Genomic DNA, 259,561 nt, shown 5'->3' with positions numbered 1-259,561 from the left:
GTGAACTCTACAGGAGCCAGAAGTCAAAGTCTACTCCCTGCCTCTGGTCCACAAGCAAGGATAACTTTGTGAAGAAAACAAGTCATCAAATAAGGCTATTCTGGATTTTTGGTTTTAATGCCTGTGGTTCCATATCTCTTAGAGAAGCCATATTTTCCACGGCTCTGCGATACAAAGGGCCTTCAAAGACCGAGTAGCTGATGGGGTCAGGCTCATGACACATTAGCTTCCTCAGTGCTCGTCAAATCCTAGAGACAATCTTGCTCAAGGGCATGAGAAACCGAAGTTCTCAATGGGTCCACACTAGACAGGGTAATGGGTATCGGTTATAGAATGACCCAGCCCTTCACATAAGTACTCCGATTTGAAACATTAAAAAAAAAAAAAGTGACATATTTATTTTCATAAAACACATGCCATTAAAAATCTGCAATGTGTCAAGACATAAAAGTCAATTCCTAAAAATGTTTCGTAATTAAAAACAGTAGACGCCTGCTATGTCCCAGGCCCTGGCCTGTGCATTTACATTTTTGAGTCGTCACATCCAGCCTGCTGAACAGTTATTTTTTTTTAATGCTGCAAGTTTCCTCAGAGAAAAAAAATGTGCTTGTGGGGAGCCTGGGGGGCTCAGTCGGTTAAGTGTCTGTTTCTTGACTTCGGCTCAGGTCATGATCTCACGGTTCGTGGTTCGAGCCCCCGCATCAGGCTTTGTGCTGATAGTGCAGAGCCTGCTTGGGATTCTCTCTCTCTCCCTCTCTTCCTGTCCCTCTCCCCACCACTCCAAATAAATAAACTTAAAAATTTTTTGTTTAATATTTATTCATTTTTGAGAGAGAGAGACAGAGGGTAAGTGGGGAAGGGGCAGAGAAAGAAAGAGGGAGAGACACAGAACTCGAAGCAGGCTCTAGCTTCCACACTGTCAGCTCAAAACCCAATACGGGGCTCAAACCCATGAACTGTGAGATCATGACCCGAGCCAAAGTCGGCTACGTAATCGACTGAGCCACCCAGGCGCCCCTAGTCTACAATTGTTTAATCCGTTCATGTAATAAGAGGCATCGGGGCATAAAATAAAATCAGGTCAAGAGCCGCAAGTGGAAGGACCCAGGCCTAGCGCTGGCTGAGCCACAGAGCAGCTCTGTGACCTTGAGCAAGTCACTCTCGACCACTGGCCTCACTGGCCCCTTTTCAGAACAAATGCTTTCTCGGACCCCTTCCCATCTCAGAGATCCAAGAGCAGGTAAAATCCATAGTTACAAGAAAAACAGACGGAAGTTTCACGCCCCCAATTGTGCCAAAAAGGGGAACATTTCCATACTGATGAAAAAGGATGAAATAATGGGTGAGAGAGACGATGTCACTACTTTAAGAAATGATCACATTCTGGGCTGGAAACAGACTTGAAGGAAGAGGAGGCAGCACATGAAAGGAGACAGAAGACACACGGCTATCACTGAGCAGCCACAAAAGATAAAAACAGAGAGAGAGAGAGAGAACTGACTTTGGAGAAAGCTGACACTGAGTTCCGCCCAGCTTACTCACGAATGGAAAGCACACATTCTTCTTCTTACTTTGGAAGAACTTGTTACTAGCTGCTAAACCGTAAACGAGTTGGTTGGGAAGCCAAAATAAAATGGCACTAACTCGGTAAGTAATCTGACGAATACCCTAAAAACACCCGGATGGAACAGCCCTTCACTAAGAGCTCTGCTGAGCAACCATGCACTTGAACTCTAACACAATCCAGTACAACCTAAAAGCAAAAGACAAGTAAAGTGTCTGCCAATTCATTCATTCCATACATATGATTAGGAAGCAAATGAGGACAAGTTTTTACTGCCTTGACCATAAATTATGAACTCATCATTAATATTTATTTTATAACAGATAGTTGTGCGGGGGCATCTGGCTGGCTCAGTCAGTGGAGCACGCGACTCTTGGTCTCAGGGTGGTGAGTTTGAGCCCCACGTTGGACACAGAGATCACTAAAGAAAAAAAAGAAGAAGAAAATGATTTGTGCAAATGAGGAGACAAGCTCAGAACTCCAACAGGAAGAATTTAGAGGCACCTGATTTATTCTGTCAGTAGAGCATGCAACTGTTAATCCCAGGGTTGTAAATTCAAATCCCACGCTGGGCATGGAGCATACTTTAAACTTTTGTTCCATGTTTGTTTATTTTTCAGAGACAGAGAGAGAGCACGAGTGGGGGAGGGGCAGAGAAAAAGGGAGACACAGAATGCGAAGCAGGCTCCAGGCTCTGAGCTGTCAGCACAGAGCCCGACGCGGGGCTTGAACCCACGAACCGCGAGATCATGACCTGAGCCAAAGTCAGACGCTCAACTGACTGAGCCACCCAGGCGCCGCGTGTGGAGCTTACTTAAAAAAAAAAAAAATCACAAAGAATATAGTGTTTAAAGATTGATTTTGTATCCATTTACTTTTTTAAACAAACATTTTTCCAGGTACTAGGTGTTACATTCTGTCAAGTGTGGATAGATACTCTGGGTGAAAGTAAAGGTTGATGATCAAATTGGTTTGTGAAACAGTGGGTATGAAGCACACTGCCACATCCCCCAACACACCTACACACACAACTCCTTGGGCTATGTCTCCAGTATCCATGCTATTTGATCACGTATTCTATTGGTGTGTTGGTTGGCTGGTTAATTAGGTAGCTGGTTCATTGATTGCTTGGTTTTCCCCTCAGAACGAGAGAAAGAAGACAAAGCAACAGAGAGACCTCTATAGACTCCATGTGAAGAAGCACTTAGTTCTAAAAGTCAGAATGCTCTCCTGACTCTGGCTCAGGTCAGGATCTCACAGTTCATGAGTTTGGGCCCTGTGTCGGGCTCTATACTGACAGCTCGGAGCCTGGAGCCTGCTTCCGATTCATGTCTCCCTCTCTTCCCGCCCCTGCCCAGCTTGTGCTCTCTCTCTCTCTTTCAAAAATAAACATTTTTTAAATGTTAATAAATAAATAAAATAATTAAAAAATAACAGAACACTCTGTAGATGAAATGACTGCCGTGATAGGTAGAGAGAGCAGCCCTTCCCTGTCACAAATAGTGTTTGAACACAGGCCGAGCTGCCCTGTGGTAAGGAGGCAGGCAAGGACAGTCAAGCATGCATTTGGGTTGGAGTAAATGACTGCTCGTGTCTTACTTCTGCAAGAGTCTATGCCTCCATGACATGAGTGTGTATCACTACTCCCAGGAATTTCAACCCGACTGAGTTTATCAACCCCTAGAGGGAAAACGATAGTTGAGAAAGTGGAAATAAGTTGGTATCTATGAGCATTCTCATTTTTTTAAAGATTAAAAAAAAAAATCTAAGTAATCTCTACACCCAGGGCATCTGATTGGCTCACTGGGTAAAGCATGCAACTCTTGATCTCAAGGTTGTGAGTTCAAACCTCATGGTGGGCATGAAACCTACCTTTAAAAACAATAAGTAATCTCTACACGCAACACGGGGCTTGAACTCACAGTCCCGAGATCAAGAGTCGTGTGCTCTGCTGACAGAGCCAGCCAGGTGCCCTCTAAGCATTCTCATTTTATAGAAAGTGTTTCTACTCAACATTCTGCTGTGTGACAGCAATAATTCCAACCACTGGGCTTGATTTCACAGTGACACTCTCCCTCATGGACATTTATCCTTTCTCTCACAGACGACAGAAGAAAACGAGTTCTGAACCGTGCTGCACACACGTCATTCTGTCTGGGCAAACAGACTGTGTCAAAGGGCAAACGCCTCTATAGTCTCGCGTTTTCCTAAAAAGCAGCAGCAAAAATGGAGCTCAGATTGCAACAGAAGGAAAACCAATGGAAACGTCTATTGGAGGGACACCATGTCTTCTATGGCTACTGCCAGTATGGAAACAGACGGGAAAGGTGTAGTATCTGATTAACGGCACGTATCATTTGCTGAGCACCTGCTATCTGCCAGGCACGGCACAGAGCATTTTGTATGCATTTGCTCTGGTCTCAACAACAATCTTTCAAGAGGTATAGTGCTCCCATTCATACTTATTCCTTCAACAAATTCATACTCAACAGCTGCCAGGCACCAAGTGCTGCTCAGACCCAAGGTAGAATCTCGTAGATTTAGCAGAAGCTTTCTATTCAGTTCCCTAGCCTTCTTCAGACAGACGGTCTAGAATCTGCACTCGGAAGAATATACTCAATTAGCTCTGCTGCAAATTACTAGCCAGAGAGGTTTCCACAACCTGTCATTTTCTTCCAGGAAGAGTTTCACTCCAAACTACATCAAGATCGTTTATAAACAACCTTTTGCAAGAAATGCCATTATTTTTCCAGCATGAAATTCTTGACAATGCTGCTTATTTTTAGCAATCATCTCTTTGAAAGTTCCCTATTGCTGATGTGCGTAACTCAGATAAAATTAGGTTTTGAATCCTTAATCCTGTCATGAGGCAGATGGAATTCTAGGAGTGTAATTTTTTCTCTTTCAATATGAGAGGCAGATACACTATCCATCTGTAAACGGCAATGACTTAGCACATGCAAGTCCCTGAACTGTGGTCTTGACTTGTGTTATGCTTTAAAAAGTAGAATCAGGGGCGCGCCTGGGTGGCTCGGTCAGTTAAGCATCCGACTTCCGCTCAGGTCACGATCTCACAGTTCATGAGTTCGAGCCCTGCATCAGGCTCTGTGCTGACAGCTAGCTCAGAGCCTGGAGCCTGCTTCAGCTTCTGTGTCTCCCTCTCTCTCTGCCTCTCCCCTGATCATGCTCACTCACTCTCTCGCTCTCTCTCAAAAAATAAACATTAAAAAGAATTTTTAAAAAGCTTAAAAATGTATAGAAGATCCAACATATAAACAACTGGCCATAATATATAGTGCAGTATGTGCGTAATAGAAATACACAATATAGGATGTAATGGGTGAGATTATTACATGTAAATTGAGCAAGTGGGAAAAAAAAGGACAGTTTCAGAGATGATGTAACATCTGAGCTGGGCCTTGAAAACTGATTAAGGCTCAAATACATGGACAGGGAACATAGGACATTCCAGGTAAAAGAAATAAGGGGCCTGCGCAGGAGTGGGTGAAGGTATCGGAGGCTGGATGTGGCCTGATTTGGCTTGAGTTTAGAGTACGGAGTAGTCTAGCTACAGCTAGAAAGCAAGACTAGAAGCAAACCCGAGAGAAGTCTGCATGCGTCCAGACAGGAGGCTTCCGAGATGCCTCCGATCCAGGATCAGTGACTTGGTACGAAGATATTTCCCAAGCAGGCAACACAATAATGGGGCCGTAGAGACTGGTGGGTTCCATGATCGATTAGCCACCCACTGACGGTATAACCTCCGGCAATTCACTGAAGGTTCCCGTGACTCAAGTTATTTCTAAGCACCTATTTCTGTTTTCCTTTCCAGAAAACAGAAGTGAAAGTCCGTCTTTTGTGTGTTCTAAGCTCCAGAAAAAAAAACTTGATTTGAGTACTATTGTAAAACGCTCTTTTTTATTTTCCGATGTTAACATTTCTGAAATCTGGAGATACCTTGGATTCGCCGTCACATTTTATTCAGTGTTTATACTTTTCCATCCCAAACCCTATGGTATGAAGAACCTCAGAACAAATCAATTGCAATCCTAAAAAGGAAAAACAGGAAATTAAAAAATACATTCCCAACCTCTTTGTCGTTGTGATATATACACCCACATTTACATGTATACACACTCAAACACACACACGTCATTAGATTTCACAACTGTCGTTTGATTTGTATTTTTTAAAATAGGCTCTGCGCTCAACATGAGGCTTGAACCCACGACCCTGAGATCAGGAGTCACATACTCTACCAGCCGTCGCCCCCGCGGCTGTCATTTTAGATGTACCAGAGTGGTACATGGTACAACTGAGGAAACCAAATTGAGACATCATTATCAATTGATGTTTGACAAGACAATTCAAGGAGGAAAGAAGTCTCTTCAACAGATGGTGATGGGTCAACAGGATGCCCACATTCAAAAGAATGAAGTTGGGGAAAAAATAAAATTGGACCTGCAGCTTGCACCACATACAAAAATTACCTCAAAGGAATCAAACACTGAAACGTAAGACCTACGGGTGCCTGGGTGGCTCAGTGGGTTAAACGTCTGGCTCTTGATTTCGGCTCAGGTCATGGGCTCGTGGCTTATAAGACAGCTGACAGCTGACAGCATGGAGCCTGCTTGGGATTCTCTCTCCCCCTCGCTCTCTGCCCCTCCCACACAGCCACTCATACTCGCTCACTCTCTCAAAATAAATAAACACTGTGAGACAGAGCTGACAGTGCAGAGCCTGACGCAGGGCTCGAACTCACAAACCGTGGGATCATGACCTGAGCCAAAACCAAGAGTCAGGCACTTAACCAACAGAGCCACCCAGGCGCCCCAATAAATAAATGTTAAAAACGAAGGACCATGGGGGAGGAGAAGGGGAAAAATAGTTGGGGAGAGGGAGGGAGGCAAACCATGAGAGACTCTTGAATGCTGAGAACAAACTGAGGGCTGATGGGGGTAGGGTAGGGGGAAGGGGGTGATGGGCATGGAGGAGGGCACTTGTCGGGATGAGCACTGGGTGTTATATGGAAACCAACCTGACAATAAACTATGAAAGAAAAAAATTAAACGTTAAAAAAAGGAAACATTAAGATCTAAAACGATAAAGCTCTTAAAAAATAGGAATACATCTTTGGGACCTTGCACTAAACAAAACTTTCATATCTATGACATCAAAAGCACAAGCGACAAAGGAAAAAATAGCTAATTTGACTTTCTCAAAATTTAAGCTCTTGCGCTTCAAAGGACACTAACGAGAAAATAAAGACGATCCACAGAAAGGGAGAACATATTTGCAAATCGTTTATCTGTTAAGGAACGTGTCTCTAGAATGAATAAACACTCATCAATAATAAAAAGGCAAGGGTGGCTCAGTTGGTTGAGCATCTGTCTGACTCTTGACTTCAGCTCAGGTCATGATCCCATGGTTGTGGGATCAAGCCCCGCATTGGGCTGTGTGCTGACAACGCAGAGTCTGCTTGGGATTCCCTCTCTCCCTCTCTCTGCTCCTTCCACCCTCCACTCGCACGCTCCTTCTCTCAAAATAAACATTTTTTTAAATAAAGAAAGCTAAATAGAGAATTACCATATGACCCCACAATTCTAGGTCTAAATATATACCTCCCCTCAAATGAAAACACGGGTGCCTGGTTGGCTCAGTTGATGCAGTACGTGACTCCATCACATTGGGTGTAGAGATTACTTAAAAATAAAGTCTTTAAAAAAAAAAAAAAGAAAATGTACACATCCCCACAAAAACACGCACAGAAATGTTAATAGCATTATTCCTGATAATGAAAAGGTAGAAACAGTGCAAATGTCCATCAACTGACGAATAAACAAAAGGTAGCATATCCACGCAGTGGAGGAGTATTTGGCAAGAAAGTCATGAAGGACTGATACTTGCTTCAACATGGAGGGGTCTGGAAAATACTATGCTAAGTGAAGGAAGCCATGGATTAGACTATTCCATTTATATGAAATATCCAGAATAGGCAGAGAGAGAGAGAGAGACACAAAGTAGATTCGTGGTGGCTTGGGGCTAGGGAAATGGAGGAGCTGAGGGCAAGAGTTTCTTTCGGGAATGAGGAAATGATGGGGCGCCTGGGCGGTTCAGGCGGTTGAGGGTCTTTTTCATTTCGGCTCAGGTCATGATCTTACAGTCCGTAGGTTGCATCCCTGCATAGGAGTCTGTGCTGACAGTGAGGAGCCTGCTTGGGATTCTCTGTCTCTCTGTCTCTCTCTCTCTCTGCCCCTCCCTCACTCACACTTTCTCTAATAATAATTAAATGTTAAGAAAATTTTTAAAAAAGGAATGATGAAATGTCTTCAAATCGATTGCCAACAATGGCTCCAGAATTCTGTGACGGAGCCCAAAACCCTGAGTTTTACACCTCAAATGAGTAAATTGTAATAAGTGAATTATATCTCAATAAAACTTACAAAAAAAATGAAGGGCAGAATTAGCGTTTGGAAGAAAAAAGTTCCTTGGAGCCAAGGATGCACCTCTTCTACTTCTCCTTCCTCGGGAATTTAATCATGAAAAACAAACAGAAGTATGCTCAACCTTTGGAAATAAATGTTAAGAAAAAAGAAGACGAAGGCTGTTCATAAAGATTCACCACAATGATGTCACAGAAGAGGTTCAAATGGTGGTTTTATCTTGGATTTTACCTTGAGTGATGCATACACATAAAATTCTGATTTTTTTTTGCACACACGAAAATATTTCTCATAGACGTCAGATAGCACAGTACTTTGGAGCCCACACTCCCGAGACAGATCGCCCGGATTCCAATTTCACTTCCAACAATTGCAAGTTGCAGGACCTTGAACCCTAGACAACCTGCTTACGCACCCTGTGCCTCAGTTTCCTTTACCGGGAAAATGGGGACAATCACACACGCAAAGACTTGGACCACTGCCTGCTGCATGGTCAATTGTTTAAGGATAAAAAAAAGTCATCCTGTAATGTTAAAGGTTTAGTGTACACATGAGCATTCAGGTGGCACACAACTGGGTTAGCCTCACAGTTCCGAAAAGATTTAAATTCTTACCTTCCCCAGTCACAGCTGCATCGGGGCCAGAAGACCACTCTCAACTTTTTTGTTTTTAAGTTTATTTATTTATTTTGATAGAGACAGAGGCAGTGTATGAGTGGGGGAGGGGCACAGAGCAAGGAGACGGAGAATCCCAAGCAGGCTCCGCACCACCAGCGCAGAGCCGGACGCGGGGCTCAAACCCACGAACTATGAGATGGTGACCTGAGCCAAAACCTAGACGATGCTTAACTGACTGAGCCACCCAGGCGCCCCCACTTCCACCTTTCAGTTCATCTGCAAAATATGGTTCCTTGTCTGTATCTCAAGCCTTGTATACGAGGAAAACTCTTAGAAGATCTCCTATTTGAACATAAAACTTGAACATGGAGGAGTTTCCCTTATTGGCCACACTGCGAACTAGGAATCCTTGAAAAGCATTCCTGCTACAAAATACAAAAGCACAGTGGGAAAAACAAAATGAGGTTTCCTTTCCAGTGAACGGCTGAACTGGACAAAGAAATCCGCAGAGACCAAAGCCATTAAAGGGTGCAGGTCCTGAGAACGGCAGTTGCCCTGTGGCATCTATCTGCCCATTCCCGGGTGACTTAGAACTTGGTGTTCATGGTCATGCGCCAGTAAAGATTCAAAGCCTACAGCACTGGGAATCGTATCAGAGAAAATGCAGGAGAATGTGTGTACCAACCGTGGTAGGCCACAAGTTCTTCAACGGAATACAAGCAGCCCAAAGCATAAAAGAAAAGACGGATAATTTAGGCTACATTAAATTTAAAATTTTCTTTCACCAGGGGCGCCTGCGTGGCTTGGTTGGTTAAGCGTCTGACTTCAGCTCAGGTCGTGATCTCGCAGGTCCTGAGTTTGAGCCCCGCGTCGGGCTCTGCCAGCAGCTCAGAGCCTGGAGCCTGCTTCGGGTTCTGTGTCTCCCTCTCTCTCTGCCCCTCCCCTGCTTGCGCTCTGCTCCGTCTCTCAAAAAATGAGTAAACAGAATTCAGAATATATAAAAGACTCTAAGTCAATAAAAAAAAATCACCCCATAGAAATGTGAAAAAAAAAAACAAACACAAATGGGCATTTCACAAGGAAGATGGCACTTTCAAGAAGGTCCCTGGTTGCATTTGTCGTGTGGGAAATCCAAACCTCAAAGACAGTAAGATAATGTTTTATATCAACCACTTAAGCAACAATTTTTAAAAGCCAGCATCAGGAAGTGCCTATAACGTACAACATAACCACAGATAGGTTTGGTTTGGGCCTTGGCTGTTACTACAGATTTCTTTTTCCATGAAGCATCCACTTTGAAAGACCCCCTTAAAACTTGTTTTACAGATAATAGTAAGAAAACATATCAGGTAGAGTTTTTACCCTGCTAGAGATGAAGGATAAATACAGTGATTGACACAGTCTGAAATGGAAAACTAATCAGTTAGATGTGGCAACAAAGATCAAGGGAACTCTGAGGTCCCTTTAAAGACACATGTAATGTCAGGGGTGTCTGGGGGGCTCAGTCGGTTAAGCGTCCACCTTCGGCTCAGGTCATGATCTCATGGCTCGTGAGTTTGAGCCCTGCATCAGGCTCTGTGCTGACAGCTCAGAGCCTGGAGCCTGCTTCGAATTCTGCGTCTCCCTCTCTCTCTGCCCCTTCTCCTGTTCGCACTCTTTCTCTCTCTCAAAAATAAACAAACATCAAAAAAAACACCCACACCTAAAAACATTCTTCATCACACAATTTTATATGTTCCTATTCATTCCTTAACAAAAGAAATTTGGGGGAAAGCCATGTAAATCAAAGGGGCATCACCTAATGTGTCCAAATCATCCCAATTCCGTACCCACAATACAAACGACCAGGGACACGTTTGAACGTGAGCTTAAAGACAAAACTACCATAGCCAACCACTACAGCCACTGCCACTAGATAATTCTGAACATACTAGCTTAGCAACAGGTAAATATTAACATTAGCCTCTTTTAAAATTTTTAAATTTTTATTATAACTTCAGGCCTTTCGAGAGCAGCTATGTAAAGCACCAGCTATAAAAGTACGCACGATGACGCACTAATGTCAGAACTCACAACATCCACATAGCCATACGACTTCAGGCCAGATCTCCTAGTCCGTGGCTATCTGTCTCTTCTTGGGTTCAGAAAATCTGAGTTTCAAATACCCAGCATCTGTGATGGTCAACCCAATGAAAATGACTTCCATTAGCTTCTAAGGCATGCAAAAGACACACGCCATCCGTTAATGGTCCTTGGAATATGTTAACTAAGGAAACAGCCCTGACCCTCTTTCGTAAACCATCAAGTGCAAAACTGCAATTAATAATGGGGCCGGCTGCTGCTTTTTGCTGTGATTAATCACGTGACCCGGCCTGCACCTGCAAACTCAAAGACGCCCCTCGAACACGCGCGTTACTTTTAAGTGTCATCAACGAGTCTAAGGCTATCTAATCACACCATTTCAGTTTAAATAGAGGAAATATTATTCAAAATCATCCCCTATGGGATTAGCAGCTTACTAAAAATGAAGTCAGTATATAATTATGTATAATACATATGAAATATATAACATACATATACACATACATACACATTATACATATATGTATTTTTATACATATAAATGTATTAAAAATGTATAAAAAACATATACATATGTGTTTATATATATATATAAAAAACTGGATTTCAAAGCTTGAGGTCTAGTAAGAAAATGTTGTCATGAAACTTTTTGGGGGCATGGGAAGTGATAACTTGATTTTTTAAGGTTTAAACTTCCAGGGACACCTGGGTGGCTCAGTCAGTTAGCATCCAACTTCGGCCCCAGCCATGATCTCACAGTCTGAGTTCAAACCCCGTATCGGGCTCTGTGCTGACAGCTCAGAGCCTGGAGCCTGCTTCCGATTCTGTGTCTCCCTCTCTCTCTGCTCCGGGAGGAGCACTTGTGCTCGGTCTCTCGCTCTCAAAAATAAACATTTTAAAATAAAAGTGAAGTTCAAACTTCTACTTTATACAGTTAAGCGTCCAACTCTTGGTTGAGTCTCAGGTCACAATTTCACAGTTCGTGGGTTCGAGCCCCGCGTCCAGCTCCATGCTGACAATGGGACGACTGCTTGGAATTCTCTCTCTCTCTCTCTCTCTCTCTCCCTCCCTCTCCCCCCGCCCTCCCACCCCCTCAAAATAAATAAATAAACTAAAAAGAAAAATAAGAGCACATCTATGGGATGCTTGTCCTCCCTCCTCTCTTCAGATTCAAAGGCACTCAATGGAGACACCAGGTTTTCCTGAATACAGCCAGGTACATTTTGAGACGGACTGAACCGTTCTGTAAAGAACTATACATGTGGTGGGGGCACCTGGGTGGCTTAGTCGGTTAAGCGTCCGACTTTCGTTTAGGTCATGATCTCGCGGTTCGTGGGTTCGAGCCCCGCATCAGGCTCTGTGCTGACTGCCAGCTCAGAGCCTGGAGCCTGTTTCAGAGTCTGTGACTCCCTCTCTCTCTGACCCTCCCCTGCTCACGCTGTCTCTCTCTCTCTCCTAGAAATAAATTAAAAAAAAAAAAAGAACTACACATGTGGTGATTTACTAGAAGTAAAACTAGGGATAAATAAATATGTTTTCCTTCTTAAAGCAACAGCAGAGCTGACCTAAGCTCACCCATCTAGGCACTGCAATCTATTTTCCTAAAAGACCTCTCCGGCCACAGGGATGGACGGACACAAGGTCTCATCCAGCCCGGGAAAGGTCTTTGCAGATTCCTGGTCCCACACAGACCTGCACAATGAATGCTGAATCACCACCACTAAGGCAATTGAGTTCGTGACTATATTTCACTGTTTTTGTCTTCGTGTGCTTTTGTTTTTCCTTGGAAAAATGCTTGTGGGTATTTACTTTTTTTTTGCCTCTTAAAGAGCTTTCGGCTGGGGCTCTAGAATAGTTCTCACAATGGGAATGAGTTAACATATTGTAATCTTTCTAAACTCATGAGAAACTACAGATGAGCAAGCATCCAAAATGAGCACTGAGCGGCCAGAAGGCATCATAGTTCATAATTTCCAAATACTTTACACGTGAATGCCCCAAATTTAGGGACGCCTCATAAAAATGAAGTTTAGTCATTCCTTATTTGATCCACAAATTTAATGCAATTCCTAGCAACATCCCGGCTAGTTCTTTATGCAGAAATTGACAAGCTGATCCTGAAATTAATATGGAAATGCAAAGGCCCCAGAATAGCCAAGACAATCTTGAAAAAGAAGAACAAAGTTGAAAAATGCACACTCTCTGGTTTCAAATTTTAGTACACAGCTGCAGTAATCAAGACAGCAATACAGGTAGAATGATAGATGTGTGGATAGATTGGTGGAGTGAAACTGAGAGTCCAGAAATAGATACCTCCACTATGGTCAAGTCATTTTAAACCAGGGTACTCAGACATTTCAGTGGGAACGAATATTCTTTCATCAAACGATGCTAGGAACACCCAGATATATGCACATGGAAAACAATGAACTTGGACCCAGAACTCACATCATGCACAAAAATCAACTCAAAACAGCTCAGTCGGTTAAGCTTCAAACTCTTGGTTTCAGCTCAGGTCATGATCTCACAGTTCATGAGATTGAGTCCCATGACAGGCTCTGCACTGATGGCCTGGAGCCTGCTTGAGATTCTCTCTCTCCCCCTATTTCTCTGTACTCCCCCTGCTTGTGCATGCTTGTGTGTTCTCTCTCTCTCCCTCCCTCTCTCTCTCTCTCGAAGTAAATAAATAAACATAAAAAAAAACTAAAACACAGATGAAAACATAGATGCGATTTTGTGATCTTGGATTAGGCAAGGTCTTTTTATTTTAATGTTTATTTGTTTATTTTGAGAGAGAAAGAGAGAGAGATCAAAAGCACATATGGTTGTGAGTGGAGAAGAGGCAGAGAGTGAGGGAGAGTGAGAATCCCAAGCAGGCTCCCCACTCAGCATGAACTCATGGGCTCAAACTCATGACTGCAAGATCGTGACCTGAGCCAAAATCAAGAGTCAGATTCTTAACCCACCCAGGCACCCCAGGCCAGCTTTCTTCTATATGATGCCAAAAGCAGAGGATATAAGAGAAGAAAATAGGCTGAGAAGTACATTAAAAGGTGCTTAACAATTACCTCATCATCAGGGAAACAGAAACCAAAATGACAGTGAGCTATCGTCTCACACCAGTCAGGGCGGCCATTACCAAAAAGACAAGAAATAACAAGCACTGGGGCGAACGCGGAGAAAATGACACTCTTGTGCACTATGGGGTGGGAATGCAAATCGGCGCAGCCGTTCTGAGAAACAGTACGGAAGTGCCTCAAAAAATCAGAAACAGGACTACTGTAAGATCCAGCAATTTCATTTCTGGGTATCTATCCAAAGAAAACAAAACGCTAACTCAAAAAAACATCTGCACCCCCTTGTTCATTGTAAAATTATTCGCATTATACACACACACCGTATTTTCTTTATCCGTTCATCTATGGACGAGCACTTTCATTGCTTGGCATGGTCAAAATGTACAAACTTCCAGTTGCAAAATAAATAAGCCCGGGGAATCTAATGTACAGCATTAATAATTCTGTGTTGCATACTTGAAAATTGCAAAGAGAGTAACTTTTATTTTTTATTTTTTTTAACAGAGTAAATTTTAAAAGTTCTCATCATAATCAACAGATTTTATAAGCTATGCGTGGTGACAGAGGTCACCTAGAGCGAATGTGGCGATCATTTTGCAGTACATGCAAACATCTAAGGCTGCAGACCTGAAACGTTTGACATTAAAAAATAATAATAATAAAGAGATGGCTCAGTCGGTTGAGGTTGAGGGTCTGACTTCGGCCCAGGTTGTGATCTCATGGTTTGTGGGTTCCAGCCCCAAATCGAGCTCGCTGTCGTCAGCAGAGAGCCCGCTTCGGGTCCTCTGTCCCCCTCTCTCTGCCCCTCCCCTGCTTGCACACTCTCTCTTAAAAATAAAAAAACATTAAAAAATGTTTTTAAAGAATTAAAAACAGAGACTCAGAACAAAGAAAAAGAGAAAAAAAATAGGTAAATTGACTTGAACATTAAAAATGTTTGTACTTTAAATGAAAGCATGAAGAAAATGAAAAGACAGCCGACAAAATAGGAGGCGATATTTACAAATCAAGTTTTCGGCAAGGATTTTGAGTAAAGACTACAGAAAGAACTCTTACAACTAACCGGTTAAAAAAAAAAAAAAAAAAAAAAAAAGGAATAGCTGGGTTTAAAAATGAGCAAAGAATCTGCATAGACATTTCTCCAAAGAAGATACACAAACGTCTGATAAGCACATGAAAAGGTGCTCAACACCGCTAGTCATTAGGGAAATGCAAATCAAAACCACAATGAGAAACCACTTCACCCCCACAGAGATGGCCAGAATCAGAAGACAGAGATTAAGGAATCCTGGGAAGGAGATATTGGAACCCTCACACAGCGATGGCAGGAACACAAAATGTTACAGCCACTTTGAGGAACGGTCTGAGGATTCCTCAAGAGATTAACTATACATCCACTCTATGATCTAGCAACTCCCCTCCTAATTATATACTCAAGTGAGGGGCGCCTAGGTGGCTCAGTTGGATGAGTGACCAACTCTTGGTTTCAGCTCAGATCGTGATCTCGCAGTTTCATGAGTTCGAGCCCCACATCTGGCTCTACACTGGCAGTGGGGAGCCTGCTAGGGATTTCCTCTCTCTGCCCCTCCCTTGCTCATGCTGTCTTTGTCTCTCTCAAAATAAACTTTAAAAAAAATTTTTAAAGAGGAAAATGAAAACATATATCCGCACAAAAACTTGTGTAAGAACGTCCAGGCAGTATTGTTCACAATAGCCAAAAAGGTTTAAACAACTCAAATGTCCATCAACTGAAGAATAGATCATTAAGATATGGAGGATCTCCATACAAGCCAGCACTATTCAGGCATATAAAATAATGAAACACTGATACATGCTACGACACGGATGAATCTTTAAAAACTATGCTAACAGAAGCCAGTCACAGGAGATCACATATTGTATGATTCCATTTATCTGAAATGCCCAGGATAGACACATCTAGAAAGGTAGAAAGCACTGTATAACATCGGCCATCAGGGGCTGGTGGGATGAGCTGTGGGCAGGAAATGGAGAGTGCCAGGTTTGTTTCTGAGGTGATAGGAATGTTCTAAACTTCTGGTAATGACTGTACAACTCTGTGATTATCCTAAAAACCCCTGAAATGTATACTTTAAACGGGTTAATTGCATGGTATGTGAATTCTATCTCAATAAAGCTGTTTAAAAAAAAACTTGAGGGGTGCCTGGGTGGCTCAGTCGGTTAAGCGTCAGTTTCCACTCAGGTCATGATCTCACGATTCATGAGTTCGAGCCCCGCATCGGGCTCTGTGCTGACAGCTCAGAGTCTGGAGCCTGCGTTTCCGGCATCTGCAGAGTTAAGAGCCAATTTCACATCTTCATGACAGAGATGAGATTATCGTTACTAAATATTTGAAAGAAAGAAAGGGGTAATCTATTTTTTAAGAGTAAATTTCAGTATATTAAAATGTTGCTATACTTGCCATCTGGGGTACCTTGAAAAACCACAACTCAACTATCTGATAAGCCCCCAACTTAATTGTGAGTGTAAAATGCTCCTTCTTTCCAATATGCCATCAGCTCGTGGCGTTTCCATTAAAATATAATTTTTTCGAGAAAATGACACCATGGGGCGGGGGGCCCCTGAGTGGCTTAGTCACTTTACCATCCAGACTCTCAATCTCGGCTCAGGTCATGATCCCAGGGTTGTGGGATCTGAGCACAGGATTCTCGCTTGGGATTCTCTCTCTCTGCCCCTCTCCCCCACATGCTCTCTTTCCGTCTCTATCTGCCCCTCTCCTCCACACTCTGTCTCTCATAAAACATTTTTTTTAAAGTGCAATGGTTAAAAAAAAATTATACCATGTACTGAAAATGATAGGAGATCAATGAATAAAGTTCTCAACTGGAAAGCAATCACGGCTGCTTAATATTTCAACTGAAGGAAGAATAAGATGTGAAGGGATTCATCTCCGCCATGAATTCAAACCATAAAAGAGTAAACTAGAGATTTTGTAAAACAAAACAAAACCAAAAAACGGGGGGAGGGGAGGGCGGTAATAAGCCACAGACCTCATGTGTCCATAAAGCAGGGTCAGTTACCATTAAAGCTGTAGTTTCTCTCATCAGAGAGCTCTGGGCACAGATCTCCTCGCCCCCAGGCATAGATTCCATCCGTTCCAGGCTGTGGGCAAAGCACCGCGATCCGTCCCAGTCACCTGTGAGCCAATGTGACAGCACAAACGTTTGAGTGACAAATCACGGGCATGCTTGGTCTTTTTGGAGCAGTGCTTCTACTCTGGGCTCTCCTTCCTCCTCAAATAAATGCTGCCGTGGGACCCAAACCGTCCCTTGTGCCTGACCTCTCCTCCGTCTACAGTCACTCACCCAGGCTTTACGTGCCACCCAGAAGCCTGATGGCGCCCATATGTCGCCGTCCCGGTCCAGCCGCCTTCCTAGAGCGCCAGGTCCCTGTATCCAATCGCCGACGGGACACCCCCACTCTCACAGGCGCCCCGGCGTTAACGGGTCCCAAACCCAACCTCCGCTGCTCGCAATGCTTCTCACAAACCCGCTCCCCCCTGCGCACAACTGATGCCCCCCCCCCCCATCCTGCCACACTGCAAACGCGCTGCTTCAGCCTCGCCCCCTACCCGTTGCTTGAACTTGTCAGTATCGTCTCATGTCAGGGCCTTTTAACACCCACTGTCCCCTCTGCCTGGAACACCCCTGAGTCGCAATGGCTTTGCTCTGTGTCACCTTCCTAGTGCTGGAAGCAGCCGGCCGGTCGGATCCTGCCATCCGTCACACACATACAACGTGGCGAAGCTGGGGGTGAAAAATAGGTAGGAGAAAGTGCTGTGACACTGGCCTCCTGCCAGGAGCCAGCCGCCTCCGGGACAAGACCTTGGCGACAACAGAGAGGGGAGACTCACCTTGACAAGCGGCAGGTAAGAGGCATCTCGCCCTCTGGGGTGACCTGTGCTGCTTCTGCCCTGAGGCAGGTGAGGGGCACTTTTCTCACAGAGCCCTCACAGGGGGCCTGAGAAGACGCTGTAACAGGGACATTTGTCTTCCTTGGGGGCAACTTCTAAGACTGAGGTGCCTCCTAGCGCCAAGCCCTTGCTCGTATGCCCGAGAAGTGCGATGGATCAAATACACCTGGACTTTCTCATAGATCTTGAACAAATGTGTTCTTCCGTTTTACAAGAAACTAAAATATTACATTTCGCACGCTGTACTACCGCACGTGACGGGAACACACTTAATTGACATCACCAACCCTCCTGAACACAACTAAGAACTAGAAAAACAGAAAATAAAAGGCTTTTATGCAATCGGAATTGACAGCACAGAGTCCAAGTGCAAAAGTTCACAGACTCCCCGTGGCCCCGCTCATAATCTATTTACTTGTATTTTGCAGACAATGGTAACAGGTTTGGTTACCTGTATGCCTGCTCACAGGAACACACTAGAAGAAGCAATGGTGGAGAAGCCAGAGGATTAGACACTGACTGCTGGCTGGTAGAAAGTTTTGGGGTTTTTTAAAATGTTTTTATTTTTTATTTTGAGAGAGAGAGAGAGAGAGAGTGAGCGTGTGTGCATGGGCAGGGGAGGGGGAGAAAGAGAAGGGGAGACACAGAATCCGAAGCAGGCTCCAGGCTCTGAGCTGTCAGCACAGAGCCCCATGCGGGGTTCAAACTCACAAACCGCCCCAGAAACGGTTTAAAATAACAGCAGTAGAGGCGCCTGCTGGGCTCAGGTCATGAGATTTTGCAATTTGCGAGTTTAAATGCCCGCATTGGGGGTCAGCATGGAGCCAACTTCGAATCCTCTGTTCCCCCCCCTTGTCTCTCTCTCGGCCCCTCCCCGGCTTGTTCTCTCTCTCTCTCTCTTTCTCAAATATAAATGAAACATTTTTTTAAACAAATAACAGCAGTAAGGAATGACCGCTAACAGAGAGGGGACATGTGAAAAGATTAGAAAACCAGGCGTTACAGATTAAGAGGCAGAACTGTCTGTATCCAATCTAACGTAGGGACAAACAGCCCCGCACAGGGGCCCTGGAGGCGCCACTGTATACCGCACAATAAAATAACTAATGCCATTATCAGGATAATCATGAGTCATCAAAAAAAAAAAAAAAAAAAGATGCGGTTATTACCAGGTTCCAGAGTTAGGAGAGGAAATCATCTTTCTTTACCCAGAAACATTCAGTTATGCGGAACAGGGCTGCCTGCTAAGTGACTGTCAGCGGGACGCGTGTGTACACTCTAGGGCCCTTGTGCTGGGGTTTACACGTCTTCTGGAGCCACACTGTTGCAAAATAAACCTTCCGGTGAACAGATGCTCACAACGACTTATCTAAGTTATCCAAAGTATCGTTTGCATTCTCTTCTCCTGTAAGGAATGGAAAACATTACTTTCTTTTTTCCTCTTTTTTTCCATCACCAGGTAAGGAAGGTGTGTGTGTGTGGGGGGGCTTTGTTTGAGGGCAAGTTCAAAAGGTAATTTTAGAAGAAATGTGGGCTATTTTTTTTTTTAATTTGAGAGAGAGGGAAAGAGCACTGGAGCAGAGAGGGGGAAAGAAGGAGAGAGGGAGAGAGGAAGGGCAAGAATCTTAAGCAGGCTCCACGCTCAACGCAGAGCCCGGCACAAGCCTCGATCCCACAACCCTGGGATCATGACTTGAGCTGAAATCAAGACTCAGATGCTCAACCGACTGAGCCACCAGGCGCCCCAAATGTGGGCTACTTCTATGCTAGACTTTCTGAGTCATCGAGATAAGCTACGTAAGCACATTTAAGGCAAGATCGTCAGTGAGCTTCAGTGCCAGGATGGCTGGCACAGAGGAGAGTAAAAAGAAGATTCGGGGGTCTGGGGGGCTCAGTCAGTTAAGCCTCTGACTCTTGATTTCGGCTCAGGTCATGGTCTCACGGGTCCGTGGGATGTAGCTCCGCATTCGGCTCTGTGCTAAAGGCGAGCAGCCTGCTTGGGGGGGGGGGGTGTCTCTCCTCTTTCTCTGTTCCTCCCCTATCTGTGTGTCCCCCCCCAAAATAAATACATAGACTTAAAAAAAAGGTTTGCTTCTTCCCAGATCGAGACGTACCAGTTAGCTCTCTCTGGGTGTTCCACAGAAACCACACACCCAACACTGAACCCAAAGCGTGCTCCCTTCCCCCCATCCAGTCACCCCAGCCAGAAATCTGGAATTAATCCAGTCTCCGGCCCTGTCCCTCAAACCTCACAACTAGTCACCAAGTCAAATCACCTGGACCCTCTCAAGTCTTCAAGCTTGTCCCAAGCCCCAGAATTGACTTAGTCCATGACCTAGCGCACGCTTACTCCAATTTCTACAAAGGCCTTCTAACTGGCCGCCCGATGTCAGGCCTTCCTCTCTGCTGCACTGTCCACTGTCCTCTGCACAAATGCCCCTGAGATTTGGGAAAACAAGATGCCCCACCATCACTGCCCCTGTGGACCACTGTGCACACTATGCACTGTACAGTCCTAGCAAGGGCACCATTCATGGTGCAGTAAATGTGGAGTCACTGAGGGTTGTGCAGTGCACAACCTGTACAACCATATGCAGCAACCTTGCTGTATTTCTCTGCTTACAACACTCCATTGGCTCCCCCATTGCCCTTTTACTGAAGCAAAGCCCTTTAGCATGCATTACAGGGCTCTGCCTCATCCAGGCCCTGCCAACCTCTCCAGATGTAGCTCTCCTATACTTTCCACACTTTCCACTCCAGTCATGAAAAAAACAATTCCCCAAACCTACTATGCTGCCCCCTTTCTGCTTATTTTTGCAACTCTTACTTCCTTTGCCGAGAAGACCCTTCTCCCTACCTATCCCCACCCCTCCATCCCCCCATCCCCAGCGCACGTGGAAACTGTCCACCCCGGAGACTCAAACAGAGGCAAGCATTCCCTCTCTGGATGGCTCCCCAGCAGATAGTGCACAAGCGCGTGTAATTCCGCTTCTCACGCCTTACCCTGCTCCTGGGAGTGAGCAGTTCATAAACGATCATTAGGGAAACGCTCTTTCGGGAAGTTCTGCACCACAATGAATACCTTTGTAAACACATTTTTTAAACAGGTGAACATTCTCAAAATATATGAAATATACACGAACTCCTTTTTTCACACGGCAAATTCTCGTGTTCTAACGGCACGGGTCGCACCACGTCTAGGCCGCTTTGTTGGTCCACGGGGTGGACGACATTCCTGCCAAAAGTGCAGAAAAGCAAAAAAGTACAGCAAGCCCGCGTAAAGACAGCTCACCAACCGGTATCATTTAGGAGCCAGGACCTGTCACGGTGCCAAGGCCACAACACTGGAAGAGGAAACTTCACACAAATACAGAAATGAGAGAAATCGCTGCCTGTAGAATTGCCAGCTTGTATTTCACAGCAAGCTACCTTAATACTCATGTCCATTACCGCACACACACACCCCCTTACTGATTTATTACATATAGAAAATACTACTGACCGCCTCAAAACCCAAACGGACGATACCAACAAGTGTGTTCCGAAGACGCCCAGACGGCCGTCCTGACTTCCTTACTCTGATCAAAGTAAAGGGGTTTGCGGGGTGGCCTCCTCTGGACTCGCGGATGGCCCTGAATGAGGAGGAATATTTGCAACGTGTGTTGTGGCCGCCTGATCTGCGGAAAATTGCCAAGGCTTTCCCACTGCGAGGCTTAGCACCTGCTAAACCCAAACCACAAACCTGGGCGTCGGAAGCCACGTCCATCCACCGCGGTGCCTCGCAGATCTGTCCCGAAAGCCTCGGCTGAACGTAAGGTCCCAGAGTTGCACCCTGTCCCCGGGGTGCCCCCACACCCCAGTCTGCACGGTCCCACGGGGAACCCGGCGCCTCCCACCAGGTGAGGGCGCGCGGCCCGCGGCCGCCAAGTGGCCAAGACCCCATTACGCCGCTCACGCCCCTTTCCCAAAACGCGGCAGCGGCACTGAAAGTTGTGTGCTTTGGTGGGTGGGCGATTTTGTCTGTCTGTCCTGTCACACAAACCAAAACTTCTGCTATTGGAGTGAGGACCCCAGGAGGCAGGAGGCTCGCGGGCCAGCTGGAGGGATGCACCGCTCCGCGGAGAGGTGGGGGAGAGCCCCGGCGGCCGCCCCGCGCGCCGTTTCTCCACCCCTCCTCCAACTGCGGCTCGCGGATCCCGGCGCCTTTTTAGACTTGGTTTCCCCTACACGTGTTACTCGCCCCCGCCCCCCGCTTTCCCGGCATTCAGGGACCAGCAGAAGGGAAGTGCAGCCCCGGGGAGGCCGGTTTCAGGTCCGCGGGATGCGGACCGAGCAGAAGCCGTCCTGTCCCGCCTCTCGGGTGACACACGGCAGCGGGTGGGGGCCGGCGGCCCGGGGCACAAGGGGCGCCCCCGCAGCGGGGACGGGCGCGCGGGGTGCGAGCGCAGACAAAGTGTGCGCGGCGGCGGGCCGCGCTGGGGAGCGAGCGGGGCGGGAGCCGCGGCGGCGGGGCGGCGAGCGCGGGGAGGGAGCTCACCTGCCACGAAGACCGCGTGCAGGAGGCAGAGGTAGCTCTGGCCGTACTTCTCCGAGAGCCTCGCGCGCTGCAGGGCCATGGCCATGTCCACCTGCACGGGCACGGCCCGCGCGGCCGGCAAGAGCGCGCAGCCGTCCCGCTCCCGGGCCAGGCCTGGGGTCTCGCCGCACAGCGCGGGGGCGCGGCGCGCCGAGACCAGGCGCGCGGAGCGGGCGGGCGACGGGGACGCGCCCAGGTGGGGCCCGGGGCCGGCAGCAGCCATCCGCGCCTCCGAGTCTGGGCCGGGACCCCCGAACTCCAGCCCACGTCCGCTCGGGCGCATCCGGGCAGGAGCCGAGGGGTCCCGCAGCCCCGGCCTGCCCGCCGGAGCCCGCCCGTGGGGGGCCGGGGGGTGTGGAGAAACCGAGGCGCCGGCCGCCGGAGCGCGCGCCCCCGGAGCCCGGGAACTTGCTCGGAGTTCGGGGCCCCGGGGCCCCGCCTCTGACCGCGGCCGCAGCGAGAGCGACCGCCCCGGGGAGCGCACGCACGCCCCTGCGGAGCCGAGCGGAGGAAGAGCGGAGGCGGAGGGGTCGGAGGAGGGACTGGAGGAGCCCGCAGGGAAGACCCCTGCGTAGCCGCCCATTGTCGGGGAGGGGAGGCCTGGCTCGGCGGGCACACGTGGTGGGAGGGGCCGGCCTCACACTCCCATGGCAACTCCGGCAAGTCGCCGAGGTGCCGCAGCATCCCGGCCCGCAGCCGCCGGGCGGCCGTCCGCCGCGCGGGGGCGTCGCCCAGCGCGCGCACCGGCGGGTGGCCCCAGCCGGACCGCTGTCCCTGCTGGCGCCCAGAGACTAGCCCTGGATGGTCTGAAGAGGGTCTGCGCTGCGCCCGGAATATGCCCTCCCCGCCCCCACCTCAAACACGCGCGCGCGCGCACACACACACACACACAGTCGGATCTATTGGGGACGCTAAGCCCCTTGCCTTCCAGATCCCTGATTCTCAAAACGCTGGGCTCCTTAGGAAGCATGCGGTATAGACCTCTGGGCTGCCATTCCTCAGGGACTTGGGGATCTGAACACGTCTTAGAAAGAACACAGGAGTACGGAGGGCACAAGAATACGAAATGTCCGTAGAAACCCAGTACAGCTCCGAAACCGAGTCAGTGCCACAGGGATTCGCGCCCAGTTTTGCTTCAGTGCTAAGTCTTTCTGGTAATTGCAAGTGCCACTACTGTCATTAATGCTTCTCCTTTTCAAAGGTTTCTGTCCCGAAGAGTGGTCTGATGTCCCATAGGCCAGCCATTCGGGGTGGAACTTTTGAACACTCTGTGAGGAAGCACTGTTTCATACCCGAGGTAAATGGGTGCAGGCCAAGTACAAAAGTAACGGAGGAAGACACGCGCGCCCGCACACCCTCGCACGCCTCTCCCTCTGGCCGATCCGAACCTGTCAAGGCAGGCTGTTTCGGGCCCCTCTCTTGAACGTGTGCTGAGGGGGGAGGGGCAAAGGTGGCATTAAGAATCCCACCTGTGCTACACTTGTTGATCCTTTGCAACTTTAAGTTAAAAACTGGGGCACCTGGGTGGCTTAGTCGCTTAAGGGTCTGACTCTTGATCTCAGCTGAGGTCATGATCTCAAGGTCAGGTCATGACCTCAGGGTGAGAGTTCTGGCCCATGTTGGGCTCTGTGCTGACAATGCAGAGCCTACTTGGGATGCTCTCTCTCTTTCTCAAAAAGAAAGAAACAGGGGTGCCCGGGGGACTCAGTCGGTGAAGCGTCCGAATTCGGCTCAGGTCATGATCTCACGGTTCATGGGTTCAAGCCCCGCGTGGGGCTCTGTACTGACAGCTGGCTCAGAGCCGGGAGCCCGTCTTCGGATTCTGTATCTCCCTCTCTCTCTGACCCTCCCCTGCTCGCACTGTCTCTCTCTCTCTCTCTCTCTCTCAAAAAATAAATAAAAAACATTAAAAATTTTTAAAGAAAAAAGAAACAGAAATAAGAACAGCCGTCCATAAAAGTCCTGGATGACTAAACAAGACACTATCTTTATAATCGTGGGGTGGAGAAGGCTTTACTTAGCATAATAAAAAAATATATGTGATTGACCCACATATAGAAATATGCCCTGCTATATAGTCACATGAAAAAATATTCAAAACAGTATTGATAGTTTTATTTTTTTATCCCACTTTTTAAACAACTACACATATATATATGCATAGAAAACAGTTGAGAAGAATGCAAACTGCTAACAGTGGTGATCGCTGGAGGATGAAATGGGGAGTCACTTGGTTATGGGGGAGCTCTTGTTTTTTGCTTCATAAGAAATTATGTTAGGGGTGCCTGGATGGCTCAGTCAGTCAAGCATCTCTTGATCTCGGGGTTGTGAGTTCAAGCCCCAATTTGAGTGTAGAGATTACTTAAAATCAGAGGCGCCTGGGTGGCTCAGTTGGTTAGGCATGGACTTCGGCTCAGGTCATGATCTCATGGTTCGTGAGTTTGAAGCCCGCATCAGGCTCTGTGCTGACAGCTCAAAGCCTGTTTCCGATTCTGTGTCTCCCTCTCTTTCTCTGCTCCTCCCCCCTTGCACACACGTGCTGTCTCTCTCTTTGAAAAATAAATCAACGTTTAAAAAATTAAAAATAAAATCTTAAAAACAATACAGTGCCATACCACTTCACACCCACTAGAATGGTTATAATCAAAAAGACAGACAGTAACAAGCATCAGTAAGAACACTGAGAAAATGGAACCCTCGTTCACTGTTAGAGTAAAATATTTCAGCCACTGTAGAAAACAGTCTGGCAGTTCCGCAAAATTTAAATATGAAGTTAACAGACAGCCCCAGCAATTCCACTCCTGGGTGTCTGCCCAAGAGGAATGAAAAACTGATTACACAGAGACATCTACACAGAGACCTGTACACAAATGTTCATAGCAGCATTATTCATAACAACCGCGAGGTTGAAACAACTTAAATGTCCATCAACACACGAATGGATCAACATAATGTGGTGTATCCATACAATGGAATATTACACGGCTTTTAAAAAAGAATGATGGGCACCTGGGTGGCTCAGTCAGTTAAGTGTCTGACATCCGCTCAGGTAATAATCTCCTGGTGCGTGGGTTCGAGCCCCGCATCAGGCTCTCTGCATCAGCGCAGAGCCTGCTTCAGATCCTCTGTCCCCTCCCCCACTCTGTCCCTCCCCTGCTTGCAAGCTGTCTCTCAAAAATAAATAAACATTTTTAAAAATTAAAAATGAAAATAGAAATTCTGATACATCCCACAACATGGATGAAGCTTGAATATGCTTAAGTAAAAGAAGCCAGGCATTTTATGATCCCATCGACACGAAGCATCCAGAAGAAGCAAGTATACAGAGACAGAAAGTAGAAGAGTGGTTGCCAAGGGATGGGGAGGAGGAGGGATTGGAGGTAACAGATAAGGGTATTAGAGCTCCTTTTTAGGGTAATGAAATGTTCTAAAACTGATTGTGCTGATGGATACCCAGCTCTATAAATATAACAGAAGTCATTAAATTGTGTGTAGTTTAAATGGATAAAATGACTGCATTTTAACTTCATCTTAATGAAGCGGTCAAATAATATCCTTTTTTTTTTAAGTTTATTTTTGAGACAGACAGAGCATGAGTGGGGGAGGGGCAGAGAGAGAGGGAGACACAGAATCCGAGCTGTCAGCACAGAGCCTGACGCAGGGCTTGAGCTCACAACTGTGAGATCATGACCTGAGCCAAAGTCGGATGCTTAACCAACCGAGCCACTCAGGCGCCCCTAAATGCAGAATGTTTTTTTTTTTAATTGTTTTTAATGTTTATTTATTTTTGAGAGAGACAGAGCACGAGTTGGGGAGAGGCAGAGAGAGAGGGAGACACAGAATCCGAAGCAGGCTCCAGGCTCTGAGCTGTCAGCACAGAGCCCGACGCGGGGCTCGAACTCACAACTGTGAGATCATGACCTGAGCCAAAGTCAGACGGTTAACCGACTGAGCCACCCAGGCGCCCTGCAATTGGGTTTCTATCATTTGCAACCAAAAGAACCCCAACTAATTATGATGAATGCAACATATAATCCCATTTAATTCTGGATTGGCATCAGGAAACCGTCTAGATGTATGTATAAACCCAGAAAAGCATGTTAAATACAGACGAGCCTCTTTGACACCCTGGGCTAAGTCAGTTCAAAGAGATCAATTAGTTGATTTGAGCTCAGTCCTTGACATTGACTTAAAGTTCAGCCCTTCACAGGAAATTCCACAGATATCTTTTCACTTGTTATTATTTTTAAATTTTTTTCACTGTTGCCGAGCTTTGCTTTCCAAAGAAAACATTGTTTCAGAGGCAGATATTTTAATTTTCTGTTCTTTGTTAAAGGAAGTGACTGTTTCTAACTTAGTTCTGATGGCCCGATACTTTTTTCCTTCAGCTTTGAAGTATATTTGACAAATAAGCCAAATGCTTTTAAAATGCTTTAGGAGTATTTCCAATGGAGTTGTACTTGTAGTGCAGCAAAGAATTGCTCCTGTAAATGCTGTGGTACTTTCTCAGACAATGAGGATGCATTGGAAATGGAGAGTCTGAAGTAGAAATATAGTTTCTGGGGGCACCTGGGCGGCTCAGTCAGTTAAGCGTCCGACTTCGGCTCAGGTCATGAACTCACGGTTCGTGGGTGTGAGCCCCGCGTCGGGCTCTGTGCTGACAGCTCGGAGCCTGGAGCCTGTCTTTGGATCCTTCCTTTATGATGGCTGTACTTCATTCCTTAATGATGGCTAAGATCCCATTGTATGGGGGACCACATTATGCTCATCCACTGGTCAGTTGTTGATGCATACTAGGCTTTTTTAAAGCATAAATATTGAAATCTTGATATTTTTGAACTAACAAAATCAATTTTTTTTCTCCTTAGAACACTGTCATTTAAAAAAATCTAATCTTGGGGCTCCTGGGTGGCTCAGTCATTGAAGCGTCTGACTTCAGCTCAGGTCATGATCTCACGGTTCATGGGTTCAAGCCCCGCGTCGGTCTTTGTGCTGACAGCTCGGAGCCTGGAGCCTGCTTCAGATTCTGTGTCTGCCTCTCCCCTGCTCACACTCTGTCTCTCTCTGTCTCACTCTCAAAAATAAATAAAGATTTTTAAAAAAATGTTTTTTAAATTAAAAAATCTAATCTTGAGATGTTCACAGAGAACTATATCCTACCTTAAAATTTCAAACCAGAGACACACTCATTTTCAACGTGTTTCGATAACCTGTCTTCTCTGTGTCAGCCCTTCCTTCCAAGGTCTCTTGTTGTGGTTGAAATGGCTGATTCTGGGTTACTCATGAAGTGGAGCATGTTTTCCTGTTTCCTAATCATCTATCTGTTCTCAGCATCTGTTTGTACTCTTGGTCGGCTTCCAGAGGTCTCTTAGGGTGGAGTGGAGGAAACTTAGAATAGGGTGCAAGTGTTAAAAGGGTTGAGGGTAGGGGCGCCTGGGTGGCTTAGTCGGTTGAGCAACTGACTCGAATTTGGCTCAGGTCATGATCCCAGGGTTGTGGGATCGAGCCCCGCATTGGGCTCTACACCGAGGATTGAGCCTGCTTGGGATTCTCTCTCTCTCTCTCTCTCTCTCTTGCTCTCTGCCCCTCCCCCTCTTCTTTCTCAAAACAAAAGAGGGGGTTGCAGGGAGGGGAGTTATGATGGGGGGATTATGAGAAGATAAGGATGGGGGCCTGGGGTTCTTAAGCTCCATTCCTAGCTTTTCCCTTTGAACTTGACCATCTCCGTTTCCCTGATTTAGGTCCCTTCTGTGTCCCTCCCTGCTTTTCACCCAGGTCCGATCTCCTTTCTTAGTATCCGAGTTCTCTTGCTCTGTGATCATTTATTCTACTCAGGACCTGCCTTCTCAGTCATCCTAGCCGGAGGCGCTCAACGCAGGAGGACAGAACAGCCACATCGGCTCCTCCCCCGGGGCGAACAGCACGTTATAACAGAGCGAAGAAGATAAACTTGCTCTCTCTCAGAGGAAATAAACTTTAAAAAAAGTTAAAGATAACCATATGTCGAGTTTTAATAAAAATCCTGACATTTAGGTGTGACTTGCTAGCCCCTGGCAGCCTGGGCCCAGTTTCTCCGCCACTAACAGGCCATGGAGCCAGGCCTGGGGCGCCAACGAAAGCCTGGACAGTCTGCCTCGGTTTCTAGCTGCTTCTATGGCACACTCCTCCTGGGCCACCATGGTTCTTAGGGGGCCGAGGATAGTCCTTTCCCCACCTGCTTCCCAATGTTTAACCAGGGCGACTTCATGCAAACATTAGGCTGAGCGGTTTGCAATTGCAGATGAAATGCACTGTTTATTTCTTTTCTGCTCTAAGAGGCCCCAGTATTTTTGTTTACTAATTTATACGCCCACCGAGATGAAGAGAATGGGAAAGGGCTTCTGAAAGGAGAAGAGATTTCAATAGAGTGTGAAAAAGTCAAAAGTTGGGGCGCATGGGGGACTCAGTCAGTTAAGCGGCCGACTCTTGATTTCGGCTCAGGTCATGATCTTGCCCGCTGTGTGCTGTCAGCGCGGAACGTGCTTGAAACTCTCTCTCTCTCCCTCTGCCCCTCCCCTGCTCACGTGCACATGCTCGCTCTCTCTCTCTCTCTCTCAATGAATAAATAAGCTTAAAAATAAGACAGACACCCCCCTATTCCCATATGCTCCATCTATTGCCCTGATTCTTTTTCATTCATGGCAAGGACAACTTCCTTAAATTCTGTATTTACGGATTTATTAGTTCACTATCTGATGCCTCCACCTGGCTCACGGTGCTATCTCCGTCACCTGACGTGGTGCCTGGTCCTTCGTTTGAAGAGCTGATGTATGCATGGGAGAATGAAAAACTCAGTGGAACAGAGAACTTTAAGAACAACACTAATTTTAAAAACCACTAATTGTTTAGACACTGAAAGAGTCAAGTCATTATTAGAATCTGTAAACAACAGGAGCGCCTGGGTGGCTCAGTCACTTAAACGTCTGACTTCGGCTCAGGTCATGATGTCATGGTTGGTAAGTTCGAGCCCCGCGTTGGGCTCTGTGCTGACAGTTCGGAGCCTGGAACCTGCCTCATATTCTGTGTCTCCCTCTCCCTCGGCCCCTCCCCTGCTCACACACACACATACTCTCTCTCTTTCAAAAATAAATAAACATAAAAAACTCTCTTTAAAAAAGAATCTGTGAACAATAATGGAATATTATGAAAAGGGAATAATTACAGAACAAGAAAGAGAGCTCTTCCGGTGCCCAGCTCTTAATCTCGGGCTTGTGAGTTCCACCCTCCATGCTGGATGTAGAAATTACTTAAAAAAAAATCTTTTGGGGCACCCGGGTGACTCAGTCGGTTAAGTGTCCGACTCTCCATCTTGGCTCAGGTCATGATCTCACTGTTTGTGAGATCGAGCCCCCTCACGGGCTCTGTGCTGACAGCACGTAGCAACTTGGGATTTTCTCTCTCTCTCTCTCTCTGTCTCTGTCTCTTTCTCAAAATAATAAACATCAAAACAATCCCCAGATCGAGTCACATGCTCCTTCGGCTGAGCCAGCCAGGTGCCCCTAAATCCGTTTCCTCTATCAGTCTAAGGCCAAGAAATCCTCACCACTGCATTGGCCCTTGAAACGGTTGTTTCCTCCGCCCAAAGCACCACAGTCCATCACAGCCTATCCAGTCACGTGCTCGGAGGGCGGCCCCATTCTCACTCTGAACTTCAAACTCCACATGAAGATTTGGAAAAATGTTTCAAAACCAGCCTGCTGTCAGCAACTAACAATGCAGAGAAGCCTTGACTTGAAGTAGAACTCAGACAACAGTGTTATAAACCACACACTGTATCACAGGAAAGGTAGGGGGCTTGCAATTGTTTTATTCACAAGGACAAAGTTGGGGAAGTGGAGCTTCCATTCAAACAGATAGCCTGCCAGGGACAACGTGAAATCGTTTGGGTTTTTTTTTTTTTAATGTTTATTTATTTTTTGAGAGAGAGACAGAGACGAAGAGTGAGTGGGGGAGGGGCAGAGAGAGAGAGAGAGGGAGACACAGAATCCGAAGCAGGCTCCAGGCTCTGAGCTGTCAGCACAGAGCCCGACACGGAACTCGAACTCACCAACCGTGAGATCATGACCTGAGCCCAAGTTGGACTAAGCCACCCAGGTGCCCCCAAAGTGAAATAGTTTTGCTCAAAATGTACCAGGGGCTGGAGCAGAAGATCTTTTTTTTAAAAATTATTTATTTATTTATTTTGAAAAAGAGCATGAGCACGAGCAGGGGAGGGGCAGAGAGAGGGGGACAGAGAGAATCCCAAGCAGGCTCTGTGCAGACAGCAAACAGCCCAACTTGGGGCTCAAACTCCTGAACCGTGAGGTCAAGACCTGAGCCTTAAAGGCTTATGAAAATATTATCACCTTTACTTGGTTCTTTATACTTTTCTATATTATCTCCATATTTAAAAATGGCCATACATTTAGTTTATAGCAAGAGAACATAAAACAACAATAGCATTAGACTCAAGTGATCATTTTGTAACTTAAGTCAGATCGTGTCAGTCTGTTCGTAATGCTGCAAATGCTCATAAAGTCCTTCCTCAGATTCTACGTGACCTCAACCTTCTCTGCCTCGCTAATTTCAACGCTGACCCCTCTGCCTTCATTTTGCTCATACCGCGTTCCTGAGAGGGCCTCCAATGAGCCACATGAGCGCCTGTGTCGAGGTCTTCTGTGTTTGCTGTTCCCACTGCCACAATTCCCCTGCATCCCTGTAACCAGGGGGCTCCCTCTCTTGCTTACCTAATTCTCTGCTCAAATGCCACCTTGCCAGAGGGAGACACAGGATCCAGGCTCCGAGCTGTTAGCACGGAGCCCGACGCGGGGCTCGAACTCACAAATTGTGAGATCATGACCTGAACTGAAGTCAGACGCTCAACCAACTGAGCCACGCAGGCGCCCCTCTAACCTTTTTTTCCCAATGTTTATTTGTCAGAGAGAGAGAGAGAGAAAGCAAGAGTGCAAGCAGGGCAGGGGGAGAGAGAAGGAGGGGCAGAGGATCTAAAGCAGGCTCTGAGCTTACAGCAGAGAACCTAATGCAGGGCTTGAACTCAGAACCACAAGATCATGCATGACCTGAGCTGAAAGCAAGATTTGAACGCTTAGCCGACTGAGACACCCAGGCGCCGGCAATAGTTTTCTAACATTATCCTTCTGAGATTGTCCTTACAATACGATAATGGTAGATATTATTCCCCATTTGAATAAATGCTGGTTTGCATTCTGTTTGCTTTTTGGTGGTTTCTTGTACTAACAGTGAAAACTTACTTGTTAACTTGTCATCTTATGAATCTTCTTTTAGGAAATCTAGGATCATGAATTGAAAAAATTTTTAATGTTAATTTATTTATTTTGAGAGAGAGAGAGCAGAAGCAAGGGAGGGACACAGAGTGAGGGAGACAGAGGATCCAAAGCAGGCTCCGCGCTGAAAGCAGAGAGCTTGATGCGGGGCTCTACTCACATGAACCAGGAGATCATGACCTGAGCGAAGTCGGGCGCCTAAAGGGCATCCAACCCGGTGGCCACTCAGAAAGTGACCTGGGAGCTCATGTTACTATCTGTCCTTTGCAGCCAAGCAGTCCTCAGTTACTCTGTCATGCAAGCTTGCCACATTTGAAAAGGAAAGTGTAGGGGTGCCTGGCCGGCTCAGCCGGTGAAGCATCTGACTTTGGCTCAGTCATGATCTCACGGGTTGTGGGTACGAGCCCCGTGTCGGGCTCTGTGCTGACAGCTCAGAGCCTGGACCCTGCTTCAGATTCTGTGTCCCCCCACCTCCTCCGCCCCTTCCCCACTCGTGCTCTCTCTCTCAAAAACAAGTAAACATTGAAGAATATAAAGAATAAAAAAAAGAAAGAAAGAGCAAAGCAAAACCCAGCCTCAATATTCAGTGGCCATGGTCAATAGTGGACTCTTTTCCCACCGGCAGTAGCATTATAATAAGTGTGAAGAAAAACATGTTTAGGCTTTCAACATGATAGTAGCCAAAACTGTATTTTCAATACCACAAGGATAATCAGGGTAGAAAAAGAATAAGATGCTGAAATCCAAACATTGGAGAAAGTAGTATCTTTCAATCAAATGGTCAGAAGAAGTCTCACAATCAAAAGGAGCGTCTTTGGGGGCTGAAGTGTGAAATATGCCATCGGTGAACAAAATGTTACTCACACCCTTTGATGACATTTCAGTGATTGACAAGAAAGTTAAAATTGCTGTTTAAATTTTATATATAGGCCGACTCTAAGGCATCAAAAGAAAACAAGATAAAAATCTGTCTTCCCTTCCTAGTTCCAAAATTATTCAATAGAACAGATAATTTAAATGTCAGGAAAAGGCTTTTCAAAAGCTTCAAGAAATGTTGACAAATTGCATAAATAACCTTTACTTGACTAATATTTTTGTCATTTAAAATATATTCTTACTTCTTATAAAAGAAAACCCCACTGAAGTCTTTATATCAGTTTTACCTGTTAAACAATAGTCCTATTCAGTTAAAATTCAAAGCAAATTTATATTTGGATTTCAATAGTACATGCTCATCCTTAAAGGTTATAATTTGTTTTAAATAGGACAGCCATCTGTCCTGTGATGGAGCACACGAGTTTAATTATTGGAGAATTCTAAGTGGAATTTCTCCCACAAATATGTATCCTGCTGAACTCTACCAAAAACATGAGATCTGACTTTGATACTTCTTAGAAGCAAATTACACTCTTGAGTTCACCATTTTTAGTAGTGTAAATCACTTATGTCAGCCAGCACCCCCAGATCAAGAGTCGCATGCTCTACCGACCGAGCCAGCCAGGCGCCCCGCAAAATTATTTTGGATCAATATCTTGAGTCACACCTGAAAATGCATGCCTATCAAATTTCCAGGTATCACAGAGCCTGGTGGTACCATTACTACCAGAGATTATTATTAAGAGCTCAGCCAGCTTAGATGAAAAACCAGTATAGTGAGGCCTCCAGCTCATACCTGAAAGTGTGTCTTCCTCAGGATGCATCCACACGGAAGCGTGTCTAAATCCGTAAGATGACTGGAGTAGGTGTGGATCTAGAGGGAGGGCCTGAGGGTCCTCACAGGAAGGAAGTCACTTAAGGGATGTGTCAAGGGACACATGTGCCCAGGGACAGTAATTGGGAAAAGAAAGACTCTGAGTACAGTAGGCTCATTAGTTCATTTATTCATTCATTCAACAAATATGGAGCCCATGTAATTTTCCAGACACCGTGCTAGCGACTGAAGGACATATGGGGAGCAAGCCCAGCCAGGAGTCCTGCAAACGTGGAGCTGTCAGCACAGAGCCTGACGCGGGGCTCCAACCCACCAACTGTGAAATCATGACCCGAGTCGATGTCAGATGCTTAACTGACTGAGCCCCCCAGGCACCCCTATATTTTTATAATTTAAAAAAAGTGTTTATTTATTTACCTTGAAAGAGAGCGGGGGTGGTGGGGGTAAGGGCAAAGAGAGGGAAAGAGATAATCCCGAGCAGGATCCATCGACACAGCCGACACGAAGCCGGACTCGGGGCTCGAACCCACAAACTATGAGATCGTGACCCGAGGTGAAGTCAGATGCTTAACCAGCTGAGCCAGCCAGGCGCTCCTAATATATGTATTTTTAAATGTTTATTTCTGAGAGAGAGAACACGCATGCCTGCATGCAGAGGAGGGGCAGAGAGAGAGGGAGACGGAAGATTTGATCTGTGCTGAGAGCCCCATGAAGGGCTCAAACTCATGAGCCATGATATCATGGCCTGAGCCGAAGTCGGGCGCATAACTGGCAGAGCCACCCAGGTGCCCCAAAACTGATTTCACACCTGCCCTCAATGGAGGCCGCAGACCAGCAGGGAAGGGAGATGTTGAACAAGTGACATGAAAAGGGAGACAGAGTGTGATGGGAGCAGAGAGCCCAGCCCCTCAGCCAGGTCAGGGAACAAATGTCTCCATCGCTCAGATTCTCCTTCAGCTCAGGCCCCTCGAGGGACCAGGCCCATGAGCTCTGTCCCTCCTCGGGAAAGGTGGCGCTATATGACATCCGTGTGAGGTATAGGGAGCACAGGAGAAATCGCTTAGGGACTCTGCTGAGTACTTGGAGGTCCCAAAGTAGCAGGTAAATGCAAACTTAGTAACACACCACGATGTTACTAGTGTGATGCAATTTTTATTTTCTTAGTGTTTTTAACGAATTTTACTTATTTAGTTTTAGGGACGCCTGGGTGGCTCAGTCGGCGGGGAACAGGCTCGCTGTTACTTCCATCTTATTCTACCGTCTAAGGCAAATCCCACACTTCTGTGGGCAAATCACACATGGTTCTGTGCCGACAGCTCAGAGCCTGGAGCCGGCTTTGGATCCTGTGTCTCCCTCTCTCTCTCTGCCCCTCCCCCACTTGCACTCTGTCTCTCTCTCCCTCAAAACAAATAAACATAATAAAAAAACTTAAAATAATTTACTTATTTCTTTTTAAAGTTTATTTTTTTTAGTGATCGCTACGCCCAATGTGCGGTTCAAACTTACACCCCTGAGCTCAAGAGTTGCATGTTCTTAGGCGCCCCTGTGATACACGTTTCAAATGAGCTGGTCTGACATAGGACGACCAACAATAAATACAACTAAAAAACCCTGCATTTATACTCCAGAAACAATTGTACAGTTACAGGATGGCGGTCGTAGTGGGTTGAACGGTGGCCCCCAAGATATATGTCCACGTCCTAATCCCTAAAACCTGTGCATGTGACCTTATTTGAGAAAAGAGTTTGTGCAGATGAAGTTAAATTAAGGGCCTCAAGATGAGATGCCCCTGGATTATCCCTGAGAAGAAGACACAAAGGTGAGACACAGGGAGAAGACCGTGTGCAAACGGAGGCAGAGATTAGAGCGATGCCGCCATGAACCACAGAACTTCTGCGACCACTGGGACCCGGAAGAGGCAAGGCGGTATTTTTTTTTTTTTTTCTTGAGAGACAGAGAATCTCAAGCAGGCTCCATGCCCCTGACCCTGGGAGCATGACCTGAGCTGAAATCAAGAGTCAGACACTCCACTGACTGAGCCCCCCCAGGCGCCCCCAGGAAGAATTCTTACGGTTCCTTTGGAGTGAGTGTGAGTGTGAGGACCATGGAAGAATACATTTCTACTGTTTGAAGACATGAGGTCTGCAGTACTTTGTTACACCAGCCCTAGGACCATACTCTAGGGACACGTGACTTGGCAATAGTAGGTGTGAAAATATATGGGCCAACGACACGATGTGGCCGACGCAGCAAGCATCTGCAGCCTTCAGCCATGGCAATGGAAACAGAGTTCATAGATCGAGGAAAGTCACTCTTCTACCATCTTTCAGGAGGGGCCTTGAAAAATGGGTGTCCAGTCAGAGACAAGGAACCAGGTGGGTGATGGTTCTGGAAGGCTTGTCCTACGGAACATGAGTTGACAGCATTGGAGATGGGCCGTGATCTCGTGGTCATGAGATGGAGGCTTTGAGAGGTCTGGAACATATATAAACATATGTGCGTGTGTATTTAAAAAATTTGCAGGGCACCTGGATGGCTCAGTCGATTAAGTGTTCGGCTCTTGGTTTGGGCTCAGGTCACGATCTCACAGCTTGTGAGTTCGAGCCCTGCGTTGAGGCGTGTGCTGACCGTGTAGAGCCTGCTTAGGATTCTCTCTCTCCCTTTCTCTCTGCCCCTCCTCTTTCAAAACAAACACATAAACATTAAAAAACAAAACAAAACAAAAATCCAAGAGGGAGTCATCTCTCTTTGCGTTGCTCCAGGAGGCAAAACTGCATCCATCGGGTGGAAAACAAAAACGGAAGAGAAGTTGTCTAATGACTGCTGATTGTAGCAACTCAAAACACTGAAAGTATTCGAAAAAGGGAAAAATATTGGCTTCGCAATTCCAGAAATACGGCGTCTGGTTCTGCCTCTGCAGTTAGCTGGTTTGTGGGACTCTGGACATATCACTTCCCCTTCTTTGGATCTTGGTTTTCTTCTGTGTAAAATTAAGGGGTGGAATTGGACGCTTTCCCAATGTTGGGTGTTTTTTTTTTTTTTTTTTTTTTTGGTTACTTCCCATTTTAAGCTTTAATAAAGATGCTGATGTTTTACGATTTCTTAGTACCTACTATGTGCTAAGGCCGGCATCTGTGCTGGGTGTTTTAACATGCGTGATCTCATATAATCATCTCCACACTGCGGGGCTGTGTCACACGGCTGCCCCCAGTTTATAGATTGGATCGCTGGGGGATCATGACTTGCCCAAGGTCAGACAATGTGTTACGTAGCTGAGCTGAAACTTGAACTCGGGTCCCCCTGCTTCTGGTATTCTTCCCACTACATGATGCTGCATCTTCTGTATTGTGTCGCTCCTTTGTCACACCTGCATGTAGCAAAGCACAAAATTCAGTGTCTTACTGGGCGGTATGAACCATCTGAAAACACACCAAAGATCGGCACGTTTCCGAGCCAATTTCTATGCGTTCAAGCCCATCAAGTTTATTCAGAAAACTCCTCGGGAGGTCTCCTCACTCTGAGCCTTTTCCTCGTCATTTCATATGCAGTGTCTACCGCGCCCTGAGAGCCCAGGGCAGCCTGGGCCGTGGGGCTGGGACTGCGGGGCTCGGGGCTCGCAGCGGAAAGCAAAAAAGAGTAACAGGTCCTGTGGAGTTTCCACAAAAGAGGGAGAAGAGTGGGAAAGCAAGTTCTGATTCCTTAGAATTGCGAGCCGAGAGGCTCAACACAGGAAGCAGGTAGGGGAGGCCTGGGGGAAGGTTTTGGAACGCGGAGGACCCAGCCAGCTGCAGGGCTCTTTATGCGGTTGCTGAGGCTTTGGGATGCGAGGGAGCTGGGCCAGGACTCAGAGCTCATTACCTTCCAAGGTCAGCGAACCCGGTTCCCACACACTTGTTCCTCTGGGTGTTCATGCACGTGTTATAGAATTCAAAAAGAAATCAGGGGTGCCTGGGCGGCTCAGTCGGTTGAGCGTCCGACTTTGGCTCAGGTCATGATCTCACGGTTCGTGGATTCGAGCCCTGCGTCGGGCTCTGTGCTGACAGCCAGCTCAGAGCCTGGAGCCTGTTTCAGATTCTGTATCTCCCTCTCTCTCTAACCCTCCCCTACTCATGCTCTCCCTCTCTCTCTCTCCTCTCTCTTTCTCAAGAACAATAAAGCATTAAAAAAATTAAAAAAAAAAAAGAAATCAGCAGGGGAAATGAAAAGGAAGAAGATAGATATAGACCTATACACACGGCAAAAATTAATAATAGCTATGAGTGCAAGGGCGGTGCCAGGATGATTATAGAAAGAAATCCAATATCCTCCTAAAGCTGTGCACTGTGGATGTGCACGGATGTGGGTACCACTGTACTTAAATTATTTTTTGAATTTTTAAAAAATGTTTTATTTATTTTTGAGAGAGAGAGATAGAGACAGCATGAGCAGGGGAGGGTCAGAGAGAGAGGGAGACACAGAATCTGAAGCAGGCTCCAGGCTCCGAGCTGTCAGCACAGAGCCCGATGCAGGGCTCGAACCCACAAACTGCGAGATCATGACCTGAGCCGAAGTTGGACGCTTAACCGGCTGAGCCACCCAGGCGCCCTGGGCAGAGAGCTTACTTAAAAAAAAATTATATGAAATGCAGCACATGCAGGGGAGAGGCGCTCAGTAAATACATGTTAAAAATTAATTTCTGACCGCGCCTAGCCCGTGTTCCTGGGCTGCCAAAACAAAAGAGTGGGTGAATGGATGCATGGAAAGCATTCTTCCTTGGGTCCCCCTCCCAGTCATCATCCGCCCAGATTACCACCCAGGAGGTCCATCGTCCCAGTCAACATAGCATCTCCTGGCTCTTGCCATATTGAGGCTTGGAAGTCTCTTCCAAGGCTGGCTGGCTCGGACCCTGTCTGCCTGGAGGTACCCTGCGTTGATCTCTCTGTTTCTGCTCTTTCCCTGAGCCTGCTGCTCAGCCTGAAAGCCGAGGTCCTGCCTTGCACTCTGCCCTCCACCACCCCTTTCTCATTCTCCTCCCCGCAGTCAGGGGAAAGGCTTCTGGGATTATTGATTTTCAAGGGCACTCTATGCCCACGATCCCCCTTTTCTCTCTCTGCTGCAAACCTACATCCTTAATGATGTGCCTTTGGAACACCAAAGCCACGAGGTAAGCCGGCCAGGTAATTTCTTTTTCTCTGGTGCTACGCGTTTGTAAGGTAATGAGCCGGGCCGGCTATCTCTTCGAATAAGGGGAAGGTAAAGGGGGAACCGTGTTGTCATACTATCTCTTCCCTCTGAGTTCAAAGCCAGTTGAGAAGCAGGCTTAGGCATCAATCAGTGATAAAATGTATTCAATCAACGCAAAAAGTGTCAAATGCCATCAAGTGTGCTCTAGGAATACAGCGGGTGCCTCGAGCTGACAAAATAGCCAGCTATTTGCAAAGTTACATTTTAAAACCTGGCCTCGCCTGGGGTCAAAATGACCTTCCTCGAATTAAATTTATCCGATCAGTCAGAAACTTAGTGGCTGAAAGACTGAAGCCACCTCCTCCGCCTGCCGATCTTGTTCCCTACCCCCAACGGGCTTCCTGCCTGGAAGATTCAGGAACGGAGAACTCCTAGTAGCCTGCAAACTGGTAGTTCTGGTCTGCGCGCGCGCACGCGCACGCACGCACGCACACACACACACACACACACACGATACCCCATCTCCAGGCTCCCCAGTTAGCTACTGGAGTCAGTGGAGAGGGAAAATTACTCCCCTTGCAATTCATGTTTCAGATTTTTATCCAGACCCTCATGAATTGGTCTTGAACTTTAAATAAAGTGGGGGTGAATGGACCTAGATATGCGTACTCTGTCATTTAGCTCTAGCTTTTCTAATGCCAAAGTATCTCTATTGTTACTAATTGCGAAGACTTTATGACACGAGGGCCACCTACTGCCATTAATGTATGCATGACCTGGGGGCGCCTGGGTGGCTTAGTCGGTTAAGCGTCCGACTTTCGCTTAGGTCATGATCTCGCGGTTCGTGGGTTCGAGCCCCGCGTCGGGCTCTGTGCTGACTGCCAGCTCAGAGCCTGGAGCCTGTTTCAGTCTGACTCCCTCTCTCTCTGACCCTCCCCTGCTCACGCTGTCTCTCTCTCTCCTAGAAATAAATAAAAAACATTAAAAAAAAATGTTTGCATGACCTGTACCGCACTCCATCTATTACAGGAGTGAGTTCACACTAGTTTCCCCACATTTATTTTCTTCATGTGGGAAATACAAAGAGCGACATTTATAAAGTGGCTAGGGGCGCCTGGGCGGCTCCGTCGGCGAAGTGTCCGATTCTTGATTTTGGCTCCAGTCATGATCTCGTGGTTTGTGAGATCGAGCCCTGTACGGGGCTCCGCAGAGCCCAAAGCTGACAGAGCAGAGCCTGCTTGGGATTCTCTGTCTCTCTCTCAAAAATAATTAAACAAAATATTTAAAAATAAACTTAAAAAAAAAAACCCCAAAGTGGCTAGAATGTAGCTCCTTAAAGTTTCATCTTTCATGTTTCTATGCATTCGATTAGAATAGGAAATCTGAACCTGGCTCCTTGAATCCCTGATGTGCTAGCCCTGAGCCTGGTGTCTCTCAGGGGTGCTCCTCGCCCTTCCTTGCTCTGCTCCACACTAGGATAGGGGACGACCCCCCTCAACCCGTTCCCCAGGCTCCGATGGTAACTGGCTTCCAGCTGTGTCCAGCCAATGGAAGGCACTAGCGGGGGGCGGCGGGGGGGGCGGCGGGCAGGTGGGAGCAGCCAGGCTGTTTCTACCTCCGGCTGCCTCTCCAACAGTGGCCGCAACTGCTCCAGACAGGCCCACCATGGCACTCATCTCTGCCAACTGGCCAGGCCGTAGGCTCCAAGATCCTCACTCCCTCTCGGTCCCCTCAAGCCTGAGCGGTTCCGGTCTCCTCTAATCTCTGGGTTGCTTCGTACAGAGCTCCAATTGGCTTTTTAGCTCAGCTAACATATGTGTAATCAATTCCCTGTATTCAGTTCCATTATTTTAAATACATGGAATGGTCTGTTTTCCAGTTTGGACCTTAACTGCAGGGTTTGGCTTGAAAACCTATCTTCCGATCACGAACAGGAGTTCCATCAAGTGAGTGAGGAGGAGTGGGTTCAGTGCAGAAGAACGCAGCTATCACTTTATTTCTTAAAGGCGTCCCACGGAAAAGCGGTGTCCGAGGATTTGTTGTTAGCTGGTCTATGCGGAAAGTCATCCTTGACTTGGAACGTGGTGGGTTCGACAGTCAAATGGATTTCTTTAATATCAGATCTTTCATAGACGTTAATGTTCTCGTGCACATTGTATCTTGCCCAACAGGGTACAATCATACACAGAGCTTCCCGCAGCTATTTAGCCAGGGAACCCACCTGTTCAAGAAACACCTAAGGACATTTCCAAGACTCTAATGTTTCATATAACGAAAATGATGAATAACCATCATCGCAGCCAGGCTTTGGATAAGAGTGGGGAAGGGTGGGTTCAGATCGGTAGTGCTGGCCAGAGGCCCACATTCTTCAGTGATGTACACACTTTAGATATCGGGTGTAGGCGGCCTGATGCCTTGCTATTGACACCGGAAGAGCCTGCTTGTATTCTCACTCAGATGGTGGGAAACGGGGATAGGAGGTTAAAACTCACCTTGGGAAATCCCGGAATAAGTAGTGCTGGACAGAAACCCGTTCAACACCATCGAATGTGATGAAAGGGAAAACCAGGACTGGGGTATTTCTTCTTCTTCTTTTTTTTTTTAAAGAATCTATTTTCCAGTAATCTCCATGCCCAACATGGAGCTCAAACTCCCAACCCCAAGATCAAGAGCCACACGTGGCACTGAGCCAGCCGGGCATGCCAGGGCTGGGGCATTTGGAGGCCACTACTTTAAGACTAGCATTGGCATGACCCTGTTCATGGTTTCGTTTGGGGTACAATGGTATCTGGTCCACAGGAAAATGACTGCAGGAAGATTTGCTTTTTGATCATTAAAAGTTTTTATTAATGTTTATTTTTGAGAGTGAGAGAGACAGTGTGAGCAGGTGAGGGGCAGAGAGAGAGGGAGACAGAATCCAAAGGAGGCTCCAGACTCTGAGCTGTCAGCACAGAGCCCAATGCAGGGCCCGAACCTGCGAACCACGAGATCGTGACCTGAGCCAAAGTCGGACGCTCAACGGACTGAGCCACCCAGGCGCCCAGCTGTTTGATCATTCTAGACCCTACAGTAACTGCACAGTGTGCTGTAGTGAGAAACACATTGGATCAAACCTGAGTTCAGTCCTGAAGGACCAGGGCAAGATAATTTAGCTCATCTGAGGCTCAGGTTATCTGCGAGAATCTGGAGTTTAATCATCTCTACATAGGGCTCTTGTGGAGATTAAATGAGGCATGTAAAAGCATTCTATGAAATGTTATGCAGATAATAGCTAACAGATATTTTAGTATTCTACAGTCAGCATAATTTAATATCCTCTACCATTAATATTTTTATTATTTTTTTTTGAAACTACACCCAACATGGGGCTTGAACTCATGACTCCAAGATCAAGAGTTGCATGTGCTACTGACTGAGGCAGCCAGGTGCCCCCGTTTTATTGTGTCTTAACTTTTTTATTTTTCAAGTTATAACTTAGAAATAATTTCAGACTTAAGTTGCAAAATAGTGCAGAAAATTCCCATATACTCTCAGATTCCACAAAACGTGACACTTCACCACAATTTCAAAAACCATCTAACATTGACATCACCTATACAGTAACAGAGCCTCGATATCATAAACTCCCCAGTTACCCTACTAGTGTTCAAGGTCCGGTCCAGAATCCGAGGACCATATGCTGCCCTTCGTCGTTATCTCATTTTCATTTCCTTTATCTGGGTGTTCCTTAGTCTTGGCCTCTCATGACCTTTATACATGTTTTTCTTTAAAATTTTATTTTATTTTTAAAAAAAATTTTTAATGTTCTATTTATTTCTGAAAGAGAGGGAGACACAGAATCCGAAGCAGGCTCCAGGCTCTGAGCTGGCTGTCAGCACAGAGCCTGACGCGGGGCTCGAACCCACAAACTGTGAGATCATGACCTGAGCCGAAGTCGGATGCTTAACTGAGCCCCCCAGGCGCCCCTAAAATTTTATTTTTAAAAGCTGCTTGTTCTACTTTTTAAAGTTTTTTTTTTTTTTTTTAAGTAAGTTCTGTGCCCAATGTGGGGCTTGAACTCACGACCCCGAGATCAAGTTGCATGCTCTACTGACTGAACCAGCCAGGTGCCCCCCATGATCTTTAGAATTTTGAAGATTACGAGTCAGATACTGTGCAGATTTATACTGCAGTTTTGGTCTATTATGCTTTATTATGGTTCATACTTGTTCGCATTAACACTGTGACAGTGCATGCTTATTCATTCCATCAGGGCTGGTGTAATAATGGAAATACGGTGTCCTGGTTAAGTGCACGGACTCTAGCCAGCATACCTAGGTTGCTGACTGGTTGGCTCAGTTGGTGGAGCATGTGATGCTTGTTCTCAGGGTTGTGAGTTTGAGCCCCATGTTTGGCATAGAGATTCAGGAAAAAAAAAAAAAAAAGAGAGAGATCTGGGTGCCTGGGTGGCTCAGTCAGTTAAGCGTCCTACTTGGGTTCAGGTCATGATCTTGCAGTTTCCTGAGTTTGAGTCCCAGGTTGGGCGCTGGGCTAACAGCTCAGAGCCTGGAGCCTGCTTCAGATTCTGTCTCCCTCTCTCTGCCTTCCCCCTACTCACACTGTCTCTTGTCTTTCTCTCAAAAATAAATATTAAAAAAAAATTATAAACAGGCAGGGTGCCTGGGCGACTCAGTCGGTTAAGTGTCCAACTTCGGCTCAGGTCATGGATCTCACCGTTCGTGGGTTCGAGCCCCGCGTCGGGCTCTGTGCTGACAGCTCGGAGCCTGGAGCCTGCTTTGGATTCTGTATTTACTTCTCTCTCTGCTCCTCCCCCACTCATGCTCTTTCTCTGTGTCTCAAAAATAAACAAATGTTAGAAATTTGGTTTTAGGACCCATGTAATCAACTATTCCCTCTTGGCCTCAATTCCCAAGAAGCTCACACCCAAATTTATTAAAAAAAAAAAATTATAAACAACAACAAAATCTGGGTGTACCAGGTAGTATGGGGTGGGGCTGCTTGAAGGTTGCTTTTCCCCTAAATACTGTGCTTGGAAAAACCGTTCTCTTTACAGCTCACTTGCATCCGCCTTCCCTGTCCAGTTCCCCAGGAGTCAGTAGAAACATGTTCCTGGAACGAGGGCCCCTTGCTAAGGGCCACTGACCTTCCAGGCTTGCCTGGAACTTTCCTAGCGTCAGCACTCAAAAGTTCCACGGCCCGGAAGACCTCCTAGTTCCCAGCTGAGACGGTGTGGTGTGCGGCGTAACTGTCCCCCGAAAGGTGTCCACGTCCTTCCCGATTCCTGCAACCTGTAAATGCGTCACGTTAACCTGCAGATGGGATGTAAAGATGCCCAGACGGAGGGATTATCCTGGCTTAATCCACATGGGACCCGTGTAACCACAGGGGGACCGCGGGAGTGTCAGACTCGGAGATGTGGCCGTGGAAACCGAGAGCAGAGAGACTGGAAGACGGACCGGGAAGGGGTCATGACACAAAGACAGGAGACGACCAGGGGGCAGGTCTCCCCTAGGGGCTTCCGGGAAAAACACATCTCGATTTTAGGACTTCCAGAGTTCTAGGAGGATACATTTGTGTTGGAGGAAAAACAGAAACTCGTGGCTCTGGCCGGCTGTGGGACCCTGCTGTGCCTCCCGATCCCCCCTCCGTCGGATGGACACGTGTTAGTGCCCACTTCATGGGAGCCATTACAGGCCTGACCCTACGGAAGATACGGGAACGGTGCCCGGCACGCAGCAAGTGCTGCGTAAGTGTTAATACGAGGGGTTGGGATTTTAGTGGGTTTCCTGGTACGAAGTATGTCCCGGCAAGTTGACCGAGACCAAAGCAGCAGCAGGCATCTGAAGCGTGAACATCCTGTACCCTCCCCACACGAAGAGCCAGTCCGGTCCCCCCCGACCCCCACCCCCGGCCGGCTCCTGGCACTTGCTCGGAAGGCCCATCAGAGGCCGACCTCCTCGATCCGCAAGCGGCGTCCCTTCAGCACGCTAGGTCCGCGTGTGAGGGTCTGGGCCCAGGTTTCTCCGCCCCGGAGTTGCTGGCAGGACGTGTCAAATGAATTTTCAGAGTCATGAAATAATTCAGCCCCTGTTTTTCCCACAGCCACTTCCAGCGCTCGGGCCTTCAGGCCTCATTGGTATGCGCCCGGCACCGCAGCCGGGACACAGGCGGGATAACCATAGTGATAACCTTGGCCCCTAACCTTTGTGTGAGCGCTTCTTGTTGAAGGGCCCAAACCACTCAGCCTCTCACAATACTTACTTTATTGGCCAGTCCCGGGGCAGGCGCGCCGTGAGGCAGCTCCCCACCGGGCTGGACGGGGGAAGGGAAGGGAGGAAGCATGCACAGACTAAATCCCAGAAGACTGAAAGAATCCACACCATGGTCACATCTATGGAAATTCAGTAAATGGCAACTCTTCATTCAAAAGATCAGAGCAATAAAACTCCCCTTAACAAGAACCTGGCGATGACTTCATCGGAGTAACAGATGACATTTTACAAAGCAGTTTGGATCCTTCACCTCCTCTGACCACCCCTCACGCCCAAGCCGCCATTTTCCGGGTGAGGAGACGGTGGAGGAAAGTGGCTCCGAGTGCAAAGCTGGAAATTGAACCCCAGCCTCACCTCCCAACACAGGACATTTCCCCCTTACCAAAACACCAAAGAGAGGCGCCTGAAACGGACAGAAGGCTGCATGTGAGCTATACTGACATTCAAATAAAGAATAAGGGTAAAAAAAAAAAAAGGAAATTCACTAAATGTAGGTCAAGGACTTAACATGATTAAAAGGCTATGAGAACGTAGACTTACGTGTGAAAATGTAACACGACCAGCCCCCGTGGAAAACCTGTAGTCTCTCAGCATCGGTAACGGGGGGGGGGGGGGGGGGCGGTGTAAGAAAAGGTCAGTTCACAAGGTCTTAGGTGCAGGAATGGAGGGAGGAGAGGGAGGGGCATGGGGAGGGAGGGAGGGAAGGAGGGGGATGTGTGTATGCGCGCGCACACACAGACACACACACACACACACACACACACCTTTGACCAAATTTCAAGCTCCTGTAAACTGCTGTATGTTTGGATAGTTAAGAATCAAATGATTTCAAGGAGATGGAGACACACCGCACGTCGCACCGCCTCCAATGTGTGACTGCCAAGCACACAGACTTGCAGCAGGTACTTGCTGACTGGGCCGAACTTTTGCCGATGCAGACCCCGTCTCCTTCACAGCTCCCACAACTACCGTAACCCACCCAAATGAGGTGCGCCCTAAAATGCCACTTGAACGCACGTAGAAACAGGCACAGAGAAAATTAAAACGTGACTTCCCGTCGCCAAGTTGCTTCCCTATTTTTATGCCACCCCAAGACCATTCCAAAAAAGAGGCTAAAATAGCAATCGTATCATACCAAAGTTTATTGATACATCAAACAAAAATTTCTGTAATGAAAAAGGCAAGTTGCATTCATAAAAGATGGCATTCACAGTCATTATAGAAAGCAACGACGTGGATGTAAAAAAATTGCTTAAGTGAAAAATGTAGTATTGCAGTCCCATTTTGCAAGCTGAAAAGTGGTTTGGTTAACACTTGCATAAAATCTGCACATTTATGTACTGCATGTTATTAAAAAATTCTATCACTAAATTATCATGAATCTTGCCAATTTCGGCTTACATGTATACTGCTGCTGGTGTAGATGCTGTAGATATGGAATTGATGGTTTACATTTAGTAGGTTACACCTTCGAACGATGGATGACAGTTGTGAAAATCACAAGGACATCTTGATAGTTTAATCGTTCAAATGATGGGCACCTGGTCCTGCTATTACATTTTCCCCCTTTCTCTGTCACAAAATAAGGTGGGTAGATTGTGGTGCGATGGCCACTGGAGGGCGGCTTACTTCGAGTTGTTACATCTGCTAATCCCTGCTAGCCATCTTCTAGCTCATTAATAAAATACCTTTCACAAAGGAAAGGTGCCTCTCAAGGATCTAGGCCACGATCATTGCCATTGGGAATCTGAGCTGCAGCGTCAACGTGCAGCTGAGACAGGACCTCAAGTCCCCGAGTCCCCCTTCTTCCCGGCTGCAAGGAATGCGCCACACCACCAGTTACAGGTAGGTCCCCTACCCTGCACACTCTGATGAGGCCGCTCTCCAGTGGTTTGCGCTACGCGAGCCTCTCTCTAAATTGTGGGCCTCTCGTGTGTATTCACATTCCATACAGTACTTCTGTGAGACAGCAACAACACGGCGACAACCAGAACAAGAACGAGAACAAGAACAAAACATCAAAAGCTTTCCTGGGTCTGATTGGTTAGCTCTTTGGAATAGGCGAAGAATAGACAGACTTTGTTTTCAGCAGGTCACCTCAAACACTGGCTACCAGAACACAGCACACATATGTAAGCTGTGAAGGACATCTAACAAAAGCCTCAAAAATAATACTGCTATAGAGGAGAACAAATGAAATAATGTAAAAGGGTCATAATGATGGATGGAATGGCTTCCGATAACTGGAATTATGTCCTTCCTAGAATTTAAGAAAAATTACACCTAAACATGGAACACAATACATGGAGAAACCAAATGTGCCATATGGACCGTATAAATACACTGGTGTAGATTGAGTCCAACACTTTTTTAAAGCAAGGTACAATAGAAACACTAATAATAGCACAGGCATGCCAGAAAGACAACCAAACATGGAAACTGGTATGAAAACACTTTTTTAAAAAAGTAATCTCTATGCCCAACACGGGGCTCAAACGCACGACCCTGAGATCTAAGAGTCGCGTGCTCTACTGACTGCGCCAGCCAGGCGCTTTTGGAAACACCTTTTAAGAGCCCATTTCAACCTAGTAGTCAAATGTAGCCATTTTATCCAAAAAGATGTGTTTAGTTTTGACATCTAATAAAGATATTTCACATTTATTTTTATGTGTTAAGTGAACTCTGGAGGCAGCTAAAGCTTCCTTCTAGTCCAGGAAGTCGAGGACTTCACCAAGGTGAGCCTCACGGTTTAGAGTTAGAACATCACCTAACCGTGTTTGCTACGAGAAAACATTCAAGTTCAGAGTCATGGCTCTTCAGGCGAAATCACGGTCTTGGGACGGATCCCTCCTTCCCAAATTGGCAACTTCAAAAAAAAGTGCTGCATATATGCACAAACGCAGTCTCTTTCAAAAACTACCCACTAACAGTTGGAAAGAAGCTCTTTTTTCACTTCTCCACAAAAAGATCAAAAGACTGACGTTCAGATGGCTTTTGTTTTATGTAACTATGGTTTTGCCTATCCCACCTCAGATCCCAGTAAAACGAATATTGGAAAAAATCTGTTCTATCTTAACTCTTTTGACGGGCTACTTACGAAGTGACTGAAAATGTTTTATTTTGAAAATAATCAAGTAGCCATACATCCATGAGGTGGGGTTTAATTCAGAAGAACAAAAATAAAATCAGTAACTTTGAATTCTCACAAAAATATCCAGGATTAACATTCTTTCCACATAAGGTCTCAAGGTTATTTTTTGGCAAGGATATTCTATGAAGACAGAATTAGCATGTGGGTGAACAGAAAGGATTAACTATTCTGATGCACTGATACCATTTAGTCTTCTTGTATTTTCAAGTATTCCTTTCATGTGTTTGAAGAAAAAAATAATTTAAGATTATCATTCAGCAGGAACAAGAAATGTGATCCAAACAGCCTATTTCTTCTGCCAGGCAAAAAAAAAAAGTAATATTAGCAAAATCTATTCATTCCCATTGTAGGACTTCTACTTTATACTATTATATTTAAATCCATTCACAGAGTTCATGGGTTAAAAGAGCACCCACTTGGTAGTTATAGTAGTCTATCTAAAGCCAGAAATTGTAATTATTCTTGCTTTCAACTTTCATAGAATTTGTAACTTAGAGCTTTGGCCATCAAGGCTACTTACGATAACTGTAAATGTTTACAAGTCATTTGGTATTCTGATGGACATTTATTCTGAACCCTAGACATAAGAGAGGGGTTTAGTTTGTTGCATATTGAGTATCCTGAGATGACAACTTTTCGTAGTTGTTTCTTCATGCTTTCTTTTTTAGCTGTAACCACTGTCAATATGCTTGTAGGACAATAACATAGGCAGTTCAAGATTCGGATTCTGAAAAATTTAAAACATAGAGTTAAAAGGTTTATTTTAACAATCGCGCCATCTGTTTAGCATTTTCAAAAATAAATCAAGTAGTAAATTTTGTTATGAGAGAAAAGGGACTATCTTTGAGTGCCAAGTTTTATTCACATGCAGGGGGAGAAAAAAGAGCGACACAGTACCCGGGGTTTCATCATTGCTTCGTTTGCTGGCTGGCTAGATTCAGACTTGCTTTCTGCTTTTGGATTGCTCCAGGGCTCTCAGTCATTGTTACCAGTAGGAGCACCTAGCACAGGCAGTGCTTGGCTCAGCAAGGTCCCTCCCTCTAGCCTGGGAGCTGAAAATAGGGCCGTTTTACTGGTCTATCTCTGGCACCTAGCCCCGCGTCCACAGCACACACTCAGGCCGTGGTGAACTAATGCCCGGATTACGGGTTTTCAGGGTGTGTGAAGTTTGACAGAGGAGGTCCGAAGATGTATCTATTCAGTTTTGAAAGACTGTCGTAAGACTATTTTTCCTTTACTGAAAGAAACCAGTTTCTTCCCCATCGTGCTGAAGTTCATTTTCTTTTTTGGTAGATCACGTATCGATTCTTCTCTGTTCCCTGAACATTAGCCAATACTCTTCCGGGGACAGGGCGTGGGAGGCCAACTGATCGCAGAGTCTAAGTCAGGTATGTTGAGAGGTGTGAGCCTTAGCTCTTGGGAGGGGACCTAACTTTCACTCTCCACCCCAACCTCTTAAAACCCGACTATCGGGAGGCCTTCAGGGGCGTGCGATCTTCTTCCCACTTCGGTGCACCTTCCTGGCCATGATGGGACCAGAAGTCCTCTGCAATCCCGTCAGGTGGCGGGGTCACGGTGACCAACTCTAACCACCATCAGGTTGCCATTTGTACTGAGAACTTAGAAAAGGGGACACCTACAGTGGCTGAAGCTAATTGTCAGACTTTTTCCTTGGAGGAGAAATAATGCTACGTGAAGAGCTGTTCCTGGAGGACCTAACTACATTAAGAACACAATGATGGTTTTCAAAACAGAACACGTCCTCACTCTCTGCGCTAGGGGTTGTAGGACCAAGGGCCCTGGAGAAGCCACCAGCACAGGCAGTGTCCCCTAGCCAGCCCAGTCTCCCGAACTCGGATCGCGCTAAAGAAAGCAATCCAGGGGGATACAAAAGGAGCCGGAAGCAGTAGAGCTAAAGCGTACCATACAGCGTAGGGCAAGGCTATCTGGCACAAAAGTGTCAAAGGCTTTGAAAGCTACTGGGAAGCAGACTCGTTACTGAGGGAAGATCTAAGCAGGTGACGACTCGCTCAAAATGGGGAAGAAGATGAGGTTTGTTGGGGGCCAAGCGAGTCTGCGTCCGAAATAACAGTGCACGTGCAGACTGGGTAAACTCTAGGACACAGAAGCCCCAAAGCACGCACTCCGCTGGTTTCCTTTTTGTTCTTCATGGGGGGGTGGGGTGGGGGGGAGTGGATGGCTGACTAAGAAATGGGTCCACGAGGAGGACTCCTGAGGTCAGCTCCAAAGATGAGTCAGTCAGACAAGACGATCCTGACGATCATGGGTTTTTATGTGTGCAGGAGACAGCCCTGCCCTAAGCCGTATGGTGTTGTTTCCAAACTGATGAGCTTGGACACCTTATTCATGAATTACTCGAAATTCCTACGGGTGGAGGACAAAAGACCTCTAAAGGTCCGGGAGGACTGAGATCCCAGCAGGGAGTGGGAGGGAGGAGACACACAGAGGAGTCACCCTGATTTCCAGGACGCCTCCCATGCGCCACAGCAACTCCTCCCCACTTGGTTTTGAGGGTAAATGAGACGTTAGGCCATAACACGAATTTCCTCATTTTTGGAAAAACGAACTGCAAAGCGTTCTGTATAATTAGGCTAGCATCCCGCTGAATAGCTAGGAAAGATTTTCCCTCTACCTCTGAAAGTGGAAGCATCTAGCTTGAATAAAACTTGACATTCAAAAAAGTGATTAGGTTGGGTCATTAATTTGGGGGATCAGACACGTACGAGTACATTAAGTGTATAAATAAATACCTGCAAACACACAGACACGGCACATGGAGGTGCAAACACACTGAATTATTTTCACGTAATCCCCAAGAGAACATGCAAGGCTAAATCGACTTGATGTTATACAGATGCAATTTTGGAATATTTATTTTCAGGTTTCGGAACAATTTTTGAGAGTCAAGATTGTTAAGTCCTCATCGGTATCGATGAGCACTTTCACGTGACGGCACCACCACAAGTCACCCCTCAGAAATCTGATGTTTTTTATTATTACCCTCCAGCTCTGCAAAAGGCCTACGGTTTTATTTGGGGGCTTAACAAATTGAAAATACTGACTTGTTTCCCCATATTCCAAGGAATGCATCTTTATATTTTCGTAAAGAGTTAAGTATAAAGTTCACCACACCAACAGCAGAGAAAATTTAGAGTGATATTTTCATTGTTTTGTCTTTATAATGCTGTTAATCTGTTTCTTTAAAGCCAGCCCCGCTCGTTTACCACTAGGTACCTGTTACAATATATTAGATTCGTCTGAGAATGTTCGTAAAAGAAGAGGTCTGACTGAAGGTCTGGCGGATAATGAGTCAGATGCCCTTTTACAGCTCAGATTTGTCTGTAATAGTGAGGTAAAGATACTTAAAGCATTTGAAGACTGGTTAACCTACCTGGTGATAAAAACGCAGGAGAAAAAGAATTATTTCCTACAGACTACTCTTTTGGCCAAAATACAAAACGATTACGCTACAGCAGATGTGTAACATTTCAACGCATACACTTAAAGGCCTAAGGGAGCTTCCAACTGGAACTGAACTGTTTCCACGGCAGACGTATACAGATTAGTAGTAGGATATGGCAAACTGGGGGCTCGGAAATGACACTGGTAGTTATGCGGGTGATGAGGCAATATGGTTTGATTAGTAAACCTTACCATCCTTTTGGTGAACACCTCTGAGAGTTGGGCCGGTGCTGGGAGTATATCGAACAAAGAGAAATTTGTGCAAAACGGTCCTGTCTTCGTGAACACACTAGCTCTAGCACGCGCGGCTTCCACTGTGCGCACCAGGAATCAGTGGGGCTAGAGTTATGGTCCACGTGTTTGAAAATCACCTCCTCTCCAGTGTGACGGTTTGAGGAGGTGAACAAATGATTAAAGGAAAATGACAAAATACTCTTAAAGTATCAATAGAAGATAGAGAAATGAGCACGGAGAAGTAATTTTTTCATAGAGAGTCAGAAAATGGGGTCAAGCAAATGAGAATGCAGGCAAGTCGGTACATTAAGAAAGGAAATCACCTTATTCACTCCAAGAGAAACTGTGATTGCTGGAAGTTTGAGAAAGCATGAAGATAGTAGATGTTCCTGAGGAAGGGAGGCGTTTCGTTACCTTGTTCACAATTGCACAAAAGGGTGGAAAATTGCAGTAGAAAAAAGAGAAATGCAGAAACCAAAAAAAAAAAAAAAAAAAAAAAGTAAAAATTCTCTGAAATGTAAGACATTTAAAAAGAAACCTGGAGAATTCGAAGTCGAAATGACATGTTAGTTTTGAAGGCATTACTTTCTGAAGTAATAGTAGAGTTAGAGTTAGGAACAGTCTATTATATGTGCAAACTACGATTCCTCCGTATAACAATTTAAAGTTGTTTTGGGGGCGCCTGGGTGGCTTAGTCGGTTAAGTGTCCGACTTTCGCTTAGGTCATGGTCTCGCTGTTCGTGGGTTCGAGCCCCGCGTCGGCTCTGTGCTGACTGCCAGCTCAGAGCCCGGAGCCTGTTTTGCAGTCTGTGACTCCCTCTCTCTCTGACCCTCCCCTGCTCACGTTCTCTCTCTCTCTCTCGCTCTCTCCTAGAAATAAATAAAAAAAAATAAATAAATAAAGTTGTTTTGTTAATGGGAAGATGGACTATTCTGAATCATTTTAAAATACGCTTCTCGTTAAAATGTGGCTTATTTCTGATCATTAGCTCACTGACCTCCGTTTTTCGGAATCCACTGGTCAGAGAGCTGTGTCCAGCTGCACAGGTACAATATGAAGGGGCTGACCGCTGTTGGGCTCGGGCGCATTACAGACCTAACAAAACTAACGCAGCGGGAACACATTTGGTGAAACTACACTTCGTTCCCGTTTACTGCTGGACCAATGTTTAACTTCTCTTATTCTAACATCGTCTTTCAAAAAGAGATTTTAATTTTAAGTAATCTCTGCACCCGCCTCAGGGCTCAAATTTACAACCCTGAGAAAAGGAGTCGCATATTCTACTGACTGAGCCAGCCAGGGGCCCCTCTTCTCATGTAATTTGATTGATTTTCTCTTTTATCTTACGGAGACCTCCTTAGCCCAGTAGGCTGAAGGGCTCTGAATTTCTCCTAATTTAAAATGCCCAGAAAAAGTAAAAATCGATACCTGAAAGTTAAATCAGAAAACCTAACACGTTATATTGCTTTTCCTTCTTGTTCTCTGCCTGGAGTTATAAGCTAATTCACAGCCTTGGTTTTGGCATTGCCCAAGCAAAACCAAAGATGAGTGGCCAGCCCTGGCGGTAAGCTGCGTAATTCTGCTGATAATCAAGATGACCCGTATTAACTACTTAGTGACTAATGAAAGTAGGTCTAAAAAAAGAAACCAGCTAAAGTATCATATGCATCTACCAGCATCTAATCAACAATTAAACTCTTAAAGGCAAATACTTTGACTTGTTCATATATGTCTGAACATAGCTCTATTTTTTTCCTGTTCGTATTTTACCTGAAATAAAGTTGGTGACATGTTGGCAACATGCAAATTCCCAATGGAGAAGGCTAGAGAAATAAATATATCGTTTCTGAGGAGAAAAACTTTAAACTGTCCTGTCTTCCATTTTGTGGGCAAAAGTCCCGTAACAGGAGTCACATGACACCGAGTCCCCGCCCCCAAGTTTAATATGCAAGCCTATTTATTTATTTACTTATTTAAGATGGCAACTCTAAGCACAGTTCGGTGCACTCAAAACCTTATATCCAACCGTCAGAGATACAAGTGTTCCTATGGGGCAGAAATTTTGGGGGTTCATAGATTAGGCCGCTTTATAAAGGAGAAAGGGGGTGTGAAAGTAGAGAAGGCAGGAGAGAGCATGGAAAGAGTGTCTAAAGCAATCAAAAACCGAGAGAGCCAGCGACTGGTGGGAGGTGGAAGGAAGGCAGAGAATGAGCTAGAAGAGTATGAAATTTCCACATTCTTCCGCAGTCACCTAGAGAGCTTTGACGCAGCTCAGGCTCGCCGAGCAGTACGTCAAAGAGGCCAATGCATAAAGGTCCATCTCAACAGCCGCAATGTTGGGATTCAACTTTTTTGCCTGATCCAGTCAACAGGGCTATTACCCTTAGAAGCCATGGTGGGGTGAGGCACTGGCAGCATGGCGACAGTAATCAGCCTTTGCCCCACTGTTATTAGAAGGATGACGTGTATTCTCCCAAATTTGCAAAGTGCTTTCTCTGGGAGGTTTGCTCAGACAGCTGATGTTCTTCCTTTTCCGGTCTTCTTCTGACAGAATTCCTTACATAATAGAATATTTCTTGTTGTTTGTGCAGACATCCCATGCTGGGCATGGCCGCACTGCTAGGGCCGTTCCCATTAGCTTACAGCGTTCCAGGGTCTAAGAGGCAAGGTCAGGCCCCCCTTGACAGTGGTGCTTTACATGGGGAAACTTTCATAAATGTATGGGGGAAAGTGCTCCACCAGAAGTGGGCAGTGGTAGCTACTACTACTTGGCCAGAAAGGTCGGGAGTCAGTTCGCTGATTATATGAGACAGCCCGACAATTGTGCTTAGAGGAGACACGAATTGTTGAAACGCCAGGAACCCTAAACTTGAAATTTCCTCTGAGGTGTTGTCTCGCTGTTCCGTTGTTCCGTGCCCAGGGGCCGTTTCGTCACATCCTGTCAGCAGCGTGGAGAGGTAGCTTTGTCAACTTACAGGCTAAAGAAAAGCCTTATGGCCCTTGACGATGGGAATTTGGGCGCAAAAATTTACCACGCTGCTGAAAAGATAGTTGAGGAGTAGGTAGCTGCAACTAAGTTTTGGGTTCAAGGACTGAGGGAACCATTTTTGAAGAAAGCAGGACTCTTTCCAACGCCAACAGCTTAGCTGCTTTTTCAGGGGCCAGGGACATTTTCACCACTCGCGGCTGAGTTCCCTCCTGAAAACAGCCACCAGGACCCCCAAGGAGCACGGCACTGGCTATGGGTCCAAAGGATCCACCATGCTTACTGGCTGAAGTCAGGGGGAATCTTCCAGCTCTAGGCAGGGGACACGCACATTACCCCATTGGGGAACCTGGCAGCTATGAGGCTGGCCCAGTGCAAAAGAATCTTTTGCTGCTCTTGGAAGCCAGTGCCTTAGCAAGGGACAGGAGGCGGAGCAGGAAGTCACCCAGGATGTCAGACTGCTGGTGATTAAGATGCTCTTTCTCCTTTATCTTAAAAGTGGCCTCTGTTTCTTTGACGTGGTCAAACAGGGCCTCACGTAAACAGATGTGACTTATCTGAATAGCCAGGGCTATGTTTCAGTGGGCCTTTATGCATTCATATGCACTACTTTGCTCTTGCGCTTTCTCACAAGGGGGGACAAAAAATAAAAGAGGCAGTGCTGCTGAGTGCCCGCGACTTTTTGTCTCATCTGCAACTCTCAAAATCCCATTGGGTCTGAAAAACCACTTGGCCTTTCAGACGCTGGATGGAAAGAGAGATGTTCATCAGTAGGCGGTTCAACACATGTTCTGGTTCAATGAGGGTAGGAACCAATGAATGAATGACTGAATGAATGAAGGGGGTTCTGGAAATTTTCCTCGCTGTTCTAGCACACACCAGCATGCCAAGCCGTTAGCACAGGCACTAGAGACCCTCGGATCGTGGACATGACCCCCGGCAAACAAACTGCATGCTTTGTATCACCCTTCTGTTTAATGGCCATTAATTTTTACAAAGGTCACCTCGAGCCTGTGTCTAGGTTTTTTTTTTTTGTTTTTTTTTTAAGAAAGGGTCTAAGGAAGAGGCTAGGGGTGAGAGGTTTCAAGGCTGTGATTTCTGAGGCTTTTGTATCCTCTTTGGAGCGTGAAGTTGGGGGTGAGCCATTAGTTAGCGGGGGCTCCACGGACCAACTAAGACAAACTCTCTAATATAACAAGGCACCAAACCATTTCTTATATGACGTTTTTTATCTGGCCTGATAGAAATGGCTGCTTGGGCCATTCTGGGAAAAATCTTTTGGGGCAACCTGTTTCACCCCTGTTCCACGGATATTAAGCACACTCTGACAAGTCGATGCTTCTACTGGGAGGGTTAAAGAGTGGACTGGGCTAATGATCCTGTGTCCAGGGCCGCCCACATGGTACACAGGGGCCGGGAGTTCAGGCCGGCTCTGACCACCTAACTGTACAGTGATTGGCTCTGTATACAGAGAACTGACGTGGCTTAGGCCACAGAGAGTCCACTGCTTCTGACTGGGGCTGATACCGACTTGTGGATCATGAAGGTCGTCTTTAACGTGTCTCATCGCTGAAGATTTTCTCACTATAATCATTTTAGTTCTTACATCTACATGATGCCAGCCACTGCGTTCTATCAGATCAGCAGGCTGAAACCCAAATCGGACAAACCAGTTTTGTGGCTCAACTGGTTGGCAAATTTGATCAAGTAGGTCAGGCAGATATATCTTCGACTGTTTCCTGGCAATATTGCACTGGAGGGGCTGGGAGATCGAGCTGGTGTCAATAATGAGAGACACAGGGTTTTTGTTTGGCAAAATGAATTAGTGCTGGTGGTCAAAATGTGCCAGTTTTATTTTCCAGGCTAATCTACCCCTTTCATGTTATAGGCTTTTTTAGAAATGTTCAAAAGTTATCAGACAATGCAGGGCCAAGCAATAAGGCTGGCAGAGGGTACTAACTTCTCACTCTCACAAGAAATGTACAATTTAGGCAGCAAACCCAAAAACACACTCAAAAAATCATCTGAATTTTTACAAGTGTGTTTGGGACAGGAAGGATGCAGAAATCGCATCCAGGGAATTCTATTTGGTTCAAGTATACTGCTAGACAGACAGGGCTAGAAGCGACACAGAGATTAAGCAGCACTATAATTAAAGGAAGGGGAAAGATCTGAAAGAAGGAAATTGGGGTCATCAACTGAAAAACAAAAACAAAAACAAAAAAACCCCAACTCTGCAAACGACCCACAGGGAAATTTCTAAGGTTAAAGCTGGAATGTTGGTGTGGAAATTCCTGGTGTGATAATTCTAGCCTAAAAAAAAAACAAAACAAAACAAAAAAAAAAAACAACAACCAATTTTTCCATTTAAAATTCCATATGGAGCATGTGAGATACTCCATATGGATGGCTAAAGGTCACATAGAACACTATTAAGGAGTCTACTTACCACCTGCATTGGGTAACGGAGTATTTACTATACTTTTTATGCAGAAGAGGAAATTAAGTGATGAACCTGCAAGGAGGGGTTTAACACGCTGTAACTAAAGCAGTTCTCTACAGAAGGTTTGTAGTTCACGGCCAATATCGAAGCCCCTTCCAAAACTCAAGTTATAACATGAACTTCGTTCTTACCCTGGCACTTCTTCTTCTTACATTCTTTAAGACTATCAGGAGAATCTCAGGGAAAAGGCTGATAAATATTAGAAGAATTATGGCCAACCACGTAGATACAGAGGATAGCATTTGGGCAAACACGAAATACATTCTCTGTTGTTTGAGAAAAGGCCTAGAGTGGAAAGAAAACACAAAATGGAAAAAGAAATCAGGTCTTGTCGTTAAAACAGAGGTGTAATCGAAACTACCTTTCGTAGTTAAAGGGACCCTTCTAATTACACATATTAATAAAAATAATTTTCTTTAAGAGTATCCCCAAAAGTGCCCAACAGATTTCATTTGCTAAATGTTTGGGGGGAAAGGGATAACTAAAGGAGAGAAACGACAACGAAATGCATCTGACCTGGAAACAATGAAGGAGTCACCTGTAAAACTGCCAAGTGGAGAGGATGTATTTGCAGTAGAAAATACTTAAAGATACTCAAGAGGAATGGTTAATTTTTATGCTAAAAAGGATTTTACTTCCTCGGCTATCTTGTTCATAGAATGGACTGTGCTCTATATTCGAAAATGTAATAGACATCTTTAACCCCCTTTCCCCCAACTCTACGTAAATATAAAAGAGACTGTTGAGCTTGGCTCTCTACCGTTCTTATCCCCGAACACAGACTGAGTATCCGGGGCAGGCCAACCGGGCTGCACAGAAGAATACGGTTAATGGGACACGAAGCACGGAGAGCCTCGCCAGACGAGGTGCGGTCTGAACCAGGGGAGAAGAAGGGCAAAGTGGCCGCCCAGCACTGGGGTGCACTACACACTCTCCCCGGATTAAGAGCTCTAGGCAGATAACTGCTGGTCTCATTTATTAGATTATGCAAAGGGCTCACTGAAGATAAACTCGTTTCTCATTAAAAAAAAAAAAATCGATGTCTGTGCCCTCTTACATAACAGAATAAAATCAAGCGTGTGGCTGGCTCTAGGCCTGTGGGGACCAGAGTGTGGCAGAGGAAGTGAGCAGAACAGTGAAGTGGAGCTATTCAGGAGGTCTGGGTTCAGTTTTGTAGGGTCCCTACCATCCAGAAGAGAATCCTGCAGGGCTCTCGCTCTAATTACGAAGGGCACCCTCACTCGTTTCCTAGGCAGTTAATGGACCCTAACATGCGTCCAGCAGACAAGTGCCAGCGAGCCCCAGAGCATTCCACACAGGACCCACAATACTCGGTGATGCACAGCTCTAGAGTTTTCTTTACCTCGAGGATACCTATGGAGCTTTACAGGGGAGCAGGAAAAAGCAAAAGGTAGTATTCTTGGATTGGGTTTGGGGCTCAGAAATCCTCGTTCTCACTGCCAATCCCCAAAGAGGGGTGTGTCACGAGGCCTCAGGGTTGAGTGTGTCCAGAGGCCTCAGGGTTGAGTGTGTCCAGAGATAGTAGCTGGAGCCCGCTGAAGTCTCTCACAGTTTCTGGTCCTATCTCACTGGCTGCTTTATAATATAAATTTTATACTCAGGCAGTGGCTCAACTCAGCACTACTTAAGTACAGCACTACGAGCAACGAAATAAAAACACATTTATTAAGATTACATTTTTAGGAAGTAGCTCTAATGAGTGGAAAACAGGTGTGACAATGTCTTAATCAACTGAAGGATTTCTTTTTTTTTTAAATTTTAAATTTTTTTTTTTTTTAATTTCTGAGAGAGAGAGAAAAGACAGCGTGAGCAGGGGAGGGTCAGAGAGAGAGGGAGACACAGAATCTGAAGCAGGCTCCAGGCTCTGAGCTAGCTGTCAGCACAAAGCCCGACACGGGACTTGAATCCACGAACTGTGAGATCATGACCTGAGCCGAAGTCGGTTGCTTAACCGACTGAGCCACACAGGAGCCCCTGAAGGATTTATTTTCATCAATAAGGAATGGTCAGTGGTCAGTTAGAAACTGATTTGCCAGAAACAACTTAGTCTTATGGAAACATTGCATTAGTTTAGAAGCTGACTGTCTTCACAGATAGAATTATGGTGCTCTGGGTAGGGTTATAATCGTGTATTACATTTGACTAGCCAACTTTGATTAATTTGCGGATTAGTAAAGGAGACAGGGACTTCTGTCAGCTTCCCTGCTTCAAAAATCACCTCTTGGAGGCGCCTAATATATGTCACGATCACACNCAGAGAGAGAGGGAGACACAGACTCTGAAATAGGCTCCAGGCTCCGAGCTGGCAGTCAGCACAGAGCCCGACGCGGGGCTCGAACCCACGAACCGCGAGATCATGACCTAAGCGAAAGTCGGACACTTAACCGACTAAGCCACCCAGGTGCCCCACATATAGACTGCTTTCCAGAAAAGTCCTAGTAATTTATATTTCTAGTAGCAATACTGAGAGTGCCTCACTGCACTTTTATCTTAAGGACAATCAGAGCTGGGACTAAGCGTTTATCGATATACAAAATGTTTGTTGCCATATTACTTATATCAGACAAAAACTGTAAACAATCTATCTCATAGTAATGGTTAAAGACATATTCTTAAAATTGAAATTATATAGCCATTAAGATTATTATTATTATTTTTAATATATTTATTTCTAGGAGAGAGAGAGAGACAGCGTGAGCAGGGGAGGGTCAGAGAGAGAGGGAGACACAGACTCTGAAATAGGCTCCAGGATCTGAGCTGGCAGTCAGCACAGAGCCCGACGCGGGGCTCGAACCCACGAACCGCGAGATCGTGACCTAAGTGAAAGTCGGACGCTTAACCGACTAAGCCACCCAGGCGCCCCTCACTAGATTCTAATCTTTCTGTTTCCCAGAGTGGTTCACACAAAGCGGACTCCGAATAAACATCTAGTGAACCAAGATGAACTCCGTGAACTCGAAAGCCACACCGTTGAGTCTGCCTTTACCTCCCGCCAACAGCGAGATGGTGGGGCTAAGGCACGACACTCTGGATACTGAGTGGCCTATGTTCCACACCCTGAGCACACCTGTAGTGACAAGATTGACAGTAACAGACCAGAAAGAGACAAGAGAGTCCAAACGGGTAATAACGTATCTACTGGCCAGTGTGTCATGTAGCAACGTCACGGGCTGCGTGTTTCCACTGTAAATCACATGGAAGGTCACTGCTAGAACTTGCAGTTTCACGTCACAGAGAGATGTTCACACCTTCAAGTTGAAACGTTTGGACCGGGGCTACTAGAAGGGAGGACTTTTGAGTAACTCGTGTAGTCTGCTTACTTGCATTTGAAATCGTACCCATTAATACTGAACACCTGTCACCTTAATTGGCGCTTCAAAAGCGTTAATTAATGTTTGCATGGACAACGTACATAGACACATAACTACTTTGTTATTTCTATAATACTCACACGTGCACAGCTGCTTACCAAATAATTCCTCCCCAGAAGAATGAGAAAAATACATAAAAGGCTAAAGAACCCCAAATCACAAAGTGATTTATCCACGTCCAGAAACGGGTATCCAAGGCGAGCTGAAAAGACACAACACAAGAGATTTCGTGAAGTGTACAGGCTGCAGCAGGAGGTAAGTCCGCTACGCAATTCAAGAACTTGAACACCACAGGCTACCCATGGGAGGATCTAGTGTGGGCCAGGCGAGCGGAAGAGAGGGAAACTAAATGAAGAATGGAACCCAGACCTTCTGAAGAGCTAGGGCAAGGAAGGGCTAAGTTCTGTCCCAAGGCCCTGAGACCCTACAGCGCAGGAGTGGAGCTGGGGTCGAGCAAGTAGCTGGTGGGTGTGGGGCTGGAGATGCCTCATTACTGAAAGAGAGGCAGGCAGCGAGGTCACGGGAGTATCCAGGAGGCTGGAGCCCCACATCCCCTGGGAGTGGCGGCCAGAAGGCTGACGGCAAACGGATGAGGCCGAGCTGGCCATAGGAGAAGGATACAGAAAAGCAGTAGGAGTCAGAAGGGTCAGGTAGGAAGGGGAGACAGACTACAGGGGGGAGTCTCGATAGCTCAAACACAACCGGTGGGGGTTATTACATCCAAAGGGAACCAGGTCTACACACCCGGGGCCCTGTAAGAGCGAACCATGGGCCTGACCAGGGAGTGTGCCTTTCAATTGCGAAAGTCTTACCTATTCCATTAAATGAATAACATTTTCAGTTGCCTTAGATTTTAATCCCTGCATGTTTCTGCCAGGGCTGATTGTTTCTTCAGATTGTGGCGCCTGGGATTTTCAAATGCAATCTAAAAATGAACACTCTGGTCTGTTCTGCTTATTGAAACTTTCTGGGCCACACGGACTGACATCTGGGACATTTAATTTTTTAAAGAGATGGTAGGATATCTGTTTTGTTACTTGCTGTGACACCCTGGTCCTCAGCTCTGTTATGGTCTCTCCTTCATAGGCAGGATGGAATAACCCTGTTAATGTAGACCAGTCTTGAATTCCCACCTTTGGGCTGCTAGGAAAAAGGTCACAATAATGCCCATCCAAAGATGAGAGAGTGAGTGTCTTTTGAGGGACACATGAAAGATGCCACAGGAAGGCCAACTTTAACTACGAAGGGCACTTGCCCAAGAATACCAGCTAGTAAGTGGCTAAACTGAGATCAAATTGTAACAGTTTCTTTTGCAGCCCTAAAAGATTACTGAAATAGTAGATGAAAATGCAAGCGTAGGTTAGTTCTGTTTGGTATGGGAAATGAATCAGGAATAAAAACTTCACAGGGGAAATGATTAGAGGATCTCTGTCAAGTATGCTAGAATTCTAGTTTGGACCATTGGGCATACTGGAATTCATTGAAAGGTGCTCATTCTCGGACCCCAGGTGAGGTGTTTATTACTGGAAGGGTCATCAGAAGAATTTGATTATGGTTTCAAGGATAAGAGAGTCCCAAGTCAGAAGTGTCAAGGGTAGAATTCGGCGGAGCTATCCGAGTATACCATATGGCCGCCTGTCAATGCCAAGGACTCCTGTGTGCTACCTGCTGTACATTCTTAGACATTTCATCGCTACGATGCATGCACTTCAGTGATAAACACATTCTATAAAATTTCACCACTACTATGCTCTTCGGCACCCATTTCTTGCTCATGGACACCTATTCAATTGTCTTAAAGACCCAAATTCCTTTGAGGCCTGGTGTTTGTAAACAGATACATAATTTTAAAAACGATTCAAGTCTTTAACATGAAAACACACACACACACACTCACAGCCTGTTTATATACTACTTATAATGTCTTGAAGACAGAAGAAACAGATTTTCAACATAACTATGGTGCATGAATTTTTAAAAAATTAAATGAAACGCATAACATACTGGAAAAATGGTTCACGAATAGTCTACAAATGTCTAAACATCTAATATCATACATGTTTTAGTAACGATTCATATTTGAATGAACAACCTGTGATAAAAATAAAGAGAAGGCAAAAGAGAGAGAACAGTGGGAGATCAGAAAGGACTACAAAAATGGTATTAAATGTATTTGAATAAATAAAAAATCTAACCTTCAGAGTTACAGTGAATACTAAGACCGTAAAAACAATGGTTCCGAAAGTCCAGTTTCCATATACCTGAAAAACATTTAACGGTTACATTCACCATAAATAAATACGCAAGCCTACGTAAGAAAATAAAAAAGCAACTTTAATCTTGGGTGCAACTGCTAAGGATTTTCATATACACTGTTTAGGCAACTATCTGATCAGGCCAAAACGTTGGATTTTATTGTGACCCTAAATTTCCTTGGACAGCTACAACACACTTGTGATTGACAGGGTTTATTTCCATTACTCCACGTAGTACCAAACGGGGAATAAACTGGCATAATAAAAGGCAGGGAAAAAGAAAAACCCACCCTATTCCACTAACAGTAATGTTGATCAAAACAAGGCATTTGGATGATTCGTGTTTCTGATACGGGCTTTCTCTAGAATACAGAACTAAAGCTCTCAAGTGAGGACGAGTTTGTGGACAAATGGAGTCACATCTTAAAAACAGACTCTAAGTTTTTGGCTGTAAATATTAGAATGGTCGGCGTGTGCAGAGTAAAGAAGAGCAAATACAAATCCTTAACTACAGCAGTGAATGACACATGTGCTTACCAAATGCTGTCAAGATCTGAACTCATAACATTAAAACAGAAAATGAAATGTAAAATGCTTTTAAAAAAACAACAAGAAAGTAGAAGCACAAAGAAAGGACTCGATCAAATCATACATGGTGTGGTGTCCTGTTTAATTGCCCATAGCAGTTCTTAACGCTTCCTATGAGGCGAGCAAACAGAAGGATGGGGACATTTGCAGTAGTTAATTTGGTCTTCACGCACTCAAAATGTGTGATGATGGGGACCCAGGCGGGGCCGAAGCTCTTTAAGCACCACCCAGAGTCTGCTGAGCAAATGAAACATGTCACCAGGACCGCGGGAGAGTGCCCACCTACTCTGCGGTGAACTCTTTTTAAGAAATAGTCAGCTCTTTGTACCTTATGTGCCCAAGAAAAATAAAATGAAATGTGAACATCATGGGATCAGCTGTAAAGCTCCGGGGACCTGAGAAATCACGGAACGTGACCCCTTCCTACCGGTGGGCGCAGCTGACTTGGAAGGCTGGAGGGAGCAGCCTACAGAGATTTAGGAAGGTACTCTCCTTGACAAGGGCTGCGTGTGCCTACTCTAAAGGCCAAGATCTCTATTTCCCCAGCAGTTGATTAATCATTTTTTTGGTGATTAATCATTCTCTTAAAGTCATCTCTATGTCCCACATGGGGCTCGAACTCATGAGCTCGAGAGCCCGAGTCCCATGCTCTACTGACTGAGTCAACCAGGTGCTCCCAGTGATTAATAACTTTAAGGGATGCATATTAAACTGACTTCTGGGAGTCCAAATTAGAAGGGTTATGACCAGGGGCGCCTGGGTGGCTTAGTCGGTTGAGCGTCCGACTTTCGCTTAGGTCATGATCTCACGGTTCGTGGGTTCGAGCCCCGCGTCGGGCTCTGTGCTGACAGCCAGCTCAGAGCCTGGAGCCTATTTCAGAGACTCCCTCTCTCTCTGACCCTCCCCTGCTCACGCTGTCTCTCTCTCTCTCCTAGAAATAAAAAAGAAAAAAAAAAAAAAAAGAAGGGTTCTGACCATATGTGGTACGTGATTTCAAAGTATCATTCCAATCCGTCGAGCCCGTTACTTCCGAAAACAGCTGTGGACTGTGCAGGTTGTGGACACGGTCACTGTACTCAGTACATTCATGCTGAACCTTAGCTTTGCTTCACGTTATAAAGAGTGAGTGACCATTAGGGGAAGCCCAGAAATAGAATGGACATAGTGAAAGCACATGGGAAGTCCTGGGCTTGACACTTACCGTGTGGCTGTGGGAAGGCCTCACCCCACTAGCACTTCTCTCCTAGGACACAGCCAGGGGACCATCACCCCGACGCAGATGCGGACCTATGTAGTCGCTTCCCAGGAAGGCACTGGTAGGATTAGTGTAGGCTTTCTGGAAAGCACTATGCTCCCATGTGGAAGGGAAGGAGGAAGGCAAAGGAATTCCCACTCTTTAACTATTGGGCAAATACTGCAAAGATATGGTGCCTACCCCCTTCAACTCAAAGCCTGAAAGGCCGCTCTCAACAAGAACTGAGCGGGGCCAGCCTTTGCTCCTGCTTTGCGAAGTCTTGGGGTCCTTGGTTGGCTCAGTTAGCAGACCATGGGGCTCTTGATCTTGAGGTCCTGAGTTCAAGCCCCACGTTGGGGGTAGAGTTTACTTAAGAAAACAACAGGAAAGGTACAAGGGTCCAAATTCTGAAGCACTAAAAACTGCTCAGCTATTAAAAATTACAGCCAAGGTAAGCTTCTAGAAGGTTTGCGCGTAAGCTTTGCAAAATGATTAGAGCTAGATTATATGTATGATAAATCCAGTGCCTATCGAAAACAGGTAAGCCATGCTAACAATTCGAAAACATGTTAATGAAATATTGTTTTTTACCTTTGCATTTTCTTCTAGGGATGACGTCTGAAAAAGAAAATAAGTCCCAAAGAAGAACACTGTCCCTTCAAATGCAGCCAGAAACGTCCAATATAAGAAGGGTCCCAACTGGAGCATGGCATTGCCAGAGATTTTCCTATTGACAAATGGGGAAAAGCACAGGTTAATGAATCCCTAGAGGCTGTCTCTTTAAGGCTACAGCAAAATGCCGGAAGTGCACACAGGCGTGACCCTGCTATAATGAAGGGCGCTGTCCCTCTCCTTGCAGGACCGGAGGGCCATACTGAGCCACAGCTCTAACTCCCTGCAATGGCCTCCTGACTAAGGCAGTGAGTCAACAGTCAAAGTGCCAAGTTAATATTATGGCCATTGACAACAGTAACATCGCAAAAAATAATTAGCTCCCATTTACCGAGTACTTCTTACATGTCAGTGAGGTGGGTTAAGAATTTTATATAAACTGCCCATTTTTAAGAAATGTTTATCTTTGAGAGAGAGAGAGAGAGACAGAGAGAGAGAGCGTGAGCACCAGTGGGGTTGGGGCAGAGAGGGGGCGAGACGGAATCCCAAGTTGGCTCTGCGCTATCAGCGTAAAGCCTGACCCAGGGCTTGGACTCACCAACCACGAGATCATGACCTGAGCTGAAGTCAGAGACTCAACCGAGCTACCCAAGTGCCCCTACATTGTCCATTTTTATCCACATAAAACCCACATGAGACAGAGATTTCTGTCGGTCTCATTCACAAATCATGAGCCTCAGAAAGATGTATCATAAAGATTCCCAAACTGTGGTGCACATTGGAATCACTTGGGGATCTTTAAAAACACTGGTGCCCACCTCCCACCCTCATTCTGATTTAATTGGCATGTGGTGCTAACCTAGGCATCAGGGTATTTTTAAAGCTACCCAGGTGACTAATGTAAGTTTTAGAAAGTACAGGTATGGTGGCCTGCCGGAGTCCACTCAGTGGTAGGGGGAGGTGCTGGTATGTAATCACAGACGGACTTGACTCCAAATCATATGTATATGCTCTCAACCAAGCTACCGTGGTTTTCCAACTACCGTTATTTCTTTTCATCGAGATTTCTTCTTGGGAATTTAAACTTTTGAGGTCTTGGTGGGTCCTTTATGTTTTTTCAAATGAGTCAAATGATTTTTTTTTTTTTTTGAGAGAGAGCGAGTGAGCGAGCATGAGTGGGAGAGGGGGAGAGAGAGAGAGACAGAATCTCAAGCAGGCTCTGGGTCCAGCGTGGAGCCTGACATAGACTCTATCCCACGATCCATGAGATCATGACCTGAGCTGAAATCAAGAGTGGGGCACTTAACCGACTGAGCCCCCCAGGCGCCCCAAGGCAAATAATGTCTCACGCTGTACAATCCTGCTTTGATAAACAGCAGGTGGATCAAAACTTTAACATCTGTTACAATAACACAATCTTCTTGGCACACGTCAGAACGTCAAATATGGCTACGGATTCTAATGAAGCAAGGCTGCCGAAAGAGGGTTTGTGCGTGGAATTCTTTTGGCTTCTATTTCAAATTGCTGTTAACATGTATAATAAGGTAGCCAATCTGTCACACAGCACACGTTGCAGACCCTACACAGCATGTCACCTGGATGTCCCGACCAAGCAACACCTATATACCGGAAACGCAACTGAGGCTTGGGCGCTTGGTGCTGCGCCCCGCAGCTCAGACCTGGGCACCTGCTGTGATGTGAGGTGGCGGAGGCGCTGCAGGTTGTAGAAGCGGCAAAGTGTGTGCCTCTTCCCTCTACAGCACACCTATGGTTTCCTGTTTAGGTTTCTCCTGAAAACATGAAAACAGCCACACGTGTCTTGTTTCGTGTCACAGCGTTTGGAAAGTGCCCCAAGTCACTACATCCCTGAAGGTGAAACCTGGGACACGTGACACAATGCCATCGGTCACATTAAGTGGTGCCACCGCAGAGAGTGCCGCACATGGCAAGCAGGGCCTCCTGGTTCCAAAGGAGGGATCGGAGCGATCTACGCGGACCAGTGATAGGCTGGGATGGGGGGCTCGTGACAGGAGGCGAGGGACAGGGTCGCGTTTTGTGCTGGGCACCAGGTCCGCACGGAGCCCATCCGTGCGGGTGTCAGCAAGCATGCCCTCTACAGAACACCGTTCACTAATTCCTGAGCTACATACCTGCAGTTCCCTAACGAAAACTTCACGGAAACCCTTAAAACAATGTGGACTCACTCGGCAGCTTTCTTCAGGTTTTCAACATTCCCCGTGCATGAAAGCGCGCAGCACGGCCCTGAAGCTGTGTGTGTGTGAGGGGAGGGTGTCAGAGTCAGAGTCATCGCCACCCGAAAACTTACGATGTGCCAGGCACTGTTTTAAGTTGTTTTACGTGCAATCGCTCATTTACTCCTCGCAAACAACGCGGCCGTTACCCATAGTTTACCCGAGATGAACCTGAGTGGCTCACACGCATTCAGGGGCAGCACTCACACCCAGGACATAGATCGTCTCCAAGGTTGAATGGTATGGTTTACGGAGCTGCGGACTCAGAAGAGAATTGTGTAAGCAAACCAGGTGGGCGGCCCTTCCTTCCTACTCGCAGAGGACAGGGAAACCCACGGTCCTGAGGGGCTGAGGTGGGTTTTAACTCTTATGTTCTACTTACATATACAGCCGGGGGTCAGAGGCCAGGGTGTCAATGTTGATGTGCTGTTCCAGGAGACTGTAGGCCAGGATGGGCAAGGATGTGAAGCAGATGTTGTACATTGTAAGGTAAGCAGCATCATACAGAGGCTGAAATGACAAACGACAGAAGAAAAAGAAATGTTTGTGTTTGGGGGTAAAAAAACAAACAAACAAGAAAAAACCCCACACAAGCTAAAACGAGACAGTATCCTTTCACATTGTTTTGTGATTACAGAGAAGTTTATAAAGAAGGTCACTCTGGTAACTACAGAAAAGAAACATATTGTGATGTATCATATTAATATGTCCTTCCTTTTCAAAGGATCTGATTCAGAATGTTTCCATAATATCGGCTCTACTTCCTTTTTGTTTCTTTAATGTTTATTTATTTTGTTTTTTTTTTTCTTAAATGTTTTTTATTTATTTCTGAAAGAGAGAGAGAGACGGCATGAGCGGGGTAGGGTCAGAGAGAGAGAGGGAGATACAGAATCTGAAGCAGGCTCCAGGCTCTGAGCTGGCTGTCAGCACAGAGCCTGACAAGGGGCTCAAACCCACAAACGGTGAGATCATGACCTGAGCCGAAGTCAGATGCTTAACCGACTGAGCCACCCAGGTGCCCCAAAAATGTTTATTTATTTTGAAGGAGAGAGGGAGAGACAGAGCGTGAGCAAGGGAGGGGCAGAGAGAGGGAGACAGAGAATGCAAAGCAGGCTCCAGGCTCTGAGCTGTCAGCACAGAGCCCGACGTGGGGCTCGAACTCATGAGTTGTGAGGGAGATCATCACCTGAGCAGAAGTCAGACACTTAACCGACTGACCCACCCAGGCGCCCCATCAGCTCTATCTCTAACAGAGATTTACTAATAGATTTTGAAAAGATTTTTCAGTGATCGTGATCAAAGACCAATTAAGTTTAAACCTGGAGCCCCTCAGGGAAACTAAGCACAGGCTGTGGCCAGCCTGTGTCACAGTGGTTTTGTTCTCATTAATATTTTACATGGTTTTATTAAAAAAAAAAATTCTTTGTAATATTTATTTATTTTTGAGAGAGAGAGAGCACGTGTGCGAGTGGGGGAGGAGCAGAGAGAGGGAGGAGGACAGAGGATCTGAAGTGGGCTCTGAGCCATCAGCACAGAGTGCGATGCAGGGCTCGAACTCACAAACCCCGAGATCATGACCTGAGCCGTAGTCAGATGCTTAACTGACTGAGCCACCTAGGTGCCCACTTTTACATGGTTTTAAATATCACTACCACCTTCTCCAGGCTATATTTATGACAGTGAACGTGGCCATTTACTATGGATTCAATAAATGTATTTGCAAAAACAAAGCTAAATAGGAGTACACAGGCAGGTCTTCCCCAGGCTCCAGACCAAAATTTCCAACTTTCTGCTGCCTGGCCATAGGCACCTGCAACCCAAATGGCGAAAACCAAACTCATTAACTCTCCCCTTAACCCTGCTTTCTCCTATGTTCTCTACCTCAGTGAGTAGCCCCCATAATGCCTACAGCCCTAGTATCCACCTTGGTGCCTGGCACCACCATTTTGAAATTGGTGATTCTACCTCCGGAGCCATTTCTTCTAGATCTCCTATTCTTCCTGAGCCCTCAGTGTAGGGAACCTCACACTCACCCTCTAGGTGATCTCATTAGCCCTGTGGTCTTAATACCATCCATCACTGAACATTCCCAAATATTTATCTTTGGCCCAGACAAGTCCCCATGTACCCGGTTGCCCACTTGATAGCTCTTAGAAATAAATTTTCAACTCATGTCCAGAACTGAACTCCTGACTTGCCCTGACCTCAAACCTGCTCCTCTTGAAGTCTCCCCCATGTCAGGCAGAATCTTGGATTCATCCTTGACTCTTTTCTTTTTCACAGCCCACATTGAATCCACTAAGAAGTGTGTACTGGCTGTACCTTTAAATATATTCAGGTACCACCCTGCAACCTTCCTAAAAGGCTTCGTGCTTTGCCCCTTGACCTACTGTCTATTCTCAGCACAAAGGCCTGAGTAGTTTTATTAGAAAATAAGACAAATCAAATCACTGTTTTGTTCAGACTCACCAATGGATTCCTTTATCTCTGAAAGTTAAAAAAAAAAAAGGGTTCCTGCGAAGGGGTGGCTATACAGCCCCCCTGGATCTGGCTTCACCTTGTACTTCCCCCAGTCCTTGCTCCACCAACTATGCCCTCATCCCTCAGCCCCAACATGCCGGGCACGCTCCTGGCTTAGGGTTGATCAGTTGCCCCAGCCTGGAACACCCGTCCTTGAGACAGCCCCCCGGATGACTCGCTCACTCACCAAGATCAGTTCACATGTCACCTCAGAGAGACCGATCTGGATTCAACTTGCCATCCTCTTTCTCCCGTTTTTTTTTTTTATTTTCCTACAGCACTCATCGCCTTCTATCTTATGTTAGTAATTTATTACTTGTACTGTCTGTCTTCACACTAGAGTTTAAGCTCTACGTGGGCAAGATTTTTATTTACGTTCTTGTCAGCTATCGCCTGAGAAAAGCCAGGCAGCGTCTGGCACTCAGCGCCTGGCACCCGGCATTCTCGCGCTCGCAAGCTAGGCGCCGGTGTTCTCCTGTGGAACGTGAATAATTTCATAGTTCACAGGGCAGCAACATCAGACAAGGCTATTCTGTAACCACGATGGATCACGACAGGGACATGGCCTCTCCACAGTCACACTGAGCACAGAACCTGAATACTGTCCAAACCACAAACTTAACCAGTGCCAGTGTTAGCCTTCTAGTCTTCAATCCTCCTGGGTAAGATTGACTGAGATGCTTAGTCCTAAAATTACCCCCACTTAGTGACAGCACCCAATCTAGAGCAAGCCTCCCCACCCACACCTTTCCCCAACGACCCAATTCAAACCCAAACCTTTTTAAAAAATAATTTTTTTTAAGGATTTTATTTTTAAGTAATCTCTGCAACCAGCGTGGGGCTCGAACTCACGACCTCAAGGTCGAGAGTTGCATGTTCTACTGAGCCAGCCGGGTGCCCCCACCCCAAACTTCTAAGCCTTTTCTAACACTCTCTTCCTGCGAGGCCCCGCCGTTCCTCATGGTGTGCACTCCTCCTTCTGCACGGACTAATAAACCAATTATGACCGACAGGGATGGTCCTGGTGGTCTGTGGCTGGCGGCCTTGACAATGTTGAACTTCTAGAACAGAACTTGGCATACAGAAAACATTCAATAAATATTAAATGAACGAATGAGTAGAGACTGGGAGTTATAACACCTATGTACAGGATCGATCGGACACTGTGAATCTTTTTGTTGTTTTTAATGGAAAGAAAATTAAGGTATTCTATGAGCCTCGTTTTGATTAACACACTGAGCTCAATGTTTCTACAAAGTACTAACTGTGGTCATACGATCATTATATGTGGCCCGAATAAATGAGCCCCTATATTCATATGTATTTTCCCCCATATAAATGTCTTGTGATTAATCAAATGCAACGTTCTCAGCGACGTTCAAAGCACGGCTCCTATACGGAACGTGGAGGTACTGCCCACATACGAAGCTTTCAGCATAGCTTAAAATACCTCCAAGTAGGTGTTTCATTCCTTTTAATTCTCAAGGCACACAATACCATGTGTTCACTGGAAATCACTCCATTTGCACTAACAAGAAAATGAAAATCAACAATAACAAACAAACAAACAGGAAGATTGCCTGGTGTGTAATTTGGTCTTGAAATTCATCCAAACAAAAGAAGCCTCAATCTCTGTCTGCTCCACTCTTCAGGAGATAGGATGGTCGTCAAAACAAACAACAGGTTCAGATGATAATAGTTTCTTATTAAACCCAGTACAGATGTTTTTGTTTCACAAAGAAAAAAGACCAGTACTATCTTAGCTTGGCTAAAGAAAGAGTTGCTTTTTGGGGCGCCTGGGTGGCTCGGCTGGTTAGGCGTCAGACTTTGGCTCAGGTCATGATCTCGCGGTTCATGAATTCAAGCCCCGCGTCCAGCTCTCTGACGTCAGTGCAGAGCCTGCTTGGGCTTCTCTCCCCCCACCCTCCGCCCCTCCTTTGCTTTCATGCACATGCTTTCTCTCTCTCTCCCTCTCTCAAAAATAAGTAAACATTAAAAAAAAATAAAAGAAAGTTGCTTTTTGCTTCAAGAATCTGAATCCTGGTCCCATTTCTACATTCTCTGTACCTTGCTCTCCAAGTTCTAGGGTTGTAGAAAACATGTGATGCAAACTTGACTTGAAAAAGATGGAGTAGCTGTAGGCCCTCCAAACAAATGTACAATAGGGTGCCTGCACAGCTCAGCTGGTTAAGCTTCCGCCTCTTGCTATTGGCTCAGGTCATGATCTCACAGTGTGTGAGTTCAAGCCCTGCCTTGGGCTCTGTGCTGTCAGTGCAGAGCCAGCCTTGGACCCTCTGTCCACTCCCACCCCCCTTACTCCGCCTCCCCTGCTAGTTCTCTTCCTCTCAAAATAAATAAATAAACTTAAAGAAAAAACATCTTTGCAATAATGGTTGCTACATCCAGCACTAGCACAAGGTCAAAGTAAAAAATAAAGATACTGCACACATGCCACCACCTTAGAGAGATCTTTTGACCCGACCCACTTTTTCTCTAAAATGTCTGATAGCTCCCTCCCTCCTCTCCTTCAGATCTCTACCCAAATGTCACCTCAGCGAGAACTTTCCAGCGATCTTCTCTAAAACAGCAGACTTCTGCATTCATACTCTACCCACTCATAATGCTTTACTTTTTCCTTCGGAGTCTTTATCAGTACCCGACCTATCAGTACCGGGATGGCCCTAGTCTCCCCTAACACTATACTGCAAGGGCCACTGGAGTAAGACTTTGTTTTGATCACTGTCATGTCCCCAGCGCTCAGCCTGGCACATGGTAGGCACTCAGGAGATACTCAAGTGAGCGAACCTAGCATCTGAGCAACTGAGGAAGCCAAACACCCACTCCCACGGAAAGCTAAACAGCTAAGGTAACCTAAGCAGGCCGCACACAGAGCAGGGTCTGAATCTCAGCTGGCTTCAGAAGGCATAGGTCCTTTCTTCCTGTAACCTGTCCGTGAGCTAACAAAGGATAGCACAGCAACACACTTTAATGCTGAAAAATTAAAAACAATACAAACAGCACTTGAACCAGAGTTAGCCAATCTCCCTTTAGCACTTTGCTACAAAATCTGACATGTCTTTAACACTTGCATTCCTCCAAGGAAGTGGGGAATTAGAAACGTTTGGTCGGTAGCAATCTGAAAGTTCAGACAAAGCAGTTTCATCAGAATTTCGAAAACTGTAACTGATACTGTTAGGTTTGGACACAAGAAGGCTGACGGCACTTCCTGCAGTTGGTAGATGATTAATGCAGAAAGCAACCTGCTCGACTGGCAGCACGAGGTTGATGCCATGGCACTGATGCGAGAGATAGGACATCTGAAAAGGAGGCACGTTCTAGGGAAAGAGAGCAGTCACTTCCTATTCAGAAGAATACGTTGTTTTAAAAACACTGCCATGGCGCCTGGGTGGCTCGGCTGGTTGAGCATCCGACTTCGGCGCAGATCATGGTGTATGAGTTCAAGTCCCGTGCTGGGCTCTGTGGTGACGACTCAGAGCCTGGAGCCCGCTTCGGCTTCTGTGTCTTCCCCTCTCTCTGCCCCTCCCCCGCTCACACACGCATGCTCTCTCTCAAAAATAAAATAAGCATTAAAAAAATTAAAAATACTGCCAAGAAAGTTTAAAAAATTGCTTCCTACCAGGAAGAATGCGGCATGCCTGGAAATTTAGAAACTTGGTCTCTAACCCGTGGTGATGTTATGAGCAGCTCAACGTGGCGAAATCACAGAACTGCCTATAGGTTAACTACAGAATTTCTCAGTCACTAAGCATTACAGCTCCTGTGTTTGGCTCTACTTCCATGAGAAGCAACACAAAATCCATTTCAGTTGTTAAAACTACAAATGTGTGTGCCCGTCCCACCACTTACGGATCAAAATAACACAGAGCACATTCTTTATGTACTAACAGGCGCTCAGAAAGCAATAAGGGGACAAAATGTAGAGGGGCTCAAGCAATCCAAGATTTTATCCAGGGATCACAGCTTCTTGGCCTGTCTGAGGATCATTTTTCTAGAAAATAAATCTGAGAAACTGCAGCGGTGTGAGGTTTTATTTGGTGAAATATTAAATTATACTATTTAGGATTATTGGAAAACATGGTTTATACTGATTAAAAGAAATACTCTTGGGGCGCCTGGCTGACTCAGTGAGAAGAGCACGTAACTCCTCATCTTGGGGTTGTGAGTTTGAGCCCCACATGGGGTGTAGAGATTACTTACAAAAAAAAAATCTTCAAAAAAAAAAAAAAAGAATAAAAGACAAACTCTTAAGGTTATCTCAACTCCAACAGGATGTACCAAATCACTTTCAAAAAAAAGTTAACAATAAGAACCTTACTAAAGCAAAGACATAAACATTTGCTATTGTCAAAAACCAGGCCAAGAAGATCAACTGTTGAATCAAAATATCAAAAAAATTGGGGCGCCCGGGTGGCTCAGTTAAGTGTGCGACTTCGGCTCAGGTCATGATCTCATGGTTCCTGGGTTTGAGCCCCATGTCAGGCTCCGTGCTGACAGCTCAGAGCCTGGAGCCTGCTTCCGATTCTGTATCTCCCTCTCTCTCTGCTCTCCCCCCCTCGCCAAGTAAATAAACATTAAAAAATTAAAAAAAAAAAAACATACATTTTACTTTGAACCTCCCTCTCTACAGTCCAATATATAAAAAGGTAATTTATTAACAGCCAATGTCAACTACATTATAACAATTAGGGAAACAAACCTGTTGTGAGAATCCACAGAAGAACTGGTACAAAAATTGTGGCAAAATGAAACAAAGGTTCTGGAAAGAAATGGAAAAAAGGGTTAATGTTTTCATTTCATGAACTTTCTAAACTGTTTAGAGTTTTAAGCAAACAAATCAAAGACAGTTTAATTTACAATAATACCAACTTTAGCCTTATGAAGCAGAAAGAGGATCTCACTTTAGGAGAACCTCTTGCTGTTCTTCCTTGAGGGAAGAAATAAGCTCATACGATAAAACCACCCAATGATACTACCCCCTAAATGTGAACTTGATTTGCAAAATCATCAGCAGGTATGACCTGAGCCTACATAAGTGTACACATAAAGTCAGTTAATATTAATAAACAGCCAGGATATCCTTACAGTGGATATTAACACTAAGAATATTCTTGCAGTGCATATTGACACTAATGGTATCAACTAAGGCTTTATTACCTTTATTAATGCCTCAAACAATCAACGTATTATTACCAATCACCGATTATGTGCAAATATAATATTGCGGACGGTACGAAAAATGGAACAAAACTTCTTACTCCTAAGGGACGTATCATTTCGTTGGGAGAATACTAAAAATAAACAGGCAGGGTGCCTGGGTGGCTCAGTTGGTTAAGCGTCCGACTTCAGCTCAGGTCATGATCTCACGGTTCGTGGGTTCGAGCCCTGCGTCGGGCTCTGTGCTCACAGCCAGCTCAGAGCCTGGAGCCTGTCTTCAGATTCTGTGTCTCCCTCTCTCTCTGACCCTCCCCTGCTCACGCTGTCTCTAGCTCGCTCTCTCTCAAAAATAAATAAAACATTAAAATTAAAAATAAAAACAAAAAACAAAACAAAAAAACCCAAACAGGTAAAACTATAAGCTGAGATTTCATCAGGCAGTAAGTGCCACTAGGTTGGACTATAAATACGGAAATTAATGTCTTCAGGCAAAATGACCAGAACTAGTATTTTCAAATGAACGCTATCCTTCAAGGCAGGATGTAACCTTATTTCAGCACTGCTGTCACCTCTGATGTTTCTGGATTCTTCTTTGGGTAGCTCCTGCGAGAGCCCATTTTTGAGCTAGGCCAGAAAATCAGGCTCCTTCCTTGGGTCACACGTTCTCACTTAGCTAATGGACCGGGCCAGGAGATGCAAAGCTGTTTTGAAAGCTCCAATGCATCCTTGAATGACCAACGTCCGCCACAGCTGAGGATACTTAGGTGAATATGCTACAGGCTCTGGACGGCGCTCCTACAGAAAAGCGCTCTACGTGTCCCGAGCAAGTCCCAGAGCATCGGTGCGTCACAGCTCCCAAAGCCATTTGGCACAACGGCGACACTCACGCGTATGCATCAGTTTTGGTAGAATGCAAGATCATACTTGAAAATTAAAAAAAAGCGTTCTGAAGTTGAAGAAGGCATACTCAGGAGGGATTAGAGGGGTGCTTTGTGGGGAAGGGACGTCTGACTCTCTCTCTAGAATGTGAGTCCCACGACAACAGACTTTGCCTGCCTTATTCCACTATGAATCCTTGGGTCCTAAAACAGTGCTTGGCACATCCAAAGACATCTGTCGGCTGAATGAATAAAGAAATTAGAATTGGAACGGGGTGTGAAAGATGGATAGGATATGCTGATAGCAGGCGTATACATACAAGGCAAGGGGTATGTATTTTAATATATATATTTTAAATATAAAAGGGAAGACACAGAAGGGGGGGGCCGCGCTTAAGGCTTAACACCCAGACGAATCCTTAGATAATGGAGAGTGAACTTGCTGGAGGACAAGTTAAAAAGTGGCATTTTCCACACATTAACTTGGTTGAATTATGCAAGGTGGACTGAACAGAGAAAGAGAAGGCAGGGACATCCGTCCCCGAGGCCCTGAGGCACTCCAGGAGAGGGGCCATTATTTGAAGATGTGACAGCAAGGTGACAAGGAGGAAGGCTTCTCAGCTCAGCCAAAGAGGACAGACTGTTACTAATCATCTTGGGCCAAAAGGCAGCTGTAAACAAGAAATCCTGCTAAGTCAGTCACGAAGATAATGGGGGCAGAGATCCTAATGAAGACAGAGGGCGCTATCCACACAAAGAATCCCCTAAACTGGGAACGGGGGCTGGTTAATGCCTGACCACAGATAAAGAGCCATTTTAATGCTTGTTTTGTTTCCCTGAACAGAGCATTCCTTCCATCGGGTGGCAGGTGCTTGAATTGCAGGCCAAAATCTTCGAGAAACAAAGCAAGGCTCAGGAATGGGAGCAGAAGCCTAGGCAGATGTGAACGGCGTATCTTCACGGGCTCTCCTACTAGGCAACAGTGACACAGAATAACCACCGGTCCCCAAGCGGAGCCGCTAGATTACGGAGTCCAAGGCTTGACAGACCCCAACTGTGATGAACACATAGTCCTGGAAGGAGAGTATATAAACCTATTGTGGAAATTTATCCCCGTCACCTCTGAGCTGGGGAGCAAAAGGCAAGTTATGTAAATTCTGAGCCCTGCTTTTCATATATTTCATTTTATTTTTTAAATGTTTATTTATTTTGAGAAAACAAGTGTGTGTAAGTGCACGAGCGGGGGAGGGGCAGAGAGAAAGGGAGAGAAGAGTCCCAAGCAGGGCAGAGCCCATCATGGGGCTCGATCTCATGAACCATGAGAGCATGACCTGAGCCAAAATCAACAGACACTTAACCGACTGAGCCACCCAGGTGCCCCTGCACATATTTTAAGTAGAAATAATACTACCTGCCCATAAGAGATTTGTGAGGACTAAGAAAATAAAGGGCTTTGGTCAATCAGCAAAGTGCCTTACACCTGTTGGTCTAATCATCATTGCCATCATCATCTATGTTTGGCCTGGACACCAGCTGACACTGGATGACACGGTCTTAGCAAATCTGTAAACCTGGGGTCACACTGATGAATTTCTTTAAAAAGTTTTTTTAAGAAGGCTCCACGCCCGATGTAGGGCTTGAACTCACAACCCTGAGATCAAGCGTCACATGCTGTACTAACTGAGCCCGCCAGGTGCCCCTCACAGTTATATAGATCTTTGAGAAAATATAAAGCTAGTGTGGCCTGGGATCAATCACCAAAAACTAACACCCAAAAGCAGTTGCTGTGCTTTCTCTTCTGTGGAAAAAAATAGGGCATGAACTCCAAACGCCGTAATAGTTTGAATCATTTAACCTGCACATGAACTTGGTAATATACCTACACACAAGAATCTAATTAAGAATTTTGGTGGGGCACCACACCTCACAGTTCGTGGGTTGGAGCCCTGTGTTGGGTTCCGCGCTGATGGTGTGGAGCCTGCTTGGGATTCTCTCTCTCCCTCTCTCTCTCTACCCCTCCCTTACTCGGGGGCTCTCCTTCTCTCAAAATAAATAAACTTAAATAAGTGAAAAGGACAAAGTGCAAAACAATATGCTTTGGGACTGACTGTTAGCAGGGAGGGGGCTTCTTACTGGGGTGATGGAAATGTTCTGGATCGAGGGGCGCCTGGCTGGCTCAGCTGGAAGAGCCTGAGACTCTTGGTCTCAGCGTTGTGAGTTTGAGCCCCACCCTGGGTGTAGCGACAACTAAAATAAACTTAAGGAAAAAGGAGGGGGGCATCTGGGTGGCTCAGATGGTTAAGCGACCAACTCTTGATTTTAGCTCAGGTCATGATCTCCTGATTGTGAAATCATGAGATCAAGCCCCGCACTGGGCTCTCTGCTGTCAGCGTGGAGCCCGCTTAGGATGCTCTGACCTTCCTACTCTCTCAAAAATAACAAACATTAAAAAAAAAAAAAAAAAAAAAAAAAAGACTGTTTCCCTCTGCTGTTCTCCACTGACATGCTGTCCCTCCCGAAAATACAAAATGAATGAATGAATGGCTTAAAAAGTTTCTGGAATTAGGGGTACCTGGGTGACTCAGTAGGTCAAGCGTCCAACTCTTGGTTTTGGCTCAGGTCATATTGCATGGTTTGAGAGTTCAAGCCCCGCATCGGGCTCTGCATTCACAGTGTGGAGCCTGCTTGGGATTCTCTCCCCGTCCCCCCCCCCCCTTGGCCCTCCCATCTCTCTCTCTCTCTCTCAAAATAAATAAACTTAAGCTCAGAGCCTGAAGCCTGCTTTGGATTCTGTGTCTCCACCTCTCTGCCCCTCCCTTGCTCATGCTCTGTTTCTCTCTGCCTCTCAATAATTGAAAAACAAACAAACAAACAAAAACAACCAGTAGTGTATAAAAACAGTATAGGAACGCCTGGCTGGCTCAGTTTGTGGAGAGTCTGACTCTTGATCTCAGGGTTGTGAGTGCTCGTCCCAGGCTGGGTGTTACAAGGTGTACTTGTAACAACAAAAAACAAAAAAACACCAAAACACCAAAAATGATATAGAAACACATTAATTTATACAGAAAAAAGAATAAGTCACATAAAATGTTACCACTGGTTCTCTCTGTGGGTATGATTATCATTACAGAGGACTTCAAAACCTCCATTTTGGAAAAGGAGTTATATATGAGGGATATAAAAAAAAAAATCACCATTGCAGAATTCTCCTTTGCATTGGAGAATTAACTCAGTAAGCAACATTCTCAGAGAACCTCATCTTGAGAACTATGCCAATGTTTTACATACTCAAAAAATAATTAAAGTCAATCAAGATTAGAGAGGAAGGACCAAAATGGTACGCGAGCCAAAACTTAACCTAACCCTATTACAAATCTAACCACGCTGAAATGGCAGAAAAGGAAAAACCAGTTACTTTGGGAACAGTATTTTGACCAAAAAGAAGTACATACAAATAGATCAGTCAAGTTGGTAAGTTTGGTTGCTCACAGGGGTAGGAGATGGCAATTCCGAAAGTACTTTAGGAGGGTTGTGGGACGGGACAGTCCGTGGACGCGCTGGGGATCAGGAGAAGCGGGGTTCTCACCCCTGGAGAGAGGAGTCCCTAGGTAAGGAAAGTGGAAGGGCAGAAGGAAACCTCGCAGCGCTGGCTGTGATCAAAGGGTCAGGAGAAACGGAGTTCACATTCTGGGTTCCAGCCCCACTCAGCCATGTGTACGCACGCACGCATACACCGGTACATACGGGTGTGTCTGCCTGCACCCACCTCCTAGCCTTGTTCACCGCCAAGGCCGAGAACTAGCTGCGGCTCAGCAGCAATGAGTGGAATTGGCCCCCAGATCTTGATTTCTAAAGGTCATTTTCTTTTTAAGTTCTTTATTTATTTTGAGAGGGAGGGAGAGCACACGTGTGAGTGGCAGAGGGGCAGAGAGAGGGAGGGAAGAAGACTCCCAAGCAGGCTCCAGGCTGTCAGTGCAGAGCCCAACGACGCTGGGCTTGATCCCACGAACTGAGATCACGACCTGGGAGGAAATCAAGAGTCAGATGCTTAACCGACTGAGCCACCCAGGTGCCCCCTAAATGCCATTTTTGAATAAAAGGAGCCAGTATTCCTTGGAGACACGTCTGAATCCTGGACAGGAGCACGAAAAATAGAAGATGCGCTTAGAATATCATACAGACCAGAAAGTAAGTTTTTGAAGATGGTCGGGGCTGGGGCGGAGAAGGGAATGGAGAGGTGCCTGCCACTCAGGAGGTATAAAGTGTTAGGTACGCAAGACAAGTTCTAGAGCTCGCTGTACAACACTGTGCCTGTAGTCAACAATGCTGTATTGGACATTTCCACGTCTGTTAAGTGGGCAGAGCTCATGTTAAGCATTCTTATCACAATAAAATACAAAATGGAAAACGAAGATGACTGACGACTAAATAAACCTCTACCAAAAAAAAAAAAAAAAAAAAGGAAAACGATGGGGACATGCTGAAAGGACAGAGGCTAAATCTGTGGCCATCTAGGTAAGAGAATAAAGAACAATAGTAATGGGTTTTTTTTTTTTAATGTTTTATTTATTTTTGAGAGAGAGAGAGAGAGAGAGACAGCATGAGCAGGGGAGAGTCAGAGAGAGAGAGAGAGAGAAACAGAATCTGAAGCAGGCTCCAGGCTCTGAGCTGTCAGCACAGAGCCCGACGCGGGGCTTGAACCCACGAACTGTGAGATCATGACCTGAGCCGAAGCCAGATGCTCAACCGACTGAGCCACCCAGGCGCCCCAGTAACGGATTTTTAATTCACAAAATAATGTATCTATTTTAGAAGCTGAATGCTCTTTTCCAATGAAATTACACAAAGCTGAAGTGTCTTTAAGACTCCCTCCCACAACACCATCTGAATTAAGTTCTCAAAGTTAACATGATCACGAGTCAGACATATGGACATGTGCCTCCTGCTATGACGCACTGAGCAGGTTACAATGTTGCTTCTAGGGTATCGCTGCCCCCCAAAAATGTAACCTGGATCCAATGACAAGCAAACGTGAAAGGAATCCAAATTGAGGAACATTCTGCAAAGCGGCTTGGGGACAAAGAAGATAGGAGATACTCCAGCGTAAAGAAGACTGAGGAGGGTATGGTAAGTATGGGTCTTGACGACGATGGTGTGCGTTATCTAAGGTGTTAACAGAAGCTTGGCAACTTTTTGAAAGTCTGAAATTATTTCCACATGAAAAGTAAAAAACAAAACAAAACAAAACATTGAAAACTACAGCGAACAGAACACACAACAAGGTCAAGTTCCGGCCCGTGTCAGCTTATGAGGATTTTCATACGTTAGATGCTACTTCACCTTCAGGTGTGCCAAGTTCATTATGCACACAACCAGGGGCTCGAACTATGCTTGGGGACTCCACACTGTGCTCTGAGGAACAAGGAGGAGGAGCAAGGTGACAGCCCGGGACCCTTCCTCCTTCCGTGGACACCATTCTGCTTCTAGCTGCTTTACCCGAATAATCTCACCTGACAGGAGGACTCTGCTACTAAAGAACGTAGGTCAGAATACTGTTTAGGATAAACGGGGAACCAACTATTGACACATGGATGAACCTCAAAACCACTACGCTAAGTGGGATGGGCCAGGCACGGAAGAGCACATGCGACTTTGTTCCCATGACGTTCTAAGCAGGCAAATCCAATGTCCAGAACTGCGGAACTCATCTCTAAATTTATATAGGTTGTAAGTATCATTCTATACTGTATAGAAACATGAATCAGATTAGTAACTGGTGCAAAGTGGAGCAGATGGACTGGGGAGGAGCACATGGGACCTTTCTGGGGTGGGTCAGAGGCATGTATACGTTTGTCGAATGGAACAGGAAACTTTTAAGGGGTATATCTTATTGTATTTAAATTATACTTCAAGAAACCGGACTGGAAATTTCATCTCAAATCTCTCACATGAAAAGAATTCGTAGTTTCTGATTTATTAGACCGATCACGTATGCTGTGTAGGCCACAAATCTCAGAACAAGGACAGCAGAAGAAATGTCCTTGAAAAATGGAGGAAAACCTCACGACCAAGCTGAGATAATGCCGGGTTAAACAGTGATACGTGAAACTGGAAATACTTTAATACATACCTTGTAGAAGAAATACTGTACAAGGTGTGCTATTCTCACGTAATATAGATGTCCGTGAGCCAACAGCAGTTTCTTTAAATGTTTAAACTTCGGAACGGCATAATCGCTATTCCTGGCTGCTTGGCGACCTTCTTTGCCTTTAATACCTAAAAAAAAAACCAAAAAAACCCCAAAAAACAAAAAAAGAAAGACAACTTCCATAGGATGAATATTTTATAAAATAAGCGACCCCCTAATTCGTTATTTGCACACTTTTACCGTGTTAACATGACATAGCTCACTGTAACGTTTAACTTTGTTTTTTTAACGAGATGGTGCAGTAACAGTGACAGTGAAACCTACCAATACAAAGCAAAATGAAGTCATTGGTAATTACCTAACTATAACCCAATATAAAACAATGAGACAAAATCACTGCTTTAATCATTACGAGGCAAAAAATTATCTTGAGAAAATTAAATCAGAAAGTGATCTGAAAGGCACTTAGGAAGTGCTTAAATGGCCAGGCCACTAGATAAGGGGCTACAGCAAAGCAACTCAGAGCCCCGGGCTTTGTGGTCTAGGAGCTCAAAGCTGATGAGCTCTGGAAGGACGGGGGAATCCCCTCACGGAATGAAACTCTTGAGTACTGAGTGTCGAGCTCAAGCAGCTTTAGGCCACTGCCACACTGAATAACCAACAAGTAAAAAACAGAGTACCTCCCCAAAAGAGTGCTTTCCAAATGGGAAGCAGTTGGGTATCCCAACTGCAGTGATTATAATCCCCAAGATACTTAATTCAAGGATTTCTTCTCCCCCCCCGACCCCGAAACTTGCTGGGGTATGAGCATTGCTTCCTACCAGCAGCCTGGCATGGGGGAAAATGGCGCAGGCAGTCGGGAAGGCTGTTGTTGCATGCCAACGAATACATTCAACGCTACGGCCCGAAGTGCCCATAAATATTGCCACATGGCAAACCAGCCAACCGATGATCATCTCTTGGTCCCAAACAGTTAAGAATCTCAGAAAATATAGTGCAGCAACGTAAGCAGGCGATGTGGCCAGGGGCGGAGAATCAATAAAATTTCATGCATCCTGTCAAAGGGAGAGCTGAATGATCGATGACACTGCTAGCACATTCGGGAAATTCCATCTGCTTGGCTAATCTAAAAATATCCTCGAACATTATACTGCTACAGTCCCACCAGGGGTAGGACGGTGGGGTGGACATGTTTAGATGAGGGCCTTCACTCAATTAATAATTATCATTCCCAAATTAAAATTCAAGAGGAGTAACCAAAGCATTCTTTCTAGAATATAAGACCACCATACGTACAAGCAATACGGGTCCCTTACAGACGCCATCTCGTGAGGTGTTTCTTACCTATTCCCACATGGGATTCCAAGATCATACTAACATCGTTGGCACCATCGCCTATCGACAGTGTTATGGGGCTGCCTTTTAGATTCTTCACCATTCTGACAATCTAGATGTTAAATACAAAAGAGGAAGAACAGGTCAAAGCAGAATGTGAGACAGTACAACACTGGCGGTAGATTGGACCTTCACACTTGTAAATGGGGGCCTTGAAAACAAGCAGAAAGGTAGTCTGCGCACAGGCGTAGAGCAGGCTTCAATTCTCAGAGGCAAAGGAACATAGCTTTTCCCACGTTACACCAGTGCCCACTTGTTTTGAGAGATTCCATGGGTCTATTAAGTGTCAGAAAAGGTTGCCTCCTACCTATACGAGAGGCCAGTACGTTTCCCTCTTTTGTCCCTGCTTCGCGCATCCGTTCAGATGAGGTGTCGAGTGTGAGAGTGAGAGTTAACCAGAAAGCTGGTTTGGGGTAACGTGCATAGGGCTACTAGAGTAAGAGTGGGTAGAGAGAACAATGCTTCTCAAAGCTCTCCATCTCTCCCCCCTGCAGACGCAACCACTTCCTTCGGCGCATGCCCATATTCCAGGGGACTTACCTCACGTTAAGTTCTGACACCCATCCGGGGGCCAACTAAACGTCACTAGATCTCCCAATGCCCGGTGTGACTTCGTCACTTCTACAGGCAGCTGCATTTGTACATGGGGGCAGCTTCAGGACGGTGAGATTTGCAGAAAGTTCCCTGAGATAGGTTTATGAAGCCTGTCACTATTCCCTGAGTGTCTCTTCAAGCTGTGTCAATGGCATGGTGCCGCTCACTGCTGTGTTCGGGGTAGGCACCGAACAAGTCATCTTGTCCCGGCGGAGTTACTTGAACAAGTATACTGGGTAAGCAGGTGCCCTCTCGCCCCAGGTTTGACATATTGACCGCTTCATGTGTCATCCTCCCCCAAAACCCCTAGAATCTGGCAGCTTTTAAAAAGCTTACATAATACTCTGGTTTCTCTTCAGATCGTATAAATCTTTCGCCTTTTAAAAAGCTTACATAATGAAGTAGCTAACTAATGCTTTGCGAGAATTCTGTCCTCAGATTTGCTTTTACCAGTGAACATAAATAAAATCCACTTTCGACATAAGTGATTAGAAAGAATTTACATGAGGCTAAGCCACCCCACAGTCTTTTCCTTAAACAAAATTCAGTAGGGGTTCCGTTGTACAAAATAGCATACAAAAAGCCCACATCCAATTCCATGTAACACAAAAATGTTGTTATTGTGAAATGCCAGCTCTCCCCTATTCCCTCCCGTCAACTTGCTTCTCTTTAAAGTGTTTTAGGGACTGAGAAATAATCTGTAAATGAGTCAAAGACGAAATTAAAGAACCCAAACTAATTTTCTTTTACAAAGTCCAACGTATTCCTTTTCTAAATGTATGTTTATTGATTTCCGAGAGGGAGAGAAAGTGTGAGCTAGAGAAGGGCAGAGAGAGAGGGGGACAGAATCCGAGGCGGGATCTGCGCTGTCAATGCCGGGCTCCAACCCACAAACCGGGAGACCGTGACCTGAGCCCAAGTCAGACACTTAACCGACTGGGCCGCTCAGGCGCCCCCTCCACTTGATTTTGATGGGCTACAATACCAGCTAACCTAATTGCACCTGGGAAAGCTGTGCAGTAATGATTCGCACCTCAAGGAAGAAAAACCTCAGCCAGGAAAGGTCGAGGGAAGGCAATAAAATTATCAAGGGTGACAGGCTCTGCATAAAAATAGATTGGGAAGATGAAAGGTTGTCCTTGCGGAAAGATGAAAAGATATACAGTCATGGATGATAAAATCATGAAAGATTTAGACAGATAAACACGGTGTTTTTTACTGTGCCCGGGTCACTTGGATTAAGGATTCTCTTCAATTTCTAGGAGAGCTTCATGAAAAAGAAACCAATTTACCAAAAACGATTTCCCGATCAACTACAACCGTCCACAATACAATGTGCAAAGATCCAAGAAAGACATAAGGCTGGGCACACACCTTAAGCAACATATAATGGAAGAGCAGAGACAAAGAATGAACACAAGAATATCAGATGATACATTAACAAGGGACGCTACCAACGCGAAGTATCTGTGCAACGGAGTACCTAACACTGTCGTCTAAGCTGTCCACGGGAAAAGGCCTAAGATTGCAGAGAAGGGAGGGGACACGATGTGCGAGAGTGACGAGCAATGATTTTACAGAAGGAAGTCATTTTATCGAAATCACGGTTAAAGACAGAAAAGAGTCATTTTATCGAAATCACGAAGGACGGTTAAAGATTTGTGGGGATAGGAAAAGGGGCTTGGAGGGGTATTCCAAGAGAGGGAATGGTCTAAGGCGCTAGCCAGCTACAATATATGGTCAGAAAACAGACTGGCTTGAGTAGATCAATGAGCTTTCACATGGGGGGGCAGGGCATAGACAGGTGTATTGGGGTCCAGATCAACAGGGGGTGATATTCTGAAAGTAGGAGGAGGATGCAGGAGGAGCGGGAAGAAAAAGCAAGACCGCAGGCCAAGAGCAGAGTTAGGCGACTAGTTAGAGGAGAAGTTCAGGGAGCTGTTAAAGGCCTGCACCCGGGAGGAAAGCAAAGAATGAATGAAAAGGACAGTGCCCCAGAAAAGGGAGGAATTTGGTGACTGAGACCGCACGGAAGGGTAAGGCGTGGGGGAAGCCAACGGAGGGTTTGAACCCAGAGACCTGGAAGTACACCGAGCTCGGTAACTAATGTGCCCGGCCAGGAAGATGGCGGGCTCTAAAGCTGAAGTGAGACGGAAATGACAAACCCATGAAGACGTGTTCTGGAAGCAGCTGGAGAAGTCAAGTGGAAACCCCGAGTACCTAGATTGGAGAAGTGACTGGAAAGTCTCCCATGTGGACATGACAGACGAGAATGGGTATCCTGGAAGATGGGACTCTACTGAGGCATCACTTCCCAGGGAAGTAGCGTAGTCAGGACCCTAGTGAGCGATCTGAACAAAAGACAATAAGTGTAGGGGGAAAAACGAGATCTTGCCTCTGACCAAAGGGACACATTTCTATGGCTACGCCTCTGGTAGGCTCTACTTTGTTGCCTAGGGTAACCGAGGCTCCGAAGGTTGAAGAAAAAAAAGAAGAGCATCTGATGGTGGTGGGGACTGAGAGTAAGAAGAAAGGAGATGGAGACAATGCCCTCAATTAGGATGGGCTGTGTGTGTGTCTGTGTGTGAAGCAGGGGAGAGGGCTTGTGTAAAGGATGAGCGGAAGACACGGCCATCCCCTGGGTCTACAGCGAGCAGCAGCAGAAAGTGAAGAAGGAAGGTTAATACTGCACACGAAAGAATACAGTGTGTACAGCCGTGACAAAGTCTGTAGCTGAGACTCTAAGGTTCTTTGGACTCAGTAAGTACAAAAAAGCAAGGGGAAGCAGATCAAGGGGCTCGAGAAGCTGGAGAGAACACTGTGATGGGGACTGGCCCTTGGACTAGGTTTAATTAGGGGTAAAATTTCTGTCGGGGCTGAGAGAAATTCAGAGAAAATTCCAGATGAGGAAAGCTTTGAAGGTTGGCATGAGCGTGGCATGTGGGAGGGACACAGTGGGAGGAACAGGCAACATGAGTGGAGGGTTTGGGCTGGCTGTGGGAGTGGCAGTGGACACGAAGCCTGGACAGACACAGTAAGGGCCCACATCGGGGAGCCGAAGGGCCCCGGAAACTACTGAAAGTGCCCGAGTAAGAATACAGGATGGGAGAAGCGGCTGGTTGTAACAAGTCGGCACCCCAATGACAGCTATGAGCAAAGGTGGGATCAAGGTGACTGACTCTATGTAAAGGGAGGGAGGGAAGGAGAAGGGTCAAAGGTAGTTTGGTGACTTAGGGAGCAAGAGAAAGGTGGCACCGGTAACGAGAATAACGAAGACAAGGGAGAATACGAACGCGCCTGCAGGAGGACATTATCGATCTGTCTTGGCCACCAGCATTTAATAGGACGGCGCGCATTCCACACTCAAGGGGACCAGAGCGTGGGTTAATTCAAAATGGCAGGCAGACTCCCGAATTTGACCGCAAAGGAGCCTGTGCAGACGTAATAAATACAAAGGGGCCCTTTGAGGGAAGAAGTCAAGAGCTAGGCGAACACTGGCCTTGATAGAAACTATCAGGAACACTGGCCCTGACTTCCGTGTACAGAAACACCCAGAATGGAACGTTCACGAGCGTCTGGTTACCTGGGCTTTCTGTAGCGGCGCCATCCGGCAGCACAGCACCGCGGTGCACTTCATGCAAATCTGTAAGAAAATGCTTTTGTAGTTGTTGGAACTGGAGTCTTGACTGGAATTGAGTATGAGCGACAGTGTGGAGCCATCGATGATTAGTCCATATTCCTGATGTTCTGTCCATGCTCTGGAAGAGAAAAACAAGGCTGTAAGTGAACCTTTAATATGTTTCTATTTAGGAACCCGCGTTTTTACAAAACCGCAAAGGGCAGCGCCCCACAAATGAGTCATTGTCGATCTGGTTCCCGGACCTGCAAACTGTAAGGGAGCAACTGGGTCTCATAATGGCAGAGCACACGTTTTCCGTGACGTCTTTGAGATTTGAGCTGCCCAAAGAGATATTAAGTTCTAACAGGTATAGAAAGAATGGACATCTGGCAGGCTGGCTCCGTGTTAGAAACTCATGGAGAACTTTGGAAGTTACAGATCACTCAGTCGAACTCTGATACGGAGACAAATCTTCAGTCGGAAAACTTCCTGGTACAAGGAAAAGACAAAATGGCTTTGGGCACAGAAGCCACAGAGGATCTTTTCCTGACCTGTCAGCAGATCTGGCTTCTCAAAAATGACAGAGAGCCTAAAAGACAGTGTTCGTTAAAAAAATACCGTTCCGTCATGATCTATGTTCCTTAAGTAAGTCTCATTTTATACTTTCCCGTCGCAATCATCTGGGCAGTTTAAAAAATTGCCCACACCTGGGGGGCACCTGGGTGTCTCAGCCGGTTAAGCATCTGACTTTGGCTCAGGTCATGATCTCACAGTTCGTGGGTTCGAGCCCCACATCAAGCTCTATGCTGACAGCCAGCTTAGAGCCTGGAGCCTGTTTCAGATTCTGTGTCTCCCTCTCTCTCTGACCCTTCCCTGCTCGCTCACTCTCTCTCTCTCAGAAATAAATAAAATATTAAAAAAAAAATTTTTAAAAATTGCGCACACCTGAGGTCTATTCCTGGACAAATGAAGTCTTGGGCAGTGCTTGGTTATTTAAAGGTGGATGTTCCAGAAAGCTCTGTAGGTGATTCTCAGGCATAGCCGGGATGACTAATGGGTATTAGGTGCCAGGTAAGACAAACAGAACAGGTGCCAAGTACTTAAGAAAAACATATGGGGGGCAACTCACAACCATAAAAATTCTACCAATTAACATTTCATTTTTTTGTAATTAAGAAAAAAAACAGCAATGAATCAATTTTTGCTCAGGGAATCTTGGTTAAGCGTCCAACTTTGGCTCAGGTCATGATCTCATGGTTTGTGAGATTCTGACTCACTAGGTTTGGGGCGGGGACAAGAGACTATTTCTAACAAACTTCTGGCGCTGATGGAGCTGCTGTTCTACAGACCAAACTTTTGAGTAGCAAGAGCCTACCACACCTCATGATTCTCGTATTCTGCATTTCATTGGTATATCCTACGAACACTACAGTACTTTGTAGTAGTGCTGCTTCGTAATTTTAGAAGCATGTTTTATTCACTAAGAGACAGCGATCGTGTGTTCTCCTTCGCTTCCCTACTCACAGAGCTGCCTTAATGTGCAGAAAATAGTGGCTCAGTAATCCATCAAGCAGTATTTGTAAACATCAATGGTAAGGCAGGACATATAAGAAGAATGGAAAGAATTACTAAACGATCTTTCCTTGGAGAACAGAAAAAACCTCCTCAAGGGGACAGAAGTATACGTGAGGGGACGGAATCTATGCAAATGACATCGAATGGCTAATCCAGAGGCAGGGACAATAAACACCAGGAAGAATAGTGTCCTAGAAAGACGGGGTAGAAGGAGGGGAGGGGAGAAAATGTATACTGTGGGGCACCAGGAAAGCGAGCTGAAAAGGTCACTTGAGGCCTTGGTTGCGATCTCATTCTGCGGGTAAGGGAGAACCACATGTCAGGCAGAGGGACTTATGGGCTTTAGGCATGGCTTGCTAGGAATTTGATGTGCAGCCCTCGTGGTGAGGCCAGGAACCTGAATGAGGCTTGGTGGCTGATCTGAAGTGGAAGGGGACAAAGACAAAGAGGCAGAAGCTGGGCAAAGTGATTCTGGGCCGGATGCTTCTGTAACTTGATGGAGGTCTGCGCCCAACTCCAAACAGATGAACCGCAAGTGGGAATGTTCTGAGATGTTTCAGAGGCGCTGGCTTTTCCAAGTGTCCAGAGCTGCTGAACAGTGCTAGGGACCAAATGAGGTCCCATGAGCCCACCGCCACATGCAAGTCCTACGTTGAAGCTCTAAGCCCCAGTGTGATGGCATTTGGAACTGGGGCCTTTGGGAGGGGGCTGGGTTTGATGAAGTCACGAGGAGCTTAGCGCCCTTGGAATAAGAGACACCAGGACTTCATCTCTCGGTGGTGTGTTAAGGACCCCGTGAGACGGAAGAGGGACCTCACCGGAACTCGACCATGCCGGCACCCTGACCTTCACACTTCTAGACCCCAGAAATATGAGCAATCAGTTGCTACTGTTTAAGCTACCTGGTCTATGCTATTCTGTTATGTTAGCCGGAGCAGACTAAGACAAATGGGCCAGGAAAATGTAATTTGGACTGCCTTTAGAAGTACCATTTGGCTAAAGGAAGGAAACATTGATGACAGGCAATTAATAAAAACATGTTTACTCTCACTGATGCCCAAGTACCAAAAAGAACAACAGCTGGTTTAGAATCGGCTGCAGCCTCATGAACATGGGGAAGGCAGTTTGAAAGCTTGTTTAAACGCTAGAGATAGCATAGTTGTTAAAAAGCCTGGGCTCTTTGGATAGGCTTGTTCTACTCCTTGTTAGCTGTGTAATCTTGAATAAGCTACTGCATCTCTCTGACCCTTACTCTCTGTAAATGTTTTCTTTGAGACAGAGAGAGAGAGAGAGAGAGAGAGAGAGAGAGAGAGAGAGAGAGACAGCGTGCGCAAGCCGGGGAGAAGCAGAGAGAGAGAGAGAAAGGGAGATACAGAATCTGAAGCAGGCTCCAGGCTCTGAGCTGTCAGCATAAAGCCCGATGTGGGGCTAGAACTCACAGACCATGAGATCATGACCTGAGCCGAAGTTGGACACTTAACTGACTAAGCCACACCCAGGCGCCCCATGAATTATTATCTTTTTAAAAGTTTATTTATTTATTTTGAGAGAGAGAATCCCAAGCAGGTTCATACTGTCAGCACAGAGCCCAATGCAGGGCTCAAACTCACAAACCATGAGGGGCACCTGGGTGGCTCAGTCGGTTAAGCGTTCGACTTCGGCTCAGGTCACGATCTCACGGTTCATGGGTTGGAGCCCTGTGTCGGGCTCTGTGCTGAGGAATAGCTCAGAGTCGGGAGCCTGTTTCAGATTCTCTGTCTCCCTCTCTCTCTGACCCTCCCCTGCTCACGCGGTCTCTATCTGTATCTCAAAAATAAATAAAACATAAAAAAAAAAACCTCACAAACCATGAACTCATGATCTGAGCCGAATCAAGAGTTGGACACTTGCCCGACTGAGTCACCCAGGTGCCCCTCTGGGCACTGAATTATTATGCATCAGTGGCTTTCCTGGAGACCTTTAAGTTCTCCAAGTTCTTCGTAAACAGGAAGTTGAAAGCAGAGGTATTTGGTTTCGTTCAGAGTTCCAGGGCATGAAAACCCATCCTGAAAATGGCTCTAGGACCTCAAATTGCATGGAAGATGTTCTAGAGGCCGGTTTCATTGCACCCAGTAGACCAGGCCAGACTGAGTGCTCACTACCCAGACCCTAAACATTAAGAAATGGAACTACTTTTCTATAGCTTGAGAATTACAGGATTTTCTTTTAAATTAAAAGAGAGGTAGAACGTGCCATGATCTCCAAAGGGCCATTAGCCAAGTCCCCAGGGAAGGTTTTAACTTCTAAGGATAAAACACCGGTGAACAAAGAATGATAAAGCCTAGAAAACGGAGCCTTCTGCATAAACGGCTGTGATTTACGTTTATACTGACGCCTAAGTATAAGAAACTGATGCAGTTCCTTACTTTTTAAGGCTTCTAGTACTTTTAGGAAAATCGTGCAGCAACTTCTTCCGGTATTCTATCAGCAATTCATGTAATCGATCTTCCTTCCTCTCACTTTCCTCGATGGTTTTCGTAGTCAGTTCTAAGAGCTCGGTGCTGGTCTGGAAAAGGCGGCACGCGTAGCATGTAGATTTGGCCGTCTCCATCTTGTCCCCGGTGAGCACCCAGACCTTCAGACCCGCCGCATGGAGGGCTTCAATGGTCTCAGCTGCCTGATCTTGCAGCCTGGGAATACAAAGGAGACCTTGTTATCCTAAAAACTCCCTGACGGAGAGTCGGCAAGAAGCCTTGCTAAAGAGAAGCTTGTTACAATTCACAGCAATTATGGCGTCCGGACATGTTATCAGTTGGTTTTCTTATATATTCTTTACTCTTTCTGAGAATGTTCTATTTGGCATAGTTTTACTTCCTAAAATGAATTTCCAACAGTGAGGTTTGAAAGCGCTCACGGCATCTCTTTAGGTAGCCGGCTTCCCACGGCAGAATTGAGAATCGTCACTCTTACCTAAAATGTTCATAATGTGCTCCATTATATTTCATGTCTCACCATAACAAATACTTAACATGGTTCAAAACAGAGAGGGCCAAACACATTCTAATGAGATACTGAGGCAAGATAACCCATCCCCATTGCTGAGGAGCTCTAAGAAGAGGAAAGCCAACCATCCTGAAAGACAATTTAAGCATAAATCTGAAAGGTAAGGAGAGAAGAGTACGTTCTTAGAGTTGCCTTTGGCCAGAGAATAGCAAAGAAATTAGACTAAACGAATCCCATTAAAATTTCAATCCCTTCCAATGTGGCTGAAATATACATATGCGTGTGTAAGTTTCTGTTTGGTTCAGTCTCATAATTTGCATTTATAATTTCTTAAAATCTCCTAAAATGTTAAGAGCCTACAACTTATTGCTTCTGACTGATCAGTGCTAGAGCCCTACCATCATGTCTAAGGGAGCTGGGCCTGTAGAGTTAAAGCCCATTATTTGAAAATATGCAAAAACATGTGCTAGCCTATTCAACTAGGTTAGACTGAGCTCCCATTTTGTTTGCTCTAACTTGAATTTCCTTTCTGCTCATTTCTGTCTGTCAAAGTCTTACCAATTCCATCAGGCACCAGCTCAAATGATGCTTCTAGCACGAAGCACTCTACATCATAAGACTATTTTACAAATATCTGCATAAATAAATGGATGGCTTTGTAAACATTCAAAGTATCTTAGAGATAACAAATTCATTCTTCTAAGCCCTAAATACTTAAAAAAAAAAAAAATCATCCCCAGTGCGCCTGGGTGGCTCAGTCAGTTAAACGTCGACTTCGGCTCAGGTCACGATCTCATGATTTGTGAGTTCGACCCTGTGTCAGGGACATTGAGCCCTCTGCTGTCAGCACAGAGCCTGCTTCACTTTGGATCCTCTGCCTCCCCCCTCCCCTGCTCGTTCTCTCTCTCTCTCAAAAAACAAAAACAAAACAAAACAAAATTATTCCCACAAACAATTCAAAAGCTGGCATATCAACAGACCTGAATAAAACATTTCAAAATCTGAGAATAAATGACCCATCTGGACAGATAACCACCCTAAACAACTGGTCATGAAAACAACAAGAATATTATTTTGTAGTTACTTGTCTTCCACAGCAGTGGCTCCAATTAAATTCATATTTGTCTCAATATCATCAAAAACCTTTTCCATTTTTTCTTCTCTGTCTTGTAAGGCCATTTTCGCCTCAATGAGCTGTCTGTTAATTCTTTCATAATCTTCTGGGGCAATTTCTTTGAAGGCTACACAGAGTGTCCGATACCCATCCTAGAAGCAAAGTAGGAGATCTCTAAGTTATCCAAATAGTTGGAAAAAAATCCCACACCCTCTTTAAATACTTTTGCTTCACTGTACACAAGAGAAATTTTGATGTATTTTTAGTAACACACACACACTAAGAGATTGCAACAATAAAGGTCCATTCAAATTAGGTTCAGAATAACAAAGTAATAGCTCTTGGGGTTTAAAAAAAAAAAAAAGCAGAACATACACCAAAAATTCTTGCAAAGTCTTGAAGTCTGCACATTCTGAACGGAAACTTGCTCCAGGACCATGTTTTCCATTAAAATATGGAAACCGGTATTACTAAATCCCCAAATATAAAAATAGACCCTAAACAAGCTAAACTTCATTTTAAACACTGACACAGCAATCCCACAAAAGAGCCATCTCCAGCAGTTCTGGGGGAGTGCAGGCTCACCATGGCGTTCCGTTCCACATGGGCTTTCGTTAACTCAATTTCATGATTTTGCACCCTGGGGAAAACCGCGGAGTCTGCTCCTTTACAAAAGAGAAGTATGTCTCCTAAAATAAAAAACCAAAATACTCAACTTAGAGTTGTCAGATGGGTACTGGGACTTCAAGAACAGATATCTTTACGGGGCCCCCACCCACCCAGCGACTAAGGACTCAAGCCTACCCAGCAAGGCTCATCCCAAGGGAAGGAGACACCTTGACCTTTACCCTCTCAGGACGATGCTCACTACCTCTTAAGACTAACGTGCACACGGAGAGTAACTCCGAGTGTGCAAGTACTTCTGTTAAAACAGACTTCCTTCTGGTGAATCATGAAAGAGTGTACTTGTGTTAAGAAGCTGCTTCTGAATTCTCTTTGGAAACGCTGTCAACCCCGGTCTAAAGTGCACACGTGGCATCCACAGGTGTCAAGGGTTAAACCCAAGAGCAAGTAAGATAAAATCACTTTGAATAAACTAGAGGTTGCTTTAAAGATGGTGGCTTGGGGCACCTGGGTGGCTCAGTCAGTTGACCGTCCGACTTCGGCTCAGGTCACGATCTCGCGGTTTGTGGGTTCGAGCCCCGTGTCGAGCTCTGTGCTGACAGCTCGGAGCCTGGATCTGACATCAGATTCTGTGTCTCTCTCTTCCTCTCTCTCCCTCAACTCCCCTCACACTCTGTCTCTCTCTTTCTCACAAACAGATAAATGCTAAAAAAATTTTAAAAAATGGTGGCTTGACAGTTTTGACTAGAAACTTGAAAACAGCACTGTACAGTGTTAGTACAAGTGCAGCTTTAGGTCATCCACGCATCCAGCAAAGTAGGCACGGGGGAGCATTAAGAAAAAGACACTTCACCCTGCTAAGGCAAAATGCTGAGTTTAACAAGTTCAGAAGATGTGTAACTCTGAGGTCAAGACCGCTGGCAGACCACTTCCCTGGCCGCCACACCATCTGCAGTGGACTGCATACATGCCCGTATGCAGGGAAAGCTACCAAGTATTTCAAACATTAAGTGGCTTTTTAAAAATTCCCCCTCACACATCCACGGTGTGTTTAAAAGTCACGCAACAAATTCTGTAGTTGTATAATAAAATCAATTTCAGGACCTGGCAGTCACACCACGAAGTACGAACAAAGTGGGAAATGTTTCCTCAAGGGTCTGTCTACATCTTCCCATTCTCACACTAAGGAATTTGGGGCAGATTTAACACTAAAAAGTAAATTAGTAGGATATGAATCAAGGAAAATTTGAAAACCTACCTAGAGACCCACATGGTCTCTCTCTCTCATGCATCTGAGAGCCTGCATATGAGGCAGGAGTGCTCCACCCATGGCTCTTGTTCAATCTGGGCAGAAGGTACCTCAGCCACCATGGCTGAGAAGACATGGGGGCGCCTGGGATGATGGTACCGGGTCCGAAGCCAAGGGCAAGCTTCCTCACTCTGTCAGAGAGCCCAGCGAGCTGGAGTAAAGCCACAATACCCTTTCCCAGCAGCTTGGATCTTCGTCATCCCTAGTCTGCCTGCTCCCAGGAAGTATGAAGCAGGGGGAAATGAGGAAGGTCCGGCCAGCAACTCTCTACACTCAACAATTCTACTGCTGACGGGGCACCCGGGTGGCTCGGTCGGTTAAGCGTCCGACTTTGGCTCAGGTCATGATCTCACAGTTTGTGAGTTCGAGCCCCGCGGTGGGCTCTGTGCTGACGGCTCAGCCTGGAGCCTAGTTCAGATTCTGTGTCTCCCTCTCTCTCTGCTTCTCCCTTACTCGCATTCTGTCTTTCTCTCTCTCTCAAAAATAAATAAACATTAAAAAAGAAGAATTCTACTGCTAGTTTATCTCCCAGCACCTGAGTGTACCGAGCTGATGCATGTAGACAGTACTGGGGACTGGTCCGTCCTATGAATTATAAAAGTCACGCTTTCAGTCTGGACATCCAAGACCGAAGAATAGAGCTCAGTTTCCAAGAAAATGCATATCACAGTCATACCAGAGCTTCTGCCACTGACAACCTGGCAAACTAAACATATGTGCTTATATAAATACATCGAGGCAGGGGTGCCTGGGGGGCTCTGTCGGTTAAGCATCCGACTCCGGCTCAGGTCATGATCTTGCAGTTCACTGGTTCGAGCCCAGTGTTGGTATCTGTACCAACAGCTCAGAGCCTGGAGCCTGCTTTGGATTCTGTGTCTCACTCCCTCTCTGGCCCTCAACCGCTCGACCTCTGTCTCTCCCGCCCCCTTCAAAAATAAAACTTTAAACATAAATACATGAAGGCACATACAGAAATCCATGCTTTGCAGGAGTTTAGGTAACCATATACTACACACAATGTTTTCCTTTCTTAAAACACCTGGTCAACATACAAAGCTACAAATGGAAAACGAGAAAAAGTCAAATGTTTAAAATGAATACCTGCTTGAGTCTTCACAATTACACTCATACGACGACGGACAGAATCGAAGTTTAAGGTGTGAAGAAGTTCATACCTTTATGAGACAACAAATGAGAAAAAGAAAATCCCTAGATCACATGGGAAAAATAGAACATGACAGGAACATCTGGAATACGCTTTCCTCTTTTGGTAAGGGCTGCTGGGTGGGTGCACGTAGTGGGTGCTTTCCGTCAGGTCTTTGAAATTTTTCTGCACTTAGAACACGGGGTCAGAGGCCACCAGGGTTAGTTAAGGGAGATGTATATCCTCTCATTATGTGACTTAAAATGGTAAGGAGCGAGCGACTACGCAGGAATGGTGGGCAAAGAGCTGGTGGGCCAGGCCATTTCTGGAGGGGTTTAGGAACAGTCCCACTCTGCCAATTCTCTTAATCGTCTCTGTGGTGCCCGCTGTGTGTTGAGCACAATGCTAGTGGCTGGAAAACAGACAAGAATCTGCCCGAGTCTCTTCCCTCAAGAGGCTCGTCGTACAAGACAGGAAGCAGAGGGTCAAGAGGACTACCTCTCAATCTGCCATATGATGCAGTAAAGGAACTCACAGGGGAGATGGGGAAGCACAGAAGGAAGGCTTCCTGGAAGAGGCGGGGCCTGCGCTGTGCCCTATAGGAGTGACATGATGAAGGTAGGGCGTCATGGCATTTGGAGTAGAGGAAAGGGCATGTGCAAAGGCACCGCATGGGGGACAGAAAGTAGTTCACTAAAGCTTGAAATCTAGTCGACAGTGGAGCAGAAAGAGGGGCAAGCAAGGGCTGGGAACTGAGAACACTGTGGGCCATGTCCGAGATTTGGCCTTTTATCCTAAGAGCAACAGGAATCCCATGAAGGGTTTAAAGAGTGGAATGACACGATCAGATCTGTGCTCTTAATGAGATGAGGGAATGCAGAAGAGTAAAAATAAGACTTGCAAAACCAGGGGGAAATGTTTTTTGAAAAGCAGCAACTTGGACGCAAGTATCTGACCTACAAACATTTGCTGTGAAGCCTGTTTTGTGATGGGAGCGAGCGGGTTGTTGGCTCTGGGATGCTGTGTATGAATGGGATGTCTGCACATAGCAGATCGTTTGGTGGGGCCCAGAGAGGGGCACTGCTCGGAACTGGCTACAGTCTGGACTCTGATAGTGATCCTGGGCTCCTGGCAGTCAGGCCAAAGCGCCTTCTTCCAGCTTCTCAGCATGGCGTCCCGAAGGGGCAACGTTCCCCAAACACATCTGTCCGTATTACAGGTTTCCGAGATGGGTCTCAGGAGATGCCAGGGGCCAGAGTGGAAACCAGATAAGCTAATTACATTTCACGTTCAGAAGAAGGAATTCAAATTAATCACAGAGCCTAATTAAACTCGGCTGTTAAGCCGAGGGGGCTCTGCCCCCTGGGATCTCCATAGAAAAGAAGAAATAGAACGACACTGTGGCATCAGGGTAGGTGCCCCTGGACTCGCTCCGGGGCACCTAGAATGAGACCGAGGTTCGGACGTCCAAGCCGCCACGACTGGCCGGGCCTGCAACCCCAGCGTGCCTGGTGGGGCTCTGGAAAGCAGGCTTCATGCCTGTTCACGGAGGTTTCTTGCAGCATGTGTTGGGGAACCAAACTTGGCATCCAAGTCTCAGAAAGATGGTCCACGCAGACTCTCATTCAGGCTACCAGACCCATCTGTGAGCCAAATGGGAATGAATACTTTGCACCTCCAGTCCCAGTTTCTAGCCTTCTATGAGAAATGTCTCCTCTCTACCTATATTTACATAAACCTCTGAACTGGGAAAGCGGCAACTTACACCTCCATACAATGAGATTCCTTGGGGGCGTGGTGGGCCGTGGGGTTAGGAAGCGATACACCTCAAACGCACACTGCTACTTACTGTTCTATTTCTTTTCTTTGGTTCTCCACTCTCATATGGCCGTTCCGGTTTCCTATGAACGTGAACCCATACCTGTCAAACAACATAAAGAGACCTCTGTGTATCTCTAAAGAACGATTAGTTTTCCCTTGCATGGGGGTTACTCATACTTGTTGACTGTTTGCTTCGCTCCCATGTGAAAAATCTCCGCCCCTAACTATACTTCTCTTGACTGGCTGAGAGGACGGCCCAGAGGAAGTCAAAGCCCAGTCACGAGTTAGAACGGAGGAAGAGGCAACCTGTAATTCCAATTCTGTAGCTAACACATCGGGTGGCCTTGTAACCGCTTAATGATCTCAGGCTTCAAGAGTGAAACGGGGCTGTCAGTTACAGAGTGACGTCATAGCTGCTGAGAACACTTCCGAAAGAACATGTGTTGTACAAAAAGTGGACACTGTCTTATAATTTGCAGACTATCATATGAACATTTGGACTTCCGGTTGGCATGCATAAATAGTAATGGAAGTTACATTTTGGCATCGCGATTTCCTTTCTGGTCTTAATTGGCTAGGTTTGGGGAATTTTTCACAAACGTTCAGATAAAGCACTTCGGGTTTCTATTAAAGAATATTTATAAGATAAGGTTATTGAAGCAAACAGAAAAAAACAACTCTGGTCCTCCTGTGATTTCCCTTTCTCCAGAGAAGTACAAGACGTGTGGACTCTTTGTTTTTTAACTCTTCGAGCATGCTAATGTATTTCTTTGCAACTGATCTCAGCGTTTCTGAAACAGCTTTATTGAGGTCTGACCGATATGCAAAGAATTCCACGTTTAACGTGTGCAAACTGAGAAGTCGGAACGCACTGCGACAGCATCGCCACAAGCGAGGAATGAGGCATATCCGACACCCCTCAAAACCGCCTTGTGCCCCCCTGGCATTCTGCTGTGTGTGGTACCCAACACTTAGCAGATCTCTCCTCTTAACAGATTCTGAATTGGGAAATACTGTGTTGTCAGCCACAGGTACAGGGCGGAGCCACAGCGCTCTAGAACTTTCTCATCTAGCATGACAGAAATGCTTACTTTTTAGCTCCTTTCACCAAAGCTATTTCATCTGGGGAAGAGGACATGTACGTCAGTTCAGCGGATTCTGCAGGGCCATCCACAGCATCGTTGCTTTTCACTTCCACGGTATGACATAAACACAAGGCACGGAGAAAGAGCTCCTCTCGGTTCTGCAGATCAGGAACAGAAAAACGACTGTGTCATTTTCCCTTTGATCACTTGGTAGTCAGTGAACAGAGAAAAGGTACGAATGTGAGAAAATGTTATCACCTCCAGCAAGGTGAGCAGATGAAAGTTCTAAAATTCTGATACTCAAATGAGCTGGAGACCCTCCCTTGTACCTAAGAGCATCCCTGGTTCTCAAGGAAAGTGCCCTAGGGGCTGCGTGAGCTCATTTGGGCCACCACAGTGTCACCTAACCCTGAATCAGTGGGTCCTTTATGGCCTCCAAGAGTTCATTCAGGGTGTAAGTCACAACCCAGCAACAGCTCAGGTGCAGGGAGACTTGGGTTCATTTAATGTCTAGACACTCCTGGGACCTGAATGATTGGGAAAGGGCATTATTCTCAGAGCAGCTCATATTTTTAAAGGCAAAGCATAAAGAATTCTGACTAAGCAGACAAGTGACCATTCTACCCAAATGCCATTTTCCACAATTCTGTTTCTAAGTTGGCCTTGTTGACAATTTCCGGAGGCGCGAGTGGAACAGAAAGTGGAAGTCAAAACGGCAAATGGTTGTTCAGAAGCCTGTGTCACGTGCTCTGAGGCTTCCCTTCCTACCATACACAGTGAGTACACGCACACGCGGACGGACTTGATGTGGTAAAATGAGAGTGCAGAGAACGCTACCTTATCTGCTTTGTCAAAATAGGTTAAGGGTCCATCAGTCTGAGAGAGTCCATCGGTCTCCTGGGCTACACCTTTATACTTGTGCCCATCTATGCAGCACTCAATGAATTCCATGCTATTTTCAGTGAGCGTTCCAGTCTTGTCTGTAAATATATAATCCACCTAAAAACAAGGACACAAACATAAATCAGTTTTACCGTCTGCAGCGTGGTTAGTTGTGAGGTAAGTTGTAAGGCAGGGCTGTTTTCATATCCATCGCAAAGCACTTTCCTAAGACCTCCGGTCAAACGTCAGGTAATTCAGAAAAGCAGTATTATGAAAAGAGTGGGAAACGAACGAATACTTTTCAAGACACCGAAACAGTATCCCATGTCCAAGGTTGATGCACTTAAATACAGAAGATTAACAGGAAAGAAAGATGTGGCTGTTTTATCAAACTGAGAATCTTTCAATTTATTGCTTACCTGTTTTGATGTAAATAAGTCCTAAAATAAAAGTTAATTTTCCAAGTGAGAAATAAGAATATATTGACCACTTATTATACACACACACACTTGACAGGAACCTAAATTGATTGGGATGTAACAGAACTTTTCCCTGAAAAGTAAAAATTACTATGAATATGCTAGATGGAAGTAAAATGCATTGTGTTATATAATGCGTATTGAGTCAGACAATATAGATGGTCCGGGAAAATAATAATGTCAAGACTTAATGAGGAGACAAAGTAAGTGTATAATGTTCAAAAACTAACAAATTTCTTTCCACGCACCATGTATATTTTTAGATACTCCTGAGCAAATTCTCTAAGGAAAAAAAAAACCCACGGAGTTTATAATACTAGGTTAAAGTAGAATACAAGCCAAAAAAAAAAAAGTATAACATAAGTGTACTTTCATAAATAATGGGGGGAAAAATAAGCTATGAAGTAAACTTTCCGTGCAAAATAAACCGTTTTGAGCACTTCCATTTTATCTCGGTTTTTAGCTCTTCTATTTATAACATCTGGCTTTTGGAAACCCACAATTTTATCCTCCTTTTTGGCAATTTATGCTTAAACAGTTAAAATGATGGGCTGACAGGAACGGGCATAAGCGCAAGATTAAGGTTTTCATTATGTAAGGGAGAAAGAGACGAGCTCCAGCAGTGGTTGCTTTCTAATTATTTTTCAAAGCTTTTCACGGCAGCAGCATTGGCACAAATATAGCATTCCAATCTTCCCTTTTTTGCTCTGTTAGCCAGCCAAGTTTGAAGTCTCTCTTTAAATTAATCCAAGCGGTATTATTCCTGTATCATCTAGATTTTTCTGGTTAAAATAAAATTCTTTGCAGCTTTGTTCCCGATCAAAATCATTTACCTTCATTCATATTCCCCTGAAGGTTGTCCTGGTTACTGCACCTCCTGCGCCTGGATGAGCGTTAGCCCATTAGAAATCTTTTAGGAGTGGCAGACGTGGTGGGTTTAAAAATATACAGTGCAGACGCGCTGGGGTGGCTCAGTTGGTTAAGTATCCGACTTTGGCTAGGTTCAAAGCCCCACATGGGGCTGTGCTGATGGCATGGAGCCTGCTTGGGATTCTCTCTCTCTCTCTCTCTCTCTCTCTCTCTGCCCCTGTCCTGCGCTCTCTCTCTCTGAGTAAACTTTAAAAAAAAAAAAAAAAAACTTAAAAAATATCTATAGCGCAGAAAACTTAAAAAAAAAAAAAAAGAAAAGTAGGGCAGGAGCGCCTGGGTGGCTCAGTTGGTTAAGCACCTGACTGACTCAGGTCATGATCTCACTGTTCATGGGTTTGAACCCCACGACAGGCTCTGGGCTGAGAGTGCAGAGCCTGCTTGGGATTCTCCTGCCCCTCTCCTGCTCACATGCTGTTTCTCCCTCTCTCAAAATCACTTAAAATAATTATATAAAGAGAGAGTGCAATTGTTTCCCTACATAAAACATTTTGTGTAGTGCATATATGCATACAATTAATCTCACAGGTACAGGCCAACAAACTGCACCCTAATATGATAATTATCATATAGGAGCATGCATTACACTCACTCACAGGGCTTGATACAACTCAGATTGTTGGTCTCTATTCCCTAGTTCCTGATTCAGCAGCTCTGGGGCAAGGCTAGGTAATATGAATTCTTCTTCTTCTCTCTCTCTCTTTTTTTTTTAAAGTCTATTTATTTATTTTGAGAGAGAGAGAATCCCAAGTAGGTTTGGTACTGCCAGCACAGAGCCCTATGTGGGGCTCAAGCTCTCAAACGGTGAGATCGTGATCTGAGCCGAAATTAAGAGTTGGACACTTAAGAGACTGAGCCACGCAGGCACCCCCGGTAATGTGCATTTCTAGTAAGTTCCTAGGTGATGCTGATGCTGCTGGTCCAGGGATTCTACTTTAAAAATCACTGCTCTAGTTATCATGTGCCCTATACTCAGGAAATGGGGAGGCCAGGGTCAGCTGTTACTAGTGGTCTCACATTTAATTTATGTTTTTAATGTTTATGTATTTATTTTTTGAGAGAGAGAGAACAAGTTGGGGAGGGGGAGAGAGAGAGGGAGACACAGAATCTGAAGCAGGCTCCAGGTTCTGAGCTGTCAGCACAGAGCCCGACGCAGGGCTCAAACCCACAAACCGCGAGATCATGACCTGAGCTGACATCAGACAATCGACTGAGCCACCCAGGCGCCCCGAAAATATTCTCACATTTAAAGAGTGAGAGGGCCTGCTGCTTGCCCCACTCTCCAAAGTCTCCTCCTGTCTAGTGGTGGGTTTGAGCCTGCTGGGAAGGCTCCTCTCTATCAGCAAACTCAAACCAATCATTTAACAGATGCAAAGCCTGAAGAGAGACCACTGTTCAGGGGTAGAAGGAGCCCTGAACTGAAGGTTCATGCACACACAGAAACACCTATTTTGTAGGTAAAACATTTTTGTTATTGTTCAACCTGATGGAGCCCCTGGACTGGTGTCTCAGCTCCACCGCCAACTTTGTGACCTTGGAAAAAAAAACCCTTCATCCCTGTGAACTTTGAATATTAACCTTAAATAGCTCAGCCTGCTGCACAAGGCTGTAAGTTAAGAAAACCGGGGCAGCTGAGCAGCTCAGTTGGTTCAGTGTCCCACTGCTGATTTCGGCTTAGGTCACCATTTCATGGTTTGTGAGATCGAGCCCTGCATCGGGCTCTGGGCTGACAGTGTGAAGCCTGCTTGGGATTCTCTCCATCTCTCTGTCTCTGCCCCTCCTCTGCTCGTGCTCTCCCTCTCAGAATAAACTTAAAAAAAAAAAAAAAGATTGGAAAATAAAGCACAATAATAAATGTTTATAAACTATAAGGGGTTACGTAGATGCTGACTGTCATTGCTGTGGACCTGACCGAAATCACACAGCACTTGACTTTCCATCATCCCACATGCCCTACTGTTCTGATCACTTAGGATCACATGGCTATAGTTAGGTACGATACGCCTGTTTCCCTAACTTGGAGGTGAACAACTTGAGGGTTTCTTGATTACTTTGTGACAGTAACCTCAGTACCATCAACATATTCTTTTTGTTTGTTTTAAATTTATTTTTGAGAGAGAGAGAGCGAGCGAGCACAGGTGGGGGAGGTGCAGAGGGGGGGACAGAGGATCAGAAGCAGGTTCCCTGCTGGCAGCAGAGAGCCTGATGTGGGGCTGGAACCCACGAACCGCGAGATCATGACCTGAGTGGAAGTCGGAGGCTTAACTGAGCCACCCAGGTGCCCCAACGTCTTCTTGATCTACAGCGGAAGTTCAATAGGTAACAAGTGGACTGAATTCCTGGAATCAGAACAGATCTCCAGATACACCATTCAGCATGGCTGCGAGGCCTAAAGGGGACAGAAAGCAGTAAGCTGGCCCCACAGAATATTTTCAAGATGGGGTGAAACCATTTACTTGTTTAAAAGATGGCTGCCTGATTATAAAAGTCTCCATTCTTTTCCAACTGGACTGAGCGGTCCACTCCTTTCTGTTTCTCGAATCGAACACTGTCTGAAACCCATCTTTCCATTTTTGAAATATCAATGTGGGTCATTTTTAAAGAGGTTGGGCAAGCGTTTGCAATGGTATCGATGGGAACTAATTGGCAGTGCTTTTTGTAACAGAAAAAGTCCTACAGATCTGAAATTATGACTCATCAAAGAGGAAACGGGTTGCACTTAATTCTGTGTGTACTGGTCCATTGAATGCTAAATGGCCTAGGAAACGACTTCAAGACTTCTTTGCATTTTCACTCAGGTAGTTTCCACACAGCGCCGCTGGTAATGAAGGCAAGTTGTTGTTGCGCCGAAAGTGGTGGTCTGGCTATTAACTTGGACTAAATGACAGTCACACTGAGAAAGGCAGATTCGGGTGGGGGCACGACGTGGTGACTGAAATGAAAACTGTAGTTTCTTTTCCCTGATCAAATTTCCCAGATCATTACCCAAAGCTCTCCTTTCCTTTCTGCAGTGTGAGGACAGCCTGAATGGTAGGAACAAGATTACATTCCCATAGGACGCGGAGTCTGCCGAGGGGGGAGATCTGAAAGAACGGGGGAAGAGTCTCATTCAGTGGGACCTGGCCGGAACGACACCCTGCCTGTCCTTGGCGAGCACCAGGAGTCACATGCTGAAGGATGGCCGTTCTATTTACAGTACCCTGGGGCTCCCGCCACATTCATCCTTAGCTTGGTGAATCCACAGCTCCGGGCCCTGGATCTAGAAGAGGCAGACTGACTCAAGGAAATCATCTGTCAAGGCAAGTTCACCAGAGGTGGCTTATCACTCAGTGGTTTTTTTTTTTTTTTTTGCATGCAATAATGCTCTAGACTGATGCTGTTTATTGGGACTAAAGTAGGCCTATTCACACAGCTTAGTTCCCGGATGAAAACTTCTGGCTTAAAAAGGTTAAGTAAAGTCCGCCGTGGCAGCTGAAGTCACCTTCCAAAGAGTCTCTCGGGAACAATATGGAAGGGGAAGCATTTGTTCATCCGTTTCTGGTTCTATCCTTGGTGACTCAGTATCTCTGTGGGATGCGGATCCCACAGTCGGGGGTTTTGGAGTCGTGCAGTCAGGTCTCAACAAAGTGACATCTGGAGTGTCCTTTCACCCTTGTGACTGCGGCGGTTAAGATGGTCCTTGGGTTTAGGCAGAGGTGGGATAAAGAACAGAAAGGGCAGGGGAGGGAGAGGAGGGGACTAAATTCAGGAAGAGAGCTTTGAGGTGTAGATGTAACTCGGCACCATTTAAAACCAGCGTGAGGCCCTGTTCCAGCCACGGCAGCTCCACGAGCTGAATTTGCATCACGCAGTCATAGAAATGACATTTCCGCAGCCTTGACATTCTAAATATCATGAGGATGAAATGAAAGCCAAAAAAATTCCCACAGCTTGTGTGAAGATCATTACACGGCACACAGTAAATTCAGACAAAGGGAAAACCTTCCTCAAGGCTGGTAAGAAAAGCACCTGAGGAAGTCATCCTTTGAAGGATGACAGTTAGACTGCACTGGCTTGGAAAACAAAGGAGGCCACAACCTGGGCTGCACTGGTGTATGAAGCAAAAAGCGCTTTGAGGAGCGTATGCCCTCATATTTTGCCTTCATTTAAATTCTTGCACTGGAATAAAACAACTCTGCTTGCTAGGAATGTATGCGTCTGATCAGAAACGTACCAAGAAAATGTCAGGAGGACACCACCAGTCAATTTTGTTTGCGGAACAAGATGCATTCGTAAAATAGCTTTGTTTACTACCTTACAGTCTATTCCCAAACGGTAATAGACGGTGACTGCACGTGTCTGTTCCAAAGTCAATACCACCACCACCAGGTGAGGTTTCAAGAAAATGTCTCAACATTCGAATTTAATACATAAATTGGGATACTCCTCAAAAGCGCCAACAAAATACTTAACGCTGTAGCCATGAAAACATTGCTTGCCTTCACGATATGCCTGTATAAAGGGATACTGGAATCACATTTCCAAACATGAAATGGCCACATACACTGGTGATCCAGAGCACAAGAAAAGGTATTTTCAAATTAACTTATTTTAAGTAGAAACGCATTCTAACCTGCCCAAGTTCTTCATTAAGGTCTGATGTGTTAACCAGGGCCCCTTCATTAATTTCTTCATCATAGAAATCCTTATCCCACGAAATGAAGAAGGAGCCCAAGAATTTCTGCATTTCCACGGTGACATACATGGATACAGGAATGATAAAGTTGAATAGTACCATGAATGACAGGAAGTCGGTGAACATTTTCAAAACCTAAAACAAAAGAAACAGTTCATGCTGATTACATGCACAGTTCCATCACACAAGTACAAAATAACTAACTTGCTTTTTATTTCAAAGCTGAAAGCACTCCTCTTGCTATAAAAAACTTCCTAATGACACTAGATCAGAGGCCAAAATTCTTATCACAGGATGTAAAAACAACATTTAAAAACACCCTCAATTTTGGGGCGCCTGGGCGGCTCAGTTAGGTAAGCATCTGACTCTTGATTTCAGCTCAGGTCATGATCTCGTGGTTCGTGAGTTCAAGCCCCACATCGGGCTCTGTGCTGACAGTGAGGAGCCTGCTTGGGATCCTGTCTTTTCTACTCTCTGCCCCTCCCCTGCTCGTTCGCATTCTTAAAATAAATGAATAAACTTAAAAAAAATAAAAATAAAAAACACCCTCCCTCAATTTTATAATTATTCTTCAGTCAATGTACCTTTTGACGTAACATTTTTTCACTTCCTTAAATTCTCTGTCCTCCCTGCAACATGAATGTAGGATCAAAGTTTCTATGTAGGTGTGGATTCTGTTCCTACCGTATTACAAGCCAGAGATTCTTGCTCAGTTGTTTAAAACTCTTAACTAAAGAGCCAAACACAAGCACAGATGTCTATAGTAAAACAAAAACAAAACCTGGAAAACTTCTTCAATATCTAATAGTTGAGGGCTGCCCTAGGATGAGAGAAAACTCAGAAGCTAACAAGAGGTATCATTATCTGAGCAGCATTTCAATAACGGGCGGCTTGGTCACCAAGTGCTAGAGTTAAAATGGCTAGCAAGAGTTACATGTTTCGGCATAACACAAGTTACCTTCAAAGTCTCCCGCTCTTTCTGAGTCTTTTGGTTATACCAAGGTTCATCGTTATATGGGGTACTTTGCCAAACATACTTTAGAGTTGTGCACACTGCAGCTTTGGTCAGTAAGATGAATAAATATACAATCAGGAAGGCATTAATGGATCTGAAAAATAAGATATGATGGATTTAAAAAAAAACTACAGAATTATTTAAGATATCAACCATGTATAAATTACAGTGTTCAGTTTCCTAACGCTTCTTCTGCGTGCAGCGTGTAACCACAGCACAAGGCGGTACGTACGAACCTCAGTTCTCACTGCAGAAGTGTTATTGTCCGGTGGTAAAGTGGAAAGGCCAGCCCTGACCTGTTTGTGGGTCACCGAGGCTCCGAAAAGTACAGTGGCCAGCTAGCTTACCACACCTGTGATCAGGATCCTCTAGGGACAACAGACATACACACACATGCACGTCACCTACCCAACCCTTATAGAAAGACTAGGTCATTTCCATTTCCCTAAGTCTGAATGGGTTGGCGGTAGGGAGTGGGGGAGCAAATGTGAAATCCTCTAACTTAGGACAGATCCTTCTCATCTGAAAGTAGAGCTATGGACAGGATGTACTGGGGACCCATGGCAACGACACACCCTTGCAGAGCTAACAGGCTGACCACGTCAATATTTGCCAGGAGACCATTCTCTATGTCGTTGAACTTCTTACATACAGCCAAGTAGAGGAACTGAAACCAATTATCTAGCAAGAAGACAGAACACATTTATATCTCAACTAAACTTTGCCCTTGAATAGCTACATGAGCTTAGGTAAGTCATTTATCATCTTGGAGACTAATTCTTCATCTGTAGAGCAGACAGGCTGATAGGAATTACTGTGTAGAGCTGCTCAGAGGATTAGACTCAATCAGACATACAAATTGCCAAGTGCAACTCTGGAAGGTAAAAAGTGCTTGCTATGGGAGCTGCTATTATAATTGATGTTTTCTTGTTAGGGTCGGTATTTGGAATTACTGAGAAGTAACTCTTCCACAGTTCTATCACGACTAAAGAAACTGCGGTGCGCACTAACTTTTCAACAGCAGAACGTTTCTGAGATTTCCCTTGGTAGTTCAAAGCCATTTTGGTTTCCATTCCAGTGTAAACAGCAACTCCTAAGGAATAAAAGAATATAATGAAAACTGGGTTCCAAGGGCCATTGCCAACCAACTTCCCACCGAGTTGGATCTATCCATTTCTTTCCATCTCTAAAAGGAAGGATTCTAAACCTCAGTCTAGTCACCAGTTGACATATCATTTATAATATAATTGTAACTCTACATACTTTATCTGTCATGCTTCGTGTTAGGTTACCAGCTTATGAAGTCCCACCCCCTAAAAACAGGCATAGGTTCAGCGGCAATTATCTGCCATGTTTAGTTTTTAACATGCGCTATTTGCGCACGGGCTTTACAAAGTGTATTTCTGAGAAGTAGATCTTTAAAAATTGCTTACCATATATCTTCTTGGTATTTTTTAGTGTAGCTCCTTTCAACAAGAGATTTTCTGGTCCCAAAGACCTAAATGAAAAATGAACACAGCTTATCCAAACAGCCCGATAAATTCATCAGCACCAACTCTGGGGACGTGATTGGCCCAAACACACACCTATCTCCCAGGGGGTTCAGACTGTATCTTTGCACTTGTATCTCACGCTTACTCCCAGGGTGAGCTGCAAGATCTTTCCACATGAAGTTCCTTGAGGGGATGGGCCCTCGCAGATGGAAGCAAGGCACAGAGGCAGAGGCAGCAACACACAGAGGTAGAGAGACGCACAGAGAGAGAAAGGGATGAGGAGTCAGAGGCAGCGAGAGCAGGAGTCAGAGGCAGTGAGAGCAGGGCGGAGCAGCAGGCAGCAAGAAAGATAACGGAAAGGTGACAAATAAAAGACTGGGAAAGCAGCTGGCACGGCGGGAAAGACACACAGACATATTTATAGTCAACCCGCCTTTGGGGCCATCGCGGGGCACCTAGCATTTCAATTCCTTGTGGGCGTGGCTGTAAAGGCCAAGTGGGGGAAGTTGCGGTTTGGGCGACAGAAGAGGGAAGAAAACATCCCTTTTTATATAGATTGCTCTGTTATAGATCACTAGGCTTCCATTTCATTTAAGTCCAGGTAATTCTCTCAGCTTCTGAACTATCCCCTCAGCGCTCGATTACTCTCCGCCAAGCACGGTTTTCAGGGCACACTTGGGAGCACAGCCTGCCGCTGCATGGCATGACCGGATTTGGGGCGCTTGGTCCACGTGCCTGGAGCTCTAAAATTTTGGACACCCTCAGGGTCACTTCCAACACCACCATCCACACCCACTCGGAATCCCCACCACCACAGCCCTACCAACCCTGTCACTGAAGACCTACTGGGACTGGGACGCTGGCTAGTTAATCCAGCTTTAGTCACCTTTACGTCCCTTTCTAGAGAGAAAAGGATTTGGCTATTTTAATGGGCTTTCAGGAGAAAGATACCCACCCCTTCAAGAGAAGGACAGATTTAAGGAATGACAAACTAACCTGGCGACAGCCTCAAGACAATCACTATAGATGTTGATTCGCCCAACAAACCTGCAAAAAGAACATAACGGCAAATGTGTCTTCTATATCAACATAAACATCTATACACCACAAAAATGGAAAGGGAGCGAGATACAAATAATACAAACGGGATAAGACTACACGAACCACAAAAACCCATTCTATTCCTCGGGGGGAAAAAGGTATATGGAACCCACAAGGTGTGTAACATTGTCGTCTAATTCTTAAAATATTACGGATTAGAAGAATGCAAACCAAGTTTCTGAATCGATTTTCAAAATCTACTTGGCATTGTGCGTGCACACGACACCCCTGCTCATTTACACGTTATATAAATAATTGATCTCAATTTTAGATTTATGTGAAGAGAGGTTTCTGGTGCTAAAACGCAACTTTGAAAACCAGTTCGGGAGTTGTTTGACTCGTGCACGCAGCAGAATCAATGAAAAGCATATTAAACTGTAGATTTCTGGGCCCCATCCCCAAGCTTAGGATTCACGTGAGAATCTGCACTTCCAGCAGGTTCCCAGGTGCGGCCGCTGCTGGCCCAAGCTCACCTTTGAGAACCACCACATTAGACTTAGACAGCAAACATCTGATTGCCGTCTTGGAAATTTCCAACCTGTGTCTTTTGGTTGATCTCAATACTGGGCTTGATCTGATCCCTTCATGCGGCTGGGCACAGGGTAACCCGCGTTTCTCAAAAATGGGGTAAAAAGCTTGAACTCTCCTTCACAAGAGAGTTCCAAGTATTTTACAATTTGTGCTGTAATTGTTTTTCAGAAAAATGGAACGATTATTATTCTACGCATAAAGTACGATGGTCCGCTCATTCATTCACCACATATTACTTGTGCCAGTGCCATGGAAGGTGCTGGAGGCACATGATAAGAAAGACCTGTTCCTCACACGAGACAGAGGGACAAGTAAACAGGCAATTACAGTGTAAATGATCACCACTAGGGGGACACAGGTGCGGGTATTCTGAAGTCAAAGCAAAGGAATTAGATCCGGTCTAGAGAAATCTTTCCAGCCCTAAAATTCTTTCATATTTAAGGTAAGTGAAAAACCTAGGAGTTGCCACATAGACATGAAAAATGTATATATTATTCTCTAACAAAGGCAGAATTAGTCACTCCTTTTCCTATGAGTCCAGGGGCCTTCTACTTTTTTTTTTTTTACATTTATTCATTTATGAGAGACAGGGTGAGACAGAGTGCGAGCTGGGGAGGGGCACAGACAGAGAGGAGACGCAGAATCCAAGCAGGCTCCAGGCTCCAGGCCCCAGGTCAGCGCAGAGCCCGACGCGGGGCTCGAACCCACGAACCATGAGATTGTGACCCGAGCCAAAGTCGGACACTTAACTGACTGAGCCGCCCAGGCGCTCCTCTACTCCCTTCTATTACGTCACTGTACTCTAAGCCTAGCTGCAGTATTTTATCTGCCTTGCAAACTGCAAGCTCGTTGAAGACAGGGAACAGCTGGTTTGTTCTGTGGTCCCGGCTCCAACGATCAAGGTGGATAGAGAGGGGGGCGCCTGGGTGGCTTAGTCGGTTAAGCGTCCGATTTTCGCTTAGGTCATGATCTCGCAGTTCGTGGGTTCGAGCCCCGTGTCGGGCTCTGTGCTGACTGCCAGCTCAGAGCCTGGAGCCTGTTTCAGATTCTGTGTCCCCCTCTCTCTCTGACCCTCCCTTGCTCACTCTGTCTCTCTCTCTCTCTCTCTCCTAGAAATAAATAAAAATATAAAAAAAAAAAGGTGGATAGAGAGGAAGGGAAAGAGGAAAGAAGGGATGATGGGAAGGAGGGAAGATGCTGTTCGTGTAGCAGGATGACTACTTTGTTTTTCCATTACTGCGCGTTGGTGTTAAGCCACATCCAACCATTTGGTCCCCCATTATGACCAACAGCATTCACTAACAAGATGCCTGGCATGGGTAACTGGTGGCATCTGTAACGGTGGAAAAGAATGAGATTAATTGGCCCACGTGGGGATAAAACCTGTTACTCTACCCTGATGAACAGCATGCTCTAATCAGCCAAACTAACCAGTCTTAAAAATCAAATGCCAAATTGTTGACAACCCACGATGACTGTTAATCAGCAAATCTACTCCAGAAAGCCCAGGGAGAGTAAAACAGAGGAAATGATTCAACCTAACTGTTTACTGAAGACAAGAAACAGCCTATCTGCAATACTCAGTTCATCATGATCGTCAGAAAAAAGGGTAGAGGGCACGGTTCCACATCCCATTCCTCTCTGGCATGTTGAATGACACATAACATGGTCTATTTTTGTTTTAATTAACTCTGATTAACGCACGAATCTGACAGATCAGCCTTTTGGGATGACCTAATCTCCAACTTTGATAGACGGTCATGTTTACAAATCACAAAAATAAGAGAAAAACTACAATTCAGGAGGGATCTGGGCCCACAACGATTTATCTGAGGCTGGTAGTGAACAAGTGGATTTGATTCATTTCTCTGCCAGGAGGAAAGAACAGCTCGTAAAAACACAAATGAAGGAAGGCTGGTAAGTGGTGGGTGTTTCTTTGCAACACTAGTGGTGAAGGGAAGCAGAGTCAACAGCCAGCTGGAAGATGAAGCCAGGGGATTCTTACTTGTAGAGGTCAGGTTGAGGCTGTTCACATTCAATCGCTGCTCGGAGGGTATCAATGGATTCGGCTGTACATAGTGCAATGGTATCACGTACTGCATAATGGGTCTGGGTAAATGCAGAAGAAAAAGCAAAAGCAGAGGGGAAAAAAAAAGTGATTCTTTTCATAGTCGTACACCCACCTTATTCCAGGAACACAGTATGTTTCCATAAGAGGCTTTGCCAGAATAAGGCAAATATTGATGCACATTTCCCACTAACTAAATTTTATGGTTTTATTCTTCAAATACATTACAAATAATTAGAAAGATAACCATGCTGCAAAGGGATTTACAAGATAATAATAATAAAAAAAAAACTAAAAGCTTTCCTGATAGGGACGGCAGAGAGAATTCCATTTGTAGCATGCACATCCTTAACTGAAAACCTAATGAAAAAATGTAATCCATTTATTTTTTTTCTCCCATTTGTAGACCTGAGACCTATTACTTTGCTCACCATAGAGTACGGTGATATAAATACATACATATAAATTGAACATAAATCACCCTTTTGGTCCTAAGAAGGCTAACATTTTGGCAATAGGAAGAAGAAAAATTCATTAATAGATCCATTATGCAAATAGCATTATTAGTGATGTTGAAAATGCTCAAAGAAGCCACATTTTATATGAGGAGGAGGGATCTGATGCGTCTTGCTTCAGTCAGACAGAATATTCTACTAGTGTATACTATGCACTTGATTTACCCAGAATTCAAGGCAGGCTCCAATAAACCCATCTATAAATCATCAAAGGAGGGCTAACATAGACTGAAAGACTGCAACCACTTATGCACAAGGGAGAGCCGTGGCACGGTCTTCTGGGAATATTACGGAACTGCCGGAGCTATATTTAAAACTATCACCTGACTCTGAAAACCCATGTACTTTTAGCTGATTTGATCAGATCTACTTCACTGAAAAGAGAAAGCACTTGAATGTTTTCTTCCTCTAGGCAACTTTTTCCCCTATTAGGGAATCTTTAGGTACATTTCTCGATTTTTACCTTGACGTTCCCTCCCTCAAATTTAACTTTGTGTTTGAACAGTTCAAGTGGACGAGTTCATCACATGCCCTTGAAGTACAGAATTCGTCATCTAACAGGCAGTTTGATTCCCGTTTCACATACTGAGTCCTGGTTCATGACTCCAGATGGAATAAACAAGCAGAGAAAAGGCCTCAAGGATACACACAGAGGTGAGCACATTAGTGCCCTCCCTTAAAGGCATTGTAGAGAGGATGCATCTTCATGTCCTGTGGAGCTCTGGACAATGGCCAAGAACTGATTGCCAGAAAGTACCACGGAAGTAAGTTATCTTCCAGTTTGAGCACACTTATTTGAACACATTTATAATCCTTCCTAGCTGCAATAAAACAAACATTCGCCAAACAAAACCCTGAGGCATTTTTTTAAAAAAGCAATCAAATCACTCCAAGTTAGAGACTCTGTATGCCATGCATGAGTAAACATTTTTTAAAGAAAATATTCATCCCTTTCAGAAATAAAAACAGGTCCAAGATTAGAGTCTATGAAGTTATTTCTGTAGTTACGTAGTTTAAGCCTATGATGACACTGATTTAAAAAAGCCCAGGGGCGCCTGGGTGGCTCAGTCAGTTAAGCGTCCGACTTCAGCTCAGGTCATGATCTCCCCGTCCGGGGGTTCAAGCCCCGCATCAGGCTCTGTGCTGACAGCCTGGAGCCTGCCTCAGATTCTGCATCTCTTTCTCTCTCTGCCCTCTACCATCACACTCTCTCTTATAAAAAAAATAAAAAAAATTAAAAAGCCCAAATAAAATGCTGAATGGGATATGTCAGTATTAAATCCAGTTGTGCTACAAAAAAATGTAGTGGCTTTTATTTGGGGCATGCATTTTCCTCACTGAGCTCCACCCTTTCCCCAAAAGTCATTTATTTGCTTAGAAATTCAAAGACAATGATACAAAAGCTGTATGGTGAACTATCCCAAACTCAGTATGATTCGGCGAGGCTTAGGCAAGCTTCCCTTTCCATTACCTTGCAATTGGATTCCCCGTCAAGACTGGCTGTGGTGACGTAGCAGGTTCCGTCGCTGGTACAAGACGACAGGAGAATAAGATCACAGGGGAAGGTCTCATCTGCCTGTACCTCTACTACATCACCAACCTAGTAGGCAGAGAAAAAGGAATGTTCTTAATTCCAAACAAAGCATTCATTAGATCTCAGACTAAAGCCAAAACAGTAGCAAGTGCCCTCCCCTGCTCATAGAGAGTGTCTCAGCGTTCTATGCCATGCGAAAGATGATGAAACAATAGTGTGTGACATTCAGAATCCTCCTTAAGGTCACAAGGACTCCTGGGTGCGGTCAGATTACCTTCCTGTTGAACTTTAACCTCAAATAAGCAATTTCGGTACCCAGGGACACATTTGCTCTCTGATGTTTTGGGCACCGCTGTTCAGTAAGACACTGGCCATCATCACTTCATGAATGAATCCAGAAAATCTAAATGTCTCACGCTGAGCACTCCCCGAACAGCGGGGAGCCACTGTTCTTACTCTGCATCATGCCAATTTCGACACGCGTTGCCTTCCACGTGCTAACAGCTGTTACCGTAGGATACCAGCTCCCACCTCAGTGCTCGGAAAATGTAGTCAGAGAGGCATCTCTCTTTCCCATAATGCTGCACAAAGGAAAATAATTTTCGAATAGGTCGCTTTCCAATAATTCATCTGCTATCAGAAGAATCCATTAATACAGCCATGAGGAACAATTTCCTATCAGCAAGTCCCGAAGCTCAAGTGCAGGAAAAACAGGAGAGAAGAAATCATGAACTATTCCTTTTACAGAGACTGTAATAATGTAGGAAATAAATCATAATGGTTAAAAGGTAGGACTGCTTTTTTTTTTTTTTTTAAGTTTACCTATTTATTCTGAGAGTGAGAAAGAACACGAGCAGGGAGAGGCAGAGAGAGAGGGATGGGCGGTGGGGGGGGGAGGCGGAGAGAAAGAGAGAGATCTTGCAAACCACGAAATCATGACCTGAGCCCAAAACAAGAGTCTGACGCTTAACTGACTGAGCCCCCCCAGGCACCCCTAAAAGGAAGGACTTTTAACCTGACTTTACGTCTCGGCTCTGCCACTTCAATACGAGCTGGGGTAAGCGCCTTAGATGGTCACAACGACCTCACGGGATCGGTCTGAGCATGACGTGAGGATGCAGGTACAGTGGTCAGCGAAGTACCTGGCACACGTTCACCATATGATGACTCTTACGAATACACTGCAATTACTACTCCCAACCTATGAATTGTCGTAAGATGGTTGGGCAGGATGGAGGAAATCAGGCAGAGGTTGGCGCTTCCGCACCTTTTCCGTATTGCGGCACAGAGAAAACGTCAAGTATCTGTTTTGTACAGCACCCCAGGTAGACAGATGAAACTGCTCATGGCAGCAGAGACGGGCCACTTCGGCAAGGGGGAGTGGGGGGGTGGGGTAATGTCCGTATCTAACATCCCAACCTGGACGCACTGGTTGTGAGGTGCCAAATAAATGACACACCTGCCTTCTATCTGCCACACGATTTGGCAGCTGGACATGAGGACTGCAAGACCTAGTCAGGAGCCGTTTTATTTTCCTGCCAATCTTAATCGGCAGCCAAGAACAACCGCATCAATAACTGAACTAATTTGTAAATAATATTTTGTTGGCTCTTCCCTTCCTCACTTACATAAACACTTATGTTGCTTACAGAAAACCCCAATCTAGGATTGAATACACAGACGAGAAATAACAAACACAGTCCTAAGTCATCTGAGAAGAAGGAAACACTTGTTAAAGGGTGGAGAGGGTTTTCAGGCGCCGAGAAAGAAATGCTGCGAACAGACCAGTTCCTCCATGCCATTTATGATTTGCAGAGGCGAGGCCTTACCCTGAAGGCAAGGGAGGAGCAGGAACGGGCTTTTAAGGAAAAGGAACAACACAGTGTCCGGAAGCAGTCACCTCGGGTTCTGCCTCCAATCAGCGTGTTACAAGAACACCTCCGTCCCTCGTGATAAATATCAGAAAAGGCCAGATCACCTACAAAATTATGGTTTTATTTATTTTTTTTTAGTTCATCAGAGAGCTGAGGTTGCGAGGCAACCGGGTGCACTGAATTTCACAGGGTGGGAAGCCCTTGTGGGGAGACAGGAGAAATGAACTGTTTCCCAGTTCACAAGGCACAGGAGCAGCAGATGACAGCCATAAAAGGCCAGCAGAAGAAAAGAACTAGATTTTGAAGCATTTCTTCAAGGCTTGACGGGAGCTAACGCGACAGTTTCAAATCCCTGCAAACCTGACGGAGAAGACGGGATCACAACTACTCATCGTTTCTTCTTCACAGCCATCCACGGGGTGCTCACGAGAAAACGCGAGGGCAGGAGGCCTCCGAGAGCCTTCCCTTGCGGGTACGGGCATACAGGGTGAGACGGACGGCTGTGCAGAGACAGGTGCAGAAAATGCCAGAATTGTGGACCCTCCTCTCACAGGAGGCAAAAGCCATCTATGTTCAGGGGAAAGGCAAGAAGCCTTCCCTGGCACAGTCTCAGGAAATGTGACCGCTGCCAGAGGAGAGGTAGAACAGACATCCTCTGCTCCACCCACGATCTCAGGGCCATAGGGCCTGCTGGAAGCGCAGGGTGGAAAAGGAACACTGCCGAAGGCCCCCTGGGACCCGAGGCCCCACACAAAGCACAAGGCAACGGCAACCCAGCACTCTTGGAACTGCAATTTCTGATGGTGTACTGAATGAAAGTAGCAAGAGCTATACAGCGAAAACCAAAGCCGGCTCCAGTCACGACTAGACTCCCTTACCCTCCACACTGATGGGCTGACGGAAGACATGTGCCCATTTCAGAACATAAATGCGATTGACTCAGGTCTCTAGCACTGTTTTACATACGATGTCCAAAATTCAATATAAAAATACAAGACACGTAAAACACAAGACAAAGATGACCTAACACAAAGAGACAAAGGAATCAACAGGACCAGTTCCCAAAATGTTGGGATGATGGATTTTAAGACAGGAATGTAAGAATAAAATTAACTATGATTAAGGGCGCACCTGGGTGGCTCCATCCGTTAAGCATCTAACTTCAGCTCACAGGTCGTGATCTCACAGTTCGTGAGTTTGAGCCCCATGTCAGGCTCTGTCAGGCTCTGTGCTGACAGCTCAGAGGCTGGGGCCGATTTCGGATTCTGTGTCTCCCCCCCTCTCTGTCCCCCCCCCAGCTCACGCTCTGTCTCTCTCAAAAATAGACATTAAAAAAAATTAAAAATAACTATGATTAAGGTATCAAAGCATTTAGTGGAAAAAGCAGACAACATACATGTGCAGATGAGGAATTGGGGCAGAAATATGGAAACTACAAAATAAGGCAAAAGAGAAGCTTAGAAATGGAAAACATGGTACCAGCGGGAATGCCTTCCTTCAATGGGCTTATCAGCAGACAGGATACAAAAAGGGAAATAACCAGGAAACTTGAAGAAACTCTTCCGTATTTCCAATGCCAATACCCATACTTTTGCCTACAGAGAACTGTGCTTTCCTTTCACCTTGGACTTCCTCAAGTCCTCTATGTAGACTCTCTTCTCTATAGTCTAGGATTTGATCTCATCCCATGGCTTCATGTACCATCTACATGTTGATGAAACTCAATTTCAACTGCCAGCTCAAACATGGAACAAACATGTTCCAGCCTAGACAGTTCCATCTGGATGCCTAATACAGATCTCCAATGTGACATGGCTAAAATGGAATTCTTGGTTTCCCCTTTACTCTCACATGTCACTAAACCCATTCTTCTCTCCCTGAATCTCTATCTTATTTAATGGCACCGGCATCTGGTTTAAATAGCCCAACGGGATTCACCCAACTGGTCAGGCCAAAACCATGAAGGCTATCTTTGTTTTTTTTGTTTTTTTTTTGTTTTCCTCTTTTTCTCCCTCCCTGCATCCAATACATCGCTAAGTCCTGATGATTCTACCTCCAAAATACATCCCAAATAGATCCATTTATCTTAATCACAAGGCAGGTGGTGCAAAGTTGTGGTTATGAGCGTGGACCCTACACCCAAACGTGTTTCAAATCTCAGGTTTTCCACTTACTAGTCATGGACAAGCTTCTTAATCTCCCTGTGCCTCAGTTTTATCATTTGTAAAGAGGGAACAGTACAAGTACTTACTTCATATGACTGTTATAAAGTAAGGATTTTTAAAAAATGTTTATTTATTTATTTAGAGAGCGAGCAAGAGCATGTGAGCCGAGGAGGGAGAGAGAATCGCAAGCAGGCTCCATGCTGCCAGCACATAGCCCAATGCGGGGCTCGATCCCATGAACCGTGAAATCGTTGGCCTGAGCTGAAATCAAGCGTGGGACACTCAACCAATTTTAAGCCACCCAGGCGCCCCTAAAGTAAGGATTAAATCAGTTAATATAATGTGAAAGGGAATACCTGGCATATTTATGTTATGTATAAATGTCAACTACTATTTTTATTATTGTTTTCTCTACTACTATCATCCTAATATAGGTGCTGAGGCTCTTTTGCAAGTCACTCCTGGCTTTAAAACCCTTCAAAAAATTCCCACTGCACTGAGGATGCACACCAAGTTACTCTCTTACTCTACAAGCGTCAACCCACTCCCCACGCAAGCAATCAAACATTTAGATACTTTTGGTTTAAAAGCATTTCTTGCCACACACAAATATTCCAGAAAGGGCCGAATCAACCGGCATTTCACACAATAGCATAAACTGATTTAATTAAGATTATACCTGGCTGAGATCAGCCTCAAGACAGAGAAGCCTGATGAACAAAAGGAGGAAGATGGGGGCAGCCTTTCTAAAGGGGGTGGGGGGTGACCACAAAACCAGAAAGAGGAAACGAGAGAAAGGGAGAGATGTGGGAAATGTTTACTTGCTTCGCAGTTTTATTTAGTGCCCTGGGAACAATGGATTTAATGCTATGAATCATTTAGTCTCCGTTTGGTTACTGCGATGAACAACAATGCTGAGTTTCTAAGACTGGTTTGGGAACTTCCAATCGTAACCACTCTAGTTCAGGGTCATCCCCTACGGGATGCAGACAATGGAGGAAAGAAAAAAGGGTAACAGGAAGACATTCTATGTCAATGTCAGGTCACTCTCCCACTCTGCACCCTTTGCCCATTATTACTAGAAGGTGCAAGATAATTTACCTGTCATTGTGGATAGAGAGAAGTGCTGTCCAACAATTCCAGGTATTTAATAAATAATTCAAGAGTGATAATACCTTGTAAAAGTACAGGAAGGAGAGTATCACTTTTGAGAAATTCATATCACAGCCCTGAACCATTCTGGAATGGCATGTTTACCTACCCTCTTTTCTCTTTCTGTTCTGCCTGTCTTCGTGTTCTGGAGAACGTGATTTCTATTACCTTTCATATTTTAATCTGTACTCATACAGAAATATTCTTTTAAAAATAATACCTTGGAAGATCAATACAACTGACAAGCTCTGAGACAGATTAAGGGGGGAAAAAGATTCAAATAGCAAAAAAAAAGAGAAGACATTACATCTGATGCCACAGAAATAAAAAGAATTATGAGAGACTACTACAAACAACTCTATGCCAAGCAACAGGATAGGCTAGAATACATGGTAAATGCCTGGAAACACACAACCTGCCAAAACTGAATCATGAACAGATGATAAAAAAAAATCTGAAGAGATCCTGGGGCGCCTGGGTGGTGGCTAAGTGTCCCACTTTGCTCAGGTCACGATCTCACAGTTTGTGAGTTCGAGCCCTGTGTCAGGCTCTGCACGGACAGTACAGGGCCTGCTTGGGATTCTCCCTCTCTGCTCCTCCCTGACTTGTGTGTTCTCTCTCTCTCAAGATAAATAAATAAACTTAAGAAAAAAAAAATAAAACCTTAAAAAAAAAAAATCTGAACAGGGGTGCCTGGGAGGCTCAGTGAGTTCAAGCCCCGCACTGGGCTCTGTGCTGACAGCTCAAGCTAGAGCCTGCTTCAGATTCTGTGTCCCTCTCTCGCTCTGCCCCTCCCCAACTCACGTTCTGTTTCTCTCAAGAATAAACATTAAAAAAATTTTTTATTAAATCTGTACAGATCCAAAACTAGTGAAGATATTAAAGAAGGAATAGAAAACCTCCCCAAAAAGAAAATTCCAGAGCCAGATGACCTCATAGGAGAATTATGCCGAACACTGAAAGAAGTAGTAACACCAATTCTTCTCAAACTCTTCTGAAGAATCGAAGAGGGAACACTCCCAAACTTATTGTGTAAGGGCAGAATGAGTGATACCATTTTATTAGGAAAAGACAGTAGAAGGGGAAAAAAAAAAAGCTACAGACCAATATCCTCAATGAATGTTGATGAAAAAAATCCTAAACAAAATACTACCAAACCAAATCCAACAGCACATGAAAATGATCATACATTTATTTTCACGATAAACCGCCATGACCAAATCGGGTTTATCCTTGGGAATGAAAGGATGCATAAAAAAGTCAATCAATGTAACATAACATATAAGAGCAACAACAACAGATGAAAGCTCTATGTTCATCTCAATCAAGGCCAAAAAGTATTTGGCACAATTTGACACTCTTTCATGATAAAAACAATAAACAGGAAGAGAAAAGAAATGATCCCAACATAATAAAAGCCATACGTGAAAAGCCCACAGCTAACATCATAGTCCGTGAGGAAAGAGTGAAAGCTTTTCCTGTAATATCAGGAACAAAGCAAGGATGTCCACCCCCAGTATGACCATTCAACACTGTACTGGAAGTTCCAGCCAGAGCAATTAGATCAAAAAAAAAAAAAAATGAGAGAGAGAGAAAGAAACAAAGAAAGAAAAGGCACACAAATTGGAAAAGCAGTGAAATTATTCTGGTTTGCAGATGACCTAATATTATACATAAAAACCCCTAGATTCCGCACACAAAAACCCGTTAGAATTAATAAATGAATTCAGCGGCGTTTCAGGATGTAAAATCAATACGCAAAATCAGTCGCACTTCTGTACACTAACAGTGACTAATCCAGAAAGGAAATTAAGAAAGCAATCTCATTTTCAATAGCATCAAAAAAGATAAAATACTCACTGTATGTTAGCTAACTAGAATTTAAATAAAAATTTGTAAAGAAAAAATGAGGTAAAATAGTTAGGAATAAATTTAACCAAAGAAGCTAAAGACTGGCACAATGAAAGCTACAAAGCATTGCTAAAAGAAATCAAAGATGATGAAACTAGGTGGGAAGACATTTCATGTTCATGAATCAGAAGGCTTAAGATGGTTAAAATGCCTATATTATTCAAGCAACCTACAGACTCAGTGGAATTCCTATCAGTATGCTAAGTCATTTTTTTGCACACATAGAAAAAAATCCTAGAATCATATGGAATCTCAAGGGACCCCAGATAGGGAAAACAGTGTTGAAAAGAAAAAACAAACTTGGGGAGTCCTCACAAGCCCAGATTTCAAAACATACTATGGAGCAACAATAATTAAGACAGTACGGTACTTGCCTAAAGACAAATATATGGATCAATGGAGAGGGTGCCCACAAATAAACCTTTGCACATATGGCAAAATGATTCTCAACAACAGTGCCAAGACTATGCGTGGGAGGGACAGTGCCTCCAACAAACGCTGTTGGGAATGCAAAACAATGAGGTTCGACACTTGCCTTACACCAGATACAAAAATTATTCAAAATGAATTAAAGACCTAAACATAAGACTTAAACTATTTGACTCCTAGAAGAACATCAGGATAAAGCATCAGGACACTGGGTTTGGCAATGATTTCTTGGACATACACCATCAGAAATGGGAATATATCAAACTTAAAAACTGCACCAAAGGAATCAATCACACAATGAAAAGGTAACCTATGGAATGGGCGAAAACATTTGCCAATCATATACCTGATAAAGAGATAATATCCAGAATACAGAAGGGACCGCTACAACTCAACACAGATAAACGAATACCCCGCTTAAAAAATGGGCAAAGGAGGGGCGCCTGGGGGCTCAGTCGGTTAAGCATCTGACTTTGGCTCAGGTCATGATCTCGAGGTTCGTGGTTTTGAGCCCTGCGTCAGGCTCTGTACTGACAGCTGGCTCAGAGCCTGGAGCTTGTCTTCGGATTCTGTGTCTCCCTCTCTCTCTGATCCTCCCCTGCTAGCTCTCTCTCTCTCTCTCTCAGAAATAAGTAAAACATTAAAAAATTTTTAAAAAATGGGCAAAGGAGGGGCGCCTGGGGGCTCAGTCGGTTAAGCATCTGACTTTGGCTCAGGTCATGATCTCGAGGTTCGTGGTTTTGAGCCCTGCTTCAGGCTCTGTTCTGACAGCTAGCTCAGAGCCTGGAGCCTGCTTCAGATTCTGTGTCTCCCTCTCTCTCTGACCCTCCCCTGCTCTCTCTCTCTGTCTGTCTCAGAAATAAATATGGGCAAAGGAGCTGAATAGACCTTTCTCCAAAAAAGATATACAAATGGCCAAAAAGCACATGAGAAGATGTTCCACATCTCTAGAATCATTTGGGAAGTACAAATCAAAACCACACTGAGATATTTTACACACATTAGGATGGCCACTATCAGGGGTGCCTGGGTGGCTCAGTCAGTTAAGCACCGACTCCAGCTCAGGTCATGATCTCACAGTTTGTGGGTTCAAGCCCCGTGTCAGACTCTGTGCTGACAGCCAGCTCGGAGCCTAGAGCCTGTTTCAGATTCCGTATCTCCCTCTCTCTCTGACCCTCCCCTGCTCACGCTGTCTCTCTCTCTGTCTCTCAGAAATAAATAAAACATTAAAAAAAAAAAAAAGGATGGCCAATATCAAAAGAAAAGAAATTACCAAATGCTGGAAAGGATGCAGAGACGCTGAAACCTTTGTACACCTAAGTGCAAAGGTACCATAATACATCTGTTATGGAAAACAGTAGGCAGGCTCCTCAACAAATTCAAACTAGAATTACCATATGATTAAGAAATTTTCTTCTGGGTATACATCTAACACAATTCAAAGCAGGATCTCAACGAGTTATCTGTACACTGGTGTTCGTCATAGCATTTCTCACGTAGCTAAGAGGTGGGAGAAAATGTAGGGGGCGGCAGGGAGGCTCAGCTGGTTAAGGGTCTGGCTCCTGATTTCAGCTCAGGTCATGATCTCGCCGTTCGTGGGATTGAGCCACACCATGGGCTCCCTACTAGGGATTCTCTCTCTCTATCTGCCCTTCCCCATTCTCTGTCACTCTCTCTCTCTCTCAAAAACAAATGTTAAAAAAAAAAAAAGAAAGAAAAAGAAAATGTAGTATATACACAAAATGGAATACTATGTAGTCTCAGTATTGAGCTAGGAGGTGAAGTGGAAGTCAGCATCGCAGATGCTTAAATCAACCTTTTTAATAAACTGATTATCAGTTATTTAAAAAAGGGGGGGCGTGGCATTTCTGTCCTGGGTTCCAACATGGATGAACCCTGAAGACATTACGCTGGTGAAATACCCAGTCCCCAAAGGACAAATACTGTATGAACCCAAAGAGAGGAAGCATTTCTCTAAAGCAATCAAAGTCATAGAAACAGAAAGTAGAAAGGTATTCAGCAAGGGCTGGAGGCAGGGGCTCATTAGTGGTTAGCGGTTACAAAGTTTTCGGGTTACAAGGTGAGAAGATTCTAGAGATTTGTTGTACGACGACATGAATATACGTAATACTATTGAAGTGTACACTGAAAAATGGGGAAGATGCTGTGGGTGCCTGGCTGACTCAGTCAGTGGAGCATGCAATTCTTGATCTTGGGGCTGTGAGTTCAAACCCCACGCTGGACGTAGAGATTATTTGAAAAAATAAAATCTTAAAAACGAAACTAGTTAAGATGGCCCTCTAGGGTCCCCGCTTCCCAGAGGACCAAGAAGGGAAGGAATTAGGGTCCTGCCGCAAAGGGCTGCAGCCGCTGTACCCACCGCGTGCCTGAGGACAAGGCCATTAAGAAGTTCGTTATGTGGAACTCAGTAGAGGCCGCCACCATCAGGGACATTTCTGAAGCAGGGGTCTTCGAGGCCTGTGTACTTCCCACGCTGAATGTCCAACTATGTTACCGTGTGAGCTGTGCCGCTGACGGCAAGCTAGTCCGGGCTCGCTCTCGTGGAGGTCCAGAGGACAGAACGCCCCCACCCCGATCCAGACCCGGGGGTGCTGCCCCGCCACCTCCACCAAAGCCCATGTGAGTAGCTAAGTCCTTAAGGACTGAGGACAAAGTGTTCTCTGGGAAAAAATAAAATGGAGATTATACTTTAAAAACATGGTTAAGATGGTCCATTTAATGTTATGTGCTTTTTAAGTCACAATAACAGAATGAAATAAAAAAATAAATAATACTTCGAGATTGGGACAAACTATTTGTAAAAGACATCTGATATATGACTATTATCCAGGGTATTTTATTTTATTTATTTTTTAATAGAGGATTCTTTTTCTTTTTTGAAGTTTGTTTGTTTGTTTAGAGAGTGTGTGGGCAGGGGAGGTGCAGAGAGAGAGGGAGAGAGGGAGAATCCCAAGCCAGGCTCTACACTGTCAGTGTGGAGCCCAACATGGGGCTCGAACTCACGAACCATGACCTGAGCCGAAACCAAGAGTCGGCGCTTAACCAACTGAGCCACCTAGACACCCCCAAAATATTTTTTAAGAAACCTTAAAACTCAACAATAAGAAAAGGACCACTATGTAACACAATGGGCAAAAGCTCTAAATAGGCAACCTCAGGAAATAAGATATTCAGAGGGCAAGGACACGTGAAGACATGTTGAACACTGTACATCATTAGGGAAATGCAAAGGCAGACAAAAACGAGATGCCACTACACACCTATCAGAACTGCCAAAATCCGAAACACGGACAACAAGTGTTGGCCAGGATGTGGAAAACCAGTAACTCTTGGTCACTGCCGATGGGAGCGCAAAATGCACAGCCTCTTTGGAGACAGCCTGGCAGTTCCTTACAAACCACGCTTCTGCCACACAATCCAGGAAGCATGCTCCTTGATATTTACCCTAATACATTAAAATCTTAGGACCACGCAAAAACCTACACATACATGTTCTCAGCAGCCTTATTCATAACTGCCACAACTTGGAAGCAACTAAGATGTCATTCAGAAGGTGAATGGATGAATACACTGGTACCTCTAGACAACGGGATATTATTCAGTGCTAACAAGAAATGAGCTATTGACACACGAAAAGACACGGCACAAACGTAAGTACGTACTGTTAAGTAAAAGAAGCCAATCTGTAAAGGCTACTACTGTATACGATTCTAAGAGTGTAATATTATGGAAAAGGCCAAACTATGGAGACAGTAAAAAGGTGAGTGAGGACCTGGGGTTGGGGGGATAAATGGACGAGGAGGCCGAGCACAAAAGATGGCTACGGTGTGAAATATCCGTGTGTGGGGCAAGGGGATAGATGTGAACTCTGCGCTTTCCGCTCAGTTTTGCTGCAAACCTCAAACGCTCAGAAGTAATATTTATTGTCAACTACGATAAAATCTGCTGAGAACAAAAACTACTATTCGATGTGGGGTAAAGTCTAAAATCTTACTGACAGGGATCTTATTAGGTGATAAAAATAAGATCTTGGAACGCTCATACATTGCTGCGGAAAACAGCTGGAGGGTTCACGAAATTGCTGAATGCAGAACTTCCGTGTCATGTGGCCATTCTCCTCCTAGGTATATACCCCAGGGAATAGAGAAAGGGTGTTCAAACAAAAACTTGTCCACGGATGTTCATACCCGCAACGTTCACACTAGCGAACAGGGGGAAAGAACCCCACATGTCCATCAACTGGAGAATGGGTAAAGATGGAACTTTAGCCCTAAAAATAAGAATTACTAATATAGGCTGCGAAAAGAACAGAGCTCGAGAACATTACAGGAAGTGAGAGGAGTAAGACACAAAAGGCCACATAGGGTGTGATTCCATTTATAGGGAATGTCTAGAGTAGACACATCCATAGAGGCAGAAAGAAGACTGGTGGGTGCCCGGGCCCGGAAGAGGGAGGAAGTGTGGCATGACTACTTCCTGTGCCTATGGTGGTGGTGGTGGGGGGGTTACAACCTCTGAGGGCGATGAAAATGTTGTGGGACTAGACGGTGTCAACAGTTGCCCAACAACGTGAACATACTAAATGTTGCTCAGCTGTACATTTTTAAATGCTGTGTTTTTACCACGATAAAAAGAAAAACAAAGAACGAGCTACAAAAGTACCTTGATCTTCTCACTCTCTTTTCTCACTCGCTTTGCATTCTCAATAATGTAAACGGTGCTCTTGTTGACTTCATTGTCAGCTCTGTGTCTCAGCCAATCCTCGTATCCCTAGGAGGATAAGAATAACCAGGGTCAAGCTCACGTACTGCAGTAAAGCCCTTAATAAATGTCTGTAACCCCCTCCGTGAGTCACCAGCAGATATTTGTACTTATAAAATTACTCTCAACGCAGAGTGCTAAAGAGACAATACTGTATGTTTTTCCAGCAAAACTAAGATAGGCTTTCAAAATACCCCTAAGGTAAATAGCTTTACGGTGTTAAAAAGGTCTCTCCGTTCTACAGAGAAGTATCAATGGAAACACAGGCATCAGAACCATAATATGTGAAGGACTGTGACTTATTCTTCCAATTCTACTCTTATTCAAGTTAGTGTTAATTTCTCTACCTTTTAAAAAAAAGTTTATTTATTTACTTGGGGGTTTGGTGGGGGGACAGAGAGGGAGGGAGACAGAGAATCCCAAGCAAGCTCCATACTCAGCTTGGAGCCTGACACGGGGCTTGATCTCACAACTGTTTGTGAGATCATGACCTGAGCCAAAACCTGACGCTTAACCGACTGAGCCACCCAGGTGCCCCAATGTCTTTACTTTTGAATTTGACAACTTTTTTTCCCCCCTGTGTTTTATTTTCTTATAGACATAATCAGTTGAACATATTCTTCTATAGTGCACTGTTGGCAGTGGTCATCTCTGAGGAAATAGGATTCTCCCCAAAGGATAGGGTTAGATAGGATTATTTTGGTGGAGACTCTATGATAAGTTTTGGACTTCAACAGTTAAACTTCTCCACTGACTGGGTGGTAAAGGAATCTATAAATTGGTGTTCATATTTTAGAGTTAAAAGTAATCAGAGAAAGGTCTAATGGTTCATTTTTCTTTGGGGTTTTTGTATGAAGTAAATTTAAGCCAAAAGAGCCAAGGGAAGAGGATGTTCATTTGTTTGAGCGTGACCTCTTCTCCTTTTTTTCTTTAGAATAATGTCTGTACCTTTTCAAATATAGCTGTTTGAAAAAAAAAAATTCTCTTGATCGCCTTCCCCTTTTTTCCCAGTGCTATATTCATTCCTGTTCTGTCCCTCTTTGTGACAATGCTAGGCTATCACTTCCGAAGGTACTTTCTGTGATGTCAGTGAGGAAAGAAAAGCCCAAACATGAACTAGTATAGGGAGTAAAATGAATCAGTAAGAGCTTTTGTAAACCATACAGGCTATTCTTGGAACTGGCAATTCTGTGATGTTAAAGAAAATAATCCTAACAGCCTAAGGGAAAGAACATTCCAAATGTCTTTATTTAGCAACCAAACACTTGATAAAATATTCTTGCAGTTCCTGGTAGGGAAGATAGAACACCAGATAACCGCCCTCCACCCCCCCCCAGAGGAATGGTAACCTTGTTCCAAATACCATTAAGCAGGCCTTCATTGTTGAAGTTCTTTAGGGTAATTTTTAAAGCTCTTTGACAAGCACTGTCTAAAAGTATGTTTGCAATTAGCCAGGTCCTGTGGATGGCCTCAGTGCCTGATAAACACTGCTAGCCCACTCTACCTCCAGTTTCCCATTTCCACTTTCAATTTCACGTGGAAGTTTTCAAAGGGACGATCATACAAAATGCTCAAAATACTTCCAAGACCTCAGCATCATGGCGATCGCCGGCTTTGATGAGAAACAAGAATAAAAGTCTCCCCTCCCACCCACTTCGGTGACATCGGGAAACACAACACCTATAAAGCATTTGTGCTACTGAGTTCTCTACTTTAGGCAACGACAACAAAAAACTTCACTAGAATGGGAATTTTTCAGAAACATCTACTACACTGAAAAAACTGATCTGCGTTAAAAATTCGCCTCTCACTTCCTGTCTGAGCTGTACCTTCTCCCGACTTTATTTTCGGGTTACGATCCCACACACAAACACTGAGGAGCAGAGGGGCAAAAGAAGTGAAAGATGTACCTTCCAGTCATTTTACTGTTTTCTTTTTTTTTTTTTAATTTTTTAAAATGTTTTTTATTTATTTCTGAGAGAGAGCGAGAGACAGCGTGAGCAGGGGAGGGTCAGAGAGAGAGGGAGATACAGAATCTGAAACAGGCTCCAGACCCTGAGCTGTCAGCACACAGCCCGACACAGGGCTCAAACCCACAAACCGTGAGATCATGACCTGAGCCGAAGTCGGACGCTTAACCGACTGAGCCACCCAGGCGCCCCTATTTTACTGTTTTCAATAGGAACCAAATATAAACTAAATCCATCAAGGATGCTGCCCGCTCCATATAGATATGAAAAAGGAACTCTGACAACAAAATGCCTACCAGACAGGAGTGAAATGCATGCATAACTGCAAATAAGAAGTTTACCTGCTTGATGGCTGTAACAGTTATTACAAAGAACAGCGGAAGTCCACTGGTAACGGGGCTCGTTGGTGTGTCTACTGTGACCTAGGGAAAGAGATTTAATTGCACATGAAATGAAAATAAGCCATTCACTTACATGGGGGACACACATGCTGGAACCACTTCAGACAAAAACTACAGACAAGACACATCCCGGTAGCAGGGTGAATGTTAACGCTCATCAAAACAATGCAATCCACAGAGCAGTTACTTGAAAGGAACAGTTCTAAATTCAGGCTTCGTTTTCATTCCAGCTTGGAATAGCTCCTTCAACGAAACACGACCAATCATTTACCATCGATTCGTGAAGCACCCTTCTTTCAGCCCCTGGGCTCTAATGGGCTCCGCTCTAAAGCTGTCACTTTAAATAAGAGATGAGAACAGCCCCTGCCCTCACGAAGGTGGCAGCTGACAGGAAAACTAGACAGTGAAAACAAGTGAGGCACCGGGATCTAAAGAGTAAGTGGAAACGAACTAGATGAAGGACAGGCTTTTAGGCCCAACGAACAGCATATGCGAAGTCTCCGCAGTAGGAGGGAGTGTATGGAGGCCAGTGGCAAGAGAGTGTGGTGTGAGACGGGGCTACAGAGGGAGACAGAGGCAAGGCCAAGGAGGGCCCTCTGGGCGAGAGCTCATTCTTTATCCCACAGTGGGAAAGAATGGAAGCTTTTAGGCAAGGGCAGCTCCTGTGAACAGAACTACATTTTGGAGCGAACGTTCTCCCTGATTTGGGCAAAGTGGAACAGAAGGGAACAGGAGAGAAGGCAGGAATCCACCTAGCTGGCTACTGCCACGATCCAGGCAAAAGACGATGGCTTGGATGAGAGGGGCAGAAGTACACGGGGAACGAGCTTCTAGAGATCCCTAGGGGTTAACGAGGAATTTCTTGTCCGGGGTGATTAAAGAGATCTTCCGAGTTTCTGGTTAACACGGCTGGGTGGATGCTGTCGTCATTCAGTGAAACACAGGGTACTGAAAGAGGACTAGGCCTGAGGGACAGAGGACCATGAGTTCAATCTGCCCCCATCTCTAATCCCCACCAAGGGCCTGTCTCTGCCACACACCCTGAAGTCAGAGACACAGGCTCTCACACAGCTCCGTGCTCGCGTGCCCCGCCCGAGAGAGCAGGGGGGCATTCTGCACCAGGTCAACTCACTCTCATCTTTCAGGGCTTAGTTCAGCTATCATCTATTCTTTGAAGCCTTCTTAAGCTCCTCTTGGTTCAAAGGACATACTAACTTCCACCGTATCCGCATAACAGGTTGCCTTGTTCTGCATGAAATGAACATACGACTGTCTTCTTGGCTACAAGGCTATTGCTTAAGGATAGAAAAGCCGTATCTTGATTTTCATGCTATTTGCAAGAGTCTCTCAGTATCTGGAATACTGCAAGGCACACAACGGGTGGCGCGTACCACATGGAAGGATTCTTCTGAGTGTAATGTTTTTCTGCCATTTATTTCAGGCTGTTCCGTAAGATCTCTTACTGTGGATCTAGACTAGCCCCTTTTCAAATGCCCTGTCATTTAAGGCTGAAATTAGCTCTCTCCCATAGCATAACCCAAATTGGTTTTAAGTAGCGGGGCTAAATTAAATTACAGTACCATTTACTCAAAGCCTCAAAGTGGATAAACAGAAGCATTTTACAGTAACGAGGCATTTGAGCGATTTCACTGGGATGTTTCTGCTTTGTTTCAAAACGGAAGGAAAAACAAACAAACAAACCCCTTACTGTGATAAAATTTCCTGGGGGTAATCTTGGCAAGGGAAAACTTTTAATAGCTCATAGACTTAAAGATGGAAGGTGCAATTTAAGAGGTCTAAAATTTAAAACACAGAACACTAGCAGGAACACAGAGAAAGAAGATCAAGTTTGCCAGGCTTTCATACTTAAAAGTAAATGAATGAGGAAGAGCAAAAGTGATAATCACAAAGAAAAGTGATAAATTTTCAATTAGGCGGAAATTGGTGCTCCCCAAAGTAAAACTATTCATTTGAACTGTTTTTGACTTTGATATATGCCATTGAAATGAACGGCACACAATATATGCCCTTCTAGGATGAACAAAAAGATGTGACATCTATGAAAGCTTTTAAAGAAAGTAACAAATTCTCAACAGGTTTTCTTCTTTGTTTTTTTATTTCAACAGGTTTTCTACGTAAAAATGCTACTTTAGAAATATATAAAATCATATAAATCGTGAAATGTAATGTTAGTACTTTAAAGAGTCTTATTTTTAAATATATTTATTTATTTATTTTGAGAGAGACAGAGAGCCCGAGCCGGGGAGGGCCAGAGAGAGGGAGAGAGAAAGGATCCCAAGCAGGCTCCGCACTCAGCACAGAGTTTGACGCAAGGCTCGATCCCACGACTGCAGGATCACGACCTGAACTGCTATCAAGAGTTGGATACTGGGGCGCCTGGAGGGCTCAGTCGGTCAAGCGGCCGTCCTTGGCTCAGGTCATGATCTCACGGTTCGTGGGTTCGAGCCCCACATCGGGCTCTGTGCTGACAGCTCAGAGCCTGGAGCCTGCTTCAGTCTGTGTCTCCTTCTCTCTCTGCCCCTTCCCCCTGCTCATGCTCTGTGTCTCTGTCTCTCAAAAATAAATAAACATTTAAAAAAACAAGTCAGATACTGAACAGACTGAGCCACCCAGGAGTCCCTAAAAAATCCTATTATTAAAACAAGCCCTGAAACATCTTTTTGGTCACAGGCCATTGGAAAATTACAAGCGGATTGGGAGTTTGTTTGAAGTGAGTAAGTTTCTAAAAGAGGGGAGGTTGTTTGTGGAGCTCTTACCTGTACAAGGAAAATGATGAGAAAATAGAAATTTGCAATTCTTCTAAACTGTTCAAACAGATTCTTTGGGAGGAAGTTCCAAAGCGTATACTGTACGGGAGGAAGAAGACAAAGAGTGTGATTAGAAAGGAAACCTGAAAAATCCTAACAATGACTCACCGGGGCCAGATGATCAAAACCCTTTGAAAACCCGCTAAAGCCCCAACCACCCACCCACCCCCCCCCCACACACACACACAAGCACACACTTAGAGGTACCCAGAAGAAGCCAAGTTTCAAGTCGAACTTTACAACAGGGCCATCTGGTCTCCAATGTCAGCTCTCCCTGACTTGACCTACATCAGGTTCACTGTTAGGTGCTCACATCATCCTACCCTGCCTTGATAAAAACTCGTTATGCTGTAGAACTATGTATGTGTGCATTTATTATTAAAGTTTCTCCCTCAGCAGGCAAGGAATTCTCTGAGGACAGGCTGTTCCTTTGTCTTTTTATTACTCCCCCCACCCCCGACACCTACAGACAGAAGGGGGACACTAAATAAATTAGCTGGATGAATGACTGAACAAATTAACTGCTCCGGCTCAGCTAACAACTGGAGACTGGACCGTCATCGCCAGTGTAACCCTGTCCCTATCAGTACCTCCCATGTCCAGGACAACTGAGGTGTACATATAACCCTGGCACGCAGAGGGCTTGCCCCGTATTTATTTGTCATTTTTTAAAAGTTTATTTATTCACTCTTAGAGAGGACACGCAAGTGTGGGAGAGGCAGAGGGCGACAGAGAGAGAGAGAGAGAATCCCAAGCAGGCTGTACACTGTCAGTGCAAAGCCCGATGTGGGGCTCGAACCCACAAACCGTGAGATCACAGCCTGAGCCGAAGTCAGATGCTTAACCGACTAAGCCACCCAGGCGCCCCTTTATTTATTTATTTTTTAAGTTTTATTTATTTATTTATTTATTTTGAGAGAGAGAGAGAGACAGAGCGTGAGTGGGGAAGGGACAGAGAGAGGCAAGGTCCGCACTGTCAGCTCAGAGCCCGACACGGGGCTCAAACTCATGAACTGAGAGATTATAACCTGAGCTGAAGTCGGACACTTAATCCATCGAGCCATCCAGGCTCCCGGAAGGCTTTCACTTTAAACAGCAACATACCACCCTGGGCTCTGGTAACTGGGAACAGGTTACAGGTTCAATGCCAAGTGGTAAGTACATGGACAGAAGAAGAAGATACTTGGGCCAACTGTTAAATTACATAGACTTTCTCACTAATATCTTAAGCTCAAGGATTAGGTCATTTAAAAATCTCCATAAGAGCTTGCCTTTTCTAGATGTCTTAGCAAAGTCCAGACACCAGAGAAGAGAGATGTTTGTTAGCTTAACACCTCTAAGTTTATTCTTAAACGGTCTCCACTGCAAGTGAGAAAGTGCCCATTAAATTAGGGAAGGTGACTGAGAAGCCAAAGTTGCAGAGTATGGCATAATATATGGGAATTTCCTCTAACCTCTCTTTAAAAGGCTTATGAGCTCAAGCTTCAGGGAATTCCAAGAAAATGAAGATAAATGGAGGCAGACGTATTCAATAAAGGAGCTGCATTACAAGCAGGGGCCAACCTAGAAGGGTCTTCCCCCAGGATTCACACAAGTGCCTCGAGGAGGCGCGTTCGAAATGAAGCACAGAATTACACGGAGCCACCGCCTCACACCTGTGAGAATGGCCGCACAGCATGACACAAGGAACAGGTGTCGGTGAGGCTGTGGAGAAATAGGAAGCCTCCTACACTGTTGGTGAGAGCACCAACTGGCGAGAACGTGGGGGAAGACAGTGTGGAGGCTCCTCAGAAAGTTAAAAAGAGAACTACCCTACGACCCAGCTATCGCGCCACTGGGTATTTACCCCCGAGACACAAAAACACTAATCCAAAGGGATACGTGCAGCCCTGTGTTTGTAGCAGCGTCGCCAACAAGAGCCAAACTACGGAAGCAGCCCCAGTGTCCATCGACGGATGAAGGGATAAGGAAGAGGTGGTGTGTGTGCAAGGGAATATTATTCGGCTGTAAAAAGGATGAAACGTTGTCATCTGCATCAACACGGATGGAGCGAGACTGCATAATGCTAAGTGAAATATGTCAGAGGAAGACACATCCCCTAGGATTTCAGTCATATATGCAATTTAAGAAACAAAACAACTGAGCAAAGAGGGGGAACAAAAAAAAAAGAGAGGGAGACACAAAGCAAGAAACAGACTCTTAGCTCTGGAGAACAGACTGATGGGTACCGGAAAGGAGGTGGGTGGGGGGTGGGTGAAATAGGTGATGGGGATTCAGGAGTGCACTTGTCGTGGTGACTGCCAGGTGATGTATGGAAGTGATGAATCACTCTACTGTCCACCTACAATGAATATAACACTGTATACTAACAATACTGGAATTCAAAAAACCTGGGGTGCCTGGGTGGCTCAGTCAGTTAGGGAGCCGATTCTTGATTCTGGCTCAGGGTCATGATCTCATGGCTCTTAGGTGTGAGCCCCACTTCAGGCCCTACGCTGACAGCACAGAGCCTGCTTGGGATTCTCTCTCCCTCTCTCCCCTTTCCTCCGCCCCTCCTTTGCTAACACACACATGCTCTCTCACGCGTGCGTGTGCTCTCTCTCTCTCTCAAAATAAATAAACTTGGGAAAAAAAACCTTAATAAACAACAATGAAAAATGAAGTACAGACCTGTGTGTGGATGTGCATCATTTGGGGGAAGAGAACCTACACTCTTCTTATCAGGCTCCCAAGGCAGCTTGTACCCAAAAATAAAAGAGTTCCAAACCACTGATGCAGTCACGTCGGACGTGGTGTGGTCTGGGACTAGCACTTAGCTGTCTCAAGTCCCTAAGATCAATTTTCTAAAACAATAAGCTCAACTCTCACAACAGGCTAACAGCTGAGTTTCTGGCTTGTTGGCCTTCTGTTCCCTAAGGGGTTTTTAATTAAACACACAAACATTAGGGACTGTCAGAGTCCTGGGGGGGGGGGTGTTAAGACATCAAAAGGGAACATTTTTGTTGTTGTTCCTCGGTCCCTACTGTAGGTTTATCACTGTTGTGACTTAGTAGCTGAACTGCTTCTTTGGGAACTCGGATTCTTACCTTTATAGGAAACTACTGCTTTATGCCCTCTTCTTTCCTGTACCAGGTAATGAGCTATGAAGAGGTCAGGGAACATAGCATGAGCCCCCTGATCACAGGTGCCTTGAACGGTGTTTGGTACATAGGACGCATAGGGACACTTGATCTTAAGTGTTGGCCATTTACTCCACTGCTCACTGTCAATGTAACGCAGACCTTTCTCTTTTTTAAAGTAACGAAGCACCTGGGCAGCTCAGTGGGTTAAGCTTCTGACTTTAGCTTAGATCATGATCTCACAGCTCGTGGGTTCAAGCCCCGCGTTGGGCTCTGTGCTGACGGCTCAGAGCCTGGAGCCTGCTTCGGATTCTGTGTCTCCATCTTTCTCTGCCCCTCCCCCGCTTGCGCTCTGTCTCTCAAAAATCAATAAACATTAGAAAAAAAAAATTAAAGTATCACTCTTCCATCCATAAATTCAAACGAGTAAGGAGAGTTAACCAGGATACTACCACACTAGGATCTGGTGACATTAGCTAAAAAGGCACTGTCCAGGGAGTCTGAAAAGACTCAAAGAGAGGTCTAATAAATTCTACAGACGATTCTGAGTTTTAAAATAAGGGAGAATGCTAGTGTAATTTTAGGCTTGAAACTTTAATCCAAGACAGTCTTTCACACAGGAGTTCTAAATTTAACCTTGGGCATGCCTTCAAAGAGTTACATGGAGCTCAGTGACTTTTTTTTTCTTTCTTTTTTTTAAAAATATATTTATTTAAATTCAAGTTAGTTAACATACAAGTGTAGTTTTGGTTTCAGTAGAACCCAGTGATTCATTACCTACATATGACACCCAGAGCTCATCCCAACAAGTGCCCTCCTTAATGCCCATCGCCCATCAGTGAGCCTAGGATGAGCTCACAGATTTTTTTTAACTTTTTTTTTTTTTTTTTTGAGAGAGAGAGACAGAGGCAGCGCAAGTGGAGGAGGGGCAGAGAGACTGAGGAGGGGCAGGGCTCCGCACTGCCAGCATAGAGCCAGACACGGGAATCGAACCAACGAAACCATGAGATCACGACCTGGAAACCAAGAGTCCAATGCTTAGCTGACTGGGCCACCCAGGCGCCCCAAGCTCACTGATTCTTATACACGGAAATGCCTCCAAGATTGAAGCTCAGGATTTTTAAAGGGAAAAAAAAATTATGATGCAGAGATATGATGGGAACGGAAGATCCTAAAAGTCCTGGCAGGATGCAACCAATGCCCCTTTTGCTACAGAAGGGGATTTCCAAATTCTGTCCCAGCTACAAAATTCTGGTGATTCCCAAAGGTTCCTGCTGATTGTACGGAAGCGAGAAGGCTGCAGAGACAAGTTTTTCTAAACAAAGTATCGTGTTCCCAAAAGAAGAAAAGAACACTAATTTTATTACTAAGTAAAATTTAAGGTAGATCCGAGTATTCACCTTCCGTGTTTCCTGCATTAATAAGACTTACTCCCCGGTGTTAACAGACATTACTGATGGCGTTTGTCAACAAACAAACAAACACCCAGTAAGACAAAGTTATTTTCATTACTGATAGGTTACAAAAGGCAATCAACACTTGCTACAAGCTGGAAGGCAGCTAAACGTATTCTACAAACTGTACATTTCTTCAACTAAAAGATTCTGGTGAGAAATACTAACAGCCAAAAGACATGTGAGGAAGGAAAAGTTTAAATGGTGAAAATAAGTTGTTCTTTCCAGAATGGACCCAAAGGTCTCTTTTAAAGAGAGAGCACCATCAAACCCCCCGAGAGGGAGGGAGTCACTGAGCGACTGCTCAGGAATGCAGGTAACACTGATCCCAGAAACATGAATAACACCACCAGCCAAGTTACTATAGGCCAAGCACGGGGCTTAAGTGTGTTTAGGTGGATTCCTTTCTTTCATCTTCACCACAATCCTCGGAGGTAACTACTGTTAATATCTCCATTTTATAGAGAAGAAAACTGAGACACAGAAAGGTTCGAGGACTGACTTTAACTTCAAACCCAGGCCTCTGTCTACAAGGATGAAGCTCTTCACCGCTATACAATCATTCATTGTGTCAAGAATAAAATCTTAATCTTCTAGATCTTTTTGATTGAAAAAGAATGAAATCTTGCCGTTTGCAACAGCGCTGATGGAACTTGAGGGTATCATGCTCAGTGAAATAAGTCAGTCAAAAGACAAATGTCTTAGGACTTCACTCACATGCGCAATTGAAGATACAAAACAAATGATCATAAGGGAAGAAAGCAAAAAGAACCTTACAACAGGGAGAGGGGCAGGAGCATCTGGGTGGCTCAGCTGGTCAAACGTCTGACTTCAGCTCAGGTCATGATCGCACAGTTCGTGGGTTCCAGCCCCACATCGGACTCTGTGATGACGGCTCAGAGCCTGGAGCCTGCTTTAGATTCTGTGTCTCCCTCTTTCTCTGCCCCTCCCCCACTCACAGTCTGCCTCTGTCTCTCTCTCAAAAATAAATATTAAAAAATTTTTTTCAAAACTTAAAAAAAAAAAAAACAGGGAGGGGGACAAACCATGAGAGACTCTTAGAAGTCCAGTAAGCTATCCATTGTGCCACGGAGCCACCTAAGAGCCTCTTAAATACAGAGAACGAACTGAGGGTCACTGGATGGGCTGGGGTGGGGGTGGGGGGGCTAAATGGGCAAGGGGCATTAAGAAAGATACTTGTGGGGATGCGCACTGGGTGTTATACATAGGGGATGAATCACTGGAATCTACTCCTGAAATCATCATTGCACTATATGCTAACTAACTTGGATGTTAATTAAAAATAAATAAATAAATAAAATAAAAAAGATTTCATTCTTTATCTGAAGTTAGTATACTGTCAACTCCTCTTTTTCTGCTCTAGAACTTTTATGAAACAGCAGATCAGTTATAATGACCAGCAAACTAGAAAGACTGTACACATGTAATATTTGCAGAGAAGAGAGAGGTGTGTTGTCTATCAATGCAGAAATGTTCACTTCTCTTTTCTGGTTTCTAACACATACGTACAGTACAGAGATCTATATGCAAACCTGTTCAGAAACAATCTTTATTTGCCCCATGAGCTCTTGACTATTAAAAAAAAATATCCTGGGGCACCTGGGTGGCTCAGTCAGTTAAGCGTCTGACTTTGGCTCAGGTCATGATCTCACGGTTTGTGGGTTTGAGCCCCGCGTCGGGCTCTGTGCTGACAGCTCAGAGCCTGGAGTCTGCTTCGGATTCTGCGTCTCCCTCTCTCTCTGCCCCTCTCCCGCTGTCTCTGTCTCTCTTTCAAAAATAAACATTAAAAATTAAAAACCAAAAATCCTCATGTATCATTTTGCCAACTGGCAAAACTGAAGCTAGATAAAACATGAAAATTATAGTAAATACAAAAAGATCTGATAATTAGATGGAGTCTCATAGTTCTTTTAGAAGGTGAAATTGCAAAGTATATTGTAGCCAAATGGTTATCGCTAGCTTAATGAAGGTGCCTTTAGTGTGTGTGTTACATTAGCATCTTCCACAGCAAGCACTACGAGAAACACCCTTCCCTGGAAACAATGTCATATTTTACTTGATGCAAAATAAGAGAGCAAACCAAGAAAGGAGCCCCCGTAGTACAATGATGCAACTAGGGCTCTTCTTTCACAGCCACCAGTCCTTACAGAGCACGCCTGCTCCTGGCTTTCTCCGGACTCTGCCTGGTGACCATGCCACTAACTTAATTTCTCCGCATTTTGTTTTCTCCAGCTCTAGAGTCAGCCAGATGAACAGATAATCTCTCGGGGTCTTTCAGGTTTCGAAGTCTAGGATTCTGAGCCCAAGGACTGTTGTCTTGGATACTACAGGGCAGGATACAATTTTCACTCAAAGGACTGTTCGCTCTCCTGCGTGCAGGTATGAAGACTTCTGGCTGAGGATAAATTTTCTGCCATAAGGTTAACGATGAACAGGAAAGAAGGACAGATATTTCACCCAAATACACTCGGAATGGTCTGCAGGCCAGTAGATCCATGCTCATTAGGCAGTGCAGTTTGCACCCATTCTGCCCATATTTTACCTGTTAATCCCCTACTTAGGTATACTCTGTACCGCAGGGGCGCCTGTCAGTTAAGCGTCTGACTCTTTTTTTTTTTTTTTTTAATTATTTTTGTTTACATTTATCTATTTTTGAGAGATAGAGAATGAGCGGAGGAAGGGCAGAGAGATAAGGAGATACAGAATCTGAAGCAGGCCCCAGGCTCCGAGCAAATGTTCAACACAGAGCCCGATGCAGGGCTGGAACCCACGAACCATGAGATCATGACCTGAGTGGAAGTCAGATGCTCAACTGACTGAGCCACCCAGGCGCCCCTAGCGTCTGACTCTTGATCGCAGCTCAGGTCATGCATGATCTCATAGTTCATGAGTTTGAGCCCCGTGTCAGCCCCTGTGCTGACGGCAGGAAGACTCCTTGGGCTTCTCTCTCTCTCTCTCTCTCTCTCTCTCTGCCTCAAAATAAATAAGTAAACTTAAAAAAAAAAAAAAGCATAATCTGTACTGTATCACTACGTAAAGAAAAATCACATGTGTATTTGAAAACTAAGTGTTAAATTGCTTTTATAATGTTTATTCATTTTTGAGAAAGAGGCGCACGTGCGTGTGAGCAGGGAAGGAGCAGCAAGAGAGGGAAACAGACAAGGCCAAGCAGGCTCTGTGCTGTCAGCGCAGAGCCCCACATGGGGCACGAACCCACAAACCGCGAGATCATGACCTGAGCCGAAGTTGGACGCTCAGTCGACTAAGCCACCCAGGCGCCCCTTAAATGTTAACTTTTTAAAGGAAGGGTGTACTTTTGTCTCGGGTCCTAGGTGTTTGCAAACTTGCACTGGGGTCCGGCTGTCGCTAACATTTTAGAACTGCCTTTCCAGCCTCCACAAAGAAGTAGGGAAAATTCTCAAGTGTGAACCAATCAATTATCTGCCATCTAGCACCTAGTACCTAACTTGGGTGGCCACAGGCAAAGATTGGCAAATGACTATTAGAATGAGGACAGCTGGGTACTAGGAACCTTAAAGAGGGCTCTCGCCTATGGGACATCAGCTCCATTTCACGGATAAGGACATTCAGACTCAGAGATGCATTTGGCCGAGGTCACATAGCTGGTAAATGGTGAGGCCAGAATGTAAACATGCCTTTGGACTTTGAGGCCACTGCTCATAGCACCGCATGCTGCTGCAGGACGATGATTACTCAAATGGTGACACAGCCACAGCGAATGGGCTCTTAACTGTCCCAGCAATGTCCTGAGCAGAACACACCCTTTAGGACCCCGGAGTGTACACGAGGAGCTCGGCAGTGGGACAGAAAGGGACCTAAAAGCCATTCCAGGATCGCAGCCACCAAAAAGAACGGAAATTATTTATAGCCGAGTCCATCCACTTAAGAGCAATTCGGGAAGCTTTGGGCAAGTAAATAATTCCGAATTTGAGCACCCTTTAAGGCTTACAGTAATACGCAGAATCAACAGGCACTATGAAAAATAATGGAAGGCTAGTGAATAATGTGTCAGCTGTAACAAGACACAGTGATGCTTTTTAAAAAACAAAACAACAAAACCAGCCTCTGGGTGGTTGGTATCCAGCATTTAAGTGCACACGCACGTATGCACACATAAGTACACGGGCTTCCTTGAAGGCGTAAGTGAGTTATCTGGCTCACGGTATGAGTCACTGTATGTATCTATTGAATTAAAAAAGCAACTTACCTTGGACGAGACTATTCTATTATCACAAAATCTCTGTGCAATGTAGGCTTCTGTTTCTGAGACTGGATGATTGCCAACAAACACTGTGCGAGTTCCAACTCTTTTCTCTTCTCCAGCACACTGACCAAGAGAAAGGGGGGAAAAGTCAGTGTCTTATCACATTTCTCCATGCTTCTATAGAGCTCAGAATTCTTGCCTAGGCATGTTCCACTATAATCTGGAGAGACCAAGTACAAAGGAGGGGGGGAACCTTGTTAGGCTACTCCACCAGGCTTAGACACTGACTTAGAGAAGCTTAGTACGAGTGTTGCTTGAGCCCATGGCAATTCTAATATGCTTGCATTTTTCAAAATCCCAGAGAAACAGTATGTTTGCCGCCATCTTCCTTTCTCCCATTGCATCTCAACCATCACCATAAAAGCGACACACTCACTGGGAAAAGGTCAGACTGGGAGTATTTATCATGGGACAACTCTTGAGGACAATCTTGTCAATTCGCAGAATGCAAATTACTTCCAAACACAAAATAATTACTTCTAAGTCTAGAGAAATAGAATGGCTGTCTTTAAGGACGACCAACTATTTCCACAAAGAAAAGCTGTTAATTCTTTGGCTTTGCAGGAAAGACCTCCTTGGTGAGTTCTCAGAGCCTACTGTCAGAAAGTCCCATTTCACACAATGCCCCCTTTACATTTTTTTTTTTAATGTTTTATTTATTTCTAGGAGAGTATGTGCAAGCAGGAGAGGGGCAAAGAAAGATGGAGACACAGAATCAGAAGCAGGCTCTAGGCTCTGAGCTGTCAGCACAGAGCCCGACGCGGGGCTCAAACCCACGAACCATGAGATCATGACCTAAGCGAAAGTCGGACAGTTAACCGACTAAGCCACCCAGGCGGCCCCCCTTTACATTTTTTAAAAGTAGATTTGCTGAGCCTAGAAGTTCTAAGGGTGAGTTCCATTTTACCTCACCCTTTTATTTCACAGAGGCTTTTACTCTAAGATTCTCCAGTAAGTTTATTTTGCAAACCTTTTGGATTTTAGGTTTTATGGGCTTGCACTGTTATAAAGAGAAAAAAGTATACAATTTTAAACACTGAACGATTTATCATTTTGTATGCTTATTTTTACTTGACCTTCAAAGGCAGCAGCTCATGGGTTCAGTCTAAGTATTCTTGCCACCCCATCCCACGTCACTGTCACTGAGTCAAAGAGTTCAAGATACACATACAAAACACACCTGGTAACAGACGCAAACAAGCCTTTTGTAAAGTAAACAAATCTTTTATACGGTAAATAACGGTTCATTTTTTGGAGCTTTCTATATCCAGTTCAGGTCTTTTTTTGAAATTGGGATATTCACACTTATTAGACACAGTCTTTATAAAGCAAAGCATTTATCTCTTTGCAAACTCAAAGTAATTCTTCTGAACAATGTTTTTCTTATTGATTGGAAAAGAATGGAGTGTGGAAGATCAAAGAGGAAAAATCACTTCAAATGATCAAACAGAAGACTGAAAAATGATACATTTAACAGCGCAGGGAGAAAATTTTTACGTATAGATCCTATTGAAAATACTGATATTCAAAGGAATCATTTTGGACCCATTGCCATAAACTTGGATTTTTCTCAGTTAATTAAAACCAAGAGTGGTGGTTTTATTTAGGAAGAAACACTGAAGTCAGAACGGAAGGATCGTACAATTTAGTTTCTACATAAATGACTGCTTGAATATACAAAGTATCAAACAGAAGCAGAAAATAAATTGGCAGAAATAATTATTCAACCAGGAGTGATGCTTAAGACCATTTCAAAGACCTTCTATACCCAAAGAATGAAAAACTATTACTGCTATAAGAGTTTACAGCACACAACTGAATCCAATCCTAATTCATTCCCTCTATTTCTTCTTCAGTATTACTGAACCCCCATTTCCTCCTGTCAATTCATTGTGTTTATCATGTGAACCATCACAGGCAGGAAAGGTTGAGAAGGCCAACACCTACGGTAAGCTGCGTTAGTGAGGCACAGATCTTCAACGTTTATTTCATTGACCACTTTGGGATTTTCCTCTCGTATTTTACGATCAATCAAGCTATTCCTCTGTTGTTTTTCTCTCCGGGACGAATGGACCGCGTGCAGTGTGGCCAATCGGTGAAAGTGCACCGAGGAAAGGTGAGAACTGAAACTGTGAGCCAGGTGATCTTGGGAATTTTCTCGATGACAGGGAGCCACTTTAGAAGCTGCACCTTCGCGATGCCTTCGCGATGTGGGCCGTGCTCTGCGGCCCCACCTTCCCCAGCAGCCTCCATTCCTCTTCAGTCGATATCGGCACGCCTCTACTCTGTTTTCTCATCTTAAATCAGGGTAATACATTTTCTTATACAAATCTGGGATCGTCTCCTTTGATGGTACTGTATTATCATGTTTGGGACAATCATATATTTAAGTCAAAAAAAAAAAGACAGGAACCAATTTCTACATATGTATTTCCATTACACTTTTTTGTTTCAAATTTTTATTTACATTCTAGTTAGTTAACATAAAGTATAGTATCGGTGTCAAGAGCAGAATTTGGGGATTCATCACTTATATACAACACCCAGCGCTCAAAGTATGGAGGCACAAAGATTCTCCTTCCAACCCTGGACCACGAAATAATGGTTTTCAGCAAGACTACTTAGAGCTTCCAATGTTCTCCGAATGTCACCCAAAGGATGTATTTCGATTTGAATTTTTGAAACTTACATTGATATTATAGAGAAAAATCACTCTTTTTTAGTTTAAAAAAAGTAAGACTCACCACAAAATATAGATAAGACCTCTTGACTCATCATTTTCATTTAAGCTTATTCAATAATTATTTAGTGGGGTACTGTTTTCAAACTCTGTAGGGAATCAATCAAAAAGTATTGGGATAAATTGAAGTAGGAGAGATTTAGGCTGTATATAATAAAAAACGGTAACTTCTGGAAACCTACCCTGGCATGGGCTAACAATCTCCACCCGTTTACCCACTTGCCCAAAGACAGGGAATTATTAGACCCAACAGTTCCTGGAAGCCAGTAAACAATACCTTTATCAGAATGGCAGGTATATACGTTCTGATTCAGGGACTGACTTCGTTGTTTGCAACTGTAATATACACGGTCTGACACAGCCTACTGATAAGAGCACTAAATTTTCCACGGTATCCATTTTGCCAATTGTAAACAGAAAGGGAGTACACTGTGTGGTGCCTGGGTGGCTCAGTCTGTTAAGCTTCTGATTTCGGCTCAGGTCATGATCTCACCCTTCGTGGGTTTGTGCCTCGAGTCGGGCTCTGTGCTGATGGCTCAGAGCCTGGAGCCTGTTTCGGATTCTGTGTGTGTGTGTCTCTCTCTCTGCCCCTCTCTCACTTGTGCTTGCTCACTGTCAAAAAATGAATAAACATTAAAAAAATAAAAAACTTAGGTGAGTACACCTTGCTCAAGTATAGCTCATTCTGATTCATCCTTCCCCTCACCTTCTATTGTAAGTTACAGTCCTCGCTGTAGTCTCTACAACTGACCTGACCCTTATCATGTACAGATTTATTTGCATTACAGAAATTAAGTACACACTGTAATTTACGACCTTTAGTATTTGTATGGTTGTTTAGTTTTTCACGCAACCAAGACGTGACTACAGAGTAAACAAGGAAGAGTTACGTTTGCTGCCAGTGGTCAGACCACGCTACAAACAGAAAGGAGGAAGGGGAAAAAGGAAAGGTAGAGGGTCAGTGAGCCAGGAGGTCTTCTGCACCTACCAATATACATTGTTCCCCTGGGTTAGCAGTGGCCACTGATTAACTTAAAACAAAAATGAACTAGTACTTCCCCAGTGCTGAAATGGTCGTCAACTTTCTTCTCTGGCAGTTAGTAGCATTCCAGGGAACAAAAAGCAGGGAAAGGCATAACACGATTTTTGAAATCTGTAATATTTTTATGAACTCCCTACATCTGAATGGCATTTAAAGTTTTACTAAGAGCTTTCCCCATACAGTATCTCTCTGATCACTTTCAAATAAGGCCTCTGTGACCTCTATGTCCATGACGTTGGGAGAAAATGGATTGAAATTGCTGTGTAGGTTTGGGGGGGGGGGTTCTTAGCAGCGATTGTTGTTAGATGATGAAAAAGGGGCCTGAGAGGAGTTGTATAATGTCTACTGAGGATTTTTTTTTAAAACTACGGCAAAGTCTCTGCATTTGCAGCTGCCTGGAACTGGGGCTGGAGGGGGCGTGAAATGGAGGACTTTTCCATGCCCGCTTCACCCTAAAATCTGAAGAACCTGCAGCTTCGGGTTGAATTTGCTCTAGCTTATAATGCTATCTAGTGTGCATAAAAATGGCAGTGCTGAATGCATGTGTAAATTCACTGTAATTTTCCACTTGCTGCCAATGTAGAGTGTTAAAACAGTGGTTTTAGTTCCTGTGACTGTGAATAAGGTAGGTGCCTTAGCGAGGGCAGAGAAACTCCAAGTAGGAATCATTAAAAAAAAAAAAAAATCTCCCTTTTGGATGGCACACGGTGTAGTGTGGAGTGGGAGTATAGGGTCCCTGCCACCTCATGATGAATTTTAATTCATTAAGAGTCCATCCTGTGTTTCACTGCTTCCCATCCAAATGCCCTTAGAAATGGCATTTTAAAACACTGAAATGTGCTGGAACGGATTCTATTTTAATGACACATCATACACTACAATAAAAAGTATGGAAAAATATTAAAAAGTATATTTATAATACATGGGCTAACAGCAAAAGCAATTCAGTTTTTTCCCAAGATAAAAGCCACCCTTTGCACCCTTGATTTTTATACCTCCGTAGTATGAACTGAACATTGTAGGGAAAAACAAAGGTAAGTAATTTATATCAAAGCACAGCGTCTTGATAAAAATCAGAGTTAAATGACACTGTTACTCAACTAGTACCATCTTAAACTCCCATGCCTTTGCTAGTCATAAAACACAGAAAGCTATTGCAAGTATAGTTTCTTGATCGCCTCTAGACCAGTTACTCAGTAAGAACGGAGAGAAAATAAAGACGTTGATACAAGACTGTCACTATAAATCCTGTCACAGGATCTAAAACAGCTCATGTCCCCAGCCTTTCCAGGTGTTAGCAGACTTAAAATTTATCACTAAGTCATAGATCAGTGGTTCTGAATTCTGGCCACACACTGGCTTTAAACACAACACCAATGCCCGGGTTTTTTATTTAATATTTAATTTTTCTGGAAGCTCCCCAGGTAACAATTCTAATTTGTAGCCCATGCCTGTGAACAGTGCTTTCTCAAAGAGAAAGTGCAGTGCTTTCTCTTTGAATCAGCGACTGCTCTTTTTTTTTTTAATTTTTTATTTATTTCTAGGAGAGAGAGAGAGATAGACAGCTTGAACAGGGGAGGGTCAGAGAGAGAGGGAGACACAGACTCTGAAACAGGCTCCAGGCTCTGAGCTGGCAGTCAGCACAGAGCCCGACGCGGGGCCCGAACCCACGAAACGCGAGATCACGACCTAAGCGAAAGTCGGACGCCCAACCGACTAAAGCCACCCAGGCGCCCCCCAAAAAAGTTTATTTTTGAGAGAGAGAGAGAGAGAATGCACTTGTGAGCAGGTGTAATGGGGGGCAGGAGGAGGTGGACGGGCAAGGACAGAGGACCTGAAGCAGGCTCTGTGTCCGATGCACGGTACGAACTCACGAACCGTGACATCATGACCTGGGCTGAAGTCGGATGCTTAACTGACTGAGCCACCCAGGTGCCCCAACATTTTAAAATTATAATAATTTAAACAATTTGCTTTCCAGAGGGTAAAAATACAAATAACACTCAAATAGTGGCCCCCCACCAATCACTTTAAGCTGCTCACAAAATGAGATTCTCCTTCAATACTTATTTTGCATTTGGTGAATCTCCCATCAATTATTTAAGATTGTAGATAATGAAAATTACAGGCCCTAATATAATGCAAAGCTACTCAGGTTATCAGGAAATCATTACTGATGTTATCCCTTGCAATTATAGCATTATTTTTATTGGTCATCAGACTGCTCTTTGTGAGTCACTAAAGCCAACGTTAAGTAGCTGCTCAGAAATGAACAAAAACTAATTATTGAAATTCTGAAAACCTGGCAATGATTGAACACTAGGCTCAGCACCCCAACCCCAAAGCTATTTTCTTTTCTGAAGCACTAGTGGTTTTGAACAGCATAATCAGTCTTAAAAAGGCCAAATGAACTCAAAATTGAAAGAAAGAACTAGCGTTTCATCAAAATTCCAAGCATCTATTAAAATGCTCCTAAAAGTCAGTATTTCTGCTCTAGGGCCAGAGGAGGGAGGCGCACGGAGGGGAGCACCACAGGGCCAGGGAACATTTCCAGTGTATTAAGCCTCTTGGTTAAAATTGCTACAACGTATTCAGTGGTCACACTGCTGAGGTTTCCAGGCCCAGTCCATTATAACAAGCCAAGGAGAATAATCTTGATGTGTAATTTATAGTCATAACTCTAGAAGGAGCCTTGAAATCGCACTTTTCATATTATGCTTTTACTGCATTTTCATAAGTGATTAAGCTGTCTCCCTCCTTGGCCAGAGGGAATGAAGCAAGGCCAAGACAAGACATTTTCGGTCTTCTTGCCTTTCAAGCTTAATTACGGTCATATTAATCAAAATTCTCAAATACCTGATCAAAAGACAATTGAAGATTGAAGGTACATCCCTAGACACAAAGACTGTCTCTAGTTAGGCATTACCTGATGGCAGCACACTTAAGTGAATAGAATCTCCTATAGGAAATGGATATTAAATCCCACAAAAACTGAAAACCTACATCAGCAACCGCAATACTTAGGTCTTCCATAAAAACCCTTGTTTGGAATCTCAAGAGTTCGACTTTGATTATCTAAATGTGATCCCCTGAGCAGTTTAATTTCATCAGGGACAATGAATTCTAAGTGTGTTCCATCTGGTCCCTCTCCCCACCATGCCCTCACTTCCAAGGACCTCAGGGCTACAGAAATGTGGCTCTACAGATGAAATATAGCTGTCTTATAGGATGGCTAATAATTGATAGATCAAAATGCTGTAAGCATTTAGTGACTCAAGATTCTAACAGGAATTTTCTTCATGATTCAGAGATTCTTCCATTTACAGAAAGTCAGTGGGGTTCTTAAAGTTCTGGCTGGGGACCAGCAACTGCATTTTCCTTGCTGACAGTCTTTCTCTTATACTAGAGCCTGACAATAGGCACACAAACTTTAGAGATGAACTGAGCGCACAGGTCTGTAAGGCCTGAGAAGGTACTTTTCACTTTCACTATCCCTATCTACACATCACCTTGCATTCCAAACACTTAAGAAACTTACAAACTCTAAATAGAGAGGTACATGACCTCTAAGGATAGGAACAGTGAGGCTGGCTGATAATCTTTCTAAGCACGTACCACAGCCCTCCGGAAATGGATAAGAAATGCACATGCAAATAGAAAGCACTAAGACCCCAAGACCTCAAAGCCTGACCTGGCTGAAAAGAGATCAGAGTAAAACTACAGGTCACAAACCTCAGAGGCAGGAGGGAAAGATGGGACCATCTGCATGGCGGCACGCGACAATTTGCTAACACAATGGCAGCTAAGTCACAGAGAAAACGCTGCAGATTATCAAGCAACTTGTACCCACCCTTGTGATCCTTGTACAGTTTCCCAGAATTTGGGAAGACAGCCAACCGTGGCTTGCAAGTTTCTGACCAAGGACGCTCTAGAAGACTGCTTTGTTCCTTAATGACTCTGAAGCAGCACTCTGATGGCCTGGCCTCTTGTTTCACACCATTTGATATCTTTTTCGTTACTCTTCTCCAAAGACTTGGTTTGCCATTGGAACTTCTGATTGTAAAGTATCATTTCAAAATCTGAGTCCCTCGCACCGCACTGTTTTTTTCTCATCTTGCAGAGTTCTTTCTAACTCATGCCTATGATAGACGGGCCAAGACAAGTGGAATTAAAAAAAAAAAAATCAAACTTTGAACAAAAGGTCAATTGAACTTTGGGTTCTAGTCAGCTAAACAGTTTAAGAGGAAGAGATACAATGTGGATACTCACCAGGATACACTACCATGAGAGGCTTACCCTACCGTTAGAGGCTATTATTGGACACTGAGGCTTCAGAAATGTGTCCCAAAATATATATACGGCCTAAGCAGACGGTGTTTGTGGAGAAGTCCCTTGAGACTGCAAGATTTTCATCACTCTTGGGGCGCCTGGGTGGCTCAGTCGGTTAAGCGTCCGACTTCAGCTCTGGTCATGATCTCACGGTTCATGGGCTTGAGCCCCGCGTCGGGCTTTGTGCTGACAGCTAGCTCAGAGCCTGGAGCCTGTCTTCGGATTCTGTGTCTCCCTCTTTCTCTGACCCTCCCCTGCTCAAGCTGTCTCTCTCTCTCTCTCAAAAATAAATAAAACATTAAAAAAAAATTAAAAAATTTTTTTTCATCACTCTTTAGATATCCCACAGGCAAGGAAGTTTTATCTCAGCAGCAAACAAATACCCAACGATGGCAAGGAAAAGAACCATTGGATATTAGGGAGAAAAATGCCTTTACCAATAGCACCATCTAGAATAGACAAATTCTCATCCAAATATCACTTTCTAGGTCACCAGAGAAGAATTCTCATTACAGTGTAAGAAGAGATAAAATAAACTCTGGTTAGAGCAAAAAAATATATTGTAAAAGAGGTATGTGATGTCCTGAACAGGGCTCTATCTCCCATTCCAATGACAGCATCATTATTGGAAAAGTGATAAGTTTCCTAGAAAGATCTAACAGTTCAAATATATGCTGGAGTCTGGCCATTGAAACCAGTGGATGCACTTCCCCCCGATATTGTTAAATATCATACAGAAAGCAAACTAGGTAGACAAAAATGTTCAGGTTCTAAATGGAATCAAACAGCACCTCCAGGCTTTACCTGTTGTTTTAACATCCCCAACAAAAGAGGTGGGTAAGGAACAAAATTCCATCATAGGGGATGGCGGGATTGAACAACCAAGAAAATAAGTGGGGGGGGAGGGGCGGGGGGGAGGCTCTGAGCTGTGACCCAAGACTCACAAAAGGTAGCCACTTCTTCGCTGAAGTATTTCTAGCCTTCCATTCAACCATGTTCTCGTGGCAACTTCTAGGCTCAATTACAGTGTCTTAGGGGAGGCTGGGTGGCTCACTCAGTTTAGCGTCCGACTTTGGCGCAGGTCATGATTTCGTGGTTCGTGAATTCGAGGCTCCTATCAGGCTCTGTACTGACAGCTCAGAGCCAGGAGCCTGCTTCAGATTCTGGGTCTCGCTCTCTCTCTGCCCCTCCCCTGCTCATGGTCTGTCTGTCTCTCTCTCTCTGTTGCTCAAAAATAAACATTAAAAAAAAATTACAGTGTCTTAAAAAAGTCTGTTCTTGAAAACAACACCCTTCCCTATAGGCAAGGGCTTTTAGGGTGTGGTTTGCAGGGAACAGAAGAAGCAGTAAAGACATGGCCCTGGGAAGTACTGTTGATACCTGTGCTTAGTTACATTATTCATACACCTATGGCTTAGTTAGGTGAGCCTCTGCTTCCTTACCAGTAAAATAAGTTCACGTAACTTAAAAGACTGCCTACTATAGGATTAGCAAAACACCCAGAGATCCATTGAAGCACCGTCAAGGCTATTTACTTGAGAAGAGGATGAAGTTTGCAGATACGAACCAACTACATGAATACTGAAATTCCAGGAAGTGGGTCGGCCCAGAACTAGGCGATGGCCTCAGCAGAATTCAGGTGTAAATGTGGTATTTATAGCAAGAATGTTTCTGGCTCCACAGAAGGGGCCCAGGCAACTCTGAGGTCGCTCCCATACAATGGGGCACGGTGAGCTATGGCCTGTTTGCAGGGAGGGCTCGGTGCTGAAAACACCATTCCTTCGTGTGCACAAAGAGGGCTCCAGTTGGCCAGGGAGGATGGCAGGTGGCACTGTGACCACAAAGGAGGGCAGTCAAGGAGTCCCCTGGAGGCTGTCAGTAACATGAGCCATTCGTCCTTTGGAACTGTTGATTTGGCCTCATAGATGTAGAAGCAGCAAATCATCCCTCCCATTGTGGCAGAGCATGAGGTCACTGAGGGACACGGACATGGTCTCTAAATCTCCCTTCTCTCCCTCCAAAAGCTTTGGATCTGAAGCTGCTGTGTACTGCAAAAAGTGGGTGCTGCTCTAAATGCAACAGGTGACCGGTAATTATCCCCAAAACGTGCTTAAAAGATTAGAAATTAGCAATACGTGTGAAACATAAAGTATAACTTTTAATATACGTATGGAAGAAAGAAGACCACATCAAATAAATATGGACTTACGGCTTCATTGTATTATCTGTGTGGGCTATTATTTGTGTATCATAAAAATTGATTTGTGGAATTTTAATATGCCTTTGAGTAGTGCCAACTAGAAGTGCCACTGTAAGATGGACTGGAAAGAACATCAGAATACATCACGCTACATTTCCCAAACTGCATTGCCTGGGACAATGACGAGGTACCTCGGAGAAGGGGAAAGGCTGCCCCTCTACCCTCCCTCCTGGGCACTGCTATTCTATTTCTCACCTCTTCACAATCAGTAATATCGGCAAAGCGCTCAAGAGTATGAGGTGAGATAACTGTTAAATTTGTGACAACTTCTCTCCAAGTATGTCAAAAATAGATAAGGAAAATTAAGTGTTTGGCTATGATCCCAAGTGGGTGTTTCTGCTTCTAAGGCTTAATTATGAGAGGCAAGAAACCAGGAGATCTTGGTTCTAATTGCCTTCTCCAGATTAGTCTGTGTGTGTCTTGGGGAAGTCCCAGAATTGGTTTCTTCCCAGGTAACACAAGGAGAGCTTGGCTAAATAATCTAAAAGGATACACACGGGAATTGGGGCCCGGCTTCTAGCAATAAGACATGAAATGTGGTTTTGGACGTTGTATCATTTGCCACCCACTTTCAGCATGGACCAAAACAAACCAAAAAAACCAAAAACCAAAACCAAAACCAAAAACAAAACGGTTCAAGGGTGGGAAAAAGATTAATTACCTGTTTGAGAACAAAGAGTAATTTACAAACCAATACACATGAGGAGATAATGTATTCAGAATGAAATATATTCATGGGCTTCAGAGTAGAAAAGGAGAGAAAAATAAAAGAAACATGTCACAAAGGCAAAGACAGGCTCATGTGTCATAGGGTGCTAATTTTGGCACACTAAAAGGTACATTAGCTTTTGGGGGCTTTAAGGATGCCCGTTGTTTAAAGCACCATACTGTCCATTTATTTAATGGTAACCTTTACATGTGAAAAAATGAACTCCTCCTCAAATGTGCCTGTTACCCAAGGAAGATAGTTTGTTCTTTTGATAAAACAGAATGAACTTTATCATCCCAGCATCTAGGGTACAAACAACTTCAAATTAGAACTGGTTAGGATTAACTGCCATAAGAACAACTAAAAAACTTAATGAACCACTTAGAATTACAAATTTTACTTTTACAAAAGGGTTTCGCTACAAAATGAAACACACACCCAGATATAAAACCGCATGGAAGAATTTTTATTGGAGCAGACACATTCAGAATCTTTGACTTCTCAAAAACAAGCACTACTCAACGTTAAAGGTCCTACCACCCCCAGACCAAACATATTTTTGTTTGTTTTTTACTGAATAGGACAAACACTAGTTTGAGGTTCTGTTCAAGTACATGACTGAAAACAGCAATGAGATACTTCCAAAGCACACACAGAGGGTATTGAGAACAATTAGAGGAATTTACGGCCAACATTCAAAATACCTGAAAAGCTTTGAACAGGAAAAACTCTTTTAGCTCAATCATGGAACAAGACAGTGGTTGTAGCATGAAGTGATGGTTGCTCACAGGAACACAGATTAGTCATGACCAGTACGCAATGATTAAATGTGAACAACGAATTCTCCTGACCGCAATGCATTTCACTCTACTTCACATTATGAAGGGCATATGTGTATGCAAAATGTGTTAATACATAGCTAAGTCTATTCTTACTCTACTCTGTGAACTCCAATATGATGTAGCTTTTTAAACACTAACAAAGAAAACAATTACAGCATTAGTTACGGATGGAAAAAAATGGCAGAGCCTGACAGAACACAGATGATTCCCAAAGGTTAGACGTTAAAGCGCACCTGCAGATCGCCATTATTAGTGGGGGCCAGTTACGGCACACTGTGGGCTGCGGATGGGCAGGAAGAATCTTATAGTGTACTTGAGTATCCTAAGATGTCCTACTTCTGTCCCTGTTTGGTTCCCAGACATTTGCTCCGGTCTCTGCCCTAGACCAAAGGCAAGCAGGTACACTTCTTCCCTGGGTGCTGGGCACAGTTAGCTTTAAAAAATTAAAAAAATAAATAAAACGAGGAATAAAGGGAAACAGAAAGGAAGACGTAGAAATATGCGTCAAACCAAAGGAAAATTACCTGTGACAAGAACATTCTGCTGTAAGATTGCATGGGGCTTCCTTATCATTCTCAATGCAACTCTCAAAACACACCTCCAATACCAACACATATGTTCAGAAGGAAGAAATATCTTTAGAGGTCAGGGTCTTTGGGATCTCATCTTTGATCCTAAAAATGTGGGCAACAGGAAAAGGTGGGGTTTCCCTAATAGCTGCAAGCCTTTCTTAGGATGATGTTGGATGCTGGTTTTATGGGTTTAGAATCCAATTCAGTCCAGTGTGCCTTTGAGCTGCAACGATGTGATGAGGTATCAAAAAGTGAAACAGTCACTGCAAATAAAGGGGAGGTTCACTCATGCATTTTAAAGGTAACATTCTTCTAGGGTAGCTAGGATTTTAAGACATGGAAAATAAAAAGTAGTGGTGAGGATGTGAAGATAGAACTCTTGTTCATTACTGGGAGATATATAAAACAGTTCAGCCTCTGTGGAAAACAGTTTGGTGGTTCATCAAAAAGCTAAACAGGGGGTGGGGGGGTGGGGGGGGCTGGCTGAGTGGGTGGAGCATGGAACTCTTGATCTCAGGATCAGGAGTTCGAGCCCCACGCTGGGTGTAAAGATTATAAATAAACAAACTAAAAAAAAAAAAAAAAGCTAAACAAGTAATTATTATGAATCAGCAATTTTACTCGTGTGCATATACCCCAAAAGAACTGAAAACAGGTGTTCAAACAAAAACTTGTACACTGATGTTCAGTACAACACGATTTGTTTACAATAGTCAAAAACTGGAAACCACTCAAATACCATCAACAGATGAATGGGTAAACAAAACATGGTATATCCGTAGAATATAATCCGTAGAATTATTCGGTCATAAAAAGGAATGAAGTACTGATACATGCTACACAACATGAATGAACATTATAAACCTTACACTAAGCCAGAGAAGACATAAAAGGTCACATGATGTATGATTCCATTTACGTAAAATATTCAGAATAGGTAAATCCGTGAAGACAGAAGGCAAGTTGGTGGCTGTCAGGCGCTGGAAGGAGGGGAGACTGGGGAGTGACTACTTAATGGTGAAGAAGTTTCCTTTTGAGATGATGAAAAAGCTACAGAACATGATAGATTTGGTGGTTTCACGTGTGAACGTACTAGATGCCACTGAACCATTCACTATAAAATTATTAATTTTATGTTATGTGAACCTCACAATAAAAAAAAAAAAAAGTAACGCCCTTGCCTTAATAGCAGGTCAAAAGGCGAAGTTGTTAATATGGTTGATGCATCCATTCAACCAATATTTACGGAGTCCCTACTATGCAAGGCACTGCAGATGCAGATACAGTGATGAATAAAAACCTGACACCATCTCTGCCTTCAAGGAGCTTGGGGTGTAGTGCGGGAGACCCGATACTAAACAAATACTTGGACAAATCAGCTAAGTGCTACGAATGACGGCCACGCAGTGCTCTGAGAGCTGTCCCGGCCAGGACCACGTTCACAACCACACACAACGCAAGCCTGAGCAGATCACTCCTCCAGCCCCTGCCTTGATAGTTTCCCACCAATCTTAAAACTGAAAATGAAAAACTTTACTCTGACCTGCAAGGTCTGGCACAGTGGGGTCTCTTCCTCCTCCTCCTCCAGCCTCATAGGGCCCCAAGCCTCTCCTCCTTGGTTTCTCCGTCACAGCCCATTGGCCTTCCTTCCATTCCAGGCGAGCCCCGCCCCACTCCGGTCCCCTCTCCTCTTGACCTTCTTAACCTGCAATCACCCTTCAGATCTCTCCACTGTCACTTTCCCCTGAAAGCCTTCCCTGATGGCAACTCAAATGAAGAGAGCCCAATGACCTTTTCTCCAAAACCTAAGTCTGCTACACAGAATTTACAATGAACAAAGCAAAAAGAAAACCTCACCTCAGCTTTTCAAAAAGCTGGAACTCCAAGTGTTCCCTAAATTCTCCTCCAACATTCTGGCCCAGAAATCCTTTATGAATTCCTTGACTTGGCGGAAAGTATGTTTTTTAAGCCGTCTGAGTAGTTTCGATAAAAAACAAGGCCGTGGTTGTGACGATAAGAACTGTCCGTAGACAAGCTCATTAAACATTAATTTAATGTGACCGGTTATTGTGATGTCTTGTGAGCTGATTTATATATATATATACACTTTGGACAATTTTATGCAGAGCAGTAGTCAGATTCATCACTTCCAGCTGATGAAACAGTTGATTAAAAATGGTGGTTATGGTCATTTCTGTCTCCCCCCCACAAAAAAAAGTCAGGTATCAGGCCAGCAATATAGTCTTCAATGTAACATGGTTTCTGTGAAGAAAATCAGATTAGACTTATACCGCTTTGACTTCCATGAACAGAACCTTCCATAAGGTACAAGGACAAGCCCTAGAAGGTCACCGGGAGGGCCCGTCATGCAGCCAGTATGCACTACGGAACAGAGGCTAGGTCCACAGCAAACCCAACTGCAGTCAGCCAGCCAAGCGCTGGTCTCTTTCCTGATCTACCTCATTTAATAGTCATAAACCGGGGCATGGTATTTTTTGCAACACTGATTGCTCTGCAAGCAGGCAGAGAGAAATATCACTGACATATAGAACGTCCCCCACACAAAAGACTGCTGAAGTTGTCAAAGGACATTTATACAATGTTAAGATTATCCCTGTGATTCTTGGAAGTGAAAATAGACTTCATTTTTAAAAATAACATCTCGATGAGTAACAGATATTGTTCATATTGTCTTTGGGAGAACCATTTGTAATGATGCCTGCACAAAGTCAGTCTAACAAGTCAGTCAACAGCAGCGTGTAACCAGCACCACTGATTCCTACACCACAGCTGCCAGTCTTAAAGAACACGATTGAGAAATCGACCCCAAATCCGGACACCCTGCTCTAAGTGGAAAACAAGACTAGTTTGCTCTTTCAGTGGTTTTCAGGTGGATATGGCAGTCGGTACAATGGGCTGGGAAAGAAAGCTATTTGTTCAAATGAAACTTCAAATAAGATTAAAAGCCAACACAGAAGAGCAGCACAGCTGTGAGGAAAACCTGTCCTTTATCGACGCTCGAAAAACATCCTAGTAAATTTTGTCCCTTTAGTCTTTGCGATCCCTGGGCTGAGCCCACAGTGGATCTTTTGTCGAAAACAACTCAAACACGGAACACGTGGTATATTGCAATCACAAAGATTGCCACTTATCAAAAGTTTTAGCCATTCTGATGGTAGAAAAGGCAAGAAAGAAAGGAAGGAAGAAGAAAGAAAAAGAAAATGGGTTAAATGCTCTGGAGCTAACAAATAATGGAACCTAGTAAAATTTTTTTTTTTAAAGTGGTAATTCCCCTAAGGATGATCCTTCTTTCTTCCTATTTCCCCTAGCTAACGATGTTCCTGAGACTGAGAAATCTCAGGTTATCACTCAAAGAAGTCGAGCCCCTGGCTTGCCTTGCCCAGAGTACGTGAGCACATTTGAAATCCCATAGCCTCTACTAGTCCCCCTCCAAGGCTACCAGTCTTCCCCCCCTCCTGCCCCCCTAACAGTCAAGAGCTTTCCTCCTCATCACACTCCATCACCACTCCCCACCATGGAGGACACCCCAATCACTTAGCAACTTGATCCTCTGTTTGCTACCTCTCACTGACCTCTGCGCAGGGGGCTGCACCCCAGTGTGGACACCTGATCTCACGGGGTTGACAGAGAAAACAGGAAGGGCAGAAGCGAGGGGAGCACATAAAGCCGTTTGCGGCACACTATGTGAACCCCGAAGCAGAAGGAAGCATGAAACTCGGAGGCTGACTGGAGCCAGGGAGGGTCAGTCCAGGAAGATTTCCATTATTAGTACATGTCAGAGCCTTGGGTCACTCTGGCCTCTTAAAATCCAGACTATGATTAAATTCATTTCCAAATCTGTTCTATATTTCACATGTGCCGTGCTCCCAAACTAGAATCTGGACACAATGACATGAGGATTTTACTTCTAGTCACATACTGTGCTTGGTTTCGGGGCTTCTCTAACAGCCCGACCTTTCCTAGCCATTCCAGCGACATCTGCTACTAGGAGTCCCTGGTGAGAAGCCTCTGCTCCTCCCAAACTGGTCTCCTGCCTCAGTCTCTACGCATCTCAGTGTATTCCCAAAGGCTGTTCTCCTGGACTGAAATGACCTGCATAAACTGAAGGTTCAACTATGCCAAATTCAGCCTTCTAATCCAGAGACCCTGTAACATTCAGAGGGCTGCAGATACCTAAAACTGGCAAACCTTTACATACTGGCTTCCCCCTCAAGGTGATTAGTCACTGATTCGTGGACCTTTTTGTCTTGAACTTGTAGTATACATTTGTGATTTGCATCCATGGTAAGGATAAACCACACCTAAGTGTGTGTTATAAAGAGATGGAAGGATTCTGTAGATGGATAGAGAAAGAGGTGGACAGAGTGACAGGATTACAGACAAATCAATATGGTTCATCATTTGAGTAAACGGCCTGGCCCCACAATCAGTATACCATTTAGAGCCATTTGAGATCATCAAGGATCATCAAGCTATTGACTGAGATGAGACTACAATTTGATCAGGACTAGAGTCTCAAAGTTTAACCATCTCATAAATATCTTCTAATGGGTGTGCTTTTGAAGTTCAAAAATCTGAGGCAACCTGACATTTTCTTTCAACGACCTTCTTTTAGAGAGCCCGGAAATTACCAAGTGGTTTCAAAGTGGTTATGCCAGGGCACCTGGGTGGCTTAGTCAGTTAAGCGTCTGACTTTGGCTCATGTCATGATCTCACGGTTCGTGGGTTTGAGTCCCACATCAGACTTTCTACTGATAGCTCAGAGCCTGAAGACTGCTTTGGATTCTGCATCTCCCTCTCTCTCTGCCCCTCCCCCACTTATGTGTGCATGCGCGCGCTGTCTCTCTCTCTCTCTCTCTCTCAAAAATAAACAAACATTTAAAAAAATATATATATATTCTAAAGTGGTTATACAAGAGATGGGGAAGGAAGAGGGGCATACTGGCTGGGCACGTGGGTTCAGGAGCCAGATACATGGGTTCAAATCCTGGTTCTGCCACTTACTTACAAAGTGACCTTGGGCAGCTTCTTAACCACATCATGTCTCAGTTTCCCTATCTGTATAAATGAGGATGATGTTGATAACTTACGAGACAATTAAGAGACACTGCCTTTCAAACACTAAGTACTCCAATGTTAGTGGCTGTCATATAGCACAGGGAAATGGCAAATTCCTTTGCTACCACTAACCAGTTGCTTCCAACACCGATAAAAAATGTCTACATAAAAAAATGTAATCCTATTACAAATAACTGAAATACATCTGCAGGGTTATTACACTTGCAATATAGTGGCGCAAATGAAATCAATGTGAACATTTGTGTAACCAGAATAAAAATGGAGATACAATCTTTATAAAATGCGAGCAGAGAGAAAAGAAAGCATGCTTATAAAATCAAAATGATGGCGAATGTTTCTTTAAATGACCTATGCCACACTGACCAGATAATACTTAATTAGCACAGGAACATAAAACAGGACAGCACGTTATGACTTTACTCAGGATTCTGATGGGACGAGACGACCTATAGGTTGTTCAAAATGCTTGCGAAAAAGAACGGAAACCAATTTCAAAAGGCTCCTCAAAGGTTATGATAAATGACTCAGGTGAGGGCTGGAATTTGGGGAGTACCAGCGAGTGGGAGGGCTCTGGCTCAGGCACTAGGCTGAAAGCAGGAATAAACAGCAAGTGTAATCAAATGTCCACAACAACGAACCAGCCCAAGGTCAGGTGCTGAGAGTGACAGGAAAGCGTATACGCAGGCAGACAGGGTGAGAAAACGTCCCATCCTCGGGAGAAGATGCTCAGAGCAGGGAGCTGTTGGGGACACAGACAGGGCCACAGGGTTGGACCCGGAAACAGCCGGCCTCTGACATTTACCTTCTACTGTCCTTTCCGACGAGGGCAAAGAATCTGTGCGGAGGGCAGATCCCCTAAATCCAAGGCCTGTCCTTTTCTAGGAGCGAAATACACATGTAAAGAGCATCAGAAGAGCCAAGCCCAGAGATCACCACCATTCGTCTGCTAAACATGGGGGCTTTCTTCTATAGAAAGCCCGCTGGAAGGCTCAGGGTTCCCGTTCACAAGACGTGGCCCCCAGGAGGAGGCAAGCTGTAGGCCACCATAGATTGCTCAGGCCGTGTGACCATCTATCACAGAAATGTCACTATAAGTCTTCTAATTTTAAGGTGATCTTCCAACACTAAGAGTATCTTATATATTTATATTTAAAGGTTTATAGTAAAGGACTGTACATTGCTTGACTTCAGCCGCTAGCGATTACCTGGCATATTATATGACAAACAGCAGAAAGATTTACCTTATTAGATAATATGCCACCCCCACCCCCAAAGAATTCCTAAAGAGCTAAATTGTACGATTTTGCGGTATCGGTGGCTATAAATCTCAGTAGTAATCACCACTGGACCTGGGTTAGTACACTGAAGTCTACCTGACAATCAGGATTAAAGAGCTAATCAGAACTGGCTTTGTAAATGTTTAAGGTAGAGTTCAGCAATTGTCTGTGGCAGAATGCAATCCACCAAGTAACTCGTAAGATTTACCTTTGCCGTTATTCTTTCTTTTTTCTTTATAAATAGATATTTATTTAGATGAACAGACACCCAACTACCAAATTGCAATAGTGAAAACAGGATTTGGGCTCTGAGGGTGACCATAAAACACTATGAAGAGAATTCTTCATTTACTCCCAGGAATAAACATTTAAAGTTTGTTTAAAAAAAAAAAATGTAACCGTGAGATGATGGATATGTCAGCTAATCTTACTGTGGTAATCATTTCCCCCATATATATATTTCTATACAAAGATATATATATATATATTTCTATACAAAGATATATATATATATTTCTATACAAAGATATATATATATATTTCTATACAAAGATATATATATATATTTCTATACAAAGATATATATATATTTCTATACAAATATATATATATATTTCTATACAAATATATATATATATTTCTATACAAATATATATATATATATTTCAAATCATTACGTTGTAAGCCTTTAATTTACGCAACGTTATATATCAGTTGAATTTCAATACAGTTGGGGAAAAAATTAAATGTGAAGGTAACACAAAGTATACCATAATTAAGGATTTTGGCTGCACTTTTACAACAGCACGTTTATTGTTACAATTTATAATTTGAACAGAGCGGACTCGCGTTAGTTAAATAAAACGAACGTCAGGGTCTGGGGCAAGAAACACATCAGCTAGAACTCTAGTCAGGCTCAGACCCAGATGGCGCCTGCAGGGGGAAGGGACCGCTGGGAGGTAGCCCCATGGCACTCACCGCAGGGGTCGTTACCCCCAAACGGTTGGGGACCTCCACACCCACTAGTTCAACCCAGGACTCTTGCCCAACTGCCCACCCGCATGCTGCTACCACTCAGTCCTTTTCTCCACCTCCTACTCCCAAGGCCACGGTCCCCTTCCCTCCCTCTCTCCTAACCCACTGATTGGACTGTGGGCCACAGACTCTGTGCCGCCCTTGTTCATCCCACTCTCTCTGTGCTTATCGTCGGGAAACCTTCCCTCCCTACAGATACCCGCCTTCCCTCAGATGTGGCTCGCTTTCCTTTTTAAAGACAAGTCAGGGCCGCAAGGGCCAGCTTCCAGAACAGAAGACCATCCCACGACGATGGAGCGTGACATTTTGCAGCAGCAGGTGCATACCCTTCACCCTCATCATCTCCCCCAGCCCTGTCCGCTCCACCCCCCTCCTAATCCTCAAGGACAGCCGTGTCCTCAGGGGCCTCAGAAACCTCCGTCCCCCGTCCCCTCGTCCACACGGCACGAGCAAAGGCACGCCTGGCACATGTTACAGTCAAGCCGGCGGGGGGAGGGGGGAGCGCAGGCCTTGGCACGGGCCATGGTGTTGCTCAGCGTGTACACGGCTCGCTCTGGGTGGGGGGACGCGTCTCTCTTCTGGCGACTCTTCCCCAGAGGGGGACGAGTGAACCCCCTCTTGCCTCCCCGCTGCTTGAACAGTCCACTAATCCAACCTCATGGACAGTCCTCACTTTGGGCTCACACCCCCTGGAGATACGAGCGTTTCTCTCTCCGTGTTACGGGTGTCATGTCTCCTAGACACTTCCCTCCAGTCACCGAGGTCGCTGGCCGCCTTCCCATCCCATCTCCTGCCATCGCCCTCTGGAACGTGCATGTTCATGTGAACAGCCCACTCCGTATTCCTTTCCTAGTCCTCTGACTTCCTCTCTCTGGTGACCTTCGTCATTTCTATCTATGCTCTCCGGTCGTCACATCCGGTCACATGGTCATAGCCACTGGGGCCTTTGCAACGTAGCCTTCAGCCTTCCTCTCTAGGCCAACTCTTGCCACAGCCTTAGAAAATTCCATCACGCACACGGACAACTCGCCCAGAAACCCAGATTTTCAAGGCCCGGGCTTCTTTTGCTCTGAGGATCTCCATCTTTGCTCTACTTTAGCCAGCTGCTCTTTGGTGACACACTAGGATTTGCTATCAGCGTTTCAGCTCTTTCACTCCCACTACAAAAACTCTTTAAAAACCTCTGGTCTCTTGATGCCACCCTGTTTCTCAAACCGCTTCCCTTCGCTTCCCCTATGGAGTCTGAACATCATGCTCACTCATGGAGCTTGTTGTCTCAGCAGCTCCCTCAATTCTTTCCCAGAGGACCTTTCTGCCCTGATGCACCTACCAAAGCCCTGCGTCCAGGACCGAGCTCAGAAACTGCTTTCTTTACTCCTACAAGAAGGAAGCGGGGAACAGTTTTGAGAAAACCACCTTGATGTGGAGAATAATGCCGTGACAAATTCCTCGGGGCCACGCCACAAACCTGCCGTTGTTCATCTCACCCTCCACTTAAACTAAACGTCCTGACTCCTCAGGTCCCCTACCACGCTCCTCTCTATATGGGTGATGGGCTCTGTCATCCCTTAAGAAATTCCGGGTCATCAGGGGGGCCTTTCTTCACATCACCTCGTGTATGCGCATCAACTATTTCCCTCCTTCCAGAAGAGAGGACCTCTCCTCCTGCTCAAGACCGCTATCGAGCGCCCCCTATGTTCCTGATCTCCATGGTCCTCTCTTTTTGCACCAATAATTATCCCATCTCCCCCGTATTGTCAACCGCTTTCCATCTACTCTGTCTCCCCAGGGTTCCTTAACTGAAGTGTGCTAAGGTCCTTCTTTTTCTCAAACACACACACACTTTCCTTGATACAGAGCCCTCTTTTGCCTTTATTTCACTCCTTCCCTACAAAGGCTCAGTATTCTAAGTAAAGCTCCTTTCAGGACGCATGGGTGGCTTAGTCAGTGGAGCACTCGACTCTTTTTTTTTCTTTTTTAATGTTTTATTTATTTTGGAGAGTGAGCGAGAGACAGAGTGCAAATGGAGGAGGGGCAGAGAGAGAGCGAGACACAGAATCCGAAGCAGGCTCCAGGCTCTGAGCTGTCAGCACAGAGCCCGACGTGGGGCTCGACTCCACAAACCATGAGATCATGACCTGAACTGAAGTCGGATGCTTAACTGACTGAGCCATCCGGGTGCCCTGAGCGTCCGTCTCTTGATTTGGGCTCAGTTCACGATCTCAGGTTTATGGGATTGAGCCCCACGTCGGGCTCTGCACTGAGCATGGAGCCTGCTTGAGATTCTCTCTCTCTCTCTCTCTCTCTCTGTCCCCGTCTCCCTAGCTCATGCACTTTCTCTATTAGAAAAAAAAAAAAGTAAAGCTCCTTTAGGGCAGGGACTTTGGGGTTTGGTTTTGTTCCCTGGCATACCACTAATCTAGAGCAGGGCCAGGCATATAGTAGGAGCTCAAGTAATTGTTGAATGAAGCCTTCTCTCACCTTGTCTTCATTCCCTCAGCTCTCTGTCCACAAGCTGCTTCCTGCCCCCAGACTCCCACGGCTGTAACTTGCCAAACCGAAGGGACACTTCCTTCTCTGACCTTTCTAATACTGACACTATTAACTGTCATCTCCTTCTTGATGCTTTCTCCTTCGCTTCCATGACATGGCACCTTCTCATACCTCTCTGGACATTCAAGTCTCCTCTGCCAATTCTGCTTGTCCAGCCCCCACACTGAACGACCACATGCTGGTGTTTCCCTAGATTCAGTCCTCAGCTCTGTCTTTTCACAACTCTGTGTGCCCTTGCTAAGTAACATAATCCCCATGAATGGCTTTAACTATCATCTACACACCGACACCAAAGAAGCTGTAGATCTTTAGGTGGGACTTCTCTTCTGAGCTCTACACACATGGGAAAACAATGACAACCACTGGCATTTTAAAAACTATTTATTTATTTTTGAGAGAGAGAGACAGAGACAGAGACAGAGAGAATGAATATCCCAAGCAGGCTCCTCACTGTCAGTACAGAGCCCAATGTGGGGCTCGATTTCACAACTACGAGATCATGACCTGAGCAGAAGTCAGACACTTAACCGACTGAGCCACCCAGGTGCCCCACCACTGGCATTTTTGAGTGCTTACATTCCAAAGAACAATTCTAAACTCTTTCCATATACTTACTCATTCAGTACTCACAACCAACCTATTAGGAAGGTACGATTATTCTCACCATGTAAACGTGAGGAAGTCAAGGCACAGAAGGGAAAGCAACCAGCTCAAGGTCACACAGCCAGCTAGTAAGTGGTAGAGCTGGCAAAATAGTGCTGTGAGTCACACTTTTTAAAACAACAGCTTTATTGGTATAATTCACATTATCATAGAATCCATTTGTTCGTACATCCATCCTCACAATCTAATTTGAGAACATTTTCATCACCCTAAAAAGAAACCTGGTACCCTTTCATTAGCAGTCACTGACATGAGTAGTTTTTTTTTTTTTTTTTTTTTTTTATGTTTTCTTTATTTCTAGGAGAGAGAGAGACAGAGTGAGCAGGGGAGGGCCAGAGAGAGAGGGAGTCACAGACTGAAACAGGCTCCAGGCTCTGAGCTGGCAGTCAGCACAGAGCCCGACGCGGGGCTCGAATCCACGAACCGCGAGATCATGACCTAAGCGAAAGTCGGACGCTTAACCGACTAAGCCACCCAGGCACCCCATGAGCAGTTTTTTTAAAAAGTAATCTCTACACCCAACGTGTGGCTCGAACTCACCACTCCAAGATCAAGAGTTACATGCTCTTCCAACTTATATATATATATATATATATATATATATATATATATAATGGATTGAGCCAATTAAGACAAACGGTTTTTCTTTAACCAAAAAAAAAAAAAAAATGTACTTGGTGCACCTGGGTGGCTCAGTCAGTTAAGCGTCCAACTTCAGCTAAGGTCATGATCTCACAGTTTGTGAGTTCGAGCCCCATGGCGGGCTCTGTGCTGACAGCTCAGAACCTAGAGCCTGCTTTGGATTCTGTCTGTCTCTCTCTCTCTCTCTCTGCCCGTCCTCTGCTTGTGCTCTGTCTCTCAAAAATAAACAAACATTAAAAAAAAATTTTTTTTTAATGTCCATATATTAGCTTCCACAAAAGATTATTTTTTTATGTGTTTAAGAAGGGAGCTTTCTACCAGGACTGGACTTATGTGTATGGCACAGGAAGTTCAAACAAGAAAGAGCCACATATTCCTAAAAGTAGACAAATATTGCAGCCTTAATGTGCTAGCAGCAGGCAGACACACTCAATCCTCGCAGGAATCACAGTGAAAAGGCTAGTATCTTTAGTAGACTGAAAAATGACCTCTCCTTACAGACACAATTTTACACAAGTGTCTAGTTACATGAAAAATGAAACCGATTGTTTAAAGCCAGGGAGCCTGTAAATGGCGATTATCAGCCGCATACGCAACACAAATGAAAAGAAACAGCTTAAGAGCATAAAAGAAAAAGGCTTTTTCAAAACAGAGGCGTTCATCAGCCTTCTAATGACTGTAATTAAAGCAGGTATTTCCACGCTGGTCCAGGTGGGAAGATGCAGCCCACGTAAAACACGCACCGCTGACGCGAGCTTTCCCTGCCCAGGGACTGCAGGGCACGAATGCGGGATCTCCCATCCAATGTGCCATTTGAAGGCTCAGGAAAAGACCAAGAAAGAAAAAGAAATGAGACCGGTATATAGTTTTTAAGCGAGAGGAGGAAAGAACATTAAAGAGAGGCAGCAGTACCTAATCTTATGAAGCAATTCTTTCAAACCTCTTCTTTCTGGCTCTTCCTTTCATATATGCTGCGCCTCATTTGAGGTTCAAAATGCGTCACTTCAAAGTTAGTCAGAGGCAGATCCCACAGCTCCTGAGGTGTGAAAGGGTAGCTCTTTATTCCCATCTGGGATGAAGTATGATGAGGATGAACTCATCAATCGGAGAGCTGTAGACATGTTGTTTAATTCGACAATCGCTAATTGAGCTCCTACTATGTTCTAGATTCTACACTGAGGGCTGGAGAGTAGAAGACATAATCCCTTGCCTCACAGTTAAGTGGGGGAGAAGATGTACCTCTAAGGGGGGGCAGAATACCTGACTGAACGTAGTACGGCATGGATTTAACAAGACTGCTCTGTTTTTAGACCAAGTTTCGACCCCGAATTTTGTTCTAGAAAACATGGTGGGCCTAGCTGCAAAAGCCAATGTGAGTCATGGCAGAAAGAGATTAGCTCCAGAGGAAACAGAGAAGGGGGGAAGGGTAAATCTGAGAAAGCACGACGGTATTCCTTCGCTCACTAATTCAACTGTTCCAGGGAGCGGAAGATTAACTGCCTACTATCTGCCAGGTGCAGAAGATATAAAGAATGAGATGCTGTCTAATCTTCCAAGGAAGTCCTGACTGAATGAGCACAGGAAACAAACACTGATGCCGCATGCTGACAAACAGAGGCGATGATGATGATCATGTTTAGTGTCTCATGAAGATTTACCATGTGCCAGGTTCTGTGCAGTGTATTTTATTCTATTCCCTAATTTACTCCTTCGGACAAACCTGAGGGAGGTAGCTATTAGTTTCCCCATTTTATGGGTTTTTTTTTTTAATGCTTATTTATTATCGAGAGACAGAGCATGAGCAAGGAAGTGGCTGAGAGAGAGGTAGACGCAGAATCCGAAGCAGGCTCCAGGCTCTGAGCTGTCAGCACAGAGCCCGACGTGGGACACAGGGATTGAACCCACGAACCGTGAAATCATGACCTGAGCCGAAGTCAGACGTTTAACTGACTGCGCCCCGCAGGTGCCCCCAGTTTCCCCATTTTAGAGACGAGGCAACTGAAGCGCAAAGAGATTACAGTAAAACCTTGGTTTGCGAGCATAATTCGTTCTGGAAACATGCCTGTCATCCAAAGCACTTGTGTATCACAGTGAATTTCCCCAGAATAACGAAAACTCTGACGATTCATTCCACAACCTCAAAATATTCATATGAAAATGATTACAATACAGTCATAGAATACAAAATAATAAAGAAAATACAAATTAACCTGCATTTACCTTTGGAAAACCTTTGTGGCTGGTGTGAGGGAAATGAGAGAGAGGAGGGTCATTGTGTACGATGACTTTCATGATCACTAACAGATGCTGACTTCCATTAGTATTAATAAACTCTGGTCATATGCTATATGTAATGTAAATGGCAGTGAGGCAGCAGAGGAAGGGGTCTCTCTCTGCAGGCAGCCTGACCTAGAAGGAAGCAAAGTTTTCCTGAGCGTACTCTTGTGTGGAAAGGCAAAGGACTGTCCGTAGGTGCCCTGAAGGGACAAAAAACGCGCTAGTGCCAGTTGTGGGCACCTTCCAACATTCTGAAAAATCACTGATGTCTGCCACACACCACGGCCTGAGACTGGGCATCTGAGAATGGGAGACGATCACCCACAAACCCAAAGCGCGCCTGTGAGCGAAAGCGAGCGAGCCAGAAAGAAGAACCATTGGCTCAGTTGTGATCACGTGACCTTTGGTGTTCCATATTACTCGTACTGCAAGACATCACTCGTGTATCAAGTTAAAACGTATTAGAAGTGTCTGCTCATCTTGTGAAACACTCGGCAGAACAACTTCCTTGCAATCCAAGGTTTCACTGTCTGTGACTTATCCTAGGTCAGGGTGGCTAGAAATGAACAGAGCCAAGATTTGCTTACAGCCTTGACCCCAATACTATACACTGTCTTAAATGCATAAACCCAGATTCTGTAATCCTGGATAATCATCATCACAGCAGAGCTATGAGGTACGTTTTATCATCCCCAATTTAGAAAGGAGGAAATCGAAGGGTTAGAGAAGATAACTAACGTGCTCCAAGTCTTCCAGCTCCATAGCAGAGCCAGAATGCAAACCCAAATTGGCCATCAATCTCTTTCCGTATTGGCAATGTCAGCTCCAGCCACGCTGGAAAGTAAACCACCGTGGATTCCGTTCTTGCAGAGCAGCATCATACTGAAAATACTGAAAACACTGGAGTTTTACAAATGCCTCGGGCACACGGTACCTTGGGGAGTAACTGCTGCAGCCTCTGTGTCTAGCATTAAACAGTTGCCACAGAAACTAGTAATTCTCGAGGACCAGCGATACACACTGCACTTTGATTTGTTCTGATAAGAACAGACACTCCCGGGAGGCAATGACAAACAGGCCGGAGGACTGACTTTCTGGTTCAGCTGACACTGTACCTGGCTCTGCCATAGTTAGACCGTGTGCCGCACAGCCGCTTGTTCAGGAGCAAGGATTCTACATTACCTGGGGACTTTAATTTCAAAGGGATTTTACCTATGAATTCTACCACTTAGGAAAACATATTTGTTCTGATCATTCCTGGGAAGCATACAAAACAGCATTCATCAGGGCCGCACAGCAGCCGGAGTGGTACGCAGTTACTAAGATGTTTTATTCAAATGTTAACAACCAATGAAACATACAAATACTGAAAGGATGGGAGGAGGAACTAGGAAGGTTTTATTTTATTTATTTATTTTTTAGTATTAAAAACATTTTTTAATGTTTACTTATTTTTGAGAGAGAGACAGAGTGCAAGCAGGGGAGGGGCAGAGAGTGAGGGAGACACAGAATCCAAAGCAGGCTCCAAGCTCTGAGCTGTCCACACAGGGCCGGACGCGGGGCTCAAACCCACCAACTGTGAGATCATGACTTGAGCCAATGTCAAGTGTTTAACTGACTGGGCCACCCAGCCGCCCCTCTAGGAAGATTTTATTGATGGAAAATGCAACATTTCCAAAAATTGAAACCGCAAGAAAAAAAATTCCTCTAAAATTATTCTATTTAGAATAACTAAAACATATGTAACCATGTTGACAATTCTTTGCACATCTAAAATAATTTCTGTGGGGGTGCCTGGGTGGTTCAGTCGGTTGAGCGTCTGACTTCAGCTCAGGTCATGACCTCACCATTCGTGGGTTCAAGCCCTTTGTTGGGCTCTGTGCTGACAGCTCGGAGTCTAGAGTGTGTTTCAGATTCTGTGTCTCCCTCTCTCTCTGACCCTCCCCTGCTCACGCGGTCTCTCTCTCTCAGAAATAAATAAAACATTAGAAAAAAATTAAAATATATGTTTAAAAAATAATTTCTGTAGTCATTACATAAAATGAATCAGTGCATGTGTGATATAAATACTAAAGTATAGTTCTAGAGGTATTAATTCTTAATGTACACATTGAATATACTTTTCAGTGTGGTTTGAGGATTTAACTTCTTACAAAGACAGCTACAAGTTTCTTAACTTTAAGAAATGCAAGGTTGAGGCGGTGGCACCTGGAGGGGCTCAACTGGCTAAACGTCTGACTCTTGCTTTCAGCTCAAGTCATAATCTCACGGTTTGTGGGTTTGAGCCCCACCTCGGTCTCTACGCTGGCAGCTCGAAGCCTGCTTGGGATTCTCTCTCTCTGCCCCTCCCCCGTGCACACGCATGCACACACACTCTCTCTCAAAATAAATAAAACCTTTAAAAAAAGAGCAAGGTTGTTTTTACTTTGTGCCAATTTTTGAAAAGTAACAAAACCTTGCCAATCAGGACAAATCATCAACATCTGGGATGAACACTAATGGTATGATTTCTTACCAGAGTTATGTCATGGGATACAGACACTGGGGGGTGGGGGAGAGGGGTCAAAAACACCTTGGGCCAAGACCCTGGCCCTGCCTCTATTTAGCAAAGAATGCCATATTTCAGCAAGTTACTTAACCACTCTGTGTCTCAGTTTTCCTCTATGTAAACTGGAGCCGTACTATATTCCTAAAAGGATTAAACAAAATAACATACATGTAGTGCCTGACCCATACGTAGCTGGCACTCAGTAAGTGTTCACTTCTATCACTACCACCCACGTCTCCATTTTCTGGGGAGAAAAAAAATTAAATACTACTTTTGCCAGATGGAGCTTAGTACACACACATTTCTACTTTCCAAAATACCAAGATGAATAGTTTTCTGCCTTTTCAGCTTCAGGTTTCAGGAAAGAGAGTATTTGGCGATCCTGGGAAGATGCCAGTCTTGGGGCGCCTGGGTGGCTTAGTTGGTTAAGCGTCCGACTTTCGCTTAGGTCATGATCTCACGGTTCATGGGTTCGAGCCCCGCGTCGGGCTCTGTGCTGACTGCCAGCTCGGAGCCTGGAGCCTATTTCAGAGTCTGTGTCTCCCTCTCTCTCTGACCCTCCCCTGCTCACGCTGTCTCTCTCTCTCCTAGAAATAAATTTTAAAAAATTAAAAAAAAAAAAAGATACCAGTCTTTATAAGCCTGGACAACTTCTTTCCTACCTGCAAAAGATGGAGGGCTCTGAAGCTGGTGAAAAGGAAGCAAGGAGCTGAAAGGGGACCCTAACGGGACAGAGCCACTAGCCCAAACCCAGCCTGGAAGGCTACAAGAGCGTCCGCGTTCCTCAGAAACGGAAAGGGCTCCTCATCTCAGGCTCTGAGGGGGCATTCTGTTCTAATCAAAGTCAGAATGCAAACGTTCCCATTTTCGCCAAAAATGTTTATGGTATTCCTTGAGGTATTCTATATTTAATTTAGACACAAGCCGCTAGCTACAGCGATTATTAAAGGTCCCCCACACTCATATAAGGAAGATAAAGTAGTTCGACTAATCTGTTTAAATTCCACGCAAACATTTATTTCACAAAGAATTATTCAATACTTTCACGTGTACGTACCAGACCAAGCTCTGGAAATGCAAAGAGAGACGTGGAGTCGAGAGAAGTAATAATAACGAATACTTATTGAACATCTACTGTATGCCAGGTGCTCTTGTAATACGCTATGTAGACCTATTTAATCTTTGTGACAGCTTTGTAGTAAAAAATGACTATTAGCCCATCGTACAGAATAGGAGACCGCGGCACAGAGTAATTATGTAACCTGTCCGTGGTTACACAGATAAAAAGTCTGTAGTAGAATATGAAGTTAGTTAGGCATTCTGGCTCCAGACAGAACACTCTTAACATGTGCTCTCCAAGGCAGCTGAGGCAAACGTTCTTTAGATCGTTCAACAAATATCCAGTGAATGCCTACCATGCACCTGGTGCTGGTGCAGGCAGTTAACAGTTAACATCACAGTTAACAAAAGAGACAAAAGTCGCTTCCCTCGCAGGGCTTCTATTCTAGTGGGAGCAGACAGACAATAAGCAAGAGAAGTAAAATAGACAGCACGGTGCACAGTAGTTAAGTGCTAAGACGACCAGTAAATCAAAGAAGAAACGTGTTTGGGGATGGTCACAGTGTTGAGGGCAGGCCTACCTGAGGAGGTGTCAGGACCTAAGAAGGCACTCCGCCCCTTGCTCACACACAGACAAGAAGAAACTTCGCGAAGCTCTCACCCTTGGCTGTAGCCTCTAAAATCGCAGAAGGTAGGGGGCGCCTGGGTGGCTCTGTCAGTTAAGCATCTAACTGTGGTTCAGGTCACGATCTCACGGTTCGTGGGTTCAAGCCCCGTGTCGGGCTCTGTACTGACAGCTAGCTCAGAGCCTGGAGCCTGTTTCAGATTCTGTGTCTCCCTCTCTCTCTGACCCTCCCCTGCTGAAGCTGTCTCTCTCTCTCTCTCAGAAATAAATTAAAAAGCATTAAAAAAAAATCTCAGAAGGTAGTAGTCTCGAATAGATTATAATCCAGTGTGATGAATGTGAATTCATAATGAAGAGCTGCAGGCAAGAGGGGGCAAAAAGAGTGCCTGACTCAAACCCAGTCAGCGGTAGACAACAACTTCCTGGAAGCGATGCCTGAAGTTCGCAGGAGATCACCCCGCAAGAAGAGAGTCAAGGACAGACCTTTAAGGAACGATATTTCAAGGGCCTTCTATGGCTTCATAACCTGGATACACAAGCTACACATGTAAGATGCATATAATCCAATGGTCTGCAGTATGTTCAGAGTCAGGCAGCCATCGCCATGATTCAGTTTCATGACATTTCCATGCCCTATAATAAGCCTCTGGAAACCATTAGCACTCACTCCCCACCACTACCCTCCAAGCCCCAGTGAATCAATAATTTACTTTCTGCCTATTCTGAGCCTTTTCTCTAAATGGAATCATACACTATGTGGTCTTTTGTGTTTGGCTTCTTACACTTAGCATAATGTTTTCAAGGCGCATCCGTGCTGTGGCGTATATCAATACTTTGTCCCTTCCTATGGATGTGCAGTACCCACTGGATGGGCATACCACATGCTCTTTCTGTATGCATTCGTGGGTTGGTGGACATTTAGGTTGTTTTCACCTTTTGGCTACTATGAATAAATAATGCTGCTATGAACATTTGTGTACAAGGTTTTGTGTGCACAGAGTGTCACTTCTGTTGGGCATATACCTAGGAGTAGAATAGCTGAGTTATATGGTACTTTCATGATTAACTTTTTTTTAATTAAAAACATTTTTTTAACTGTATTTATTTTGAGAGAGAGAGCAGAGGAGGGGCAGAGAGAAAGCGAGAGAGAATCGCGGGCAGGCCCTGTACTGTCAGTATGGAGCCCGATGTAGGGCTAGAACTCATGAACTGTGAGATCATGACCTGAGCTGAAACAAGAGTCGGACGCTTAACTGGCTAAGCCACCCAGGAGCCACTAAAAACACTTTTTTAAATATTTAGGTTTGGGGGGGGGGAGGTGCATGGGGAGCAGGGCAGAGAATCCCAAACAAGCTCCTTGTTGTCAGCCCAGAGCCTGCCACAGGGCTCAATGCCCGGAACTGTGAGATCACGACCTGAGCTGAAACCAAGAGTCAGATGCTTAACCAACTGAGCCGCCCACGTGCCCCATCATAATTAACTGCTTAAGGACCCAGAAAACGATTTCCCACAATGGCTACACCCTTTTGTATTCCAAATAACAGTGTACGTGGGTTCCAATTTCTCCACACCCTCACCAACATTAGTTCTTTCCCTTTTTTTTCTTCTAAATGGTAATCCTAATGGGCACGAAATAGTATCTTGTTGTGGTTTTGATTTGCACTCCTTGACCAACTAAGGACGCTGAGCACCATTTCATGTGTTTGCTGGATACTTGTAGATCCTCTTTGGAGACACGTCTATTAAAATCCTTTGCCCATTTTTTTCCAGTTGGATTCTTTGTCTTTTGATTGTTGAACACATGCTGTTTTGTAGGCTTCACTCTGATGCTTACAAACCTGTGGGACAGTGAAGAAGCCATTTAACCTTTTTCTAATCTGTTACGTCATCTATAAATTGGGATCAATTTATACTGATCACATAGTGTTGTGAGGATTATATATGACAATGTTAGTGATCATTAAATGACAGTTATTATTGTTCAAAATAGTATTTAAACCCATTTTTAGAGACATATGTTCATGTATGTGATGGTCTTCATTCTTACTGTTTCAAAAGTCCTTTTTACACGGATTTTAAAAGTATGAACTCTCAAATAGAACTATCAAAATGTAAACTTTTAATAATATCATTAGTCCAATTTTTAAACGTAGCTTGTGTGATTCTACAAACAAGAGTAAATAAAAACGTAGGGATGCCTGGGTGGCTCAGTTGGTTTAAGCATCCGATAAGCGTCCGACTTCAGCTCGGATCATGATCTTGCAGTTTGTGGGTTTGAGCCTCACACTGGGCTCTCTGCTGTCAGCAAGGAGCCCTCTTCAGATCCTGTCTCCCTTGCTCCCTGCCCCTCCCCCGTGCTCCCTCTCAAAAATGTATAAACATTTAAAAAAAGATAAAATGTAAAAGGATGTTTAACAGCATTATTTATAATACTAAAAATATTCACTAAATAAATCCAAATGTCCATCAGGAAAGTAATATTTAAATTAACTATGGAAAAGGGGCGCCTGGGTGGCTCAGTTGGTTGAGTGTCCGACTTTGGCTCAGGTCATGATCTTGCGGTTCATGCGTTCAAGCCCTGCATCGGGCTCTGTGCTGACAGCTAGCTTAGAGCCTGGAGCCTGTTTCAGATTCTGTCTCCCTCTCTCCCTCTCTCTCTCTCTCTGCTCCTCCCCTGCTCACGCTCTGTCTCTCTCTCTCTCAAAAATAAATAAACATTAAAATAAAATAAAAAACTAAATTAACTATGGAATATCCAAATAATGGACTACTATACAACTGTTAAAATAGAGAAGTAGCTCAATATGTACCAATATGAAATCATCTCTAACACAGATTAGGTGGAAAAGCAACCTGAAAAATATGATAGACTGTATGATACCAACTGTACATAAAAAAATATATATGCCGCATGCATGTGTTTATGCTCACACAAACATAAAAACAATCTGAACACCTAGACGAGAAATCTAACAGAGGTCACCTCTAGGGAACAGGGCTACAAATAAAGCAGCGATGCCAACCTTTTTAATACCTTCTAGTTTTAAAAATGTTTAACCACGGGGCACCTGGGTGGCTCAGTCGGTTAAGCCTCTTACTTGATTTTGGCTCAGGTCACGATCTCCCGGTTTGTGAGATTGAGCCCCATGTCAGGCTCTGCACTGACAAGGAGGCTGCTTGGGATTCTCTCTCCTTCTCTCTCTGTCCCTACCCCACTCACATGCTCTATCTCTCTCTCAATGAATAAATATTTTAAAAAATAATACTTGCAATTAAAAAAAAAAACGCCGATTATTGATTGCCAATCACTTTTTCTCAAACACATCCATCCTAGTTATATAAAATGCAAATGAAAGAGACAGACTCGACATGAAATCACTGTTCTCGATTTTATGATAAACACTAATCTAAATTTTATGTTATTAATAAAGTACGCCTTAGTCCCTGCTCAGCTGACACAACTTGAGTATTTTCATACAGCCCAAGTAATTAAAATATGGGTGTGACATCTTTAAACAACTAAAAATGGATTTTGACCACAACTTTCAAAACAACAACTGCATCTGAAATGATCACCAGTAAACTTGATGTAGACAAAGACTCAACAAGACGCCACATAAAAACCTAACTTTATAGCAGTTCCTATAATCTACCAAATACTCTGCCCCCCGAAGGTTTCATGTGGTTCTTTTTTTTTTTTTTTTTTTTAAGTTTATTTATTTATTCTGAGAGAGACAGTGACAGGGTGAGCCGGGGAAGGGCAGAGAGAGACAGAGAGAATCCCAAGCAGGCTCCACACTGCCAGTGTAGAGCCTGACGCAGGGCTCAAACCCACGAAGCCGTAAGGTCATCACCTGAGCCGAACTACGGGTCTGATGCTCAACCGACTGGGCCACCCAGGCGCGCCTCATGTGGTTCTATTGTACTACCATCTAATCTGCTCTACAATTTTAAGAGAAATTTGTATTCAGAATTTTCCCAGAAAGACAAGGAAGTGGAGGTGGGGTGGGGTAACTGGATCTTCCAATGCTTGAAATGATGGTATTATACCCCTGTAAGCACACAATTCAGTCTTCTAAGTAGTAGTCACTTCTGGACAATTCACTTACAGTCTGATGGGAGAAGACAGTAAAGTGGGGCTCCAGTGAAAAAGTGGGGCTTGAGCTTTCATAATCAGCACTTTTAGCACAGAATGCTTTGCCTTGTCCAAAGCATCCCCAAATATACAATCTCATTATTTAAAGTTACTGAGCCTAATGGATTTTTTAGTCTGATGCAGCAATCTGCATGAATTCATGTGACCAGAAATGTGTTTATTTTCCAAAGACAATGACCTACCGGGAGTAAAGGAAACCACACAGCTATAGAGCCTGTTTTTCTTTTCAACACAGCTTTCTCATCTCCAAGTTGCCAAATATTAATCTCTGTATACTTGTTTTATATAGCGGAGCTGACCTCCAGTGCTTAAAGGGATACAGTCACACATTGTTTAAGGCATACCTAGATTCTATTTTAAACGTCTATGGCTTTTTGTTTCAACACTGAGTTACGTGTGTGTAAATCAGTGTTTGATTTGTAATATTTTTTTTCTAGAAACAAATCACTGCACGGCTACAGAGATTAATGGTGTGCTATTAATGTAAAGGTTGATTGGCTCTATCACAAAGACAGAACGTAGAGTGGTGGTTGATAGGAGTTATAGGAGAGGGAGAATGGGGAATTATTATTTAATTGGTACAGTTTTGCAAGATGAAAAGAAATCTGAAAACGGATGGTGGCGACTATTGCAAAACAGTATGAACGCACCTAATGCCATAGAGCTAGACACTTAAAAGTAGCTAAGGGGCGCCTGGGGGGGGGCTCAGTCAGTTAAGCATCCAACTTCAGCTCAGGTCATGATCTCACAGTTCTGTTTGTGAGTTCGAGACCTACATGGGGCTCTACGCTGATAGCATGGAGCCTGCTTGGGATTCTCTGTCTCAGTCTCTCTCTCTCTCAAAAATAAACAAACTTTGGGGTGCCTGGATGGCTCAATCGGTTAAGTGTCCGACTTCGGCTCAGGACAGGATCTTGCAGTTTGTGAGTTCGAGCCCCACATAGGGCTCTGAGCTGACAGCCAGCTCAGAGCCTGGAGCCTGTTTCAGATTCTGTGTCTGCCTCTCTCTCTGACCCTCCCCTGCTCACGCTGTCTCTCTCTCTCTCTCTCTCAGAAATAAATAAAAACATTAAAAAATTTTTTAATAAAAGGCATTAAAAAGTAGTTAAAATGGTATTTTGTTATGTCTACTTTACCATGATTAAAAATGGTTTTCAAAACTAAACCGGCTTCTTTCTGAAGCATTACCAAAAAAAAGTTGGTTGTCTTCAAGGGCACTGGGGTTAGAGAGCCTCTCCCATGAGCCCTGAACCATGCATTACTATGATTCCAATTCCTCAAGCCCAAGGACCATTAAGATCAGAAATATAGAGCCGGCGGGAGCAGCGTGTCTGCATAAACTCCCAGCTCTGCTCCAAACTGATGACTTGGACAAGTCACTTAAACTCTGTGCTTCGGTTTCCTTGTCTGTAAAATATGGAAAATAATAGTACTTAAATCTCACCAGGTTTCTCTGAAGATTTATTAAGAGACTACTGGTTGGGTACACATGACACTCAGTAAACCTTAGCTATTATTAGCAACCACAGAAACACAAACCTCAGACAAGGCTGAGTTTCCCAAAATGAAGAGAGAGGCATTCGCGCCCGTTTTGGCAACGGTGTTACGAGGGCCAGCATACGTGTTTTGCTGTATGCCACCACTCAGGGCCGATCCCAGGCCTTCTCCCTAACAACCAACTAATTATGGGGATCTTGGGGCTCTAGGCAGAATCCAGGGTTTCTGAAAGGGTGCTTCTGAGACGGCCAGCAAGAGACTCCCTGGGGAACCTGGTCAAAACGCAGAGCCAAACCTAGTGAATCCCAATCTCTGGGGGTGCGGCTTGTGAATCACAACCATACCCAGCTCTCATCAGACTAAATGAGGGGAAGGGGAAACCAGAGGGGCTCTCGCTCTGCAGTAAGACTTCCTAATTTCTCCTACTTTGATTAACTTTACTAGCAGATGGTACATGGATCTTGACATCTATTTCCATGACCAACCAAATGTCTTGTCTAATTTAATTTTTCTTCCCTCTCTTACCACCTCCTCCTCCTCCTAATCTCATTCTTTGATGGAAAAGCGTACCAGCCAAATTTAGGACTCAATCCTCTCGCTATCATACCACTTTCATTACCAGTTTATTTACTTCCATTGTGGGAAAAGAAGATGAAAGCAAATGTCACGTACTCAGAATAAAACTGCACAGACTTAGGTATTAGAATGTCTATCCATTTCCAGGATCTACCTCGGTTCTCATCTGGCCAAGAAAAGTCTTGGTATTGCTCTTCTCATGCTCTTTAGCCACGGAAAGAAAAGCACCTGTGAAGAACCTTCCTCAGGGTAAACAAGAGAACAGCCTGGAGATCCTTTCGAGAACAATGACAATAATTCTGGGGGATTACTAGAGTAAAGGGTACCCTGGCCTTTGGGGAAGTGTGGAAGTTTCTTAGGACACAGGAGGACAAGGTTGTAAAATGAAAAAGGAAAAGTCACAAGCTATCTCTGAAATGTCTTTCTCTGAGAACTGCTTCTAGCTCATTCTTCCCGTCCAGTGAACAGTGGCCTTATACATCTCCCCTGACAAGACAGCACCGTGTTTCATCCACGGCATCAGGAACTGAGTCAAACTCTCCACTGTCAGCCATGAAATCCTTCTTTAGTGCTTGGCCTCTAATAGGAAGTAGGGGCATCTGGGAAAAGAAACAAGAGCAACAACACAGAACCTTGAACTCCATCCGCAACTTACTAGAAAAATTTTTGATCAGGTATCAACTGGAAGGAAATGCCACAGCCGCTTTTCTAACGAGAAGAATGTCAACAAAAATTGTGGTCCCCACCCCCATCAAATGACTCCATGTAAGTGATCCGAGAGAAAACCATGATCTCCAGAAGCACGCTACGGGCCGAGGTTTTCAAGTTCGCTTTCCAAACGAAGCAGTACCTGAGGTAGAAAGCATAGTTCAAACTCCTAACAACAGATTTCTTCTTAAGAAACCTTAAAGCTGCAAGCAGTAACACGCTGGCATCCGGAGCTTTACAGCAGGAATAAAAACACTACCTACCTCAAAGGGCCTGGGAGAGGACTCCAGAAGGTAACTGTGTGTGAAGCACTTTCAAGAGCCCCTAGCATCTGCCAGGAGAACTAAAAACCTTAGCTGCTGTTACTATTGTTAGTAACAATAGTTGCTGTTTAAGCAAAGTTACACGCAATCAAGTTTGACACAACTGAACGTTCTGGACAAAGCTTGGCGATGTACTGAGATGGAAGGGTGACTTTAAAAACCAAAATGCAGTAAGAGAGCTCTTGAAAATGGACATGAAATGCCAGCAGGTGAGCACTGACCAATCTATGGACATACTAACAAGAGAAAAAAGATAAAACCCTGACACTACCGTACACATGCACGTGGGACCAGACAGCACACACCTGTGTCCCTCTCTGCCCACCTGCCAGTGTCTGGCAAGGACAGAGGCCCACCCACTGCTGCTGTCCCAGACCCAATTCCTCCAGGGTCCCTGGTCTGGGTGTCCGTGAGGCCCACGGCTCAAGTGTGGTATCAACTACTAAGCCATTCCTGTGCTGGCATTCTTCCATGTCGTTGCTTTAATTGTTTACACTTGGATTTCCTTTTAGCGCCTCCAAGGGAAGTTAAGTAGCAATTAACGTTAACGACGGATATCATTTTAAAAAGACACAAGTTCTGACCTGGCCAAGCACAGGCTGCATCATTTGTGGTGACAGCAACCCTTAAGGCGGCAGCCACAGGCTAAATAATACATGTGGCTGAGACGATCCATGGGGTGACACAAGAGCCATCTCCTTCTCTGTGGCTCAGTGAGCAGCACTGACCAGGCGGGCCGCCGATTAACCACAAGATACACACACCTAGTGGCAGGAGAAGCCACAGGGCCCTGAACAGGAGCAATCTGGGAGAAGAGGAATAAAGAAGTCAAAGAGCTGACCAGAATCCAGGGAGACCATAAGTCACACGCTTCCACAAATAATCCATACTCCACAGATGCCTTGCAAAAACCCACTGTGTTGCAAACAGGGGACATGTATGTTTTCTTACCAAGATGAATGCAGAATGGTAACCAGAACAAGAGTGTTACATTTATAGGCGGACTCCCTGGGTCTGAACCCTAGCTCTATCTGGGGTTAAGGATTTATGACTTGAACTTGCTTAAGTTTGAACTTGAGCTTGCACTAAGTTTCATTTCCTGGTGAAAATACAGAGGGGTCAAGAAATAACGCACCGACAGGCCTGGCACAGAGTGGACCCTCAATAATTACTAGTCGTTACCATGAAAACAAAAATGGTGTGTAGGTAGCCAGAAGAGCCCACAAAGGCCTATTTCACCAATAATTAGGGTGAACATTAATAAAGGGGAAAAAAACCAGTAAAACCAAATACTGGAAATATTAGTTACTAATAAAACCCACTTTTTAAAAATATATGTGAAACAGGGATACTTAAGGAAGAGCAGGCTTGATCATGATAAAGTATATGATTTCTGTGTCAATTCTGAAGAAAGTCTGACACCCCAAAGAGCTTTAAAGATTGACTGCATAGGTTCATTCATTCAACAAACATTTACGGAGCATTTACTATACATGGAGCAATGTGAGGGACCAGAGACTACAATAAACGCTCAACACAGAAGTAAAATGCTGCAGTGGGCAGAGCACAGGGGCGGAAGAGATTTGTTCTGTCCCAGGTATGTCAGAGAAGGGAGACCCAGGACAGCTTCATACAAGGAAGGACAGCTGAGTTAGGTCTAGAACCTCATCGGGGAATGGGAAAGAGGGACCAGCAGGAGCAAATGCATGGAGGTATCTGGCAAACACCTAGAGGCATCTGAAGCACCTGGGGGCCTGCGAAGAATCCAGTATGGCCAGACAGGGTACTGAGGACAGAAGCAGTCGTGGAAGGGAGGCTCCCCATGCGAGGCTGGAGAAAACAGGAGGGAATTTCAGCACCCTCAGGCTTTAGCACAGAGATAACTGAAGAGGGCAAGACCGATGTTCTGGAAAAGCACCCTCGTGATAAAGAAATGCAAGAAAATAACTACCCTAAAAGTCGGGCTAAGGGTTATTTGGGATGAGGGCAGGTTTATGATTGGGATAAGGCACCTGGAGGGACTTCTGCGGTGGTTCTCAATGCTCTGGTTTTTTTTTTTTTTATCTGGATGGAGATTTTAAGTAGGCTTGCCTTGTAGTACTCTATTCAGTTACATATTTGGTTGTTTGCTTCTTTGATTCCTTGCGTAATTTTATAATAAACAAAAGCTGAAAAAGAAAACACCCTCTTGTGACACTGTGGTCAGACTGGGGAAAAGAGGGAACTAGAAGGAAGATAAGGAAAGAAGTTATTGCCTCTGAAGAAAAGAAGATGAGGGCCAGGGCAAGGACAGTGGGAGTGAGGGGATAAACCCGTTCGAGAAACATCTTACCAGTTGACTACCAGAGGCTTAGAGGAGAAGGGCTCAGTGAGTTCAAATTTGAACATACTGATGCCTTTAAGACTTCAAATACCACTTGCCCTCTTTTTAAATTTAGGGCTTTCCTTTGCCTTGGTACATCTATTGATAGTAATATTCTATTCCCTGTCACTCATAACTCATTTCAATTCATATTTTTGGCTTTCAAATAGAGATGGGAGTGGTTCTCGATAAAATGGCAAGACTTGGAAGAAAGGAGGGAGATGGTTAAGAGAGATGTGCATCAACACACATAAAGGGGAAGCTCGTTGGTGAAATTAAAAATGGGTAGTAGTGAAAGAGAGGTACATGGATAACATTGCAAGTGAACTATTCTACTAAAATGGAAAAGATACGGAAGACAAAGGCTACGAGGTCAAAGCTTCCCAACCTGATCAACAAGCATCAGGGAAGGGAAGGCATCATGCGATGTCTTACTTTCACACGTCTGGGACACGTCAGTCATATGTTACCTAAAGAATTAGAATAGAAATTTGAAGGTGAGAGAGATGGGCCGATGAGAGAGAGGAGGAAGTATTCCACACCGGGTCAGAGTTACAGCTGAGGCGCAAGTGGCTTTGCTGGTGTATAAGCCAAAATGAACGGTCTTCACTGGAGAGAAGAGATGGCTATCAGCCACTGTGCTAGATTAATTACAGGAGGAGCATAACAACGCAGGTCCCCAGAGCCACATGCTGCTTTATCACAGAACAGGCACTCACCAAATGCACGAAGACCCAACCTGGATAATACTCACAGGAAAATAGTGAAGATTTTATCCCCAGACCCCTGCTTCTGCTGCAGAAGCATAATAAAACCTAGCTCCCCCTTTACTGTATAAATACTCTATGTCGAGTACAGTCTCAGCCCTTAGCATGAATTACCTGGTGGGACCCTAACTGCAAGCCCGTGGCGGAGGCGCCATTACTCATTCATTCCCACCTAGCAAACAAGAAGTCTGCATCCCTCCAAGTGGACACTGGAGAAACAAGGCGGGGAGGGAGACCGCGTGCAACAGACGCGGACCTGGGCAAAAAGGAGCACCTGCTTCGCACGTGGTCCGACTCAGGTCACCAGGGTAGAACGCTACGTAGGGACAAGGGGCTAATAAGTCTCTGGCCGCTGCCACAGTGATTCCGTAGGACCTTATCTTCAGCCCGTCTCTCTCCTCCGGCAACACATGCCGGCAGGAGGCAGGCAGTGGTACTGAGTTTTGGAATCCTGGCCAGCTCTGTTTCTTCCCGTCAAAAATATGACCGTCTGGCGGTCGGCAAGCGTCAAGGTGAAGGAGTCTCCGCTAATCCAGACCGGAGTGCCGACGTCGGTCAAATTCCCTTCCAGAATTACAGTTCAGCTGCACTAAACACGAAATACACAGGAGCCATTGGGCAGGACTTTGAAATCCCTTTGCTCTGTGGGAATTTCTATCCTGGTAGTAGTTGCAGGAGATTTGATCTTTATCGCACTTTTCCTGGCAGCAGGAAAATTCCATTTCCATCAACTCCGTTTCCTCTCAGGAAAGAAGTCTCTCAGGAAAATATTCGAAACATTGTTCTCAGCAAAGTTCTCAAATATGAATCATTTTCAAGCGCCAGGAAGACACTCCTTCCCCCGCTGTTTTGCATCATAATATGTTTTGCCTAAAATGACGGGTTTGGGATAAGGTATTTGCAAGAAAAAGAACAAAACAGAATAAACGCTTCATTCTTTCCCTGCTATGGCTTTGCTCAAGCACTTCACTCTCCCTCGACGGGCTTCTCTGATCTGTGTCGCCAAGTCCTACCGATGCATCCGTTCCTTCAACAAATACTTCCCGAGCACCCGGTCCTGTCGTAGGTGGTAGGGGTTCGAATAAGTGTATTCGGAATTGAGAGGGGCGGAAGTTAGGGGATGGTCATTGTAGGCAGTGGGACCATCACGTGACATGCTGAAAATTTCCTGCAACGAGTTTCCCAGAAGAGGAAACCATTAAAGCTGGCCTCATAAGGACAAGGAGCAGGAAGTCACCGGAAGAAGAGAGGCATTTATGGAGGCTAAGAGGAAGGCCTCCCACTGAGCTGCTGCCTCACAAATTCATCCTCACGTTTGTGTTGAAGCCCTCTTCCCCACGGGAGCCCGGGTTACCCAAAGGCGTTCCCGAACCTTCCTTCAACCGCACAGCAGCCTGGACGGCTTCTCTGCCTAAGCTGCTCTCGCTTCTCCTCACTAGGGGTCAGGCTTGCATCGTGGACTCCTGGCGCCCCGTCCTTCCCACCTCCCCACTGCCTCTCACACAGGCCGTGGTTTCCCTTCATAAAATTCTTGCCCTTGCCAGCTTAATCCTAAATTCCTGCCCCTCAGAGGACCCAGGGCTAACGCGGCTGCTCTGGAGGGCCCAGCGTGAGTAAGACACTCAGAGGCATGAAGACCCTGAGCTGCTCGGAGCATTCCAAGAAGTGGTTTGCGCCTGGAGCTCTCGGTGGAGGGGTGGGTGTGGAGGGAGAAGAGTCTGGGCCAGATCGGAGAAGACCTTGAATGTCTGAGAAGAACCTGGGACATGGTCCTCCGAGAAACAGGGCAAGTTTTATGCAGGGAAAGGGTGTGTGTTTTCTAAAGACTGTTCAACTGGCAGTATGGAGGACAGACTGGAGTAAGCATGATCTGGAAGCATCTCTGTGTACACTCCCATCGGGCCGGGTAGCCTGCTAAGTCCTTATGAGTAGAACCATATGGTTTGTTTTCATCTCTGTGCCCCTGTAATGATCAGAACGGCGTTGAGCACGAAGCAGCTCCTCACAGCTACCACCGCATCTGTCAGGCTGGGCCTCACCTCACTGCCCAACATTTTAAACTAAACCACCTTTCAGTACTTTAATGACCGGCCTTTGAATATTCCTGCTCAGACACTGGAACTCTGTCTAGCCAATCTAGAAAAAGCAAGTTACATGTGTGAAGGGTAGAAGTTACTCCCCAAACTTTATCTTCCACTAATTAGTTATCTCATGAGCTCTCTTTGAAGCTGGGAATCTAATCACATTTGTTGATACTAATTGTAAGGACAAAGGTCATTAGATATTTAGTTTCGGAATGTTTACCAGGTCAGCCAAGTTTAGAGTCCCATCAGGTTCAAGGCCCAGAGGTCTTATGCAAGGAACACCGAACAAAAATCAGATCTGGGTTCTGGAAACTGGTGCAATATCTAACGATGATCTTTGGGAAAACACATTGCTCGGTTCTATTTCTTACATGATAAAAGCAGAAATAAGACCTACCTTAATTGGTAAAGTGAAAATTCAGTCAGAAGATGTTTTATAATGCGTTTTGAAATACCGTACTGTCACGTAACTTGTTAGGATGGTAGATCTCAAGTTAGTTCTTACTCTCCCACCCCCCAAACAAATATAAGGGCAGGAGGAGCCTTTTGGAGATGATGAATATGTACATTACACTCTGACTATGGGGAGGATTTCAAGGGTGTATGCATGTGTTCAGAACTCCTCAAATTGTATAAAATACACAGTACTTTGTTAACAATCACACTTCAATAAACCTGTTTAAAAAAGTCTAGCGATTACCAATTCTGCTTTATGACACCACCAAGCAGTGGTGTGATATTATCCCCAAATTCTCAAAATACAACAGACTGTCCTCCACTTTCATCTGTCCCACAGGACTTTTAGCTGGAAGGGTACTGCTAGGAAATCAAATAATAATGAGAATCCATTCCCAGAAGCGGTAGATTGCTAGAGCCAACTGCCTTCCTGAGGTCCTGGGCACGGAAAGGTCATTTGATGATGGCCTGATGCCCTTTCTTAGACTCAGCCATTTTTCTCATTGCTACCTCCCTGACTTGACTGACGAAAACCCAGCTAGCTCTCTGGCCCTGCGTATGATCATCAAAACAACCTTACTGAAAAAAGGGATCATTACCTCCGAACGGTCTGAAATGGTTTATAGAAGTTAGAGAAGTGAGGTTCAATGATTCAGAAACTGTCAGATCTGCATGAGCTAAGGCTCTAACACTAGCTATCGATGGTTGCTTGCCCATGAGAAATGGCACCTCCTGTCCTCCGGGCTCAGACCGTCACTTCTAGACCACGTGAAGCCAGACAGAGGCATGCACGCAACTCACTTCCAGAGCCCAAAGCAGTCAGCAGTACCTTTGAAGCCTTCCAAATTTGTAAGATGATTTAGTAAATTGGTATTGTTTTGATTTAGGAAGGAGGCGGGTAAAAAGTAGAGGAAATTAGGTCCATTTTTATAAAAAGGAACTTGCTCTAGGCTATTTTGGGAAAACAACTAAACTACAGAAGTCATCCTAAGTCTCATCTGGCATTTTCCAAACCCAAATTAATTATTTCCAGTTACAAAGTGCATTTCATGGTCAAAGAAAAAAATCAATAATAATGACAGTAATGGACATCAGTATATTGAGCACATTCTATGTGCGAGGCACTTTACAAAAATCATCTGTATTCCTCATAACAACCTGTGCTAAGTCTGTATTTCAGATTTTTAAAACCTGAATCTCAGAGAGATAAATGTGCCACGAATCAAGCAAATGGCAGAGCTGAGACATAAACCAAGATATCTCAAAGCCCAGATCTTCAAATGGCAATAAAAGGTGGTAGCACATTTCTCCCTGGGATGCCTGGCTGGCTGAATCGCAAGAGCACGTAACTTTTGATCCCGGGGTCATGAGTTCGAGCCCCACGTTGGGTGTAGGGTTTACCTACATAAATAAGTAAATAAATAAATAAGAACATCTCTCCCTTTCCTAATCTCAATCAATCTCTCTCTCCCTCTCCCTCGTCCCTGTCCGTCCCCATCTCCCAGCACCACCCACACATGCACTCACTACCAGAGAGAAGTAGTATAACCTAGTGGGCTGATACGGGTTTAACCAAACAAACCTGCATTTGAGTTCTGACCATGCCATTTACTAGCTGCGAGACTTCAATGGTGCAAATTATTTCTTAGACCTCAATTTCCCATGAACGAAGATAAAATAAATGTACACACTGCCTAGTAAAAAGCCACTTGCTCTATTTGTTTTAACTTCCCTTAATAAAAGATGAAAGTAGTTTTAGAGACCCTTAAAAGACACATGTGATTAAGGAATTGCCACTGTGGCGCCCAACCATGATATGTATCTATAACGTATAAGAGAATAATATATAACGGTCACATGGGAGTTAGTCTAGGAATGCAAGTTCAACATTCATAACTCAAACAATGCCAGTGATAATATCAACAAAGGAAGAAAATCCATACATGTATATAGATGCAGAAAAAGTATGACATTTGCTCAAGAGCCATTCATGATGTTTTAAAATATTCAACTAACAAGAAATAAAAAAGGGAATTTCCTCAGCCTGCTAGGCTAGAGAGCATCTGTGAAAAACACCGACAGCTAGCTCATACTTCATGGTGGAAAGACTGAATGATTTCCCCCGAGATGAGGAATAATGCAAGGCAACCACACTTACCACTTGTATTCAACATCATACTGGATAGAAGTTCTAACTAATGCAGTAAGGCACAGGAAAAAATTAAAGATAGATAAAATTGGAGAGGGGAAATAAAACGGTCTTTATTCACAGAAAACATAATACTCTAAGTAGAAAATCCAAAAGAATCTACAAATAACTACGAGATCTAGTAAGTTACGGTAGCAAGGTTGGAAAATGGAAGATTGGTATACAAAACTGAATTTTGTTTTTAAATATAACTGGGGACTGAAATTTTTAAGCACCATTTGCTGCTTAAATGTGCAATACTCCAGGATCAATGTAACAAAGTATTTTAAAATTTATTATGTTGAAACCTACAGAAAACACTGATGAAAGAAATTAAAGATATAAGTAGAGAGATACGTGTTAATAGATCAGAGGACTCAATATTATCAATATTGCAATTCTCTCTCCCAAATTCATCAATAGATTCAATGCAACCCCAATTCAGTACTCAATTCAGTGCTCAATAAAATCCAAGCAAGTTTCCTTTTTAAGAAATTTACAAGGTTAAAAAAAAAAAAAGAAAAGGAATTTACAAGGTGATTTCTAAAAGTTCTATGGAAAAACAAATAATCTAGGACAACCAAAGCAATCTGAAAAAGTTGGAGGGCTCAAGCCCACTAATTCCAAGACTTACTCTAAAGCTACAAGTACTCAACACAGTGTGATATTGGCAAAAGAATAAACACACAGATCAATGGAGCAGAGTAGACAGTCCAGAAATTGATCCACACATATACAGTCAATTGATTTTTGACAAAAATGCCAGTTTGAGTCAATAGTCTTTTAGGCTTTCAATAAATGACAATGGAATGATGGGGCATATTATATTTCAGTGAACCTCCACCCAAACCTCACTCTATACATACAACTTGAAATTGATCACAGACTGACATGTAAACCCTAAAGCTAAAAAGCTTCTGGAAAAAAAAATAGAAGTAAATCTTCATGATCTTACATCTGGGAATTATCTATAGGACAGAAGAAACATGAGTCATAAAAGAAGAACTGATCATTTGAATTTCATCAAAATCTAAAACTTTTGCTGTCTGAAAGACAGAAAATAAACAAAAAGATAAGGCACAGACTGGGCAAAATATAAGGAAATCACCTATGCGAAAATGGACTGATAATCAGAATGTATAAAGAACCCTCAAAACTGAATCAAAAAAACCCTTACCCAATTAAAAAGTTAACAGACCCTTGCTCAAAATCATTAGTCATTAGGAAAAATGCAGAATAAAATTGTAGAAAGGTATCACTAGCTATCTACGAGAAAGTCTAAAATTTAGAAAGACACGCGATAACAATTTCGGCAAGGGTATGGAGCAACTGGGACCTTATATTGCCGGTAGGAATCAAAAACAGTACAGTTTGACAATTTCTTATCCAGTTAAATACACACTTATTAGAAAACCCAGGGATCCCACTCTTCGGTATTTATTCAAGAGAAATGGAGAGGTACATATCCACACAAAAACTTGAATATAAATGTCTCCAGCAACTTTATTCGTCATCACAAAAATTTAGATGACCCAAATGTCCATCGTGGTGAATGGATAAACAAATTTTGGCACATTCATATAATGGAATTCTACTCAGCAATAAAAGGTACAGCAAACTAGGGATAAGATGCAACAACATGGTTAAGCCAAAAGGAGGAGGTTAAGTGAAATAAGCCAAACTCAAAGACTACACATTATGATCACATTTATATGAAATCCTACAAACGAGAAAACTACTATAGAGACTGAAGTAAGAGGAGTGGCTGCCAGGGGTTGGTCATAGAGGGAGGGGACCGACACAAAGGAACATGAGGAATATTTGGGGTGACAGAAAATTCGATTATCTTGATTTCAGTGGTGACACAAATACAGAATTTTGTCAAAATTCACAGATTTGTAAAGAGCTAAAAAGGGTGAATTTTACTCTATGTGAATGACATGTCCATAAACCAGAAAAACAAAAACAAAAACGCGTACCACCTCAGAAATGGCCACCTATTTGGTGCAGAGAGCTACAAGGGCTGAGTTTTGACCATAAGTTTAAGAATCATAATTAAAGGACAGAAAGACAGGGAAGGCTGACAAAGTACAGGACAGTTTTGTCTGTGTGTCTTTCTTTCACTGCTCACTGATACAGTTGTATAAAAAAGGGCTCCGGTAACAAAGCGGTAAAGGCGTAAACCAAAAGACCCCATTTGCCATTTATTTGAAATAAATCAAGTTAAAATGATAAATGGCCACTAACTGTCCTTACCAATTGCTTGAGTTTGTAGATGACTCATTTAAAACGACTGCTTGAGGAGACAGGGACGTTAAAGTATTAATTTTCTTCACTCTTTAACTCTTCTGATCCACAAGAGCAGGGAAGAAGCATTTTCATTTTATGCAATTTCTTTGTCTTGATTGGAGTTTTTTGGACACACAGTAGAAGCTTATCTTGGCAGCAGAGTCTGTGGGGTGCAAGAAAGTGAAGAGTTGCTCAAACTCCCCCCCCCCCGCCACCAGCGGCCCTTCTCCCTGTCTGGCAGGCTATTGGGTGAGAGTGACACGCAGGTGTCTGTATAATAGTGTACTCACTAGCATGCATGATCCTGGGTTTACAAGGAGTGATTGTCAAAACAGGGGTAGGAATCTTTTAAGTAGCATTCTCAGAGCCCAAGGGAGACCTGACGTGAACTAAACCACAGAAGACTTGCCTTCAGGGGCGCCTGGGGGGGCTCAGTCGGTTAAGTGTCTGACTTTGGCTCACGACCCCAGTTTGTGGGTTCAAGCCCCACATTGGGCTCTGTGCTGACGGCTCAGAGCCCGGAGCCTGCTTCAGGTTCTAGGTCTCCTTCTCTCTCAAAAATAAACATTAAAAAACTTCACAGAAAGAGAAAAGAAGACGACCTCCTTTCATTTCTTCCCTCACTTGTTCGTCTAACAAATATTTTACTGGCTGCCCATTCTGGAACAGACTGTGGTAAGGCTGAGGACCCAGAGAAACTCCGGGTCTAGAGTAGCTCACAACTCTGCTGGGGGCAGTAGTAGGGGAGCACGAAGGTTCAGCAGCAGCCAACAGGCCAGAGCGCACCTTCATGGAAGAGGACATCTCGAGTTTTGATTTACTCCTGCCAGTGCACCGTTCTCTATCAGCTCTCAGTGCCCCAGAGGCCACCAGGGAGACACAACTGGCAGTCATTCCAGGTAGCAGGAACAGCATATACAACAGACACGTGAGCGAGCATGATATAGCCGGGAAACCGCATGAAGGGCAGAGGCAGAGAGCCTGGTGAAAATGGTGCGTAATAAGACCAGAGAGGTAGGTCAGAACCAGAAAGGTTGAGGGCTTCGTAGGTTGTACCTGAGGGTTATATGCAGTCTGAGGGGGGACAATGTGGGGCCTGTTATGGGAGGAGGAACAACCCAAGATTTGCATTTAGAAAGATGATTCCAAGGGCAGGTGAGGGATAGAGGCAGAAAGCAGAAGCAGAGGGGTTCCGCCTTTCTTTTCTGGGTAGTTGAAAAACTGGTGGTGGACCAGAAAGATGATGTCAAGTAAGGACACAGGAAGAGCCCCTGCACAAACTACACCCCGTGGCCATGCGGAAGAGATGCCACATCCTCCTACCCAGGGCACACCTCTAGCTAGCAATTGTCATTGCTTATTTCTCTAGTGGCCCCTGGAGTAGCAGTTCCCTAAGGACGAGGATGGTCACACACACACACACACACACACACACACACACACACACGCACAGGCAGTGCCTGGCTAACAGTAGATGATTAATAACTGTGTGGACGGACTGAATGAATGAGTAAATAAATAAATGAATGAATTCACAGTTTGGGCCCAAGGAGCCAGCAGAGGAAATGTTGTAAAATGCCATTGTTTTTGGAAGTTGAACAGGGTATCTTGGGAAATCTCTTCCGATGTGAAGATATTGTGATTCAAGGCCACTCCCCTGTGAAAGCAAGAAGTGGCTGAAAGGGGGCTAGGGGAGGTGTTCGAAAGAAAACCCAAAAGTGGATCCAATAACCAATAAAAAATGTTAAGGGGTGAGTTTGTAACTTCAGGAAAAAAACAAACAAAGACAGCTAAAAACTGACAGATTTTTTTTTTTATAAAGGCCCCAGAGAGGGGAAACAACTGATTGTCATAATTAAGCTTCTGAAGGTAGGCGGTGTGGTACACACCGGGAGCGTCCATGTTAGAGGGAAAGAATAGCAGGTGCTGGGAGGTAGACCCAGAAGCAAAGTCTAGAAGGAACTGAAGCAGGCAAGAGCGCATAATTAGAAAGGGAGAGTAGGCGGCAACAGGCAGAGGCCCACGTGGGCGAGCGGTGAGCATCAGGGTACCGAGCGAGGAGAAAAGCGGACAGATGATGACAACAGGGAAAATCTGGTAGAAAGAAATAAGGAAGCACCAACATCACCAATGGCCGGCGAAGTCCCAGTGACGGGCATGGGTCTAGGCAAAGCTCAAGTTCCCAAGAGGCCTGGCTAGAAGAAAGCAGCTTCCTAACCTTGGGGAAACTGGGGAATCAACCACTCTACCAGATTAAGGACTTCACGGTGGAGAAAGAAAACAGGGCCCAGTTTCTGGGGCAGAAATACAAGGCCAGCCTTAATCACAAGGAACTAATAAGCAAGAGATGCCTTACAAAAACCTAAGCACGTGAAGTCAGAATGAGACTAGCAGACATGCTGACCTACGCAGCTTAAGGTTCCTAAAATTCTCCCCAACTTTGGACAGGCTGCGGCCCAAAGCCGGGTTCACAGTTGACCTGTCCCAACCCTGTCCACTGGAGAGCTGTGAAGACATGGACGTCAGCAGGCCCTCCGAGCCCTCCCAACATCAGACAGCATGAGGCAAGGTCGTGAGCAGGAAAGAACATCAATGAGAGAGAGAGAGAGAGAGAGTGTCTGCCATGTGGGAAGGACAGGGAACAGTAATAGGGAATTCTGCTTATAGAGATCTCTTCTCTGGCCACTTTCTCTACCCACCAGCACACTTCCCTAGTCCAGAACACATTTCCTAAAAAGCTCTATGGCCCACAGGTACGACCTGGAAACCTATTCATTTTTATATCTGTGGCCATACCTAGAAAAAATAATTAGTAGGCATCAGTCCCTTGGTCAAGACACATGCCCCCAACTACATATACCAGCTTTTGTGGGAAGCTCAGATTCCCAGTACATTTTTTCCCAAAGGTACCGTATCATGGTCATGTATGATCATAAACGTGTTTATTGAGGGGGCAGCCCATACTGCTACTCTTATTTCCCATTCTGAACCACGGACTTCTATGTTCTTAAGGGGTTTAAGCAATGCTCTGGACTATCCACTCTCACTGTACAGATGGAAGTCTGAGGACCACTGAGGAAAGTTTTGTTTAAAAAAAAAAAAAAAAGACCTCAAAACTTACACAACCAACCAGTGGCAGAGGCAGCAATGAAACCCAGATGCCTTTGCTCCTTCCATGTTTGCGGTGTCAATAGATCTGGCAGAGACGCCAGTGATTGAAAAGTAAAATTAGAGTTAAACGCTTTTGCTCCTAATTTTTAACCCTTCCCATGGAGCTCACACATAGCCCAACAGACAATCTCTTTCCATCTGCACAGACATTCTTTGATACATGACAGAATGGAAATCCACTAGAGGTTACACAATTTAAATTATCCAACTCGAAAGCAAGAGAAAGCCTCAAGCAACACCATCTGATGATGAGACTTTGCTGCTTTGGAGAATTAATCAAATTCATCCTAGAGGCTCATCTGCTGCGTGACACACTCATTCCTTGATATGGACACTCCCTAACAAATTTCAATTCAACACAAGAAGTGCTGGTGACCTCTTTCCCTCGTATTTTCTGATCTTCACCTCTTACTACGACTAGCATTTGAAGAAATCTGGGGCGCCTGGGAGGCTCAGTCGGTTAAGCGTCCAACTTCGCCTCAGGTCATGATCTCACAGTTCATGAGTTCGAGCCCCGCATCAGGTTCTGTGCTGGCAGCTCAGAGCCTGGAGCCTGTTTCAGATTTTGTGTCTCCCTCTCTCCCCCGCTTCCCTACTCATGCTCTGTCTCTGTCTCAAAAATAAATAAACAATAAAAAATTTTTAAATAAATAAAAGTAAAGCAGAAGGTTGCCTAATCCCTAATATCTATATAACCCTTTGTACTTATATGAACGCTGGGACGAAAGAAACGCTCTCATTTATGGAAATGATTTTCATTGTTACTTCTAAATTTAAAAGACATGGAAAGAGAAGGTGAGAGAGTCTAATAACTGGTAAATCATGAATAAATGAATTGCTATAACATTTGAAGAGTGTGATTTAAGTTATTTAACAATATTCCCCTGTGATCAAATAGAATTGTGTTGAAAGCTTGGTATATTTAGAAAACCTAAACAAATATGTATTATACACCAAAAACTTGACCTTGACCAACTTTTGTTACCTACAAAGTACAGGCTGTTCCTTAAGTATGGTTTCTTCTTCCAATTAGTGAGCCTTGAATTAAATAAAAAAAAAAAGTTTCCTAAAACCATTTTCCTTAATTCACAATAACTTCTGTTGAATCAATGAAATGAACCATATTCATCTCCAGAATCACAGAGGTAAGCAAATCAATAAAAATCTCTATTTTAAAAAAGAGTAACTTTACAGTGAAGAAACCTGACAAATCCTACCCCAGCCAGGTGATCAGGTCAATACCGTTAGTGGTAAGTCACGCTGATCCCAACCATGGTGGATACAGAATTCCTAACCAGTATTCTTCAAAACTGTCAACGTCACCTAAACCAAGGAAAGTGTGAGAAACTGTCACAGCGAAGAGGAGCCTAAAGAGACATGACGACTGCATATAGTATGGTATCCTCCTACGTGTGACCTTGGAACAGAAAAAGCACATTGGGGACAAACTAAAGAAATGTGAAGAAAGCATGGACTTTAGATAATAATATCAACGCTGGTTCATTAGTTGTGACAAACGCACCATACGGACTAATGTGGGACATGTATGTGCACTCCCGGTACCATCTCTGCAAACTGCCCGCAAATCTAAAACTATTCCAAAATTAAAAGGTTTATTACTCACAGAAGTTAAAAACCAATTTTGAAAATGAGCACTGGATTCTTCCATGTGGTCAACAGATATAAAAGATATAATATTGAGAAATTAAGAGTGTAAACCTCGATATTCTTTAGCTCTACCTTTTTGACGTCGCTCTCAAATTCTGGGAGTCCTCTTAGGCCCTATTAGCCTAAAAAAATATAGCCTAAAAAATATACACAGCAGGGGTGCCTGGGTGGCACAGCTGGGTAAGCGTCCAACTTTGGCTAAGGTCATGATCTCACGGTTCATGGGTTCAAGCCCCGCATTGGGCTATGGGTTCTGTGCTGACAGCTCAGAGCCTGAAGCCTGCTTCAGATTCAGTGTCTCCCTCTCTCTGTCCCTCCCAAGCTTGCACTCTGTCTCTCTAAAAAATAAACATTAAAAAATAAAAATTTTTTTTAAAGTACCAAAATGTTTATTAAAAGACAAAAAAGAAAAAATCCCCAATTTTTCTGCCTTATGGCAAATGTTTTGTTTTCAGTTATTTGAAATACATCTAACCATAACGAGGCATGCTGCTTATTATTTTCTCTACTGAGGAGTCAAACTAGAACCCCAAAACTATTAATAATGTACTAAAGGTTAATGTCAGCAAAAAGCCAATTGTTTACTTTCTGTGTGCCTTTCCCTCTGGAACAATCTTTCTGAGAAGTGCTTTAAGTTCAGGTCAGAAGCCAAGGACTGGAACGAGGGATGTGTGGGTAAGGAGTGAGTGGAGCTGCTGCGGACCATATTCCCATGTAGCTGACCCCGGGCACCAGTCTTTGAGCAAATACTATTTCTTACTTTAATTCCTTCTCTATCATCCTCTGCTCCCTCTGAATCTGGTGATTTCTAGGAACAAACTTAGTTTATGACACATGCTGTATATTATTTGGTTTGAAGAAGCTTTGTGTTTATGTGAAGTAAAGCAATGTTCTTTTTCAAAGCTCTCAGTTCTTAAAATATCGGAACTTGCAAAAAACACACACAGGGCTGTTATTATCCCTTCAGATCAATAGCTCAGTCACTGCTAGGAGATATTAAAAACGGAGTTAGGAAGACAAGCAAATCTTTAGAGCTGCCATTTATTCTGGCAAAAGCAGCATAGTAGAGAGGCACAAACAAATTAAAAACCATTTTAGCAAGTGAGTTCTTGCCAAGCAAAAAAAAAATCTTGTGCCACTTTATCTACCTAAATGTTTTTACAGTAGTTTTAGCTAGTAGGCAATTGAAAATTCTAGGAAAAGCTACAGGCAAACAGAGGCTTGGAAGTTGAGGAATGAGAGTGAGGGGCTCCTGGTGGCTCAGTCGGTTAAGTGTCCAACTTCAGCTTAGGGCTTGATCTCACAGTTCGTGGGTTCAAGCCCCGCGTCGGGCTCTGTGATGACAGCCAGCTCAGAGCCAGGAGTCTGTTTCGGATTCTGTGTCTCCCTCTCTCTCTGACCCTCCTCTGTTCACGCTATGTCTCTCTCTCTCAGAAATAAATAAATAAATAAATAAATAAGCAAGCAAGTATTTGAAATATGTGAATTGCAAATACCTGTCTCCTGATTAAAGTAAAACTTAAAAGGTCCCACTCTGCAAGAAAGACGTTATCTGGAAACTCCCATTTAAAAACAATCTCTTGAAACAAACCATAAGAGACTGTTAACTACAGAGACCAAATTATGGGTTGATGAAGGGGGGTGGATGGGAGATGGGTTCGATGGGTGATGGGTACTAAGGAGAGCACTTGTGATGTACACTGGGTGTTGTAAGGGATGAACCACGGAATTCTACTCCTGAAGCCAGTACTGTGGTGCATGTTAACTAAAACTAAAAGATAAAAACAAAAACCAAACCCAATCTCTTGGGGGCACCTGGCTGGCTCAGTCAGTAGAGCATGTGACTCTTGATCTCGGGGTCATGAGTTTGAGCCCCACGTTGGGAGTTTACTTAAAAAAAAAAAAAAAACAACTTTAAAACAACAATCTCTTGGAATAGACTCAGTGACTTGTTTCCAAAGAGTTTAGTATGGAAAGGAGAAAAGGTAGTAGCTTTACTGTGGAGGGATCCAGTAAACACTGCTTTAGACAAGTGATGAAAGCCAACATCAAGAGTGATGAAGTCATGTTGATAATATGTAGTCTTGATACAGTGTGATGAAAATAGTACTTCGCCTTTCTGGTCTTCCTCCCAAAACGCAACAGCCCCAGTCTAATCATATGAAAAACAGCCAATTCCCAACTGATGGACATAGTATAAAATACCTGACCAGTACTGCTCCAAACTCTCAGTGTCATCAAAACCAAGGGAAGTCTGAGAAACTGTCCCAGCTACGAGGAGCCTAAGGAGATATGGTAACTAAACACGATGTGGCATATTCTGGATGGGATCCTGAAACAGGAAAATGATATGAATGGAAAACTGAGGAAATACAGTATGGACTTCAGTTAATAGTAATATATCAATATTGGTCCATTAATTGTGACAAACATACATCACTAGTGTAAGATGTTAATACAGGAATCTGCATGTGGGATATATGAACACTCTACTAAGTAACTTTTCTGTAAATGTGCAACTATCCTAAAATTACCAAGTTTTCAAAAATATTTCACAACTCTTTCCTTGGTTATCTCCCTTCCTAGTTCAAATCTTGTGCTTCTAACCAATTATCAGAAAGAGAAGCAATGGGCCTTGTGCATCTGCTGTGTGAGGAAGAAACCACAATTAATTTTCTGTGGAGCACCTAATAGTCACTCGGTGGGAATGGTTTTGTCAAAACAGTCCTTGGGTCAAACAAGGAGCAAATGTAAAGTCAAAGGCAAAACCAAAGATGAGTGACCTTTGACAATGCAGTCAATCTATCAGCAGTTTGATGGTGCAGCACAGCCCCAGAATCTAAACATGGCCAAGAATATGCATGCCTGAACCTTGCTAATGCTTTAAAACGCTTTGGATATAAATCTAGAAACTATGACAACCTAAGCTTTAGCAAAAAATGTTTTTGACCCTGTATAATAAACATGAAAACAATTTTTTAAGTTTATTTATTTTCAGAAAGCAAGAGCACAAGTGGGGAGGGCGGGGGGGGGGAGAGGGAGGGAGACGGGGGGGGAGAGGGAGCGAGAGAGCGAGAGCGAGAGTGAGAGCGAGAGAATCTCAAGCAGGCTTCACACTCTCAGGGAAGAGCTCAACGGGGGCTCAAACTCACAAACCGTGAAATCAGGACCAGAGCCAAAATCAAGAGTCATATGTGGGGCACATGGGTGGCTGGGTCTATTAAGTGTCCGGACTTGGGCTTGCAGTTCGTGGGTTCGAGCCCTGCATTGAGCTCTGTGCTGAGAGTTCAGAGCCTGGAGCCTGCTTTGGATTCTGTGTCTCCCTCTCTCTCTGCCCCTCCCCCACTCACACAGTCTTCATTTCTCAATAATAAACAAACTTAAAGTCAGACACTTAACGAACAGATCTACCGAGGCATCCCTGAAACAATTGTAAAAACAGAGCTCCGACACTGGAATCATGGGCATTATCAGTTTTACAATCATTTCCTGTATCTGGAAGGCACTAGATAAAAGTTAGATTCAGAGAGGTGAAGGCTGGAAAATACCATGTAATTTTGAAAGTCCGGGTTTGGGTGGACAGATCGAGAGGCCCTTGTCTACACTTCAGTGGACCTCTGTCTGAGGAGGTCAACTGATAAAATGGCAGGGGAGGGGGCGTGGCAGCTGGAAAGCAGTTTATTACCTATTGTTAGTCAGGAACGATGTAACTTCATTTCAAAAGTGGTTTAAATAGCACTTCCTATTTTCCTTAGCCAGAGGCCATTTCAGTGCACATATTTATAGAACACGGGCTCTCTGGACAGATTATGCGCTAGCGTCACCTGGAGGGTTTGGGGAGCCCCACCCAAGAGGTTCAGGTGCAGCAGGTTGGAACTGAGGCCTCACAGCTGCCTTCCTAACAGCTCTGGGGGATGCTGCTGCCCGTCTTTTGTCAACATCCCAAAGTTAGAGAACTTTGGATCGTAAGTAAAACCCAAAACGAAATTTAAAGGATTTGGGAATGTCCTGCTCTTTTTCTTTAGCAACACGTGTTTTCTGCGCATTCTTTGCAGTTCCCAGCACTACACTGACACCGACTCTGGATACAGAGCCCGCACGCCCTCGTGAGTCTTGTTCTACGGTGGGAGGCAGCTAGTCATCAGTTCCGAGACCCACTGTGAGTTACAGCTGCGGGAAGACCTACGTTACAGCAGCAAGAGGGGCTATGCAGCCCTGGGAGACTGGGGGGCCTGACCTCAGGGTGGGGGGTAAGGGAAGGCTTCCTGGAGGAAGTGCTCCTTGAGCTTCATTCTGGCGGAGGACGAGAAATGGGGTCTCCGGGAAGAGGATTCCACACAGTGCGAGCAGCCTGCGGTGGGGCAGGGTAGAGCCCGAGGGATGGCCAGTGTGACTGCAAAGCACAAGCGATGGGTCAGAGGTCAGAGATGTCAGTGCGCAAGCAGGTGGGGGGGGGGCCCACAAGAGAGTCTCAGCGTGAACAGGACTTTAGTGTAAGTTAAAAAAAAAAAATTGGTCTCAGTGCTTTGCAAAACTGGATGAAGACTGGCAGGGGTGGATCCAAAAAACATTCAGGAGGCGTGCTGTTTGGAATTTAGTGACGGACTGTGCAAGACGGAGTGAGGGAGAGAAGGACAGAAGCCAGGTAGCCTGTAAGACCGGATAAAATGCTGTGAAGTGATTAACAGTGCTTTCCAATCTGACTTGAGTTGTTCTCTGTGCGTAGGAAAAGACGACCCACAAAAATAAACTGTAGGATGACAGATCAGACGCTTCTCTTTTCCAAGAAGGAAAAATTTCCTTTGAGAGCATCATACATTAAGCTCCACGGTAACCTTATTGTCTCCGTTCGTTACTGTGGAAGCAAAGACCGACAGAATTACTTAGCTCATCCAGAAGAGCATTTAATTTTCAGCTTTCGCGTGGCATTTATCATTTTCTGCCTTGTATTTTCGTTACATATTCTAGATGCCACATTCTCTTTTTGTAAACTCAAAGCTCCCTAATGAAAGATAATTACTACAGCAATAAGACATTTTAGAGGCAATCTATGTACTGAAATGCAGGGGTGTTGGGAAGCGGATTAGAGAAAAAATAGGCAGAAAATCCTCTTCTTTCGTCCTATTGACCAAATGGGTTGTCCTTTAAAAATGATGCAGGAATAGAAAAAGGTGTTCACTGTGTATTTTACATTGAAATATACTTAAGTCAGCAGTGGAATGTAATTAGAGAAAATAGCGAAGGGTGGTCAAGTATTGCTTTCTGTAACTGGAAAAAAACTAAACGATATTTGGATGACCAATGGTGAACGTGAAAATAGTCCTTTTAAAATTTGTTTAACGTTTATTTTAGAGAGAGAAAGAGAGAGCATGTGCGAGAGCAGGGGAGGGGCAGAGAGAGAGCAGGACAGAGGATCTGAAGTAGGCTCTGCGCTGAGCCTGAGTGCAGAGAGCCTGAGGTGGGGCTCAAACTCACAAACCATGAGATCATGACCTGAGCCGAAGTTGGACGCTTAACCGACGGAGTCACCCAGGTGCCCCTCCATTGTTCTTAACTGTCACCACATCCTTAAAGCTACACCTGACAACAGCCGACCAAAATGAACCAAAGTTCTATATCAGACTCCTAGAGATCATAAATAATTCTTACTCTTAGAAAAAATATCGCCCCCCAAAACCCTATAAAACTAGTATGTGCAACACTCTGAAGTGAGTGCTGCAAAGGGAGCGACCTTAGTACCTTCCTTCTCAGGGAGCTGAGCTGAGCATCTTTCGAAATGCCGAGTGCAAAATCCGTGACCAATGCCTCAGTCCAGGCCCTGCATGAGAATCCCTCCATCTAGCACTCGCTGGTTAAGGCCTTGCTGTACTGCTTACTTGAAGTAACTGTGGCAATGATGGTGCCTTTCTATTAACCGCTCTCAGAGAAGGTCTGCGATTCAAGCACATGAAAGCCAGCTCGCCCACATGGCAGGCCAGGTGGCAGGCCAGGTAACGACGCAGAATGGTATTCTTGCCTCCCCCCACCTCGCCTTCAGTCGGGGCTTTATTCAAATGGCACCTTCTCAATGATGCTTTTCTTAGTCACCCTCTGAAAAAGTGCCACCTCTACCACCTGATTCTTCCTATCTTCCCTTCCCTTTGTTTTCCCTTTATCACTCGTCACGAGCATACACAGTGCGACAATTATTTACCTTGGGTGTTTATGGTCTGTTTCCCGGTCTACCGCTTATCCTCTCTGCTCTCTTCTTCCTGAGCACCTGGGTTTTCAGCTACAAACTGCATTCCCCGGTCTCCCCATTCCCACTGGCCAGGGAGGACTGGATGAAAAATTTCTCCAGGGGTATGTGTGTAAATAGGGGGGTGTGAAACTTCTTGGTCATTTTCCTACAGAAACTTGCACTGAAGCCCCTCTGGCCTTCTGGTGGGCCAGAACTTGAAAATCAACTGCTGAGGAGGGCAAAACTGCCCCGTTACCTTCCAGAACACAGGCCGTCTCTGCTCTGGGCCATTACATGCCAGAGAAACAAACACTTACCTTTTATGGCCACTGTAGTTTGGAGCTCTCTGTTACATATCAGTTTACCCTTTGCCCTAAGAACACCCTCCCACATTCAAATGCAAGGACAAGGAAGGTCAGGAGCACCTGGCAGACTCAGTCGGTACAACACGCAACTCTTGATCTCGGGGTCATGAGTTCGAGCCCCATCCTGAGGGTAGAGATTACATACAGAAAAATCAAATCATTAAAAAAATAATAAAATTTAAGGCCCATGGGGGGGTGGGGGCAGATGTTTTTGTCTGTTTTGCTCACCAGTTCATTACTAGCCTGTAGAACAGTGCTGGACACTGGGTCGAGTCCTCAGCAAATATTTATGAACTGATTAAACAGACAACTTTATCATCATCACTTTGTCATCATCACCCTTCCCCATCTCCCAGTCACCTTCATGGCTTCAAGACGTTCAGATCACAAGATTCAAACTGCTCCCAAGACAGTGATCTGGAAGGTCCTATACACCCCATTCACCCCCATCTCCCCACCCCTCCATTGAGTGTGCCCTTTAGCCCCAAGAGCCTGCCTTCAGTTTCCCAATGTGCCTGGCTCTCGCCCACCTCAGGGCCTTTGAACTAGCTGGATCCTAGACCTCCTCCCAAGCCCATGTAGAAGGAGGCCCTCATTCCTCCCAATGTCTGTTCAAATGCCGTCTCCTCTGAAGGAACTTGCTGGCTCCCCTTATCAAAAACAGATCCCACTTCTGTAATCTGTTTCCATTCATTTCACTCAGAACTTAAGAAAATGACTAAATGTAATATTTGTTGGCTTATTTTTTTGTGACTTAGATGATAAGCTCCATGAGGACGTGAACCACTTGTTTTTACTCACCACTTAGCTCCCGTTGCTTTGCATGGCGCCTGGCCGGTCACAAGAAGTCAATGAAAGGGAGAATGGATGAATGCATTAACGATACTGCATGTTTTTAAAATATTTTGAGGCAGACAGGAGTTAAAGTGTACACAGCTCTTCATAAAGGCAGCTTTCAGATGTTCTTGACCCCTGGCCTGACAATACGTAAGTTTCTATTTTCAGGGACATAAACCAGTGCAGAATCTGGCATGCTTTTTAAGTGTTAGAAAGGTGCTCACTCCTCCTTTCCACGACAAGTTTTTAGCTGCTAACGACCAGGTGGAATTTGAAAGGACTCCCTGGCACGATGGACCAAGAGAAGCCTTTACCAGGATATCAAGTGCAGGTTCGTATGGAGACCTACAATTCAGAATAAATGGTATATTTGGGGAGCATGTCAATTAGTCTCTCAGGACCTCAGTCCCAAGGACCAGAGTTCCTCTAAGATCTCAGGTCAAGGTTTCAGCTCATCAGTTTGCTTCTGGACTATGTAACCTGAGGCGGCCCTCCAGACTGGGCACTCTGGGGGTACTCCGGGACATCGGCGTTTAAAATTCTGTTCTAAAGAAATGCTGTTTCCTCGTGCCTCATCTCCGTGGGAGTGGATATCCAACCCCATACATGGGAAAAAGCTGTGCGGACCTGAACACCTCCCCACACAAATGAATACAAGTATGACTTCAAAACTTCGATTAAGATTGGTGGCTGTTATCTGTATCAGTACTCGGGCTTCAACATTCTACCAGTTTTGAAAGACGTTACGGTTGGCAGAAACCAGGGAAACGGGACACAAGAGCGCCCTCATATTTCTTACAACTGCACACGTAGCTGCAGTTCTCTCAATATACACATCAAGTTTAGGGCGCCCGGGCGGTGCAGTCGGTTAAGCATCCAACTCCTGATTTCAGCTCGGGTCAGGATCTCATGGTCGTGAGATCGAGCCCCACGTCAGGCTCCGTGCTGGGCATGGCTGCTTGAGATTCTCTCTCTCTCTCTCTCTCAAAATAAATAAGCATTTAAAACAACTTCAATTTTAAAATGCCGCTTCAGCATAGAAACTCTAGGATGCTGCAGAATTCAACTGGTGACATTTCTGAAGAAAACAGGAAGGAAGAGGCTGGGGAAATGAAGAGAACGAGAAGTAGGAGTGAACACGAAACTTCAGAGTGGGAAACATTACTACACCACACTGCAATCTCTGAAAATATAAGCACATGGCCTCACCATCTATTTCAGGTCAGAACATTAAAGAGTAAAAGGTGGTTACAGAAAACCTAGTTCAGGGCCCCTGCATTTTAAAGATCTCAAAAATGAAGTTCAAAATAATAATCTGCCAAACTTTTAGAAAAAGGGAGAGACTAGCTTTGCAATCTTGGCAGAGCCAAGGATTGCTTAAACAAGATACACAGAGAGTTAACCATAAAGAAAGAGACTGAAATTTTTACTACATTAAAATTAGAAACTTGTTTATCAAAAAGACACCAAATAAAATGGTAAAAGGACAAGTCACAGGGCCGGTATCTGGAACAAAAATAACCAACAAAGGATTAATGCCCCGGATGTGAAAAGGACTCATAAATCAGTCTGAAAAAAGATGAACAACTCAAGAGAAAACCGGCAAAAGATGTATTTCAGAAGGGAAACATTCAACAACGGGCCATAAACATATGCAAAGCTGCTAGACTTCATCAGCAACCAAAGAATTGGCGAAAAGAAGTCAGACAATACCAAGTGTTGAAAAATATGAAGTAACAGGAATTCATCCATTGCTAATGAGAGTGCATATTGGCCAAACCACTTTGGAGAACAATTTTACCTCTGCTTGTACCACTGCACATTTCAAGACCTGTCGTGCAGTGTGCATGTCCTATATTTACACCCATGTGTTTGCACGTGTATGTATGCAGCCCCTACATACACTTACGGACTGAAAGGGGAAAAACCCATCATAAATATACACCAAGAGACACATATTTTCCTTTTTTTTGTTTTCAAGTTTATTTATTTTGAGAGCGAAAGAATGAGCACGGGAGGGGTAGAGAGACAGGGAAGAGAGAGAATCCCAAGCAGGCTCTGCACCGTCAGCATGGAGCCCGACACGGGGCTTGAACTCATGAACCATGAGACCATGACTTGAGCCAAAACCAAATGAGCCACCCTGGTGCTCCAAGACACGTATTTTTCTGATCATAATAGGAAAACAACAACAACACACCTGTAAACAACCTAAAGGTCCGCTGAGAGAAGAATGAATAAATTCTGGTAGTTTCCAAATAAACATTATTCTGCAGTGACAGTGAATTGACTATAGCTACATAAAACCTTAGAAGGAATCTTAGCAATACAATATTGAATGAGGGAAAAAAAAAAACAGTATGTTATTTACATAACACTCAAAATCGGAAAACAAAATAATACATTATCTAGGTTTGCATATACATGTGTTAAACCTGTTCTCTAAAGCAATGGTGGGGCGCTTGGGTGGCTCAGTCGGTTGAGCGTCCGGCTTCAGCTAAAGTCATGATCTCGCAGTTCGTGGGTTTAAGCCCCACATCAGGCTCTGTGCTGACAGCTCAGAGCCTGGAGTCTGCTTCAGATTCTGTATCTCCCTCTCTCTCTGACCGTCCCCTCCTCACGCTGTCTCTCTCTCTCTCTCTCTCTCAGAAATAAAAACATTTAAAAAAAAAATAAATAAAGTAATGGCACGACTCCCTGAAATAAAGTTAATTGCTGCAGAGCAGAGGGGAGGCAGAGGGATAAGACAAGAAAGCAACACGGGTGGAATTACACTGGCCATGGTTTAATTCTCAAGTGAGGTCGTAGGTGCATGGGTACAGATTTTACTCCTATGCATGTTTTATATTCTGTATACACCAAATATTACATTTTACAAAGATGATTTTTTTTTTTTTAAACACGTAAGTGATTTTCCTAAAGCTACGCTGCTGGTAAACAGAGAAGTTTCCAGCACGTGCCTGGAAGAAACTTCCACGGTACTAGGTATATGTTGGGAATAACTGTTGATGCGACATGAATTTCGTGAGTACTTAATTATTTTATTTAATTTAAATAATTATTTAATTATTATTAAATTCGCGAGTACTTCCAAACATGCATCCCAGAAATCTATTGATGTCTTTCGATCGATTTCATTTGGTTCTGATTACACTGCTTTCATGTGTATCTTTGACAGGTCACGTGTACTAGGTCTACATTTGCACAGGAATATTTTAATCGCACTGCCTTGTATTTCAAAACAGGGATATACATTCTACTGATACTTTCCACCAATGTCTAGGGTCTAACCTAAATTAACGAATTATGACTCTTAAAATAGATTTACGGAATCCCATTGATGAAACTGCTCCCTCGCTATGGCTATTATCCTCTGGTTGAATCACTGGCTATAAAATACATAGCAAACACCGAATGCTACTCCATCATACACTATCGGTTCTAAAATGCATACATATGAAATGTTCGCTCGTTGCCTCCTATGTTCTCCCAGCTGCTGTCACTTAGGAAAATCCAAGGGCTGCCTCTCTATCTACCACTGTGCAGCTAACTGTTTACAAGCGCAGAGGAGTAAGAGTGTCTTTGGGAAATAATGCCAGGTGGCCACTAGCATAGAAAACAGGGGTGATACTCCCCAGGAAGCTTAGCCATCGTATTTTAGCATCACCAAAAATGCTGTTCTCCATTAGAGCTGTTAGCTAAGAGGTCAACGTAATCAGAGTTGAGTTGAATTCTAGGATATAATACTAACAAAGGCACAGGTCTACATTTGATCCTCCATCATTTGGGTCAGTGTAAAACTAAAAAGTACAAGCACTGTTTTGTTTTGTTTTGTTTTTTAATCTTTATTTATTTTTGAGAGTGAGACAGAGTGTGAGCAGGGGAGGGGCAGATACAGAATCTGAAACAGGCTCCAGGCTCTGAGCTATCGGCTCAGGGCCAGATGCGAGGCTCGAACCCACAAACCGTGAGATCGTGACCTGAGCCGAAGTTGGACACTTAACCAACTGAGCCACCCAGGCGCCCCTACAAGCACTGTTAAAAGCCAAGGAACGGCCTAAAAGTTGTCATTGTTCCCGTTCGAAGGAAGTATAGACAGTTTAGTCTACACTCCTGAAAGAGACTGAAGGCTGGGATAGAGTACATTCGAATGACCAACCAAGAGATGGAGGCTTGAGGAGCAACAGAGAAACAACCCAATAGTAAACAGTAAAAAAAAAAAAAAAAAAAAATCCCACGGCTTGACTGTGAAGCCTGAAACACACACTACAAAATTATAGAACTGGGAGAGAACTTAAATACAGATGACCCAAAAGCCCTCCCAATTCACAAAAGAGGGGACGGAGGACGCAGGTGACAGAGCTGAGTGTGGAATTCCCTATTTCTGAACTCCCCTTCTCTGAACAGTAGTGGACAAACCACGTGCCCGCTCCCCGCCCATTTCCTCTGCTGTGAAGTGAGGAGGCTGGAGAACCTCACGGTCTCTAGGACTCACTGAGCCTCTGCAGCCCGTGTAGCAGCGCAAGCCCCTCACTTTAGAGATGGAAGGTCTGGCGAACTAGTTATTCACAAGAAGGTCTTCCACTCCTGATTTCGATACACTTTAGATTGTTCACTCATCTTCACGTGATCCTAGGAAGTAAGTGCGACGGGCAGTTTTATGCATTCTCTTGACTGGGCCGTGCAAGGCCCAGATATTTGGTCTGCGAGGGCATTTCCGGATGAGATTACCATGTGAACTGGCAGAGAGAGGAAAGCAGATTGCCCTCCAGAACACCAGTGGACTCCGTCCAATCAGCTGAAAGCCGGAAGAGAATAAAAAGACTGACCTTCCTCCAGTAGAGGGGAGCTCCTCATGCCTAGGAGCCCTCCGAGCAGGGCCCTTGGGGCTGCCTCCGCACTTGAAGCGGAACACTGGCTCTTGGACTAGAACTTGTATCACCAGCTCCCCCAGGTCTCAGGCTTTCCGACCTGGACTTTCACTACATATACCACTGGCTCTCTCGGGTCTTCAGCTGGCTAACTGCGGGTCTTAGGATTTGTCAACCTCCATAATCATGAGTCGTTTCTTCAAATAAGTTTATATATTTACACACACACACGAGGAAATTTACTTACATGTATACATAACACTAAACACTAAATATATAGGTGTTTACCTATTTGTAAACACACACACAGAGCCTGTGATTCTGTTTCTCTGGAAAACCCTATCTACGGGTAAGCGAAGGCATATAACAAACTAATGCTTGTAAAGCACTTAAAACAATGCCAGGAACTCTGTTCTTAGCTGTTATTATAATGATAAGAAGACAAAGACAACTTACAACTAAATTCCACAAACCTGTAACATAGGAAGCCAAGGATCAGTAATTCAAGGCACTGACTCGAATAATTATTTCTGCACACAGCCTAACAGACCACGGATGCCTATACTGAAGGTAAAATGAAAACTAAAAAAATAAGATAAAGAAAACCCATTTCAAGTTATGATCCACGAAAAATGATAAGATTATTTCCATCCCCATGTATTAAAGGGCTCAAACCAGGAACTGAGGCATTAGTGACATGGCAATAAACAAAGACGGTCATAGTTCTTACCTTCAGGAAATCGACTAGGGAGAAGGGAGGTTGATACTAAACAAGGTAGTAGTCCTCCTCAATGGTGCCCTTCCCTTTATCTCCTATGTGTAGTAACGAATCCAGCAGGTTCTGTTTCCGGGAAGGGTCCTTGAGGAAGTGGCAATTAAGCTGAGCTCTGACACAGGAATAAGAATGGAGGCAAATGACTGCCATAGAGAAGTTTCCAGACAAGGTCTGGTGGCAGACAGAACACAAAAAATGAGGAATATCTTCTGAGGAGATTGAAAACTCCATCCTAAAATCCATATAGAATCTCAAGGGACCCTGGAAAACCAAAACAATCTTGAGAAAGAACAAAGTTGGAGGCCTCATACTTTGTGATTTCAAAACATATTTCAAAGCTACAGTAATCAAAACTGTGTAGTACAGGTATAGATACAGGCACATAAGGCCAAGAGGCTGGGATAGAGCCCAGAAATAAACCCTCATGTATGTGGTCAAAGATCTTCAAGGGACCCCTGGCTGGCTCAGTCAGAAGAAAGATTATGCGACTCTTGATCTTGGGATTATGGATTTGATCCCCACGCTACATGTAGAGATTACTTAAAAATAAAATCTTTAGGAGGAAAAAGAAAAAGATCTTTGAGAAAGATGCCAAGGCCTCTCAATGAGGAAGAGTCTTTTCAACAAATGGCACTGAGAAAACTGTATATCCACATGCAAAAGAATGAAACTGGATCCTTACCTTGTGCCATATACAAAGGTCAGTGTAAACTGGATTAAAAACCAAAATGTAAGACCTAAAATGATAAAATCCTAGAAGAAAATGGGAAAAGGATTTGGTAATTCTTTCTTGGATATGTCACTAAAAGTACATGAAACAAAAGCAAAAAGACAAATGGGACATCAAATTGAAAAACTTCTATGCATCAAAGGAAACAATCAACAAAGTACAAAGGCAATCTATGGAATAAAAGAATGTATTTGGAAACCACATACCCGATAAAGGCTTAATATCTAGAATATATGGGGCGCCTGGGCGACTCAGTGGGTCAAGCATCCGACTTCAGCTCAGGTCATGATCTCAGTCCATGAGTTTGAGCCCGGCGTTGGGCTCTGTGCTGAGGGTTTTGTGCTGACACTCAGAGCCTGGAGGCTGCTTCAGAGTGTCTCCCTCTCTCTCTGCCCCACCCCTGCTCACGCTCTGTCTCTCTCAAAAATAAACAATTAAAAATTTTTAAAAAATTCTAGAACATATAAAGAACTGCTACAACCGAACAACAAAAACCCAAATAGCTCAGTAAAAACTTGACAAACCACTTGGAATAGACATTTGTCCAATGATCTACAAGTGACCAAAAGCATGTGAAAAGATGCTTAGCTTCACTAATCATCTGAGAAATGCAAGTCTAAACCACAGTGAAATATCACCCCGTGCCAATTAAAATGGCTGGCTCCTAGAACAAAAAGGCATTAGCTAAGATGTTGGAATCCTTCAGCTACTATGGAAAACTGTTCAGGGGTGCCTCGAAAAATTAAACATAAAACTACCATATGATCCAGCAATTCTATTTCTCTCTTCTATTTAAAATCAGTGTCTTGAAGAGATATTTGCACACCTTTGTTAATAGCAGCATTATTCACAATAGCCAAAAGGTGAAAGCCATCCAACTATTCATCAGTGGATGAATGGATGGATGGACAAACGGACGAAATGTGGTGTGCACATGCAGCCTTAAAAAGGAAGTCCTATCACATGATAGATGAACCTCGAGGACATTAGGCTAAGTGACATTAGCCTGTCACAAAAAGAAAAATACAGTATGACTCCACTTATACAAGGTATCTAAAGTAGTTGAATTCATAAAACAGGAGGTAGAATGGTCGTTGCCGTGCGCTTGGGGAGAGGGAAGAATGAGGGGAATGAGGGAATGGAAGAGTTGCTATTTAATGGGCACAGAGTTTCAGTTTTGCAGGATGGAAAAGTTCTGTAGCTCAGTTGCAAAACAATGTGATTATACTTACCACTACTGAACTATACACTTAAAAGAAATTTTTAGGACGTTAAATTTTACGTGATGTGCTTTTTACCACAATTAAAAATTTTCTTTTAAGGGGCGTCTGGCTGGCCCAGTTGGAAGAGCATGCGACTACTGATCTTGAGGTTGTGAGTTCAGGCCTCACGGTGGGTGCAGAGATCACTAAAAAAATAAGTAAAGAAATAAACTTAAGAGGGGCGCCTGGGTCGCTCAGTCGGTTAAGTGTCTGACTTCAGCTCAGGTCATGATCTCGCGGTTCGTGGGTTCGAACCCTGTGTCAGGCTCTGTGCTGATGGCTAGCTCACAGTCTGGAGGCTGCTTTGGATTCTGTATCTCCCTCTCTCTCTGACCCTTCCCTGCTCATGTTGTCTGTCTGTCTCTCTCTCAGAAATAAATAAAACATAAAAAAAAAAGAAATAAACTTAAGAAAAATTTCTCTTTTTCAAAAAAGAAGTGAAAAAGGCTGCGGGAAAGTTCAGCAGCTCCTCAAAAAGTTATACACAGAATTACTATATAACACGGCAATTCTACTCCTAGGTACATACCCAAGAGAACAGAAAACATCTGCCCACACAAAAATATATACAAAAATGTTCAAAACAGCATTATTCCTAATAACGAAAACGTGTAAATAATCCAAATGCCCATCACCTGATCAACAGATAAACGAAATGTGGTATATCCATTCGATGGACTATTACTGACCTGTAAAAAAGAATAAAGTACTAGGCAAACCATGAGAGACTCTTAAATGCAGAGAACAAACTGAGGGTTGAATGGGAGTGGGGAAAACGGGTGATGGGCACTGAGGAGGGCACTTGTTGGGATGAGCACTGGGTATTGTCTGTTAACAAAGAATCACAGGAATCTACTCCTGAAGCCAAGACTACACTGTATGACGGCTAACTTGAGAATAAAAAAAAAAAAGAATGAAGTATGATGCATGCTACCAGCATGGATTTAAAACCCTTGAGAACATCACGCTAAATGAAAGAGGTCAATCACGCAAGAGCAAATACTGCATGAGTCCTTTTACGTGAAATGTCCAGAGTAGGCAAATCCCCGGTGATGATAAGGTCAATGTGATGTTTGCCGGAGCCCGGAGGGAGGGATTGGGACCAACCACTAATGAGGTACGTGGCTGCTTGTTGGGGTGATGAAAATGTTCTGAAATTACACTATAGTAATGGTTGTGCCCAAGAGTTAATATACTAAAAATCATTTAATGATGAGTCACTAAATTCTACACTCGAAATATCACACTCTATGTTAACTACCTGGGATTTAAAGAAAAACTTGAAGAAAAACACACACACACAACCCCACTTAAGTGTACACTGTAAAACAGGAATTTTTTGCTATGTGAATAATATTTCCATTTTTAAAAGTGAACAACAACAAACAGTGAAGAAGAGTGAAGCTGATGCCGGTCAGGATTTTATCCAGAGAGCACAGGAAAAGCACGGAAGGTATGCGTCTGGGAAAGAGCCCTCTGGTGCTGTGCAGAGAATGGGCGGAGGAGGTCATCTGTTGCCATGTCCAGGCAAGTGACAGCAGTAGCTTGGACCTGGATGGTAGTAGAGGGGGACACGCAGAAGTGGACGAATTTAAGCGTTCTTTCGGAAACAGAACCTACTGGACTCGCTGCTAGACGTAGGAGATAAAGCGAAAGGCACTACTGAGGAGGACTGCCAGGTTTCTCGCGTGAGCTCACGGACGGGATGGTGCCATTTGTTGAAAGAGGGAAGACCGGCTGGAGGAAGGACAAATACGAAAGAGGAGAGATGCTGATGACTTGGACTAGAGTGGCAGTCGTGATGATAAAAAGAAAAGTGGCATCAACTTCACATGGGGAGGGGCGCCTGGGTCACTCAGTCACTCAAGCATCCGACTCCCGATTATGGGTCTGGTCACGATCTCAGTCTGTGAGATCGAGCCCCACATCCGGCTCTGCACTAATGGCACAGAGCCAGCTTGGGACTGTCTCTCTCCCTCTCTCTCTGCCCCTCTCCAGCTCATGCTTTCTCTCTCAAAATAAATAAGCAAACGTTAAAAAAAAAATCATGTAGTGATACACTGGTTGTGAGGGGATAAAGATATAATTCACGTTCTTGTTACGGAACGATGATACAGTGAAGACTGACGGTCTGTGGGGTGCCTGGGTGGCTCAGTCGGTTAAGCGTCTGACTTTGGCTCAGGTCATGATCTCACAGTTCATGGGTTCGAGCCCCACGTCCGGCTTTGTGCTGACATCCAGCTCAGAGCCTGGAGCCTGCTTCAGATTCTGTGTCTCCCACTCTCCCTGACCCTCCACTGCCTATGCTGTCTCTCTCTCAAATAAATAAAACATTAAAAAAAAAAAAAAAAGATTGACGGTCTTTTAAGAGCCATGTTGTCTAATGGCGGTGAAACAGAAGTGTTACTGTAAGGAACATACAGATATGGACCAAGGAACTGATCCTTAGCTTTTTAAATACAGTCATACCTTGGAAAGTTTGCAGGGTGGGTTCCAGACCACTATAGTAAAGTGAGTATTACAATAAAGTGAGTCACGTTAGTTTTTTTGTTTCCTAGTGAATATAAAAGCTATGTTTACTGGGGCGACTGGCTGACCCAGTCAGTAGAGCATATGACTCTTGATCTCGGGGTTGTGGGTTCAAGCCCCGTGTTGGGTGCACAGATTACTTAAAAATAAAATCTTTTTTAAAAGTTACAAAATACTGCAGCCTGTTAAGTGTGCAATAGCATTGTCTAAAAAAAAATAAATACATACACGCTAATTTTAAAATGTTATTGCTAAATAAAATGCTAACCATCATCTGAGCTTTCAGCCAGTCATAATCACATCACAGGTCACCATAACAAATAATGAAAAAGTTTGAAATATTGCGAGAATTACCAAATTGTGACATAGAGACACACAGTGAGCAAACGCTATTGGAAAAGTGGTGCTGACGGGAGTGTTCAACACAAGGTTGCAACAAACCTTTGATCTGTTAACACAAAACATACACACACAAAACAATGATATCTAGAAAGCACAGTAAAATGAAGCACAAGAAAACAAAGCACAGCAAAATGAGGTATGCCTATAAATGACCACCAGTACTCAGGATAATAAACTACCTACCATGATGTTCCCACACAGTGAAAGTTTCCGAAAGTGTACACTCATTATGTAAGCAAGACAAATGACCACTATATGAAGCACTGTCTTGAAGCATTACCCCAAATGCTTCCATCTCAGCCCCTACCTTATCGTTCCTGCACCAAATCAGAAGACAGGTGACCGCCACCATGGGACTCCTGGGTCTCACAAGAGTCTACAGGAAGATTCCTATAGCTATTGCTTTGACGACCGAAAGCTGCCTGATGTCCATTTTTAATATTCCCTTCTTTAAAGTTTAAACCTCAGCACAGCAAACATAACGCATCGAAGACCAAGGTTTCGGTCTTTCTCCAGCATTTGGAGCTGGCACGTGTGCCTTCTATATCGACTGGTTCCGCTGCTCCAAGTACCGGGAGCAGTAACTTGGCCCAATCGCTCCGGTGATTGCCTCTTCCTGTAATGAGGCTGCCTGTCCCTAAAATCCCATGAGCTTCAGTACTGTGGGTCCCTTACCACCCAGCTCCCATGCTACCTCCTCTACAAATCCCTCCTCCGGCCACAGCAGCCAGAGTGAAGTTCAGCGCTCTCTTCTGAAAGTCGGCTGCACTTACTGTGTGTCCCTTGTTAAAGGAGAGCACTGCCAGATGACCCAGTGCCTTGTAAGGAGGCTGGTCTTGTGCGCTGTCCTCTGTCTCTGATGGACTGCAAACTCCTGGAGGGCAGGGCTGTGCCTTACATACCTCTACTGCACAAGTAGGGCGTGAGTGTTCAAAGGAAAAGAATGCAAAGTAAATTGCGCACTATACTGTAGATGCCTTGACCCATCTTACTGCAGACTACATTAACTGTGGAGCTTACAAGACACCCCTACTGCTTACACAACAGGTGTAGCTTACATAAGCTGCTCTGCCCAGCTGTTACTTATTTGTGACAGTTCCCTCCTAGCTTCTGCTCCCCGTTATCCGCAGGATTACTACATCTTTCAGTATGAGTTCCTGATTTATTCTTTGCCCAAATCATAAAAGGCTTATTCATTTTCTTTTTGGATAATGGCAAAAAAAAAAAAAAAAAAAAGGACTGAAACTTAAGAATGTCCAGAGATATCCCTGGGGTTTCTCATGACTGTAAAACTCAAAAAAACACCCCTGGGATACAACAATATTTATAAATATTGCCATAAAGCTCATGTATTAACCCAAGAATTTTATTCTTTTGTTTTCTTCTGGCAGTTTTTCCTGTTTAGGCATTCTTGGCTAAATACCCTTCAGTATGCCTGCACTTTGGAATTGTTACCCACCCCCTCCCCAAATTTTAAACCAGCTGCTCCCGAGCTAACAGCTAGCCAGGTACAGAATGCGATGATGTCATGATGCAAATGAGGGTTGAGAGTATGGTAAGTGAATGGAGCGAGGAGGGGAACGGGTAGTAACAAAAATCCAGAAGTCAGGAGGAAACTGAAACTCCACGAACTTGGTGATGCTCCAGAGAGGAAACCAGCAAGTGTTGACGCTAAACTGGCAGAAACATCAATACTTTCTGGCTCCCCCACCGGGCGCATCAAGTTACCAGCGGCAGGCTGCTCTTCTGCTGCAAGTGACAAAAAGTGGATGCAATCAACAGTATGAAAAAGAACGAGCCATGGTCCAGAAGCACGGCTGTGCACGGCCAAGAAATGGTGGTAGCAATGGCTGGCTGGAGTCTCAGGTGGTCTCAACTCTGCTGCTGATTAGCTTGATGGCCATGGGCAAGTCATTTCCCTTCTTTGAAAAACACCAGCATTTCGTAACATAAATGTGTAGCAAAGGGTCATCACAGCACGCCTGAGGCTGCTATTCTTAAAAAGCCCGCTTACAAAGTTGGTACCCAGCCGGCGATTTGGATCTGGGGAAGGTTCCCATCACCCTGAGTGGGAAGAGTGGCTTAGCTGTGCCTCAACTCTCGGTACAAACAACACGGTGTACGCCAAATACCGTTTTCCTTCTGGGGGTCTGGAATTTTGGCAAGTACCGGACAGAGCGGGGGTCTACAGGACCAGGTCCCAAATAAAAACCCCGGGCACTGAGCCTCTAATGAGCTCCCTTGGTAGACAACATTTTACACAAGTTGTCACAAGTCGCTGCTGCAGGAATTAAAGCACAACCTTTGTGACCACAGTGCGGAGAGGACTGTCGGAAGCCACCCCTCGTTTCCTCCACACTTGGCCCCCTGCACCTTTCCCTCTGCTGACTTTGCTTTGTATCTTTTTGCTCTAATAAATCAGAGATTGAGAGCACAACTCTATGCAAAGTCCTGGGAGGGGTGTGGGGGACCTCAGACAATTGGGACAGTGTGGAATAGTCTACCAAACATTTTCCCAACAACACTGTGACATAGGTATTATTACGTTCATTCTGTAGATAAGGAAAAGTCAAGTTCAGACAGGTGAACAGACAACGTACACATTTCAGTGTTTATGACACGAGTGCTCTTACATTTCAGTGAATTTCAGAACCATCTGGAGTGCTTGCTAAAAATGCAGTTTTCTAAGGACCTATCACCTGAGACTTGGATTCAATAGGCTTGGGTCCTAGGAATCCATTTGTAATAAGCAGCCCAGATGATTTTTTTTTTAAATGTTTATCTATTTTTGAGACAGAGAAAGAGAGCACAAGCAGGGGAGGGGCAGTGAGAAAGACACAGAATCCGAAGCAGGCTCCAGGCTAGGAGCTGTCCGCACAGAGCCCGACGTGGGGCTCGAACCTACAAACCATGAGATCATGACCTGAGCCGAAGTTGGAGGCTTCACCGACCAAGCCATCCAGGTGCCCGAGGTAGCCCAGATGATTCTTATGCAAGGAGTCCAAAAACTACATCTTGATAAACATTTTAAGGTGCCCAATAAACATTGGAGCACGGTGCCCAATTTCCCAAGCTGGGCAGTAAATGGCGGAACTAAGACTTGCACCCACCCTTTTAACAAGGCTGAGGCTCTTTTCACAACCAAACTGCTTCCAAATTCCTCAAACTCTACAGTTCCTCTGCTGCTCTGCCTTCTCGCTACACATATCCACTCGACTAATGGCAACAAGGTGCAAACAGGAAAGTATCTTACATTCCCAGCACCAAATACTAAGTGATATCCTGAGTTCAAGTAATGCCCACGTACCAGGGAAAGTCAGAAGATCTACAGCAGTTAGAGAGTTAACACTGCAGCTTTGTTTTTCAAAAAAGACTTGATGTGCTGGTGGCAACAGAACATATGAGCTTATGAATAATATTTAACAAAAAGGATATAAACTTACTCACAAGTTTAGAAGCTGAGGACATTATAAAATTTTAGTTTTTTTATGTATGGCCAAGAGACGGGAAGGTGCTAAAGATCGTCTGTTGAATTAAGAAAAGAGCCTCATGTAAACGCTGAGGTGTTTCTGATGACGTTTTAAGCGGGCATGAAAGCGTTACTTTTTTTCTGATCATTTTCACCTGTCCTTACAGATGCACACTGTGTTGAGTTCAGTTCAAAACAATTCAGCCAATGTTTTTATTGAGCACCTACTGTTTACTTGATGCTGTGCTAGCTGCAAGATGATTATCAAGAAAACAGTTTTGATTTTTCCGGGAATACCTAGGCGAAGAAGAAACTAGAAAAATACAGCCACCGCAATACTTTAAGACAGCGTATAATGAAGGAGCCTACAAAAACAAATATCTGCTTGAACAGGGCGGGCCTCACTAATCCCCCTATAGCCTATTAAATACATATGGGGCAGAAAAAAAAAATCAATGACAATCTGTAGTTCACAAATATAGATGAACCTCCCAGATGTGGATATCCATTGTCCACCATTATCTATAAACCAGATAATCAAGAAGTCAGCAGGCCAGCAATCCATCCATACACTGCAGTAATTGAGGGGCTGCCTGCCAATGTGCTGGCATAGGGCACCCCACACCCATATCTGCACCGCTGAGTGCTCATTCGTCATTAAACTGCAGTGCTGTTAACATATGCTGCAGTCATGCTACTGTTTGTTTTACAATCACCAGTGATCCACCCTTACACCAAGCCAAGAAGGTTAAGTGTTAAGTGAACAGAAGTAAACTTGAAAACAGCACCTAATTCACCTGTGGAAGCCCAGAAACTCCCTCCACCCAGTCAGAAAATTCCTCTCAATCTCAAAAAGTCCGGATCCAAAAGACGAATCTGTACAAAGCACTACAGAGGTTCAGGAACTCCTTCCCCTTGATGGCAAAAAAAAAAAAAAGAAAGAAAAAAATTATTTTTATTTTGTGTCCCATGCCTTCACCGTCTTTGGGGAGAACGGACAGATCACGGTAGACAAGCAATCAGCCTTGATGGTTTTCCCCATAAACCAGTATATGAATTGCCTCGTTGCCTAGTTCTCTGCATACCACCCGGCCCCGGGGAACTAGTTACAGTTCTCCCAGGGGGGCCGCTGGCCATCCTTTACCTCCCAGGACCCACTGTCAAGCTGGTGGTTCCCTGGTAGGCTGGGTGAGGAAAGCAGCTTATTTGGACAGCTGCATCAATATGAAAGGGGCCAGCTTCCCCGACCCACATCTCACCTCTGCTCCAAGTCCAGTAAGAGCACTGGAAACCATCTGATTGGTAGGTACACAATATCACCTACCAAAGGGGTGAATTATGAGCAGTCGTCATCAACAGGGACAAACAGTAAACCTTTATAGGAGGTACTTAGATGACTTTCAGAGTTTTATGTTGTTCAATCAATTAAAAAAAAAAGATCAGGAAAAAAAGGACAAAACTTGTTTTCAGGCTATTTAATAAATAATAGCGAATAAATAGTATTTATTTCAAGTCATAGTGAGATGATCGCAAAATAGGTTTCCCGTGTTGCACAGAATCAGACTAGCATCTATTTGCAAAGGAGCAGTTTGCCATGTACAGGTCATACTGAAGGGTCGAACCCAACAAATTCCTTTTTGTCTGAAATCCAAACCACCAAAAAAATAACTGCGACTGTACACTCTATTTACGGTAGGAAGGCAAGTAAGTAAGCATACAACAGTAACTTATTCATGAAAAGCAAGTTTTGAGGTAGGTCACAAATGTGTTAGAGATAGGGTAGTCCCCATGTCCTCTATCTATAGCTGTGCACGGAATGATAAGTAAGTAAAGCTTCTGAAGACAGGGACCCAGTCTTGCTCACCCATGTGTCCACAGGGTCTACTATAGCCCCCAACACACAGCAGGTACTCAGTGAACATTTGTTGAATGAAATAACGCTCTGCAAGATCATAAAATGCCGTAATCATCTAACATAATACTATGGCCCATATAGTTTAGGCATTAGGTGTATTTATACTAATGCGTAGAAAATTGGTAATCAATATACAGTATACGCCACAATGTTTGGGTTCTGATCTCAATTCCAATGTGGGGGGGAGATCCTCCACACACCAACAAGCAATTCTCAGACTGTCTTACAATTCAACTCCATTCTGACAGTACCTACCCAGAGATAACATCAGATGGCCCCACTTAAGGGCTTGGTGCTACAAGACTTCCCCACACTTCCCCCTACTTCAGGCGCCAGTCTCGAGTCCACATTATCATCTGTGCTTCTGACCAACCAAGTGCAAACTGGAGGTTCCCAGAAGGCTCACCTTGGGTTTCAGACACCTGGCACAAGTCCACAACTTGCTCCTCAGGTTCTATTCATTTGCTAGAGACCCTCACAAGACCCCGAGACACCGCTGACTTACTCGATTACTGGCTGGTATAAGATAAAAGCACAGGAACAGCCTAGCTGGATGGAAGAGAAGCACACGGCAAGGTCTGGGGAAAGGGTGCAGTTTCCACGTCCCCTTCAGCCGCGCCATTCTCCCCAAATTTCCACATGCTCACTTGCCCGGAAGGTGTCCAAACCCTGTCCTTTTGGGTTTTTATGGAGGCTTCGTTACAGAGGCTGGACATTAACCCATTGGCCATTGGTGACAGAACTCAATCCTCAGACCCTCTTCCCTCCACGGGTCTAGGAGTGGGACTGAAAGTTCCAACCCTCTACTCAAAAAGGTTGGATCCTCTGGCAACCGGCCCCCTACCGGAGGTGCAGTCCAAAAGTTGCCTAATTAACATAACAAAAGATACCTTTGATTGCTTTCATCACAGGAAATTCCAAGGATTTTAGGAACTCTGTGCCAGAATCATTCTTCATAAGGAGGAATTTGCTATAAATATCACTGTCTGTAAGTTATTATTCATGCGAAACACATAAAAACTGTTCATTCAAAAAATATTTATCAAACACCTACTATGCACCTGGCACACTGCCAACTGTTTCTGCCCATCCCCCCTCCCCCCCAAGCTTTCAGGCTAGAGCAGCCTTTCTCGATTGGAATTCCTCATCTCCAAATGCATGCAAAGGAGATAATTTATTACACACAATATGATGCCCTAGGGCTTGAGGGCTTCTTAAAAGACTGATCTAGGGTGCTACACAAGTTAAAAGGAAATTATTGTAAGATTAAAAAGGTTACTTTTAGTAAGGTCAAATTCAAAGGTTAAACCAAGCTGTTTATGGGCAGGTGGAGGGAGGGGGGGAGATAGGGGAAATAGGTGAAGGGAATTAAGAATATACTTATCTTGATAAGCACTGAGTAATATATGGAAGTGTTGAATCACTATATTGTACACCTGAAACTAGTATAACACTGTATGTTAACTACACTGGAATTAAAAATAACCCAGCCATGTATGAACTACCTGGTAGGAGCCAAGATGCACAGACTATTTGTAAGGCTGGTGTGAATGCAAAACTACCGCAACACACGTATTTGGATAAATTTCTAAACATAATAAAATGAACTCATCAATATTTTCCATGCTCAGTAATGTCAGGCCAAGGTTGTTAGCAAAGTGAAACGTGGGAAGAAAAGCTTAATTACCCTGATAATTATAGGAGGAAACCGAGAACTTTCTCGCTCAAAAAAAAAAAAAGAAAAAAACAGCAATTACCTGATTTTATTAATTGATTAATTGCCTCCAATATTGCTTGACTAGACTGGCCTTGCCTTGGACCCAAAATAACAAATTAGCTACCTATTTCATTAATTATTCTTAACATTTTTGTTCTTATTTTGAATTTTCATTCTACCTTATTCAGTCTAATTTCTTCCCAGTCCTGGGCCTCTGTGACTGAATCGACATTTTCTGTGTGATATGACTATATGCTGCATACTTCCTGGAACCAGAACACTTTGAGAGCTTCTAGAATCAGAGACAATTTTTTTTCCAGTATTTCACACTCATAATTTAAGCTTTCATGTATCAACGACCTAGAAATTCATGCCTGTTTAATATCACTCTGACAAGCTAAATTGACAGCATCTACTTGGCCAACCTCCCCGAATCTACTTTATCAAGCAATGTCTTATTTTGAATCTTGAACGTGAAATAATATAAAAAAAAAATGGTGGGGGGCAGCCACCTGGCTGGCTCAGTCAGTGGAATCTGCGCTCTTGATCTTGGGGTTTTAACTGTAAGCCCCATATTGGGTGTGGAGATTACTTAAAAATGAAATCTTTAAAAAAGGGGGGGGAATTCTTATTGTTTGGACTGTCCTTAAACCTTTAAACCCATGTGAAAATGCTATCGTACTCACTTGGCATTTATGAAGAATAGAAGGATAATATAAAAGTCCCTGACCCCTAGATATCAACTAGTCCAGACTTCTAATTAAACATACCATTGGAGGAAATAAATTGTATAGACAAAGCTAACATCTTTTTTAATTTATTGCATTTCTGGAAAATGGAGATGTTGATTGGGAACATGTGGTTCTTTTATTATACTCAGACATCCAACTCTTAGATCTTTGAAGACACCCCCTACATGCCTAAACCCCAAAATCCTATACCAAAGCCACCAATTTCTTCCTACCTCAAAACTGTCAAAAGGAAAGTCATAATTCATCAGAAAAAAAAATAAATCATTTATTAATGCCATTGAAATCAAGGCCATGTCTTTAAGAAATACAATTTGTTTTAGCTTGAAACTGGAGAACCTGGGGGAAATAAATGGCCTTTTTAAGACGATTCAGCAAACGCTACAGGGCCACAGAAGACGATGCTACGCCCAAGAAATATTCACTCCCCACATCAGGTTTAAAACATAAAGCCCTGTCCTAGCACGCATCTAATTTTCAGTGACCAACAACTACGATCAACACCACTGTAATTTATGTCATGCTCAAAGTCGATTGTAGGCACGTATAGGTACACACAAAAAATGCTGCTTGATTTTTAAAGGAATCCAGAGCCCCACCTCTGAAATATAAAAGCGATCCTATGACAGCACACAACTTGCACTGTACCTACAATGCTGTCTGTGTAAGTCTCAAAGTCCAACCGAAATCTTCAACTGTAGCCTTCTAGTGATTTAAATGGGAGCGCTCTTCAAATAATCTCCATCAGGCGAGAAAGAGGAGGCCGGCAGACTCACTGATCTAGGGAGGACAAAATTTGCCCCCTCAATTCTGAAGTCATTCTTCAGCAATGAGTATTCAACAGCCTAGCTCACCTTCAGTCCAATGGCTTGCAGACTAATTCCTTGCCCTAGGCCTAGGGCTCAGATACAACTCCGGAGAACCTTCCAGCTTATTGCACTGGTACAAATTCCCGAGACTTACCATAGTCATGGTTGCACAGGAAAATGTGAGCAGTCGGGTATTTCAGGAGAACAATGAGGTCAAAGCTCATTTCAGTGTGAGAGAAGGTAAGGGATTCTCTGCAGAGATCTTGGTTGGGGATGCAAAGTACTAGCCTCAAACCTGCAGGCTGGCACTCCACAAGATGCTGCAAATTCTACTGCATGCCCTACCTCTCCGGGCCAGCACTGCTTAATTACCAGACTCCGATACAATGCAGATCATCACTCTGAGCACCAGAAAAGCAAAGGGGGCTTTCCGACCAACACTTGGATTGTTCGGTTTCAAATGTTCAAACCCGGTAAAACACTGGGCATGCCAACATCTCAATTTTAAGCTAATGAATGCATTATGAGCCAGAGTCTGGTCGTTTTCCACCACACGAGTGCCATGTGAAAAGATTATCCTTCCCCAAATGTTACCATTAGGTCCCCTGGTCACCTTTCCCTTTTTGGCGGCCCCAACCAACCCTCCAAGATCACGGGAATGTATGTGAAACAGAGCTATGAAGTACAATGCTTTCTGGACCTTCTCGGCTCAATGTGAGAGACCGATTTTAGCCTCTTGTGTTAGCAAATCATCCGGTACAAGCCAACTCCTACAGATTTCAAGATCCTTGATATGTACAACCTCCCTTGCTCTGTGCCACAGGTAATCTGCCCCAATTTCATAAGACCTGCCTCTGGATGAGGTAAACATTTGGAAAAACATTAACACAACACTGCTGTGATAATACCCTCAAAAGGGATATGCAATCATTTCTTTCAGCCAGGGTACATTTGTGAAAGTTTCAAACGCACAAAAACCCTCCGACGCCTGAGAAAGGTTAGCAACGCTTTGATTAGTAATAATCACATGAAAAGGGCCGAAGGGACAAGTTCTCCAAACACCGATTTCCATGGGGGGAGGGGGCGCCCGGCACCGAACCATTTTTCTGAACGACTGAAACGTCAACATCTACAGGGAAGCCCTTTCTTTCACGTCGTTGGCAGAAATCAAATCCTATTCCCGCCACCTCCTCTCACAATTAAAGAAGTTGCTACAAATAGCACAGAAGTGAGTGGTCGCTGCTCTGCTCCGTGCTGAATGTACGCTCCGGGAGTAAACAGGTTACTCAAAAAAGTCAGTAGCCAGAAATCGCTTTCCCCTAATGCCAAAGTCCCACGGAAATGCAGTTCCCTTTTCTGGGGATGGGGAGGGGGTAAACGTGGACGCTGGAGTCCGGCCGGAGCCTGCCTTCTCTCACCCGCCCCGGCGTCTGGGGCGTTCGGTGCTCGGCGAGGCTCCAGACCCGGCGCTCGCGAGCGGCGGCGCAGCCTCCTCGCGGCTCCACATCCACCCAGCCCACCGCCTCCGCTCTCCCCGCACCCTCAAGGTGAGCTGCTGAGGCGGGGTCCCCAAAGTTCGCCCGGGCTCTGGTCAGCAGCACCCCCTCCCCTCCCCGCCCGGCCGATCCCCGGACAAGGCTGAGTCCTGCCCTCGCCTCCAGCTCCCAGGTCTTTTTTTGGGACCCAGTGACAGGTCTGGGTTTACCTCCATGTGCTCGTGGCAGAGGAAACAAAAGAAGGCAACCTCCCTGATAATCAAACGCCATCTTCGACTAATTGGCAAACCGAGGGGCCCCTAGGCCGAGCCCCCCACCCCCAACCCCGCGGATCCCACAGCCATCCGGCCCCAGGGCGACCCCCCGTCGGAGACGGAGTTTGCGACAGCCCCGGGAAGCTCCGGTCCGATGGTCCAGGGGGAGGGGGACTCCGGGCGCCCCACCTGCCTCCCCACCCCGGCCGCCCGGGCAACGTGGTTCAGTTAAAACCTACAAGGGGGTGGCGGCGGCGCCTCCCAGGGATGCGCTTCCCCCCTCAGAAAATTGTTCCGAGGGACCCGGCGCAGGGCGGGCGAGCAAGCAAAACCGCACGCGTGCAGCCGCAGCGAGTGTACTTACAAAACGATTCAAGCTCCGGCGGAACATCGCGACGAAGGCTGCCGGGCGCCGAGCTGGGCTCTACCGGGCTGTCTGGGAAGGCGCCGTCCACGAAACACACTGCGGCGTGGGCCGGCGGCGTGAAGCGGACAGCGAGGCGGGCGGCCCCGCCACCGCCTGCCCTCCTAGGCTCTCCGCGCTTCCCCCCGCCCCCCCGCCGCCGCCGCCGCCGCCGCCGCCGCCGCCGCCGCCCGCGCCCTCGCGCCCCGGCCCCCGCCCCGCCTCGCTCCCGGCCCGCCCCCGGCCCGCCCGTCCCGGGGGCGGCGGCCCCGCCGCTCGCCCTGCTCTGGCCCCGGCCCCCGCCTCCCCGCCGCTCCCGCAGCAGCCGGCCGGGAAGGCGAGCCCGGCGCGCGGGGGAGGGATGGCGGAGGAGCGCTAGGCTCCTCCCGCGGGGAGGGGGGCGCCCCAATCTCTCCGCCCGCGCCGGGCTCGGCACCCCGCTGTCTGCACTCTTGCCCGGCGCAGCGCCACCGCCCGCCGTCCCCGCCGGCCAGCCCGCGCGTGCTTCCGCGCCACTCGGGGCACGGGGGACCCTCCCGGGGCACCCCGCGCCTCACCTCGCCTCAGCCCCCCCACCCCCCTCCCCACTACTGCCCTGCCCCGGCCCTAACTCGTCCGCGGCGCCGCTTCGCTCGCAGCCCCTCCTCGGTCCGCGGCAGCCGCTCCGCCCCGCGCTTTCGTTCCGCACCCGGGCTAGGGAACCACCGCGCGGTCCGCCGGCCCGCCCCGAGCACGCGAGGCAGCCCGGCTCCCCGCTCGGCGGCGGGGAGGAGCCGGGCTCGCAGCGAGGAGTGGGGGACACGCAGGGCACTGTGGAGACCCCAGCACGGGCGGGGCAGGGCGCGGGGGGGGTTAGTTATGAAAACCGCCCGCCCTCATCTGCAAAGGCGCGGGTCTCCCCACTGCCCTCGCTTCGCTCCCCTCCCACCTACGCGGCTTTCCCTCCTCCAGTTCAGTTCTCGAGTCCTGCCTCCCCACCTAAGCCGTCTTACTTCCACTTTCTCTACGAGGTTGTAAAGTCAGGCTTTGTGTCGCTGCTGCTGCGCAGCGGGGCGGGATTTCCCTGCCACCCCCCCCACCCCAGGCCCCTCCCCCTGGCCCCCTCCTCTGCGCGTCTGCCAGAGCATCCTGGGAGTTGTAGTCCAACGGGGCCCGCGTTCTGCCTCGTACTGCGGGCCGGGAGCTCCCCCACTCGCCCGGACCGGGTTTGCCCAGAGGGTTGAAAGAGGAAGCGGCCGAGGTCGCGCGGCCGGAACCGCGGTTCTCGGCACCGGCAGGATGCGGGGGCCAGGAGCGCCCGGTAGATTCCCCGCCGTGACAAACGTGAGAAGGGTCTCTGAGGCGAAACCCCGAATGCTGGGAGCCTTCCCTAGGACGGAAAATCTGTGCTCCGGGAAACCCTCTACCTCCTGGACTCCTAGTTTAGAACTGGAATTGGTGAAACTTGAAGCATTCAATACAAAATACTGAAGCCAGAATTGCCACGAGACCGGGCACCCCAACCCCCACCTCCCCCACCCCCACCCCTCGCCGTCTGCGCCGCCCTCTTGGCTTGCCCGAGGCCGCTGGCGAAGAACTTTCCGATTCCTCTATGAAAGTAGAGGAAATAAGTAGAGGGTTGAGAAACCTTCCCGGGAGCCTCCTGCCGCGCCACATTCTCCCGCCAGTTTAGAGCTGGGGACGGGGTCCGGCTACACCACCGGCCTCCCCCGAGGTCGTGAAGGGCCTTTGCTACTAGGCACGGGCGCTTCTTTTCCCCTCTGGGGTTTAGATTCATTTTAACAAATCTCTCCCGGGCATTTTCTTTGTACCAGGCACTGTGCGAGGGGCTGGGCACGGCGGCTTCTTGAACGATGATCAACGCCAGGGTGGTCGCGATCCAGTCGGGAGATAACGACATGGACCCCCCCCCCCTCCTTAGAAAGGACAGGCTCCAAGAACTAATGCATCCGAAGGGGGGCCGAGGAAGCTTTCCTGAAGGCCTTGGAGATTGAACTGGACCTTGAAATGTGGGAAGGTTTTAGAGGGAGGTACAGAAGGAGCCCAGTGGGCAAAGTCCAGGCGGAGGGAGAGGTCGGTGAGAGGGCGCAGGACTGAGCTAAGAAAAAGAACAGGCCGTCTGGGCAGACGCCCAGGATGTGTGGGTGGGGCGGCCCAAATAACGCCAAAACCCCAAAGGATCTTCAGAAACACCCTATGAAGTTTGAACTTGATTCTGTGAGCAATGAGTAGCCCATCCTCAATGAAGTGCAAATGCAGGAGACCTGAGGTATGTTCGCAAACTGTCCTGATTGCCGAGAAGGAAAACGGTATGTTTCCAATTCTTTCCTCCTTACGGTGTCTTCTGTGGGTTCACACTTGAGGTTGGATCTAACAATTTTTAAGATTTACGTTAAAAGTTTATTAATCAGATGGTAGGATATTTTATTTTATTGGCAAAGTGGATCTAAGGTTTTGCTATTTCAAAGATTTATTTTCTTTTTCTTTTTTAAAAATTTTTAAATGTTTTCTTTATTTTTGAGAGAGAGAGAGAGAGAGCGAGCATGAAAAGGGAAGGGGCAGAGAGAGAGGGAGACACAGAATCGGAAGCAGGCTCCAGGCTCTGAGCGGTCAGCACCGAACCCCAGGCAGGGCTTGAACTCACTAACTGTGAGATCATAACCTGAGACTAAGTCAGACGCTTACCCGACTCAGCCACCCAGGCGTCCCTCAAAGATTTATTTTCAAATAGATTTTATTTTCTGGCTTTCTTGAACACGGCAACTACTATGATTTAATTCACTAATTTTTTGTTGAACACCTGCTACGTGGCAGGCACTGTTCTAGACACTGGAATTTGGAGGTCGAAGAGGTTATTACCATTTGTTCTGGGAATAAGCCTAGAATTCCTATCAATAAAATACATCCTGATCAATAAAATAGGTAATAGAAAATGAATTTAGATGTTTGGAGATGCAAGTACTTACTAGCAAACAATAAGTAATATCTTTCTATATACAATTTTGTTGAACAAATGGAAAAAATGGACTTAGAGATTTGAAAGGATCAACTTTTTTTTTTTTTTTTTTTTTACAAATAGTTTATTGTCAGGTTGGTTTCCATATAACACCCAGTGCTCATCCCCACAAGTGCCCCCCTCCTCCTCCTTTTTAAAAAAGATTTTTCCTTTTGTAATCTCTATACCCAGTATGGGGTTTGAACTCACAGTGCCAAGATCAAGACTCACATGCTTAATCGACTGAGCCAACCAAGTACCCCTAGATCTCTAGTTTGTTTGTTTGTTTGTTTTAAGTTGATCTGTTTGAGGGGCACCTGGCTGGCTCTATTGGTAGAGCATGTGACTCTTGATCTCGGCATTGTGAGTTCACACCCCACGTTGGGTGTAGAGAGTGCTTAAAAAAAGGAAAAAATATTTTTAAATGAAATAAATTTAGAGAACTAGAAGTTATCTCGCAGTATTCTCTCACACACCACTGTGCGAGTATCATCTCACATGCCATTGCCATGTCCAGCTTAGGAGCAAGGCATTTAGAAGCCCCCAAGATCTAACAAGTATTGTTGGTCAAATTTTCATTGGTTATTGCAACTATGAGATCTCTGTGTCCTGATTATTTCATCACAGCACCTCTACTCATGAGTCCAGACCCATTTGCTTGACTTTAAAAATGCAACCCACGCAAATCAAAAAACACTCAGCAAAACACGCCATCTATGCAAGGTCATTTTTTTCCGTATCCGACGCCCCCCCCCCGAAATTGAAGTTACTCTCCCAAGCACCCTGTAGAGTTACTTTCCTTTGTGAGCTTCTTTAAGACCAGAAGACGTTATTTTTCTTCTTTTCAGTAGCTCCTCACAGTTTCCAAAGAAAACCTAGGTGTCGTAGAAAGCTGTTGTCAATGACTATGAAAAGCAAGCCATTAGCCAGCATTCTCTATTTGGCCCACTGCATAAACAGAACTGCAAATGTGAACTTCCTCCTGCCTAATCCCGTGGTCTGTATCGCCAGCTCTTGTGGTGTATCAGCTGACCCCGGCCAAAGCCCCCGTCTCAGGCAGGGATTCTGGGGAAGCAGTCTTCTGTCCTTTTTACACCATCTTGACGACACAGAACTCTCACTGCCAGGCAAAGGGAAAGGGGTCTCCCTCCACCATTTCCATTCTGCTGCCCCGTTCTATGCAAACCCCCAAGAAGCCCTTTCTCTCTGCTTCCCCTGTTCTTTCCCACCTTTTACCTCAAGCCCTCCGAAATCTCACCATGGCACTGGGCCCGACAGCCAGTAGGGCACAGGAGGCAGTCCACCCTTGGGGAGGAGGGGAGCCCGGCGCTCCCGGGATCAGTTGGTCAGCAGTTCATAGATCCAGCAGGAAGGGAATGGTGAGAAGGAGACACTTTTTCCATCCAATACTTAAAACTGAAGAAAAAAAAAAGAGAGAGAGAAATAAAATGGAAGCTGTTATATCAGCATCTAAATCACTGCCATCAGCAAGTTGAAGAAATTTAACCTATATCTGCTGAGCTTTCAAACACACTTCATAAGGCTACTTTTTGCCTATTTGAAATTCCTCCCTTCCAAGTCTGGCCTTTTTTTTTTTTTTTTTTTTTTTTCTGAGAGAGAGAGACAGCATGAGCAGGGAAGGATCAGAGAGAGAGGGAGACACAGAATCCAAAACAGCCTGCAGGCTCTGAGCTAGCTGTCAGCACAGAGCCCGACACGGGGCTCGAACCCACGAACCCATGAACCGTGAGATCATGACCTGAGCCGAAGTCGGCCGCCCAACTGACTGAGCCACCCAGGCACCCCTCGACTCTGGCCTTAACATTTCTTCAAGGCGATTTTATCAGTATCGTCTTAATTATTAGCTCTCTCCAATTCATTCTGCACGCTGCAACCCCAGAAATCTTTGGAAGGCAGATCAAATCACTCCCCTACTTAATGACTTTTCAGTAGCTTCTCATCACTCTTGTAGGAAAAGTCCCCAATCGTGCCTTAACCACCTACAAGGCCCTGAATTCTCTGACCCTTGCCTTCTGCCCTAGCATAAAGGGGGGCCTGCTCTCCGTCTCAGGCACCAAAGTCCACCCCACTGGCCACCTTTCATCTCTGGAGTTCCCAAAGCTTCTATGCTCGGACAGCTTGTGCCCATGCACCCATCTCCACTGGGATGCTTTCATGAAATTTGCTATTCATCCTTCAGATCTCAGCTTAAATGTCACTTTGGCAGATAAGATCAGGGCTCCCTGTTTTAATGCTCCAAATAGCCCATATTAATTACATCGAAGGCACTGACAAAGGAAGTTAGTTATCATGGAGAACAGCAGAAGTCCAAAGAGATTGTGGATGATCTCATACTGTTTTGCTTTTCAAAATGGGGAAGTAGGTGTATTCTCGTAATCATGATACCAAAGACATATAAGCTGGAAATGACTATTAAAAGGATGGGTATTTTAAAATAAAAAAATTTTTAATGTTTATTTTTTAGAGAGAGAGACAGCATCAGCAGGGAAAGAGCAGACAGAGAGAGAGAGAGGAAGACACAGAATCGGAAGCAGGTTCTAGGCTCTCAGCTGTCAGCACAGAGCCCAATGTGAGGCTTGAACCCACAAACTGTGAGATCATGACCTCAGCCAAAGTCAGACGCTTAACTGACTGAGCCACCCAAGTGCCCCAGGATGGGGTGTTTTTTTACTGTAGTGGAAGAGAAGAGGCAGTGTCTAGGAACCACAATGAACTCACTGAGATACAGTTTGGCCTTCAAGGTTCTAAGAAAATGATCTCTAATTCAGAATTCTGCATCCTCCCAAACTATACTGTGAGGATAGACAGAGAAGAGGTTAGAGACAGAGAAGAGGATATGACCTAAGAACAGTAAATCTTTACCTTCCATAATAAGAAGTCATATGTCAAAATATATCAGTATAGTTATACTATTTAGAAATAAAGAGGTAAATACCAGAGGAAACAGCTAAAATAAGGAAAAGTACTTGCCTCTAGGAGCACAGATTGAGAATGGGAAAGAATGGGATAAGGGGCTTCTCTATTTTCTCTGTATAACTCTTAGAACTTTTAAACTGTGAGCATACACTATTTTCATAAAAATAAAAATAAATGTGAGGGGTTCCTGGGTGGCTCAGTCATTTGAGCATCCTGCTTTTGATTTCAGCTCAGGTCATGATCCCAGGGTCGTGGGATTGGGCTCTGCACTGAGTGTCCAGCCTGCTTAGGATTCTCTCTGTCTCTGTCTCTGTCTGTCTCTCCCTCTACCCCTCTGGCCCCCTCATGTGCTCTCACTCAAAAATTTAAAAAAAAAAAGTCTGAAAATACAAATAGCATTTGGACATGCAGACAGGAAGTGAGAGAACATTCTAACCAAAATAAATGGCAAAGATGTGGAGATGAAAATATTCCAATAAGTGGTAAGTGGACCTGCCTACAGGAGCAACGGGTCCGTGCTGAGGAGTTGTAAATGATATAAAATTTAAAAGTCCCTTCTCAGGAAGCCACTAGAACATACGTTCCATCATATGAGAGAGTAAACCAAGAAAGAGGAAGACGTGAGATCCAGTAAATGCGATAAACATAAAGGAGAGGTCAAGGGAATTCCGCATATGATAATGAAAGGAAGTTTGAGGTAGACAGCTGTGTGGCCCACCTAGAAAGCAACCAGGCTAGTGGAGAGCAGAAAGATGGGGGGATACAGGAGGGATGTCTATAGAGAAAAAATTTTTGAAAATTAACTGATGGATTACCTGATGTGTTTGACTATGTGCAGAATAGTATTCAGAAAGGTTTTACAGTTGTTTGGGAAATTAGTGAAGAATTAATGATTGATACATAGAAAATAAAGCCAACTAAGAAAAACCAAGGCAGTTTGTAACTCCAGGAAAAACTAAAACTTGCACACAAAAAAGTAAATGAGTCATGATAGTGAAAGACATTTACCTAGCCATAACAATTAAAACACTGTCTAGTGATGTACAACTCTTTTGTAGAACAAAGGGAAAATGAGTTGGAAAGGATGGTCTTGTAAGAGGTCTAAATCTACATCTTCCACAATGAAAAGGCAAAAAGTACTATCTAAACATTGAAAGATCAAGAAACATCAGTATAATAAGTACATCATGTAGAAATAAGGAAATAAATACTAGAAGAAATAGCTAAAATTATTAAAAGTGGTTGCTTTAGTAGTATAGATGAAAAGTTCTGAGAGATGAAATAGGGGTCTGCTTTTTTTCTGTACAAGTCTTATTAACCTATTTAACTTTATGAATATACATCCCTTTCAAACAATAAAAGTTAATAAAAAGAGTAAAGAGCATTTTGAATGGGCAGAAAGGAAGGAGAGCATTCCAGCCAAGAGAAAGAGCAAAGATATAAAGTAGTAAGTAGACCTCCCTAGGGGAGTGTGGGTTCACACTGGGAAACAGTGAAAGATAATTTGAATAGCTGTTATTTACTGAGCACTTGCTATGTTCCAGACACAGTGTTAAGCACTTTATATACATTATCTCATTTATTCTTACTAACCCCATATGGTACCACTATTATCCTCATTTTATAGGTGAAGGGACTGAGAAGTTAGGGAACTTGCCCAAAGTCACAGCTAGAAAATCGCAGAGTCGAACAGATCTACTAGATTACAAATCCATACCCCCTTTTATAAGAAGTTTATTTACAGGGATGCTGGGTGGCTCAGTCGGTTAAGCATCCAACTTCAGCTCAGGTCATGATCTCACGGTTCGTGAGTTCAAGCCCCTCGTTGGGCTCTGTGCCCGACAGCTCAGAGCCTGGAACCTGCTTCGGGTTCTGTGTCTCCCTCTCTCTCTGTCCCTCCCCGGCTTGTGCTCTGTGTCTCATAAAAGAACTTTAAAAAAAGTTTACTTATTTATTTTGAGAGAGAGAGAAAGCCCGAGTTGGGAAGGGGCAGAGAGAGAACATCCTAAGCAGGCTCTGCACTGTCAGCACTGAGCATAACGCGGGGCTTCACTTAGGGCTCAAACCCACGAACCGTGAGATCATGACCTGAGCCAAGAGTTGGACACTTAACCGATTGAGCCAGCCAGGCGCCCCTGCAAATCCATACCCTTAACTACCATATTTTGAAGGCAAAATTGATATTTGATCACTGATTTAATTTATGGGACAAAAGAGAGAGGTGAATTCAAAATGACTCTCAGGAACTAAGGCTCTGTGAGTGGAAGAATGATGTTTATTCATTTTAACAATCGACTACATCTGAGCAGCGTGACGAACTATCGTAATGAATGTGAGCGATGTGATCCCTGTCTCGTAGAGCTTGCCATCAGTCCTACATAGGAAAAGCATTTATGGGAACAGTGGTGGAGGAAATCGGGAATTCAGTTTTAACTATGTTGAAGTAACAAGAGAATGCTCAAAAATGTCCAGTATGCGTGGAAAATGTGGTAGTAGAGCTTCATATAAGATGCCCTAAACCTCAAAAATCTATTCCTGGTAAAGGGAAAACAGAACTAAGAAAAGCCATTTCATTTAACGCTTTGGAAACCCTGCATGAGTTTTAGGAGGGCACTTTCCATGGTAGTCGGGCTGGAAGCCAGATTGTAGTTCTTAGGTGTAAACCATTCATTCTCAAAGCTTGATGGCAGAAGAAGAAAATAAAAGATCGTACCCTAACTACGAGGGCCATCAGGATAAGCAACTTTGTTTCCAAGGGAAAGGAGACCTACATATGTGTAAAAGCAAAGAGGGAAGGATTCGGTGGAAAGGAGGAGCTAAAGCTTTCAGAAAGGGAAGATAATTGAGGAAGCTGGGCGTGAAACCAGGGAAAAGGGGATGAGCTGGAGAACATGAAGCTCAGGTTTGAGGGGTGAGGAGGGACCCTTTTTCTTACAAGACGGGAAAGAAAGCTGAGAGGGGAGAGAGTGCGAATCTAATGGCTTTCGGTGAAGAGGGTGCATGGGAGCTAGCAGGCTAGTTTTGAGCAGAACATCATTTTTGTAACAAAGACCAATTGGGAAAGGAGATGGGACCTCATAGGGAGTCAGAGAATAGAATTTGAAGTTCAGATCCGAAGATTAACAAGTTTTTGGGGTACCCAGCCATCGTATTTCACGACTTTCTACTGTTTAAGATAATTGCAGATTGCATCATCCTTCAGCTTCCTGACCAATTAATTCACATTTTATCTCATCCAGGCTAACGTTTAGGTACTAAGACTCAGGCAGTATGCCATCAAAACGCATTCAAAATGGCTGTCTTCCCAGCAGGGATAGTGATGCAAACTCCCCTTAACAATCAAATCCAACCTTGAATTAATTAATATCTCTGTTGGCATCTGGTTTAAGTCATATAGTTCTTACTGGCTCACTTTCTAGCATTTTGCATTTCATTTGGCATTCTTCAGCAAGCATTTAGTCTGTCCCACTTGAAAAACTATTGGCCATTTTGGTTTCCCTTATTTCTTGGCCCAGGATATGATTATGATAAGCCAACATGCGCAAACACGTGACAAACACAAGAACTTCTTGAGGGCAGGACTGTGCCTTATTTATCCGTATCCCTGTTGCCCAGGGAAGAGCATGACACACTGTGGAAGCTCAAGAAATACTGACAAAGGAAGGCATGATCTCTGTGCTCTTATGGGGAGAGCCCAAAACTGAGATCCAGGAGATGTCAATTCTGACCGTTATCTAAAGTTCCCCTTGGACCAATCACATACATTCTCTGGACCTTATTTTCTCCATGGGAAGATGAGGGGATTAGATAATGTATGAAATTATTTCTGACTTATGAATTTTACGTGCCAGTTTTAAGCAGGCAAAATTTCAGGTTTCCAGGGGGCCGTGCTTGGATTGCCATTTGAAACTTTTTCTAAGTCCTTGGCTAAGCCGTTGGTCACTGCCCGTGAACCAGGGTAGACCTGCACTTCAGGTCATCTCTCGTAGACATAACAGACAATCAGATGTGCTATTCAAAACTCTCTCCACTGGGAGGATTTCCCTTGCCTTGTATCTTTTCGGAGTGCCCCATGGTGGGGTTGTAGTGCCGCAGTCATCTACCTTCACTTGGTGCCCGGTATTAACTAGGCAAAGTTGTACGTAAACCAGGCTCCTGTATTTCTTTCTTATCTTAAGTCATTTGGTCGTAGGTGACCAACCATGAGGCCACAGGTATGGATTGAGGAAGGGGCAGCTTCCTTAAGGCGCATGTGCAACCTTATGCCCACCTCTACATCCGATGACAAGGTTCCCCGCTCTAATGTTCATCCTAGGGTGCATCTGGGTGGCTCAGTTAGTTGAGCATCTGACTCTTGAGTTAGGCTTGGGTCGTGATCTCATGTTCATGGGTTCAAGCCCCGCGTCGGGCTCTGTACTGACAGCTCAGAGCCTGGAGTCTGCTTCAGATTCTGTGTCTCCCTCTTTCTGTCCCTCCCTGCTCACGCTCTCTCTCTCTCAAAAATAAATAAACATTAAAACAATTTAATATTCATCCTAACCCTAAATAAAAGGAACTCATTCATCCTTGCTCAGGGAGTCACAGCTTTGGAAGTTATTCCCTGTGATCTCCTTATTTGCTGCAGATAAAGTTTCCCTTGTGCTACCCCCCCCCCCCCCACCCGGTGTAGTTTCTATCTGTGACTCACCAAGGAGCAAATTTACATTAGTTGGGTTAAAGCTCTGTCTCACACATACACCTTCTCCAAGTCCATCCCATGTACACACCTTCCATAAGAGGACGGAATAGTTCTCAACACACCAGACTTCATGGACAGGAGAATCTTATCCTCACCCAGTCAGGCATTTAGTCTCCCCCAGAAAACTAACAGCCAATCAGGAGATTGCTCTCAAAGGGAGGGGCTCCCGGCAAAATAAGAAATCAGTGGAGGTGAGACCTCCTAACAGGTGTCTACTAGACCTTCTCAAACTCCCATGCCCCTCATTTCCCCACTGCCTTTTCCAAGCCCCTGCCAAATTCTCAGATCGAAGAGGTCATCTCATTCCCCTAGTCATAAGGGAGGATTGCAGAAGATGAGTAGAAGAATGAGATAAACCTCTTCAATGTAAGAATTTGGAGGCTTTTAAAAGTACTTAGATGTTTATAAAGAACCACAGGGAATGAGCAATGCTGAACCCAAGTAATGAGTCTATGGCGATGGGCTTTCGTTACCAATAGATAAACGATTTGGGTGTGTAGTAAGGCCTCACTCACTCCCTGCCTTTCAGATCACACCTTGTGACCGCCAGCTACTCTGCCCAATACCTTCTGCTTTACAGCTGTGGGGAGAATCAAGTGTTCTCTTCACCTCAATCAGCCTACCTTTCGATATTCAGTACCTTGTTCTTCCTCCATTCTCCTTATATCACACTACCATACCTGTGGTTTATGGGAATCTCCGTAATCGATCGGGTTGAATGGAGAATACCCAACAATTAAAAAAAAACCGACGAAACCCACCAAATAAATTAAGTACTCACACTGTACATTTCATTATCATTCCGATAAAGCTTCTTCCTTCTCTACATATGTACACACATAAAGATGGTCCAGAATCACTGGGCAACCAGAAAGAATATGGACTTCAAAGAAACAATGGTCTTGTCATTCTTCACAAGAAGTTAATTAGCTCCTCTCCTACAGAACACTTCTTAGACTATGGTTGGTAATGTCTCAACTCCTGCTCAGCTATAAAGTCATAATTAATAATTAGTCTATTTCTCTGGTTAACTGTCATTTCATGACTACTGGGCAATCTCCTATCATTAATGACCACTTTACCTTCCCATGGGGCAGGCATAGGTTCCGACCTCAGGCTTCTGTAGGAAGTTTTAGCCAGATCTAATCACTGTGAGGCTCCATCAGATACACTCCCTCCCCATCCCAACATGAGTATGCGAATGAAATTCGGTTAGAGGAATAGAAAAACTACAAAAGGGTTGGTAAACCAATGGACCAAATGTTGGCATATATTCTGTCAGGCAACAGTTTTTCGTTTTAAGCACTCACTAGATCATTATCTCCTTTGGGCTGCTTCTATCTTTGGATTCAGTCTACCACAAGTTTGGCATCCCCTAAAGTACAGGACTCTTGATAATTGCCTTCTTTCACTCCCATTTAGAGATGGTGCTTCCTGGATGGTGCATTCATAACATGTACAGAGTCCCCAATATCAGCAATTTTGTATTTAATAGAGGGATACGAGACGATTTCACTTTTTGGCAGTCCGTCAAGTGCCATATTTGTCGACAATGAGCCCCTTTTCTGCCTCCACGCTGACCTCGGTTCTTGAGTTCTGCCAAGAAAGAATTCAGAGCCAAATTCTCCAGTAAACAATAAGTTAATAGCAGTTCAAGAGCAAATACACTCTCAAGATAGGAGAGTGAGCAGGCCCAGGGCTGGCAACAGCACCAGGGGTCAGGGAAGTCTTTTCTTTTTGTGTTTGCGTAGGTTGTGGTTGATACCTAGGGTGGTCTCTGACTGACGTTGCTTCCAATCATCTAAAGGACTCCGCCTATCGGTAGGAAGGGGGAGTTTTGGGCCCTGTATGGTACTTGTCCGAACTGTCATGCCAGCCAAGGGGGGGAGGGGGCGGTCAGGGAGATGGGGAGCCAAGGGAGAGGGGGATGTCAAAACTTCAGTTTAAATGTATTATAATGAAGCTATAGGTTACTGTAGGGCAGTGGTTATAGACAACAACACATGTATATCCCCCGAAGTCTTTCCCTGCTGTTTAGAACTTGGTTTCCTTCCTTTATAAAAAAATGTTTTTTTAATGTTTATTTGCTTTTGAAAGAGAGAGAAAGAGAGAGAGAGAGTATAAGCTGGGGAAGGGGCAGAGAGAGGGAGACACAGAATCCGGAGGAGGCTCCAGGCTCTGAGCTATCTGCACAGAGCCCGATGGGGGGCTCAAACTCACAGAGCCATGAGATCATGACCTGAGCCAAAGTTGGACACTTAACCGACTGAGCCACCTAGGTGCTCCGGTTTCCTCCTTTCTTATCGGTCAGACAGCAATTGTTATCTACTCATAGCTAACTAACTGCCCAGTCTACCATATTAATTTTAGTTTTTATTATTAATTATTATTATTAAGGTGGAAAAATCAATATCTTCTTTGGTTTAAACCAAAGCTGTCTCAGGAATATGTGGTAATTTCCCTAATCGGCTTTTGTTCTTGGCCCAGATCATAAACAATATTCACGGTCTCGAATGTACAGAGAATTTATTTATAGCTTTGACATACTTTTACATGAAGTGTTTAAATGTCAACATAGTTCAAACGAAGCCTGCCAGGAAAATAAATGATTTGTATTCATTTCTGTCCGTGACCTTCCATAGAAAGAAATTAAGGATTGTGTAACTATAAAGAACAGATAGAAACAGACAAAGTTCAACAAACTGCTGTGATTATAGGTGATGGAACTACATATATTTGCAGCTTTTCTGCGTGCCTTATATTTCCTCAGTGTAGTTACACCATGACCTTTGGCCTATTTTAAAAGAAGACGTAAGCTTATTTCAATTTCTTCCTCACGTGCAGGGATGGCAAATCTATGGCACATATGTTGGCCCTCCCCACTTCCAAGTTCATAGCAGACGGTGCTAGTCAATCTTGGCACTCTTTGACCCTGAACTTGGAAGTAATCCCATAATCTTTTAACATCCAGCCCTCTACACGGCTATGTGAATAGATCAGTGATCACCTGAGATGGAAGCCATTTGCCATTCTCGTTCTAACCTTAAGAGTTCACACCATGTCTTAGTCGAGGATCGGTGGTAACAAGGAGTCGCAACTCATTCACACCACTTTAAGAAAGGGAAATTTATGATACGAACACAACAGATAATATTATCCACATTTGGGCTATGCCGAACAACCAGGCAATGTTGTGATGAAGACTGGAATTGGCAAGCAGAAACAGGCTGCTTGCTCTTTCTCTCAGTGACCACATAGTGTCTCTCTTCCATGCCTCTGTGTCTCTTCTTTCTTTTGACTATAGTCTACTTTCTATCTACCATGCCTTCCCAGCCCCACTCTACGTGTTATTTTTAATTCAAGCATCCACATAGTTCTCTCAGTATAGTCTCTGTGTCTCTTATTGAAGATTCCCAAGAAACCAAGTCTGATGGCAGCTAATTTATGGGCTCGTTGGAGGCCATTGTCTACTTTTGGTTCTTCAGGATTAGGGGAGTAGAATCACCCTGTATGAAGCGCTCTCCCTCTCAGAGCTATGGACACACTGGGTTAAACTTGAAGACGTTGGCAAATTGACTATCTAATGTGCTCACATATGTTCTTCTATTTGTCCTCCTTGAGTAGAATTGCTAGAGAAAATAGAAGATGCCCAATTAAATTTGGATTTCACATAAATGATGAATATTCTTTGACAGATATATACCAAAAGTTGTTCATTGTTTACATGAAATTCACACTTTACTGGGCATTGTATATTTTTATTCGCTACTTCTGGTGATCCTATCCCAGAGTCCTCTTTTGGACTTACCCCTCCAGCTGGCCCAGTGATATTTTTTCTAGTCATTCAATAGCTGTTACCCTTACAGTGTGGGTAAAAATCCTCAACTAAAATATCTCAATTAGAGATTCAGTGTGGCCACAGCAATAGTGCAAGTTTAGAATGTTGCATGTTTTACTATTATTGGGTCTATTTTTGAAGACTTACTATTTTCTTTCAGGCTGACTTTAGTAGAGGTTTTTTTTGGGGGGGGAGGTGGCTATCTCTTCCACAGAATAGAAGCTGCTTTGAGGCAGATTCTGACTAATGTTATGTCTATGTACCTCACTCAACCATGTTTGGAGAGCCACGAATATATAACAAATGCCACAATTTCAAAAAATAACTCTCCTGTAAGAGTTTCTTTTTTTTTTAAGTTTTTATTTATTTTGAGAGAAAGAGAAGACATGAGCAGAGGAGGGGCAGAGAGAGAGAGGGAGAGAGAATCCCAAGATTCCGTGCTGTGTGCACGGAGCTCGACAGGATCTTGATCTCATGAACCACAAGATCATGACCTAAGCTGAAAATCAGAGTGGGACACTTAACTGACCCACCCAGGGACCCTCCTGTAAGAGTTTCTTAAAAGAAGTTGAAGTGGTTTTGACCAGGGCTCGTGGCTTTTTGGTAGGATTTGTTTAGGGTTTTCAGGACTACTCATTCCTCTTCAGTAACCAAATAAAAAACAATGTACTGACTACAGAGGACTCACTTATTTATTAGTGGCTGGCCAAGACCCAGTAACCCAACACAGGGTGCTCTTACAGAGTCGATCATGGACGCCACTTTTACACTTTCTGCTTAAAAATGGGGCCTCCAACTTTCCCCTGGAATTGTCATCTTGGGGCCAACCTGCCTATGGAGAGAGAGAGCGAGTGTCTGCTTGTGTCACATACCCAGTCACACGTTGTGCAGATAGCATGGCAAACACGGGTCACCCTTCAAGGGACCCAACACCTTATCTACTTCCTAGGCACGAGTGACCTAATGCATCGGATTACTCACTCCTTTTCCTGGGCGGGGAGGAGGCAGTGCAACTGATGGGGTATAAAGGACACTTCACCCCTGGCACTCCCCTCATAGCTGTCTCTTATTTGATCTTAACTATCTTTGCCGCAATAGCAATCTTCACCAAGAGTATTAGTGTCCTAGGCTGCTATAGCAAAGTATTGCAAACTGGGGGGCTGAAACAATAGAAATATATTATCTCACAGTTCTGGAGGCTACAGGTCTGAGAATCAAGGTATCAGTAAGGGCATGCCCCTCTCTGAAGGTGCTAGGGAAGGATCTTTTCCTGGCCTCTCTCCCAGCTTCTTGGCTTGTAGGAGCCTAACTCCAAACATCACATGGCCTTCTCTCTGTTTGCACACCTGGGTCCGACTTTTCCCTTTTTTTAATTACACTAGTAATATTGGATTGGTTAGGGGCCCACTCTACTATGCTATGACCTCGTCTTAACTAATTATACGTGCAATGACCTTGTTTCCAACTAAAGCCACACTCTGAGGTACTGGGGGTTCAACATATAAATTTGGTGGAGAGGCACAATTCAACCTATAAAGGTATTCCCTCATTCACAAACTGCGTATCTCTTGCAGCATCTCCTGGATTTGTTTCTCCTCTTATTTGAGTACCTGTTACAGAAGTGTTCCGATGTGGATGTTTGTGTTACAGACCTGCTGAGGCCTTATATGTTTGAATAAAACTTAATCCATGTTACCTGTGGTAGTACAATGGAGGCGTACCACAAAACGTGAGCTTTAAAAAAAGAAACTAAAGGGGCGCTTGGGTGGCTTGGTCGGTTAAGCGTCTGACTCTTGGTTTCGGCTCAGGTCACCATCTCGCGGCTCGCGAGTTCAAGCCCCGCATTGGGCTCTCTGCTGTCAGTGCAGAGCCCGCTTTGGATCCTCTGTTACCCACTCTGCCTCTGCTCCTCCCTCTCTCTCTCAAAAATAAGAATAAAAGATAGATAAAAGTAAAAAACATTAACAAAAAAAAAGACAAAAGAAACTAAAGGGGCATCTGGGTGACTCAGTTGGTTAAGTGTCCGACTTTGGCTCAAGTCATGATCTCGCAGTTCAGTTCATGAGTTCGAGCTCCCCCATCCCCACATTGGGCTCTCTGCTGTCTGAGCAGAGCCTGCTTCAGACCCTCTGTATCCCTCTGTGTGTCCCTCCTCTGCTTCCACACGTGCACATGCTCTCTCTCTCTCTCAAAAATAAAAACATTAAACATTTTTTTAAGCAAAAAGAAAAGAGAAAAAGAAACTAACAAAATGTGGCATATATACAGGACCCATGGGATGTCATAGTCACACAAAATGTTTTTTTGTATCCCGTTCGGCATCGAGTACCAACTCAATGAATACGGGAGATGTTCTTTGGAAGACTGGCTACAACATAAAAGTGGTTTAAAGCTCTAGAGTAACATAAAACTCTATTTTAGACATGCATAGTTTAGTGCGTGGTAACAGGAAATGAAACAAGAAAAGAGGGTTGAATTAGGGAATGGCAGTCCACACTGGTTTGCTGACTGTCTACTAGTCTAGCAATTGTCATGTGGATCCCTACATAGCTTACCCCCCCATCACTTCAATATTTTAAGTGGATGTGTAATGTGTTCTTATTATTTCCTATAGTGACCTCAAGAGATCAGCACAGAAAGCTTTATTTTCGACAACTTCACTCTCGGTCGGTGCTGTTCTTTCAACAAAACTACGGTCTATTAAAGAGACTTGTTCACGACAGAGATATATTCCTTTTGACAACAAGTATCACTTTCAGAAGTTGACTGCCCTTATTGCTGATAATCTATAATGTCTACCATTAGTTTTGTAGTATATTAGAATTCTGTTTAACTTTGCCATGACTGCCTTTATACTTCTTTAGATGAATATGTAGAAATGAAAGGTGTAAGGAACTCAATCACATTCTTGTGTTCCAGTTTGTAGCCAAGCCATTTGACGTTGATTTTCTTATTTTACTATTTTTTAAGATTTAAAAAAAATTTTACATCATCTCCACGTCCAATGTGGGGCTCAAACTCACAACCCTGAGGTCAAAGTTGGGTGCTCTACCGGCTGAGCCAGCCAGGCACCCCTTGATTTTCTTATTTTGCAAGATGGCAGAGAAAGTCTAGACAGGATAGATACAATCCACTCTTAATATTTCCAGGACTAATTATTCCAGCCATTCATTATCATAGGCCTTTGTTTCTTCTTTTCCTCTCTGCGGTTACCTGCCTTTGGTCATTTCAGTAAGATATTGAAAAATAGGGGGCGGCACCTGGGTGGCTCCGTTTATTAAGCATCTGACTCTTTATTTTGGCTCTGGTCATGATCTCACAGTTTGTGGGATCGAGCCCCATGTCTCTCTCTGCACTGACAGCACGGAGCCGGCTTGGGAATCTCTCTCTCCGCCCCCTCCAACCCGTATGTGGGCTCTCTCTCTCAAAATAAATAAAATAAACTTTAAATAATAGTCTATGTTACTGGGAAAGTAGATAGATGACTAAGGGAAGAGTTTGATGACACAGAATATACATGAATTTTTTTATTGTCAGCAAATTTCTACTATTCAGAGAAAAATGGCTATACTGTTTCTATATTTTTTTAAGTAAAATACTTAATATATAATGTTGATGGCAATTTGTTTTTTTCTCCTGCAGCAGTCTTTTCCGTGTGTTATTTTGATTCAGGCACATAAAGGGATAATTCTAAGCAAGGAGAGCTATCTGAAAGTTCTTAGATTTAAGCTATAATTAGCCCTTGCTTATTTCAAAAATGGCCCTTTCTGTGCATTATATAAATAATTGCAAAACTAATTAATCATGTGTAACCCTTGTTTTCTAAGGTCGTAACAGCACAGGGATAGTTGAGGGTTGTATATGAGTTACAGTTAAGGAGACACTTGGTGATATGTCCAACAGAGACTTTTCTGACTTCTATTTTCCTTCTTTTGCTGCTTTTAATTTTTAGGGATTGCACACAGTGTGGCGGGGCCTGTAGGATTTGGGGAATCGATAAAGCTGAAGTCTTTCACTAAGTCCCTGCTTGACACCACCGTAAACATCCCCTCTGTGGTGTATCACTTCTTTGTGGCCACATAAAGTTCTGTGATCCCAGCCACGCTCAGCTGGCCTCCCCCCCGTCTGGTAAAAAGTGGTCTTTTTGCTGAATGAGCATTTCTTCAGCTCTACCCAGCTCCCCCTTCCCATAGGAGGGTAGAAGAGAAGATGTCTAAGCAACCTTTCAGCTTCGTGATTATATAGTTTAATGTAGACAATATATGTGAGGAATGTTTGAAATCTGACCTCTTAGCATCTTTTTTTTAAGTGATGGGTTTTATTTTTTTAATCTTTTAAAAGTTTTTATTTATTTATTTTTGAGAGAGAGAGACAGAGTGGGGGAGGGGCAGAGAGAGAATCCCAAGCACTGACAGTGCATAGCTGGATGCAGGGCTCGAACTCACGAACCGTGAGATCGTGACCTGAGCCAAACCCAGGAGTCAGATGCTTAACCTACCGAGCCACCCAGGCGCCCCAATGATGGGTTTTTAGAAATATCTGTACTAAATAGAAGGAGCTAAATATTCATTTCAGTCCCCTCGCTAGTAGTGAGGTAGGAGTTTGGGAGATGAGTGTAAGGAAGGCAGATTCGACAGAAGAGAATGGGTGCGTCATGTTGGAGCCAGCTTCACGGTGCCTCCTGGAGAATGGAACTGTAAGGAAGCCGCGGGCCCACTGAGCATATGCTCCTGACTTGCTCAACAATGGAAAAGAAAAAAGAGTGAGAGAAGGAAGGAGGAAGTTGCCATGAGAGATGGGACAATGCTGCAAAGGAGCCGGGAAATAGGAATTTGGGACCCTCTTCCCTAAATCAGGATATTTCCAAGAAGTACTAAAGACTATGGTAGTGCTAGGACTTAGGTTATTTTATTTTTTAAAGATTTTTAAAATGTTATTTATTTGGAGAGAGAGAGAGAGAACGAGCATGAGTGGGGGAGAGGGACAGAGAGAGGAAGAGAGAGAATCCCAAGCAGGCTCAGGGCTGTCAGCACGGAGCCCAATGAGTGACTCAATCTCACAAACCCTGAGATCATGACCTGAGCTGAAATCCAGAGTCTGACACTTAACTGACTGAGCCACCCAGGCACCCCAGGACTGAGTTATTTTAATTATTAGCTTGGGCAAGTTTCCACAGGTAGACTTTTTTTTTTTTTTTTGACTAAAGTTCTTCTCTGACTCATGGTACATATTTTTATTATTCTATACTGGCTTTATGTGTGAAACTGCCATTAATGCATTAGAGTTTTGCATATTGAATGAACTTCAGATATTCTGCAGAATAATTAAGTGTGGTTTAGAAAAGAACATAGACAGTCACGCAGATAACTTCTTCCTAAGGTGTCATTATCATTGGTTGCCATTAGCAGTTAGTCATTTTAAATAGATATTGATATCCACAGCTTTTAAAGTATTACAAATCTCTAGTCTTCAAAATGCGAAAGGGAATAGAGCTCAGATTTTTTGGTTTTGGCTGCTTAGATGCTGGTTGAATTTATTTTTTTTATTTTTTTATTTTTATTTATTTCTAGGAGAGAGAGAGAGAAACAGCGTGAGCAGGGGAGGGTCAGAGAGAGAGGGAAACACAGACTCTGGAACAGGCTCCAGGCTCTGAGCTGACAGTCAGCACAGAGCCCGACGCGGGGCTCGAACCCACGAACTGTGAGATCATGACCTAAGCGAAAGTCGGATGCTTAACCAACTAAGCCACCCAGGCGCCCCGACGCTGGTTGAATTTAAACTAAAAGCCATACGATTTCAACTTTTCCTATTTTCCAGTCTACTAACAGCTCAGATGGACTCTAAAATCATTGAACGACATGAGGCCAGATTAGCCGGTGACATTTTAATTTTAGTCTTAGATGCTGTCAAATGCTGATGAACAAATGCTTGACCAAAGCAGCCATAAAAAAAAAAAAAAAAATTAGGAGACAGATGGGGGTTTTTGAAAACTTACTAGATAGTCATTAAAGAATTATTGTTAATTTTTAGGTGAGATAATGCTATTAGAGGCATATATATTTTTTAAATATTCTCTATGCCCAGCGTGGGGCTAAACTCACAACCCCAAGATCAAGAGTCTCATACTCAGGGCGACTGGGTGGCTCAGTCGCTGAAGCATCAGACTTTTAATTTTGGCTGAGGTCATGATCTCATGGTTTGTGGGGGCAGGCCCCAAGTTGGGCTTTGGGCTGACATCGCAGAGCCTGCATGGGATTCTCTCTCTCTCTCTCTCTCTCTCAATCCCTCTCTGCCCCACCCCACTTGTACACACACATGCTCTCTATCTCAAAAATAATTATTAAAAACTTTTTTAAAAACGACAAACTGTAAAGGGTTAAGATTTTTGCATGTTAGAAAAGCCTGGTCTTTTAAAATTCACGAATATAAGTTAAAGTTATGATTAAATGTCTAAACTGTTTACTATGACAAAAAGTTCAACCATACACAAAAGCAGATAGAGCAAGTAGCATAAAGAATGCAAATATAAGTATTGATCAGATTGAACACTTATCATTACATGGCCACTCTTATTTCATTTTATATTCTTACCCATTCCTCTTCTCATTTCTCTCTCTAAAAGATGACTTTAAAAATACATGCTCCAAGGGGTACCTCGGTGGCTCCGTTGGTTGGGCATCCAACTTCGGCTCAGGTCATGATCTCACGGTTCCTGGATTCAATCCCCATGTTGGGCTCAGTGCGGACAGCTAACTCAGATCCTGGAGCCTGTTTCCAGTTCTGTGTCTCTCTCTCTCTCTAAACCTCCCCTGCTCATGCTGTGTGTCGCTGTCACTCTCTAAGAAATAAATAATTATTTAAAAATTTTTTGAAAACAAAATACATGCTCCCAGGGGTAACTGAGCGGCTATGTCAGTGGAGCATTGGACTCTTTCTTCTTTTTAATGTTTATTTATTTTGAAATAGAGAGAGACACCTTGTGGACTCAATCTCAAGAACTGTTAGATCATGACCAGAGCCAAAATCAAGGGTCGAGTGCTTAGCCAACTGAGCCACCGAGGCGCCCCTACAGATTGTCTTTTAACAAGGGTAATACCTGTAGGAAATCAAGTCTGTTAGCTGCCACCGGGTTTCTTATTTATTTATTTGTATTTATTTTATTTCGGTTACTGTGACCTGATTTTATTGAATTCCATATTGTTTTTAATGGAGGAATCAGTGACATGCGATAGTGTATTCGTTTCAGGGGCACAACATACCGAATCCGTAGTTACCTACAGTACGACACGGCCACCACAATCCAACGGTGGTATTAGAATGGCCGTCAGGAGTGTCCCAAACTCTACCAGACCTGAGCACGCAGGAGCCGTGTCTGTGTGCCAAGCACTGAGCACTACAGGAAGGCGGTCTTCAACTGTGAGGACTGTATGCAGACATCAAAAATAAACCTGAAAGGAAACTTCATTGGGTTGAGACTTCATTTGAGGGCTAATCTAAGGGAAGGAAGAGTCCAGGGTACCCGTCTTGCAATACCTTTCTATTATTCATTCATTTATTCATTCATTCATTTATTTTTCATTCAGATTTTTACTTTACTTTTCTTTCTTTCTTTTTAATGAATTGATTGATTGATTTTTGAAATTCCATCCAAGTCAGTTAGCCTATAGCGCAACAGTGATTTCAGGAGTAGATTCCTTAATGCCCCTCACCCATTTAGCCCATCCCCCCTTCCACAGCCCCTCCAGCAACCCTGTGTGTGTTCACTATATTTCAGAGCCTCTTACGTTTTGTCCCCCTCCCTGTTTTTATATTCTTTTTGCTTCCCTTCCCTTATGTTCATGTATTTTGTATCTTAAAGTCCTCATATGAGTGATGTGACATGATCCTTGTCTTTCTCTGACTGCCTTCGCTCAGCGGGATACCTTCCAGGTCCCTCCATGTAGTTTGCGGTGCCCGTACGCGCCTGGTTCCCACTCAAGTGACTAGGTCTCCGTCAGATACGTCAAACAGCCTTATGCCCCTAAAAGGCAATAATAACTACAGTAAAATCATTGATACATCGTGCATTTATTTATTGTGTGTTCAATAAGTTGCTTCCAAGATGGCTAGGAGTAATCTCAATAATGATTGCAAGTAGATTTCCCACTGTCAGTGTTTTAAAAGACAGTGAGCATATAGTTGGTATAAGTTTGCTTCTTCACAGGTGGTTCTTATGTATATCGAGTCTTTAATTATCTTGGATGCCTTCAGGGATGGTCTCGTTGCCGGTCACGTTGCAAAGAATGGTGACCTCCCTATCACTGCCATCGTTCTCATAAGTCAAAACATCACTGTTGTTCTCAGTGGCACAGAAGACGTTGTCTCTGTAATCTGCCTTAAGAAAAGGCTGGGTAAAAGGCTTCCCTTCATTTGTAAAAAGTGGGTTTTGAGCATTTCTATTCTTTGCCTCCGAAATACTATTGAACAAAGGCTCAGAACTTCGACGAACAAGGCATTTTCTCTTATAGCATCGGCAAGCCTTGATTAATTGAGGCCTAAATAACATGTCTGCCCTACGCCCACAAACCGACCTTTTGAGTTTCCGATGTCTGAGGGATTTGTTTAGTGTCTGCACAGTGGAAGGCTTGGGTGAGGAGATGTGATTTTGTGGGTGGAGTGGACAGAGTGACTGGATGGGCATGACTACGTATTGCACATCTACTGGCCACGGTGGGCTCACTGCCTTCTTCGGATTGGATGAGGCTGCCTGACCAACTGGCCTATGGGCACAAACTGGCTGATAGGGCTTTCCCAGGTGGCGTGTTCTATAGGACTTTTCCAGGTGAAATGACTGGAATTTTTTGTCTGAGCATGATGGCCTTTTCCTTCCTCCACTTGATGGCTTGTTTGCCTTTGGTATACCAGGTGACAGACTTTGGTGTTGTGGACTCGAGGGCCTGATTAACCTTTCTGCACTGGAGGGTATGGAGGACTTTTCTGGACTTGAGACACTAGATAACTTGTGTGTACTAGATAGCAGGGATGGTTGTTCTCGACTACACGGATTGGGGGTCTTGGAGTCGCTGAATGACATTTTGGATGGTGGTCTGGCTGCCGGGGCTGTCACACCTTCTTTCTTGAGCCTGAAAACATAGAAAGTTTAGAATATGACAGTTTAAAAAAGAAGTACTATTGATATCACCAGAAGACCCAGGTACTATGTCAATTTAGACTTTGGTCTTTGTTTGTTTGTTTTTTCTTACTTCTAGCAGGAAAATTGGGCGCAGTAAGAATTGGAGTGCGGGGAAAGCCATGACTCTGGTTACAGATGTGAACTCATGCTGAACCCTCTCCTTTTTTTAAAGAGTATTTTACTTTTTCAGCCATGTTAGATAACCACATAGCCTACATACGGAAAAACACAGAGTGGTTTCAAGTCTACCGTTGAGAAGGACAGAGAGAATTTCACTTCGTCTAAGAATTAAACTTTACCAAAAGGTCACGAGTTGATAAGCAACTTCTACACAGCTGTCACAACGTGTCAGAAGATAAAAAGAAACTCTTTACCCAGAGTCACTCTTTCCTATCATGTTTACACCCTCGAGTTATCTATCCATGCCGATGTGTATTCACAATATCCCTGGAACACTGAAGGGATGGAGCACGGGTATATTGTAGTCATCAGTCCTTGTACTGGGAAAATTATAGGGAACTACTATATCGGGGCCAGCCTGATCCTCCTATGTGAAAGGCTGGGACTGCGATAATGAGAACACCAATGGTGAATAATGTTTCATGCCATTCAGTCTTCAAATGGTAGATTATCCAAGACATTGTATTGTTTTGGGAATGCAAAGACCCAACATCCTCTCCCTCCGCTTCGTTACTCTCAGGGTCTTTGTCAGATAGTCAAGCCCTCTTTTCCAAGACTCAATTGACAAAGAAATTAATAGCCTGGAGCTCAGCTGAACCCTCAATAGGAGATAGCTTTAGAATAGGCTCAACTGGTAATGTACTTGAGAATATTTCAGGGCGGATATTATTGAAGTGAAGGGAACCACCTACAAGATGAGCTCTGTAGAAGTCTAGGGTTCACACAAAGTAACCACAACAACAATGAAACCTCCACTCTACGTCTACACACATGTCGCATTCTTAATTTAAGGGTGTGAAACTTACGTTCCTGCCTTGGGCGCTTCATCAGCCGAACAGTTGTAATAGATGAAACAAAAGCAGATAGATGCAAAAGCTATAATCATAATGCCAATTGTGATAACCAGTAGACGTCTCCGCAAGCTCTCTAGTTTGGTGTCCATTGTTTCGAAGTGTTTAGCTCCTGTCAAAGAGATGATATCACCATAAAGTGTGTTAGATCACCCAGTTTTCTTCCATTTGATAGCCGTTTGCCACTCAAGGTCAAAATCCATTCTTTCCAGCAGTGATTCTTTTAAAGCCTGGGAATCGTTCCCCTGTTAGCTTCCTCCCTGTGTCACTGCCCCAGCCACCTTCTAGAAGGCAAATCTGGGAGTCATTTCTGGCTCCTCAGTACAATTACATGGGTTATCCCTGCGTCGTGCCTTGCCCACCCCAGTACCTAGGTTTCTGAGTGTGAATGTGTCTTGAGCATGTGAATGTACTTGAGTGTGAATGTGTGTGTGTGTGTGTGTGTGAATGTATGTGTATGGTGGCGAGGGGGATAGGGCCAGAAAAAACTCATGTTGAAGCCTACTCTGTGTGAAGCACCATGCCACACTGAGAGCAGATAGAGGGCAGATTGAGGGCAGAGGCTGGTGGACTGGGTGGGGAAGGGCAGTGAAGGCGGTCAATATGTCTGTACTCTTCATGCTTCTATGTTCCTTGGGTTTGTCACACAGGATTAAGTCTCTCAGGTACTTTCCTAGTAACACCCAACCAACAGCAGCTTTCTGAAACACAGCCTGCCTGTCTGGTTAAGTGCTCGAGTGTATATGATAGGATAGATCATAATTTCTCAAGGTTAAGGCTAGGCACATACCTGTAGTAGGAGATCCATCGCTTCGGTTTGTATCTAAACAACTGTTTGCCCAAACGAACAAAAGGAGGACATAAACACAAAGATTCATGTCCAGGGATTTGTTCAAATGTTTCTTCTACCAAGGAAACTACTGTATATGATGTGGCTCAGCCCGCTGTAGGGGTTTATGACATCATTACCATTTGTGACATCATGTGACAGCAGAATCTCAGCACGGAGAAGCATAGGCTTATGTGTATAAATGTTATCAAATGATTTTTAACAACTTATTTCTCCTTCCCATCAAATATTCTAACAAATTCAAGTCACAAATGTTGGGCGGGTCATTATTCCAAGCCCAGAGGGAGATATTGAGGGACGAGAGCGGAAAGGGGATTGCCTTAGATATTGAAGAGCTGTTTTTCCTTATTAAATGGTGAGGAGGCCCTCTGCAGCCTTGTGGTAGTAGTTGTTATGTGTTATAGGGGTTAACTCCTCCTGGACATAAGTCTCTAGAATCTGCTTCTTAATAAAATGAAGATATTACAAAGCGGCAGTCTTAAAAATAGTGTGGTCCTGGCATAAAAGTAGACACACAGATCCATGGAACAGAACAGGAGACCCAGAAGTAAACCCACGATTAGATGGTCAGTTGATCTTTGACAAAGGAGGAATGAAAATACAAAGGGAAAAAGACAGTATCTTCAACACATGGTGTGGGAAACTGGGACAGACACACGCCAACGGATGCACCTGGACCACTTTCGTACACCACACACGCAGAGAAACTCCAAACTGATTAAAGACCTAAACGTGAGACCTGAAACCATAAAAATCCTTGAAGAGGGCACGGGCCAAAATGCCTCTGACATGGGCCACAGCAACATTTTCCAGATATTTTCCTGATGCAAAGGAAATAAAAGCAAAAACAAACTATGGAGACTACATCAAAATAATGGCTTCTGCACACTGAAAGCGACAATCAACAAAACTGAAAGACAACCTACCGAATGGGAGAAGATATTTGCAAATGACAATGTTGATAAAGAGCCAGTATCCAAAAAATATAAGGAATTTGTACAAAGGAATTTAAAGAAAACAAGAAATCTAATTAGAATATGAGCAGAAGAAATAAACAGAAATTTCTCCAAAGAAAACATCCGGATGGCCCCCACACACATCAGAAGATGCTCAACATCACTCATCATCAGGGAACTGCAAATCAAAACTACAATGAGAGGGGCCTGGTTGGCTTAGTGCATTGAGTGTCTGACTTTTTCTCAGTTTATGATCTCATGATTCATGTGTTCAAGCCCTGGGTCAGGCTCTGGCCTACAGCCTAGAGCCTGGAGTCCACTTCAGATTCTGTGTCTCCCTCTCTCCTCCCCTCCCCTGTTCACGCTCTGTCTCTGTCTCTCAAAAGTTAGTAAACGTTAGAATATATTACAATGAAATATTACCGCATACCTGTCAGAATAGCTAAAATAAAAAACACAAGAAACAACAAATGTTGGTGAAGATGTGAATAAAAGTGAACCCTCTTGCATTGTAGGTGGGAATGCTAACTGGTGCAGCCCCTCTAGAAAACAGTATGGAGGGTCCTCAAAAAATTGAAAAAAAACCTACACTATGATCCAGCCATTGCTCTACTGGGTATTTACCCTCAAAATAAAGAAAACACTAATTCAAAGGGATACATGAACCCTTATGTTTTTAAGAGCATTATCACCTAGAGCGAAACTACAGAGACAGCCCAAATATTCATCAACTGATGAATGGTTAAAGAAGAGGTAGTATATATAGAATATTACTCAGCAGTCAAAAGGAATGAAATCTTGCAATTTGCAATGACATGGATGGAGCTAGAGTGTATTATGCTAAGCACAGTAAGTCAATCAGGGAAAGACAAATACCATATGATTTCATTCATATGTAGACTTTAAGAAACAAAACAAACGTACAAAGAAAAGGAAGCAACGTAAAAAACATACTCCGAATGACAGAGAACAGATCATGGTTACCAGTAGGGAGGTAGGTGGAGGGACGAAAATTAAAGAGTACACTTACATTGGTGAAGAAAAATGATAAAAAAGGATGAAAAGAAATTAGCAATTACAATTCAAAACAAGGTTTTGTATGATACAGAGAATCTCATCTTTTCCTCAAGATCTCGTCATCTTTTCATTGTCAACTATGAAGTTTCAGAATGCCCCAAACTATTCTTTTATAATACAATAACTGTTATTTTACTTAAAGATAAATTATAATGATTAGTGTAGTTAATATAAGGATGTAAAGATTAGAACTTGGTGTTTTGTGTTTCTTTAAAGATTTTATTTTTAAGTAATCTCTCCACCCAACATGGGGCTCAAACTCACAAGCCCAAGATCAAGATTTGCATGTTCTTCCGACCAAGCTAGCCAGGCACCCCTAGACCTTGGTGTTCTTAATGCTTTGAAATTAATGTTGAAAACCTGGAATTCATTCTTTTGGTTAACTTGACTGCTACACTGAGCATACCTTTGTGTATTGTTCCCTTAAAATGTTTAGTTTTTGGATGTTGATTAGAAGCTTTTTGTGTTCAACTCCTCTATTATTTTTTCAAAACTTTTTAAATGTTTATTTTTGAGAGAGATAGAGAGACAGAGTGCAAGTGGGGAGGGGCAGAGAGACACAGAATCCGAGGCAAGCTCCAGGCTCTGAGCTGTCGGCACAGAGCCCGATGCTGGGCTTGAACCCACCACCTGTGAGATGACCTGAACCGAAGTCAGACTCTCAACTGATTGAGCCACCCGGGCACCCCACAACTCCTCTATTATTAATTTTCAAGTGTTATTTGCATATTATTATGGTGCTCATCTTACCTTGGTTCCGTGAGCTGTCCTCTCTCTGTTTATTAAATTTACCAATTGACAGAATGAACACCAGGTATATCAGAGAGGTGCCTTTGTTCTGTGTGATTACTGCGCAAAGCAGCTTAGGCTGCTGTCACAAGCATCCAGAATAAAACCTGGCTCTGCTCAGGAGTAAAACTTTCGGGGCAAACATAACCCTCCCCAGGGTAGCTATCTATATTTTCCAATGTACAAGTCCCAAAATACACTATTTAAAAGGCAATTTAATATTTTGGCAAAAAAAAATGAATATTGCAGAGGGAATGAGTCTTGTCAATCATCCTAAGCCATATTTCCTACTCACAAATTTTAAGTTTTCAAATAAAATAATTAAAATTAACTTCTGGGGCAACTGGGTGGCTCAGTTGGTTGAGCGTCCAACTTCAGCTCAGGTCATGATCTCTTGGTTTGTGAGTTCAGACACCACAACTGCTGTCAGCACAGAGCAAACTTTCGATCCTCTGTCTCCCTCTCTGTATCCCTCCTCCACTTGTTCTCTCTCTTTCTCTCAAAAATAAATAAATAAATAAACAGAGCCAACTTTCGATCCTCTGTCTCCCTCTCTGTATCCCTCCTCCACTTGTTCTCTCTCTTTCTCTCAAAAATAAATAAATAAATAAATAAACAAACAAACATTAAAAAAATTAGGGGCACCTGGGTGGCTCAGTCGGTTAAGCGTCTGACTTCAGCTCAGGTCATGATCTCACAGTTCATGGGTTCGAGCCCTGCATCAGGCTCTGTGCTGACAGCCAGCTCAGAGCCTGGAGCCTGTTTCAGATTCTGTGTCTCCCACTCTCTCTGAACCTTCACTGCTCACGCTGTCTCTCTCTCTCTCTCTGTCAGAAATAAATAAAACATTTTTTAAAAAACTTAAAAAAATTAACTTTCCCCACCTTACACTTTGGTAACCTTATATACATCAGAAGAACATTAAGATTTGAATAGTCCCTTAACCTTTTTATTGAGCTGCTGCTAACCATCAGGGTGAAACTCAGTGTAATCATTCATTGATTCAGCAAACATTTATGGAGTCCTCCTCCAATGTCCGACACCATGCTTAATGCTGTAGATCCCAAAATAGGCCAGATAAAAATTCCTGTACCCTTGGAACTTCTAGTCAAGTAGAGAATACAAGTAATTACAAGATAGTGTGAAGTGGGCTATATGAAGACTAAGCACAGTGCTTGGGGAGAGAAAGATCATTCTAACAATGATTGGAAAGAATGGATTAGAAGGGAACTCAGTCAGTTGGTGGAGGGAGCACTTAAGAAGAACGGAAAAGATGGTTACCAAATTGAGGTACTGAAGGTGGAAATAAATAGATGAACTTGTAGAAATATCATAAAGGTCAGGGTGCCAGGGTGGCTCAGTTGGTTGAGCGTCCAACTCTTGATTGTGGCTCAAGTGATGATCTTACGCCTGTGAGATCGAGCCCCATGTCTGGCTCTGTGCTGTCAGCATGGAGCCTGCCTGGGATTCTCTCTCTCTCCTCTCTCTGCCCTTCCCCCTTTCTCAAAAGAGAAACAAGAAATATTAAAGAGGTTGAATTGAACATTAAAGAAGTTGAAGGAATTGTCAATTCCTTCCTTTACTGTTCCAGTGGAGGAAAACGAAGAGTTGAGAATAGCTTAGAATTCTGACTCAAACAACTGAGTAACTACTGGTCCTATTCATTGAGACAGAGGACAGATAAAGTTGGAGCTTTGAAGAGAATGAGAGTGGTAGAAGTTAACGAGTTCAATTTGGGTGATGTTGAGGTAAGGTTCTTAAGAGATATCTAAGTAAACGTGTCCGAAAGCCAGTTTAAGTATATGAACTTGAAGTTCAGAAGATGGATTCAGGGTGGCAGTCATCAGAATCTAGAACAAGGCTTCATAACACTTTTTGTGCCATTGGCAGTGTGGCGAAGCCTGAGGACCCCATCTCAGAAAAATATTTTTAAGTGTACAGAATGAAATGCATAGAATTATAAAGGAAGTGAATTATACGAAAATAGTTATCTCATACAAAGTTTGTGATGTAGTAATGTATGTAATTATTGACTCATTAAAGAGATCTAGAGGTGGATCTAATAACTACTATAAACTGAAATAATGATAAGCATAAACAGTATTTTGAGATATTTCCACAAGTATAATATATTGAACTAGAGGCTCCTGGGTGGCTCGGTTGGTAGAGCGTCCGGCTTCGGCTCAGGTCAGGATCTCACAGTTCACTTCGGCTCAGGTCAGGATCTCACAGTTCATGAGTTTGAGCCCCGTGTCAGGCTCTGTGCTGACAGCTTAGAGCCTGGACCCTGCTTTGGATTCTGTGACGCCCTCTCTTGCTGCCCCTCCCCCACTCTCTCTGTCTCTGTCTCTCTCAAAAATAAATAAACATTAAAAAATTTTTAAGAAACAATATATTAAACTATATATGATGTCTAATAATGGCAAAGTCACAGACACCGGTTATACTACTGCGGTTTGTTGCCTACATTCATAATTGGAAGAAATACTAAATTTTCATTAGAGATTGGTGAAGATAAAAATCTGTTTTTACCCGTTCAAGTTTACAAATTGTCTGAATTTGATTCATGTGCCCAAGTCAGAAACCCAATCTAGAAGCTAACTGAAGCTCATAGGAATGGATATGATCCACCCAAGGAGAGAGAGTATAGAGGGAAAAGTGCCCAGGACCAAACCGTGAGGAACTTCAACATTTAGGAATTGAGTAAAGGAGGCTGATGTAGCAAAGAAAGTCAAGAAATACCATATGATTTAAAAAAAAAAAAAGAAAGAAATATCATATGATTTTACTCATGTGTGGAATTTAAGAAACAGAACAAAGGAGCAAAATGAGAGAGAGAGAGGCAAACCAAACAACAGACTCTTAATTATGAAGAACAAACTGATGATTGCTTTAGGGAGAGGGTGGGGGATGGATTAAATAGGTGAAGGTGATTAAGGAGGGTACTTGTGATGAGCGCCAGATGGTGTATGGAAGTGATGAATCACTATGTTGTACACCTGAAACTGATATAACACTGTATGTTAACTAACTGGAATTTAAACAAAAACTAAAAAAAAAAAAGTGACAGAGAGGTAGGGAGGGAAACAAAGAAAGTATGAGATCCTGGAAGCCATGGGAAGAGAGTTTGGTTTGTTTTTTTTTTTTAAGGTATAAGCGGTAATCAACAATGAAAAATATTGCTAAATGTCTGAAAAGAAGTTCAAATGGATTTAATAATGAAAAGGTCACTGGCGATCCAGGCAAGAGCACTCTTTCAGTGGAAAGGTAGAGCCAGAGGCCAGATTTCAGTGGGTTGAAGGGTAATTGAGAGCTGAGTAAGTGAAGTCCGGCAGTGTAGACAATTCTTTCAAGTTTGACTGCAAAGGGGGAAGATAGGGTGGCTTGCCAGAGGGGTATGGTAGCCCTCAGGGGGACATTTTGTAAAGTGGAAAAGCCCAGCTCAGTCAACATCTGATGGGAAAGCTAGCATAGGGGAACATATTGAAGCCACCGAACGTAGGAGATAGAGCCAGGCTTTGTAGTGGGCAGTATAGACTGTGACAGTCAGAACTTCTCTGCTCCCCGTGGACAGAATTGCAGATCAAAAAGTTGTAATCTGATATAGAGCCATTGAAGATAGGGGATGGCAATAGGGGCTGGAGGGAGGAATTTGAAGAATTTCTATCTGATGGCTTCTATTTTCCTAGTAAATGACAGGGGAACTCACCCTTTGAAAGGGGAAGGGACAGAGGTTTGAGAACTGGGGAAAGTTTGGAATAGATGCTGCGGAGAACAGAAAGACCGAAGAAACGACCTGATGTGATATGGTTGGGAATTTTGCCCTTTCCCTGGCTGATGAGTAAAATATGTTTGCCTTTAATGGTAAAGTTATTTCAATGGTAGTTGATGTGTTTATTAAACTAAAAAATTATTCAGCATTGGGGCGCCTGGGGGGCTCGGTTGGTTGAGCCTCCGACTCTTTTTTTTTTCTCACTGATATCTGTTACTTGATTTTAATGCAATCTTCTTCACACATCTTTTTTTTTATATAGTTTATTGTCAAGTTGGTTTCCATATAACACCCAGTGCTCATCCCCACAAGTGCCCTCCTCCATGCCCATCACCCCCCTTCCCCTCCCCCACCCCCATCAGCCCTCAGGTTGTTCTCAGCATTCAAGAGTCTCTCATGGTTTGCCCCCCTCCCTCTCCCCCACTATTTTTCCCCTTCTTCTCCCGCATGGTCCTCCATTAAGTTCCTCCTAATCCTCCTAAACGTGCAAACATACGGTATCTGTCCTTCTCTGCCTGACTTATTTCGCTCAGCATAACACCCTCAAGGACCATCCATGTTGCTACACATGGCCAGATTTCATTCTTTCTCATTGCCATGTAGTATTCCATTGTGTAGATAAACCACATCTTCTTGATCCATTGGTCAGTTTATGGACACTTAGGCTCTTTCCATGATTTGGCTATTGTTGAGAGTGCTGCTATGAACATTGGGGTCCATGTGCCCCTATGCATCAGCACTCCTGTATCCCTTGGGTAAATTCCTAGCAGTGCTACTGTCGGATCCTAGGGGAGTTCTATTGTTAAGTTTTTGAGGAACCTCTACCCTGTTTTCCAGAGGGGCTGTACCAGTTTACATTCCCACCAACAGTGTAGGAGAGCTTCTGACTCTTGATTTCAGCTCAGGTGATGATTTCATGGTTTGTGGGATCAAGCCCCGAGCTGGGCTCTGCGCTGTCAGTATGGAGCCTACTTGGGATTCTCTCCCCCTCCCCTCAAAAGTAAACAAATAAACATTTAAAAAAATCAATCAGCATAATGAATACCACTTGGGAAGTAAATGTTAATAAAGGCTGTTACATAATGTAACATTCAACTTTCTGAGGGGCCATATCCATACATATGTTGCTAAAGGCTAATATCCAGGAGATTACTGCCTATGTTTTCTTTTAGGGGATTTATGTTTTCAGGTCTCACATTTAGGTCTTTAATCCATTTTGAGTTTATTTCTGTGTATGGTGTTAGAAAGTAGTCAGTTTCATTCTTTTGCATGTAGCTGTCCAGTTTTCCCAGTACCATTCATTGAAAAGATTGTCTTTTCTCCATTGTATATTCTTGCCTCCTTTGTCATAAATTAATTTACCATATAAGTGTGGGTTTATTTCTGGGCTTTTTATCCTGTTCTGTTGATCTCTGTGTTTATTTTTGTGCCAGCCCCATACTGTTTTGATTACTCAGCTGAAATCTGGGATTGTGATACTTCCACCTTTGTTTTTCTTCCACAAAATTGCTTTGGCTACTAGGGTCTTTTGTGGTGCTTAAAAATTGTAGGCTTATTTATTCTAGCTCTGTTAAAATTATCATTGGTGTTTTGATAGGGATTGCATGGAATCTATAGATTGCTTTGGGAAGGATGGACATTTTAACAATATTAATTCTTCCAGTCCAAGAGCATGGCACATCTTTCCATTTGTTGTCTTGTCTTCAATTTCATTCATCAGTGTCTTATCGTTTTCAGCGTATGGGTCCTTCACCTCCTTGGTTCAACTTATTCTTATGTATTTTATTCTTTTTGGTGTAATTATGAATTGGATTATTTCCTTAATTTCTCTTTCTGCTACTTTATCACTAGTGTAAAGACACAGAGCAGATTTCTGTGTATTAATTTTGTATCCTGCTACCTTATGGAATTCATTTATTCTCATTTTTTTGGTGGAGTCGTTAGGGTTTTCGCTGTACAGCATCATGTCATCTGTAAATAGTGACAGTTTTACTTCTTCCTTACCAATATGGATGCCTTTTATTTCTTTTTCTTGTCTGATTGCTGAGGCTAGGATTTGCAGCACTGTGTTGAATAAAAGTGGAGAGAATGGAGATCCTTGTCTTATTCCTGATCTTAGAGGGGGAAAAAATTTCAGTTTTTCAGCATTGAGTGTGATGTCAGCTGTGGGATTTTTATATATGGCATATATTATGTGAAAGTATGTTCCCTCTAAACCTACTATGTTGAGACTTTTTATTGTGAACAGATAATGTATTCTGTACAATGCCTTTTCAGCATCTACTGAGAGGATTGTATGGTTTTTATTTTTCCTCTTGTGAATATGATGTATCAGATTGATCGATCTGTGAATATTGAGCCATCCTTGGAATAAATCCTAGTTGATCGTGGTGAATGATCCATTTATTTGTTTATTTGTTTATTTCTTTTTTATTTCTTTTTTTTATTTTTGAGGCAGAGAGAGACACAGCATGAGTGGGACGGGGGCAGAGAGAGAGACACACACACACACAGAATCTGAAACAAGCTCCAGGCTCTGAGCTGTCAGCACAGAACCCGATGCAGGGCTCTAACCCATGAACTGCAAGATCATGACCTGAGCTGAAGTCGGACACTTAACCGACTGAGCCACCCAGGTGTCCTGATTTATTTATTTATATTTTAGAGAGAAAGCATGTGAGTGGGAGAGAGGGTCGGAGGGAAGGAGGGAGAGAGAGAGACAGACAGAGAGAGAGAGAGAGAGAGAGAGAGAGAGAATCTTAAGCAGGACCCACACTCAGTGCAGAGCCCAACACGGGCTTGATCTCAGGACCCTGGGATCAAGACCTGAGCTGAAATCAAGAGTTGGACACTCAACTGACTGGTGCCCCAGTGATCCTTCTAATGCATTGCTCAATTTGGTTTGCTAATATTTTGTTAGGGATTTTTGTATCTGTGTTCATCAGTGATGTCAGCCTATAGTTTTCTCTTTTTTTGTAGTGGCTTTGTCTGATTTTGATATCAGAGTAATGCTGGTCTTACAGAATGAATTTGGAAGTTTTTCTTTCTCTTTTATTTTTTGGAATAGTTTGAGAAGATTAGATATTAACTCTTTTTTAAAAACTTTTTTTAATGTTTTATTTATTTCTGAGAGAGAGAGAGACACACACACAGTGTGAGCAAGGGAGGGTCAGAGAGAGAGGGAGACACAAAATCTGAAACAAGCTCCAGGCTCCGAGCTAGCTCTCAGCACAGAGCCCGACGCGGGGCTTGAACCCACGAACCGTGAGATCATGACCTGAGCTGAAGTTGGACACTTAACCGACTGAGCCACCCAGGAGCCCCTAGATATTAACTCTTAAATATTCCAGAGAATTCACCTGTGAAGTCATCTGATCCTGGACTTCTATTTGCTGGGAGAGTTTTGATGACTAATTAGTTTCATTATTTATAATCAGTCTGTTAAAATGTTCTATTTCTTTCTGATTCAGTTTTGGAAGATTGTTTCTAGGAGTTTATCCATTTCTTCTAGGTTGTCCAGTTTGTTGTCATATAATTTTTCATAGTATCTTCATATAATTCTTTGTATTTCAAACTCACAAACGGTGAGCTCATGACCTAGGCCGAAGTCGCTTAACTGACTGAGCCATCCAGTGCCCTTGTGTTGGTTGTTATTTTTCCTCTTTAATTTCTGATTTTATTTGAGTCCTCTCTCTTTTTTTCTTGATGAGTCTGGCTGAAGTTTTATCAATTTCTTTTTCTTTTCAAAGAAGCAGCTGTTGGTTTCTTTGATCTTTTCTCTTGTGTTTTTAGCTTCTTTTTTTAAAAAATAATATTCTAGATGCTTACTTTTAAAAAAATTGTTTTTAATGTTTATTTTTGAGAGAGAGAGAGAGAGAGAGAGAATGAGTGGGGGAAGGCCAGAAAGAGGGAGACACAGAATCTGAAACAGGCTCCAGGCTCTGACAGAGCCTGATGCAGGGTTCGAACCCACAAATGGTGAGCTCATGACCTAGGCCGAAGTCACTTAACTGACTGAGCCATCCAGTGCTTTTAGTTTCTATTTAATTTACTTCCACACTTTAATATTGATTTCCTTTTTTCTCCTGACTTTGGGCTTTGTTTGTTCTTCTTTTTCTAGTATTTATAGCATAAAACTAGATTGTTTATTTGACATTTTTCTTGTTTCTTGAGATAGGCCTGTAGTGTTATAAACTTCTCTCTTAGAGCTGCTTTTATTGGGGTGCCTGGCTGGCTCAGTTGGTAGAGCCTACGACTCTTGAGCTCAGGGTCATGAGTTCAGGCCCCACATTGGGCATGAGCCTACTTTAAAAAAAGAGAGAAAGAAAGAACTGCTTTTGTTATGTTCCAAAGATTTTGGATCATTGTGTTTTCATTTTCTTTTGTCTCCGTGTATTTTTTTATTTCCATTTTGATTTGTTCATTGACGTATTGGTTGTTTAGTAACATGTTTTTAAGCTTCCTTGTGTTTGTGTCCTTTCTAGTTTTTTTTTTTTTAATGCTTTTATTTATTTGTGAGAGAGAGAGAGATAGAGACATGGCGTGAGCAGGGGAGGGTCAGAGAGAGAGGGAGATACAGAATCTGAAGCAGGCTCCAGGCTCTGAGCTGTCAGCACAGAGCCCGATGTGGGGCTCGAACCCACGAACCGTGAGATCACGACCTGAGCCGAACGCTTAACCGACTGAGCCACCCAGGCGCCCCTGTAGTTTTTTTAAAAAAATTTTTTAATGTTTATTATTTATTTTGAGAGAAAGAAAGTCAGAGAGAGAGGGAGACACAGAATCCTAAGCAGCTGCAGGCTCTGAGCTGTCAGCACAGAGCCTGACGCGGGGCTCAAACTCAAGAACCGTGAGATCACGACCTGAGCTGAAGTGGGACGCTTAACCTACTGAGCTACCCAGGCGCCCCTCTAGAATTTGTTTTTTATAATTCATTTCTAGTTCTATGCCATTGTGGTCAGAAAAGATACTTGATATTATTTCACTCTTCAATAGGCAGTATCTTAAAGTCAGTGTTTCA

General features: G+C 44.4%; 2 protein-coding genes across 6 annotated transcripts; both read right to left on the bottom strand.

Annotated features, from left to right (window-relative positions):
• Positions 1–45,902: 45,902 nt before the first annotated feature.
• On the bottom strand, positions 45,903–223,437 carry ATP11C (ATPase phospholipid transporting 11C). 5 transcript variants are annotated; one of them, XM_039219991.1, is made up of 31 exons: positions 223,379–223,437; positions 222,348–222,446; positions 141,009–141,128; positions 132,136–132,225; positions 129,299–129,379; positions 126,889–126,996; positions 114,612–114,740; positions 112,563–112,666; positions 109,922–109,972; positions 108,866–108,930; positions 108,444–108,525; positions 107,376–107,526; positions 106,355–106,552; positions 100,292–100,453; positions 99,461–99,612; positions 98,398–98,469; positions 96,506–96,579; positions 94,057–94,160; positions 93,442–93,623; positions 91,781–92,044; positions 87,765–87,939; positions 83,537–83,639; positions 82,175–82,320; positions 74,709–74,768; positions 67,854–67,981; positions 65,199–65,334; positions 62,726–62,791; positions 60,629–60,732; positions 57,270–57,423; positions 51,187–51,291; positions 48,573–48,658 (listed from the first exon to the last, which is right to left on the bottom strand). In XM_039219991.1, exons 2-30 carry the CDS (start codon positions 222,372–222,374, stop codon positions 51,190–51,192), a joined length of 3,390 nt encoding a protein of 1,129 aa, XP_039075922.1. In that variant the 5' UTR covers positions 222,375–222,446; positions 223,379–223,437; the 3' UTR covers positions 48,573–48,658; positions 51,187–51,189. The 5 variants fall into 5 exon arrangements, with proteins under 5 accessions (XP_039075924.1, XP_039075922.1, XP_039075921.1 ...); XM_039219990.1 differs by lacking the exon at positions 223,379–223,437 and having other exon boundaries at positions 222,348–222,513; XM_039219994.1 differs by lacking the exons at positions 51,187–51,291; positions 223,379–223,437 and adding an exon at positions 57,085–57,150 and having other exon boundaries at positions 48,580–48,658; positions 222,348–222,513.
• Positions 223,438–244,949: 21,512 nt separating this feature from the next.
• CUNHXorf66 (chromosome unknown CXorf66 homolog) lies at positions 244,950–247,976 on the bottom strand. Its single transcript, XM_039219998.1, has 3 exons — positions 247,888–247,976; positions 247,053–247,209; positions 244,950–246,016 (listed from the first exon to the last, which is right to left on the bottom strand). The coding sequence occupies exons 1-3, from the start codon at positions 247,973–247,975 to the stop codon at positions 245,122–245,124; spliced, it is 1,140 nt and encodes a 379-aa protein (XP_039075929.1). The 5' UTR covers position 247,976; the 3' UTR covers positions 244,950–245,121.
• Positions 247,977–259,561: the final 11,585 nt, after the last annotated feature.

The sequence above is a fragment of the Hyaena hyaena genome, unplaced genomic scaffold, assembly GCF_003009895.1.
Source record: "Hyaena hyaena isolate Hyena2069 unplaced genomic scaffold, ASM300989v1 scaffold_853, whole genome shotgun sequence".
Lineage (NCBI taxonomy): Eukaryota > Metazoa > Chordata > Mammalia > Carnivora > Hyaenidae > Hyaena > Hyaena hyaena.
Note: the sequence above shows the minus strand (reverse complement) of the source record. Positions and strands in the feature narration are given on the sequence as shown.

What these genes read in the sequence shown, in the direction of transcription:
- CUNHXorf66 (XM_039219998.1), bottom strand. Translation starts at nt 247,975, where the DNA reads ATGAATCTTTGTGTTTATGTCCTCCTTTTGTTCGTTTGGGCAAACAGT. An exon ending in CGATGGATCTCCTACTACAG is followed by an intron (nt 247,210 to 247,887) that starts GTATGTGCCTAG and finishes TCTCTTTGACAG; the next exon opens with GAGCTAAACACTTCGAAACA. An exon ending in GAAGCGCCCAAGGCAGGAAC is followed by an intron (nt 246,017 to 247,052) that starts GTAAGTTTCACA and finishes CTATGTTTTCAG; the next exon opens with GCTCAAGAAAGAAGGTGTGA.
- ATP11C (XM_039219991.1), bottom strand. Translation starts at nt 222,374, where the DNA reads ATGTTCCGCCGGAGCTTGAATCGTTTT. An exon ending in ACGGGGAATCCAATTGCAAG is followed by an intron (nt 112,667 to 114,611) that starts GTAATGGAAAGG and finishes GCATTTACCCAG; the next exon opens with ACCCATTATGCAGTACGTGA. An exon ending in ATGTGGAACGGAACGCCATG is followed by an intron (nt 93,624 to 94,056) that starts GTGAGCCTGCAC and finishes CTTTGCTTCTAG; the next exon opens with GATGGGTATCGGACACTCTG.